The following is a 244,030-nucleotide window of genomic DNA, read 5'->3' on the forward strand; positions in this document are numbered from 1 at the left end:
TGTGGTATAGGCCTTTCTCGAGACACAGTTAGATTATTCTAACTAAGCAGAGTGTAGTAAAATCAATAGCATTACTGTAGGCTTAAAGCTTTATTATGTAAATGGCAACAATACGATGTGTCGATGTATCTATTTCGTAAATGTCTGATATCATTTACAATGTCAACCCGTGCACGCACGGGTCATAGTCTAGTTGTAATTAATAAAAACAGACAAATTGAAGTTCGCCAAAATCGTGACCATGCCCCTTTAAAATTAGTTCAACATTAGAATTAGAGAATTCTAAGCATTTAGAATTTTAAAAAATAATCTTTGATAACATCTGCCACTTTGGTTTTCTAAATAATTGTCAATTAAAGGTAGAAAATTTTAGATTGAACAGTTGGCAATTTGTCTATCCATGTATATGTTTACTCCTACATCTTTTCACTACTATGAAATAAATGTTTGCTTTATGAATAAACATTTTTTTTCTAATTAACCGTACTACTAGTATTTTCCATATTATTGCTTACTCTTTGCAGCTTTTCGTATTGCAACATGATGATTTGGTCTTTTCGCGCTTCCGACTCTCTGATGAACGCCTTGTTGTAATCGAACCAGCCGCTATACATCGCCTCTTGATAAAAGAAATGAAACACATAATATGAGGAAAGAAGGAATGAAAGAAAAAGAAATAAAGAAAGAAAGAAACGGACATATTTTAAAGAGGGGATTCATAAATCTACGAATGCAAGTCTACAAGTATATATTAAATACAATCACATTGCATAAAGGGGTAAAAACTCAGTCGTTTATCTATTTTTAACATTGCTCAGGAAAATATTAAAGACGATTAAGAGCTGCGATATAACAATAATTGTTTGTTTGATTTTTTATGTATAAACTTTTTTGTTTACTTCCTCTTGGTCTTCCTGTTTGTAAAATCATCCGTATTGCCATAAATTGTAGGATTCATTTTCATTTACATCAAAGGGCAATTATTGCAATATAATGATATATAGAACCCAGGTCCTTCAAACGATTGGTGTATATCCAACTCACTTTCTTTTAAAAAATATCCAAATACGAACTCTTCAAATGGTTTCTGTATGGCATTGCAAGAATCCAAGAATTTATACAAGGAAACTGCAACATCTTTCGGGTTCCTAATGACATGAATAATTTTGCCACCAGTCTCCAAGTGCTGTTTTGGTAGCCACTGGAATGGAAGGTGTGTGCTGACGACCTGATTATAAGACTGCAGAGGACCAAGGTCTGACAAACCTTCCAAGTAAACAGCCTCTCTGGACTTTGTAGCATACTCTGCCTTTTTATTAAGCAGCATGTGAACAATTTCGTACACCCAGTGTGTTCCTACAATGTGTAAAGTGTTGAAATTAAATGACTATAATTACTACTCAGATCATATCTTTTATTCTGACTGCAAGTACTCAGTAACACGACAAAATCTTTTACATATGTTAATATAATATCAACTGTTTATATGATTAGATAATATTCACTTGATGTAGAATCGGAGTCGGAGTTATAAAACATCGTAAGAAGTTTTATAATTTTTCAAAACATATTCAGGCGTTATGTCGACGGGACTTATTTTGCACTTTCCGAGGGAGGGGATAAAACAAAATTTCCTTAGAATCTATTACTTCTTCTAGTACAGATCGAGTAATGTATAAATCAATGTCCATCCCATGACTATTAATAAAGTCTTTATTTAACGCGAGTACTTAATTTCCATGATCCAGCTTTTTTGTATCAAATTTCATTGAATTTAAATCGCGAGAGTCCAACTTTAATCCTAATATTTGTTAAAACAAAAGTAATAGATAAGTTTTATTACGTCAATGTGAATGACTTGTGTTTGAATAGAAATCTACATTTTATGATGAGGTACACAACAAGATAAGTTCATGTTATCGTCATGTTGCATAATAATAGCTGCAATGACGGACAACTGCATAAATCAGTGACAAATATCGTCGGCGTACTATTGACTTTTATGAAGGTGCCTCGGGCTATCTACACAACCTTTAAGTGGTTCAATGGTAGTGGCCATGCATTTTAAGTCTATGTTGTTCCCTATGGGCAGCGGAAAGGGTTTTAAAAAAAAGACGTTAATGCAAAACAAACAACTATTCTTTAAAAACATTGTAAAATACCACACAGTCTTGGAGCATGCTTAAAACAAAATAAACAGAATGGTTTGAAAAATCGACAGACACCGATGCAAAACAAGCAAATACCGATGCAAAACCATTCACTTAAGTAACGCTAGATGTCGTGAAAAGAGGTATCAGAAGAAACTGTACTCTAAAGAAAACGTAACACGGAGAAAACGTACCCATGAACTCCGGTGCATTTTCTCCAAGAGAAAACGTACCTTAGAGAAATCGTAACAAGAACTGAAAAAGTTATGATAACTGTTCTAATGCAATAATTAAAAATAACTTATCAAAAAACATTTCTTTCATATTTGCTTTTTGCAAGCGAAATTAGCTGCAGTTCTGTAGCTCCCGGTCAGAAAAAATTCCGATGGACGACCTAAATATGACTTAATTAATTACCCGATCGAGGAAACGTGGCCAGAATAACTGCATCAGGACCAAGCTTCAAGCCTTGGATATTTTGTATCGTTTTTTCAACATTCTCCTCAAAAAATGTTGCCATCTTTGGTAAACCAATTCCTTCATAAACTGGATAGTCCCTCTTGAGAATATCGAGGTCCGCCATCTTAACGTAACAGCAAACACCACATATATAAAAATATGTTTTTAGCACGCCAGTTGTTATAATTGAGGCCTGGATGGTCTTATCATGGAAGCTACTTTCGTTTTGTGCTTTCGTTATTGTGTAACGTGTTTTATCGTTCAGTGGTGTCCTTGTATCATTGTAAAATGTGCTTTTATCATTATGCGGTGTACTCCTTCAATAATGTGATGTGCATTCATTAGTATCGCATGTGCATAAGGTAATATCATTATGTGATGTGCATTTGGCATCATATATATGGCACGCCAAATTCACAAAAATTAGCTAAACATAGTTTCACAGTCGATGAACTAGGTGTATCGGTTGTTAACTATAGTTTACGGATCGTAAACTATAGTTACCGACGTTAATCTATATTTCACATCTGTAAACTATAGTTAACGCGATAATCTATGTTTCATATCTGTAAACTATAGTTAACACTGAAAACAATCATTTGCGGTTTTTAAACATAGTTTATCTGATAAATAGGGTTTTATAATCAGTAAATTACGGTTAACAAATCTAAAGCACGCCAATACATAAATTAGCAAAACATAGTTTCACAGTCGATAAACTACGTTTATCGGCTGTTAACTATACTTTACAGATCCTAAATTATAGTTACCGACGTTAATCTATAATTCACATATGTAAACTATAGTTTACGATTGCAAATCTATGTTTTTCTGTCTGGAAATACACGTTAACAATGGATTTTGCTGATAAATATAGATTCACATCTGTAAACTATAGTTAACAATCGTAAACTATAGTTTAGAGTTGATAAATATAGTTTCACGATTGTGAAACTATATTTATCAGATAAACTATGTTTTACAATCGTTAATTTGCATTCGTGAACTATAGTTTAGAGTTGTTAATACAATTGTGAAACTATATCTATAAGATAAACTATGTTTAACAATCGCAAATGATTGTTTTCAGTGTTAACTATAGTTAACAGATGTGAAACATAGATTATCGCGTTAACTATAGTTTCCAGACGTGAAATATAGATTAACGTCGTTAACTATAGTTTTCGATCCGTAAACTATAGTTAACAGTCGATAAACTTAGTTTATCGACTGTGAAACTATGTTTAGCTCATTTTTGTGAATTTGTCTGATAAATGTAGTTTCACGATTTGTGAAACTATAATTAACAACTCTTAGCTATAGTTTACGATTGTAAATTATAATTAACAATTGTGAATCTATATTTATCAGCAAAATCTATTGTTAACGTTTTTTACAGATAGATAAACTATGATTATCATTCGTAAACTATAGTTTACATTCGTGAAATATAGTTGCACAGATGTAAACTATAGTTAACGAATCGTTAACTATAGTTTAGGATCCGTAAACTATAGTTATCAGCTGATAAACCTAGTTTATCGACTGTGAAACTATGTTTAGCTCATTTTTGTGAATTTGGCATGCCATACATATAAATAGGGCAGGGTTGAAATTGACACCCTCGAAAACCATTGTTAACCGACGCGAAACGGAGGTTGGCAACGGTTTTCGAGGGGTGTCAATTTCAACTGTAACCCTTCTAAACAGGCACTATATATTTATTTAATTATACTGAATGTCTTAATTTTAAAGAAAACTTTATTGCTTTTATAAAGAATCAAGTGACATGAATTCTACGGCGAACCATACGCGCATAATTTAAGTGCATGTAACAATTCGTTTTATTATACTTTCATGTTATATACTGTTTATTGGTTAAGACGGAGTTTGAAAATCCGTTCTATTACCCTCAGCGTAAGCAACACACTTGACAACGGTAACACAATGATTTGTTACATGCGCTTAAATCATGCGCGTACGATTCGCCGTAGAATTCACGTCATTTCCCCCAAAAATCTCATTAAAATTAAGACATTCAGTATAATAAAAGAAATAGTGCCTGTTTGGGAGGGTAACAGTTGAAACCGACACCCATCGAAAACCATTGTCAACCTCTGCTTCGCGTCGGTTGACAATGGTTTTCTCGGGGTATATATTGCAACTGTTACCCTCCCAAACAGGCACTTTTTATATAGTGATACTCGTTGCTAAGTGTGTTTCTAACGCTTAGGGTAATAGAACGGATTATTAACTGCGTCTAAACCAATTAGATTTCAGTATTTAACATAAACGTATAATAATATGTGATGTACATTTTGCATTATGTGTGCAGTAATCATTATGGCATGCGCATTCATCATTATGGCATGTGCTTTTCTAATTATGTGATGTGGTTCCGTCTTTACATATATTTACGCGATGTACTTTTTTTTCATTACGTCATGTACAAACATATTTATATTATGTGGTATACAAGAAAGCTTGTTACATATCCAAGAAAGTTTTCAAGCAAACCTACTTTTCTTTATTCGAAAAAGACGACTGAATTAAAAAATCTTGGATTGCCCCGTGTAATAAACCCGAACTCTCAGTTTACTGGTACAGTACCAGTATAGACCCCAAATTTAGTTTTGAATTTTGGTTAAGCAATTTGTGAAGATTTTTATAAAATACTTTAGAAAAAAACTTTAAGACTTTTGATCGCAGGATCCAACGTCCTTAATATTTATTCGTTTGATGAGATATCCGCGCTTCTGATTGGTCGAAAAATTTCTTTGATACCTGCATCAATAAAATTTTCGCCGGTGTAATGAAGAATAATGACCCCCGTAGAATAATGACCGGGGGTCATTTTTTGACGTAGAATAATGACCCCCCCGGTCATTATTCTACGTCGGAAAATGACCCCTTTGCCTGAAGAATAAGTGTCATTTTCATAAAAATGAGCACACTCCACATGAAGAAAAGTGACCCCTGTAGAATAATGACCCCCTTGTAGATTAAAGTTTTTCAGTATGTTTTTTAGTATAAATTGTGAAATAGTCTTTACATTATTGTAATTTTTACTGCTACAGTTTACAGAAAGTAACAGAAATTATAATTCATATTCAAATACCCCTTAAAGTGAAAGAAGGGGTATAGCTTAGAAAATAAAAAATTTTCCGTTATAACAAGACATTGACGTATTGCATCGGGGTATGGTTGTCATCTTAAAGGGGCATGGTCACGATTTTAGTAAAAAAAAAAATTCCGATTTTAATGATCACAATGCTTTAGTAAGGCATTTAAATAGGCAACAAATATTTGAGTGTCATTCGTTACATTTTGAATGTTGAAGTGAAAATTCTAATTTTAGACCTAATGAATGTGTTAAACGTAAGGAACTGTTTATTTATGCTTAAAATGAACGAGAAGATAGACAAATCAGCTTGAAAAAGATTTTTAACTGGTATATTGAACCTATGTAAACAACAACAGGGCACGAGCCTTGTTTACATGACAAAGAATTGTGAGCCCTGTATCTTGCTTATAACTTTACAACTGACCCTCAAATTTCATTTGATCAGTAGAAATACTTTCCTTAAGCAATGTAAATAATGAAAACAGAAAAATAGAATTTGACCAAATCGTGACCACGCCCCTTTAACATTTACATTTACATATATCTATGGTGTTCCGATAGGGCCACTCCGACCTTAATATAGGGCGAAGTTGCAAAGGCGATAGTGCGAAGGCGAAGAAGCAAAGTGCGAAGATGCAACGAAGAAGCGCGAAGATGTGATGCCTAAAGTGGGAAGGCGAAGGAGCGATACTACTATCGCTCCTTCCCAACTTCGCACTCTGGCCTTCGCATCTTTGCCTTCGCCTTTTTTGATTGCATTCAGCAAGTCTCGGTCGATTACATAGAATTTAATGTAGGCACCGTACTCACCAAGGTTTTTCGATTAATCCAGGCTATTATTGGTACGCATGCGCTAGGCCATCGCGCTTACTATGAATGTTTATAAATATTTTAATGTGTACATGTGACATATATGTTTACCAGTGCTGGCTATGCCTAATCATTATATACTCCACACAAAATTTAATGTCCACCATAATGTGTACATACATGTATGCACTTCCAGACTCCTATCACTTACCAGCCGTCTGTTTACCGTGGACAAAACACATGCAGTAACATTCTAATTTCATGATGCAACACTCCTTGCTTATGCATGGATCCATAAAGGGGGGGGGGGGGGTGGGAGGGGTCCGTCCCCCGGGAAAATTCAATATTAATTTCACGCAGTAAAAGAGGAGAGGGGGTCCGGACCCTATCCCCCTGAATAATTTAATTTTATTAATTTTATAAAAATGAAATTTCCAAAATATGCCTCGGAACCCTTAAACGATAGAGAGCTCTGCAATTATAAAACATAGGTAATCAGAGATTACAAAGCTCACCGAGACGAGGCATCACCTTAATGAGGCATCACCTTTATGAGACCACCTTTATCATATTATATGAAAACCATCCTTTATGATCTTGGATATTCATGGATTCTGTTTTGACAGATTATCGTATATCATCTGTTAAAAAATTGTATAATAATCATATGATCAAATTTTAATGATAATCAATACAATTATATAAGATTAAAAATTGCATCCTATCATACTTACAATATATATCATATAATACCATAAAATACCGTACAAAAATTGTAAGATATGATATTGTAAAGTATGATATGACATTTTATTGTGTTATACATTATTGTATTTGATAAAATAATACAATATCATAAAACATAATACAATATAGTATTATATGAAACAATATCATATTGCAATAATACATCATAACATTGAAACCTGTGTTATTATATTGTATAATATAATATGATATTGTATTGTATGATACTGTTTAATATTTGATAAATAATATGATATTGTATTATATGATACAATATTATTTGATACAACACTGTATCATATCAAATGATTCAATAACATGGGATAAAATAAAATATTATAAATTATAATTATATTGTACATTTTGTATCATATGAAACAATAATATATATAACAACATCATAAAATACAATTTCATGTAATATGATAATATATCATATAAACGAATATCATATAATACAATGTCGTATGATACGATATTTTTTAATATTACAATATCATATATACAATTTCATTTGATATAATTCTATATTACAGAAACCAATATCATAATATAAAATACTGTATAATACAATATCAAAGAATATACAATATCATATCATAGGATGCAATATTATATATTGCAATATCATATGTAATAGTATTATGTGATTTAATTATTAATTAATAAAACAATATAATATTATACAATATTGTATCATAATATACAATACTATACAGAACAATATCATGATACAATATCATATCATAAAATATAAAAAAAATGATACAATATTATACCGTATCATATAACGTTTTACAATATAACATATGGTATTATATTGTATCCTTTTAAACAATAGTGTTTCATATCATACAATACTATATCATAGGAATCATGTTATATCATTTAACAACAACTACATTTATCTATCAAGCAGGTTTGAGTGAGGTAGGAGATTTCTTTAGCATCCTTGATAATGGAGATCAGGCTCTGCATCTGAAGCAACCTCTGCGTTTCATTTATCATATAGTTAAATCAACTATGCAAGCTATTATCTATAAAACATGTGATCTGTTCCAAAAACTAAACCTCATCCAGCATCCGTAACCTATGGCTCAGATTCAGCATTGAAGCCTTTCAGGTGCATCAGTATACATAAGACGCATCTCCATGCAAGTTTGGTGAAGTTAGGACCAGTAATAACTAAGATATCATCATCAGGGGCACCAGCAATTAAAACCTTTACCTCCTCAAGCATCCCCAACCTATGGCTCTGATTCAGCATCCATGCCTGTCAGGTGCATCTGTATCATAAGATTCACCATCCATTCAGGTTAGGTGAAGTAGTAATAGCTTAGATACAGGACATGCACCAAAAACTTTAACCAGCTCCGGACGCCAACGCCGGGAATATAGCATAAGCTCCCCTTGACCTCGTCTCAGTGAGCTAAAAAGGCGAAAGCGCGAAGTTGCAAAGGCAAAGAAGCGATAGTAGTATCACTTCTTCGCCTTCGCAACTTGGCACTTTCGTCTTCGCATCTCCGCGCTTCGCCGTCGCATCTTTTATATTCTTCCTATTGTTCATGAATTATACTTGCATTAAGGATTTCAACTATTACAAACTGCTGGGTATGCAAGTGCATCACGCGGAATTAATGATAAAACCAAAATTATGAAAAGTTTACTCCACTGTTAGGCATTATAACCAAGCTGAAGTTAGTAGGCACTGACAGCAGCCATTACGCCAGTAGAGGTTAACAGCCAATAAGGAAAATCGTCAAAGTACTGAGAAAACTCGTACAGAAAATATATTTTACTTTATCGTCGGCATACTTTAGTAAGTTAAGTTAATATCAAGATGATTAATGCATCACTAGTTTGTATGAGCATTGGTAACTTTGGATACAATATAAAGATCGTGTGATCAAAATCAAGGGGATATAAACCCCGAACATGGGGCCTAACCTCGTATCAACGCTTTTAGAAACAATCGTTTCTTATTATAATCGATCAGTGTTTATTATGTATTAAGATTTACTATAGTCAGGTACTCTTCACACATTTGCTCTAAAAGAATAAAGTATATTCATGATTACAAATACAACATTACAACAAATGTTTAAAATATTGATGTTCATGTATGATGTAGAAGAAAACAAAACTAACGCAAAATGATTTTTTAAAAATCACTTTCCTCAAGAAATGTAAATAAGAATAATTCATATTCCCACGTTACTTGTCCCCTTAGTCTTTTTCCATAAAGATATATACATGTATCATTCTAAGATTGACAATTCATTCACCAGTGAATATTGCTTATATTATTACAACAATTATTCTTAAGTTTCATGATTATTGTTCGTTAATTATCACACAATATCCTCATTGTGTATGAATCTGTCTTTATTTGCGCCATTTCCCGCCGTATTTCGATGAGAGAAGTGACGTAACTATTAACAATCAATTTGTGGCAATATAAGAGTGTTTTGTGTGTGCCTGCTACGAATATGCAAAACTATATACAGCGATTTATTTACAAATTCGGTGTTTATAACTTCAAAAGCAGTTGAACAGAGTGAAAAATTAAGTAAATTTCAAGGTCATATCTTGTATAAGGTGTAACCAATTTCTATTCATGTTTACGGGGGGGGGGGGGGGGTCATTTTTCTGTGGGGGTCATTTTTCTTCATGTTTAACATGAAGAAAAATAACCCCTGGGTCTTTTTTCTTCAGAAAAATCCAATTATACTTCAGCTAGGGGGGTCATTATTCTACGTCGAAAAATGACCCCCGGTCATTATTCTATGGGGGTCATTATTCTTCATTACACCGGATCTACTTTTCTCAAATGTTCTGATCTAACACTATTTATAGAACGGGAATTTCCAAAATACACTGTTAACAAAGTGTAAAGTTGTGTCTGTTTTATTATCAGCAAACAAAATACAACTTTATAAACATAAAAAGTTGAAAGTTTAACCTTAAAAAATAAACAAAACACATTATTTGATTCACGAAAGAGAAAATTAAGCGTCTTCTCATGATTTCGTCTGCTTGTCCTTATGCATATGTTCTTTTACATATTTTTATTATATATGGGTGATTATTATATAAATAGTGCCTGTTTGGGAGGGTAACAGTTGAAATTGACACCCCGAGAAAACCATTGTCAACCGACGCGAAGCGGAGGTTGACAATGGTTTTCGAGGGGTGTCAATTTCAACTGTTATCCTCTCAAACAGGCACTATTTATTTTGTTATACTGAATGTCTTCTTTAAAATTTTTAAGAAAATTTTACTGCTTTTATATAGGAATAACGTGAATTCTACAGCGAACCGTACGCGCATAATTTTCGCGCATGTAACATTTTTTAATGTTACCCGTTGCCAAGTGCGTTGCTAACGCTGAGGGTAATAGTAAATATTATTAACTGCGTCTTAACCAATCAGATTTCAGTATTTAACATGAAAGTATAACAATATACAATAATGTTCTCAATACTTTTAAATGAAAATTTGAAAGCAAATTAAAGGCAATTTTCTTGTACAGACATCCTCCTGCTGATGTTCAAACTCGGTGACATGGCTGTCTCCTATATTATTTGTGAAGATGAATAGAAGTAAGAATCATGCAGTTTATCGGCTCAAGTTAAGGGACATCTAAGATAACTTTTAATATTATGATAATATTCAATATTTAGGGTAGGAATGAAAGGCACAATTTTTTATCATTGATGTGAGATGATCAGAATATGTCAGGGCAAAATGATATAGGGTGATTTAACCATGCATCGGACACATACCTTGGATCGGACAACTTTGTTTATAAATATACAAATAAATGTGCATGCGCTCATGTGTTGTTTCGTATATTCCTGAATTAGAAGAAATGAACTTTATCATTATTAAGAATTTGACAGTCACATTGTCAAAGAAATAGCAATATTGACATCGCTAAATGACATCAAATACGCCATTATTGAAAATTTAGTTACGAAGATTTTATACTAAAGCATTATTTGAATGTTGTGCGTTTGATTGTGAATTAGTGAAAATGCACTCTCTGCGTAAAATAATTAGAAAGAAGTAAGTTTTGAAACAAAATTTGATTAAAATAAGTCCAAGAAATTTGAGCAATTAATGTCAAGGTCATTATTGCATCATATGTTCATTTCACCATGGATCGGACACAAATTAACCATGCATCGGACAGTTTTCACTGCATGATTTCTTCTAATAATATGGAGATTATGTGTCCATTCCTTGTAATATACTTTAAATGTGAAGTAAAATAAAAATTTTAAAAATCATCGATACAAACATTTTCCTCAAACCACTTAAAAATCGAGTTTTACGGACACACCCTTTTTAGTCCAAAGTTCCTGTAGGAGCTGGCACGATAAAGAGCCCCTTATGATAAATATTCCTTTAACAGAAGCACTAGTCTAAATTCCTATATGTAGATTTGAGGATTTACATTATAAGAAATATTAATAGCAATTGAATAAATGAATATTTCTGAACCTTTGTATTTTTCATTAAAACCAGAAAATGTTGTTATTTTTAATCTCTACTGCACTACTATAGCTGTCCGATGCTTGGTAAATATTGTCCGATCCATGGTGAAATAGTTCAACACTTCATTAATTTGCTTTATTTTCTACATTTTTAACAATTTCACAATTTTTTCTCCAGTAATTAAGCAAGAGGAAAACCTGTAACTTTTACAACAAGTTTTATTTATATTTGGACGATATTTGATGCGTGAACAAAGGGAAAAATCCAAAGGTGTCCGATGCATGGTGAAATCACCCTAATTGTCCTCAATGCAGCTTTATTAAATACTTCTGTCGCATGTTTGTATGATAAATCATCGGCATGATATGCTGATAATATTAGATCAGAAGCTGTGGGTCTTGCACGGATCTAAAGAAGGTCGGATATATCTAGAACACCCCCCCCCCCCCGCGTGCCCCCTCCCCGCGCCCCTGGCCTCCTCCCCGGAAAATTCAAATTGACTTATTCACAGTAAAAAAGCAGTGATATTGAAAAAAAAAAATTCTGATACACATATTGAAAATGTGCACAGTAAAATAGGCCCCCTTCCCGCAAACAAATTTATTGTTGGATTGAAAACTAAATTTAATGAAACACAATAATGTATTACATTTTTTAAAAATTGTTATATATTGAGGATTTTTTCTACATTATTATTTTGATAATGTAAATGCATTTCTATTTATATCAATTTATTTTTTCCATTTTATATGATTATTTTTTTAATTTACAGCAGCATTTTGCGAAAACGGGCTTTTGAAGTTATCAACGAGGTCAGAACTAGATGAGAACTAAACTGGAACTGAACTAAAGATAGTGACCAAACGCATTTATTGTTATTCGTTATTCATCTGATTGGGAAAGGGGATGAATATAGGAGTAAGGAAAACAAATGAAGAAGATTGAAGGGATGTGGAAGTATATAGATCGACTATTAAAAAAAAGCATTTGAAAATTTGAATATTGATTATATTTCTGTGAGAAAACAATAAAGTTTAGACTTACTGTTAATCTTTGTGAGATTGTTTTATAAAGACAAAGTTTGGGAAATATTGGTTGGATTAAATTGTTGCCCCAACATTGGGCCAACATTAAAACTGTCAATCTACTGACAATGGGCCAACGTCACGCCAGCGTGTTGGTGCAATGTTGCGCCGATGAGCAAAATTACATTGGGCCGATGTTATTTTCCGACATTGGGCCCACATAAATGATAACATCGGGTCAACGCTGGGCCAATATAAGCTTGCTAACTGTTATATGGTCGTTCCTAAGAATGTAATAAGCAATTTTTCCGTATCAATTTTTATTAGATAAGCTTTTTTTCAAAATAAATTACCTTGCGAACATCACCCGGAACAAAAATGCACACAAATACTATTTTAAATTTATGTGGTGCCTTTCATATCCGATTCACTCTTCTACGCAGGTCGATGCTAGTTCAGATCACGTACAGGGAGGTCGCCGTTCGGAATGCCCTCTTTTTTTTATTTTTATTCGGGCTCGGTGTGCTAGAAGAGAGAGAGAGGGGAGAGAGAGAGAGAGAGAGAGAGAGCTATGAAATAATTTTAATAATCATTTGAGGTCCCACAAAACTTTTTATGATATTATAGTTTCATTTTGAAAAGTTTGTGTGATCAATAAAAAATCAATAACAGCAGTTTTCCGAAAACAACTTTATTCAGTTGTACCGTACGATGTTTAAATACAAAAATAAACAGTTTATCGTTAGCATTATGTACATAATTATATTAGTCTTTTCTAAAATGTGTATTTATTTTCAATGATTAATATGTATATTATTTTCGAACTACCCCTCAGGTACATGCATGGAGATGTGAAAATTATGATTTTAAAACATTCAGTAGGGTCTGTTAAAAGAATTAAATGCCGCAGTGTAGCTTAAAACATACCAATAAATAGTAAACAGCAATAAGAAATACAACAATGTGAAAAAAGTTTTATCTAAACTTTGCGGAAATCTCAATTGGTTTAATCTATGAATCTACATGTAATTACAATCTCATTTAAATGTTAAACATCTGCTACAATCAATAAGTTTCAGGATTATTAATTTGAAGATGAAATACTATATTAATTATATATTGAAGTCTTAGCAAATTTACTTGCGAGCACTGTCTCATTTATGTGTTAACATATATGGAGAATCTACTGTACTCATTTTGATCGCGTACAAAAAGGTTTGCCAGTTATGTACTCCCTCTATTACCTGTTTATAAGTTACACATAATTTCAACTAGCTCGTTTCACATCACGTAAAGGAAAGTCTGCCTATCTATTATTCCCTTTATTACATTTATACAAAAAATTCCAGCATTTCAGATTACGTACAGGGAGGTCTGCCTATGTACTCCCTCTATTACATGTTAAACATAAACTCCACTCATTTCTGATCACGTACAGGAATTAAGGACTACCTATGAACTCCTCCATTACATACCATACAAAAAATTCCTGTATTTCAGATCACGTACAGGGAGGTCTGCCTATGTACTCATTTCACATCACGTAGAGGTATACTAGACCTCTACACGGTGTCTAAAATGTATTATAGTTAAAGTTAACTTATTTCACATCACGTAGAGGTAGGTAAACCTATACACGGTGTCTAACATGTATGGTTGAAGTTGACTTTTTTAATATCGCATAGACATAGGTAAGACTACATACATACATACATACATACATACATACATACATACATACATACATACATATATATATATATATATATATATATATATATATATATATATATATATATATATATATATATATATATATATATATATATATATATATATATATAATATATTTATATAGTGTGTGTGTGTGTATATATACACACACATATATATATATATATATATATATATATATATATATATATATATATATATATATATATATATATATATATATATAATATATTTATATAGTGTGTGTGTGTATATATACACATACCAAATCTTATTTAAATTAGAACAACACTCATATAGACATCATCAAACATTTTACTTCAAATACATTTCACATCAGGTACAAGTAGGTAAAACTTATATAGACATTGGCATATACCTACACCAAATACTCTCTCATTTCACATCAGGTACAGGTAGGTAAACACTTATACAGACATTGGCATATACCTACATCAAATACTCTCTCATTTCACATCAGGTACAGGTAGGTAAACACTTATACAGACATTGGCATATACCTACATCAAATACTCTCTCATTTCACATCAGGTACAGGTAGGTTAACACTTATACAGACATTGGCATAGAGCTTCATCAAATACTCTCTCATTTCACATCAGGTACAGGTAGGTTAACACTTATACAGACATTGGCATATACCTACATCAAATACTCTCTCATTTTACATCAGGTACAGGTAGGTAAACACTTATACAGACATTGGCATATACCTACATCAAATACTCTCTCATTTCACATCAGGTACAGGTAGGTTAACACTTATACAGACATTGGCATAGAGCTTCATCAAATACTCTCTCATTTCACATCAGGTACAGATAGGTTAACACTTATACAGACATTGGCATAGAGCTTCATCAAATACTCTCTCATTTCACATCAGGTACAGGTAGGTTAACACTTATACAGACATTGGCATAGAGCTTCATCAAATACTCTCTCATTTCACATCATGTACAGATAGGTTAACACTTATACAGACATTGGCATATACCTTCATCAAATACTCTCTCATTTCACATCAGGTACAGGTAGGTTAACACTTATACAGACATTGGCATATACCTACATCAAATACTCTCTCATTTCACATCAGGTACAGGTAGGTTAACACTTATACAGACATTGGCATAGAGCTTCATCAAATACTCTCTCATTTCACATCATGTACAGATAGGTTAACACTTATACAGACATTGGCATATACCTTCATCAAATACTCTCTCATTTCACATCAGGTACAGGTAGGTTAACACTTATACAGACATTGGCATAGAGCTTCATCAAATACTCTCTCATTTCACATCATGTACAGGTAGGTTAACACTTATACAGACATTGGCATAGAGCTTCATCAAATACTCTCTCATTTCACATCAGGTACAGGTAGGTTAACACTTATACAGACATTGGCATAGAGCTTCATCAAATACTCTCTCATTTCACATCAGGTACAGGTAGGTTAACACTTTTATACACATTGGCATATACCTACATCAAATACTCTCTCATTTCACATCAGGTACAGGTAGGTTAACACTTATACAGACATTGGCATAGAGCTTCATCAAATACTCTCTCATTTCACATCAGGTACAGGTAGGTAAACACTTATACAGACATTGGCATATACCTACATCAAATACTCTCTCATTTCACATCAGGTACAGGTAGGTAAAACTTATATAGACATTGGCATAGAGCTTCATCAAATACTCTCTCATTTCACATCAGGTACAGGTAGGTTAACACTTTTATACACATTGGCATATACCTACATCAAATACTCTCTCATTTCACATCATGTACAGATAGGTTAACACTTATACAGACATTGGCATATACCTTCATCAAATACTCTCTCATTTCACATCAGGTACAGGTAGGTTAACACTTATACAGACATTGGCATAGAGCTTCATCAAATACTCTCTCATTTCACATCATGTACAGGTAGGTTAACACTTATACAGACATTGGCATAGAGCTTCATCAAATACTCTCTCATTTCACATCAGGTACAGGTAGGTTAACACTTATACAGACATTGGCATATACCTACATCAAATACTCTCTCATTTCACATCAGGTACAGGTAGGTAAAACTTATATAGACATTGGCATAGAGCTTCATCAAATACTCTCTCATTTCACATCAGGTACAGGTAGGTAAACACTTATACAGACATTGGCATATACCTACATCAAATACTCTCTCATTTCACATCAGGTACAGGTAGGTTAACACTTATACAGACATTGGCATAGAGCTTCATCAAATACTCTCTCATTTCACATCATGTACAGATAGGTTAACACTTATACAGACATTGGCATATACCTTCATCAAATACTCTCTCATTTCACATCAGGTACAGGTAGGTTAACACTTATACAGACATTGGCATAGAGCTTCATCAAATACTCTCTCATTTCACATCAGGTACAGGTAGGTAAACACTTATACAGACATTGGCATAGAGCTTCATCAAATACTCTCTCATTTCACATCAGGTACAGGTAGGTAAACACTTATACAGACATTGGCATAGAGCTTCATCAAATACTCTCTCATTTCACATCAGGTACAGGTAGGTAAACACTTATACAGACATTGGCATAGAGCTTCATCAAATACTCTCTCATTTCACATCATGTACAGGTAGGTTAACACTTATACAGACATTGGCATAGAGCTTCATCAAATACTCTCTCATTTCACATCAGGTACAGGTAGGTTAACACTTATACAGACATTGGCATATACCTACATCAAATACTCTCTCATTTCACATCAGGTACAGGTAGGTTAACACTTATACCGACATTGGCATATACCTTCATCAAATACTCTCTCATTTCACATCAGGTACAGGTAGGTAAAACTTATATAGACATTGGCATAGAGCTTCATCAAATACTCTCTCATTTCACATCAGGTATAGGTAGGTTAACACTTATACAGACATTGGCATAGAGCTTCATCAAATACTCTCTCATTTCACATCAGGTACAGGTAGGTTAACACTTTTATACACATTGGCATATACCTACATCAAATACTCTCTCATTTCACATCAGGTACAGGTAGGTTAACACTTATACAGACATTGGCATATACCTTCATCAAATACTCTCTCATTTCACATCAGGTACAGGTAGGTTAACACTTATACAGACATTGGCATATACCTACATCAAATACTCTCTCATTTCACATCAGGTACAGGTAGGTAAACACTTATACAGACATTGGCATATACCTACATCAAATACTCTCTCATTTCACATCAGGTACAGGTAGGTTAACACGTATATAGACATAGTTACCTTCCAACATCAAATACTATTTCATTATACATCATGTACAGATATGTATAGTTTCAATTATGTCATCAATCTTTTATACTGACATATATTAGACACTACTGCCATTACTGCTTCTGTTCTCATTGCACATCTGGGACAGATATTGGTAATTCATCCATGATTAATTCAGCTTGGAATCTATTAACTGTTTCCTGGTTTTGAATAACTTTTATCAAAATCTGTAATAATAAAGAAATTTCTGACAGGTATCACAAAAAGAAGCTATGATTAGAATATTTCATACAATATTTGAACTTGTGTTTTAACTTGCAGTACTTATTATACCTCTGGAATGTAAATGTCAAGTGCATAATTTACATATCTCCCACAGCAGTGTGCAGTTTTCTTTACCTTGCTGGTAAGGAAATCAATCTAGAAAATAGTTAAAGAGATCCGGTCAAAATATCATTCATGAAATACATGTACAATTATATTGTGAAATACATGCCAAAAAATACTCATTGTGGTAATGTTTTGGAGATATTCATGAAATGTTTAAAATTTTATTTGCCTCTTGCATAAACAGTACATTGGGTAATGAGTGACCACAAAACAATTTTACATAAGTATGTTTTACAAAGGTAGACTCCTCTCTTCATTCGTTGTAGCTACAACTTTTATATAAAACCAAAAACAGAATGAATAAAACTTTACCATCTTTTCTGACAAGGCCATGATACTTTTATTTTTTTCTATAAGCCACTTTTTCCTCCCAGAGTGTTTGCCTTTGGTTATCTCCATTCTAAATGATAGCTTTTCCCCACTTTCTATTGACCTGATCAGTTCCTACCATAGAAATGAAATTTTAAAAAGAGCAAAAATTGAATGTTTGAGCACACTGATGAGAACATTGATGAGAACAATTGTACTAAACATTGTAGAATGCCCATGCATGTAGCTTTGAATAGGTTACTGACCTGTATGTCTATTTTCTTTAGGACTTTATGAACATCCTTGTCACTCTGATAAAATGATAGACTGAAATAGATAGATAGATATAAAGATTGACTGCATGCTATCATTACTCCAGCAAAATGATCAATTTATTTCCTATTTGAGGTGTATCCATATCAAAGTACATGAAATAAATTTTAAGGACTTAATAATTACTCTTTAAGCTTGAATGGCATTTGAATATGGCATCCACAGTATGCAGGCTCATCATCTATTTCAATGCAATGTCTATGATAGTTTTGGCCACAGAGAGTGCAAGATATTTTTTCCCCAAAATCTCCCTGGCACACCCCAAATGCAGTGGCTCCACATTTCTCATAAAATCTACGTCCTCTACCAACAAAAAAACTTTCAACCAATGGCAAATATGACATGCTGGAAGCTCCTTTCAGTGTTATCAACAGTAATGGGAAATGATGAGAAAAGACCTGTCTTTCCTCACTGGAATATATTTCTGACCCACTGTTGGTATAGACAATGATATTGTGCTGCGTGATAGAAGCAAGGTTTTTCAAATGCATCTTCCCTGAAAGTCAAAGAAACAATACATACACAAATAAAAAATATATATATCTACACTGTATAAAACAATATAATATACATAAACAGAATTCTACAGTCCAAAATGAATAAATACTTTACTGTTAGTGCATTTTAGTCATGTTAGCTCTTCAGACAGAAAATGCAGTATATAAATTCAGAATATTGTTTACTTAGTACTGGTAACATTGCCAAATTGCCTGTGACATTGTGAAAAGAAAGAAAGAGATAAACAGATAGGTACTAGTGGTATATACGGGTATGTTTTTTTCTACAAAAAACTTTGATTATATTCAAGAAGGTAAAATAAATTTAATTCTTACACATATCTTCAGTATCTTTTGTGGATGTTGAATTTATTGCCTTCCATATTAGATTTTTTTTATCCTTGTGAAAAAAAAAAAGATACATATATATTCATACTACAGAAATCAGAAAAGAAACTTCCCTACATGTAGCCTATGTAGCAAGTAAAATGGTACATATATGTATAATACCGGTATTTGAAATCAATAAACAATACAAAAAAATACCTGCAAAGAATTAAATTCCTAATTAGGTTGAAAGAAAAGTGACAGCTAAGTTTTTTTTCCTAAGTAAACATCATGGACCTTTTAAAATTACTGCAGCTATAAATACTCACCGGACAGTGTCTGATTTCAGAGCAAACAACAGCAAGTTTAAGAAACTGCCTCTTGTAGACATTTCCCCATAGTAAGATACTAATGGAGGCAAATAAACTTTCCGAAGGAGAACATCCTGTATCCAAAGGACACATATCATTTTTCCGAATTGATGCTGGAAGGAGACTTATATATCTGGAAAAAATTAACTTGATGAGGAACAAAAATAAACATTATGAATGGCTATAGGAATATGTTATCACAATGAATTCACTATTTTAAATTGCAATGCATGTATCACATACCCATCACCAAAGTCACCCAAACATTTGTATCCATGAAATTTGGTTTGGACATTATTAGGTAATGCTGGAATTTTAGCACCCACTTCCTCTGCTGCCCTTGTGATGCTATTCCAGCCACAATGTTGCATTGCGTCCATCAAATCTTCACAGTCTTTCTCAGAGAAATCCTAAATTGTTTGGAAGCAGAGTTAATTACTAAATGTATGTGAATTTAAATGACAGACAGTAATGTTATTCTATTGATTATTGATCCTTAGTTTGAAATCCATATCTATTTTTACGACTAAAAAAACATTTTAAATAAAGAAGACAATAAAATAAATGGTTTGTGGAAAGAAATATTCCTAAGAAAAAGATTGTGAAATTTGCAGATTTAAAGTTTAGGTATTAATTTTGTTTTGATAAAATATTTAATTCCTGATGTTCTTTAATCCACAGAAAAATTCCAGTACATCACTTACTGATTTAAACACAGCGTCCTTGAAAATTTGGAGTATATCAAATGTTTTTCTGCAATATATAAATTTATCAAGTACAGAAAAAATGAAATAAACAAATGAATAATTAACCTGTTCATTGCATAGCAAAAGATTGCTTGTATAAGCTCAACTTTGTTCATTAATTCTTTCAATTTACAGAGCAGGAAGCTCTGAGGACTTAAACCATAGAATAGTACAACACTATGAAGGATTCATGAAAAGTACAAAACAAAAACTGATAGATAAAGCTTTGTTGCCCAAAAGGATAATCAGGGATCAACAAAATAGTTAGTCTAGTATTCAGTAAAGAAATCATGCAGTTACATGTGGATCTTTTCAATTGGTCCTGAATTTCACCTATCCAGTAAGAATATCCTCCTACTCAATACAACTTTTCACTCGCCTCCTAGATGCGCAGGAGGAGATATAATGCATTTTTACTATATAACTCTAACACCAGAACCCCATTCCTCAGGGCTTCAAGTTCAGTAGAGGGCTCAATGCTTATAATATCCAGGTCAACAGTTTGATTGACTTCTTGCTGTTCAGGTGGAAAGACAGTATTTGAAGATTACATTAATTTTGATGGTTTGGGACTCTCAGTCCCACCCCCAGGGGTGCAGGAAAATAAAATTCACAACTTTTGTTTCCCTTTATCCATAGATGCTATGTGTCAAAATTGGTTAAAATTGGTTGAGAAAAAAAGCAGAAAATGTCTGAGTGTTAACACATGTCCCAAAAAAAACCCAGACAGCAATATGTCAAGTACTGGTAAGTGGTTTGGGTAACTTAAATATCTATACATATACATTGTATAAATACCTGTTTTCTTGAATATCTGTGCTATGCATCTGGTTTACATTTTTTGCTTGAGGAACCTTCATGGTAACACTATCTTCTGACACCTGTATCAGAATAAATAGTTAAAAATAGTAAAGATGAAAATTGTTGGAACTGCATATATTTAAAACAAATTTCATTCAAAGACATTCAGTTGGTCAGTATTAAATATTCTCTCTGAATTCTAGTTTTAACACCTTATTAAACTCTAAGCAAGAAGAAGGGTGACATAGCTAAATGCCAAATCATTGCAGTCTTTATAAGACAAAAGACCAAGATTCACAAACATGTTCATGTTTTATGCATGAAACTAACTGTCTCTCTCACACAGGCAAGACATTGCCTGCAGGTAAAATGCTCGAAACCATCCCCTTGAAGAGATTCTCCAACACAATGTGGCAACTTGTGAAATTTCCTGTCACACTGTCTACAAGTTATCTGTAAAAAAAAAAGAAAAAAAGAAAAAGGAAACACAATTCAAAATGTAAACCACTTCTCTGACAAGACTGTAGATCAACTGGTTTGTACTTATAAGATTAAAGGAACGGAAAAGTAGCACTTGGAAAAACTTTGCAACAGCAATAAATAGAAGAATGATTATTGGTTTAGTCTCTTGATACACGACGGACACCTTTCCAATGCATAAGCTCTTCTGGTTTCTGATTAGCAGAGCTATAAAAAGGTCACAATTCAAATGTGGGTTTTTGCAATTTCGTATTTCTTTGCCTAATGTAAAAACTCAATGATCTAAAAAGGAGAATACCTTATTTTGCCTTTGTTTCATTTGAAATCCACATGCTGGACATTTGTCTTTGATGTATACTGCAAATTGAACAAAAAAAAAACCATACATTACACTTTATTGAATTGAAAATTCTTTGCATGGAAAATTTAGAGCTTCCATCTTGTAGCATATTTATACTGTGAAATATATTTTGAGAATCAATAGCAGCTGTTTATATATAAAATCAAACAGACATTCATGAGTACATATTAGGCACATTATAAAGTGTTAAGCTTTTTTCTGTCAATTCTTATATTAAGTTGCACAAAGGTTAAATTTATTTAAATTTCTGGGTTGATTTGCATACCTTGGTACATCAACAGCTTATTAGCAAGCCTCACCCTGGTATTCCTCAGTTCTTCACTAGTAATGTTTGAAATACTCTCTTTTGTAAAATATCTTTCACAAAACTAAGAATAAGAAATATAATGTCTCTTTCTTTACAGGGTATAAAACCATACATTGTAATTGTAAGAGAGCATCTTATTTTGGCACTATTAGAATATGATCTTAGCAATAGTTAAAAAGAAATACTTTTAATGGTTTAATTAAAAATATGGTCTAAGAAAATAATAAAGAGTTATAAATTACTGTAAATATGCTAATAAATATGTGTTAAGTTCTATAATAAAATCATTAGACTTTCTTGACTTTAAACACAAACCAATACAATACACAAATTTATATTGCATGTGTGCATTTTGAATCAGATTAATATTAAAAGAGATTTATTCATAATTATTTTATGTTTCCTACCAGAATTATATATACACCACAATTATGCCCATCCAGCTGTTTTGTGTGAGGAACAGTTTTAAGAGTCCATTTCTCCCCTGACTTGCCTACCTCCAGCCCAAGACTTATTCTTCTGTTGAAGAAATGGCTGAAATTAAAAGACCTTAGACTTTAAACAAATAAAAACGTGAATGAAACATTTATAAATATGTGTTAACCTCCCAATTTTTGCAATGTGGTAAAAAAGGTAAAAGTAGCATAACTATTTAACTGAAGTAGGAGCATTTGTGTTGCACTGCAGTAAAGACTTTTTTGTTCAATTAAGTGATGCTTCTATTAGTCTATTAATAAACATTTACAGAGAACTTGCACCTTACATTATATACACCTTATGTATTCTTTAACAAAAGATTCATTAAGTTATAAACCTTCCTTTCATTTTAGTGAAGTTCAATGCTATTTTCAATTCCTAATAGAACAAACCTCCAATTTTCTTGTATGTGCATCTTCTGTGGAAGGGTCTCACCAAGAGGATTATAGAAGAATATAGTTCTTGTCATTGGCTCTATTACCTATTTATGGGTATGTAAAACACATTTAAATATGATTGAAAAATAAAACATTTAAATACATGTGATCTAGCTTTCACCTCACCATCTATCAATACAGTCTCATACTGAAATTAAATGTTACTCTACATTTAGTAAAGATTAATTACCACAAGGTCCCAATGTCCCATCTCTTGGAAATAAGCCCCAATTATTACTTGATAGCCATGTAACTGAACCTAAAGACAAAAAAATATTCTTAGGATACAGTAAGTGCATGCATGCAAGCTCACCAAAAACATGTTTCAAATGAAAGCATTTCAAGACAATTTTGTTTTACATGGGCATATCCATGCATCATCAGTATTCAAAATTTAATGCTATCTTTTAGACAAATTTTTTTTTTTACAGCTAATATTTAATTTTATGCAGGTATGAATATACACAACAGGAAAATAAAAAAATTAAATTTGATTAAAAGAATCCAAGTCATTTCATTTGCTAGCTACACTGTATATTACCATATTTATTTCATAAAGAAAACAAGAAAAAATTAATATTAGGAATCATTCATTGATAAATTGGAAACATACAAGAAAATGTGCAAAAAGAGATTTGCTACATACATCTCTTAAATGCATCTTTTGAAGACAATGTCCATCCAATATAGATGTCATTGTTGAAGTGACCATTTTATAGACTTTGTTTCCCTTGTCTGTTTCTGCCTCGGCAATGGCCCCCAAACATGCGTCAATGACCTTAAATAAATAAGTCATTGATACCTCAACAGAAATTGATATTTCTCAATTATATCTTTTTATTATCTTCAATCAATACTTGAATCAGCATCAATTTGATAACAACAAGTACTACTAAGTGTAATGAGAACCTTAAAATATTATATCAATCAGTTATTTTGTTTTTAAGATCTGCTATATTTTCCTTAGTATATTTTATAAATTTTTACTTGGTCAGTCAACCAGTTATTCCCCTTCAATGAGATGATGTCCTCATCAGTTAGGTTAGTATCACCACACCTTGCCATGACATAACCTGTTCTTTCAGCCTGATCCCAGATTTTGTTCACTTCTTTTTGAACTGAAAAAAATAATGTTTCTTTTTCGCTGAATAATTTGGCATTTAATGTTTAACCTTTCAGCTCTCTTCAGTTTAACAAGATTAAAAAGGATAATATAAGCTGAGCATACGCTGTATTTCATCTTTTGCCGTTGTAGTTAAATCTTGATATTCTTCAGACATATGGACATCAGTTTCAGATGGGGTACAGACATCTTTTAGCGATATGTTTGTTGTCTTTGCTGTAAATTAACAAATATGTTTAATATTGCTCTTAAACTTATTACATGCATAGAAATTTTATAAGGTGCAACATTGTAACATATTAAATACCAATACATGTACATGTACGAGCTATTACATCACACATGTAATAAGTTTTACTATAAACCCTGATGAATGCTGAATCACATTGGAAACAGTTACTAGCATATCACCAAAAGGAAACAGTTATAACACCTATTTGATCATTTTCACCTATTTTGTTATGCATTGTACCTCGGGTTTGAGATTACATTAAGTCAGTTGCTAGGCAAACGTAAACAACAGAGGATATAATTCTTGACATCATGAATGCATTTTAGATTATTTGTCCAAACTCAAAGGTTTTACACATTTTTTTATTTTAAATATACCACATGGCTTAATTCTCAGGTGACTATACCAGGATGTTTGCCCTCAGTGAGAGGGATCTAAACCCTTGTCATTGGGTGACATAACACTTCAGGACTTTCCTGTCACCTTGGGGCAAACATTCTGGCATGTCACCCTCTAAACCATTATATGTGATATTTGTATAATGCATAATTATGTGCCACTGCTACATGAATATCAGAAATGTACATTTTATTTATTAGAAAAAATACCTTTCTGCTTCCTTGATTTTATTTTTTTGGGCCTTGGCAAATTTGAAACTTTTCTTCTCTCTGAAAAATAATCAATACAAGCAATGATTTGTTGGCTATTATAATACAAAATAATATAGCTTTATGATACTTTCTACTGAATGATTATTATAAAAAATACTAGTAATTGATTTTTAAATAACATATATAGTTAATATTTAAGCAGATGATACATGCATTTAACAGTACGTGTACTAACTAGAACTTATTTAATTTTAACACTGTCTAAAATAAAAGTCATACTATGTGAGACATCATCCATGTTTCTGATCCTTTTTCGTTTTGGTGTCATTATTACAGGAAGGTCATCATCCTTTGGCTCAATTTCCTTTAATACATTAGCAACTTGTTTCAGTTGTTGAACAATGTTGCTGATATTGAGTCCACAAACATTCATTATGCTGCCTTGAATTTGTTTAACCAGCTCTCTGCACTGAAGCCAGTCTTTGGTGTTTGATGGGGCATCTGTTAACCGGCTTTCTCTTTCTTCTGCATCTGTGCAACTGTTGGGTCTTTCATCTGGAGATACATGTACTGGAATTTCTGGAGATGTTTCTACTGGACATGATTGTTTAATTTTTGACTCAAAATTCGGAATGGACTCCAAAATTTCAAAGTCAAGATTAAAGTGGGGGGCATCCCGGTACTCAGCTGGTAAAAAGTCCCAGTCCCAGCTCGGATAATTGTGAAATACTGCAAGCATGTGCTTGCATGGCAGGTGATATTTCTGCCAGTCATAACAAGTGCAGGATGGACATGGTGTTTCTAGATTAATATCATACACACTTCCAGAATCCACACTCTTCACCTGAAAGTTTCCAGATGACCTCTCTCTTATGTTTTCCCCTGGTATCACCAGTACTTGAGGAGGCATTCTTTTCACACAGTGTTCTACAAGCATTCTTGGTCTATTTTTCAAAAAACTTGGAATGCTGGTGATGTAGGCTTTACAAGAATCCAAGCTTCTTGCATTGTACTGAATATACCTGCAAATAATAATTAATGATTTTATTATACATGTAATAAACTATTTTCTAGTGCAAAAAATTATCTTACGTACTGATAATAATCTGGTACAAACCGTGTGTAACTTTCAGGAAAGACTTGCGAAAAAAGGACATTGACAAGGTTTGACAATGACTTGTCACTTGTGTGAGAAAGGTATTCTTGTTTTAATTTTAGGTGTTGTCGTTCAAGTCCATTTGTTGTTGACACTCTGACATTGAACAAACTTCTCCTAAACAAGCTTACCCATCTCTAAAAAACATAATTATATCCTAAATACATGATTTTAATGACAAATTAAATTTCAAACATGCAATTTCATTATTCTTTTCAAAATGTTATACATTGTAAAAAAAAATTATACGTTGTTACCTCATAATTAGCTAGCCAAATGCGCTCAAACCATTGTTGCAGCTTCAATTTGTTTTTCCAAATCTTGCTGGAACGTAAATTGTCCAAGTTCTGCTCAAATTGGTTTTCTGTTGTGGATTTAGCTATTTCTCGGAACCTACATGTACAAGTAAATGTTCTAAAATTGAGAAGCAGTTACTAGTATATATCACATGTATATATGATGACATCAGTGATTAGATAAATTTTGCATATAATTCCATATCTTTCATGTCTGATTAATAAATAACAGGATATTTGTGGATCTTTATAAGCATACCATCAACACAGAATTCCTTATATTATTGCTGCGTCAGATAATTGTCAGAAAAGTATATATTAAAATAAAATAATTTTTCAAATCACATATTTAACTATGACGCATTTACATCGAAAGTATCTCATCTTTGTACTCTGCACAACCATTGACGTGTGACTTGAGCCACCTGTCCCAGGCTTGTTCTCTATGGAAGTCACATAAATAAACGTGGCAATCTGCAAATTCAAATAATTATGATGAGATAAAATCAAAGACTTCCACATGAATATCTGCAATTACCAATGTCTACCCCATTCTGTTTATTTAAAAGATCTGCTAAGATGGTTATTATTATTCTATAAGGACCTAAAATGTAAATATATTGCCTTTTTGGTCCAAAATATTCAAATAAAGTCTTAATATTTCAAAAACAAAGAAACATGTTATACACTGTTTATACTCGATCTGATTTCTTTTCCTTTTTAGATTAATAAATATAATCATTATTACTGAAGATAATATGGTGTTTTACACTAGCAATAGATGGTTTTCTATTTTTTTTCCCCACATTTTAATAAGCACTAACCATTATCACTACATCTAGGGATGGATTAAGTAATTAAGGCATAAGAATATTAACTGTATTTTTAAATTAACTGATACATATATTTATTTACATTGCATTGAAAAGATATATCTAATTTTGTCTGCTTTTATCCAATATTTATTAATATTTTTTTATGTTAAATGCTACATCTATGAGAACATCTACCATGAACCATATTTAATTATAACACCAAATAATTTTTTTCTTGTATTTACTCCATCACCAAACTTACCAGTAAATTTAAATATATAAAACAAAAGGTGTATATGTGAGAGGAAAGTTATGAAGTCTGCTGACAACAGTGAAAAATGAGTTCTGCATGGATGAGACGTATATGTAAATACAAAATTATAAATACATCTGCAGGTTAAAGATGTCATAGAAAGCATATTAATCTTGATGATATTACTAACAGAATGATCTAGAATTGATGATTTTTTATCATCAATGCTGAAACACTCTGAGATGAGGTGAGATTTTGTGAAACGAAAATATATATATACAGTCTCAAGATGTTGGATGAGAGCACACACAACGAAAAGCCCACACACTCTGACAACAATTTAAACAACTTACCAATACTCTGCTGTAATAAACAATTTGTTAAGAAAAAATGAAATATTGAACACAGTGAGTTATTCTTGACCCCTTACTTTCATTGACATTTATTTAATATTGAATAAAAATATTTGTAATTCAAAATGTATACATGTATATATAAAAATGAAGTCATTTTTTAAACTCTTAATTGTTCACCAGTAAGGAAAACTAACTTGCCATACAACAGCAAAATATCAAAGAAATAAAAACACCATCTTTTTACCTTCAAAAGTTTCCTCTATAGCACTAATTTCAGATGTATCGAAATCAGTCATAAAATATTTGGGATGCCAATTTACATTCCAGTCCTTAAAATACTGCAGACCTCTCATTATTGAATTCTTTGTTTCATTTGCAGTAATGAAGCAGCCAACAATGGTGTAACCAACATTGGTGTTAACACACACAAAGAATGCTGGCAGGTCATATTTTGTTGTTTTATAGGTTGCATCCAACAAACAGATTTCTTGACCATACATATTGAGTAATCTTTTTTGCCATTCTGTTTGGCCAACAAATAGGAAATCTTCAGTTCTGTAATAAACAGTAGTTTATAATGAATTCATAAATAAAAAGATTAATCTCTAAAACGGCGATGATAGGAATTTAATAATGGTTGTTATGCTGTACATTCCTGCAATTACTATTCCCACATGATAATCATGTCTGATTACCTGCATGCACAATTAAATATAAAAAAAAAAATTAAGAACTTCTTTGTAAGATGAGTAAGTTGCAGGGATTTAAAATGTTACAGTTTTAAATGAGTACGAAAATGTAGAAAAATGTCCGAGTAAATATACCTTCCTTTGCAATTACATTCTAGATCTTTTGCAGATTAAAACAATAGTTTACTAAAGATATCAAATTACTAATGACTGAATAAAGAACCCACGGCATGCACATACTCAGAGATATCAAGGTAGAAACTGTCTTTGTCATTCACAGACTTATATTCTTCTAACAACAACTCAAGATTTTCTTTATCATCCTTTGAAAATCTACAATAGAATTTAATCAAAATGATTAAAAACGTACACACATCATATTTCCCATTTTTCTTGCATGTCTTCTAAATATGCAAATCAATTAAGTATACATTTCATTGAATACATGTAAATTAAATTGATTTTTTATATAAATTTGGGGAATTATATACGATTCTGAATATACATGACCTAACCTTGTTTGATTTTTATAGGAATCCATCACATTTCTAATGTCTTTATCTAATGGATAGAAGCGTCTATTCTGGGTAGATGTATTTCCAAGATCTTTTTTACTGAAGCTCTTAATGTGACGCTTCATTTCAGCTACTTTGGTGACACCCTCATCCATTAGACATTGAATTTTCTTTTTAATTACTTTGTCAATAGGCTGACAAATCCCTGCAAGCTTAAGAATAAAAAAAACAAACATTGTATTAAGAAATAATGAAGCCAATATACCTAGAGGTCAAATTTTCAAAGCATATCACATTAACAAATTTATCATTGGTATTTTTTTAAAATACTTGTCCAGTAACATGGTTCCTATGATCATCCAGAGAGGGAAAAAGAATATGGATCTCCTCTTCCCATGTCACTGGATCTTTTTTATTCTCAAGATCAGTTTTCAGTCTTCGCGACTGGTCTTTTCTTTTCCAGATGGAGTCTGGGCCATTGATCTGAATAAGAAAAATCATCCAAGTTACTTAACATCTGCTCAAAATATCTGAGAGAATTTTCTAATATAAAACATTAAATTTGGTGACTCATATACTAAGTACATGACAAAACAGAATTTGTAACTTACCTTATATTCTGGAAAAACACATATTCTTTTTAAGTGAATTCTTGCAGGACAATCCTGCTTCTTTGTGTTTTGAACCAACGTCCTGCCTTTTTGTATGTAGGAATGGTCTTTTTTTCCTTCCACGGTCTAGGAATAAAAGCAATCTCCCAAGTGATACATTTTCTTATGAACCACTATATGAAGACGTGCATTTATCACATGTTTATCTCAATATGCGGTGGATATCACTCATGGGATAAATTTTTGATATTACACTGTGTGTTCTTACGCCACGTGACGTCATAATTAAACATTATGTAGGTTTAGGTGATGATTGACGTAGAATGAAAATGTAACAAAATAATTCAGTTGAAAAGTGTGAAGTTATAAATGTGAAGCATTTCATGCTGATTAATTTTTTTCATAAATTGATAAAAATATGTTAGAAAATGAAATGCTTGTTTGTTAATCTTCAAGGAACTTTTTTCCATGCGTAAAATTGTTGACGTCTTGTAGTAAATGTGTTGTGTGGCTCACAATTAAAATGTTTACAGAAAAGATTAAGGTTTAACAAAAGACGTGGTAAAACATGTGATAAAAAGAATCTCTCATGATTTGCGATGGTATATGATTTTTAACCAACTCGTTGTGTGTTTTCTATCCCCTTGCCAAGGCTCGGGGATAGAAAACTCACAACTTGTTGGATAAAAATTATATACCATCGCAAATCATGAGAGATGCTATATATACACAATAACTGATAATCAAACTTCTGAACTAATGGCACTGGAAATGCTCAGAAATAAAACTGTATGTATGCATGTGTATCGAACTGAAAATTTTGTTTCCATTCTATCAATGGAAAGTCTTTATTAATTAAATGCATAAACATTAAGAGGTCTGAATATCTAAACATCAGCTGACTTGTAGTTCTTTACCTACTGTCATAATATAGAATGAACTTTCAATTCAAAACCCTATTTGCCACCGTAGACTGACCAAACATGCCTTGCTGTGGTCTAGATTCATTTCATATACATTAGTTTTCCAAACATATCGCAATACAGTTAAAATCCATGTAAATATATTGCAAATTTTATATTGCAATACAAAATTCCCAGCCGATACCCTGCCCTATACTGTGTGTGTAACAAAATTTTAAGATACCTTTTCCAACTGATACTTTAGCTTTTTCGTCACATTTCTGTCAGGTCCAAACTGGCACTCTCTTACATCCCAACCTAATATTATGAATGGGGTTCCATTATACTGAATTTTTGGTCCTTCCCCACGACTCACATCCTCCCACTTCACTCTGTGTTTACCTAAGTCTGCTAGTAAAATAATATGCAATAAATGGTATTTTCTCAATGTATAAATTTCAAACTTGAAAACTGAATAACTTGTTTGTATATTAAATATATCACTCTGAATATCACACAGACATGAAAACATTTTCTATATATTAAACATAGTTAACATAACAAGGCACTTGCCACTGAAGACCTCTCTGAATCCCTTATTACGACGGAAAACAGTGAAACTAGTTACTGTTTCAACTTCGAATTCATTTATCCGTTTTTCGGCGTCTTCCAGGGATGCAACAACAACGTGAAGCGGAGCTTCTGCCATACCACTACTGTAATTTTACACTACATGTGTGCATGGTGTGCATGATAACGACTTTCGAAATAAAGGTCACAAAAATCAATTAAATATTGGTGCAACATCATATATGACGATTCAATTGTTACTTTCTGGGTTGCCTTTTTAATCATGTTGACATGTTGCCTCCAAAGTAAAGCTGGAATTATTTGTTGTTCGAACCCGATGTAATTAAATAGAGGTATTCCGAACGGCGACCTCCCTGTACGTGATCTGAACTAGCATCGACCTTCTACGCAGGTTGGCTGGATAGCTTGAGGTAAATGACACTTAAAAATGATTAATTGTGGCTCTCGTGCATATTTCAGTTATTTTTAGTTTATCTAAAGCAAAATGTATGAAAGGGTACTGGGAAATTGCAGATTCACTTCATTAGTAAATCTGCCATCTATATTGCTAAGAAATCCTATATTTTCCAGTTTACCATGAATAGTGTGGGCAGTGCCCTCTGTTTGGAGCTGGAGGTAGGCCCAATTACTCCCATTTCATGATTTGGGGGTCAAAGGCCTGTATTAGACTAAGTGTATGGTAAACCCACATATCTCTGAATTTTTCATTAAAGCGTTAAATGTAAAGGTAGGGAGGACATATTCTTTTATATGAATGCAATATACATGTATTTACCTAAATTAAATTTAGTTCATAGCATGGAAGATTTATATCGTGTCCTATATTAATCTGAGGGCACTGTATACCAAACAGGGAGTCATCAAAAAGATACTGTGTCAGATGAATGATCATCGTCAACATATTGCTCTAGCTGTGTTTAATACTGCATGTTTATATAACTTATCAACTTTTTTCTACATCAGCTGTTTGTATACTAAGTTTACGTTGACGTAAGCATTTGATGTCATACCAGGACAATTCATTGAACAACCCAAAATAGCCGATGAAAAGTAGAAAGAGGTATATAATTACAACCGAAGATTGCCGAAATAGGAATAAGACATTAATTTTTAAATCCACTTGCTCTTTGGACAAGTGAATTTAAGTTCTGATTTGCCCTAATGAAAAATTAGTAGCCCCGAAAATTAGTAAATAGACATCATCATTTTTATAAACTTTATTTGAGTACCGCTAACTCACAAATATGATGACTGGATACTGAGTACTTATTGATCGATCAGCGTATTTAGGGTACAGTGCCGTACCAGTGTCTATTGTATACCTATGCACTTGGACTGCCATTAAGCAATCAACCTTTTCTCTTTTAATAACATCCTTTATTTTTGACAGTGCTTCTTCCCTTCTCTTCCAAATTACTCACAGAGATGGCTACGAAGTCATTGTTTAATAGATTATTTTTTTTTTAAAGAATTTTTTGCATTGATTTTTGTACTTTGGCTTTTAAAAAAGGTTAGAATCAAAATAATGCATGCAGAGTTTTGCATAATCAATGTGTGTCTGTCTCAACACAATATTGATTTCTTTTTTCAAGGTTATCATGGTACTGACAAGACCTTGATCGTTATTTTCACAGGCTGTAACTTTTTCATTTGCCCAGAAGTAGATTGCAAAGAAAGAAATGAGATATTTTGAATATAAGAACCAATTTGTTTTTTTAACTGAAGCACATTCATTACTCTCAGGTTCATGGATGCATTTCAATTTTGACATATCGAGCGCCAAAGTTAAGACTTTTTAGTGGAACTTTTTATATAAAGAATGTATATTAATGATGTACACATGGTATAGTACCTTCCAAGGTAGTAAAATGTTTACTACCTTGGAAGGTACTATAGCATGAGGAAAAAGTGAATTATGTTTACTGTAAACATAATTCACTTTTTCCTCATAGAAACATTATCAGAGATATACAAACTTTGATATGGTAGATAAAATAGGTATATAATACATGTATACCATGCATGTGTTTGACCAGCAAATAGGAGTAAAAGCACCAAGCAATGTGCCCATCCTTTCCCTACACATGTCAGTATCAGATTTTAGAGAGAAAAATTCAGTGATTAATCTTAAGTATTCAAGAGGGAAGGAAAATCTATGATTTACAGAAAATGCCAACTTGCATGTGTCTGAGAGTTAATAGCTGAGTCTAAGCACAGCTGCTCAAATGTTACGTAAAGCAATTATAAATGTAAGATGATCTGATGAAATGTGAGATAGGAAGATACATATGTAGTATGCTCAAATGCATGCTACTATTAAATAAGTGGGGTTTATGATTTAAAAAAAGGATGCCGTCAACATTACTGTAGAACCTCAATACTTCAGTTTTGTACAGATATTGTTAATTCTTTACAGGATTAGATGTTGCGTGATTTTTTCTATTATGCCAGTTTAGATACTGGTGATCCATTTTAGAATTATGTGGACAATACAGTATATGTAATGTAAAGAGATAGCACAGCTGATGATAATCCAGCAGCTGTTTTAACAATGGCTTAACTTATGGTCTGCTGGCCTATATATATTTTCATCGATTAATATACCCCCTCCAAGAATTTTCGAAGAGGGACATGTCTTGAGGAATTTAAGGGTATTGTGTGAATCACTTTAATAATATTTTTTTAAAACATCTAAACTGGATCGGGAAATAGGCATATCCTACAAACAGTGAAAATAATTACCCAGTACTTTTAATACATATAACATTATAAAAGGTATTGTCTGATTCAGAAATGATTGCACAATTATGATGTAATTTTTAGGATGTAGATAATAGATAATCTTAGTGGTACATATATAACAAAATTAAGTCCAAGGCAATAAGAACAAAAAGTGCAACATACATGTATGCACAGCAAAAGCTGCAGGTCTGTAGCTCCCATTCTGAAAAAATTTGGATGGACGCCCTTGGAGCTACAGTTCCATACTTGTTAAAAAAAAAAAAAGCAATGTACAGCACACAAAAACTTAAGGTCAGACAACACGTTTCTCAATTTTATATAACTTTTTCCAGGAATTTGTTAATGGTTTACTACTACTCTGACAAGCTTTCTTGCAAAAAATTAGGATACCTTACCAGGCATTTCTGCAAAATACTAGAGAATGCAATATCCTATATAATAATCTTCTTGAAAATACACTTGAATTGCTGATATAAAAATAAATACTACAGCCCAGCGAAATTCACTATATTGGGCCGGGCTTTGAACTGTAGAACCTGTAGAACCTGCACTCCTGGCAGAGAATGGCCACGACTCTAACCACTCTGCCATCTAGGCATATATCTATATACAAGTAATTTTTAATCATTTTAAAAATCATTATAAAAATAATAATTTTAATTGGAACTCTTTATTACAAGGAGATACAAAAAAGATGCTCGATGAATATCTCTTCTGACCTTATGCAGGTTTTACAGCAATTTAAGAGTTATCATTCTTTTTTCCTTCATCACATGTCATTTTTTTATTTTGAATTCTGGATCATCTAATATTATAATAAGTAAGTACTGTTTGGGGCCATTTTTGATTTATTATGTGAAAGTTTATTTTAATAAGATTCCAAAATTGTTTTTAGTTGATACATTGTTCACTTAATTCTTAACTGTAAATTGAACAAATTTAATGAATGCGTACGTTATCAAAATAAAATTCCGGTTTTATTGGAGCAATTGATCTCATTCGTTCCATCCAACATATCACACCTGGGGGAAACGCTTTGATAAGGGGAACATTTTATTCAACAGGTCACGTTACATGTACTTTCAATGTGTACGTAATTAGTGCTCCGCAAATAATGTACATGTATGATTAATCATTACTGACCCATTCTTAAGACATCAGCATATATCTGTGATGGTCATATAACTAGCTTTGGTATATTTACCCTCAATTTCACATTGATAACTGTCATTAACTGATAAGGTTGTTATACCTGTGTGAGGTAATTCTGTCTTTTTACCTGGCCTCGCAGGTAACACATAGCTGGATTTACCTGTTACCGTGCACGCTGATGTTCATAAGAGTGTCAAAATATCAAAGACAATTTTCACATTTATTTATAGCTTTATATTAAGGATAGCCGATTTTTGAATTTGCGCTCTTATTTTCTTAAGGAAACAGAAGTATTGACTGTTCGACTAGACATCAACAATATGCACCTATAGAGAGGATTTAACTTACTACCCAAAAGGATAAGGATCTACATTGGTATTTTGCATATCATAGGACCAATTACTTACCGGTATGTATTGATTGCTACCAAACTTAGATAATCTACTATAATGTTCATGTATGTCAAGACCCTGGTTTCAGATTTCCTTTTTTCAAGCATTGAGAATTAATGTATTGTTGTACATATAAGTACTGGGTACACTTAAGCATTTGATCAGTGATAGATATTGGTTTGCAGTATGTGTTTTATGATATAGGTTAGACACATTTGACCTGAATCTCCTATATTTGTTATTTAAGGTCAGACGTGACCTATCTTCCATTTTTTCTATTTTTTTCCTATCTCCACAATGTGAAGATTTCTTCCATAATTATATTTTCATGTTATAATGATACTTTTTTATTTAGATATAAGGTGTTTAATTGAAAATTTATAAACATGACTTTATTTATCAGCATTCAAATGTATTTTGCATGCTGTTTTAAGAAAAATCTAGGTAATTAGAATATTCTAGCTCCAAAAAATAGCCTGGCAATATACCCTGAATTTTTGGGAATTAACAAGTTAAAATGTTAATAAATAAGGAATAGTATAACAAGGAAAATTATATAAAATTGAAGAGCCTCTCATGTGTCCTTGAACACAAGTTTTCATCAATTGCTTTGAATATAAATGTCTTTACAGTTATCCTATGCAAACTTATATGGTAATTTTAAAAAAATTTGGTCAGTGAAAGTACCTTTGTTAATACCACTAGGCTTTAAAGTCCATTAAAACTAATTGTGTCTTTTCTAAATATGTGTTCAACTTTTCAACAGAACAGGTGATTATTTATCAAAGCTTCAACTGCAGAGTGATACATATTTATATAAGAAAGATTTATTGCCATGATCCATATACATGTATAAACAAGCATATAGTTAAGTATTTAAGATACAGCACTAGCTCATAATATCTCATCATGTAAAAAGAATTTCCTGTTATAAAAAAAACAGAAAGTCAGGAAAAAAATACTCAGACTTTCACTCAAGTGTTTATTTAGATAAAATTAAGTGTCTTTTCAGAGTGATATTTTGCTTTCATTTTCTGTAAAATTGGCAAGGGCCAATCTTAAATTATCTGTTTTGTAGTGTTGAACTCAACAGTGACACATTTTTGTATGCACCTGTATTTACATTGGTGTGAATGACCTTATTGTACTCGCACATTTGACCACAAATCCAGCTACTCGGATCCGACATCCTGCCACATTCCATAATGTCTTTATTAGTTGACTCTCAAGAGTTTTATTTTTGACTTTGTTAAGTTCGTCCTTGATGGATTATGAGTGTGTTTGGGGGGAAGGGGGGAGGAGAAACTAGAAAGGGCTATATATAGACATTCTGAATAAATGATTATGACAATAAAAGAACGATTATGGCGAAAAAAGAATACCAGGAATCAGATAATTCTTCTTTCCGATTTCTGTCTAAGGCCCTAGATGTAATATATATACAAGAAAAGCAGGATTATGGCAGAATGCCATGTTATCTTTGATTTCAATGGAATGATTAGAAAAATGGATTCTACTTTAGTGTCACCTTGCACCTTGTAGGATAATTTTGTAGATGAATTTTTATTTTCATAAATATATAGCAGACTTCCTTTAATGTCGCAATACTCATTTAGAATGCCTGCATTACGGATTACGTATATATATAGTGTGCAAGGTACATGAGATGTACTAAGATGTACCGGTACATTAATTTCCATATTTCTAAATGTTCCTTGTTTTCTGTGTGTAGACCATGGCCAATCTTTTTGAGAAGACGATAATTGGCGTGATAGACGTTATAGGATGTGTGTATGAACTCATTGTGTTCGTACCGTATTACTTCCTATGTAAGCCCTACAAAAAGATGGAGAGATCCCAGCGGATAAAGGTTTGTCTGTCATTTAGTCCTCTTGCTATATTTGTTGTGACGGAGATCCAAGTGCTATTGTTTTCTATTTTCAGATATTTTTTAAAATGAAATTTTAAGTTGAAATGTATTACACATTTTGTTGGACTGGATTAAGTAGAACTCCATTTCGCCAAAAGCACTTAGTGTATATCAAAGCCAAATGTTATACATTCCACGGTGACTGTTCACATTTTTCCCCTTAGAGTAAGTCCATATCGGGCGACCCCGCAGGTCCATACCGGGCGGTGGAGGTGGGTGGGACAGGAAAGCTGGCCACCACCCTGTTTGAGGACTGCACCACCGTTGACGACCTCCTGAAGCGAGCAGTGCAGCTGTATGGCTCCTACAGGTGTCTGGGGACCAGGGACCTCCTTAGCGAGGAGGATGAGATGCAATCCAATGGCAAAATATTCAAGAAGGTGAGGACCTTTATTGGGTTTTTAAGGACCTTTGATATCTTTAGCGAAAACATTTATTAAGGGAGAACCTTAATAATGATAATCATTTGTGGGGACCTTCATTATTTTCTCTGAGGTCCTTTATAATCTTTAATAAGGACCTTATTCATTATATTTGTGAACTAGTACCTTAATTATTTTTTTGGGGTGAGGACCTTTATTTTTTGTAAGGACCTTGAGGACCTTTTAAATTATTTTCTGTGAGAACTTTTTTATCTTATTTTTGAGGAACTTTATTATCCAGTAACATTAAATGAAACAAATGAGTAGTGGTCAGTTTAAGAATGTATGTTAGCCAGTTCTTAGTATCTGTATTCCTCTTCAGTACCAATTACCTACTTACTCACTCCCTCTGATACCATTTTTTTCCACAGTGACCTACAAGAATGGTACAAGTGGTATTGTCATAATTTTCTTAAGTTTTTTGAAATCGAATGCTTTGCTTATCTAGGTATTCATAAACAGTTGAATATTTTAGCAATTTTTTTTCTTTATCATGTAAACATGCATGCAATGTATTTTCTAAACATTCTTTTTAAATGTATCATTCAATTCTTCTTAATGTACTAGCTAAACTGATCAAGAAAACATATTAGTTACAGTTGTACATACAAGTCTGAATGAAGAAATGATACAATGGGCAATATCAACGGGAAAAAAAAATTACTTTTTTAGAAACATATTTTCATTATATAAAACACTCTGATATTATAAATTAAATTGAAAAAGCTATATGGACTTAACAGCATTGATTTTGGACTTGCTGTCATCAGACTTTTTTTTCCCCCGTAACTTGTAGGTGATTATGGGTGAATACAGATGGACCACTTATGAGGACGTGTTCACTAGGGTCACTCACTTTGGGAGTGGGCTGATGGCTCTGGGTCAGAAGCCAAAGAAGACCATCTTGATTTACTGCGAGACCAAGGCCGAGTGGATGATAGCGGCACAAGCCTGCTTCAAATTCAACTTCCCAGGTCAGCCTTCATAGAATTTACCTATTGACAGATGGATGAACAAAATCTGTTTTCTTTTATGTTTTTGCTGGAACTAAGTCGAATAATTTAAAATTGTCCAAAAATTTTAAAGATATTGTAAGGAATATTAAGGAAATTCATTGTACTGTAAATTGCACTTTATGATATGCTTTCTCTGATATGCAGTAAACATAATATAATTGAAACATTTGTAAAATGTTTCTAGCTAAGTGCATCTGAATTATCATAATTTTTTCATTGGGTTTGAGGAAGGGTATTTTACAATAATTATTATAGGTTGTGTGCAGTCATTACATTTCATATTACACTTACTACATTCATAAGCCACATGATAACATTTGCCTTTTTTACAGTTGTTACTCTGTATGCCACTCTGGGTAAAGAAGCGGTTATACATGGTGTCAACGAATCGGAAGTGACCCACATCATAGTCAGCACTCAACTCATTTCAAAATTCAAAGTAAGCATTGATAACATATTTCTTTATCATAGCTAAAAGATTCTTATCAGAAGCAGACTTAGAAGTGACCCTCATCAATTCAAATTTTAAAGTTAGCGTTTTCATCCCGTAAAATATTACTCAATGTACCAAATGCAATATAAATGTTACATAAGATATATTACACTGTCTAAGGTTTTAAAAGGAGGAGCAGTTGTACTGCATTATCAATAAAAGATTTTATTATTCCTTAATTTTCTTTTCTTCGGGAAAAATAACATACCCCTCTCATTTGAATGCTTTAATTTGTGACCAGGAAATTGCAAAATTTTACACATCTTACAACAGGAATATGAATTGGTAAATTGCTCTCAGTAAATTGGGGAACATTGCAAAATTGCAAATTAATGTACATGATTGTATATACTGCCGTGACTGCATGCTTATTTTGGAAATAAGTTTGTTTTGTTTCCTGTTCACCAAAGTTGAATTGAGAAGTCAATTATTTCGTATTCCCAGTATTTTATTATAATTATTAAAATTCTCCTTTTTTTGAAAAATTCTCGAAATTGTAGGATATAATGGGAAAAATGCCAAAAGTCACTCATCTAATATACATTGGCGATGGGAAATCCCCCAAGAAGTCTGATTACCCGGAGTCAGTACAGCTGAGGTCGATGGAGGATGTAGAAGTCATAGGCGCACAGATAGATAACTGTAAGAGGATGAACAATATTTATATCTAACAGGATGTGTTGTGGCTTTATTAATTTGATAATTTATTTTAAGAGCAAAGCTGTTGTTTTTTAGGAAGCTGTCTTTATATAAACACCGATTTAACTCAGTGACTCAGTATTAGCAAATTTAAACCTTTTTTTTATAATGAACAGGATTTATGATGATAAAATGTGTGGTTATATACATACCAGTATATTTAATAATTCTGTACAGTCATTATTTTATGAAGTACTTAATTCCTGGATTCAATTGTCAGAAAAATAGATGCAAGATTTTAAAATATACGAGGGTTGCTTCTCATGATTTTACTCGAATATTAACAGCCCACCTTCTATTAGGAATTTTACAGTAGTCAAGTTTAAGTTAGGAAACAATAGTACATGTATTTTGATATGACACATTAAGAAATTATGATGTACCTTTATTATCATCAATATCCCAGTTTTGAAATATAATATTTTAGTCAGAAATTCACATAATTCGTATGGTCAAATTACAAACAAACAAAATGTACAGCTATAATGATCGAGGTCATAAAAGGGTAAACTCCTATCCTGTAATGAATTCTAAATGGCTATAATATAAATATTATTATGTCTCTGGAAGGTCTCCATCCAGATATTATATCTTAAATTTTAACAGACAACCATACTGTTGGAGGCAGCTATTTTAATTCATTGCAAATTAAATATTCGTTTTTTTTTTTTTATTTAATTTTTTATTGATGTTGAAAATTTGTGTTATTCCCCTTTTCAATATGCCATCAAAATGAAAAAATGCAACTTGATGTGGCTTTGCCAGAGAAACTAAATATTAATTTTTGGGGGGATTACTAGATTGATATTCATGTGATGACAACAAGATGCATGGATTTCTTAAAAGGAAAAACTTTAATATTCACTTTCAAAATCATTCCTGTCAGCAGTTACTTTATCATATTTTATCTTCTGTGAATAATATCAGAAATAATATTTTTGGCATTAATATATATTGATACAGTAAAACTCATTTAGTAGGAACATGGATATAGCGAATTCTCAAATATAGTGAAGTGTTTTTGAATCCCTGGTAAAATTCTTAACAAATCTTAGCAAAATTTTACGGTTATAACGAATTCAGATATAACGAATTTACGGATATAGCAAACTCATTTTGAGTTCTGTTGAAGTAAATAATAACGAAATTTAACACTTTTATAACAAATTTAACAGTTAAAAAAGTTAGCACTACCATTTAACTTATACGCAGCACAGTTAAGGCTGTCAATAAACTCCGTTCAGACAAAAAGTACGGGAAATGTGCATTATGACATCACAGTATATTACAAACCTCGAAAGTACTTATTAATCTATTTATTAATAAAATTAACATATACTAATCTTTTAATTAAAAACAACAAATGCTATTACTTACAATTTTGATGTCCGTTATATCGTACACACTGAAAAATAAGCGAGATGTCGTTCTCGCTGTACTACAAAATATGACGTCATATGCTTCAAAATGACGCATTAAGTTAAATCATTGAAGGCTATCGTGCAGTTTTATAGCGAAGAAAAATTACTGTCATACATTAACGGAAAAGTATAAATGAATATTTTGTTTAAAATTAGTAGTAGTAGAATGCTACCTATATAATCTTATTTTCATTTTGTTAAAAGTATGCATCGTATAGAGAAGCCACCTCGGTTTTGTATAAAATATCGTATATCTAAAATCTGAGTACCTAAATAAATCACTTAATTGCAAGGGCATACACTTACCTGATCCCGACAAACTTTTACATGTGAATTTGAAATATGCTATGTAACTTAAAAACTTCTACGATCCTTGTAAAATCTTACAAATTAATTATTTTTTAATGAAATTAACCCTGTGACCTTCAAAATTATTCAACATATGCATCATAAATTACGGTTTCTACTAACAAATGTTCTTATCTTAAAAAGTTCGCACCGTTTTTCAAAATCTACGATATAACATCAAGTTATTTCATAATTCAGTTGTGAATTTTGACATGATTATGCCCTTGCAATATTGAATTTTTTAAATGACCCCAAAACCACAAATACATCTGCTTGTACCATGCGACTGCCATATCACGTGACCACTATGAACATAAAATATTGTACTGTTATATATTTTTTTTAGAAATATATTGCATTTGAGTGACTGTTATTGATTTTAAAAAGGACATGCCAGTTTAACTAAAGTATACTTGTTTTCATCACAAAAATTTGCCCATATTTTCATTGACCGCCTTAACTGTACTGCGTAGTTTGATCAAATTTATTTTCCTAAATATTTTACAATTCATAATCTGATTATCAAAGGTATTAAAGTAATGTATTTTCATTTTAAGCCTCTATTAACATAATTATAGTCCAGTGAAAGAAACATGTATATAGTGAATTCACTATAGTTATTATTATGAATTCGTTATATAGATATAATGAATTATGGATATAACGAAGTAAATCCATTGGTCCCTAGGACTTCGCTATAACCGAGTTTTACTGTACCATGATACAATAAGATACAATCATGCATTTCTTTAAAGAAAAGACTTAAATGTTTGTTAATTGTCAAAACCATTTGTTGTCAATGTCATTTACTTATCATATTTGATCTGTGAATAGTACGCACTCCTGTGGCCAAACCGTCCCCTGACGATCTCGCTGTGATAATGTATACCAGTGGGTCTACTGGGGTCCCAAAAGGTGAACACATTTTATTTTAAATTTTTATTTTTGTTAAAAAAAATCTCTAATACATATACTTAAATTGATAAATATATTAATTCATTTATACTGGTTTTTCCTGGTTTATACTCAATGTTGATGAAATGTTTCTAAAATGCATGTACATAATTGACTTGTACTTTTATATAAAACCAATGTATATTGTAATAAATGTTTGGACTTCCAACTCACTTGGCATATCCATGGCATATTATATAATAATGTGTAAGATACCCAAGTTTGACTGTGCATGTACATGTAGTTGGATCACCATCACTTGCCAAGGGTGGTGAGATTTGTATCTCCTCTAAAGCAAAATGAGGAGTGATGTTTTCACCCTCAGTTGCTTTGTGAAAATAGCTATGTGTTTTCATGAAGATTCAAATTAATTCCAGGTGTGCTGATTACACACAAGAATCTGATGTCTGGAATGGCTGGCCAGTGTCAGAAGATTCAAAATCTGGGGTAGGTATAGAGCTTATTGTACTAAAAGAAAGGATACTATATACAGGGTTATTTTTGCCCCATGTTATTTTGCCTTTTACGTAGGTGCTAACAGTTTTGTTCTGTCTTGAATTCGACCAGATACAATTGTGTTAAGAGAAAAATAACTTGAGAATTGGAATTTGCCCATTCTTTAGCTGACAAGGAGGGCAAAAGGGGTGAAAATCAAACGGGGATGAATATTGCCCAGTATACTGTATTTTTATGAAAAAAAAAAGTTGGTTTTGACTTAGTATTTGCAGGGCATTACAATGCTCTCATTCCTTTTCATTTTCTTTTTTATTTAGTCCAAAAGATGTATATGTGGGTTACCTACCTTTAGCCCATGTCCTTGAACTTGGGGCAGGTAAAAAATGATTAAGATTTTAAAATTTTTATTTAATTAAAAAATAAGAAGCAAGCTTTATCTGCAACATTTTTTGCAATTCTGTAGGAAATGGTTTGTATATAAAGTGATGTACTTCAACTTAGAGTTGACTTTATTGAATTTTTATATGTACTACCGGTAATTAACATGGCATGGAGAAAATTATGAAACTCACCACAATGTAAGTACAGTGAAACACAGTTCTTTAGTAAATGACAAGGGTATTTTTGTCTCTGCTGTAGAAATCAGCTGTTTGGCCCACGGAACGTGCATCGGTTACTCTTCTCCTCTGACTTTAACAGATAACGTAAGGTTTGAAAACAGCATGTCTGACATTGCTTATGGCAACACAAATATGTAAAACTTTTAGTAATTTTATATACTGGTTCCCAGTTTCTATCCAAAGTATTATTTTCTTGTCTTGTGTCGTTTTGATTGATGCTTAAAATTTGCTGGTTAATATTTTTATGACGAATTCTTGCTTTAACATTGTAGTCCAGCAAAATCAAGAAAGGAAGTAAGGGCGACCTTTCTGTACTGAAGCCTACTCTCATGGCAGCTGTTCCGGTAAGAAATTCCCCCAGTTATAAAAGTCATCTATATCTGTTTTACGTTTAAAAAAAACATTATTATATAACTTTAATAAAAATTGACAGTTACTGTGGAATCATTTAATTTCGTGGGGGCCAATTTTCGTGGATTGCTTAAATTTTACAGGTTCGTGAGGACGTAATTTCGTGTATTTTCTAAAACCTACAGAGGAAATATGACTTTATTACCCTAATTTATTAATTCTTGGAGGATTTTAATTCGAGGATAAAGGGTACCCACGAATTCCACGAAAATTGAACCACCACGAAATCTAATGATTCCACAGTATTGATTTGTTACTTTTTTGCCTTAAATTTACGTGTAAATTGACAACTGTTATCTCTTTTTATGTAAGGAGCATTATCATGGAGCATGACAATTAATCTGAAATAAAATAGGGAAGAGAAGTTTTAGTTTTGTTACATGTATGTCATTTCTTTATATTAAAATTACAACCAATTTCAGATGATAATGGACAGACTGTACAAGGGAGTGTGGGAGAAAGTCAACATGGGAGGATCCTTCAGCCGAGCTCTGTTTGAGTGGGCGTATGATTACAAGAAGAAGAGGATAGAGAATGGCTACACTACTCCTCTACTGGACAAGTAAGTCATCACATCAGCTCACTTCTGATCCACCAAATTTTGCATTTGATCTCATCTAGGTTTTATAGCCTTTTAATCTGAATCTTTTAAACTTGCTAGAAAACAATAAAAGACAACTTGCACCTTGATTTTTATGCTGTCCATATGTTTCACATAAAACATTTTTGATGCTGTTCATTGAAGTTGTATATATAAGTTTATTTGATGTCATTAACAACAAAGAAAAATTGGGTGAATGGAAGACTGTTTAGAGTGTTCGTGGTTAAATCATGTGCACTTCCAAAAAAAATATTATTATTTCCCTCATTTTCCCCTCACAGATATATCTTCTCAAAGGTATCCTTGGTGCTGGGAGGGAGGGTCAGGATGATGCTGAGTGGGGGAGCCCCCCTGTCAGAGAAAACCCAGCGCTTCATGAACATCTGTTTCCGCTGCCCTGTTCTGCAGGGGTACGGCCTGACAGAAACTTGTGGGGCAGGAACCATCCAAGAAGGTATGCACAGTCTGGCATTAAAACACAACACTAAGGCCATAAAAAAATTTTTTTAGCTTCTCAGGCATTGCTGCATTTTGTTAATAGATGCCATTAATTTTATTGCCATTGAAAAAGGGGAATAATCAATTGATATTTTTATTAAAGTGCTCTCCAATTTTAAAGACCTCCCCTGTTATAACATTAATTTAAAGCTGAACACCGCTCGTAAATAGGCACTGTCCGCCATATTTCTCTTTAATCACTGCTGTCCCTACAACCCTTATATAAAGGACAGACCTCTAAACAGTTCAAAGTACTTCGCTGTAGAGGTCTCACCTGTGTGGACGTACATTTTGCCTCGCCGTGTTACCCGGTCGCGATGAAATTATCAAATTTTAACGCACTTTTCGAAGCCAGGAGAATACTAACATCAAATAAATTGGTCAATGCATTATTTACGAACAGAAAATGAACATAAGATAAGAAAAAAATGCATAAAATCTAAAGACCACGAAAGGAATACTACATGTCGGCCACGAGGTTCAGGTGTGCAATCGGGTGTAACGAAATCGAGGGGTTTATATACCAGGTATCTGTGTGACGGTGCCTATTTACGAGCGGTGTTCAGCTTTAAGTGATATACTTTTATAATGTTGCTGTTTTTAGCTGATATACAGGGTTGCTTCTGTATCTTTATCAAGTTGATGACTTGTCCACTGGTAGAGTGGGAGCACCTTTGATCTGCAATGAGCTTCGTCTCCGAGATTGGCCAGAAGGTATGGGGGGTTTTTTGTGGGTCAATGATTGTACTTTTTAGGCCAATTAACAACTGTTAATTGTCATGGAATTTAGTACATGTGTAAGTATCATTGTGCACCACTGAAAATTTACCATGCTGCAGTTGATTTAGTAATACCAGTACTTTATAAATAAACAATAGGTCTGATTAATAAAATACTTTTCTGAAAATTTTCATTTTTTTATCATTTTTATAACTTTGGTAGAATGGATAAAAGACTTTTGATGGAAATTTACAACCATTTTTGTTACAATGTATTAGGCTTAGGGAAAGATTAATATATATGCTTCCTTGTTAAAAGTCCTCTCTTGATTGACAAGTCCTTTCAAAACATCCAGTGGTACATGTAGTATTCACAGTTAAAATCTCACTTCTCATACTCTTTTTATGACTTATTATGATACTAGGAAACTACACCTCAAAGGACAAGCCTTGCCCACGTGGAGAAATACTGTTGGGAGGCGGTAACATTGTACAGGGCTACCACAAAATGCCAGAGAAGACCAAGGAAGACTTTACGGACATTGATGGAACCTGGTACTTCTGTTCCGGAGACATCGGACAGATTGATCCAGATGGTTGTTTGAGAGTTATCGGTAGGTATCTGGAGTTAGGGGTGAGATCAGTGATTAATGTCAACTAAAAACCTACTGGTAATATTTCATTAAGTTTGGGCAAGTGGGGGTTAAAGAGTCTCACAAGATAATGTCATCAGACATCAATTATTACATATTATTTAATATTTTATTTCATACACTCCCATACAGATCGAAAGAAAGACCTTGTGAAACTCCAGGGTGGAGAGTATGTGGCTGTTGGACAGGTGGAAACTGTTCTAAAGATGGTGCCCATCGTGGAGCAGATCTACATCCACGCTGACAGTAACCACGAATTCACTGTCGTGTTTATAGTCCCCAGCACCAAACACTTGGAAGACCTAGCAGAGAGCCTCGGGGTCAGTGGAGAGCTTGAAGACTTGTGTAAAGACAAGAAAGTGGAAAGTGAAGTCCTCAAAAAGCTGACAGAGAGTGGAATAAAGGGTGAGAATCTTTTGATAAATGATTATTTTTTTTATATGATGAAAGTAAGAATGTAGTTTGGTATTAAAAAACTGCCTCTGTCCATCTAAATCTATGTCGGTCAACAACTTGAAGATTCAGATGATACTATTTCAGGTGGAATGATCATAAATGGTAGGCATATTGCTTATGGCAAGATAGAGAACAGTTAGTTTCAAGGGCAAGGTCACCACAACTTTAAAAGCAAATTTGTGGTTTTCAGTTGGTTCAGGCAAAAATCAGATTGTGGGGCAAAAGTTGGGTGTAAAATGCTGAAAAAAACGCCTTTCACATTTATAATATGCACATGAAATACAGACCTGGAGAACTTTGAAAAGTTATTCATGTGCATGCCTTAAAAATGTATTCCAAGCTCTTTAAAGTAGTTAATATGTTTTCGGATGTAACCCAAAACAACAAAAGTTATGGCTTAATTGATGAATAGCCCACTTCTTTGATTTGATCTAATTTTGGCTGAAAAAAGTGTGTACTATACAAGAGACTTTATGATACGTACATGTACTTCATTTGTTGGTTTAAGTGTACTGGTATGTTTCAAGTGCTGGGCATTTCTTTGTTTAATTTGTATATGACTGAATATTTACCTCTGTATATTACAGGAGACCTGGAGAGATTCTCTCTGCCCAGGAAAATCAAGATATGCCCTGAACCATGGATGCCCGAGTCTGGACTAGTCACAGATTCATTCAAAGTCAAACGAAAAAACTTTGTTGAGCATTATAAGAAAGACATTGAGGAAATGTACAAGAAGTAAATCAAGTGAAAACCCCTAATTAAAGTGGATTTCTAATTAAACGCAAGGAATATTACATTTAGATCATAAAATTGTGAGAAACATTCCTTGCAGATTTTAAAATCATGCTATTTGTGAAATATGTGAAATTAAAAAAAAAGTTGGGTGTTAACGATGTTATATTCTTGCTATTTGATACACAATGGGTGTGATCATGGAATGAAGTACTTCCATAAAACAAGAAATATATAAGGATATCAAATGTCTACATGCCTCTGCCAACCTATATACCGGTATGTTATTTGATGTTAAATATTTGTGTGTGCAGGTGCTCTAAGTGCTTTTTTCTGTGGTGGGTATATATGTGTGTAAAAAAAATTTTGCCATACAAAGTGCTGGGATTTTAATTTTGTGTTATAATTGTTTATAGATTTTTTGGTTTATTTTGGTAATTTTTACAATATTGATTGAATCTTTTTAAAGTCTTATACCAGTATTGACTTTTACATTTCCAGTACCAAGCCAGTTTTAATCAACTGTATATGTATATACTTAATAGATCTCTCTTGCCTAGAACAATTAAATTGTCTTAAATTTCTCTAGAACAGGGTGCATTTTTATATTCTCTAAACTGTTTAATAACAAAAGGGTCCTCGACATCCTTTTTATGTAAGTCACAACATGGCGATAGAAATCCCAGATACTGTGTGAACTTTTGTTTTTATGAATCTTTAAAAGTGAATCCCCCCCCCCCCCCAAAAAAAATTAAACCTTAGTTTTCTCTATCATTTTTAAGCCGAAAGCATGCTAGAAATCCAAATCACTAAGAAATATAGAAATTTGGGCTTGCATTCAAAGTTTTTCTCACTTGGTGGATTGAAGGTCCCTTAAACATAACAAGACAGCATGAAGGAATTCCCAATGTATACAATATGCTCCTTGGCCAAGTTCAATAACTTTTAAATCTGGGATTTATCTGGTTATCCATGATATTGATTGGTAAAAATATGATTTTATGTTACAATTCAAAATGTGTTGAAGTCTTTTGAAAAGTGTCTTTATTACATGATAGTTGAAATGAATTTTCTGTTACAGTGTATATTTTTTATGTAATATATTACAAATTGAGATATTTGATTTTGAGTTATTTAAATTTTTGAATTAAGACTATAAAAAGATTCATTCTTTTATATACTGGGTATACTGGAATTTATAATATATAATATTAATCAGTCAGATATCGATGTACTGTATAATTGGCAGTAAATTCAAATCTTTGCATCACTCCATCTTAGTTGTGAAGTGGGCATATCAAACTATCCTGTTGTAATAAGACTGAATAAATTAGGGAATTATTTAATTAAAGGCAATAGCACTAATATTCTTTTGTCAGTTTTGTGTTATAAATGTTGAAGCTATAAAGTGCCATGACTTTTGTACATAATACAATTTCTGTTTTTGATAAGTTTTTAAAATAAATATATAATTGTGCCATTTTCCTATTGGAAAAGCAGTTGTTTTCTGTGTAAATTGTCATTTTATACTTAATTCAAATGTATATTAAACTGGAGAAAGAAGTTATAAAATTTGCTCATCGGAATGATGAAATAATTAGTAAAAGTATGCTGTTTATACTGTATTAGAAAGAAGACAAATTCATATATGGTACTTGTATATATTTTAGCATGTAATTGCATGGATAGATTTAAGCATTATTAACCGACAGTGCAAAAAAATTGTCTTCAAAAAAGATTTTATTATATATAGTAAAGTATACAGTCATTAATGTTTTTTGAGAATTAATATTTAAAAAATACAAGTTAGATTAAAGATGTATAAATCTCAAGTATATATATACACCATTTCAAAATATCAATTCAAAGCTACCGTAATTAACTATTCCCCGAAATTTGATAATATGCAGTATATCTGGTAATTTCCAATTTTTGCTTTTATTCAGAATCTCTTTTAAATAGCAAATTCTTGAATATGCAAAAATAATGTTCTGCATTGTTTCCAATAAAAAACATTTTAAATGGCAAAAAAGAATGACGCAAATTAAAAATGCTACACATTTTTTTCATTTTCGCAAATTGTGCGACATGCGAAAAAAAAAACCCAGAAAAACATGCAAAAAAAATTTATCTCTGTTAAGCCCCTTTGCCCCTTTAAGCATCTGAGAATCTACAACTCATCGCTCATTATCATTTTTTTTAAAATAAAATGAGGTTCAGAAATACATTTTGTTACAAATCAATGGAAAGTTTTCAAATTAGATTTTTATTTCTGATTAATTTTCGGCGTTTTAAATGAGGAATAAAAGAAAGATTCCAACTCTTGACTTTACCATGCATACTCATTTTTAAAGAAATTCTCTTACAATTAAGGGCACTAAATGGGGACAATATGGTGTAAATTTTGTAGTGTTGTTATTGCAGTTTTATAATGTATATCCTTTATATATATGTCAAGTGATTTGCAGCATTCTGCCTGATGGAATAAATACAGATTGCTTAAATGCCTTCTTTTCATTTACCTACACCATATTTAAATTAATAAAACAATTGCAGTAATGCTTTTATCAGAAAAAAAATCATAAGAATGAGCATTTAGAGGATATCCACATACATTCCAGAGTACCATTTTCGTTTTTTGGTGAGAATATTAAATCTCAAATTTTCATTATCGGTACTTTTTGACTGTTAGAGAGATTCCAGAGTACCATATTCTTTTCTAAATGAGAATATTAAAACTCTAATTTCCATTACTTTTTCAACTGAAATCTTTCCTCCCTTCCCTTCTTCAACATGGCAATAAATTTAACGTGGCAGCAGTTGACTTTAAAAAGACATTTTTTATGTGGGTCAGCTTTTGTCTCTTAGCAACGAGCTCAGCTAAAAACGGGATTGTTCTATTTATATATATGAAAGCTCTTTAGCAATATACTTCTGTCATACGAACACAAATTAAAGCTCTTTAGCAATATACTTCTGTCAGACGAATATTGTTGCATATGCGAGTGATGCGAGCCAAAAGGGTCTCTTGTTTAAAGTCATCGTTTGAAAAAGAACACTCGCTGACTGCTTAAACATTGGCAAACTCACTAAACATACAAACTAAGCGAATACAAAATCTAACCACCTGGAAGTGCCCCCCCCCCCCATTATGGTCACCTTCTTTTGTTTAAAATATAAGGGTATAGTGATGAAAGAGATTTGAGATACATGTACCACATCACATGCAGTGGTGTTGAAGACGCATATTACATACAGATACATATGTTAACATACATATAGTGTTGAAGAATGGACTTGCAATGTCATTGTTATTGCTGAGTGATTACCATTGGTCATCTTCATTTCATGAGGGGCCACAGTAACTCATTGCTCTCAAAAATTGTCAAAAATTTTTAAACTTGTTTTTGCTTTTCTACATTTTTGTTCAGTTTCTTTAAAACCTCAATTAGACATATTTGTTCCAGATTAAAGAAAAAAAAACATTCATTCAATAATTTACATCTTCATTTTTAATTGTGTACCATACCAGTTGCACATTGATATCAGTTTACTACATGACTGAGATCAAGCACATGAAATATGAACAACGTCTAAACTTCCATAAATTTGAATGTATCTGATTTTCAAAATGAAACTAAATTCTAATATTCAAATGTATACATAAACAGAAAAAATCTTAAATAAAATTCATTTTTTGAGTTTTGGATGTTGTACATGTTGTAAGCACTTGTAATAAACAAAATTGAGAGACACGTTATAACTGGATGTTAACTTTCAGAATGAATACAGTAAACAATTTTTTTTTCATTTTACAACCGTTTCGTAGACTTTTAGACAGTTTGTCCATCAGTCAACATTCACACGATACATACAGCACATCTAGGCAAGCACTCCACATTTAAGATCTATGAAGGATATTCCCTTGTACACATACAGGTAGCTGCCACATGGAAACACATTAAGTGAGATCCTCGCCACTGCCCACTCCTTTACAAAGAGTTGCAACGGCCTTTAACCCTCACAATGAACAGGTCGTAGTTCCATTCCGTTCTGGTCAGTGTTGCTCACTCATCTGTAATAGATCTGACTGGGTCAGTTGTTGTCGATGAGCCACGGGCTCAGCTGTCAATCGTTCCAAGTCGCTCAATCGACTTCGTATGTGGTCCACACGGTGGTAGGCCAATAGAAGATCTTTCTGTGGGGCGTATGACGACCCTTCGTGTGGTTGTCCTATTGAGAGAAAAATTTCAGTACAATGTTGTGAAGTTATTTCCACAGCTGCCAATAATGAATGCCAAAAATTGATGCCAACGAATATTAATGAATCGGTAACAGGAATGGGGGGGGGGGGGGAAGGGGGGTCAGGAATTTTACGATGTGAATTTGAAAAATTTGAATTTTCCAGAAGAGGTCCAGAAAAATTGATTTTAAATAAGCACAATTTATTAAGTAATCATTTAGATAGGGACTTCCGTTCATTAAAACTAAAAGGTACATACAAGATGTCATTATAATTTCTCTTTTCTTAATTTTTCTTTCAATTCTTCTTTTTTAAAGAATTCATTTACAATGTTTTCATGTGTGTATACTACATGTATATACACTGGATTACATGCATGCATACAAACAGTAGTTTATACTTCATACCTGTAGAAACTTGAGTTAAGTAGTTGATATGTCCTGTTAATTTTTTCTCAACTTCTACTAGTGTTTTAATGAATGTTGTGGTGTGGGATTCAACATTTTTCATCACTGGTTTATCTTTGGATAATTCTTGAAGAGCAGATCCTACAGAAAAAATGTACAACATCTCAAATATAAATAAGAGGCTCATGGGCCATATTGCTCACTGGAGCAACATTAGTCATAGCTGATCAAATCAGTTTTATGGTATCAAATAACAAAATATCTTGAAAACTATTTCCTTATAATTCTTTATATATGTTCATGTTAAACATCAAGCCCCCTTTGTTATTTTAGTTTTTGCAGAAGCTCCATGTAGATGCTTCCAAATATTCGGTTCCACCTTTTTCTAGCGAAATGGTTTAAGAGAAGCTTTTTTAAAGATAATTCCAACAAATCTTTAATAATTTTAAATTATCATCCTTTAAAGAGCAGGGATTCAGTTTGACAAACTTGATCCCATTCATATAGGACTAAGGATGCTTTGAGTCAAACTTTATAGAGGATGGCCCAGTGGAATTGAATATTTAAAGAGATGAAATACACGTGTAACAAAACGACAAAAACAAATGACAATGGGATTTTCAGAAAAGCTTACTCTAGCCCTTGGCTAAGGTGAGCCATAAAAAAAAATTTTTTTACTGTCAGTACATACATGTATTTCGAATTTCCTATGCAATATGGTTTTCACCTAATATTGAATTGTTCAAACGGCCATGTCCGTGACACATAGAAACCAAATGAATATCATCTATATTTACCTGCACTTTGAATGGCACTTATCACATCACTTTCAACTGTCTCTAGTTGTTTGAGTCGATCAACAGTGGACGATGCCGCTGAACTTCCAGCCATTTTTCAGGTCATTCGAAATATCCTCGGTTATTTTGCTCTTTCATAAGGGAAAGCAAAGAAAGGTAATCCGAATGCTTTCTGAACCCGATGTAAATGAAGGGTGTTAAATTCTCAATATTGGCGGAGCATAGAGTACTGAGTGAGATTTTGATTAAGCTTATACCTAGCTTGCATTTACTAAAAATATGTCCTAAGAAATAAAATCGAACGAGAAAAAAGATTATATGAATAAACTTTAGCGCATGCGCATCCATTGTTGTATAAACCGGATGTCAAACGACCTCTTTCGTAAACACAGTTTTGGTGAACCTGGACTGCTGAAACGCAGAGTGTGATTTGAGAGAAAAATGCTTCGAACTTCAGCATTGTTAACTTCTCTTGGTAGAAGATCAGTTCTAGGGAACCTGAGGTAATTTTTCACATATTTTTTCGCAACAAATTGCACACTTTAATTATACATTTTGCTAATTTGTTGTATTTGACATTTAGTCCTTTTGTCAGTGTGTGGACTTTGGACTTTTTGCTTGTTTACTATAAGAGAACTTTAATAGTAAGAATAGGTCTTACGATTTTTATTATTCTGTATTTTGAATCATACCAAATAATTTTCAATTTTTAATTGATGGCCAATGTGAACACGAATTAAATGATAGTAAATTTTATTTTGTTGTAAATTGTATTTCAATATTTGTTAAGATGTGCAAGCTCGGCAACAGCCCAGAAAAAGACTGATGATGCCAAGCCAACAACAGCCAAGACTCAGGTAACCATTTCTGAATTTTTATAATCATTGTCTGATGTCACAATCATGAGAATCATCTTTTGCAAACTTTAAAAACTCATTATTATTTTTTGAAAGTTGTGACACAAATTATACATAAATATATAACTATTAGCCTTATGACAATTTTTTAACATGCAAAAGTTTGTTGCTCCCAAAAAATTATTCTTGTGATTTGATCTCTCACTGAAATAATTTTCAATTTAGAAGACAGATACAAATTTTATATAAATAAAATGCATATAACAATGACATTTTATTGATTGATCTATGTTATCAACAGACTAATCTACAAATTTCAGTGTATACATCATAATTTTGTTATCTCAATTCATTCATATTTTTGTCCCCCGCCGCAACGCGGAGCGGGGACATAGAAATGCCGGGCGTCCGTGGGTCCGTGTATCCGTGCGTCCGTGTGTCCGTGCGTCCGTCCGTCACACTTTTTTGTAAGCGCTCTCATGCCTACAAATTTTGACGGATTTTCATTAAATTTATACCAAATGTTTATAGCACTATTACCTTGGTCAAGTTCGAAAATCAGCATTGGTTGATACTTTTTGTTGGAGTTATGGGACTTTGACTACAATAATGACTCCGTTTTATCCAAAAATTGACCTTGTAAGCGCTCTCATGCCTACAAATTTTGACAGATTTTCATTAAATTTATACCAAATGTTTATACCACTATTACCTTGGTCAAGTTTGAAAATCAGCATTAGTCAATACTTTTTGATGGCGTTATGGGACTTTGACCACAATCATGACTCCGTTTTATCCAAAAATTGACCTTGTAAGCGCTCTCATGCCTACAAATTTTGACGGATTTTCATTAAATTTATACCAAATGTTTATACCACTATTACCTTGGTTAAGTTCGAAAATCAGCGTTAGTCGATACTTTTTGTTGGCGTTATGGGACTTTGACCACAATAATGACTCAGTTTTATCCAAAAATTGACCTTGTAAGCGCTCTCATGCCTACCCATTTTGACAGATTTTTATTAAATTTATACCAAATGATTATACCACTAATACTTTGGTCAAGTTCGAAAATCAGCATTGGTCGATACTTTTTGTTGGAGTTATGGGACTTTGACCACAATAATGACTCCGTTTTTTTCCAAAAATTGACCTTGTAAGCGCGCTCATGCCTACAAATTTTGACGGATTTTCATTAAATTTATACCAAATGTTTATATCACTAATACCTTGGTCAAGTTCCTAAATCAGCCTTGGTCGATAGACTCGATACTAGTATACTGCTTGACCGGCGGGGGACCCTGGAATTCTATTCTTGTCATGTCATGAATCTCATAGATTTCATTTTTGCTTTTATAGGAGTCCAAGTCTTTTGCCATGAACATCTTCAGAGGAATTGTTAAAACAGATCAGGTGTTTCCTTTCCCAGAAGGTAGTCTAGAATAAGAAATATTTTTCAATAAAAATAGTCAGATGCATTGGTAAACATAATTTAAAAAACACCGAGAGATAAAACTGACAATATCATTTCATTCTGATTTCCAGTATTAAATGATGAACAAAAGGACACCCTCAAGATGCTTGTAGATCCAACAGCCAAGTTCTTCGAGGTTAGATACATTGATTTTTAGCTCGTCATTACATTTACAGATCTTAATGCTTGTAATAAATGCATGTGCAGTAATTTTTCTCCTGGATTATTACATTTTAATTCATGCCATATTTTACATTCAAGTGTCCTTTAAACAATGATTCTGAAATCAGCATCCTATAAAATGTTTTATCTCTTTTATCAGGAAATAAATGACCCCCTGAAGAATGACAGCCTGGAGAAAGTAGAGGACCATGTCATGGAGGGACTAAAGGAGTTAGGGGCCTTTGGTCTCCAGGTTCCGGTTGATAATGGTAAACCATCTATCTTAAAATTTTGACACAAAGCCCATGTTAATAACTTTGAAGTGATCTGAAAAATAAAATTACTTTTTAAGTTTCTCACAATACCAAGTAGTCTGACATCATATAATGGTGATATAACATTTGATATGTAGGCATAGGTTTTTGGACTTAAGAATTGTAAGCTCTTGAGCAATAAAACTTCACTGATATCAGATGAGATGTTTTGGTCAATAGACAGATCTGAATTCTTGTTGTGTGGAAATACCTGGTAGTTCTTTTATTCTTAATTAATAAAACTTTCTGTTTACTGGTATGTCTTTTCTCTTTTTTGTTGCATTCTGTGTTAGTCAGTAGAGTTTTTATTTGGTACAAATGATGCTGCTCTTTGAAGGTGGTCTTGGATTAACCAACACTCAGTATGCTCGTCTGGTAGAAATAGTGGGATCACATGACCTTGGGGTCGGCATTACCTTAGGAGCCCACCAGGTAATAATCATATGTTCGTACACCAAAGCAACAGTTATTAATAGATATATTTACAATGTATGTACTACATACATCTTGCTACAAATAACCTTTCCTTGCTTGATTTGTAACAGTCCATTGGGTTTAAAGGAATCCTGCTGTTTGGAACAAAAGAACAGAAGGACAAATACCTGCCTGACTTGGCTTGTGGTAAAAACATTGCAGCGTTCTGTCTGACCGAGCCCAGCAGTGGATCTGATGCCAGCGTAAGCGGTCATTTCTCAGAAACTAGTCTTTCACCTCCAGCCATTTCTGTTTTATGTTTATTGTCTCCCCTTCCACCAAAATTAGATATATTTTAAATCTTGAGAGTTTTTAATAAAACACAATAAACACTTACAGATTAGATTTTGTTAAAGAACAAAAATATTTATAGACTGACTTTTTCCAAGTCTTCCATCTTCCTATTTTTTCTTTCAGTGGGGATACAAATTCTCAGAGATAGCTTGATAGATTATACATACATGTAAAAAAAAAAAAATTCATTTTTTGATAGTCTATCAAAACCAAAGCAGTTCTGTCCCCTGATGGCAAGCATTATATCCTCAATGGTAGCAAGATCTGGATCAGTAATGGAGGACTGGCAGAAATCTTCACCGTGTTCGCCAAGGTTTGTAAACAGAATTATTACCCTTGGTGATATGAAATTAGACTTGTTCAGCAGAGTGGGTGCCAATATTTGTGTTACAGGGACTGAAATTTTGGGAAAGCACTCTTGAGAATCAATCCACTTAGCTGAACATGCCAAAGTTAACTTGTTCAACTGTAATTGATAAGTGAGAATATGAAACTAAAATAGCACAGATGTAACCTCTTTTGTCCTTTGAGTCTTGTGTACATTCATGTATTGTGTGCATATGTAAGAACTTAGTAGTTAAGATTAAGAAAATTAAAATGTGGTATTTTAGACACCTGTCAAAGACGAGAAAACTGGTGAAACTAAGGAAAAAGTATCAGCCTTTATTGTTGAGAGGTCGTTTGGAGGTGTTTCCAAGTATGTATTTTCTCTGTTCTCAATCTCTTTTGTAGTATATGCATATGATTTTTTGATTTTCCAACCTCATTTAAATTAGTCTTATGAGAATTTTTAGAATAAAAAAATCAATTGTTAAAAATATGTTTAAAATGTTTTTTTCAATATAGTGGTCCACCAGAAAAGAAGATGGGGATTAAAGCCTCCAATACAGCAGAAGTATATTTTGAAGATTGCAAGGTTCCTGTTGAAAATCTTCTTGGAGGTAAAGTGCTAAATAAATATATAAATTTTAGTACATTTTAAAAGCCATACACATGTGTGACATATATATGAAAACATAAGTATGAGAGTTAGATATATTAGAGTTGTGCCCCTTACATTGATGGTGCTGTTTATTTTCAGGAGTTGGAGGAGGATTTAAGGTGGCTATGAACATTCTGAACAATGGAAGATTTGGCATGGCCGCTGCTTTGTCAGGAACCATGTCATACTGTATCAAAAAAGCAGTAAGTATATAAGTAAATGTGTAATAATACAAAAGGCACTGCTCTTATAAAGTGCAACTGTGTTTTGTGGTTTTTACCCAACTTTAGTGTTTCTCTCTTGTCTCTCTCTCCTTCTCCTTTTCTCTCTCTCTTTTTCTTTCTCTCTCTCTCTCAGAATATGCAATTCCTAACCTTTTAAGTCATGATTTTACCTCCATCATTTCCTTAGTCTTAAATTGTATTATAAACTTTTCGAGTTTTTAAATCAAACAAATTTTCTTTCTCTCTTTATTTTTTATGATATGAAAATTATACAGTATGATGTATATACACCAAACTGTATCTATATTTTATAATACCATACATTATTGAACATTATATGATGTATAATATCATGTATATGATTCCCCACTTTATATGTGTCCATACCCTCCTAGATTGACCACGCCTCCCAGAGAAAGCAGTTTGGGGACCTGATCAGTAACTACGGCGCCATCCAGGAGAAGATCGGCCGCATGGTCATGATGCAGTATGTGACCGAGTCCATGGCCTACATGCTGTCCGCTAACATGGACCAGGGCTCCACAGAGTTCCAGATAGAGGCAGCCATTAGCAAAATCTACGGCTCTGTAAGCATTTGATTTAATCACTCATGATTGTTAAAGCCATGCAATAAGACTGATTAAAAGCAAAATGAAACAGTTAAAAAGTGTTTTGTGTGATTTAATCATAGAAAATTGTTAAATTTACACAAAAAAAACCTGATAAAAAATGATTCATCACACCAGTATACATGAATATTGTGAAACTCAGAAATGTTTCAAAGCAATTCTTTATTATATAATGTTTATAGAGTGTATGTAATAGGCTTCTGTTTTATACTAGGAAGCGGCTTGGTTTTGTGCTGATGAAGCAATCCAGATTCTGGGTGGGATGGGATACATGAAGGTAAGTACAGTTCATTGAGATGTATTGAGGATATTGGTAAATTACCATAAGGTTAAGATTCAGGATTGATTGAAAATATTCCAGTATTTTCTTTTATATTGCCTTCATTTATTTTTTTAGGATACTAGTCTGGAGCGAGTGATGAGAGATTTAAGAATTTTCAGAATTTTTGAAGGAACCAATGATATTCTGAGACTCTTTATTGCCCTTACTGGAAGTCAGGTAAATTCATGTCTGTATATATGATGTTCAAAATGTGCATTAGATTTGCCCTATCCATTGGAAATATATCTAAGATAATTTATATTATTGTAAAATTTTGTAAGTATAGACTGTTGAAAAATGTTAAGAGGAAACATGTTTTTAATAAAAAAAAAAAAAAAAACAATGAAAATTTTTGATCAAGATCATTAATTTACCATGTACAATGTACATGAACATATGATATGACAATGCATGTATTTATTTGTAGTATGCAGGAAACTACCTCAAAGAGCTGAAGAAGGCCATGTCAAACCCCCTGGGTAACATTGGAATGTTCCTGGAATATGGCAGCAAGAAAGTATTGAAGTAAGAATCAACACTCTGTTTTGCAAAAATACATCAATTACATGAACCTTTCTTGTGATTGAAGAATTTTAACCCTCAAATTATGGGATTGTTTAGGACTACCTGAAGTTCACTTGGTACATATACATATACACAAACATTTATATTAACCATGTTCCATATGTGTTAAAGTTGGTAATCTTCATCTTAAGACAATTATCATTATATTTTAGGTCAAAAGCAGATGACAATGGTGCTAAAGCTCATATTCACCCCTCGCTTATGAACTCTGCAGAACAGGTAACTTTATTGAGGTTTTAAGATTTTACTTCTTGCAGAATAGACTTTGCATAATAGATAATATGCATGGTTAGGTGTAATGACGTTTATATGATTACATATTTAATAATTTATGTATTTCAGACCTTTGCTGCTATTGGTGACTTTGGTTCAGTAGTGGAACAACTTCTCATGACCCATGGCAAAAAAATCACCAGTAAGATTTATTCAATTATGTGAAAATGCTTAAGTATTTGACATATATATACATTGTACTTATACACTTTAACTTTGTTATCTCAAATATTGGTGTCTTGAATACCTAGATGCATAAAAGTGAGATTGAAATTAGAGAAAACAAGTTTTGACTCTAAAATGAACATATACATTAATGTATTTTGTAAATGTATAATTGATGATGGTCACAAAGAAACTTCAGAATCCTTAAAATTTTAAATTCTAATTTGAAATCCATCGACACTTACATGTATATACTTTGTGTAAAATGAGAGCTTCATTAACCTTGGTTATCAATTTATTTATTTTTTATTTCAGATGAACAATTTCTCCTGAAGAGAGTGGCCGATTCAGCCATTGATATTTATGGCATGGTGTCCGTTCTGTCCAGGGCTTCAAGGTCACTCAAGGAAGGTCATAGCTCAGCAGACCACGAAGCCACCATTACCAAAGTCTTCTGTAATGAGGTAAGATATTGCTTTTGAATAATTTAAAAAATATTGATCGTTAATTCTGATAGATACATGTATGGGAACTTGTATATAAGTCAATAAAGCTTCATCTATTTATTGATACCTCAATTTCTCAATCATGCTAGCATGTATTGTTGGTCTTTAATCCAGTGACCTTAGATGAACACGTGTATTCTTCATGTACATAATAATAAAGGTAATATATCTGTGAACATACCAAAACACACCACACAAAATACTTTGAAAATAATTTTTATTTAGTCTTTATGCTATTTTCTCTATAACATTGTATGTCTACAGGCCAAAGACAGAATCGATGCCAATCTCCTGGCGTGTCATGCTACGAAGGGAGAAAAAGAAAACTTCTCAGGGCTGGAGAAAATCTCCAAAGATGTTGTCGCTAATGGAGGTCTCCTTCAGAGGCATCCACTGGGATTCTAAGGGAGGGCATTGTGTTTAAATATGGAGGACAAGTGGAACGAATCAGTCAAAAAAGTTATTACACTGTACTTCAACAAAAAACAAAGAAACGTTCTTGCTGTGATGATAAATCATTTTTGTTTTCATTTGTTTATATTATTTGTATGTGATAGTAAAACCAAGAAGTAAGAAAAATATACATACCAAAATTTTGTACAAAGTTTTTATGTTCTACATGTATTACTCTCAAAAGCATGAACACTCAATTAATTCCAGTGGGTTTTTTTTAGGGGTTACAAGTACCTGGGTAATTGTCCAATTTTCTGATGTTCTGTAACAATGTTCACTGTACAGCACCCATTTTACATCATCCTTGAATTCATGAGAGAAGTTGTGATTGATACATGTACATATTACCTCAGATATTAATTTTCGTTTTCTTTTAATCATGTTTAATTGACTAAATGGCATGTCTGAGGTTTTATATTCCTTGGCTTGTTGGAACATATGTACAAATGGATCATAAAGTTCATCTGTGATAAGAATTATATCATTTGCTGGAGACAAATGAGATTTCTTGTTCTTTCTTAGTTTCAGTGTACATAGGAACCTATATATATTAATTTTATTATGGGGTTTTTTTTTTTAAATAAAATGATTTTGATGGTAAATTTTTTCCAGGTACATTGGTATAGTGGATATGTACATAGTTAGCAATTGTCAATTGAAAATATAAACACCAGATTAATATTTCATCATTGTAGCCCATTATCATCAAAAGAACCAGTCAAAAAGAAAATTGATTAATATTTGGGTTTTTTATCTTATATGTAGCTGAAACACGTTGCTTGCCATTCTAGGTGTATTTATAAATTCATCTTACATGTATGTTGGAAAAACATTGGAAAATGTTTAATCTTGGTTTTATTTAATAGTTTATGAATGAATCTCCTGTATAAGACCTGTGTGTGCAAGTCCTTTTGTCAACAGACTCTGTTCAGTATATGCAATGCCCAGCAATGCAAATTGTAATATAGAGCACCTAACTGTGTAACTGTTCTTATTTTTTGTGGTACAACTTTTCCAATGATTCACCAACAAATCATTTTTTGTATTTTGTTTTTCAATATGTGTACACTATCTCTGAATGCAAGTCGCTAATTACAAGAAATTCCTCACAAGGTTATTTGGGAGGTTATGTTCCTAGCCGTTCTGTTGATGTGTACACACAAATTCAAGCTGACTTGTGAATAAATTTTTTACTAGCATAACATTGCTTTGTTGTGTTTTGTGTACCATTCACCACAGTCTAGTAAAGGGATCATTTTTCAAGTTAATTAAAACATGGATCAAAAATTCAAATAGTTTAGAAGGCCATGGCCCATGTTCTGTTAGCAGCAGTGAATATGAGGCCATCTAAACGTACATGTATCGGTATGTATATAAGCAAATGGAGAAGAGAGGTGTAGTACCACAATGTACAAGTATCGTATGTAATAGCAAGGATTAAAAAAAAAACAGGTTTTAAAGCGAACTACGTGTATGGCATCGTTATTATACTATACAGTTAAACCTTTATCTCATCTTGAAAGAAATTCTCATGAAATATTTGGAACATTTCGGGGTTAAATACGTAAAGAGACATTGATTTAAAAAAAAAAAAAATTTTTTGGAAAATCTTGAAATAACATATATGAGCAAGTATAATGTACTTATATGTATTTTTGGGATCATGGCAGTGGCAATATATTTGATTGCATCTGAAGACTCGACTCCATGCAAATGCTAAATGGAATCCTCTTTAACCATTGGTACATCTACCAAGCAAAACCTTCTTTTTTTTAGACTGGTCTCTACAAGTTTATATTCAAGTTCCTCAGATGACCTACACATTTTTTTATCTTCATCGACTTGAATCTATTCCTCAACAAGTTTCTGTTAATGTTTTAGGGCAAAACACAAGTAACACGTAATGATGTATATATAATTTAAGTATTGCAGCTATCATATGCTTCACTCATAATCTTATTTTTATTTTGGCATCCAATGTTCAAATAGTCCATTTGTTCAAACACATATTACAATATGGGACATTTGTTATTTCTTTCCATTTTTAAGTATTTGTAAGTTTGGGGGATTTAGTTTTTATGTAGTACATGTATATAAATTTTAGGAACATAAATAAATTTAAAAGGTAAATTATATGGATTTTTTCTTTACGAAACATTACTAACTGTAGATTCCTAATTAAACGCGAGGAATAAATATCCGCGTAAAATCCCGAGAAGCATCCTTCGCGGATTTAAAAATTTCGCCGTTATTATCTGAGAGTTGAAAATTATAGGAAATAAGGAGAGAAGTTCCAAGTTCACGATTTTATACTCTCGCAATTTGAAACAAAACAGTGGGATCCCGGAAATAAGTACTCGCATAATATAAGGAATTTACAGTAGTTTATAGATAAACAAATCAAGTTTTAGGTATACATGATGGTTATTTTGTTGACCATCCAGCCATCTTAAGCATGCCGGACAGAATGAGAGCTGATTATTGTAATTGACAGTATATACTGGTACTCTTACCATTTGTAAACATGGCCGAACATAGAAAAGTATTTTGAATGTGTTCACAGTGGCTCATTAGAGAAAAGACAATTTCATTTGCATTTAAATAATTTCATTTTATTAACGAACTTCAATCGATTTAAGTTTTTAAACAATTTATATAAAAAGTATGTTTTAAGTTGATATACATGTACTTGAACAAAATGTATTATGGGAGGACAAATGAAATCAGTAACTGGGGTCACTTACTTGAATTGTCCCCGGTTAATGAACAATTCAATGAAACATACTTCACATACATACCCTCAGATTCTTAAAGATTTAAAAAAATAAACAACTTTCTCTTCACAAAATAAAAACAGCCCTTTAGTTAATACCAAACTCTACAAACTTTTCATATATTTCCACAAGCCATCCAAACTACATACATGTACATATATCTTTCAAATGTCATGACTAAACATAAAACTATTGGATTCTGTTCAAAATGAAAATGAAACCAACTTTCACCATTCAATCTACATTTGAATTAATCGTAGTTTAAATGCTGACTTAAAAAACACCAAGTAATATTCCCAACGAGGCTCTCGCAAACCTTTCTCTCTCTCTCAAACGAATTAACGTTGGTTTACTAAAGTTTTTGTTCCTTGTGACCTTTTTCTTCTCAAATACATGAACATTTCTGTAGGAAACTTTTAACTTGAAAATTAAAACCAGTCAGTGTTAATTCAAAGATGTTTTTTTCCATATTTTGATAAACAAGTTAAGTAACTAAAAAATGTGACATATCTCGCAATGTTTGAGACATAGATATGTAAAGGCACACATTTTTTTTCAAGCATCCATGTAACTTTTTTTAACAGAATAAAATATACAAACATAGAATAAAACAAATATATAATAAAGAAAAAAATACAAGGTGTTACGACTCACATGTATCTGTACACGGCTTTATCAATAAAAACAGAAACCAAACAAATAAAATTAACTAAGGACTCGTGTAAGATTAAAGCTCTAGTCAATCTACTAATAAAACAGAGTTTATCCTCTTAAATCCTTATAATTTGTAGTTACTGACACTAAAACTGAATTGAATTCTTGAGCTTTCAAGATTTTTAAAATAAAAATTCATGAATTGTCGATTATAAAACAAAAACAGATAATATTTCTATGTACAGTGACACACATATAAACACAAAGTGAAAATGATACAATCACCTTTTGAACTTTGACAAAGCTTAAACACACACAGCACAAGTGTGCAATTAAGACAATCACACACATAAAAATTCCCATTACCTGCATCATTTTTAAACTGATATTTTAAAATAACCATAGGCATTAATAATATTATCACAATTTTACTTAAGTTCAATAGTGTCATATTATATAGCAGTGACTTGTAATGGATAAATGGTGTTTATTAATGTGTGTCATGACTCAAAAATATTAAAAAAAAAAAAAAAATTAAAATTAAAGATCCATGTATAATAAGTGAAGCATGAGAAAAAACAACCTTCAACTAAATGACAGGAGTTGTTTATAAAGCACCTTGTCACAAGGTGAGTTATCAGCATTTGTCTTATTGCAGTATTGCATTACTGACAGACCCACTTGTAAACTGAAGGTACATGAGATGTTGTCTGATATTCAGCCTACTGGCTATCTACACGAACACTGCTTATCTAGAGGAAAATTCTTCTTCCATCTCCGACTCCACTGGATTCTGCACTGACTCCTGAGGCAAAACGGTCGCTGAGACTAATATCAGTCTACAAAACAAGACCATGTATGAAACTTTAAATTCCATGCCAAAAGACATTATAATGAGATTGATTAATTCCTAGCTCTCTGACTGGCTGATATCAAACAATCTAGAAAAAAATCAAACGTTTTATTCACCAGCACCTGACCAAGGAGGTCAATAAAACATTTGATTTTCTCTACATTGGACGAAAACTAGATTGTCAAATAAAATACCACATTTCTCTATATGTTCAAGTCAGTTTAAAACTAAAATATTTGCTTGATAACACTTAATTTGATGTGTCTGTATCAATTTGTCGCTAAATCATATAAAACAATTTTTGCAGTTTTTTCGATCAATACAATGATTTAGCTACCCTCGAAGTACAATATTCTCCAAGCTGAAGGCTCTTGTATTTCTCAGGTACCTAAATCATCATATTGAACTCAGAAAACAGCAATAATTGTATATTATTATCCCATAGTTCAATTATGACATAGTATAATTTCAATCACTGTATTTTGCATTGTTTTGTAGCGTACTTTAATAATATTGTCTTACTGTATTTCTGGCAAATATTTCTTTGTTCATCCGGTACCTCTGTCTTGCTGAAGGTTTTAGGTTCTGACAAAAATAGAAAACTATAATCAAGCAATTTTTAAAATAGATTAAATTCAAGGTTACTTGTGGATGAATTTCGCTACCCAGTTTCCAATGAAATCATTTGCCATCATTCCTTTTCTATCTTTAACACAATATATGTAAAGTATGTGTAACATGTGACTGTCATTTTTACAAAGAAATACGTTGCAACTGCCATACCGGTGTCATATAATATTTTGAACCCCGCGATATATTGAACCCGGGTTCAAAATATCGCTGCGATATATTGAACCCCCCCCATAAAATATTGAACCCAGGTTCAATATTTTATGGCCGCGATATTTTGAACCCCCTCTATTTTTCATTGGTATTGGAGAGGGGGTTCAAAATATTATGGCTGCGATATTTTGAACCCCCTACCTTTTCCAATTCCCATTGGATAGGGGGTTCAAAATATTATGGCTGCGATATTTTGAACCCCCCTCTATTTTTCATTGCTATTCAAGAGGGGGTTCAAAATATTATGGCCACGATATTATGAACCCCTCTCTATTTTTCATTGGTATTGGAGAGGGGGTTCAAAATATTATGGCTGCGATATATTGAACCCCCTACCTTTTTCCAATTCCCATTGGAAAGGGGGTTCAAAATATTATGGCTACGATATTTTGAACCCCCCTCTATTTTTCATTGTTATTGGAGAAGGGGGTTCAAAATATTATGGCTGCAATATTTTAAACCCCCTACCTTTTTCCAATTCCCATTGGAGAGGGGGTTCAAAATATTATGGCTGCGATATATTGAACCCCCTTCCTTTTTCCAATTCCCATTGGAGAGGGGGTTCAAAATATTATGGCTGCAATATTTTGAACCCCCCCTCTATTTTTCATTGCTATTCAAGAGGGGGTTCAAAATATTATGGCCGCGATATTTTAAACCCCCTACCTTTTTCCAATTCCCATTGGAGAGGGGGTTTAAAATATTATGGCTGCGATATTTTGAACCCCCCTCTATTTTTCATTGCTATTCAAGAGGGGGTTCAAAATATTATGGCTGCGATATTTTGAACCCCCTACCTTTTTCCAATTCCCATTGGAGATGGGGTTCAAAATATTATGGCCGCGATATTTTGAACCCCCCTCTATTCTTCATTGGTATTGGAGAGGGGGTTCAAAATATTATGGCTGCGATATATTGAACCCCCCTACCTTTTTCCAATTCCCATTGGAGAGGGGGTTCAAAATATTATGGCCGCGATATTTTGAACCCCCCTCTTTTTTTCATTGGTATTGGAGAGGGGGTTCAAAATATTATGGCTGCGATATATTGAATCCCCTACCTTTTTCCAATTCCAATTGGAAAGGGGGTTTAAAATATTATGGCTGCGATATATTGATCCACCTACCTATTTTTTTATTCCCATTGGAGAGGGGGTTCAAAATATTATGGCCGCGATATTTTGAACCCCCCTCTTTTTTTCATTGGTATTGGAGAGGGGGTTCAAAATATTATGGCTGCAATATATTGAATCTCCTACCTTTTTCCAATTCCAATTGGAAAGGGGGTTTAAAATATTATGGCTGCGATATCTTGATCCACCTACCTATTTCTTATTCCCATTGGAGAGGGGGTTCAAAATATTATGGCTGCTATATATTGAACCTCCTACCTTTTTCCAATTCCCATTAGAAAGGGGGTTCAAAATATTATTATTATAAAGGTACGCAAACTTTAGATTGGGCCAGTCCATTTGCAATTCCCAAATTGTATTACATAACAGGGATACCATACAGGCTGATGTCAGCTATGAAGGGAGCCAATTAATGTTTACCTAGCTACCACCAGTGTGTATACGCAGTACACAGGTGTTAGCCCCCTTTTCTCCCACCTGAGGACTACCATTTAGAGTAACCTCCAAGGATACCCTATTTTCTTGGTAACAAAAAGAATCACCAAAAACAATATGATTTTCATTCATAATATTTTTTATTACAGACTGACAATAAAAGCACAATTATACCCCCCCCCCAAAAAAAAAATTGAATTCTGTATATGCATGAAGTAAAGATTTGGGGGGGGGGGGGGGCAAAAGCAATAAAAGAAGGGGGGGGCATTATTATTTATAATTAAATTTCACAGCCATTAAATTTTGAAACCCCTAGATCTCCAATAGCCAGTGATAAGAAGGGTTTTCAATATATCGCAGCCATAATATTATGAACCCCCTCTCCAATGGGAATTGGAAATAGGTATGGGGTTCAAAATATCTCGACCATAATATTTTGAACCCTCTCTTCAATGGGAATTGGAAATAGTAAGGGGGTTCAATATATCGCAGCCATAATATTTTGAACCCCCTCTCCAATAGCAATAAAAAAAGAGGGGGGTTCAATATATCGCAGCCATAATATTTTGAACCCCCTCTCCAATAGCAATAAAAAAAGAAGGGGGGTTCAATATATCGCAGCCATAATATTTTGAACCCCCTCTCCAATAGCAATAAAAAAAGGAGGGGGGTTCAATATATCGCAGCCATAATATTTTGAACCCCCTCTCCAATATCAATGAAAAATAGAGGGGGGGGGTTCAATATATCGCAGCCATAATATTTTGAACCCCCTCTCCAATAGCAATAAAAAAAGGAGGGGGGTTCAATATATCGCAGCCATAATACTTTGAACCCCCTCTCAAATGGGAATTGGAAACAATAATATTTTGAACCCCCTCTCCAATAGCAAAAAAAAATAGAGGGGGATTCAAAATATCACGGCCATAATATTTTGAACCCCATCTCCAATGGGAATTGGAAAAAGGTAGGGCGTTTAAAATATCGCGGCCATAATATTTTGAACCCCCTCTCCAATAGCAATGAAAAATAGAGGGGGGGGGGGGGGGGGGGTTCAAAATATCGCAGCCATAATATTTTGAACCCCCTCTCCAATGGGAATTGGAAACAATAATATTTTGAACCCCTTCTCCAATAGCAAAAAAAAATAGAGGGGGATTCAAAATATCGCAGCCATAATATTTTGAACCCCCTCTCTAATGGGAATTGGAAATAGGTAGGGGGTTCAAAATATCGCAGCCATAATATTTTGAACCCCCTCTCCAAAGGAAATTGGAAACAGTAGGGGGTTCAATATATCGCAGCCATAATACTTTGAACTCCCTCTCCAATGGGAATTGGAAATAGGTAGGGGGTTCAAAATATCGCAGCCATAATATTTTGAACCCCCTCTCCAATGGGAATTGGAAACAATAATATTTTGAACCCCCTCTCCAATAGCAAAAAAAAATAGAGGGGGATTCAAAATATCGCGGCCATAAAATTTTGAACCCCCTCTCCAATGGAAATTGGAAATAGGTAGGGGGTTCAAAATATCGCAGCCACAATATTTTGAACCCCCTCTCCAAAGGAAATTGGAAACAGTAGGGGGTTCAATATATCGCAGCCATAATATTTTGAACCCCCTCTCCAATGGGAATTGGAAATAGGTAGGGGGTTCAATATATCGCAGCCATAATATTTTGAACCCCCTCTCCAATAGCAATAAAAAAAGGAGGGGGGTTCAATATATCGCAGCCATAATATTTTGAACCCCCTCTCCAAAGGAAATTGGAAACAGTAGGGGGTTCAATATATTGCAGCCATAATATTTTGATCCCCCTCTCCAATGGGAATTGGAAATAGGTAGGGGGTTCAAAATATCGCAGCCATAATATTTTGAACCCCCTTTCCAATGGGAATTGGAAACAGTAGGGGGTTCAATATATCGCAGCCATAATATTTTGAACCCCCTCTCCAATAGCAATAAAAAAAGGAGGGGGGTTCAATATATCGCAGCCATAATATTTTGAACCCCCTCTCCAATGGGAATTGGAAAAAGGAAGGGGGTTCAATATATCGCAGCCATAATATTTTGAACCCCCTCTCCAATAGCAATAAAAAAAGGAGGGGGGTTCAATATATCGCAGCCATAATATTTTGAACCCCCTTTCCAATGGGAATTGGAAACAGTAGGGGGTTCAATATATCGCAGCCATAATATTTTGAACCCCCTCTCCAATGGGAATTGGAAAAAGGAAGGGGGTTTCAAAATATCGCAGCCATAATATTTTGAACCCCCTCTCCAATAGCAATAAAAAAAGGAGGGGGGTTCAATATATCGCAGCCATAATATTTTGAACCCCCTCTCCAAAGGAAATTGGAAAAAGGAAGGGGGTTCAATACATCGCGGCCATAATATTTTGAACCCCTTCTCCAAGAGCAATGAAAATTCGAGAGGGTTTCAAAATATCGCGGCCATAATATTTTGAACCCGGGGTTCAATATTTTATGGGGGGGTTCAATATATCGCAGCGATATTTTGAACCCGGGTTCATTATATCGCATAATATATTGAACCCGGGTTCAATATTTCGCGGTATCAAAATATTATATGACACCGGTAATTAATATCACAGAATCCAAACACTAATATATTTAATTACAAATAACTTACAAGCATTTCTTCTCTGATATTTTGTGTACCAAGGTTGTTTCTGTTAATTCTGGGCCTGAAAGGAAAACGAAAAATAAAAGTAAGAAAAGGCATAATGTACTGCTACTGAAGGTATCAATAACACACACAAAAAAAAACAAGCCAGTATTTTAACTACCTGTTTACATTTGCATTTGAACACTTCTTTTGGATTTTATCTTAGGAGAGAACAATCAAAGCCACAGAACTCCAGTGTAATTCTCCCACTAAATGTGAATGAAATATAATGTACATTCAATTGAATTCACCTATTTTGCTGCCGTGAGTTATTGGTTTGCTGCCGTGAGTTCTCCACACTGACTGTGATGATGCCGCTGTCGTCCACTGAGGACTGCTGTCTGGGCTGCCTCCACCCCCGTTTGCCACCTTGTAGATTACCCCCGCGCTGTCTGTTACCCCCTCCACCCTGGCCCCTGCCTCTACCCATTCCCCGGCCGCGTCCCCCTCTGCCTCCTCCTCGTCCTCTTCTGGGACTCTGGCTATCCATCTGAAAGTACGATATAGATAAATTTAGCAGAAACAATTACAGGGTATTAGCTATTAGAATTACAAGATCTTTGCAATAGATATTTTGAAACTACCAATTTTTTACTTGTTTTATCTTTTCCTTCAAAATTTTCATCCTCATTGCCAGTTAACAAGTTATTTAATTAAAAAAAAAATCAAACAATTTCAGGTGAGAGCTACCTCCTTTTTTTCAGATGGTCACACAACCTCACTTTTAAACTGAACTATATTTTACTTCATCTTACCTGAATACCTCTCCTCTGGTTAACAATGTTATCTCTTTTTTCTCGAGCAGAGATTTTGGCTAGAGTAAGCTTAGCCTGTCTAAGAGCACTTAATGCCTGGGATTTTATCTGTCCCAAATTTGAAGCTCCTCTGTTCTGTCCAAGATTTGAAGCACCTCTGTTCTGTAAAACAAAAAATGTACCCCTAATTAATTCTATAATATCTAGGTACCAAAGACATTATAGAACAATTTTTCTCGGCATAACTCCAATTACAAATTTTCACATCTTGTTGAATTTGGCATGTTAAGTAGAATTTGGAAACAGTAAAAACGTAAAACAATTCAGTTCTTTCAATAAAAAGACATAAATACAATCATAGCTACAATATACCTGGTTAGAATTGACTCTGTTTAGGGGACTAACCCCCATTCCTCCCCGGGACTGTTTCTTCCTCATGAGGTTGGTCCTCAGCTGCTTGTACTTGTTCGGACCCTTTCCTTTGACTCTATCAACTACTGAGTTCCCTCCACGGGACCCCCTCATGCCCCCACCCCCTCTCCCTGACCCCTGTCCTCTCCCTCTCCCTGTGCCTCCTCTGTTAACATTTCCCCTTCTTGCTCCTCCTCTGTTGGAAAATCCTCCTCTACTTCCTTGCCCTTGTCCTCTTCCTCCTCTTTGACCTTGACCCCTCCTTCCCTGACCTCTTTGTGCTTGACCTCTTCCTCCTCGGTTTCCACCCCTCCCTCCCCTGTTCGATCCTCCCCTGCCTTGTTTCTTATTTAGCTTGATAATGTCATCTGTAAAGAAAAACAAAACATTTCCTGACAAAAGGGCACATCTAGACACAAAATGTAAATTAGTGTGATATATTCTATGAAAACAATGGGCTATGTGAATTTTCTATGAGCATTGAATTCTGAAGTTACAGTACAAAAAAAAATTTAAGAAGAAAAAACTGTTTATTATTATGTGATGCATCACTTCAGAAGGCCAGTTTCAAAACTAATAGAAAGGTTTCACATATGATGGGAGCATAGTCATTTAGAAAGGATGATGTGATCATTGTGATGACATACAATCAATGAAAGATAAGAAAAAACATGCATTAGACATACTTTTAAAAAATACTCTGGTAAACTAAAACTATGACCGACAATTGAATTTTTAAAGACTACTCTTGTTTTATTTGTATGAAACATGAAGAAAAAAAAAAAAAGTTATACACTAGTAACAGCTAGCCTCCAAAGGTTTGTAGTTAGAGAATAGTTTTACCAAATTCTCAAAATAAATGGACTGATAATATTTCAAAAACTTATTATTATATGGAAGGACCAACCAAGCACACATAATAATCTAAACATCAAGCAGCAGATATATATGGCATTGAATAGGACAGATTCTTCAAATATCAAACAACTACATCACCCCACTCCCCTCCCAGGACTGTAAATGTAAACCACAGAGCAAGAGGAAAGGTGGGAAATTTACAATATTCTAGAGACAATTTTTGATGCAGAACTAAGATTGATGTAATGTCTTCAGCAGAAGTCAAGCATGCAACCTGCAACCCAAAACAAATACAACAGGAGAACTGCTGAATAAGCCAAGTGATGACCAGTGACAAAAGAGCAAGGAAACAAATAGGTTCATGAAGTTATTCTTTCAAAACATTCCCAATAATAATATATCTATAAGAACGCTCTCCTTTGAAAAATTTCAAAATTTATTTTTTATAATGTCTACATGTATATGCTTGAAAACCATAAAAACTCTATTGGAACATTTTTATAACTTAGAGACAATATTTCCGAGTTTTGCCAAATGGATATATAAAATAACGAGCAGTGAATGAATACTATAAAGCATATCAAAAAACAAACGAAAAGGCCTATATCAAATTACAACCGAAATATCAGCCATTGACAGGGATGATAACTATAATATGACAACTATAATATGGTGTAGTCAGCATATATCAGCTGCATAATTTGCAAGAAAATCTGAAAAAGTCACATGAGTATCTACAGCAATTTCTGGTAATATACTTGTTTATTATCAAATATGTGACATCTATATTTTCTAATAACTTGTAATTTGGAGTGAAAAAAAACAAACTGTTTTAAAACTTTAAGACGACCCCTTTCGACGAACCTGCAACGTCTTGTCTCATATTTGAGTTTTTAAACGGTTAAAATTTTACACAGCAAACCTTACCAAGTGACATATCTATTTTTTCTACTGCTTCCATTTTCACTCAAGGAGCAAATGTTTTCAGAGAGGTTTATTCCGACGAGTGAAATTGCGAGAGGACCGCGTTCAGTTTGTTTTTAACCTCTCGCAAGATGGCGCTTTTGTTGTGTATCCAATGTCGATCCCGATTAAATAAAGTTGGCGAATTGTGTAAATTACAATTTTTACAATTGTAAGTTTGCGTTGACTAGTATCCTATTTTAAGTTTTTTGTTATTAGAAGAAATAAAATACCCTTTTTATTTACTTATTCGTTTTTTAAATATAATTATTGTAGATTTCTCACGTGGCATGAAATTATAAATCAATGAACAGCCGGTGAATGTAAACGTAGTTAGATAAGCCATATGTCGCATCTCTTGATCAATACAAATGCTCTCCTTACTTTTCAAAAGACGCACCAAACAATATAAAGTGATCATAAAAAGAGTTGGAGAGAGAGAGAGAGAGAGAGAGAGAGAGAGAGAGAGAGAGAGAGAGAGAGAGAGAAGCAGTAGTTGGAGTTAATTGTAACTTAATTTTTATAGTATTCATAACAATCTGATTAAAATCAGCTGTTCTGATACGCTACCGCTCTCGAACGAGAGCGGTAGCGTATCAGAACAGCTGATTTTAATCAGATTGTATTTATGATTTCAAGGAAAATTTGTTTTTGTTTAAACGTTGACACTTCAAAACGAGCTTTTGATCGTTTTAATTGTTGTGTTAATTTAGGAGTTTAACGACAGATAGAATGATATATACATATGCATGTAGTATCATGTTAATGTGAAAATTAAATTTTTAAATTGTATTGTAAAAATCATAAAGCTATCGGTATTATAAACTCTAAAATTGTTTTTCATCCGATTTGGACCATAGGGCTACAAATAAAAGCAGTAACACCAGACTGTATATGGGTATATCCCTCTAACTATTTTTAGAATCGGTAGGACAACAAAGAAGTGCCTTTAAGCAAAATAGTCCCTATACTTGCAGAGTGTATATAAATTTATTGGGACATTTTAAATCAGAATGCTTGACACATGTCAGAAAAGAGGATTTGCAATTTTTAAAACAAGTGTCAAAATTGAATTATCATTTGAAGAAAAGAATTGAAATTGTTTGATGTACACCCTTTCCAAAACTGAGAAATTCCCTACTTTTACTTTCATTTTCAGAGTTTTTCAATACAGACGCATTTTGCCGGAAAACGAATCTGACTTCAAACCACGAAATTTTAACAGGAAAGAGACAATTTGATGAGCTTTCATTCAAGAGGTCCCTCGTTGCTGAACGAAAATTAGGGCCGGACCTATGAACCATAACGTTAACATTACCGCCTATGGAAAATGCATTAGTGGACTATACCCATATACAAGACTTAACATTTTGTTAACTAGTCATTATAATTTGTATAAATCTTCCAAACAAGTGTGGCAGTTTATACAAATCAATGATATCAAAAGCATTTTATTGCATCTAATACAACATGAAGTAAATTAGATTTTTCATAAAATTTTTTTATAAATTGCTCCTCACCATACGCGTCAGCCTACAAAGTGTAAAAAAAAAAATACTGCATACATCTATATTCATGTAGTCGTATATTTATTTGAAAAAAAGAAAAGAGTCTTTAATGTTCCATAATTCAATGCAAAAATTAAAGTTTGTTTAAAATTTGCAGCAAATGAAACTTTTTATTATATCAAAATAAACCGTGAATAGATATGTACATAACTTCAGTAAGATTAACAAATATTTTTTTAAGCAAATATTGCTAAATCAAAATGAGTTTGTGTTCGGGGAAAAAGAAAATAAGCTTGTTTTCGAGATGCATCTGCATTGTTATTTTTATTACGATTTGACCAATAAAAACAGAGCAAAGACAATTAAATTATCATTCAAGCAAATTGAAATTAAAAAAAGACCTGCAAATTTTTTCTGCGAGTGTATCAAAGTTCTTGAAACGTAAAACATGTTGATTAGTCGTAATTATGTTTTATTCTTAATTGGTCAGTAGATCATGGTTCAAACTTAATATGTTTGTTTAGATTGTAAATTATTGTAGTGGATTGTTATCAAAGTTATCAATAACAAAATAAATAAGACTAAACTACAATTGCAGGAATAACATTTCCTGCTCTTATTCAACTTGCATGGTTATACCATACGAATTGCAACCGGTTTAATAAGGCGCCGCCCCCCCCCCCCCCCCCCCCATCACGTTTTGAACAAAGTTTGTTTGGTTTTTTTTTTTTGTTTTTTTTTTTGTTTTTTTTTTTTTTTTTTGAACAAAGTTTGTTTGGTTTTTTTTGTTTTGTTTTTTTTTTTTGGTTTTGTTTTTTTTTTTTGGAAGCAGAATATTTTCGATATTGGAAGGATGTTTAAGGATGCTTGTACAATAATAGTGTGGCCATTTTTTTTTTCAATTTTGAAGACAAAGTTGTAGAAAAGATTTCATCAGTTTTATAGACAATGAAGTTTGTTTTTAGCTGATCATGGAAATTTTAGCCTCAATATTTTCCCCAATCAAAATCAATAAAAATTTTAGGCTAATTATTCATTTAAAGCAAATAAATGGTCTGGATGCATATATCCATATCAAAACTGATGCTCTGTAATAAGGCAGCATGCAACCATTGCTCTAAGCGGAAGTACTAAAAGGCCACCACACCCAGATCTCCAGCCTCGACCGGGCTACCTTATTCAACACTTCCTGTTTTGTTCAAGACAACTTCACTTTTGATACTTGAAAACCGATTTACATTAATAAAATCTACAGGATATATAGTTCTGAGCTACTTACATATTTACAGTGGGGCAATGGCATAAATAAAAATAATCTGCAGATATATGCGAATGGGACCTTTTTCTTTATACCCACAAAAAGATCAAAGCATTACATGCAGATATGGCACATCAAAATTCCTCATCGGTAAGTTCGTATTTGTTTTCTCTTTTTGTCTATATTACACGTGGGCGTGCGTGCATTAAAAATACATTTAAGTTTGATATGAGAGAGAGAGAGAGAGAGAGAGAGAGAGAGAGAGAGAGCAATTCCCCTGAAGGCCCGTTTGAAGAAATGACATCTCGTCGATTATAATCTGGAATGGAAACGAGGAGAGTATTTATCTCTATAAATGACATAATGATGTTAAATAAAAGTCTTTTTCCGTCGTACTCTGAACTAGGTCACTTTGGCAACCGAAAAAAAATTCAGAAGTAATGCTTTTTTCATATGTGGGGAGAGTTTATCATTTGAACAAAGAAACGTATTTCTTGCCAACGAAAATCCAAGACAAGGGTGAATTGAATCGTGTATTTCCTAAAGCCTTATCACCAATTTATTTACTGCAGTGTTTCTCCTTGTCCTGTTCAATTGAAGTTATTGACAGTTTGCTGGCCCTAACTAAAACAATTATTTTGTTTAGCTTTGATAAGAGAGAGAGAGAGAGAGAGAGAGAGAGAGAGAGAGAGAGAGAGAGAGAGAGAGAGAGAGAGAGAGAGAGAGAGATTGCTCTTTGGACATTTTAAGATTTTAAAGGGCTATGCAAATACGTAAATAACCACTTATATACTTATTACGTACTGAAGATGGAAATGTATGCGCGACCATATATTTAGACGCAGGACCAATATGAATTTCAAGACCAAAAATAAAAGAAAATGTATTACAATGTATATAACGGAAATTTAAAAAAAGCGTTCACATAGTTCATCTTCTGTAGATAGAACTCTCAGGTTATGATGTGAGTTTTGAAATCGCGATATATAATTTCCCAGCAGTTGTTTGTATATAATATAGAAACATACTACATACTACAGACTACGGGGCCTGATAAGTCTTTTATCATTGTCGGAGAATTTATCATAAAATATGAAGTCTGTCAGAATTGACAGTTAATATGAAATTCGTTAAGCACGTGGTTTCTCACCGTGTGAGAAAAAATCTGACCGAATTAGCAAAAATTACTTCAATGAATGCTGTAACACTCTATATGTTTGTAAACTAGAAAGAAATTTTCAAATCCACCCCACCCCACTCACCTTACCCCCCCCCCCCCCTCCCTACCCCCACCCCAGAATGAATTTTTAATTTTTTTAAAATCAAATTTGATCTGCATAGGAAATAAAAAAAAGAAAAAAAATTGGATGTGCATTTCATGAATCACCAAAAGCTCTAGACGTTTCCTGTAAGTGAGCTTGACACAGGGGATTTTGTTTCTTTAATTCACTCGGAGCACCTGTTTTCCGATCATTGACCCTCTTATCTATCTAACTTCTGTCCGTAAAGCAAAGTTTAACGCTACTCCAATTTACAAAAAAGCTTCACTTTCATACTGCACAATAAACAAAACACGCCTCTTTTCATACCTTATCAAAAAGTATATAGGTATAATTTGCACCTTGTTACAAAAAAAAAATCCTTTAAAAAAATAAGTTGAGCATTACCACAATAAGAACTTCCGATGAAATGATTCAATGACTACTTAGCCCCTCTGTCGCTTACACGCGGTTTTCATTGTTCAAACTATCGTGAGGTGTTGTACATACTGTGTCTATATCATTAGAAGTAATTCGCGATTTATTTTTAACACACCGGTCCCTCTTTTCTCTTTTCTAGCGATTAAACAAACGGTGCAGTGACCTAGAAGATGATGTGATCTGATGGATATTTGTTAATTTTTTTTCTGTCCCCCCTATAATTAGACCAGGGGTATGGGCCCGTAGCATCGCTGCCCCGCTGTCTTTTGGTCTCCACCAATCGCTAGAGGTTACTGGGCCAGTTTCGGGATATATAGAGATAAAAACTATACAGTTTTTAACAGTGGAGATTTTGTTTACAAACAAATCAGGTGGTAGGTATTTGATTGTGTGCTGCTAAATTTTGTCGATATTCATGATCGAATCCTTCCTTCTTTTTTTGCATGTGTCGTTTTAAAGCATTTCTTATAATACCGGTTGCCTTTCTTTAGCTTTGGGCTGCTTCAAGTATATACAGAGAACTACTGCATATTATAAACTTTAAGCCTTTGTTCAGTGATAAATGACCCGCTTTAATTTGTCACTGAATTACTAGTATGTGATATTTAAATTTTGTTCCATTTTATGCGTGAAAATGAAGTACTTGGACTACTAGTAGCTAATTAGACGACCAAATTAATTGCGTGTATTTCATTTACTAATTGGATAATATACTATAAGACAGGAACTACTGATTTTTTTTTATGTTTTTCAGTAGATCTTTGCAATTTCTTTTGTGTGAATGCGCATGGTTTTCGTATTTATAAGCAATTCATCCACTAGTTGGTTTTCTTTAAATAAATGCCCCTTGTACCCTTTTGTATGTTTGTTAAGAGATTTTTCGACTTTGCCTCCAATATCAAAATAAATCTAAACCTCATTGCACGCTTTATGATGAATTATCATATCTTCATTACCTATATATACGTTCTAAATACAAAATTTCTTTTTCTCTGAATTAAGTATACTAAAATTAAAAAAAAATATTATTCATAATTACCAATTTGATGAATATTATGAATTCTGTGTCTGTAATTTTAAATTTAATTTGAACTGAGATGCCGTGATGCCACTCAGTATAACCAGGTCATGATTTACGACAGAGGAAATGATTTGTGGCATTTCCTATTTCGCGTTGGGGGTTATCTGAACTGATAAAAATAATAATTTTCGATCGTGTATTTGTTGTCAGCAACATATGATCTGCACATAATGTGGTGGGTCGTGCTAAAGGGCACCCAGGTATATCCCGGATCAACCAATAAACGCTTACATTCCCATAATTCTTTGCGAATGAGAAGTAAATGATTAAAGAGGATATAAGGTTTCTCACTGACTCACACTTCTTAAAAATAAGAATTTATTCCTTGATTGGTTACGCTATGTATGTTTGGATCTGTGCATCAAATTAAAACTTCACAAAAAAATCTATTGTAGACTTTTAAACTTTAAAGTAAGGTTTTCCAGAGCGAACACATCAGAGAGTCAGAGTATACGGGTATACTTCAACACAAGGAATATATTCCGTGAGAATAGTTATACATTAGTAAAAATGTTAAAAACCTATCAATATTAATTAAGTTTAATTAATTTTAGACAGTGATAAGAAACATTGAAGGATGAACACCAAACAATGCAGCTGTAGCTCTGTCAGTGCCCTCGTGCCTCCATCACCCTGCCCAAGCGAATGCCCGGATATACACTTCACGCTGGCCACTTCCGGGAGCGAGAGTTCCTTCAAAAGGCCCCGGAGCCCCGATTCCACGAGTTCCGACAAGAGTTATCTTTCCACGGGAAGTTACAGCTTTCCATCAACGTTATACAGAACAGTGACATTATTACTTTTGGTCGTCTGCATCGCTCTGTCTGCAGCCGTCATTTCTCTGTTCCTTCTGATCTCCGACCTCAGAAACAAACTTGATGACGAGATAGAGGGCCATGGCGGGGTCTCGGGGAGTTTCTGTATCCCCTGCGCCGATCTGAAGTTTGGACCGTTTCCAGAGGACAATGAACACCTGACCAAGCTAAGTAAGAAAATGGTCAACGGAGTGGAGGTCTGCTGTGGAAACTCCCCCAACCAAACGTCCGCCATCTTGGGTTTGGTAGGTTTTCTTTGCGATTTAAACGTTGTGGTTTTATATATTTTCAAAAGACTTTTGCCATGTAATATTTTCTTTGAATAGACAAGAAATACTGCTTGTAAAGAAGTTAAAGAAATTGCGATAAACAAATGCTTTCAATATTTCTCATTGATTTTTTATCAATGGATTCAATTAATATTTTTTACAGGTAGTAGAAAAGAAAAAGAATGTATCCTGCGCAAAAGGTAATTGTATTTCACGACATTATCAATTTGGTTCGCACTTAAGAATAATAATAGACATTTCTAATGACAATAATAATGATAATTTTAAGACAACTCTTATTTGTATATAAACTTCGCATATTAAGTTTTTGTATAAAAATGAATCCTAAAAGGTTTCGTTTGTTCGTTCTTAGCTATGATTCAAGGGCAAGAAAGACTTCAAGCAGAGAACAACTCGACACAAAAGTCGCACGGACAGGTTGCAGCGCACCTTCTAATTGGACCTCAGACCCCAGTTTCAGGTATAACATACAAACTCATGAATTAAACATTAATTTTACATTATTTACATTGATTTTTTTTAACTCATAAAACTTTTTCAACCATATTAAAGCCTAAATTCCTTTATAAAGTTCATAAACGAAAAAATATGTAATTCTTTAAATAAAATGAAGATTAAGAAATTTGAAGAAAAAAAATGTTTTTAAAATCAGGTCAAGCGGCAGTTCGCAATTGGCTGACTGTGGACCCGGTAGCTCACATACGAGGCGTCCAGCTGAGGAACGATCGGATCCGTGTCAACAACTCGGGGCTCTATTATCTATACAGCCAGGTTTACTTCCTGTCGCTGTACTTCGGCGGAAATAGTCCCGGTGCTACAACGCTGTATCACTACGTTTATCGATACAATGTGATTTACCCTAACGGCGGAGAGGAACTACTTCTCAAGAGCGTAAGGACACAATGCTGGGAGCGTAATAAAGAGTACGACGATTACACGAGTTTTACAGGCGGCGTATTTCGATTAAATGTTGGTGACGAGATTTACGTTAAAGTTTCAAATATCAGTCAAGTTTCTCAAGATCCCAAAGCGACATTCTTCGGTATGTTCAAATTAGGATGAATTGAATGTTCTGTTGTTGCCATAATGTTGGCAGACCTTTCACTTTCCCTAAACATGGTATTCCTTAAAAAAAAACAAGCGATGATCCCCAAAGTTATACGATATTGAAGTAGATGGGGAAATTTGTGTTTGCCGATGTTGTTGCAACGGACAATATTGGGCAAGCTGAGCGGCATTAATACACAGACTGTGTGGGGTCTCTGTTTTACACCCCCCCTCTCCCACCCAAACAATCGTAATGTGTACATACGTTTATATACAAAACATGCACTTTGGCCGTCCATAGAAAGTGATATATGAATGAGTACCAGTGAACTGTTTTTTGTTTTTATTTGACACATTGACATGTATTTACCCTTTTGTGTTTCTATATTTTGTTGTTATCATGCGTGTATCGCATGGCTTTATCAAAATTCACTGACGCCCCTAGCCATGTATTGTGAATGCTTCCCGGGTCAGTCGTGGGGTGTTATGACATGCGGTGATTATATTAAGTTTATCTATAGTTGTGATAAAATATATGAAATATATAGATATGTTTATAATAATTATCATTCGAATTCCGGTGACAAAAATGTTTACAAACATTGCGCACTTTTACTTTTGTCTATGTTGACATTCATTTTTTTTATTTATCTGTAATAATAGAAGGGCATGTTATGAGTTCTGTGCATTTGCATCTGATCATATCAACATGTGAATGCTCAAAATAAATAAAGATAACCTACGACTTTGTTCAGTTTATTATAAATTTCATGAATCCAGTTTACGAGGAATTGGATGTTCTTTTCGTCAGTAATCAATTAAAATTATCTTCCTTGTTTTATTTTCGATTTGTTTAAAAATTCAACTACATGTACATATTTACTTGTAGGTGTACATCATTACAAATTGTAAATAAAGCGGACCAGGAAAATTGAGCTTAATTAATATGTATTTATGAGAAGCACATTTTCTTCTTATATTCTGCATCCTTATTTTAAGAATGAAAGGGCAGCTGCTAAGATTTTCAAGAATTCTTTCTATATATTGATAACTATTCGAGAACTGTGATCAAATTAGATCCTGATTATATATTTTTTGGAAATCTCGAGATAATACAGGAAATCACGATTTACCCAAAGAAAAGATATTTTATTATTTGTTTCCACCGGAAATGTAACACTAGTGTTTAAATTTAATCTATAAAATGAAAAATACCTTCTTCTAGAGAGCGTCATTATCTTAAGTGAAAGTCATTAATTTTCACCATTTAACGTCACACACGCCACAGCAATCTATATCCCGCTCAGTGAATTCTAATTCACAATTAAACTTTTAATGAGAACCTCCCTCCCCCGTTAACAATTAACGTGAAAACAGGTGACGTAAGTAAACGGAACAGGCACGCAAATACAGACGATGAATTTTAATTTCATATGTATTTTAAATATATTTTTACAAATAAAAGTTCTATAACTAAGCTTTCTATTGGTAGCTCAATTCCATTAAAAGTGAAACAGAAAAATTAATAGTTTTCTCAAAAACACCTTTTTTTGTATACCTCTATCTCAAATATCAGTATATTTATATCTGACTCAAAAAGAAAAAAAAGGAACCCCGTTTTTATCTGTTGAAACAAGATTATTACATAATTATAAAACGTCCTCCCTTTGTTTGGTTTCTGACGCCTGAGAGCATGACACCTGACACAATACACGAGACACCTTTCACATTAACTTAGTTTTGAGTCAGAAAAGAATCTGTATTAAATTTCCCGGCAGGGATAATCTATGCAATGACACAGGGAGACCCCGACAGAATCCCCCCCCCCCATATCACGTGACCGACATACACAGATTTAGATCAGTAGTACGGGTAGTTGTAAACACAGTGATCTTGCATTTTACTCTAAAGATAATTGCAATAAATAGCACACTAGCCTTGAACTGTGTATTCTTTAAACAAAATCTGCCTGTTGTCATTTAGTGCCCACTAACTCTGCACGAACGGCGTCAACTTGCAACTTTATTATGATTTCATGTGTTTATCCCCCCCCCCCCCCAACTCCACCCCCCCCCCCCCCAAAAAAAAAAGTCGTAAATTTGTAACGATAAATTAAATATATTTGACCGAACCTAATGTACGTGAAGAATAAATGACAAATATCAAAATTAATTAAGATATTGACAATAGAATTTTTTTTAGAATCCCTGATTACTGTATTCTTAAATATAAATGACAATATTTTGATTTTTCGGTCGTCAAAGTTTATATTCAAATTAGCCATTGTTACATAAAAACAATGACATGAAATTTTATCTGTTTACATCTCTTCACAACTGCCAAAATTGTACGTTGACAGCTGAAAACTTATTTTTGGAAATTTTGGCTCCGATCAAGTTCTAATGACTGGTCAGTGATGGCATCGGAATTCAGAGGAATATTTTGGGACCTGAATGCTTACATCATTGACAATTACATGATGATTGTTTGATTTTTTTTTTGTATTGACACCCACGTTTAAAATGCAATGTTAAATTGTTCAATTAGAATAACTGGCGTTAAAATTTTTATCATGATATATACAAACAATTCTAAAATATACCTAAACGCATTCATTTATTTTATTAAAAAGTGGGTTTTTTTTAAGTTGTACAAGTCATTGGAACGAAAATATTATGAAACAATTTGCATGTGGGCAGAAAAAGAAATTTTAAAAAAAATAATGATACTAGGTAAAATGAAATAAAATAATAAATGGCAAAATATGTATACATGTAAATAATTTTAAATAGATAAATAAAGAGAACATGTTTAGTCTTATAAATAATTATAGAAATGTTATTCATTTGTCAAACGATTACAACCGTTGATTTGAAAATATTTTATTGTGTAAATTACACAATGGGATTGAAAACAAGTTCTTACAACTTAGAAGTTCCTCTCCGTTACGATACATTATTATTCTTAAAGGTTTTTGCATTTTTTTTTCAATAATGATACTACTAGTAAGTTTTCCTTTTTCAGTATCTTTTTTTTAGGTATGAAGATAAGCCCGATATTTTTCATCAAGATATATCTTACAAACACAAAGTGCAATAGGTACTGTATTCTTCAGTTAAATTTGGATAAAACTACCCCGAAAATTGTTCGATAAAAATTCCTGTTAAGACAGTTCCACCTTCCTTCCTTTTTCTACAAGGAATATAGTGTCAGATATAATGATTAATATCAGAGGATTGGAAAGGGTACGTGACACTATGGGTTTAAAAAAAAAATTAAAAGATTGCAAACGGGAAGAGAATAATCTTGCAAGCATTCGCAGAATAAGAAATTTAAAAGACATTTAAAACAAGGAAGAGATTCATATTTAAAATAAACCGGTGATTAAATCTTAAAAGTTTTAATATCAGAAAAAAACCATGTTCTAAAATTTTATGAAGTGACTAACTAAACATGAACACGAAAATTACCTCTGCAAGATAATTACGTCAATAAAAAAACCCTTACAGAATTGATGCAGCAGATCTTATTTCATTAAAATATTATACAAAAATATCTTATCAATTAAATGAATGCTTTTTGCACCATGATTTACGAAACAAACGCGTTTCTAGATTTGAGTTTAATGGTCAGTTTCACAAATAGAAACTTTAAAAAATAAAAAAATAAATAATCAGAAGAGGTATTCATATCAAAGACCAGAAACTTTATAAAAATCAAAAAAAAAAAAAAAAAGAAAAAAAAGAAAAGAAAGAAAAAAAAGAGGTATTCAAAACAAAAGCAAGGTCAATTCTTCCCTTTCTTTATATACACACATACATGTATCAAGTTTCAACTATTGGCCTGGATGCCTAGATAGGTACATATGTGTATTAAGAAGATAAACAGGTGTCAAAATACTGGGGAAGCCCAGGGTCACAGAACATGTACATATGTCTGTTATAACCGGGGTATTAACTGGGGCTAAGTGTATATTAAATCAAGACGAAAGTTTTGGGAAATCCTTAACCCTGGGGACGACCAATAACCCGTGAAGAGTACTTAGACTAATATTGTCACCTCTTACTTGGGTATTCACCCGCACGGTATCAAATGAATAACGCATGATATTAAAAATTAATCACAGTAGTTCACCAATGAATACATTCACTCATATCAAACCCATCTTTAAAAGGAACTCTTTATCTTTTTCATTCCATGAAATGGGCATATCACACCATTCTGAACCTACTGTACATACAATGTACGTGTGTATAGTTGAAGGAGAATCTCTTTTGAGATCATGTGTACAATCGCTTCCTGGTGAACGCCAATATTTCAATAAAATCGAGCATCATGCAATCCAGGAAAAGGCTTCCTGAACACCCACACAACTAAATTAGATATTTATAGAGTTACGAAACTTTGAAAAATCGTGGAAAAGAATCTTAAACCACAACACACAAATAAGGGCATGAAAATGAAAATAATTTAATGTTATATTCAGTTCTATTTTCTCACCCTTTATTTTTTATATCATATTAATAGCATTTTCATAGGCGTGAATCCATAGCTCTATCGACCCAACAGAAAAGCACCTCGATCTAGAACAAAGTTTCAATCTATTTATTGGTTAGATGGATTGACCAAGTACGTGTAAGAAGTCTACATTTGTTATGTTATTACTAATTGGAAACATAGTTAAGAACAAAGTCATAAAGTAGAATCAGCATAATTTGAAAAGCATCCACATTTAATACCTATTTTACTAACTCAAGTTTGTATTGCAAAATATCTGGAAGCACCTGACATAAAACGAACCAATCAGGTTAATCTGTTGAATTACCAAATGAAAATATGTAATGAATAGTCAAAAATTTGATATGAAATGTTAGCATGTACACCATATATTGACGAACAATGTTTCTGTCATTGACAATTTAAACAATAGAATAAACACCCTCTACACTTTCTATAAAGTCCATCTTAAACTCCTTTTTTCTAGAATAAAAATGCAAATCCCAGATTCGGTCGTATAATTATGTACATGTATATTTGAATTTAAGATTAACGGCAATTTTACACAGATTTGTGCTATGAGAGTTAAAATTCGAAAGAACTTAGACCTATCCATGGTATCTTCATGTATTAATATACCGTATATCACGAGTATATCTTGAAAAAAAAAATAGAGGTATATATATATAATGGGTGGTCAAAATACAAAAATTCATGGACTGCGTACTGCAATGGAACTGAATTAATTTTGATAAAGTCAATTAGAAATTAAACCTTTTTCCACTATATCAGGGACTGATTGCAAAATTGTACACATCTCTTAATTCCAAATTGTTTCTACAGTAACCGACCATAGGTTAGTCATTTTATTTTTCCATTACTTATTTCATAAAAAATATATAGTTTTTTTGTTTGTTTGTTGTTTTTTTTTTTTTTGGGGGGGGGGGGGTAGTATCTTTATTAAAAAGAAATATATATTTTTTAAAAAAAGTCTGTCTTGCAAGCTCAGAATTTAAAACTTCAATAGAATTTCAAAATTTGTTCTTTAATCCTCTGGTAATTCAAATTGTCGTTCAAGGTAACGTTGTTTTGAAATGGACATGTATTTAAAATCTTGCAATAATTTATTCAAAGGTCGCTTGTTTGAACAGAAAGATCTTACTGTCGACATTTCTGATCAATCACACCTTAGTTTTATTCGAGCAAACTTACACAATTTTTACAGCACTGAGAAAGAAAAAAAACCAATGAATTTATATAAGGAAAAATATTTGAACAGAACTTTTAACATCTTTAAAATGAAATTAACTATCTTATGCATGTACCATAAAAATGAAAGGAAAAAATTCATATTTTTAAAAATTTGTAAAAATCTTATAAAATCAAAGAACGTTATCAAGATGATTTAAATTGGTTAGTGGATGCATTAGGAAAAAAATCAATTATCGCAATGCATTTTTTTAAAAGAAATTTATACAAGTAAATATAATTATAAACCATTGATGTGCAGTGATGTGCATTTCATACAAAAATTAGCAAATGGATATACAGAAAAAAATCTTGCACTTTGACAATAATTGTTATTCATTTTGACACCATGATCATTCTAATGGTTTGTAGACTTGAGGGCTCCTTGTTCAATCATTGCACTTTTCAATGTTCAAAACCTCAGAAGAAAGAAACAGAATAAAAACTGCGAGTGTGAGGGAATTTTCTTAGCAATATGAGGAGAAATAAGATGTCTGGTCTGTCATTAGAGCAATTTAGGGTCAAAATAAAAATGAACAGAAATTAATTTCGATGACACCGTGGGCCCCACGGCGCTGTAGATTTGATTCGTGCTGTATATTTGAAACTCTGCGGAAATGACTCATGGTTTGCACTCCTGTCCCCGGTGTTAGACAGGTGTCAGTGTGGAGTTTCAAACGAGACGCCATCGAAGTGATATTTACCTTTGTAAACTTGATTATATACACGTGCACGTAGATATATAAGCATGTGTAAATACTGTTGGGTTGTAAAAATAAAAAAAATAAAAAAAAGAAACCATGCAGAAAAACGATTGTGCACTTTGGTTTGAAATATTGTCGCCGGATTTCATATACAACAAAAGGAATGGATACAACTTATTAAAAACTTTCCTATGTTTTTCTGACAACCAAAAATAATGTGCAGTATAAAGAACATATTCATAAAATGTATAAAATAAATTAAATATATTATTCATTTTAATAATTGGATAACATTCACTGTACGTTGACTTAAAAAAAAATTAAGAAAATATTGAATAATCTTTAAAAAAAAAAAACACCAAAAAAGCGACCGGGTTGGGTTGTTGAAACATTGCGTAATCACATTTGAAACTTCAAAGGACTAGTAACTTTCTGAATCACGAAAGCAACACAAGAGGAATACTATTATATATTTGTATTGATCTGTCATAGTATTACCATAAATCGATTTCAAAGAGAACTTTATCTTCTTGGAAATCAACTAGGAAGCCATCACGAAGGAAGTGGGAAAAAAAAGTCGAAGACAGATATCGACTGTAAATGGACAAAAATTTACTCCTATAGATCAATAATCTTAATCTCAAGGGTACTTGATAATCCTGACAGTGTATTCTATCGGCACAATCTTGTGTTTTGATATCCAATATCGTTCTGTGGTTGAGGCCTTAAGTAAAGTCTATACAGGGGTAAAATGAGGAGAAACTTACGTCAGCTACCTGTGCAGGTAAAAATAAAGTCCTTTATCTCAACCGCTTTAAGTGTGTCAACCCCCACGGTGTTGACATCGCAGCTGATTTGATTTGAGTAATTTGCGTATATCATAATAAACCCTTTAATAGCTTGTTCAAGTTCATTTCTTTCTGTAAGAAAATTCATAGAGAATAAATGGTTCGTGAGGTGTATATTAGATAAATGTAAACGCGCAGTATTCTTTTCATACAACACATTATTACATGCACAAGATCATAGGGAAAGCGTCAATCATAAAACGTGATTAATATGTACATGTATGTCTTTAACTGGCCAAGGTCATACTTGTATTTATATATGCTGACAGTTAAACCCAGAATATCTCTGCTGGAACGCATTGTCTTTCTTTGATTTTAATGTTCTGAATTTTAAAACCAACTATTGAACAAACTAATTGTAATTAGTTTTTTTTGTAAAACTCAATGATTCTCAGATTATTTGCATATATAACTTGCATATACAAATGTTCAGACTATATAGATTTCGGTAAATACAGTTAATCAAAAATGTATTTTATTGATATATAAATCTTTTATATAAACTTTTTTTATAGTCTGACGTTAATAATGGATTCGTAGGTGGTAGGAAAGTTTGTGCATGTGGTTTTCCACGAGACTCATATCACTGTTTGCAAACAAACTTAACAAAGATATACCTTGGCGTGTATATGTTACGGGCCTTGTTTATATAACAAAAATATTTAAGCTCGGTGTGTCAGTAGTTACCCGACAATTTGGGGGGGGGGGGATTCGAAATTTAGTCAGAGATATCTGAAATAAAGCATTGTACACTAAAAGAAAACTTGGAAATTTGATTTTATAAAAGAATATAACTTGAACCACGAATATAGTCCTGGAAATGTTTCGTTTCTTTCTTTACATCATATCGAGAAAGAGAAAGCAAGTTAGTTACAGCGAAAACGAAACTAAAATCACTGAATGTATTTTTTTAAATGTTTTTTTTTTATCCTTTTAAAATCTAGTTTTTCAAAACCCCGGCTTGATGCGCGACATGTGACCTGACGTAAACGTTTGGTAAACACCAATCAAATTTCATCTCCCGGACGACTCGGTGTTGGTGGTTTGCGGAAGGGATCCATCAACATACTCATGTACTAATAATACTCGAGGTAAGCAATTATATACATGTACGCTTAATATCTAAAATATACATGTAGCCATAAAAGGAAGAATTCACGTACGTGCAGTTATTTTTATCTTCGAAGAATTTCACATCCTGACGTCAAATGAATTTCACAGGGAAATCATTCATCGAATAAAAAATTAACAATATCTATGGATTCCGGATGAATTGTTAGATAAAGCCATGTAGTAAATTTTTAGTTATTTAACAAATTTATTCAAAGTACTGTTGTTTTATCTGTGTAATCATGTCGACTTCAAAACCTGCGTCTGCAGCTATTGAAGAAATGCACGCCTGCAACTCGTCTTCAGAACTTTTACCAAAAAGAGTGCGCAATCGCAATTCAAGCTGTGCTACAGAGTTGTCGGTTCTAACGAACGAACTCCTGGCCAAAGACTTATACGCATCCAACGCCAGACTTAAAATCCAATTCTATTTTTTGCTGTTTGTGAACATTGCCCTGATGGCAACAGTTGGTGGATTGGTTTACGCTCAATTTTTGAGCAAAATGGACTCGAGTGATCAGACGCCTTCAAAAGGAATTATTCAGACAGAAGAAGGTGAAAGTTCGCCAAAAGGTGGGGAGACAGAAAAACTGTATAGGGCCGAAGTGTCCCCGGGATTCGATGGAGGAATTAACTGCGCTACTCTGAGATATAAACTTCGTGCTGAAGTTTCGAAATCCCGAGTTACCTGTACATTTAACGACTTGATTGATGCACTGATTAAGGTAAGAATTAGAATTATTTTTCATGGTTAAATAGCCTAATAATAATAATGTTACATTGACAAAATATTGAAAATGAATTGATAATAAATGTGTTGATTTTTTTTCTTCAGTACGTCAGACCCAGGGAATACTCTGGTAAGTTTAACATATAACATCTTATGATTCGTATTGACCAATCGCAAATAAATATATGAACTTTTTCGATAAAATATATTTTCTTATTTTTTCAGAAGTGATTCATTTGGTTGGTGGAAAACCCGAAAACGAAAGGAATGGTGAGGTTTCGTTCTTTTTTTTCTCTTTAAATTGGATTTACACAGGTTTACACTTCGATGTCGAGACTTACATATGTATTTCCTTTTTTTAGAGCATTATGAATATACGATCTCTGATTGGAAAAGAGACAATGATACAAACTCTTCCGTGAAATACCACATGACCAACTCGTCTATTAGAATTCCGTCCGACGGGTTCTATTTCTTATATTGCCGTTTATCATTTTCATCCGACAACGGCGAAAGCAAGCGATCGAGACGAACTACCATAAAGCACTCCATAAGAATCAAACCAATCAATCAAAGATTTCAGAAGTTCGTCACTGTTACCACCCCGATGACTGATATGATCGATTCCAGTGGCAACAGTTACATACAGAGGGTGGCCAAGTTTAGGAAAGGAGAGGAGTTGAAAGTGACGGTCTCAAGGGCGGGAAAGCTGCAATATGACGCGAGTGACGTCACTGGGAATTATTTTGGAATGTTCAAATTGTAATTCTTGATCTCAAAACTTTTTGTTTTATTGTTTTTTATTTGTCATTATGTATATGTTTATGTTGTTTACAAATATAGAAATAAACAGAAATTATTTACATACAATGTATTACCCTATGTTTCCTGCATACCCTAATAATTAAGATATATCATGCTCGGATCAAGAGGTGGACGTCGGTGGGTCAAAGAAGGGGGGGGGGGGGTCGGATGATTCAAACTTATTTCACTGGGAAAAAACATATATACAAAAGTTACCAAAAATAGCAAATAAAAGTATTTTTCAGACTCCTTTGAGAACATTTCCTAGTTTTCATGTACATGTAGGAAGTAAGTTCAATCATTGACAACCGGAACTCAATGCTGTCGATTTTTACTAACTTCCTGTAGGCATGTCATCGGAACTTATTGAATATCATTTAGATGGCACTATTTTTAATTTCTTTCTAAGTAATAACACCCCCACCACCCATTATGATCAAATGACACTACAATGTGTGTACGTATAGATTTCTAGCTTTTTAACGGTGTAAACATTTATAAATATTCAATAATTAGCTTTCAAAAAATCAGAAAACGTCCTTTAACCGGAACTACTTTTCGCTTCACGATTTGTAATAGGAAGATGTAAGGAGAAGGACGATTGATGTCAAGGGTGCCCTAGAGAAAGCGGTATTATCAGTCTCTACACTTGATAAGTTTCCTGATAAAGCTTGAAAAAAAAATGATAACGTGTTCTGATGACCTACTATTGTCAATTATAAAACAAACAATATGCGATCTGGATAATGAACACTATGGTGAGGTTACGGAATTGTCCTTAACCCAAACAGTTGTGGGGGTATTGTTGTTATTACTGTGAAATCAATAAAATTCGTGGGGGCCAATTTTCGCGGATTGCTTAAATTTTACAGGTTCGTGGGGGCGTAATCTCGTGTATTTTCGTATACATGCAAGAGGAATATGACTTTATACCTCTAATTTATTAATTCGGGGGAATGTTAATTTGTGAATGAGAAGTACCCACGAATTCCACGAAAATTGAGCCACCACGAAATCTAATGATTCCACAGTATTTGGTTTAGTGGAACGGTGGTTGCCTTAGGTTGGTTTTTTTCAAATCAATTGTCTATGAACATTTCAGAACAGCTAGATGGTCTTTTTTTAGACTAATATATACAGTAATTTCCTTGAGAAGAGCCCATTAAAAGAAATATATGATACTGTGGTTTCATCAATATTCGTTGAATACCAATATTCGTGGATTTCGTTGTTAAGTTGATCCATGAAATTAAATGTTTATTGAAGTGCAAATTATACTAACATTTTATATTGATAGGATCATTGACCTCGAATTTACCCTTGAAACTGTAATTTTCATTAAATCCACTAAAATTGATACCCACGAAAATTAATGAAACCACAGTACTTGATACGACATAGGAACATTTTAAAAATTTTAACCTAAAACATATGGAATTTCTTTACTAAATAATTTCGTTTAAAGCTTAAATATCGTATGTAAAAGATAGGTTTGATAAGTTATTTGTTAACCACCCTTGCTACCAATACGTTGATTTGTCCCAGTTTCCTCGAATATTATAATTAATTTTTTCATTTTCAATTAAAAAACAAAGCTAGTAGGTATGACCCCGAAGAATATGTCTTGAATACATTCAGTTGAGTAGAAGCATGCATAATTAAGCGTCAAATCGATTGGTGATTGAGATTTCCTTCACGAAAAAGTAAAGGTGCTAATCGCAATAGAGCTTGAATGAGGATAAGAAAAATAAAACGAGGTTTTCCAACGATGATACGGTATGTCTTGTATAATTGCTCTTTCCTCTTTATAGTCTGCTAATTAGCAAAATTTTCCGTTTTCCGCACACAATGTATGCTCTCAACATCTATTCATTTGCAAGGGGGAAAATGAATAAACGAATCACAGAGTCAAATCAAACGATATTTCAGTCATTGTTCGTTTGTATTAAAAATATTATTCATGTGAAATTCGAATGAACTTCATGTATGCAAGACAAATAAACCACTTTTTATTAGAAAGTAAGTACAATTATTTGCTATTCCAAACTTTCCGTTTTCCGAAATCATCTTCACCCTTTTCTTCTATCATATTATTTTTTTTTGTATAAAAAAACATTTAGTTTTGATATGTAAACTCATGGAAATTCCTACACTTCTACCTACTTAAGATCTAGGGCAAATATGATCTTGAGCATGTATCAAATAGATAAAACTTCCTACTGTTTTAGAACTGTTTTAGAACATGCGCATGCCGAAAACTAGCTAAAAATAACATAGAACAATATATTCTGTGGAATAGGCAGCTTTTGATAAGGCAGTTATTATATTTTTTTCCAAGTGAGAAAATTTCATCGAAAATGAAATGAAAATAAAATGAAATGTAAGCTTAGCACCGACTGCTAATACACCACTCGCGCACATGCAGATAGATCTTTTTGTCGTACGAAAATAAACCAATCTGCTGTGGAGGCCCTGACCTATTTCTGGCGCTTTAAAAAAACCACTTTAAGAAAACATAAAGAAGTGTACACACAGAGTGTCTTCTCTGAAACAGAAACGAAACAACCCTGAGTCTGATAGTCCCTCTCTCAATTTATGGGGGTAAGGCAGTTTTATCAATGTAATTCATTATTGTTAAAAAGGTTTTTAAAAAGATTTTTGTTTAATTCACATTTTTGATGCGTTATCAACGTATGCTGGTAAATATTTCGTTAGCGAAGCGCAGTAAGCCAACTGCCATATTTAACAGTTTAATGTCTGTATGTACATACGTATATATACGCCATATAGCGACAGGGGTCAAATTTCATTAGTGGTGTATTGAAAGTGATTTTATCAGTGCGTTTGGGACAGTCGACCAGTGTACTCATTTCAACAGTACTCGTTGTACACCCGGTCCTCTTTAGAGAACGATCGATATCGAATTCTAATTGGACACTTTAAAAAAGAAAGTGCTGATGTGGGATTTTAAAAAATCTCTAGGAAGCATAATGAATTCAAGGTTTCTCTTTTCTTTCAGGTGACTCAACCTTTTCACGGCCGAAGGATTTTGTGTACCGGAACAGTACATCCGATTAAATCTCTCAATGTGGTCAATTGTTGCTAAGAGGGGTTTTCAAATACGTCATTGAGCTATTTAAATCTTTCCCATCCAGACCGACTCTTTTTACAAAAATAACCACAATTTCACTACCGCAATCGACAGGAAATCCTGTGTCATATCGCACTTGAAAATATGAATCTACCACCGATCGAAGGCGAAGTGCGAAGGAAGAGACTAGAGTTCTCAATTTCCAGCGAAGGGTCGGGAGAAACAGTATCCACCGAAGACAGTTCCACTGAACTCCTCGGAAGAATGCATCGAGCGCCGAGTTGTGTCTCCAATATCCAGCTATGCGCAAACCAGCAGAAACTGGAAGACCTTTACAAATCTTACACCAAGCTGAAAATCTACTTTTGTGTTCTCTGTGTTGTCAACGTCATCATCATCCTTCTCGTCTGCGGCTTCTTCGCTGTCTTCTTCGTCCGGTTGTCAGACAACGATACGATTTTGGACAACTTCCGGTCAAAGTCGTCTCCAAAAGTAGGTGATAATGTTCCGGCGCCCGGAAAGACCGCAGCCCTGTCCGCGATCACGGAGCTTCCTACAGTCCAAGAGGCCAAGATCCGGTGTTCTGTCCTTACGTACAAACTGAACGCTACCCAATATGATACAGACGAAATGTGTTCTCTCGAGGACATGGTGGATTCCATCGCTAAATATCTGAAACCAAGGGAATACAATGGTAAATTTTGAATCAAGTTTAACTGGGGAAAAGACATTTTTCTTGTTCATTGATGAACTTTTTGTAATAAAATGAAATAAATTTATTCCATTATGTACATTTTTACTTGTATAGCAAGAAACGATGGTTATGATATTTCTTTTTTTCTTTTAATTTGCAGATGTTTTACATCTTACCGATGGCTCTCCTCAATCAGGTTAGTAAAGTATTGTATTTATTTGTTAGAATAAACTGTATCAACTACTTTTCTTTTCTTGGTGACCGTTTCTGAAAACTTTTAAAGAAATATTAGCACAAAAAGGAACGTATCAAATATAATAATTTTTTTATCTTCGTTTGCACAGACGGTTCTCATTGCTTCCTCAAAGACTGGGTAAAGGACAAAGACAGCTCCTCTCCCCAAAATAGCGGATTAAAGTTCTCAAAGGAGAGAGGGGTGATCATTATCCCCTCCAACGGGTATTATTACGTTTACAGCCGTATTACGTTCAAGTACAACCCATCAATCCCCATAGAACATGTAATGGCATTGAAATTGAAGGACACTAAGCACATTATTGAAAAGGGTAAAGGGTTGTCTAATCGTTACACCACCGTGCAATCCGCATCCATTCAGTGCACCAATAAAGCCTCCGTCCACAGTAGCTTCCTGCAGAGAGTGGTATATTTGAACCAAGGGGAGGAACTTCGGGTCAAAATGTCGGATACCGGAAAAATTCAGTATGACGAAAGATACAAGCACGAGAACTTTTTTGGCGTCTTCAAGCTGTGACAAAAAGAATGAACAATATGGATCAGAACAGATCTATAGCTGTCTAAATACGACAGACAGGCATACTCTGCCACGGAGAGTACGTTCGGAACTCTCTTTGACCGGTGCCGCTTCAGAGACTAGCAAGCGTAGAAACGTTCCGGTTTATGTCTAGTTGTTAAACAAGGCATTGCAATATTCGTATGTTAAACGAATGTTTGTTATATGAAACGACACATCTGTGATACCTTTATCAGAAGATCTACTCCTGTTTTGCATTCTTTGTGCCAAAAACTTGGGATCCTCAAAATGGGCCCTAAACACCATCCCCCGTATGTCTGATACAGACAGAGATATGATCCCATCATTTTGTATTATCGTCTGCTATTTGACGATTATGCAAGTGTATATTTTTCATCAATCGCATTATAGTAGAGAAAATTCAAAATTGTTATAATTATAACATACCTGTTTGTAGAGTGATTAATACATGTATTTGTTTTGATGACACTGTACAGGTATGTTCCCTCTGTTGTTTTTTATGTTTGTTTGTTTGTTTGTTTTGTTTTGTTTATGTTCAAGACTAACTTGTGTTTTTCTTTGTCCATTACAAAGCTTCTTAAATTCAATAAGGATCCTCAATTCTGTTTTCATGAACATTTCAAGTACAGTTTTTCATCATATTTTTTAAAACGAGAACAACATCGCTTAAAATGGTAGCAAACTAGTCAAACGTTTCACATTGAAACGTCAGCGCGATGGTTGCATGCAAAATCAATGCTCAATTTATTCTCTGTTAAGAATGATCTCAAAAGCAATATGATACAATCGGAATGGCCTAGTTATACAAATAACACATTTATATTATGAGGTATATGTACTATATGTTCAGTTGCTGTATCTAATTGTTGATATATTGTTATTATATTAAATAATGTGAAAAACATCTTTGATTCTTTTTTTTTTTGAAATCTTATCTTTGTTGATTCTTTTTGTAAGTTGTCCTACAGGCACATAACATCACTTTTTTTTCGCAGGAAACATTTGTTCTAAATTTACACCCCCTTTTTTCGGAGGAATGTAAAAAATTGAATGGGAAAATAACAGTGAAACTTTATTTATAGGTATACTACACAACCCCCCCCCCCCCAAACACACACACACACGCGCGCGCGCGGGTTAGGTTTATCTTGGGTTGCGGTATTTTGGTCAACAATTTTAGGACTGGTCTGGCCCATCTCACTTTCAAAAGACGCTACGTGCCTGCCCAATGAGAGAGTAAGATAAACCGAAGCAGCAAACGGGGATCATTGTTTTATTGATTTTCATCTTGATTGATTGATTGATTTTTCTGCCCGGGGCATTGTAAACTACTCCTGTAATCATTGAATTCTAGCGACATGCATATTGCTTTATATAAAAACGACGCAGTTTAAACTGTATATGTGTACCTTTTGTCGTTAAATAGGTGAACTTTGGGGTATATTTTCAGGTGTACAAATTTGAGAATTTAAATACAAACGATAAGGGGATTTCCCTCAGACCTCTAGATTTTTCAAGCATCGGTTGACAAGATCACAGTGCAGAATGATTAAATGGCACCGACGTGCCTCTGTTGAAAAGCGGACGAGTATTAAAATAGCAAGGTTGTTGAAAAGACATAATATACCCATGAAATGATAACAATCAAGTTCGAATCCATCTGCATAAATACAAATTTAAACTATTGATTTATTTTAATATTATTTAATTATACCAACTAATACTAATACTCCCAGAGAGAGAGAGAGAGAGAGAGAGAGAGAGAGAGAGAGAACATGCATGCACGTTTGTTGAATGGTTGTAATCTTTCTTTTTTCTTGGGAACCGAATCTTCCTGTTTCGAAAACTGCTAATAATCTTCAATGTCAACAAAAGGTTTAAGAACACAATTTGTCATAAAGCAAAGCAATGATTGTGCAGTTTAAATTTCACAAAGCGGTCAAAATGATTTCAAAGGTCCATTTTAGAATGAGTCAGAAATTAAATACCATTGCAAACAAATGTATCCACATTGGATACACTAAATAAGACCGGGGTTCCGGATTTAAAAACGTACCCACAAAACTTCGAGAATTTTCTACATACGAGCGGTTACACTATTAATGAATCTTTATCCTAATTTAGGGCATTTAATCAAAATAAATTTTGATCCTTAATTTCTATAATATCTATTTAATATAATTATTCCTTCTGCATTTCTACATGGAGTCCTCATGAGATACTTTTCGGTCGCAATGAAAGTAATGGTAATTTGACCTTTGTCTCTCCCTTGTCGATTATAGAACCATTTACACAATGCACGGTACATAATATGAAGTGGGCTCATACATATTTTTTACTTCCGAGTTGTATAGAGAACACTTAAAAACTCTTAGCAAAATATGATATTCATCACCCCTCTTGATTTGCTACTGTCTTTTATAAGCCGACATGTGGCATGCCATTTTGTTTGGTGACTTTCTAAGTATCTCCACGGTCATGGAGAGAAACTGTTTGATGTGTACACAGAGGTCAAGGTTACTGATAAATAAAACCACAGACCAGACTAATGACAGCACATTGTATATTCAAATCTCCTCATGGGGCCTCAGAAGGGGGTTGGGTGGGCGCTCAAGGGGGCTTAATGGATGTGACCGTTTCAAAACTATCAATCTTTTTTTTAAGACTATCAATCTATCTGAGAAGAACTTTGTATAAGATGTATTGGAATTCTACAGCTAAAATACCCGGTATTTTTTATTTTTTGTACCATATGATTCTAGTATATGTTTTGTTTTTAAATTATAGCTGAATTTTAAGGTCGTTCTGATTAGTATTGCATGACTGTATTGTTGAATTTCCACCCTCCTTCAGTTATGAGATTCGAAAATGGAAAAATTAACTGAAACTGATTTATTGATTGAAAATATATATTTATAGAAACATGTACACATACAAAGATGCAAGTTATATTTATGAGTTTTAAATTGTGTTTTAATATAAATAGTCGTGGGAAAGCTAACAGACAGAACAACCATCAAAGGAGTTGACAAAACAGTGATTTGGTAAATAGCTTAAAAAGTGTTTTTTAGCGTAAGAGTGCACAAACAGAGCTATATTTACAAACGCTTAGTTTTTATGCTCTTTAAAATTCTAGCTGCAAATGAAATTTTACCGTGTCGAAAAGTAAATGAAGCCTATAGATCTTTTCAAGGACAATGATAATTCTTTTTGAAAACTTTATATTTTCAATTGACAATGCATGTTTTAAATGCCTTATGTGAAATGTATATTCATTTAAATACACATGATAAAAACGTGTTTCTTAACCCGTATGATGTTTGGATGCTAAATGATCATGTTTAGTTTTAGGGAACAGTTCAATGGTAACACAGTCCGCCTCTAAACATTCTCTAAACATTCACGGAGTTTGGGTTCAACGGATACTAAATGACCAAATCAACAAATAATAATACATCTATGGAGAAGTAACTTTTGATTTGAAAAATTAGTATCTTTTGTTAGAGTTATCCCGCATGGTAAGCAACGAGCTTTTTTATAGAGATTTCGATAGACACAAATCAAGCGTAATTTAGGCTTTTAAAGATTAAAGGTTTTAAGCTTTAAGTTTCAATTTTTATTTCAAACAACGTCCTCTATTTATCTACATTGCAGTAGTAAATTATTTTTTTTCTTCTTATGCCACTGCATTCTCAAAAGAATTTAATTGGGTATTTTTATCAAATGAAAATACTTCTCACGAATGGTAAACCCCTTCTTTTGTGTAGACTTTAAAACATTTAAAAATCATAGTAAGGAAATTCTTTAAAACGGACAAATCAATACCGTATATGGCATATTAATTTCGTTTGTAAAGGGAAAAAGGATTTTAAAAAATAGGGAAGAAAAATATTTCATAATGGTACATGATGCGATTGTTTTCAGTTCTTCTTTTTTCCCAAAATTAATACCACACACTACTTTTTCATTGGTTTATTTTTTTCGTGAGTTTATTCTTTATTTAAACTCTACCTATGGTTTTCTTATTTCTAGTTTCGATATCAGTGATCGATAAAAAAAAAGCCTGTATACATAAGTTATTTATTTCCGCTAAATATACGTGCTAATATAATAATGAATGATTTTCACAACTGTCATATGCAATCTATATTTAGATACCGGATAAATATTGATATTTTTTACATTTTTTTACATTTATTTCATGAAGATCAAACATCATTTTATTTTCAGCGACAAAAATTTTTGTTTGATATCATAGAGAAACTAAATATTATATCAGTCATATTTGGCCCCATAAATAAAAAAAAATTCAAGTATTTTAGGTGCATTAAATTGTTACGTTATTATTATTATTTTTTTAGACCAGTTGATATAATATGTATTTTCACCTATTGGTTTGAACTATTTGCACTCTTTAAAAAAGGTTATATAAATTCTTTCAATGATGCTTTATAACAATAGCTTTGTTTGATAGGGTGTACCGGGGCTAAAATTTTAGGTTAACACAATGAAAAATCATGTTTTAAACCGTCAATTTCAAAGAAATATGAAGGAATTGAGGAACAAATTTTGGAGTTTTGTCCATTTCTGACTAATAAAATATATCTAGAATGCCTACAGTCTCCCCCAAAACGGAAGTAAACAAGCTTTTGGCCTCCTCTTTAAAATAGTGTCAAATTGTATACAGCTATCGGGATTATTTTTCCCATGATTTAATATAGAAAGTCAAGAAATTGTTTAATTTTCTACCTAATTCGTTAAATACGGGAAAAAGATTATTCAAATCAATTATGACGTCATAATGGTTCTAGCTCATTTAGTAGATCTTGAAAGTCCTCTGCTCGTTTTTATGTAAAGGAACGAAATTTCAATTAGCATTGATGAATAAATCATACAATATTATATTGGTGTATACAGTGTGCTTATTTTTTTCAGAATACTAAGATTACACGCCATACAAAAGAGAAATGAATATAATCATTTCATTTACTCAGGCTAGTTATCTTATTGTTTTTCATTTTGGACTTTTATTCATCCAAAATCTAAAGAGGCGAATAAATATGATTTATTAAGATTTTCAAAAACATTGGCCAATGAAAAGGTCACAAGTTGTCATAGAAAAAAGTCAGTGGGATTTATTAAATATGATTAATATATTTTAATGTCATTGAAATTATGTACCTGTAATTACCAGCCTAGTAAATACACGTATGAATTATGAATTTTATTTGAATATTCTATATACATCTAGGAACGTTCTAATATATATACATGTGCATACAGAATCAAGTACATAAAGACAATCACACAAAGTCATATGATCCTGACCATACACATATATGTATATACAGGCAGGGCAATCCATTAAAAAATTTATTTGTTCTGAGTTTAAAGGGCACAAAATATTACTTATCTGTGATTCAAGAAGCCATCATCAAATATCAAACAATGAATAAATTATTTTGAATAGAAAGATGTAGTACATATCAGTATTCTTGTATTATTCATCACATTATCTATGATTACGAATTCTTGTTATTTTGTTATTATAGCTAAACATTCTTAAATGAAACATAGTTAATGCCATCGCCAACGAGTTTTTAATCTTGTTCTGGGCATATCCGAGAGAATCACCCGAGTCCCAATAAATAGAGCGGTGAGCTTATATTGGCGAGTCAAGGTCTCTCCAATCCAAATGGAATTACACGATCAGTCTGAAAAAAAGAAGAAACATAAATAATGTTGTTACTAAAATGACTAATTCCAAATTCCTTTCTCGAAAATACACTACTAAAATTTTGAAATTCAAAGAACATCGTCCACGTACTTACGTTTTTGTTTTGAATGGATCACCATGGGAATCCAAAAGGAGGACCTTGGTTATATGGCGGTACACCGTTAGCGAAAGCATTATCCGGAACGTCAATATCATACACCTCGTCCATATACTCTCGATAAGCCTTCTCTCTCATCTTACGTAAACGCTCCTCCTCTTTTCTGTTGGTTTTCTTTGGACGAGCCTGTTGCTTCTTTGGATTTCTCGCTGGTTTTGCAGGAGGAGGCGTAAGGGTATTCTTCTGTCTTTGGTTTTTCGGCCGTTGCTGGTTTTGGCGGCGCATATTTTGTTGCTGGGGAATGTTGTTGGTTGCGGGAGCAGAAGGTTGAGCAGCATTGTTGCCTCCTTTCATGGCGTGGGAAACCAACCACGTGGCGATCATTCTGTACACGTTGTTGAGTTGTGGGTTGTTGTTTGGAAGTCCAGGGTACGGGGGCATGGAGGGGACATTGAAGGGGAGCACTTGCTGGGTTTGAGCGGCAGGTTTTCGTCCATGGAGGAAACCAAAGAGGGATTGCTGCGCAGGTGTTGGTGGTTGAGGTGTGGTTGGCGCAGGCGTTGTGGGAGTTGGCATTTGGCCAAAGAAGTTAGAACTGTGTTGACGTGGATTGGGTGGAACATAATCCCAAGCTGGTACAGATGGTACCGTTTTCTCATTTTGTGAAGGAAGCTGAAGTTTCTTTTCCAGAGATTTTGGCTTTGTTTCTTTTGGTTTTTCTGTCAGAAACAGACTGTAGGGCGAGGCTTTGACGTTCTTTTTCACGGGTTTGCTTTCTTTAACCGTTGAGGTGGTTTGTTTGTATGGTGCTGGTGAGTTACTCTTTGCGACTGGTTTTGAAGAAGGTTCCTTTGCACTTTGTTTATAAGGTTCCTGTGGAATTACTTCTTTTGGAGCGGCTTTAGGCTCTGTTGCTGGTGTCTTTCCCAAGTCGACGGTCCCGACTGCTTCAATAGTTGATGCCGACGATGCAGAGGCGGTATTTGCAGGTTTTTCAGCAATGCTGTTTGTTTTAGGCTTGGTTGGCTCAAAAGCTGGAAGTAGAGCCTTGAACTTGGATTTAGACTTCCGTTTGCTTTGCGCCTCGATATGACTTGTTAAAAGAAGTCCAATGATAAAAAGTTGGACTGTTCGTGACATCTTTGTGACTTATCTGGAAAAAGGCTGCCTGAAAAAGAAAACAACGAAATTATTCTCAAATATGTATAAGATTTGAAAAGCAAAGCACGTGCGTTACATTCCAAAAAACATGACAGCAAAAGTCTTGAAAACGTGCGTTTCTTATTACGTGATTCAGAGTCCATGTAAATTTTAAATCAAAATTTTATTAATTTAATTAATAAGGTCTAAAAGGTTAGGTACCGTCATAACAGGTAATCAATTACGAAAGACATTGACGGGGAGGCAATACGTTCCTTATTCAATTTGCAAGGTTAATCTTTGGTCGAAATTATGCAGCAAGAAAATAAAATTAACAAGGAAAGCATATTTCCTTGTTCCCAGTACAAACCGGCACTTCGACCCCTAGACAGTCAATCACACAGCGATTGCAAAACCACAGCATATCAAACTGTTTAATGATTCAAGCCGTCGAAGATAATTAATTTTTCAATGATTGCGAGATAATTAATTAACGCCACCGGTGCACACTTTGTTAAAAACGATGCACATCGACACTAATTATTGAAAATTTCATAACTGATTTGAATTCTTGATAGGTAAATTCGGTTTGTTTAAAATTGACGCACGTAAATGCAATTCCCAATCAACCTATTACTGGAAAGTTTAAGAAACATTATAGCTACGATTTGTCAAATATATGATTTATGACCAACGAGGTACTTTTGACAACCTTAACTTCAACGATTTTATTTTGCTGCTCTTCTTTATGGTTACCAAAAGAACGTAATTACATTAATCGTGAATTTTGGGAAATTGAGTGAATATGGCTAAGGTTAGAATTCCAAAGCACCTGCCTGACCCATGTGAATTATTATTTGCATTAATTGTTTTGAGTATATTTCTTTGTCCGTATTAGGCCCGAAACAAAACAACTACTCTTTATTGTATTTTTTCCGTCTTCAATGCGTTGTCATTTGTTTTTAGGCTAACTTGCTTTTGATATTAGGATAAATCCTATAGAGTAGTATAGCTGATCTTAAAACGTGAATTTTTACGAAAGCAACAGTTAAGGGATAGCTCAGCTAATTTCATATACCCAGAACGTTTATTTGACTATATTCCTAACCGAATTCATATTGTGATTTTTTTAATATCACCGAAAACGAGTATTCTACAATACAATATCCACCTTATTTCAAATTGTTTACCTCGAAATGTTTTTTTTTAATGTATTCAAATTCACAAATGAAAAATCCAAATTACAAAGATGACAAGTGCACTAGTACTCTATTTAAACATTGAACATGTTTATAACTGACATGGTAACTAAAATAATGCTAACAAATTAAAGGTGCCCTGAGATCACCTACAACCCCCCCCCCTTGCAAAAAATTGCACTAAGATACATATCAAATAATTTCATTTAAAACACAGTTTAAGCAATTCTTATGTAAAAATAAAACGTGTACATTTATTACAGATCCAAAAAATTAAAAATGAAAATAGAATTTTAAAAATATAAGTTTGATATCAAAAAGAAAAATTGAAATTAAAAAAAAAAATACAGAAGTTTAAAAATATAATAGAAGACCAAACCTTTGACGTTTAATCAGAGTATTCCGATTTCCAAATGGTGACGAGAAAACAATCCCCCTCTACTTATATATTCAGGTGACTATGATAAATAACCCCAGTTAGTCTCTTACCGCATACTTCTGCCTAATTGACAGACCTTCGTTCAAAATGCAAATTACTGACATTTGTATCTCACTTATTGTGTAATCGAGATGATAATTTTTTTTTACATCCCAGTGAAATCTTCCTTGTACACGAATAGCATAGATATGATATCACATTCGATGTTTTTAGTTTTTTGATAAAAACAGGTTAATTCTAACTGTTTCTTAATCATATATGAATCAATAGCGTTTTAGAATTGAAAATAGATTTTTTTTTTCGTATAATAATGAACAATTTTTAAAATCTTAATTACTTTGGTAAAGCATTAGTTGCGGATTTTTTGAGGCCTTTATCACCTGTTTTTGAAATAATAATTATTTTTTGTTGATTAATTAAGAATATTTTTTGGTGTTTAAGAGCTGGCTTTCCCCGTGATATTTTGCAATTTATATTTATGAAGGCATTATTGTTTTCATTTCCGCTTAATTAAAATTACATTTAATTTTCCACGAGACTAAATCTGCTTCACCCAGTAATAATTACAAACAATATACAGAAGCGTTTCATTAAGAAGACAAGGTGGTTTACAAATTATCAATGATATCTGCCTGAAAACAATTTTGAATACGATATTTTTTCAAATAGTTAAAGAAAGGAAACTCCAACAACAATTTTGACTTTAAAATTTGAACGTTTTCCTATACATTCATATAAAGCTCTTCATCTAAATAAGGTAAATATAGCCTTCATAGGGTCCTGACCATGCTGCTCTCTTAATGAATAATCTATATCTATGATTTGAAAATGTGGGGAAATTGAAACGATAAGAAAAGCAAGAGAAAGGTTGTCAATCAGACAGCAAACCGGATTTTCTTTTTGTGTGAATAGTATCGATCATCCATTTGTCAACTCTGAATTGGAAAAAAACCCCCACTACCGATCAAGAGAAACGCAATATTTTTACCAAAAACTAACAAAGTTCAACAGTTGATTTTCTTTCAAAAATTATAAAAAATCAAAATCTTAGTCACATACACATCTCTAATTTATTTACAACTGAATTGCAAAACAACTTTATAATCCTGTATCTTGAAAATTGTAGGAGGAAAAGTACAGGTACCTTACATGGAATATTGTGCGAAAAAATGACTAAGTTCAGTAGCGGGTATTTTTTCATAAATTATCAAAAATCAAAATCCAGTGGGTGTAATATGCACATCTCTGATATATGTACAATTGAGCTGCAAAACAACAACCTCCTATCTTGAAAACAATAGGAGGAGTTATCTGTACAATAAGGGTACCCTTTTGGCAGCCGCCCGCCTTCCCATCCGCCATTTTCACCACTACAATAACTGGAATTTTCTTTTTGGGAAACCCGGTTTAAAAAGGATACAAAGATTTTTATCATTAAAAAAGAAGTAGAATTCATTATTTGCCGGTGAAATATTCTTCCCCTCATTCTTGAGATTAAAATATGCCACCAGAATTATTTGTCAAAGTCAATAATGACATATTATGACATGGTATCCTCATCAACCGCAGATGTCATAAAAAAATCCTCGTTGTATATGTATGTATATGTAAACGGATCATATTTATATGTATATAGACATAACGCGGATGAAGCTATCATGGCTAAATGACGTAAATATACCAGTATTTGCATAATCTTAACAGCATCGAATGACTTAAAGTTCAACTAATGCAGCAGCGGGGGCAAAAGAAAACACAAAAAATTCATCTTAATGTCATGACCCAGTGTTTTGCAGACATCCCTCTGTTTCATTGTCAAATTGTACAACAATATTTCATTCTCTAGTGTCAATTCTAAGCTCCAATCTGACAAGAATGAGCGTTTATTTACATTGTAAAAATGTTAAACATGCTGGTAGGCTTGCACATATTGACACAAATAATCCCCCAAAAGGTGTCCTTTTGGCCCCAAAAACCTGCTTCATCACCGAAGTAGGTGTTGGTTAAAGAATAATTTAAGAGTGCTTTGTAAAAAAAATAATATCTTTAATGCACAATGGTACTTTTGTCATGCACAAGGTTAAAAATAGACGATTTGACGTAAACATGTGAATATTTTTATCTTTACTTCGATTGGTTCCGCAACCTTAATGTAAGAGGTGTCAAAATCGGTGGTTTTTGTCAAGCAATAAATATAACAGCATGTTCAACGCAGAATAACATTATTTTACTTTTATGCGAAAGTCTGGAACGCTTTTGATCAATTATAATTATCATTTATATAGCAAAGAAAAATGTGATATTCTGAATGCATATTTACCCACCATTCCCACCAACTTATTTTATCGGTAACATTTTCATTGAAATCAAACGTTTTTGAAGACAGAGTCTCTCAAGTAGTAGCAAGTTTTTATAAAGGACATGTATAAATGATTTAACAAATACTTAACAGCAAAAAGTAACAAAACAACAACCCTAAACAATGTTTTTAAAAAACCAAAAATAGTTATACTACCCCCCCCCCCCCCCCCCATAAAAAGGAATAAAGTTATGTCTTGCTCTTTCAAAATGAAACATTTTATGCTAATAACAGTTTATGTTAAAAAATCTATATAATGTAATAAAAAAATCAAAATCATGTATCATGTATCAACTTGCTGTTAGATGTAGTTATTTTCTTTTGTTATACTTTCATGTTAAATACAGAAATCTGATTGGTTAAGACGCAGTTGATAATCCATTCTATTGCCCTCAGCGTTAGCAACACACTTGGCAACGGGTAACACAACAAATTGTTACATGCGCGTAAATTAATGGCGTACGGTTCGCCATAGAATTCACGTCATTCCAATAAAAAAGCAATAAAGTTTTCTTTGAAATTGAGACATTCAGTGTAGTAAAATAAATAGTGCCTGTTTTGGAGGGTAAGAGTTGAAATTAACACCCCTCCAAAAAACCATTGTCAACCTCCGCTTCGCGTCGGTTGACAATGGTTTTCTCGGGGTGTCAATTTCAACTCTTACCCTCCAAAACAGGCACTATTTATATTATAACACGACACCCCCTCCAAAAATTAGGTAAAAAATATATTATTGGTCCTGTGACACAGTCGCATGTTTTTAACTCTACTGGAAATTTTGGCTTTCTCTACGGGAAAATTTTGGTCTCTCTTTTTAAACCCAAATTTCCCTATAAAGTTGTATACAGTATCTACAGCAACGTCTGGCAATAAACAGTTGGTTTTACCTTTGCATAAACAGGTAGGAAAATTTCTGGCAATTTGATTTTAAGTAACAGTGACCTTATGATTAACAAATGTTCTTTATGAAAAAAAGGTTACTATATCTCATAAGAAAAGGACTAACGCTCTATTCAGGGTTGACATATGTAGCCATGACCTCGCCCTATGCGGTTCACCTTTGAAATCAAAGCAAAAGTTTACACTTTATGAATATTGACATTTTTGTATGACCTTTTTAGATGAAAAGCTTTTAAGGTTGCAAGCATGATAAAAATACTGTCATTAATATTGATGATATCAACGTTTTGCTATTAAAAGAAAAAATAACAATAACCAATGAGCAACAAGTAATATGCAAAAAATAGAACTGGTTTTTACGAAACAAAACTCTGTCTAAAACCCCTTCACAATTGGCACACGAGCAATTTGCAAATTGCAACACTCTGCGATCGAAATTTACGGCTTCGCACGAACTATCGCATACGCCGCACATTCGTTGCATGCGTTTTTGTGGTCGGATCATGTCTTCTCAAAATAATGGACATGTACAATATTCAGACGCGACCAAATGCGATCCAAATTATTGCAATGCAAGGCACAAACATTAGTAAGAAATGTTGTGCGACCATGAGACTGTTGCTCAATGTGTCTCATGTAATCTTGCAAATTTTTACTATCATTGCAAGATTTATCGCTTTCAGTGTCCATGCTTTGCCACTAGTATATATTGGATACAGGGTTATTTTCGCCCCGTGATATTATCGCTTCTACTTTCGGGTTTGCCTTGTCTGGAAATCGCTCCAACAATATTGCGGTAAAGAGAGATATAATTAGACACTGGTATTCGCCAAGTCTTTTTCCGCTAACTGACAAAATGAGCGAAAATAAAACTTGGACGAATTGTTCCCTTATAGAATCTACAATGTATAAGAATTTCTGTTTCAGGCCACAATTGACCTTAATTTTGGGTGTTGCTTTTGTCTTCTTCTTGGGCGGTATCTTCTCTTACATTCAACTATTTACTGAAGGTATCACACCGTTAATCAAGTGTCGTTCCATGTACAAACACTACTTTAGAATTTTTTTTTCCTTGAGTGCATTTTTACATTTTCCTTTACTCAAATTTAATTTTTTTTCTTCCACTGAGAATATTTCATTTTTTGATGTTGGATAATGACATTTTTTCAAATTGACTACTACTTTCAGGGCACATGCAGCCGCTTCCTGGGGAGTGTGCAGTTTGTTTACATACAAACGGAAAACAGGTGGTTTTCGAGGGTAGACCTGTTTGGAGCAAGATATTTTGAGAAAATGCCGTATCGTGTGCCCTTTTAATGGTGTTAGCTGATGAGATAGGTAACAAATAACATTTCCTCCGAATATTTTGTCATGAGAAATACACACTGATTTTTAAAAAAAAATGTCCCTCTATAGTACTATATAGTGATACAATAATTATTACCGGTGTGGTAGCTGAAGAGCGTCGGAAACGGGCGATATATATAACTCCTCTGACTCGTTCGAGCATTTGTACGATGAAACGAATGATTGGACGAGCGCCGCTCGTCCTATCGCATTGGCGCACGTTCAATCGTCCGATCATCTGGTCTTTCGTGCAATCTTATCGCATTATCTTACAGCACTCGCTTGCATTGTCGCATATAGAAGCAAGACTGACATATCGCAATATTCATTGCATTTACATCGCAGAATAATCTCTCTGAATCGTGCGAGTTACGTGTAAGTAATTTTTCATATGCGATCATTTTGACAACAGTTTACAAAGCATAATTATTTTGGTCGCACGAATAAAAGTATTTTGTTGCGTCTGCTCGTGCGGCAATTGTGAAAAGGGTTTAAAATATACTCCAGATATGTTTTCCGAGCTTGCGGAAAGGCCCGAGAAGATACGATTGCTACGAAACAGTACCAATGTTCTACTGATCTTGAACATTTTCACCTCGAAATTGAAATTAAACCAAGGTTTTTGAAATCTCCTTTTGTGTTTTATGATGGCTACAGCGCTAGCTCACCAATCTTTATAAAAAGATAAGCTTGTTGTAGACGACATCCTAGTGATTAACTAGTCCTTTCGTGAGGACACTTTTACTACTATTAGGGTAAACCATTTAATCTGACCTCATAAAATGATATCCGTTAGGATGGGGAGTGGTGTCATCCGCGGATTCCTCGGGTCTATCGTGCAGGGAGTGGTATTATAATAGTATTTTTCCATTAAACAGGTGTTTAAACACTATATGCGGCTGGCTGTCTTGTGTCTTGTGGAATAAGTCTAAATATCAGACTAAATGTCAAAAAGCTTTACTCTATACTTACATAAGTTTGCAACTTTAAGACATGCTCAGGCTTTTTAATACCAGCACAGACAATGGCATTTTATACCATAGACTTTACCATAGCAATTTGGACCATGGAACAATATAGTGACTCTTAACTTGCAAGCTAAGACGGAGACTTAAACGGTGAGGGGGAACACCAAATGCTAACTTAAGTAAAGGGAACATACGCCTAGCAAAAACAATCGCAGATCATGGACAGAAGAAAAAAGTTGCAGACGATTGGCAATGGGGCAGTTTTTGTGGATGGAGTTTAGATTTTCGTATCGGTATATTGGAAGCAACATCAAAAATCATCTCGATAGATTCTAATCCGATTTTGTTTGAACGTGAATATACAAAATTTTTTGATAAGTTGTGGATAACTGTAACATTCAAGAATTCAACACAAATGAATTAGTGTCAAAATGGTATTTAACGCCCAAACATTGTCAACATTGTTCCTACCTATCTAAGTGTAAAATAATTCATATTTTATTGACAAAAATATTCCTTCAAATAATTAGAACATAAATCACATCATTATTACGTAATTAAAGGCGATCTGTCGATCAGAGAAATAAAATTGATCGATGATCAACATTGTATAAAATTGTCTCAAAATTGAATCTAAAAGTATTGAGAGAGAGAGAGAGAGAGAGAGAGAGAGAGAGAGAGAGGTTTCTATACATAAACAAAAATATCTTTTTCTCTTTTTACATGAAGGATAGGCGACTGATTTTTAATTCATAAAGATCATTTTTTTAACAAAATTTTCGCAAAATTTCACCTACAATATGCGGGTTTTATTAATGTCATGTCGAGTTAATGAAAATTATGAATAAGAACCATAAAATAAAACACGGAAACTCGTCTGTACTTTTACTTGCGTGAAAATCATTCAACCATACTAAACGTTAAAAGAGTGAAGTTAAGATCAACTTAATCAGAAAGCGACATTTTCAATTCTTTTGTTCATTGTATAGTTTTTAGATCTGCTCATTATCTGCCTTTTAAGTTAGTTAAAATAGAAAGAAACTAGGAAGGCATTGGCAACAATTTCAACATTGCTGTTCAATAGTTGCAAGATTCCTGAATAGTGTCTTTTACAAATTAAAAATTTTTAATTGTCAATCAGTCATAGACTCATTGACAATTAAAAATTGTTAATTAGTAAAAGATAATAGAACTGGCTTTTGAATATGAACTGTTGTATTCTTATTAATCTGAAAAATGTTTTTTTCATTAGGTTACTACTACAGTACTACAGTACTACTACTACTACTACTACTACTACTCTCTCTCTCTCTCTCTCTCTCTCTCTCTCTCTCTCTCTCTCTCTCTCTCTCAGAGAGGTGGCTTTACAAACAAGAAACATTTCCCTGTTAGTCTTAATTAATATTATCATGTTAGACAAATGTATAATAACAAGGCACACAAAATTGAAGTCTACGAGGGGACATTAAGTTGATTGAAGTATAATAGGGTGATTAGTCAAGGTATTTCATTTCCCAGGGACGGACAAAGTGGTACGGCAGAGCTTTGAATTTTACTACATGTCACCTTTTTTACGTTTTGAATATTTTAAATTCATAATAAAGCTTTATTAATAAATGCAAAAGTTGATGTACGTAAAAACAGATGTAAATAAAAATTCTTATCTAATATATTGCATCTATCAAACTTTTTATGTTTCCAATAAACTTGCTAAATATTGTTTTTGGATCTGACTAATTGCTTTACGACATCTGTTTTACAAAGCGAAATTAGTTGTAAAATAAACGTGGCTCCCAACATTGTGCTATATAATTTTCCTACATAACTACCACTTTACTGTATACCTGAAAGATGTGGAAAAGTTCCCAAATCGCAGATCAGTCTGGAAAATAACATTCATATATGAAACTTTAGAGTTGAGAGATCATTAAGGAACCAAAAATGTTCAAACCACTTGTTGCAAAACGTTAAACTGACTCAACAGAAATAAATATTTTATCGTAGGTATTCGTAAAAATATTTCGTACTTCGTTTTTTTTTATTGAAGAAGACTTAACTTGTAAATGATATGGTGCTTACTTTACAAAAGTGCATGTTATAGACGGTTTTCCTTTTTTTTTCGCGTTTAAATATATATGGTTAATTATTTTTTTTTACACTTTTAAAGTGAATATCATAGGTCAGATGAAGAGAAAAGTTTGAATTGTTCTAAATGTCTGTATCTTTTATTTTAGAGTGTAAGTGAAATTCTGTAAAATTGTTCTTTACAATAATATAATACAATGCATTTTCCTCCGATCGGTATTAAAAACCTTAAATTAAATGTACAGCTTACTTGTCAGTACTTTGATTTTTTTAAAAATCAAAACACATTTTCTTTGAAGTTTAACCGGGTACACGTACTTGAAATCAAAAGCTTATCTAATAAATCTTGCATTATGCAAATTTAGTTTAACTTATTAGAGATTTTTTTGAATTATAAATTCATAACAGAATATTTCTTAATACAGAAAATATTATTTTGGAATAGAATTATCAGTGCATGTTGTTAAGTATACCAAATCCTTACCTTGGCTTTATTTAATCCAGACTGAAATTTTATTCACATCTTTAATTATTATATTCTTAATGTCGACGACCCCTCGACGTAATAGCTTACAACTCACCACTTTTAAGCCATAAACGAAGATACACGACCCATTCTAGGAAATCAATCAACGCTAAAATACTACACTGTCAGAGTAATGCGAGCAGGTGATTCAAAGTATATTGACATTGCAAAAAAAGGTCAACAAATAGATAAACATTCTAGAGAAAGGTGGTCAAATGGAAATGAAAAATTGAAATAAATTATACGTAGCCACATTAAATGTCTCCACTGAAATCAATAGATCAGAGCCTAATTAACCCGGCTTAATTTGCATAAAGATGATGTATGGCATGTGACCTGACCTTGTACAGAATGTTTACAAATAAACCGTTACCATAAAAAAGAATTAAATTATCACAAATATCAAAATACATAATTACGTCGATTCGTTTTATAAAGAAAAATGTTTCTGTTTGTACTCATTCCTAAAGACAAAGATATTTGCTATGATGCATTTTACTTATTGTTGGTTCATTACCTTAGGGGCACGTTTCATAGATGTGGCGACGTCACCAGCTGACCCCGAATGTCGTCTATTGACCTAACTTTCCACACCCAGGTCACTAAACAATAAAAAAGCATTATATAATAATAACTTTATTTATTACATACAGCAACGCAGAATGTCTAATTCTTTCTCGTTATAGTCATTCAAAGAGTGATGTAATTTTTTTAGCTTAAATCAACCTCAGAACCCCCCCCCCCCCCCCCCCCCCAGGAATATTCCCTTTTCAGTAAAAAAAAAAAGAGATCAACAATGTATAATTATATCTTGATACGACCTTCTTGTTAATGATAAATTAGATTACTTGGAAGCTGGTTTTTCCCTCAGTACTTTAGCAAGGGGAAATAATGGAAAATATATTATGAATTTGTGTTTATTACTTAATTAACATAGTATTTGCATTTCATTTCAATTCCATATATATTGAGCTATATAATTACCTTTTGACAATCAATTTTATTTCACATTTGATCGTGGTTTTGTAATCAAAATGATTTTCATAATAAACTGTGATTGAATTTCAGTCCTCATATTACATGTGTATCGAAAAAAGGTAGGCACGGTTTAATGTTTTTTTTTAAAACAGGGGTGAGGGCAGAAAGACACACACCACAAATATTTTAACAGGCAAACAAAAATAGATAAAGAAAATAAAGAAAACTAAATTTTTTTCGGGCAGGAAACTAATTCCTGAGCTGTTGCGGGGGGGGGGGGGGGGGGGTTAAGCTCGAATTGTATAAACTGATTTACATGTATATACATACTTTCTTAATACTGTCTAAAATAAGTAAGGATGGAGTACGTGGGGGTTTGCAGTTGGCTTTATAATTTTGTTCTATAGATAAATATGAGTAAAATATTAATATCCAATTAAAGTAAACCCCTAACTTGCTAGGTGATTATTACATAAGTATACAAACAACAGTTTGAACACTTTTTTTTAACAAAGAAATAAAGATTTTCAAATGAAATGTTAGATCAGACTCCTGAAAAAAAGATTACGAGTTTTCAATTATATATATATATATATATATATATATATATATATATATATATATATATATATATATATATGAGTCTTCTCTCTTTTTTTTGACGCGTAAAACTTTAAGAGGCCATGAAGTGCACTTAATATGTTTTAGTCGCCCTGATTGGCATAAACCTTGAATGATAGATAACGTGTCCATAGTTAATGAGTTCTCTGACGCAAGATTTGTTTACATGCGATTCTTTACTCAATTCTTTTATTTCATAGATATCATTGGGTGTTTCCGCAAAATGTATTTTTACACATGGTAATTATAATCCAATACAGCATGCATATATTGATACAGAATTTAAGTAATTTTATTGCTGGGAGTTTCCCCCAGTTATGTGCCATTACTTTATGATCTTGACAAGTAAATAAAAAAAGTAACCTGTAACAAACTAACAATCCTTAACAGGCTAACACCTTTTGACTATTTTACAAACCAATTTATCTTATTAAATACATACAACTATAAAACAATAATGTTTACAATTTTCTCGATACATTTTTTTAAAAAAGAACACTGAATTAGTGGATGGAGTTCCACAAGTAAATAATCATACTTTTACACAATATGACAGTATTTGCAATAGTTCCTTATGGAGCAATTTTATTCATTATGTTCATTATTCAACCAATTTCATTTTGTTATACTAAACATTGTAAAGTATTATAAATACCACTCTATATGACAACTATAACTTTTTAAGAGTCTTCTTTAATTTATCATTGTATTTTTGTTTGCATTGTTCCTAGTTAATTCCTTGGATGCTCGTTTGAAATTGGTTGCTCAAAGATGAAAATTCACTGGCTTGATCCAGAAGATGGCCACCGAAAGCTACAATGTAGAAAAAAATCTCAGTCTGAGGGAAAATATGTCATGAAAAACCTATTTCTATATAGTTACTTTGATGTTTTATCAATTTACCGATTATTATCTTATCATATCTCATTATAATAAATGAGGAATGGTTGGTAGGCCAATATTTGGCTCAAATATTTTAAAAGTCGTACTTTCTATTCCCTCGTACCTGTACACATCTTATAGAGGAAGCACCAAAGCATGGCAAAAATCAGGGATTTGAATCGACCAACATATCAATGGGAGTAATCGATTAACGATAAGCATTAATTTTCTCATGAATTGGTCTGTCTTTTAATAGTTATTCCTCAGAAGTGATAGTCCATATAGTCACTTTGTTATCAATTGAGCAACCAATTTCTAACAAGTATATCCGAGGAATATACAGGGGAAAATGCAAACAAAATCTCAATTATAAATCAATACAGGCTCTATATAATTTATATCTGTCATTTAAACAGTGATATTTATACGTTAAACAGTCTAGTTTAACGAGTTGAAATTGGTTGAATAATGAATAAGGCCGCCAGTGAACCTGGGGCGGGGTGACTTCTGCTAAAATCGTTTGCCAATAATTTGATAATATGTAAAAAGTATGATCATATACTTACCAAATTTCATCGGCTTATTGGTTTCCCTTTGGTGAGCAAATATATCGAGAAAATAAAAAAAAGTAATTAGTACCACTATCAAAACCTCTCTTTTCTTTTCTAATTAAAATAAAATTGAATGTGAATATTGTAATATGTACAGGAAAAAGTTTGCCAATGTTTATTTTCGTCCTATTCGACCAAGTGTATTCGGGAACGTTTCATTGATGTGGAGACGTCACCAGCTGACCCCGAATGTCGTCTATTGACCTTACTTTCCACACCCAGGTCACTAAACAATAAAAAAACCCCATTATATAATAATAACTTTATTTATTACATACAAAAACGCAGAATATCTAATCTTTTCTCGTTATCGTCATTCAAAGAGTGATGTAATTTTTTAAATTTAAATCAAGTTAATAACCCCCCCCCCCCCCGAAAAAACAAACAAACTGCAAACTGATCATAAGTATATAAGATAAAATTAATTATTGTATTAAGTATTCCCTATTCAGTAAGAAAAAAATAAGAGATAAACAATGGATAATTATATCTTGAAACGACCTCTTTGTTAAAGATAAATTAGATTCATTCGCATCAACGTATCAGTTGGATTGATCGATTAAAGATGAGCAAGAACGAATTTTCTCTGGAACTGGTTTAATCTATGAACAGTTAATCGTCAGAAGTGATAGTCAATATAGTAACTTTAATACCAAGTGACTGAAGTGAGGAACCAATTTCTAACAAGTATTCGAGCGAGGAATGCTAGAGAAAATGCAAACAAAATCACAATTATAAATCAAAATGATTTATATTTGTCATTAAAACAGTGGTATTAATACGTTATCCGTTAAAAACTCTAGTAAAACGAATTGAAATTGGTTAAATAATGAACATGGTAGCCAATGAACCGGGGGGGGGGGGGGGGGGTTCCTGCTAAAATCTATTGCTAATGCGTTGATGTAAAATGTATGATCATAAACTTATAAAATTTTATATTGAAATAGGTGTCCCGGCCTTTGCGAGCAAATATATCGAGAAAAATAAGAAAATAATCAATAAGTACCACAAGCAATACCTATCTTCTCTTTTCTAATTAAAATAAAATTAAATGTGATCATTGTATGTACAGGGAAAGGTTTACCAATGTTTTTTTTCGTCCCATTCGACCACGTTAACTCGATATGATAATAGAAACAATTTCGAATTTGATGTAAGTTTCATAATATATTCGTGAAGCCACAATGCTAGTGAAACCATGCAATATCTATCAAGTATCTGTTTCCAATCGGCAGGAACATACCGGTACCATGTATCTTCGCGAGAGGAACAAAACAAAAATCAAAGTCATTCCAGATGGGATAAATTTATCCTGGACTTCTATACAATAACTTGTATGCTTTTTAATGCAAATTAATCGGAAGATTTTTTTTCGTTTGAAAGTAATTTGAAAATTGAACCAATCAGAATCCAACGAGTAAACATATTCAAAAAGGTAACAAAGCTGAGCAGAAATTTCCTTTGCTTACACGAAATGGGGGAAACTACATGAAGAATGATAGAGAATTACATGATATGTTTATATTTGGTTTGATACAAGCTTGAATTTTTTAATTGTTCAAAATTGTTAAGAGTTGTGTCATTTGATAAATATTTTTTTTTCACATAAAAGGGCTGATCACTAACAGATTAATCAACGAATATTGATTATATTTCCATATTTTTGTGGGTTTTCCTTAAAAGAATATTTTTTATATTTTAGTTTCATATTTATGTGGAATCCAATAAAAATTACACAAACTTTATTCATGATTATTTTGTTTAATTTTTTATTTCTTAACTTTATAACATTTCACTTTCATAAGAATTTTTTAAAAGAAATGTTTAAAAATTTGACAAATAAGGGGTGTTTCTAGAACCAGCCTGATATTTAAAAAATGCTCTAGAAAATAGAGTATTGTACTTTGAGGTCTATTATTGTTGAATACTGTGCATATTATTAGTAACAAATGCATGCAAAAAATATCTCTTACACTTATTTGGTGTAGAGATCCACCTTCATCAATGCATCAATTACTCACATGCCTCCATTTTTACCCCTTTTTCCTTCACCAAGCAAATTTATGTATTTCCATTTTAAAAAGATGGGTTTTAAAAATTAATGGACTAATGTATGTTTATAAATGTGCCTTTTTCGAATTGATTTTAGCAGGTTGTGTTTATAGCATGATTTGTTCTGTTGTATATGTAATGGATATATGCTGAAAACAGTTCTGTATGAAAAAATACCAGAGAGTTTCGAGGACCGTTAGGGTCGAGAACTGTCTAATATTTTTTTTTTCATACAGAAGTGTTTAAGACATTTATCGTACTTAAAACACTGTCATTAAATTCCATTGTTGATATACCTCAGACAGTCCAACTTTGGAGGATATCAGTACTGTAACCACTGGTAACGGTCTAATATTAAGAAGCTCACTAATATCGGACTGTCACAGGTAAAAGTTTAGACTGCTGGAACAAAGGAATGACATTATAGCAGTGTTATAAAGGAATAAGAGGGAAAAGTAATGGTGGTCTGCGCCATATCAAAAGACGAAAATACTCACGTGTAATGGACGACAACCGTAGATAGTGCCAGCTGAAGGGCAGACCCACGATTATACCGCTTTGAATAATTAGTATCATCTTCCAGGCTGTTCAGCATTTCTCAATATCTTTGTTTAGAAATGCGACAATACGTGTAGAGGGAAAAATGCATAGAATTCTTGTATTTCACAACAGTGTTTGATAGAGTTGTATATTTTGTTGTATAGATTTATTCGTCATATCAGTTTTGCATCAAATATAACAAACAGAAATAACAAATCTATAAATATACAATATACATAGAAGAAGATTCTCTAATTAAAATTGATTTTACAACATTGTGGAAAATTCTATTGTCTGCGTATGCGTTAAGACTTTTCAAAACCTGAGCATAGAATACAATAGATGTCTTAACATGGTTCATAATATTGTAATGTGTTTCTTCTTAGGAATGTACCCGACAATACATCTTATATTTATAAATTCCGTATGCTTCAAATAAAATGAGGGTATACAGTGATACGGTTTTTTTTATTCTGTTAGTTAAAAAAACTCTAAAAGTACATGTTTCCACTAAATATCAATTGTAAGGTTCCATATTTCGAATGCATCATCACATTCAACAAAATAAGATGCTATGCATTTTCATTCCTCTTGCATCTTTTACATTGACTGTGGATTTCTTTCGTCTTTTTACTTAAATAAACATTATTATGAAGAACATTATTCAATAATTTGTAGTTGAATTCTGCGAGACGTTTATCAGAAATATCTAATATTTTACATCTGTAAATTATATTTCCAATGAACAGAATCACTAATATACTCCATTTGTAAAACAGTCTGATAACAAGGTTTAATATTTTTTTATTTACTAAATTCTCATGGAAAAAACTACATTTTTGACCTAATACATTCTTATAACCTGTATAAAATTTGAAATGATCGTTGTTTTGCATATTAGCGAACTTACATTTTTTAAAAAAATCATGTTTTTTACTTAGTGATTTGTAAACAGAATTTTAAACTCACATATCCAGTTTGATTTATTCTTTATACACTTAGGTGTATATGTTGATCTTTTTTAAAAGTCAGAACATTAAGATATTGAGCTCATTGAAAAAGTGTTTTGGGGATTATTTAATTTTTAGCTAAATAAAAGCAAAGTAATTCTACTGAAGACAAAAAAGGTGGATTTTATTATTTTTTCTTCGAATAAGAATATATTTACAGAAGCTGTTTTCTACAAGAAGTATTTCATTAACAGCCAGTGATAATTCACATCACGATACAAATGAAGTATCAGTGCATTTTCCTGTTGACTGGTTGTAATATCGACCATATTATCAATTTACAGAAATACTGTACTAATGACAACTGGCAAAGTCTCTTTCCAATACCTAATAATTCTAGCTGAAATTGATATCGATGATCAGGATAATCAAACATATTTCATAAGGTTGAAGAAAAAGATTACTGTAATATTGTTTCACTTTTAAAACATTATTCCGAATGCCTTCATATTCGTTAGCACATGACGTTAATAATAGTAATCAAAGAAAAATGATGAGCAAGGTTAGGAAATTAAGATACTTATTCTTATTTTTGAACAGATCTTCACGTTATGTTGAGAAACATATGTAACTGAATAATATATATGAATAAGAATGAACCAATTTGTACAAATATGAGCGGTATTTATTTCAGAAATGAAGCAATATATACATGGACTTTCCTAGTCACTATATATCGGACGAAGTCTTGCAATTGTAAACTCGATTTGATTATAAAATGCAAACATGTACTAGCATTTACACCATCGAAAACCACGTGTATTTACCAAGTTGATTAGACCGAATAGTCATTTATCAGATCTACCCAGACAAGATTTCTATAGCCATAGACTATTATTTACTTGAAAAAAAATCTCTAGAACTTTAAATATTTTCCTTTATTTTATAAAAAAAAAATCTTCTCCAAAAGGAGAGCAATATACTAGTCTAAAAAGGACATGAACAGGCAGCAAAAAGGTCATATATTCAAGTTAACCTTACTGTACTATCAATTTTGGAGACAAAAACTGTGAATACAATGCAATTTAATCTTGCGAAGGCTTAGGCAAAAAAAAAAAAAAAAAAGAAAAAGACGAATTGCCACGTCTTTACCTTTTTTTTTGGCCCATTTTGATTTTTATTCCCTGATGGCATACAGAATCCGCCAACACACGCAGAATGCCTATGGTTGTTTATGTTCTCTGCATATCAATTTTCCAGTGACAGTCGTGTATTATTACATTACATCTTAAAGAGAAGAACTCTTTTAAGTTGTACGAACTTGCTTGTGATTCGTTTTTATATGTTTTAAACAATCATATACGTTCCATCCAGGGCGGTGATGGCGGTTTTTTTATATATCATGTCTCTTAAAATTACAAAATGAGTGCAATACACAAGAAGTCGTATATAAAGTGCATGGTTAGATAAATAAATGCTTTGATCAATAACTTTTAATTTAAATTTCCTATAAAATGTAGCGAAATGCTTATCTTATGCAAATCTTTGTATTGCTTAAAATAATAGCAAGAAGCTTTATCACATTTGATTTAATCAACGACCCATTTAACCAATATTTGTTCAGTATATCATAATTAATAAATGTACCGATAGATCAATGTCGATTTATGATATATAATTATATATTTTTATTTCAACCGCAGGGTGAGGTTTGTTGGGATGCAGCCATCATATAAAAATCAATTAAAACCCAATGAATTTACATTAATCATTAAGCCAATTGCATCCTCTGTAACAAAATCAGACTCCATAATCACAGTTTCACTAGAGTGAAGTCTCTTCACCTTCGACAAGTGGAGGGCATTAAGAGATACCAATTATCTCCAACGGGATACCCGATCGTCGCGTTTTTCGCAATCGATTTATCGTTGCATTGTTTCCTGGTTGTGTCGTAACATCAGGTGCATACAATCACGCCTGAAAGTTCAAACGATGTCTATCTCGCTGTCCTTATTCGAGGTCTCTGAACACGTATCCACCTACAGGGATTTCGTAAAATGCCGTACTTTACGCACATTAATGGCTTTCATTTTTGTATATGACAGCTCTTTTCGCGGAGAAAACTACATTGAGGTCTAAATATTGTAAACCTATCAGTGTTCAAAACATTAGATCCAACCATCTCATTGAAACTGATGTTAGCAATACTCACATGTTTTGGTCTGTACCAAAACCAACAGCTGTGTGGTCGCAGCTTTTCTAGAGCACGATGCTTGGAGCTTTATATTCTTGCTATGCTGAGGGAGAGTGACATTATTGGCAATTTCAAACCTTGTTACCATATCAGAGAAAAATACAACAAAGGATAACCAAAAAAAAAATCTCGCTTGACGAAGATGATGAAAAAAAAAGAAGATTTCTCTGTGCAAATATAGATTTTTTTTGTTTTGCGGCTTTCATTTGAACTTTTAAACGAAACTATTTACATATCGATCTTTTCATTATGATTGCGAGAGATATTCATATTTAAGAAGACTGTAAAACACAGATCTTGGCACACTATTGGTAATGTGACAGAATAAAGTCATCATAGACTCGTGATCAATCTTCTGGCTCGGGAAACGGATTTTCGCGGAAAAGTAGAAATCGCAGGGAAAGATGTAGGATTTGCCCGGTGTTAATCGTTGATTGGATATTGAGGAGTCGCTTCGGGGACAATGTCTTTCACGACCAATGTTTGCTTTCACTGGGCGGACCGCTCGGCTCTGCAGTGACTTACGAGTTTGATCTGGTACAAGAGGAGAGGAGAGGAAAAAAAATGACGCGAAGTAATGAACTTTTTTTCTGTGCTAGTTCCGTGAGGGATAAATGAATTGTTTCGCGGTATATGGCGTGCAATCAGTGGTTGCTGCGGATTTGGGAAATGAGACTTTTTCTTGTCTTTTAAAAAAAATGACATGTTCAACGGGGTTTGTTTGCAGCACCCGAAGAAAATTAACCATTAAGGTTATCATTGGCATCTTAACTCTTTTGTTCCGTTTTCATTCATTACATTCAATGTACATCAATGTTGGAATCGTGAATATCGAGCCGTTTTTTAAAGTTACCAAACCTGTTGCCGAGCAGTCTTTTTCGGAGTCTAAATTATTATTCAGGGATGAAGTTAATACGACTTTTAACGTTTCTATTACGGTTTTCGACTTGCATGGAAAAGCAGGGATATTACACGAACTGGATCAAATATTTTCCAACGCGTCTCTAAGTGTCATCGTTGCCTATGTACCGGACAAGTATGTACAGATTCTGAATATATTTGCAAAGGACAGTTCAAAACCATTGGTGCTAGCTAATAATTATTTACCTCATCAAGATAGCGGCTATGTTTTGTCAATGTTCAATGGATTCAAAATAACGTCGGAAGCCATTCAGCAGTATCTAGAACACTTCCAATGGCAAAATGTTGCCATCATTGCATCAGACGAGGTGTTTTGGCGACAGATGGTACCCATACTCGAAAACCAGCTAATGAAACAGAATTTTAATGTGAAACGCTCTCGCATTGTGACCAACATGACAGATTCGAGTGTCGTTAGAAGCATTATACGCGAAATCACTGCGTCTGAAAAAGGTAAGGTCCAAACATCATTGTGAAATGGTTAATTACAGGCGCTTTTTTTCTCTCGGCTTTTTGTTCCTTCCGTCGAAACCTTATCAGCATTGACGCTGTTTTCCTTATGGATTAGAAACTGACTCGCATCCGCTACTTAACTTCATTGCTGTCAATATCGTGTAAATTACACGCTTTGATTTAGACTTGTTGATCGTAGAGGATTTTTGTTTTTAGGTAAATCGCTTTTAAAAGCCTGTTCTCGTGTGTTGTTGTGACAAGAGGTCTAATGGTACTCGCGCTTAAAGCTAGACATCTTTATCTCCAGTGGGAAGGGGCTGATCCGGACTACGGAGTTTCTTATCATGTTGCGCTACGATAAGATTCTAACTAAATAAAAAAGCCACATGAAGAGTGAACCAATGTCGAAAGGTTGTCAAACTTAATTAGAAGAAAAGTAATGTCCGGTCTTAAAACGGTCTTTAAGAAATCAATTACGAAAAAAGTACGTAGTTGGGAAATAAACACACAAAAAAGAAAAGCAAAAAAAAAAAAAAAAAAAAAAAAAATCCCCAAAACTTGTATTAAAAAACTGGCAATATTTTAAAATCATGTGATACAAGTACTTTATTAAAGGTTCTTGTTGATTTTGGCCATTTTAAACTCCTCAAAAAGAAGAGCTTTGCGAAATTAAAATATAGATACTTATTTCTTATTTTTTTTCTTATCTATACAATTCTTGACTTATGACTACTAGAAAAATCACAAATGTATTTTAAGTGGATCTTATATGTACTCGATTCCATTTGAGCATTTTTGGAAATACTAGTAGGCCTACTTACTAATAGTATTAATGTGGAAATAATGTTGATTTTGCATTAACTATAAGCTTTTTTGAAGTAATATCTTCCATAGACAATGTATTAAAATGATTTGACATCTTTATTTATAATTCGTCGTTTTCAAAATGTAACGCATACCACACAGTAATTTATGAAAAAAAATTAAAACTTGTTCACGTGATATTGCAAACGAAATAAAATTTTTTTTTTTAATAAAAGTACATGTAACTTCCTTGTAACGAATTAAACATTTGTTTTAATCTTGACTAAAATTTCTTCGTTTTCATTTGAAGGCTGCATATTACATTGCTAGTTTCACCAGTATTCATTTCAAACATTTTTTTTCTCCTGCAAGTAAAAAAATATGTAAGACAAAAGGTTTTTAAAGGGGATCCGGAACAAGAAAAGGTTGTGTCATATCATTGAACCTTTAGTAAAAAGTGAACATAATAATGGTTATCCAGTTATAAATCTATACACATACATCTTTAACATTCAATTTTCGTGTAACTTTAAAATGTATGCCCAGAGTTCTCCCGTCTATATCACATTCCATTATATAGGAGTTAATAATAATAGAAAAGCGAATGTTTATTAAAGGAGACAAGCCAAAAAAAAATGTTTTTATCTTCGAGCATAGAAGAGGAGTTCAACTTCTGACCATCCATGTATTCTATGTATGACATATATTAGAAAAAATCTAATCGAAGATAAAAACAATGTTATTAAAGGAGACAAGCCAAAAAATGTTTTTATCTTCGAGCATAGAAGAGTTCCACTTCTGACCATCTATGTATTCTATGTATGACATATATTAGAAAAAAATTTAACGAACTCTCTAAAGAGATACGTTATCCGATGTTAACAATATCCTGATTCTGAAAAGGACTCAAAGCAAAAGTCTTTACCAAGAACAGTACTTTTTACAAATAATTTTAACCAATTTCAAAGCATATTTTCGCTTATTTCACATCCAAATACATGTAGTTTTGAAAGATTTTCTTTTATTCAGAAGTAGCATTCAGAAATGATTCTTTGAATATAAAAAAATAGAAGTATTACTTTTATGTAATAGTTTAAATTGTTACTAATGGATATCTTGGGAATTGATAAGAAAACATGCGAAACACAGTGATTTCAGAATTTTGTCAAATTAGAAATAAGCCTTGTTTTTCAAAATGTGATAAAATAAATACTTTAGTGGAAAAAAAACATGCAGTCACATTCGTTTTCTATGTTGTGTGATTTCAGACTTCCTCACAAACTTTTTTTTCTTCATTAAAATGGGAAAAGTTTGTGAAGCCCCAAAAAATATTTTGTTAGCATTGACTATTCTTAAGAATAACAGTATGACCATCAGCGTTAAAGAAAGATATTACTGTCTAACAGATATAAAAATGCAATTTAGTCTGTTTGTTGTTGTTGTTTTTGGTTTGGTTTGGTTTCAGATAATGCGTCGTGTAAAACAGATGAACATCTGCAGCATGCTTTATGTTAATCAGTTTTTCGTCAATCTGTAGTTTGATCAAGAAATGCAAACTCCATGTATTACATTACATATGCATTGATCTAAGTTGGCTTTATACAATGAAACGCAACTCCATATACATGTATATACACATACATTGGTCTAACCTATCAATATTTAAATTTAATGATGGAGTCAGAAAGAGGACATCAGAAAAATAATCAGAAAAGTGACTTAACTGATCAGCGAGGCTCTTATCATTTGGTTTGAGTACAGTTAAAATTACCTTGTTCTAGTTGCTATTAGATAACTGAATTTTTCACCTTTAGAAGCTAGACAATTAACTATTACAAGATTTTTATCCCAGTTTCCTTTTAGAAATATTTCGGCCCAAGAAGATGTTTCCCTATAATAAATATCAGCCTTATATTTATCAGTTGCAATAGAAGACATGTGCCTTTAATTGCCTTTTTCACTCTCTTGTTGAATTGTTCAAAATATACTATTCTCATATATGTTTCGTTTAAACCTGAATAGTGCTTTTCCTAGAACATGTAATTTACCTATAAAAAGTATTGGACACTAAATGTTCTTTCAAAGCCAGTTGAGACAAACATGTCCGGTTGTTTATAAAACGGTATAGCCCCTTTCAGCCCAATAGTTGAATTTGTTTATGCAAATAATTTATGCATTGATATACATGACGTACTAACGTGTTTCATATACTTAGCGCAGGTAGGTCTTTTTTGTAATTTTAGGATGGTACGTTTGGCCTAAGAGAGTATTTTATGTAGAACCAATTTCGACTTATTATGTAACATTTACTGTATGTCAAGCGAAAGAGCACTGGAAATTTTTTTAAAATACATTTGGTTTTTGTTAATTAAAACACTAGAACTTCTTCAAAGCGTAAAAATAAAAAAAATGCTTTATAATCAAAACTTCCTTCCTGCTTTATTGGCGGTTTAACCTTACCGTATAGGGACCAACAATTTAATGGTGTGTGGGTTCAACTTTATGACCGGAGAGTCGGCGAAGCTTGAAATAAGACTTCATTGCAATCAATCATTTATACGATTTCTCTATCGTTAGGACGCATGGTATTACAGAGCACCGTCTGTCCCAATGCTTTTGGGTAAACTCCACACGGACTTGCCAATTTATATGTCTTTTATGTCCTTATAGAGTAATAAACACTTAAAGAATAGTATAATCTCATTAATAATCGAGATGAAAAACTTTAACAATAAGACTCCGAGGCATGAGTATCTTATTGGTTTTTTAACTTTGTAAATGCACTCTTATAAACGGATTTTATTGAACCAGTTGAAATTTAAAACAGATTTAAAGCGTTAAAAAAATTGATAAATAAACGTATATATCTATAGACAAGTTTCCATGGAAACGGGGCTCAAACATCCCATGAGCACTATACGTGTATGGGCCTTCTGCTTTCTTGAAATATTGAAAAGAACTTGGCATTATTGTAAAATTATTGATTTGAAGGGAAAAAAATTAAAAAAAATTAATCATCTGTCCAAGAAGTACATATAACGTGTTTTAACAATAATTATTGAGACAATCAATATTGTCCAAATGTATCCTCGGCTTATAGAGATACTGAGCAACCAACAGTTTGTGATATAATTGAGAACTAAATAAATTTGAGAAAAAAAAATCTGTGACTATGCAAGCCTAACTTTATATGAAGTTTTTAGATGCTTACATTAGCTCTTTTATGGAGACCGATTTTGGTTTTTTGGTAAAAAAAAAAAAAAAAAAAACCCCAAAAACTACAATAGCAAAATTCTTTAATTTAAAACCATATGTAATTTACAACTCTAGTTTATTTGCAAAGTTTCAAGAAAATCGAACGCCTGGTTCTTTTTAGTGACCATCTCAAAATACAGGTACATTTACTATAGGAATATATAGGAAATTGTCATGTTCCGCAATTTGAAACAGATTAAAAAATACTACAATAGCCTTTTTCTCAAATTGTAATATGTAATTTTCATTTTCTACCCTATATATAAAAAATTCTAAATTCAACCATCTGATTTTTAGTGGGGGCTATCTCAAAATATTAAAATGCATCATATTTTGCTATATACAATGTATTTGGAGCATTACAAATGTAGGTTGGTATAATTGATTCATGAAAAAATTAACAAAAATACCCCCAAGGATAGCATTATTCTCTGTATGGATTTTTGAGCCGTACGATTTTTACTTTTTCTTTTGTGTTATTTCTTATAACGAACTCCTACAAAGCTTTGTTTTATCATAACGTCATGAAAGCACAATGGCAATGCTCACCTACCGCACAACGGAAAAATCATATAAAAAATAAAATTGTTCTAAAAAATCTAAATATATTTATCTGTAGTTTGTTTATTAATAAATAATTTTGATAAATTTTCATTAATGGTATATATACATTGTATTTTACTAGAATGTGCAAAAACGTGCGCTATGGTAACTAAAGTCGGCCTCCTTAAAATGTTTTTTGATACTACAACGAATCCTGAGCCTCGATCCAAAGGATCTAAGGACGACCACTACTGACTTTTACCTTAATTCACGTAAAGGGCCAGTACAAGCGCTACAGTTACAATTGTCGAGGGTATACTTCAAAGATACCATACAAAAAATAATTGATTTTACTTCCCCATGATTTATAAGGAAGATACCTATAGCCGTTTTGATTTTCAAATTTTCTGCAAAACGATAAGTCTCTGTGATTCTCTATAAGCTTTGTTTACCCGTTAGCTAGAATCGCGAAGACTTTTATTGCAAATCCAAAATGGGAAGAACCCTATTTTGTTTCACCTTTACTAAACAATATTGGAAGTTAATTGAATATTATCAATATAAACGTTTTGTAACATATCCTATAATTGCAAAGGCTTCAAAAATTGATGATTTACTAATAACGATCGAATTGCTGTCATAATATTGATAGTGGCAAAACTGCTGTGAAACTATGATGGAATAGTTAATTACACTCACTTTTGTAAACCTCAATAATGTGCTTCGGATAATTTGTGTTTTAATAATTTTCCAGTAATTAGTATATTGCCTGCTTTTAGTCTTATTATTTTGGAAACCCCTCGCTTTTTCTAGGAAAAGAACGAATTGCTGTAGTTTCAACGAAGACATTACTGTTGATTGCTGTTGTATTACCCAAATGAATTTCCCTTTTGGCTGGTTGAGCCAACCTAAGATTAAAAGGATTGGCCATTTCATGATTTCATGATAACTTCCCTTGACTTCATTTCTTCCAGTTTTTTTCAGTAAAAGTTAGATGTTTTTGAAATCTTCATATCGCTCTCAATGTAACGTATTGAAATATCATATTGTTGTGATTATGAATGGAGTACAGAATACGGAAGCAAAACGATATGACCTTGACATACTTGCACATCACTTGTCACGTGATCTTCTTGGCTACATACATTGTATCTTACTTCCTGTAAATGATTTTAAACCTTAAAACGTGAAATGATGATTTAAACGATGATTTAAACTAAATCACATAACTCATATTTGTAACTCTTCCTTCGAGAATGGCTCAGACAGTTGTCACAATGGTTTTATTCAGCACGCAGAGATCACGTGCAAAGCAGGCGTCTGGTGAGATTTTCTTCATGTCAATACATCCAGTGTCTAATATGAAAATGTCAAGAAATGATATAATAATGGTATAAATCGCCAGCAATCAGAATGTCTTCCTATTTTGGGATGAAATTTCATTTTCCGAGCAGTGTATATCATCTCCTCCAAGGCTTGTGTACAACCTTGGGAGCACTGCTATAAAACACACTGACTGGTTTCTCAAAATCTCCTCACGCAGACGTTCAATAGGGTAAGAGAGAATAGCATCTAAAACTATTAAAGGGATAAATCTTGTCTGCTTGAAAGAGACAAAAAAATCATATCATGCGTTTGATTAAATATACTAATAATGAAGGAATTGTCAAATTAACCACATGGTTTTTTCCGCGTTTTAATGTAAATTATATTAATTTCGATGATCAACTCAACAACAACGAAATCAACAAAAATTCGTTATCACACGTACATTAACCATGTATTTCTTATAGAATGTGTAATATTTAGTATGAATTCAGGTGCGTGATGTGAAAGTTTAACATACGTTTCATGTATTTCATATATTTTACGTTCTTCGTGATACTTACCAGGCACTGCAGTCATAGAATGGTACAAACTAGTATATGAAACAAAAAGGTATAATAAGACAAGAGAAGCCATCTAATCAAAGCTACTGAATACAGGGTTATTTTCGCCTCGTGTAATTTTCGCCTCTCTATACTTGTTTCGCCCTGTCTTGAATTCGCCCATACACAGTTGTGTTTAAAGAGTGATAATTTGAGACATTGGAATCCGTACAGTCTTAAATTCGCTCGCTGACAACAAGGTCGAAAGGGACGAAAAAACGGGGGCGAATATTTCCCTGTATAAAGTATATTAAACTTCATTCCTAAATGAAAACATCTTCAGCAGTAAGAAAAAAATATTTAAAAAAAACCTCTTTCTAAAAATTTCCTAAACAGGTTAAATGAATGAAAAAATAGTTAATTTCAATAGGATAGAATTGTCGAATTACTAATCGATCGTTCTGATTCTCCATAAAGAGACTAAACGGTTATTTCCTGGTTTTTGAATCATCTTTCTAATTACATAATGGTTCATCTACAAGACGCCTCGTTCTGTCGGAATCGGATAATCCTTGAATTGCTTTTTACTCAGGGATTCGTACAACGATGTTTATATGCGTCTAACAGGAAATATTTACCTCGCCGTGTTAGAAAGACATTCCAAACATGTCTTTCTAATGAAATGTTTTCGTAAATCCACTGCTAAAAAAGTACGGTGTCCGGAAAAGAATGAACGAAGTACTTTGACATTTTATGACTGTTGACTGTTTGCGTCTTTGCGTTCTTTCTTAACATTTATTTGGAAATAAAATAATTCCAACTCTGGAAAAAAAATAGCTACCGAAGCTGCTACAAGAATACATACGTGTATCTGGTTCTCAAAAAACCACAATCTTTGATTTGTGTTTAACTTGATTATTATTGAAATTGATTCTTTTTTCGTATGATATAATTAACTGCAATTAATTGCAATTTTCAATAACACATTGTGCTGATAAAATCATTGGCCACAAATTAACGTAAACTATTCTTGAAACTGTGATTTTTCATTTAATTAACGAAAAATTATTGATGCAGGGGACGAATATTAATGAAATCACATTGACACAATATCAGCCATATGTGACAATATAATGGTAATTTTAGGGAAAGTAAAAAAAGGATAATGTCTTCTTCAGCTCTTTTAATATTCACTGTCAACGTTTTTTGTCATTGCAACTGATTCCCAATGCTGTTAACCGCTTTTTGTTATCACAAAACAATTACAAAAATTGCCGTAAAATGATATAATCTTATTGGCTCAGGTGAGCTAAATGTAAGAGCCAGCTTACAGTTGGATCTTTGTATTGATTTGCTGCGATGCAAAAGGGTCCCCTGAATCCCTCGCAGTCTCTTTGACTTGCTCATGCAAACGCACATTACTCATTAAATCGTAAGCCACACTCGTTAAATATAATAATGCCAGCTAATTTATATTCATTCTTGCCCCGGGTCACGCTAGAAATTTTCTAAATGGATAATCTAAGCGACCGTTCGCTTCTGCCGTGCAAGAAGTTTGACATCCGGGTCTTTAACCGTCGAAATATTGACAAGGTTTGCGTTTGTATACGACTGTACGTTTCCTATTTGGCAATGAAGCTGTTGAAATAATTGTTTGTCGGTCTTTGTGATATAATGTGTTGTATTCGAACTCTTGTTGCGGAACATCTTGAAACTTTGAAAATACTTAATCTTCCAGTTATTTGACTTTCGGATTTATGAAGCCGGAATGAAATACATGGATCGTTCTTGAATCCATATCTGTCTTTGTTTAGATTTTATGAAAACAAAGTTTTTACGCCTGTCTTCAAATTTCATGATATTTTCATTGATTTTTTTTTTAATTTTCTTACATGGCTTCAATGTAAAGAATTTTCATCGTGTAATTACGATTGATTTTATCTTTTATAAAAAGAATAAGATCTTTTACGGAATGAAAGCTTCAAAATATTGCTGATATGGTATTTGTTTTAAAAATTTCAGTATAATACAATCTCCATGTAACGTTGTTTTCTTCGAAATAGTGAATTTTTCGCGGGGCATATAAATAAATTAATTAAGTTTTCGAACCGAACAATACCATTTTCTAGCATGTGTATTCGTCTGTTGGATCATTTAATGAGAAGAACTGAAGTCGATGCTATCATTATTATATCTGTAATCAAGTACAAAACAGTGAATACTAGACAAATTATTGGGTGTATATGGTTTTTTGGGTGCATTTGTTTTTCCTTTTACTCTAGACACCTTACGAAATTTACAAGAGAGTAAAGAGTTGAAACAAGTTTAATTTGAACCATACTGCAAATTTTTTATCACTGTATCCGAATGGTTTGATAAAATATTTTTATTGAAACATATTTGGGCTTAATAATGATGTAACCTGTGTATTACTTCTATTCGAAAACTAATTATAAAAGAATTCAGCAGCCTAAGAGCAATTTCTCTGTGAACTACTTGGCATCCCTTATTTACTATTAGATTGTTCGAATGACCAGCTTCGGAAGGCTTTTCTAATCGCATGTTATGCTTAACATCATTATATTAATCTGTCATTTAATTTTTCAAATTAAAAAATGAAAGATAGTCGTATTTCGTTTTTTAAACACGTACTTTAGATAACAAATGAATTTTAGATAGATAGTTAAAATAGGCGCGAATCTAGAAAAATATTAAAAGGTAGGGGAGAGTTGGCTGGGAGGGAAGAATGACGTATGTTTACATTGTCAAAGCATGACTGAATAGGAATGATATCAATCTGAATTAATAAAAAACTCTCACTTATTGTATGCAGAAATTGATACCAATTAATTTACAGGGGAAAAAAACCATTCATCAGGTCTATTATCGGTAAATTTGATACGTGGATTTAAAAAGTTTGAATATCCCCCCCCCCCACTCCTTAAAACCGCGATTACATGCATCATCCCATTTTGATATTTCTAACAACAATTTTTTTGTTGTTACAGGGTTTATAAAAGAAGAATAAACATGTAAGAAATACAATACTTGATTTAAAATCAATATAGACGTCACCATCTTCGCTAGCCAAGGGTTTTCGGTCCACTTTGCTCCCCATAAACCCTTGGCGGATTTCATTACGAAAACTCGGTGATGTGGTGGCGCTATCTAGTGAGCAACTTGAGTTGCGCCCCTTGCATATTTACATTTTAATCGAATTGAATAACGGGTAATATACACACTAACTCTATACAACATTAATACAACTTGAAAACATGTTGACTTCCGAATATCGGAACATAATTAACGATGTTATCAAATACGAATTAAGTTATAAACTGGGGAAAGCACGGAATGTTTTTTTCATAATGGCGCAACTCAAGTTGCTCGCTAGATAGCGCCACCACATCACCGAGTTTTCGTAATGAAATCCGCCAAGGGTTTATGGGGAACAAAGTGGACCGAAAACCCTTGTCTAGCGAAGACGAGACGTCACAAATTCCAAAACTTCGAATTTAGAATTGAACAAAAGAAACAGAACACTTTATAGATCATTCTGTGCGAGTTTGAAATCGATCTCTATTGTAAATTAAAATTATAATGTACCTGCAGAGATAACAAATCGCAAAGTAATACATGTAATGACACTAAATAGGGCTTTACATGTAGCATTGACTTTGACTCCAATATTGAATACAACCGCGATACTTATAAAAGACATTGGAATCTAGCAATTAATACAAGCATATTCTGACATAACTTTCCTATGATATAATAATAATTAATAACTTATAGATGTAAGTGTCCCAGGCATTCAAACTCTTTTATAGCAGTTTCTAAGAGTAGAAAAAACCCAGTTATTTTATTAGTGATCTCTTAACTGAGTTTTAATTAAGTATACCATCTATTGAGATATGTTTGTCGATAAGTAAAAAATGAAGGGATCATCAACGTTTAGCATACTGCATACAGAAAGTCGGGAAGGGAATTCCTTTACATTATTGCACGTATTTGACGGTTCGTTACAGATCAGATTTATTCTAAAGCTTATTTGAGGCAAAATGCATTTGTTGGGTCTAATATAATTATGTATAATGTTTAATAGTTTAAACAATATTCTATTATGTGAAATATTATATGTACATAGTCTATTATAATGTCATTTGTAAATTACTGCAACATTGCATCCTCCAATTACTTGATTCAGCAATACCTTTTGATTAGAGTAGTGTTTCTCATGTGTGTTGTTTGTGTATTTAGGAAACAAATTTTCTCCTATGGAGGAACTTTGCTATCAGAATTTGAATAAAGCAAACCATTTTGCGACCTTTCGTGTTGGTTGGAATAAACAAATTGGTCTCTGCAATTATCATTTTTTTCTCAAACGAGTGTTGTGTGTTAAGTACTAGTACATTTTTATAAAAAAAAAACATGATAATACAATGGTGGCATTACATTCTTAAATTACTTTGTAATCTAAAAGCAGACTTGACCAAAATCTATGAGAATCAATCACTTATATCACGATCAATAGAACTATCACTATAAAACTCTTAAAGCCATCTAGTGTGATGTTTCATGTGTATTGAACGTAAAATCAATCAAATTTTCAAATATGAAAAGAAAATATGAAAAGAAAATTCAGGCGAAAATTTTTTGTAGAGAACAAGCCGAGACCAAAAGTCCTCATTCACAAAAAGCGAAAATTCACATTTTTCTTCTGGGTTCTTTCTTCTTAAAATATGCAATACATGTACATACTTAGTTCTTTTTGTCTATGAAATCATCTTCTATAATATTGGGGACTTTTCAGCAGAACGAGCAGACGCGAGCTGTCGAAACATTATCGTCTTTAGTTATCATCATGCAAGTACCTTTAGGGGTAGACACAACCCTAAAATGGCTTAGCTAAGGAGCACAATAAGGCGAGCTGACGAGTACTTTAAGTTTAAGTTAATCACACACATTGCTGTGTTCAAACTGATGCTATTGATGTAACGGGGTATTTAACGGGAGGTCATCCATATCTTATATGCTTTCGCTGCCCCCCCCCCCCCCTTTACCCTCGCTAAACATGAATTCTACACATTTTACCTCGAATTTCTATAATTTCTATGTAGTATGTAGTTTATAAGCGATGTCAAAATTCTATGGGGGCAGTTTTCAACGTCTTGGGGGTCGTAGATCTACAGGTCTTTTCGTCGTTACACCGGACGTCCAAGAGTTGTCCGATAAGTTTTCAAAAATCGGTGTTTGTTTTCTGAACACCGTTCAAATTAAATAATATTGCGCGTTTTTAAAACGATTCCTTTTACATTATTGTTCATGCCTTGCGTAATTTTGTATCATGTGAAAAAATATATGATAAACGGAGACCTAAGGTTAAGGATTATGTTGTGTTTACTATTTTTTTTACTCTCGCATTTGAAGTCGTTGATTGAAATACATGAATATCAAGGGAGTACTTTGGGGGTGAAGATTTAGTCAATAATATGGCTAAATGGTACTTGAACCCCGCCATACTAATTTACAGCGAGGCAATCGATATTAATGATGCTCTGCGGATAAACTCTTTTTTCCTGAATTACTCTGATTAATTTTGACTTGACTGATTAACGTACAACATATCTACACCTATGGGACGCCAACGTTGTCGTCGCAAAATTGCTTTTATGAAACCATGACATAATATCTTTGAAAAAAAATAAGATAATGCATATGGTCTTCTTCTTAACACTAATTAACAAGATGATGAATAAGAATCTTATTTACGTGTACTTTTATGCATGTTCTTGCATGTCTCCGGTATGTCTGATAAATGCGATAACCCAACTAATAAAATTTTGTATTGTACAATTTATTTGCGTTCCATACAGTAAGTTTCTGTATGTACAAAAATATTATTTAATTTTTCTTTAACCTAATATCCGAGGACTCTTAAGCCCTATAGTGAGCTTGCTTATGTGGATTGTGAATGATAATAGAACTCTATACCTCCCCCGTCGCCCCTCCCTCCCCCCCCCCCCCCCAACCAAAAAGAACAACAACAACAAAAATAAAACAAAACGAAAAACCCATAAAAAGTTTGGAATCAAACATATTGTATTTTTAAAACCCAACTCAGTTTATTTTTCTAAGTCTGACTACCTAAAAATCATGAACTAGGAATTACACCCCCCCCCCCTGTTTGACGTCTATATTTTAAGTCCATATGAAAATTTATATTGAAACCATAGGTTACCTACAGGTGAATATAATAAGTCATTATTATTGGGGTAAATTGTATCGAAGTTTCCTTTGTTCAAGCTCACCTGCTGATGAAATTTGCAGGGATATAATCAATTCTCATTTTGAGTTTAATCGCTTAGTACAATTTTATCAAATTTGATTTACTATCTACATTGTATGCCGTTTTTTATCAAGAATAATGATAGAAACAGCTCCGATAACCTCATAAAACTTGATACCAATTCACACTTCTTATGGCACATATGATTCAAACCATAATTTGGCTATATTTGTTGGCATTAAATGTACTTTGCTTTGGCATGACGACACTTTTTAGGTTTTTGTTGGGTTTTTATTTCTACATTTTTGGTTATGTTAATGGCGGACATATTTTTGTGAAACATGTTTTAACTACAAAAATGACAAAAAAAGATAATGATTTATAAATTTTTATTAGTCATATTTTGTTGAAATAAAAGCTTAAAGGCCCCGACTGAGACCAAAAAAACATCATTGTCGTCCTGTAAAAAAATTGGTTTTCTATATTATATTCCTTAGGCGAAACTGTTTTTCTGATAAGATTTAATGATTTATTTTAATTCTATATACCGTAAAGGTTTATAAGACACATGCAGAGTAATCATAATGTACAGCAGAAGGTTTTTTTTCATCAGAATAGAATTACTAAAAAAATACAGCACATGATGCTATAATGTTTACTGTGTACATTTACAAAACTCAGTTTTGGGGTCGCAAAATATTGAGAAAGTTTCTGTCTGGTTATATTTCATCAAGCACAAGAAAAGATCTTAGATACTATAAGCTTTGTATTAATGATATTTGGACTGTCTAGATTAGATTACTGACCGTATGCAAGAGAATTGGAGACAGGTGTTCAATAGAGATAAATTAAACATCTCTCCTGATAATAGCGTCTCCCGAGCACTTACTCGCGATCTTATTGCAATTCCAGGTTTTATTGAAATTCTTAAACTTTTCAGCCGTATGCAAGACGCATTTAGTGCTTACAATTTTTATTGCGATTAAAAATAAAAATGGTTAATAAGACTCTGGCAGAGCGTTTGACTGGTTTATTGATTCAGGTTCAAGTCAGATTGGGGACTTAACCAGGGATTATGCCAAGAAGCTGGGCAATAAATACTTCATTTCCGCGAGACATTTGCAGCAAGAGGAAACTGTATATTATTTGCAAAAGCGATTTTAAGAATCTTTCCCTTTCGTTTTCCCCCTGTGTTGTACTTTGACAGAGATTTGAAATGGAAATCCCATGATTCTGAAAATAACCTTCATTTATTTTACAGTTGGACAGTTGGACGTTTTACCCCCCCCCCCCCCCCCCCCCCCCCCCTCATCCTCCGAAAATAAAATACTACAAGTATTCCAGCTGCCCAAATTGTAATAGAATCATAAATTAGGAAGCTTCTAAATTAAATAAACGTTAGTGTCATTTTCAACCGTTAAGTACAGATGATGCATGTAAGACAATGTCCATAGATTTTAATGTTACGTTAAGCGAATTGAAATTGTTGTAATTTCCTGCTAAATAAGTAATAATAATGCGTTAAGAAGGCAGGGTTTTAAAGTTTATAGAATGCGTTTTCATACGCATACTTTTTAAACTGGTTATATTGTGATTCAGCCATGTCAGTAGATTTACAACTATAAGTAAGATGGGTAGTGCCATGTATATTAGTACAAAAAATACCCTGTGATAACATGAAAGGTAGCTAATTTTGTAATTACGAATCTTTTTTACTTACGATACTATTATTTTTATCATTATTATTGTTTTGAAATGGCTTTTTCAGTTTGCAAAGTTCGACCTTTGTGCATCTGAACAACTACGAACTAAAAGGTTAAAAGGGCAAATAAATCATTTCTGATTCAAGATTTGAAATACAATCGGCTTCAAAGGGTTTATAATATCTAATTTTCTTAATGAAAATTATAAGCAGTATTTATTAAGAGGATTAATCCAGAATGAATTTCTTTGTTTTTGAAGGGTTGTTTTGGGAAAAGCAGATGAATATAATATTTGTTTACAGCAATTCAGAAACAATTTGTTTAAAGTTGATGATGAATCGAAAGAAAACTCGTTAGATTTGAAGATGGCGTTTTCTATCAATATCGTCCTTGGAATATTTCAGCCGTAATCACTCTGCTGCAAGAAGCTCTCTTTTGTTTGTCCTGTATGGATCGTGATAAATGTAAAAAATTTTGAAAAAAATGTCAGGGGACTTTTTCTAACGAGATCCTTTCACTTGGAAAATTGAGTTTCCCCAGAGCTCCTGACGTGATTAAAAAAGAGGTTTCAGTGTTGTTTAGACATGGTAAACACAGAAAAAACGCAACAATAACCTAATTACATGTGTAAAAGCAGACGCACTTGATATCCTAATAGAAACCAGTTCTAAATTGAAAACAATAAACCCAAAAAGAGCGAAAATACAAAACAGATCTTCAATTTCAGATGTTGAACAACTCCACTCAAACTGGCTGTGTATGCTTTCGCACAATAAAACTCGTTTTTTTTCAGTATTTTAAATCTAATACTTTTTATCTATTAATAATGATACTTTCATTTTTATATCTTTAAAATGTAAAGTAATTTATTTTGATTAAACCAATCTGTTCGAAGGCAAAGACGCATTCACGAACCGTTTTCCGTGTGCATGCCGGAATTAATCTGACTTTGGTGCAAATTCATATCATTTTTTTTGCTTCTCACTCTGTAAATTCTTGTTAAAGATTATACTGATATCTGTTGTTAATTGTTCTAATCGATATTTTTTTAAAAACTTTTTTTCAGCCATTCTTCTTCTGATGGAGCCAGAGATTGCAGTTGAGCTGCTTTACACAGTGGATAGGCTAGGAATAGAAAAGAATAATTTCGTATACATCCTTATTGCCCGAACACCTTTCTTCAACACGAGCATCATCGATAACGCTGTCCAAAACATGGGAGCTCAGACTTACGAATCCATCTTGGTGTTACACCCGATTTTCAACGTCACAAATATATTCAATAACGTGACCTTTGAACTCATCCCGCACGATGACGTCAAAAAATCCCTCCGCGATGCTGCAACATGCATTTTACAAGGTGCATACAATAAAAATAGTACAGTAAACAATACCTTATATCTCAGGAAACAGGAGAGCATTGTGGATATTCTAGAAACCAAATTTGTAAGAGGAGGTGAACCGTTCGAATACGATGCAAACAGAGAACGGTACTTTTCCTTTGCCTTACTTGACATAGAGGAACAGCTATGGAAGCTCACAATCAGCAAACTCATGTATAAACTAAATGGGAAATGGAACATTAGGAGAATTAGTGACATTGATTGGACGAATGACAAAGTTATATTACCAGATCCGTGCTTCAAGAACACAAACTGCACTCCAGAAGAAGGTAATGCTTATTTGGCAAACAGTACTCTTTCCTTGTTATAACCCGTTTTGACCTATAGTTCTATGGTTGAAATAGAGCTCAGGGTCAAATCCAACTATGTCCCTGTGTCATATTACTAGAATTGAATAGACTTCTCAGGTACGGCTGAGGGAATTTTATGTCTAACCGCCGATGGGAGATCGTTAAACAGTTATTTGAGGTCCATTCTGATTTTGCCATGACCTACTACGATTCATGCCTTTGTTTCTTGCAAAGCATTTCTGGATGGTTTGTCTTATATATAATTAAAACTGGATTGAAATCCACATTAAGTTTTATAACAGAAGTCTGCCCAGAATATCTGTTTACCTTTCATTAGTGCATGGTTCTCGGTCGAACAGATGAAAATATAATGAAGTTAAGAGGACTGTATGATCATGTCCATTTTAAGAATATATTAATCTATTTTAGAGGAAGAGCCAAAGATACTAGAAAATATTTGAGTTTTGAACCCAGACTTTTTGGAATTCTTCTTTACTTAATGATACTTTATAGATAAGAAATCGTCAAAAAATGTAAAGGTAGATCTTATGGTTGATTCGTTGATCATCCACACTACAATTGCATCAACTTCTTATTTGTATAAAAAAGCCCAGAGTCCTAGACAGATTACAGGTGTAGATATTATGTGTACATATAGGTGGCGCTTGGCCGGAAACCGATGCAAGATCGAATAACAAAAGCTGATAATAACATTTAGAAAGGTGACTTGAGTTAGCATAACACACCAATCACAAAAGACTCTGAGTGAAGTAAACCGCAACAATCCGTTGTGACATCGTAATCCAGAAAAATCATCTGTTAGCGTGAGGATCTGTCTTCCTCAGATTTATCCGCGGCGGATAGATATCTTTGACAAGAGTAAAGTGATTGTGGTCATGCAATGCACCGTCCTTAATGACAATTGAGTCTAAAGATACGACGTTCTAAATGCCTGTGATTTACACATTTTCTTAATAGTATCAAATAAGATGAATGATTGAAGGGTATTATGGTTATATATATTTTTTGTTTATTAAAAAGTGACACTTGCTTCACATTTAAAGGGTATAATACAGTAACAGTGTTTGATATTTCTACAGAAAAATGAATATTTGTATGGTTTAGGCTCGGCTTCTTAATTTTGTATAGCCAACAATAAATTGTTTTTGTTTTGTTTTTTTGTTTGTATTTTTTTAAGAATATTTTAATATAATCATGCAACTATCTCGCCGGTTAATAACACATTTGTTTTATGGTTTTTTACATGTTCTATAAAAAGAACTTATTCTAAATGTAATTATACGCTATTTTTCTTTTCACGAGGTTCTTCAATGGCATATTAGATCTTCTTATAAAACTTTATTTCAATCTTTAAAAAAATAATACTAGTTCTTGTAATTCATATCACTCAAGACAGAAAAAATCAAGGTACCACATATTTTGAACACTTCAAAAGCTACATTTGAATGGTGTTTATTTAATCTCTTAGTCTTCTATCATTGAAGAATGTTAAAGATGTGTTTCTTTTAAATAAAGACTTAAAATTATGGACATTGTTATCAAAAGTATTTAGAATTTATGCACATGGAATTTCAAGGTCTATTAAAAGTAACTTTTAGGCACTGCAAAAACTTTTTAATTTAACTTTTCACTGAAAGGAAATAAAAATGGTAGGTTTGAAAAATTGAGGGCAAAAAATATGAGGGTCATTTTGTTTTCATTTCTACATATGTATTTACAGAATTCGTTTCAGAGAACAAATCATAAATGTCTCAGAAAAAAAATAATTATAGAACAAAAAAAATGATTTTCTGTTGTGTACTACCTTACATGTAATTAAGCGTGACCATAATATTATTGATAATATGGACTGATAATGATTTTTCATGTTTTTATGAAAGTTTATAATTAAAATTTTTTTTACAAAAAATCACCATGTACTAGAGTTCAAGTTGCTAAATAAAACTTTGAATTTGTTTAATCTCTAAACTTTCAATATAAATGTTACATATTTACAGTAATTTTGAGATTACTCCTTGTGTCATATAAATAGCTGTAAAGAAAAATATTTTTTTTCAATAAAAAACGGTTGGTGTTATTACAAAAAAAGATGTTTATCTTTTTTATAACAATCGATTATATACATAAACCAAAAATATGTATCTGATTCGGAAAGACACGGGATTCAGTTAGTAGTATTTATTACCAAACTTCGTGCTTCCACGGGTTAAAGTCTGGTCAACCTACTTACAGTGATATAAATATCCAATAACCAAAAAATTTAGGAAATCATATTTGTCCATGTATTAGCTAAATCAATATAGTATCAATTATACTGTAGTATAAAACGGAAGTATAAAATTGATTTTTTTCTATTTTCTTTGTATCATCATTTTGTTGTCAATTATCCTTAAAATAATCATAATTTCATGAACCATATATCAACTATTATAATTGATGGTCATACATGTAGTTTCAGAAATTAGATGTGAGGTTTATAATGATAATGAAGGTCATATCTTCAAAAATCAAATATTATCATGATGATATTCATATACTCAAAATTCAAATATTATTAAGAAAATGGTGGTCATAATTTCAGAAATAAGAAATGATGACGATGATGATGATGGTTATAACTTCAAATATTTTCATGATGAATTTCATATTTTGAGAAAATTATATATTACATGTATCATGATGGTGGCCATTTTCAGAAATCAAACGGGATGATCGGATGATGATAATGATGATGATGATGATGATGATGATGATGATGATGATGATCATGATCATGATCATGATGTTTATATTTCAGATATCGACCTGGGGGTAGCAGTGGCCGTCCCTATAATCCTGCTGGTTGTGATTGTAGTCGGTGTCCTGATCTTCATGTTCGTTTGGTAAGGTTTCCTGGTAGACAGATTTCATCGTAATGAAATTTCACGACATTGATTTAATAAAATGGTCCTTACGGGTTTATAATGTTCGGTATACTGTGTATAAAGCAGACGAAAGAATTATGACTCGCTTGCATATCTGAAGCGATCATGTTTTTTTTATAATTTTTTTAACAAAGAATCTAACGACAATGCATAGAAACATAATTATTTAAAGTTTAGATTTCTTTCAAAAATTAGATTTTTACGTCAAAAAAGAGAAAGGGTGAATAGAATAAAAATGAACTTTGATATAATCCTTGGACCAAGCTAGTGGGTCGACGCTTTTTAACCAATTGGTTGCTTTAACATTTCCAAAAAATATTGTATAAAATGTTGAAATTTGGCGCATTTATAACAAATCAACAATTACGTTCAATAGTAGATATTGATTACTTTTGAGACGACCGCTAGGAAGTCGAGATGGTAAATTGTATGGTCTTTTTATCTTCAGAAATTGTACAAAAAAAAAAGAAAACAAGAAGGAAAATTTTGCAAGCATCTAGGGGAAAAAATTCAACTCGTTTTACTGAAAAAAAAACCCCTATAAAATGCATACTTTTTGTAACAGAGAGGAGAAAACTATTGAACATAATATACCGGGGAAAGGTGATCGTATTCAAAAAATTAGATTCCCGTTAGAAGGAATATAAAACTTCTATTAAGTTACAATGCGTGTTACAGAACATGAAAATAACAAATTTTCATTATGTCTATTAAATGTTTCATTATTTAGAAGTCTTAACTCAGCATGTGTTTTTCATTTTGCGGGTAAAAAACAAAGAGTTTGAGAATGGAAATTGTTTAAAAAATCTTTACTCAGCATGGTTTTTTTTTTCATGTTACGTGCAAAAAACAAAGAGTTTAAGAATGGAAATTGTTTCATCTATCAAGTAAATGGCAAAAAACATAATCATATAGAAGAGAGGGTCACTGCTAGACATTTATAACGTAAACAAAGTGAATATAATGATACGTCTTGTCTGTTACAAACGATGCCTCAAATTACAAACACATAACAAAATCTATAGAAAAAAAAACATATACACAGAATGATGAACACCAGAGTATGGGAGATTTCAAAACTCATGAGACAACATGTTCCAAGATAAACATGACTGACCTTCTACCACGTACAAATGGAAAAAAAAGTTATTAGCATCAAACACAGTCCGCACAGTCCTCATAAAAAATTGGGTATTTACAATAATAAAGGCCACAAATCCAAATGACATCGACCCAGCAAGTGTTCGTTAAATACCTGTAGTTAAACACCCCAACTCCTCTATTCAATTCCATTCCCATTATATCATATGTTTCAGTAATTGTTCTTTGTATCTGTGTCAGGAAAAAGCAGAGAAAGATTAACATGACACGAGGACCCAACAAGATTCTCCTGGAGGTGCTAGATCTGACGTACCTACACAAGAAAGAGGCCAAATCAGCAAAGGTGCGTAGAACTGTTAATGTAGGATACTGTACTTATAATCTGGTTATAATAGGTTTTATTATATTTTCATTGTAAATACTTAAATCTGATTGGTTTAGACGCAGTTGACAATCCGTTCTATTACCCTCAGCGTTAGCAACACACTTGGCAACGGGTAACGCAACAAATTGTTACCTGCGCGTAAATTATGCGCGTACGGTTCGTCGTAGAATTCATGTCATTTCTATATAAAAGCAGTAAAATTTTCTCTAAAATTAATTCATTCAGTATAATAAAATAAAAAGTGCCTGTTTGGGAGGGTAACAGTTAAAAATGACACCCCGAGAAAACCATTGTCAACCGACGCGAAGCGTCAATTTCAACTGTTACCCTCCCAAACAGGCATATTTATATAATATTTATATTTTCCAGCGTTTTTGTCTGTGATAACACTACGAATCGACTTTGAACTGTAGAGTCCAATAAATTTAAATGACGTACTGTTGTGGCGCAAGCGGGGTTTGCATAATTAATATTATGATATGTATTTGTACAATTACATGTACTGAACATTTTATGAATGTAAGTAATAAGAAATCATTCTTTGAATATTATGATATTATGGTGTTATAATTTCGGTCGGGCGTGGTTATATTATAAATCCCGTCGAGCTTTATTGGATTTGATCACGCCCCGACCAAAATTATCACCTCATAATACTCATAGAATGATTCCTTCTTCCTTAAATAATCTAGGAAACCTCTAGTTTAATCTACATAATTCAGCATTGTAATAATGATTTCCGGTCCAAAATGTTGGTCAAGGTTGCGTCACATTTCAAGCAAAGATGCATTACAGTATAACTATTTATTAGTGTCTTTAAAGCAATTGCATGGGTTTTTTTTTTAATATGAAATACGTTATCAGTGATTTCAGAAAAAAAATATTTGAATCTTTAAATTAGAAATACTTTTAAAAGAGTATATATATTATTGTGTGTCTATCTGTATTTGGAGCAATTGGTTTAGCTCTAAATAAATATTTTTTTTGCTGAAACTTTATTATGATTTATTCCTACCACAACGTACTACATGTATTTGATTCATTGATTACTTAAATGTAAAGAATCGTGCAATGCTTCTATACTTAATATATCCTTAAAACTGTTGGGTTCATCTTTTATAGAAATGTCTTTTACTTACACAGATAAATGGTCCATTCCTAGACAAACCGGATTTGGTGAAGGCATCAGAAAAGTCAAACCGTTCACTGGCCAGTCTCCACGAGTTCTCCGAATTCTCAGAAATTGCACGGTATAAGGTAAACTCGTGTTGTTCAACTCTTACAGAAGATAGAGTTATTTAAATAAACAAGCTAACTTAAGCAACCACAACAAATATGTGCAGGAGAGGATAATTCTTAAATTCCTAGTTAACAATATCCGAATAGGAAATCAAACATTTCCTGATTTGCTTTCACCTTTGATTTAACCATATTGATCCAAATCAATGGGAATTTTATAAGTTAACATGTTCTATTTTAGAGCAATTTTCTAAAACGATAGCGGTTACCAAGCGATTACCAGTGCTTAGTTGAGCTACTTTTGGGTATTATATTTACCTCAGGTCGAATTACACAGTAATACCATTTATTTCTCAAGATGAATCTTTGCCATTGACGCATTATTTAAATGGCTATATGCTGAAAAAGGTTAATAAAAACTTAAAACGAGAAAGACAACAATGACGCTTATAAATTAAATAATTGTTTTGTGGGTTTTTTTTAAAAACGTTATGCAAGTTTGATTGAGTACTACACGAATTGATCCACGCCATTTGAAACTTTTTTTAAAGAAACATGCAAAAACGAAATGCACAGTGTTGATATCCCGATAATAAGTTCATTTATATTCATTCACTCGGTGATTAGAACTCACTTCGCGGGCCATTTTCTTGTCAAATTATTCAGATAAGCTGCTTTCAACGATCATTTGTCATAATGACACGGACGGCACAACTTGCAAGCGCTGGGTTAACGCTGCAGATGCGTGTCCAAGAAAAATAAGTGCGCGGCTTTATATGTAAATCGTGAGTGATTAATCTACCAATGTGTTATTGCGCCCTCTGTGATGAATGTGCATACGGGTTACTGACTTAACACTCCTTAATAGGAGAAAAATTCAAACTCGCACATGCGTAGTATTTCTGTTTACAATCTGTTTGAAATTTTCTGATGCGTAGTTTTAAAATAAATTGATTTATCCGTCTTTGAAAGCAAAACAAAAAACTGTTTACATTTGATTACATTTAACATCAGGGATTTTTTATTGTAGTAATTCATAAATGACATTTTGTTTATTTCGACACACAAAACAACAATTTTATTTTTATAATCGGTTATTTCAAAATTTGTCAGTGTTTCGTATATTGTTTTGAATTGTATAGGGTCATTACGAGATGAGTGCTCTAATAAGAAAACACTTCGATATTTTTAGAGAATAGTTTTTCTGACTCATTAATGTTTAAATTGATTTATGTTAATGGGGTTAAGCACATCTATGGTACGGTCAAACAAGGATTGCTAATTGTTTACACCATGCAGAATAAAATGTGTTAATTTATTTTTAGGGAGACATCGTATTTGTGAAGGAGCTTAAAGTGAAGGGGTTTGAAATGAAAGGAAAATTGTTATCGTATTTACGAACGGTAAGAAACTATCTGTTGTCAATCACAACTTCATGGGCCTTTCCACCAGAGCATGGAAAAACACCTTAAATGTATTAGCATCATCGGGATTTTAGAATTTTATACAAAATGGAGTTACTTTCCATAAACTTATATTGTCAAGACATAATTGAACGCCATATTTTAGGATATGTAATTGAATTTAATGAAACTCAGTTGATGAAAAAAATTGCCGTGTTTTGAAAAAGGTCGGGTTGTCATGGACGCTTACGTAATACATTTGAAGTTGTTTTTCCGACCTCTGCCGGAAAGGCCCGAGAAGTTGCAATTGGTTATTCAGCAACACAAGAAAACAACACAATGCAAGAAAAAGTCTTACAGACAGAATAATACCGACGGAAAATATAATTGTTGTCATACAATGGTAAGAATACAGTAAATTCAAGTATCTACAGACAATAATAACAATTGTCATGCGCCACATGTTGCAGAACTGATGCAATGTACGAAATGCGTACACTGATTGGTTTGGTCTTACACACTATGACAATATAAGCACTAATAATACAGAATATGCGTACAGAAATATCATATCTATATCCCAATACTGCTTATTTCTGTAACAATACAGGAAACACAGAAACTATCAGTTGTCATACATACACAACCAGCGCTGTAATATTACTGAAAATACATAGTTTTAAGAATTAAATGTAATAAATTTTGTCATTTACTAAATCTAAAAAACAAACAGATGAAATCATATAGGAAATACGTAACAAAAACTGATTGTAGATTAAGTGAGAGACTTTGTAGAATGTATGAAGGGCTGTCTGTGGAATCGCCGTTCAGAGGATCAGTGACATGTTGTTTCTAGGATCAATGTTAAGTTGTTTTTAAAGGATCTGTGAAAGGGTTTTTGTAGGATCGTTGCTTGGTGAAAAGGCGTGGTGTGTAGGATTATTGTCTGAATCGGTTAATGAGAGTTGTGGGATCAGACATCTTCAGCAGTGGCGGATTCAGGGGGGGGGGGTCGCATCCGGCGCGCGCTCCCCTAAAATTTTGAAAATTAAGTTGAATCATACTCCTTGTAGCAAAGAAAAATGTGCTACTTGCAAGTCTTGATTATTAATTTTTGAAAACTCGAGGGATTTCTCTACATTTGACTAATTTTAACGGAGTAGTAAGAAGAAAACCCGTGGGTCCAATGGTGTAACGTACATAGAAAACCCATTTTAGTTACGCTCCTTGGGGTTAAATTTGACCTGTCACCCAACATTAACTACTTGGTTATACAAGCTTATATTTTTAAAAGACTCTTCCATGTTTATTATGATACAAGCTGGCGTCGTTACCTTTTTAAAACTTTATTTTCATCGACCTATAGAACTTGATTTTTTATAACTGATCAACTGATGAAAATGTCTCTTATATTTCTGCAAAGTACATGGTTCGCCCCCTGTGTAGAATTGGCAAAAGGGTTTTTATATGATCATTCTTTGCTGAATTGGTGAAAAGATGTTTGTAGGATCAATCAATGATGTTTGCATGCTCAGTGTGTGGTTGGTTGCGATATGAATTACATATATGTAGGTTGTTTGTAGGATCATTGAAAAGTTGATAAACAAATTAAATAAAGTCTGTTTTCATTTAAGTCCTATGTATAATCATTAACAAGGAGTTGGTAGGATAAATGATATATAATTAGAGAAAGGTTGTATGATATTTGTAAGAATTTTTTTTTTATTTATTACATGTACATAAATTAAAATAAATCGATATACATGTATATATACTTGGCATTGTGCGAAAATCCGTTTAAAAGTATCATGATTACATAAATTAAAATGCAATGTATTAATTGTTATAATTACTAAACATTATTTAAACGTGCAGTGTACGAATTTGTGCTAATTGTCGAGAATACAAGTATGCATATTAACTTTATCTTTAAAAAAATTTCCGTCAGTTTTAAAACAGCTCGTTTTTATTGTTAAACTATTAAACAAAATTATCTAATGATAATAAACTTACGGGCAATACCGTATTTTCTTTTTTTTTTATTCATTAAAAGCTATATCACTGAACGTTTCTCGGCATGCATGTACACGCTGATCGATCCATCAAGTTCCCTTTCAGTGTACCCTTGCAATCACGGAATGGCTTCGCTCTTTCTTTGCAAGTTCATCAAAAGTCGCGGCATGATCAGAACTTTAATTAGGTTTTTCACTCTTTAGATATCCTTCATTTGCAGTTACGAGACATACGCCACGAGAATGTGAATCCTTTGTATGGTCTCCTCATTGATCCCCTGAGACCGGCGCTTGTTTCTGAGTACTGCAGTAGAGGAAGCCTGTGGGTAAGTGTTCCATACGGACACCGGAAATGACAGTCAAACACTTTATGTTAATAACGTAACCCTGGGATAATGGATTGCATGCGCGGATCCAGATTTTTTTTTCCAAAAAAGGGCTGGTAGGGGGGGGGATGAAAGTTCAAAAAGGGGTAATCCGAAGCCTTTTTGTTAAGTTTATATACTACATGTAAGAAAATTTAATAACTTTGATTTTTCTAGATCCGCTCATGATTGCCTTTACCGTTTGTGCCAACAAAAAGATTTTTAAAAATCTAAATAGCTTCATTATTGAGTTTTTGCATTTACAAAGTTGGATATTCAGTGAATCAATTACCTATCTTTATATTCATCGATTTATATGATTAAAACTTTTTATAACCAAAATATCTCTTACTTTCAGATTTCATAATGACAATGTTTGATTTTTTTTTTTTCAAAATCGCATATATGTTGTAGTATTACATCTTTTTGACACCGAACTTTTTTTTTTACTTATTCAGGATGTTTTGAAGAACGAAAACATAAAACTGGACTGGGACTTCAAAGTCTCCTTACTTTCAGATGCAGTAAGAGTGAGTACAAAAAACCAGTTTTTTGCAATTATTTGTGTGTGTGTCTGTGTGGTGATTATTGGGGCGGACTGCAGGGGTGTCGTGTTCCAGATGTCAACCTATATATACATGTACCGTATATCCGGTAATTTTTGCGATGATCTAATTTTTGCTATTTTCGCGATCTCTTTTAAATCGCAAATAATTGAATACGCAGAAATTATATTCTGTATCGTTTTCTATAAGAAACTCTTTTAATCGCAAAAATAACTGACGCCAATTAAAAATGTATCAGATTGACACGCGAAAAAAACCCCGGATATACGGTAAAAATTATAATTGATCGTTCATTCAAATTTGTAATTTTTATCACTAAACCAATGCGACTTTTGATAACGGGATATCGATGAGATCTCATGTGATGAAAAAAAGATAAATTTTTCTTTTCCATAATGATCGGTCGTCGATGTATCTTTTACTATCCAGAGGCGGTGACTAGATTAATCGAACGCGTATTATCTAGGAGTATATGGTATTAGCTAAAACTGAGTAACGAAATTAGCTCTGATTGGTTTGCCGATGATTCTAAGTGCTGTCGTCTGATTCAAGTAACAAATCGCAGGCAGTTTGAAAATATCAGTAGCGTCTTTTCAATATTAAAGGCAAAATAGTTCATGAAATTATGCCTAATTTACAGACTGATTTTGCTTAATAAGAATGATCTACCCAATCTTTCTCAAACCATTTAAAAGTATAAAAAGCGTGTCTTAAAAACTAAATAATACATGTATATATCCCATAAAGGCCATATCACTTGAGATTTTGCCTAATAAGCATGCTCTTCCCCATATTTCTCAAAACATTTAAAATTATAATTATAAGAATTGCCATATTGTAATTTTTTAATTTACCAGGTAGCAGCATGCAATGTAGGTAAAACATAAGAAGTTGTTACGTCAGAGTAAGTGTACTGTATTCGCCGGTACCCAGTTAATTAACAAAATGCCTACATGCCTTGACGGTCACCCGATTACCATAACCTTTAGATCGATAGATGGATAGGTAAGAGAGTTTCAAGTTTGCATTTAAAGCTTCGTTGTGGGGTCTAAATCCTAATCATAGTCTCCTCTGACTGTTACCCCAACTTTTATTTTTTTTATGCATTTTGATGATCTCCCACGACTGTGAAAGTACAGACGAAAATATTACTAAACCTTATACATTTTCACTAAGTGGCCATATTGGCCCGAACCCCTGATCCAGAGGTAATGAATTTCACAATTTAGGTAGAGGGCTTCATGAATTTCATAATCATGCATTCCGTTTTTCTTCTACTAATGTTGATGTAAAGAAGAAGATTTTCTAAGATGAAATACAGTTTAACTCTGTGGCCATATTAGCCCCGTCCTAGGGCCTAAACCCGACCCAGGGGCCATGAATTTCACAATTGTAGTAGAAGGCTTCATGGATAACATAACCTATTTTTTCTACATGTGTGATGGTAGAGAAGATGTTGCTATCCCTCATGAGGCCCCAAAGATGGTAAGGTCATGAATTTCACAATTTAGGTTCATATTGTCCTAGAGATGCTCTAATCCAAAAATGGTGGCAATTGGCCTTGTAGTTTTTAAGAAGAAGAAGAAGTTAGAAATTTAAGATTGTTAATGCACGACCGACGACACACGACGACGGACGAAGACTAATTGCAATAGGTCACCTGAGTCACTCAGAAACAAGATATCAAAAGCATATAATAATATGGTCAGAATGTTAGATTAGCGCAACAAAGCATGTTTTGGAAAATGCATTATTCTTCACCAATTAAGCAATTTAAGACATAATATAGGGTTTAATCTGAAGCCATCATTTGAAGTCAAATTTACTTGATCAGTTTATTTTTTTTTTTCTCATGTAATGACAAATTAAATTTTCATTTAAAAAACATGGGAGTTTAAATGTCTGCAATTATAACGTAGGTGGGATTATACGCCGAGTAAATCTTCCTTCTATTCTCTAGTGAATATCAAGAGACGTTGCCTGATGTATATATGCAAAACATTTTTTTAAAAACCCTTTTAACGCCTACTGTGTTGATTTCGTTTGCATCAAACCCTATCTGTCTGGTCTTAAATTGCTTAATTGACTCAGATTCTGATATGCATGGTTTTAATTTACCCTAAAGATAATACTTACGATTTACAAAAGAAAGTGAGCGCACAAGATTGTAAGTTTGCAGGAATCCTCGACAAGAATTAATTTGGATTTAAATAAGGAATAAGGAATCATTCTTTGAGTATTATGAGGTGATAATTTCGGTCGGGGTGTGATCAAATCCAATAAAGCCCGAAGGGCTTTATGATAGATTTGATCACACCCCGACCGAAATTATCATCTCATAATATTTAAAGAATGATTCCTTATTACTTATATGTATATAATTTTAAGCAATCGTACGATTATATATTTAAATACTAATAAGCAAACCCCGCTGGCGCCTCGATTTGGCGTCTTTTGCATTATATAGTTATATAGTACAAAATCGATACGTAGTGTTATCACAGGCAAAGACACTGGAAAATGTAAATATATGTATATAACCTCGAAAGGCTATGTACAGGTTTCAACAAAAATATATTATGTTGAGAGTCGAAGTACATGGCTATTCCGGTTATTAAAAAAACTCACAAGCTCTCAAAAAATGGCAATGAGAGGTAAACCGATAACTAGTTACATATATATTGGAAATGTTAATGCAAACATATTTTAAGGTTATATTGTGTATATCCTAAAAAACTAGTAATAAGAAAAAAATAGTGTTTATACAGCAGATTAAGAAATCAATAACGACAAATTAAAATATACCGGTATTTTATAATTCAACATTATATTATAATAACAAACATTTAAAAAAAAAAGTTTAATTTTTTTTAAAAGACCACCAGTTGGATTTGAACCCAAAACACTGAAATATTGTATTTACTAATCCAGAACGAAACCACTGAGCCATGCGAGACTTTTCAATATATGCTGTATAAAGTACTGTTTGAAACAACATTGTCATTTCAATGGACTCTGTTTTTTATCCTTAAAAAATAATTTGAAAAAGTACATAATTAGTCATCTCTGGGTCATCTCTCCATCTTTTTTTAAAAAGCGACATTTTTAATGTTGAAATATGTTATCTTTACACGTTTCAAATTTGTGGAGAGAAGACCCAGAGACAACAAAATCATTTAAAAACAGTTGTAAATAAGTAGAATTTTGCATGAATTGCATCGTGTTGCTATATTTAGACCCATGTTATGATAAAACCTTTTGCATTTCAAATATTTTTCCACTCATTTCACATCCAACAGAAACCAAATAACGGTTATAATTCGAAAAATATTCAAAATAAATTGATGAAATTTTTCACTCTCCTTGTGCGCCCAGATTCCTGCAGAATCTACGTCTTAAGCGCCCACTTTCTTTCTAAAACATGTTTTGTTATATAATTAATCCAGCTATTCTGTCGATATTTATATTTATTTACATCTTGTGTAACGTACGGCCATATGTTTATTTTTATTAAATTGATTGGTTTGATTTAAATCGAATAGCATTAAAATGTCAAAAAAATGATAAGTTTTATAACATATGGATTATTTATTTTCAGTTATAGAATTTTAAAATCTCTCCTCTTTTGCCATTTATGCTGAATTATTTTAACTTCATCAAATGGGGGGAAAGTTCGTCGAATTTTTCCACCACTGCATTTGGTAAGCGTGAAACGAAATAGAAAAAAAATACAAAGCTAGCTGTCGGTTTCTCACAATTTTAAGCTAAGTTATTAGCTTAAGTTATTAGTAAAACTATAACCTAAGGCTTATATTTAGATAGATATTGTCTTCTCAAATATCATGCAGAAAAGACTGCCAGAAAAGTAATAAATGTAAAGACAATATAGTGTTATTTACTAGTAGGGTCTGATTATTCCGTAGATAAAATTTCTCCGAAAGATTTGCTAAAAATATCATATGCATGATCTTGTTTAGAATTACTCATAACGTCTGCAATTTATGGCTTCACAAACAGTATGAAATTTTTGCATAGTCTGATACAAAATTTACACCAGGTTTTATCTTTCCAACACGTAAACAATAACAAAGCATTTATTTTATTTTGCCATTAGGTACGGGGTTTTTTTTTTTTTTGGTGTCTAGAGCAAGGTTAGATATCAGAACAACTGTGTGTCAAAACAAGCAAAGTATTCAAATATTTAAAGTGATTGAATATTTCATAACAAACAAACAAACAAACGAGTGGTGATATATATCTACCTAGAGAGATTTATATTTCGTACTGAGTCATGAATATATCCAAATAAAGAACATCAAATAGATATCGATGCGTGGGATTCAGTTCTTGTTTATTGATTTTAACGATATATTTTTACTAATCTGCTTCCTCCGTTGTCATGTAGGTCTGTCGAGGCGAAGCACTTGCATTGTCATCCATGTTTTTTCATACTTCTTAAGCAAAGTTTAAATCAATAGCGAGGCATATCTGTTCCTAGCACTACAACAATGGCACTCTCAATGTTGTTTGCTGCCGTATAAAACGATGAAAGTGGGTTCTTTTATCCAGGCATTTGCCCATGGCAAAGTCTCTCTCTCTCTCTCTCTCTCTCTCTCTCTCTCTCTCTCTGTTCATTTTAAAAAGTCTGGATGGTTAACTTATTAGCCATCAAATCTTTTTAATCTTTTGGATATGATGGTTTTCGGCCATAAATTTTTAGTAAAGACCTTTACATTTTCCAATGTTTTTGTCTGAGATAAAACTACGAATCGACTTTGTAATGTGAAATTCAATATATTTCATCAATGACTATTTCAATATTTAATCGTATAATTGCTGAACACTTAGTTAATATAAGTTATAAAGAATCATTCTCTGAATATTATGAGGTGATCATCAAATACAGCCGGGCGTAAACAAATCTATTATAAAGCCTTTAGACCTTTATTAGTTGTGATCACGCCTGACCGTATTTGATCTCCTCATAATACTCAAAGAATGATTCTTTATTCCTTAAGAAAACCCCGTCGTGTAAAGGAAATAAATATATCCTAAAAATGACAACGATTATCCAGCCCTTATAACCGCGCACAGTATTTTAGAGGGTTTTAGGGATGCTTACGAAAGACGAATAGGGCCACATAAAAAAATATTTTTATCTCGTAATTACGAGAAATGATCTCGTTATTACGAGTTAATTATCTCGTTATAACGAGAAAAGATCTCGTTATTACGAGTTAATTATCTCGTAATTGCGAGAAAAGATCTCGTTATTACGAGTTAATTATCTCGTTATAACGAGAAAAGATCTCGTTATTACGAGTTAATTATCTCGTAATTACGAGAAAAGATCTCGTAATAACGAGAACAGATCTCGTTATTACGAGAAAAGATCTCGTTATTACGAGAAAAGATCTCGTTATTACGAGTTAATTATCTCGTAATAACGAGAAAAGATCTCGTTATTACGAGAAAAGATCTCGTAATTACGAGAAAGATCTCGTTATTACGAAAAAAGATTTATATAAATGGTGCATTTCTGAAAACACCTCCAAGTCGACTGGTTCACTCTTTCAATAAACGTTAATTCAATTCTGATTAATGTTTAAATAACACCGGACATTATTCATTAATTTTTAAATAAAATGATCGGATTTGACATTTAACTAATATGAATAAGTGGAAAGAACTTCATGTAATTCTCATTTCATCTTATATATATTATAATTCCACTCCGAATTAAATACCAGGTAGCCCTTGTCGTAAAAACACAATTCTATTGTTACAGTTGACTTTAATGACTATGTAGTTTCAATCATTGATATACAGGATTTACCTGAATTGTGTTCATACACAACCTATATGTATATTGAAAATAATTGATTTTGTATATCAACATTTTGGAGTCTGAAAACAAATTACATGTATCCTTCTAATCAATATATAGTTCAATCAATTCATCAATCAACCTGCTTTGCCCCTTCTTCTGAAATTTCGTTAAAACTGATTGGTCCGATTTTATATCAAATTCTGTTTATGCTACTAATGCTAAGTATGTGTATAATAAAAGACATTGCAGTAGTTCATACACTTGACATAAAGAGAATAGAATAATGAAACGCACCATTTTGAAAAGATCTTTTCTCGTAATTACGAGAGAATGAACTCGTTATAACGAGATCTTTTCTCGTAATTACGAGATAATTAACTCGTAATAACGAGATCTTTTCTCGTTATAACGAGATAACTAAGTCGTAATAACGAGATCTTTTCTCGTAATTACGAGAAAATTAACTCGTAATAACGAGATCTTTTCTCGTTATAACGAGATAATTAACTCGTAATAACGAGATCTCTTCTCGTAATAACGAGAAAATTAAGTCGTAATAACGAGATTTTTTCTCGTAATTACGAGATAAAAATATTTTTTTATGTGGCCCTATTCGTCTTTCGTAGATGCTTAAAGACTTATCATTGCAACACGATGCTGCGTGTCGTCTGAGACGGCGTAATAAAAGCTGCGTGTGAGCAAATACCGCTCAGAACGTCCTGCAAATGGAAGAATATCCATTCTGCGACGGTGTTTGTTTTAGCATATGTAAGGGTTCTTTTCTTCGATTTCCTTTTTTTTTTTGTTTCAATCAGTACGTAATTTGTTAATACGTCGTGAAACCCGAAACGACCAAACAGTGCTATTTTACCAAACTAATTTTTTTGGTGTAATTATGAAAGTAAGGCGTTGCTATATTCAGCAAAATACAACACAGAATGTCCTTAAAATGGTAGGATTATCCATTCTGCGACGGTGTTTGTTTTCACTTATATAAGGGTTCTTTTTTTAATTTTGGTTTTAGCCAGTACGCATTTTGTTATGTCGTAAATAAAAATCAGTGATCTTTTTTTGCTTCGTCATACTCATCTTTTAGTTTAATTATGGCAACATGTTGCCAATTTTTTGCTGATGATATGCTTTTTTAAGAATCATATTCATCATCCTTGTTGTAAGTAAATCTGGGTTCTCCTAGAGACAAGGGAAAGAAGCTGGTGTTGATGTTATTTTCTCTTTCTTTTCTTTTAAATATGAGATTGAAGGTTTCCCTGAATACTTATAGCGCACCTGATTATTTTATGCTCCTGCACATCGTGCATACTACTGAGTATATAATTTACTCTTAGCACCTCAAACGGTCTTGTCATGCAGTCTCCGTATTATATAAATCAGTATCACTAATCGTTCTTAAATATTACTGTTATAAATTTCAAAGTTGGTCAATATTTCTTTAAAAAGGATATAATGAAGCCATAATAGTGATAATACTATAATTATACAAAGTACAGATTCAGTACAGAGATCGATTTTATTGGTAATATCTTAAACAGTAAGCGATAATGATTTTGCCATTAAAGAACAGACATATGTCCATTGATATGTTAACGATATGAATCTAATTTTTAAATTTAAAAAGTCGTTGCAATAAATAAGGAACGAATTTTTTTATCAAACGTATACGATAGGTTATGTGACTGAAGATTTTAAAGTTGTTTAATTCATATATAATTCTGAAACAGTTTATGAATTTCTCAAATGTAGTTTATCTCTGTAAATATTAAAAACCTATTTTTATTGTTGAAATTATATGTAAGATGTTCAACAGCTGGACTTTCTTTTAATTTCAAGGGTCTAAGATTTATCCAAGGGTCTCCAATCCGTTCCCATGGAAACTTGAAGTCACGGAACTGCGTCATAGACAGTCGATGGGTCTTGAAACTGTCGGATTTTGGGATGCCCGGATTCAAAGAATGTGCTAAGATGACTGCCAACTACGATCCAGATCGTAAGACTATTTTAAAAATCAAATTATTATAACAATCTTTTTTAGAGGGTTAGATGGCCGTTGCCATCTAAGACTATTTTTTATTTCCTTTCGATGAAGAGCTACATATACGGATTAAAGAAAATATTAAAATATTTGGATTTTATTCTTTGATTTCTGATAGCATAAAGCAAAAAATATCAAATTAAAAAAAAGAACATGGGTGAACAAGGCGTGTAAAATGCCCATATGAGGAATGATTAGATACCGCAAAATTAAAATATCACTAAATCTGATTATTTTTTCAATAATAATTAAAAACAGTGTATAGTCAATGCAACATCGGTTTGTAACCCTTAAATATGTTAAATACACGTAATAGGTTAATTTAAACTGGCGTATGCGTGTCAAAACCTCCAAATAGTGTCATTTTTATAACTTCAATGCCTTTTCTTTCATAGAGTGGGTCTGAGCTCCATATTTTTGTCATGGTCTAAATGCGGTTCAATGGAATTTAAACCGATTTTCATCAACAAAAATGTGGAGAGATGACCCACTATACTTTTTAAATGTCATTTTGTAGCCCAACAATTGAACGTTTTAGTAAAATAATACAAGTCCGTAAATTCGTGGCCAATGTCTCATATAGCATTTAAACAACGCACTTTGTTGTGAATGAAATGGCTCAGTGGTTAGAGCACCAGACATTAGGACAATTTATAGAACTTGGGTTTTTAGGTTGTGGGTTCGGTACTACCAAAACAAGGATTTATTTTATTTTTCTTAAGCGTTTTTTTTTGTAAATATTTCAAAGTAAACATAGTAAAAATTACCCTTTTGTAAACTTGTATTATAACATTTCAAAATATTTAATTGAAAAAATGTTGAATTTGAAATTGTATTTTACGACTAAACCAAATGGGCAGTTGTGCCATCTTATTCCCCCATCTTCTTTGAAACATATCTGATGTAATGTTACTTGTTTACCATCCAGCCTCCTTAAAATTTTTCTATTCGAAAAAAAGTATAAATCTCAGGTTGTTTATAATTCAATAGTTCCAGATCAAGAAATGACGCTTTATCCAATTGCAGTATATGGGCTGTTAGACTTTAAGTGTGTGAAAGATAGAATGGATAAAGTTATGATCAATAAAATATCATTAATTTCTAAAGACAATGTGACATGAATGGAGAAGGTCTATATCTCCTTAAGATTTCCATATTTTTTCCCATAAACTTTGAATACTGTGCCAGATAATTATGCCAGTGCCAAGGTGGTAATTTTGCACCCGTCTAAGGTGCAGATTCCGAAAAATTCATACATGGCACATGATAGACTATTGCCTGTTGATCATTTATGGTATTGATGTATCTCACCTGTCAGGTGAGATATAGATATTTTCTGTTGTAAGCAAAAAGAGAACTTCTCACGTCTTCCTTATAGTACATACGCATTTTCAAACAAGTTTGGATGAATTATTTTAACCCCATTTGGGGAATCTGCAGCGAATGAGATGAGATGAGGTCACTGCTATGTTGAGTATGCCCCCATTCCAAAGTATAAATGAAATGACGGTGCTAGCTTCAATTTCCAAACGTGTTTGTTGCTGTGACGTCAGACAATAATGACAGTGATACCCAGTATCTCATTTTATACATTGTTCTTGTTCAAATTGCTAAATTAATTTTTTTTATATACCATAATTATAGAACTGCTATGGATAGCACCGGAACATTTACGTGATCCGTTTCCAGGAACGAAAGGTTCCGAAAAGGGCGATATATACAGCCTCGCTATCATTATGCAGGAAGTGATTCTTCGAGTACCGCCTTATGGGATGTTGGAATACAAGTCAAAAGGTTTTTAGAAAACCACCAAAGAATATGCAAATTTTACTATTAACTATCTAATAAAGAATCAAGTTTTTGCAATGTTGCATCGTCAATGTTAATAGATTGAAATGCAATGTCTGTCGTTTGATATTGCAGAGTTAATACAAAGATTACGTAACCCTCCCCCACTAATCCGTCCAAAAGTGTCACCTCAAGCAGCCCAGCCTCAGTACATTGTGTTGATGAAGCAATGCTGGTCCGAAAGTCCCGATCTCAGGCCTACCATAGAGGACATCTATCAGCAGTTCAAGTCCATTGCCGGAGGAAAGTAGGTCAAGTTGAAACCATGCCTTTAAATCAAAGTACTGATAGTGCTGAAAAGCGCTAACCCAGCTTCTGTATTTATATAACAGATATATCATTATGTATATAACATTTAAGCTTCTGTGTACGCATCCTCATCACTGCATGACAGTCCCTGCAATGATGTATGTAAGCCCCGTACATTAAATTCACAATAGCCCGTAAATTAGATTCACAATAACCCGTGCAGGTATGTGCATAAACCCCTGAAACTGGTTCTCTAACCAGTTTAAATGATGTATACCTCTGCTCATAGGGGGCGGTTATTCTATGCATCGGAAGTTGAAGTCTAACGACAATAAAGCGCTGAGCTATGCTTAGCGCTTTAAAAATGACATTTTCTATGATAAATAACAAACATGGAAATAAACATTTAAAAAAAAAAAAACGACAAAAAAATATACTATGAAAAAATATCATCGATCAGACGGATTTTAAGTTTTAAATTCAAAATTTACAAATCTGACACAATCGTATTGTATTTTCTGCCTTTACACACATTGGCGACGGTCCATTTTGACTGAAAGGTCAAATTAATTCCACTCAAAAAATATAAAGTTTTTTACGTATTTCGTAAAGCAAGATGAATAAAGTTTATGTAAATTCTTTCATAACATCAATTTCTATTATTTCGTATTTCGCAAAAGAAATATAAATAAAGTTGAAGTTCAATTTTACATTGAAACCAAGTGTATTCCGTATTTCGTAAAAAGGAAGACGAACATCGTCGACTCCATGTTTCGGATGTTGGAGAAGTACTCCAATGACCTTGAGGACCTGGTGAAGGAGAGGACCGTACAGCTGGAGGAGGAGAAGAAGAAGACGGACCTCCTCCTCTTCCGCATGCTTCCTCCGTGAGACTTTAATCATTCTGTCGAATAATTTAAGTTCCGGGGGGAGGGGTGACGATTTTTTGAGTCGATATTCGAAATTTAATGTTTTATTTAAGTTTTATGTAATTATCAGTTTTTATTGAAAAGTCTTTTTTTAAAAATTCACATAATCTTCGAAACTCTTAAATTTACGAAATCCACGAACATTAAGGACCTCCAGGCTACTATACACTCATTTTCATCATAGATTACGTGTTATATTTCCGCCGAATAAAAATATAAGTGATAGTGAACAGAAATCTCTTTTGCATACACAAATTAGAATAAAACAGAGAGAAAGGGTATTCAGTTACTTCATATTTAACAATTACAGAGTTGATAAACGTGTATAAATTTTCCCTAGATCTGTGGCAGAGAAATTGAAACTTGGCCGACCGATTGAGGCCGAAGAGTTCGAAGAAGTGACCATTTATTTCAGCGACATTGTTGGTTTTACAACAATCTCAGCTCGTAGTACTCCGATGCAAGTGGTGGACCTCCTTAATGATCTCTACACAATGTTTGATGCTACCATTGATAATTATGATGTCTACAAGGTAAATACAGCTTTTTTAACAACCTTTCATTATTTTGTTGTTTTTGTTTTTGGTTTTTTTGTTTTTTTTAAAGAAGGTTTTTTTTAATATATAAGAATTCTATTATCGTTCTTTTGTAAGCGTATGATAATAATCAGAAAATAACTACTCGCGCATAGATATGTATAATTTCGGTGATTCCTAGAACAATTAAAACTTGATGATGTGACAAACTACCAGAAAATTTGACTGATTGATTGACCGATTGATAATCAAATATTTCTCATTTACTTTACAATCAAAGTTAATTTTCTGTTTTTTAGGTAGAAACCATTGGAGATGCCTACATGGTAGTCAGCGGTCTTCCGATGGCGAATGGAAATCGCCACGCCGGTGAAATTGGTACAATGGCTCTCGATCTGCTCAGTCAGTGCGGGTCTTTTACCATACGTCACATGCCGGAAGTTCCTTTACGTCTGCGCATTGGTTTACACTCAGGTATTGGATTTTTGTTTATGATTAAAAAATATTGTAGACAAATTGTTATTACTTGATTTTTATTGTTTGTTAGCGAACAAATTCTAAGACATACTCAACAGAGCGGTTGCTTAAGAGCGCTCGCTAAAATTCCTTTATCTGTAACACAAAGTTTTGCGAGCACCCCTCTGCTGAATACGCGCATGTGGTTTGAAATGGTTTCTGAGTTGTTTAAGTTATTGCAATCTTTGATCCTAAGGTTCCTGTGTAGCTGGGGTAGTCGGCCTGACCATGCCTAGGTATTGTCTTTTTGGAGACACCGTTAACACAGCTTCCAGAATGGAATCGTCAGGAGCAGGTGCGCTGACATTGAATCTTGATTAAAAATTTACAAAGCTTGTCATAGAATCTGATTTGTTTTTCCAATCATTAAAATGTTTGAACAAGCAATTGTTATATATCTGTAGCATTCAGAATACATATCAGTGAGATGACTAAAGATGTCTTGGATAGTCTTGGTGGATATCGTATTGAATATAGAGGCGAGGTGGAATTAAAGGTTAAAACGAATACGTACATTTCATTATCACAAAGGCCTGCAAATTCATTCAATGACTTATTGAAAAATATTTCTAGATCTAGATTAAGTAGATTTTTATAAGATAAAGTGATAAGTTAGTAGTTCTGATTGTGTTCATTTTTTGTTTGCAGGGTAAAGGTTTGGCCAAAACGTATTGGTTAACAGGGAAGGATGGATTTACAAAACCCCTTCCCGAACCCCCGCCTTTACACGAGTGAGTCCAAATATAGTACATTTAATTAAATAAATTGAAAGACAACATCAATAAGTAATTGCTTAATTTGATTGACTTTTGTCATTCAAGTAGTATTGCTTTGCCAAAAACCATATCTATAATAGTTTGCTTTAAGATTGATAGAGTACATTTAATCAGGGTTGATATGTTACATTTCATAATGGTTTATAAATGTATATAACATGTCACCATTCTTATTATGTTAGAATTCATCATGGTAGATATAAACACATTTCACCATTGTTGATATATTACATTTCACCATTGTTGATATATCACATTTCACCATTGTTGATATATTACATTTCATCATGGTTTTTATATTACATGTCACCAACTTATCATGGTTTATTTACAACATGCATTTTTTTAATATTCAATTTAAATATATATTTCCATTTCGTCATGGTTGATATAAACACACGTCATCATGGCTGATATATTGACATTTTATCATCCTGGTTGATGTGATACATTTCATTATCATAGCTGATATACTTAAGTAATACATTTCATTATTGTTCATATAATACATTTCATCATGTTTGATATAATACATTTCATCATCGCGGTTGATATAAAACATCTCATTTGAGCAAAACTGATTGTTCTTGAATGTTTAGTAAGTTGTTTTTATTCAATTTTCCCACACGCTATCAGTGGATGCAACCATGGGTAAGACACGCGTTTTTACATGTGTATTTCAGAATGAGTTGCTATTATAACAGTCAACTGTTATTACAACACAGTTGACGAGCTGTCTGGAAATCAACATCGATGTTGTAATTTACATTTATTGAACATGACTTTTATTTCCTTTTTCTTTTATTCTTGTATTATTAACGTATGTTTCGTCCTTAATTATGTATGTTGCAGTTATAAATAATGTAAAATGAAGGGGACAAAATGAATCCGTTTAAAATGTTTGACAATTTTTTAAATTTCAGTCTTGAGTCAATTCTAAGTCAAAACGCATCGTCAACAACAGACTTGAAAGAAAAGTCGGATTCCAGTGAAAATGTGGATTCAAGAGCTACTTCTCCTTCTAAAGATCAAAAGGCCGCCTCGAGGGGACCACGTGGTACAGCTTCGAAGGACAGAGCGGGCAAAACCAAAGGAGGCGTCCACAAAGGAAAAACCCACACCAACGATAACTTTTCAAACATCAACGATGTTTCCAAAATTAAGCATGAAGAAAATTCGGAATTGTCTCATTCCCCGGATATTACGCAAGTTGACAGTGCAGCCAATCACTGTGATACAGTTTCTTTACTGCGGAAAGATTTTTCCCTCGATAATAAAAAAGGTAATAATTATCGAATGAGTAAATATTCCAACGCGTCCATGGATAGTGTTTCCACGGAAACCAGCGTAATCTCGACCTCGGAGCTCCATATGACCGTCTTGTCCAAGCATGACGAGAACGGGTCCATTAAAGGATCGCCGGGAAAACTGTCACCAGTTGCCGAGGTGTAGGGTGAACCAGTTTATTCCAAGTTATACATGACGCCATATTTAACCTTATTTATTGTTCCTTACTCTTGTGTAGGAAGGACATATTAATTATTAATACAAGTACATGTATACATTTACTTTTGACAATGTAATCCGTCTTCCCTTTAGTTCAAATAAAAGTGATGGAAATATTCTTGTAAAGGCATAACGTGTTTCTTTTTAAGCTTAATATGTGTGTTATTAACCGTTTTGTGTTATAGATTGGAAATCTAGTATCAGGTGGGGTTTTTTTTCGATGAAACAAATGTGTGCAGACTTATTTTACAGAAAAATGAATGAACGCAAAAGTAACACTGTACTTAAGGTCATGGGTAAGGATTTCGAAATGCAAATTTGAAGTGGCTCAATTTTTTTCGGCAATTTTTTATGCTATTATCGTTAAATTTCAGGCTTTATTATTTCATTTAATCATGAAATTTTCATTGATTGATATATGTTTATCATGAGTGATACGTTCATGTATAAAGTTAGTTTGAAATCTCTGGATATAAAAAGTAGGCAATGATTTTTTTCTTCACAAAAGTAAAATATCAATCGGATATTTTCATTACCAATCAACTAATGTTAAGACCTATCTTTTCTCCCAAAATATAGGAAAAAATCGTAAAATAGTGAAGAGCTAACATTGATTTTTACAGGTGAAATATAGTTTAAAAGCAAATGCTTTGTACATCCATAATTATATACACTATACATGTATATTGACGTATTCGTTGAGCCACCTTAAAATCCATCAAATTATTCGTACAATAAAATATTAATTTATCTTTATTTCTAAACTACATGTAGTAGCAATATAAATTTATAGTGCCAAAAACGATATTTTGAACCATCATTCAGAAATAAATCAAGCCAGACGTTTCCATGTTTAAATTAAAGACCTGAAACTTTACACATGTCTTTGTAATTTTTAGCGTTCTATATGATTTCTTTTTTGGTAAAAGATGAAGAAAATTCGTATTAAAGAAGGAGTCTTCTCTGGTTTTTGACTTGTCAAAACATCAAAAGAACAATTGATTAGATGTTCATTAAATCAAGATGAAAGGAAATTAAAAGATCATATAATTCTCCCTTTCTTACTATCATACAACTTGGCATAAGAGTTTAGATTCTAACAAGGACTATTTTTTGGCGGAACACTGGCGTATGAAAATATCACGTTTTTGTAATTCAGAGTTACGGTATTCATGTACACTTATGAGCTTATCTAGCATTAATGCTTAGTTTTCAACTAAATCGAACTAATCAGAAGATATTTGGGTTTAAGAACGTATTTTAAAATATGATTTTCCATTCAAATTACATTTTTATTAACGTTATTAAACGCTCATTCTATAAAAGATAAATTTAGTTGTAAAAACTGATATATACATTGCGAACATTTATCATTTCATTGAAGAATAGATACTCCATATCTTAAACAGATGTCTACATAACAACAGATAACTACATCTACTTTTATCATCCTTTAATTGGAGGAAAAATATAGTGACCTTGACCTGACCTTCGTGCGAAGACAAGAAGGTCAAATTTGATTAAACTGATACTTTCACTTGGTAATATGGTCTATTTGACTGTGTTAAAATTTCATGACTTTCTCAATATAAGAAGTATGTCTGAAAACGAGAAGACTCCTTCCTTATTCCGGATTTTTTTTAAATCAAAACTTACCATCGTTTATAATGAGTTATAACATATATATTTTCACAATTTGATATTTTAATGGAACCGTAGTTGTTTACGCTGTAATACGCATGTAGACGATAGGGGTATATTTTTTATCATTACTTTGTAAGCCTATCGTGTGATATGAACGTAGCCATGTCTTTCAGATTTCTCTTGATGTAAATGTTGTAGTGATGTTTTATTACTTCATGATTGTTATAAATCTCCAATGTTATTCTAATAAACACTCAAACCCCATATCAGTTACTTTATTGGTCAAAAAACGAACACATTCTTTGGCAACATTTATCCAAATGAAATAATCAATACAGACAAGTTATTCCCTCACGAACAATTATTATATATAGCTAAATGATAAGATAATAAATTATTGATCTTATTTTATTTGATTTACACTTTAAATATGGACAGCTTCTGTGGTATAATGAGCGTCGTCAACTAGTAATTTTTAACAATTTTTCTTAAACATGGAAAACAATCAACACGACAAAAACTTTTAAAAAAAAAACGTTGAAAAAAAGTCATCTCAAACTGATATATTGGGCAGTGCCTTTTTCAAAATTTTGACGACTGAGAACCAAACTTTGTCAATTTGTTTCTCAGTAATCTAAATTTTTGTAAAAGACAGCAGCATTGACAAAGCTAGTGGAAGCAAACAAACAAACAGGTCTCTATTTATGCAAATCGTTTTTCCTTGTTTGTAAACGGGTGATTATAGTATACACAAGCATAGTCCATCACTTTGCTGATAAAACCAATACCTTGTTCCCGTGCACCAAGATTTCCTGAAAGCCCATTTGGTCAGCATGACTTCTCTTAAAACTTTGTAGGAAACTACCATGGACAAAGAAAGCAAGACATTTCAGAACAACAAGAATTGACCATAATAGCTTACATTTTTCTAGATAAATGGAGGGATGATAAACGAATTTCCATTTTGTTTACACTACTGTTTGGTTGATAAATGGGAGTAATTTCTGAATGGGTTGGTTCTCCGTCCAATATCATTGATCACCAATTATAGCAAATAGACCGTCATTCCCCGCAAAATACAATAAATCATTTCTAGATGAGCTCACAAAATCCGACTTTCTAATGAAAATCAAATCTTGTGGACATAGAGAATTCACATCTTGCGTTGTCGTTCTCCGCAAGTTCACATTTTGGCCATTAGGGTTCTTTGTAGCGTTACAAACGAGATTCCAATTGTTTTCTGTAGAGTCTTGTTTTGTTTTCTTGACAATTTATTATTTGTTTCTACTATCTACGATGTTTCCTCCAAAGAGGAGCGAAAACAATCTTGGAATTCCACAATTTGTATTATTGTACCGTTTTATTAAATTCCAAGACCATTGATGCTTTTTTTTTATTTCGTAGCAGTGGTGTAAATCAAAGATTAATAATCTAGCCGGTAAATAGGCCTTATAGATAAGCAGTGTTCATAACTTTTTTTCAGTAATTATATGTTAGAATGTTGCGTAATCAAAGATATATCATCTCAACAACATAGTTAATACAGGCATTATATCTAGTAATCTTTTACTTGTTTTCGTGTTTACATGTATGCCAATGAAGGTAGGTGGTATCGATTCTTGCCAGTTGGCGTCTCATTGAGAGTCAAGAATTTGTTACGATTTTAGAACCAGGTCGAGAGCCAATGGTTCGGTCATATATCATGTACCATACAGTCTCTGTATTACTGACCGGGTCATGGAAGTAAATCAAAAAATCGTTTTTGTTAATGAGATTTTCGTAATCAGGACATTTCTCGTTTAGGAATTCGGAACGAATGTGTATTATACGTACATTCCATCCATCCATTGAGTGCTACTTTGCCTTTTCATTAACCGTCTTAAATCACAAGAATTGCTTTCATTATATGGCGTCAGTTATAATTTATTCAATACACTCGTGTAAATTTAAATGCAAAAATGACCAAAAACAAAAAAGCATGTTTCCAGTTCCCCACATGCGTACATTATATTATTTACCGGACACCTAAATTTTAATTGACATATTTTTTTTTTAATTTGAGTAAACGTTTTATCATCACTTAATTTCCTATCAATTCGCATATGTTACTCTTATACATGTAAAAATGTGAAAATGTTCAACCAACTTTCTCTAACATGTTGGAAAAGAGAGCACGCTATTTTTTAATATATATATATATATTTCGACAAAACATATTTAAAAGATTTGATAATTTTACTAAATTTGCGAAGTCGATCTTGACCGTAACTTGGCCTCATTTTCTATTAACTGTTCCTAATGCGTTGTGTTGTGTTGAACATATTTTATTGACTAATGCCAAAAGGATTGGACACAAGTTCCAAAAACTTAGAATGTCCTCTCCTTGTACATAATATATTACAGTGCCATACAATGCCAGTTAACATTGATAACAGTTATAGAACATGTAATGAAATACAAATAAATCATTAGTTTTAAATCTAGAATTAGAATTAGGATGGATAAGAAAGTTATGCAAATAATTTAAAAACTTAGATAAATCTACCACACTTTTGTATAAATGTATGAACTTCTTTAAATATTTTTATGTTTTCATCATAAGATAAAGTGTTGTCATCCCAAAGTAACAAATGTACATCAATTATATTCAAAAAGTTCAGTGATAAAAGATTATACATAAATGATTGTTCAAAAGAAGTTTCGAGCCAAAACAGTTTTTGTGTTGCTTTAAATTGTTTATTCATATACATGTAAATCATATTGGCATCAAACTGAGTACAGTCCAATGTCCCCAATGTATTCAGCCTCATTTTAGCAAATCCAGCAACAACAAGGTGAATTTCCATATTATCCAGTACAGTATTTTTCTTGTTAGCTTGGCAAATCTTGTTAAATATTCATTTATCAAAATATCATTGATTGATTTGTTAGAAAAAATCCATTGGAAACTGAATAATTTTCACTTATGTATCCATTATTTTTCAGAACGACCTTGATTCGCAGAAAAACAATAATTATAAAAACATGATTTAGAAAACCTGTACAATACCTCATAATGTTCAAAGAGAGGGCGTAGAGAAAAAAATTAATGGAAATTTATCTAATTTAGAATTTAGATATTGGATAATGCATTTACAATTTGCGCAAATGAGCAGACTGTAGCCGCACAAATGAGACGCGGTTTGCCTTTGGCGACAGACTGCATATTTGTGTTGTCGAAATCTGCATGTTTATTTACTAAGACAGGTATGGGAGATGATAAATGAATCATTATGAATTAATGCATCATGATCAATTTTTCATGAATTTGCTCCGATTGTAATTTTGCGGTTAAATCGATATCGTTTACCGACAGCAACAGCATTAAAAAAAAATATTTTATACGTCATGCTATTTTGGAACATTTTGGTAAGAGAAAGGGGGGGGGGGTGTGAAAAAGAGTCTATCATGTTACAGTCCAAGATCTTTAGATAGAGAGCGAACTTGTCAATACAGAGTGCACAGGCCGGGTCACTACTTATAGTTTGGAAAGTATAAAAAAAAAAATATTAAGATAATGAATCTTTTACTAATAAAATACCATTTACAGTGTAATTCGATTTCAGCAATTACAAATATGACGAATATACAACTATAACGAAATACTGTCTTATCAAATATAAATGTAAAGTGTTTCAATTATATGATCACACTGTAAACAGAACTTAAATTTTGTCCGTTTATGGAATGAGTTTCAAGCAATGTCTCAGAGAGGGCCAATTCGATAAAATAAACAAAACACAAAAAACACCCCCCCCCAAAAAAAAAAAACAAAAAAAAAAAAAACAAAAAAAAAAAACAAAAAAAAACTAGATAGCAATTAAATAAAGTTTCTCCTTGTATGTGTTCTGTGTTTGAAAGGATAGATGGGGTGATTTACTCAGGGAACCAAAATTGGTCCAACATGGGACCCACATTGACACGGTTCGACATCTATTACTTATTACCTTCATATTACACAGAAATTGACATTGAAAACATTGCGTTTACCAAACATTTAAACCGCGTTACACCCTACTAATCAAAGCTATTGTTAGGAAGCATCGTTGAAAGAATAAATTTTACATCGTGATTTTTTGTAGGCATTTTTGAATTTGTATTTCGTTTGATGGATTTTTGAGATGGCTGACAGTTTGTTATGGTCATTTTTCATTTACTGTATCTTTACTTTAGAGTTCACTTTTGACTGTGCATAAAAATCAAAATTGGCTGGCTAACTCTTGATATCATATTTTTGAAATAGAAAAATATGTAATATATGGTTTATGTCTAGAAATAGATCTCACAAACTACACGTACTTTCTATAGTTGTATATACATTTAATTCCTGTGCCCATGAATATACCGAAAAGTCCTTTTAAAAAACTTACTAGTGTTTAGAATTTTATACCAATAAAAAGATTTTCAAACCAAAAGAAAGAATCGGCCGTTTAAATTTGTTAAAGAAAATTACTATTTAGTAAACGTCTCACTATCGCTATTCAAAGCGCATGGAAAATAATGCTGACACTGTATATACGTCAACCATTTGCACAAAAAAATTAAATATCTGTGTTTTACTATTTATAACAATCTTTAATTTTCAATGAGTCTATGACTAATTATAGCCATGAACTCATTGACAATTTAAAATTGTTAATTAGTAAACGACACATCTAACGCGTGAATATGAACACACAATGTAACAGTGTCACAAATATCAGTTTCATGAAATGTAGTAATTTCAAATACATTATAAGTCTCCGATATTATTCGACTTGGCTTTTCTGATAGAATTCTTTTTTTTTCTTGTTATTCATTTAATCATAATGGTTGTTATAGTTATAACACAATGTGTATATATCAAGACTATTCAACTGTAATATAATGCTGATGATACGAGACAGTTTTTTTACAACATTTTTTTCATTCGAATTGGACTGTAATTTGATATGCATACATTAAAGACATTGAAACGGGTAAAAAAGAGTAGCTTACACAATTGCTACTTTATCAAAGGAATAAAAAATGATTTTTATTCAAATACCATTTCAATTATAGTTCATCCTCCTGTTATCACAATTGTCTAATAAGTTACATTAGCTATAGACCTAAAAATCGATTAGGCCATTAACAGAATCTCGCGAGTTCACGCGAGACATTATTTTTCCAAGAGAAGGCTCTCCGGAAGTGATCCGAACAGGACACGATATTGTAATTTCATGCTTTCAATGATATTAGAATTCTAATTATTTCATAGTGAAATAGTCGTTTTATTTTCATTTCCAAACGATTAATTGTGTGACAAACAATATACCCAAATATTGACGTAACACGGCTTTTAACTTACCGATCAATGATTTACCTAATGTATGAAATGGTAAGGGAATTTACATAGTGATCATTAACCTTGACCTTCGACATTAATTAATTATGCGTGCATCGTACTCAATCAAAGCTGAAAGACTTAGAGCTTACAGAAAATATCCCCCATTGTCTCATTTCATTCATTATAAGAGTGAAGTGTATCACATATTTAAACAAAAACTTGATAAAAGTTGTACGTATTTTCAAAACGCTACAATGACCTTGGCTTTCAAATGAGAGGAATGCTCTAGAATTTTGACACGCTATAACTGTTGAACCATATATAACTAAGTCTGAAACTACAGAGGGATTTTACAAAGCCTCCTAAATATTTCTAGTTTGCTCGATGATTTTTAAACATTATTCATTAAATTATTATTAAATGAATGCGCAGTAATATTCTTAATTCTTATCTTCATCAATGTAATATAAAAGCCAACCCAATTAATTTGTACATGTGGAATTTTAAAAGATGCACATCACTTGTTTTTCGTGTGTAAAAATATTCATTATCAAAACAATCGTTTATATATAATCTTATATTTTTTAACTTTTAGAGTGTAATTGATGTACATGTGATACTTTGGGGTGACATCTCTTTGTCTTATGATAAAAATGTAAAAATATTTAAAGAAATTCAAACATTCAAACATTTGATGGCTTCTTCGTTTATCATTCAGGCAACCAGACTCTATCTGTCTGTACTTCACCGATCTCTGTAACTATAAGTTATTCTTTTATTCTCTCTCAATGCAATGCACAATGCATATCAATTCACTATCATTGCTTTCCATTCTGACAAATCGTGTTTTGCTGACATTGAAGATTAATAGTTCTCAAAACAGGAAGAAAAAAGAAAGATCAGAACTTTTCAACAAACTTTTCAACAAAATGCACGTGCGCCTGCATGTTCTGTTTCTCTCTCTCTCTCTCTCTCTCTCTCTCTCTCTCTCTCTCTCTCTCTCTCTCTCTCTCTCTCTCTCTCACACACACACACACATTTAGGTAAAATCATATAAAATCATGCGCCGTCAAGATTCACTTCCTTATTTCTCAACTCGTGTTAAAGGCCCTTCGTAAGCAAATCATTCAATGCAATCCTTTACAAATTGCTTCTTGTCCTAATGTCTCCCAAAAGAGTCTTAAACCCCAATGTTTATCACCATATGACACATTTTGAGGTTATAAGGGCGGGGTTCACACTTGCAGAAAATGGGGAAATGTGAAAAATGAATGGAGCGCTTTCCTCTACCAATAACTTTTCTCTCTTCCTTGGTACATCTAAACTCGCATAAATTTTCTGTCTGGAAGAATCCCATGCAACTTTTGGCCTCAATTTGAACCGGAATCACACTTTTATTTGGAGGCTTTTAGTATTTTCCATTTGTTGATTACCTTTAATAGGGCCAGTAATAGGCTTCTGAATCAAGAATATCGTGTTCTCTATGTATCTGTACAATTTCTAACACATTTATTTGATGAGTCCAATAAACCTACGGACGTCGTTCTCGGTGTATAACGGACATTTTGTTTCTGAGGAAATCCGGAAATAACACGAGATTTCTGAGTATAGCGATAAAATCTTGGACTGGAATATCTATAACCTTGATGGTTAATGTCAGTGCCGTGCGTAGGTTTCTATTTGTTCATACATAGGGTAACTTCTTACTATTAAGTCGAGTGAAATAAATTTAATTAAGTTTGTAAATAACACTTAATTAATATGTGCGTAATTGTGTACCTTCAGTGGTGCTGATTGGGATAAAATGGTACTGTCGAGTCAGTGTCGATTTTATTTATCAGTTACTTCATAAACCATACACTAATTGCCACGATACATGTGCGTATGATATACATCTATAGAGAATATAATACATGGTAAAATCTGTATCACATCCGAGACGCCAGTATTAGCTCGAGGGCCAAAGGCCCGAAGGCTGATATTGGTCGAGAGTTCATATGGGATGTGATACAGATTTTGGCAATGTGATATGCAAAGAAAATAGAATAAGATCCGAGGTAATCCGAAAAAAAGTGCAAAAGTGTTCCAGAAAGGTGAAATAAAGGGTGTGGTAACGGGTGACATACAGAGGGTGTGATAAAGGCGTGTGTCACTGTTCATATCAGGGGTGCAAATACACTGTATTTTATACCAAGAATATAATAAATCGATGAAAATCAAAACGCAAGTCGTTGAATTGTTCAGAAAAATACGAAATTCTTTCACCGTCTTCCCGGCAATCACGCACTTTAAAGCATATTGTGGACTTCTCGCCAGTGCATTGATTAAGTCATTTTATCAATACATAAAATCATTTTATTAGGAAAATGACGTAACAATGCACTGGTGAGAAATGGTACTTGCATGGTCGCACGGCAGTACCGTTGCCCCATAATCACTCATTTTAACGCATATACCTTTACCCAACAATCATGCACTTTAATTTAGAACACTTTTGTTATTGACTGTTACGACTTCGAAAACATTATGTTAATTGCATCATAATAAAAGATACAAGTAATAAAATTATGTCATCATACAGATTCCGAAAAAATTTGCAAAGATGTATATTTTTCAATTCTTGCTATGTTCAAGTCGCCCGAATTGTTCGCTTAGCAATAAAAATTTGAATGCTGCAAGTCAATTGCACGTTGTACTAATTATTCTAACGATTGCGATGTTTAAAGAAATACATGTATAGATGCTACACATATCGGTAACTATATACCTAATTATAGATGTTCGCATGGGTAATTCACTGGGGCATCTTATCCGCTCTGCACTCTATGCTATATATATATATATATATATATATATATATATATATATATATATATATATATATATATATATATATATATATATATATATATATATATATATATTGTACATAAATAATACACCTATTAAATTATTTATATACACTTGTATATATTTACATTTTCCTGTGTCTTTGCCTGTGATAACACTACGTATCGATTTTGTACTGTATAACTCATAAAGCCAAATTGAGGCGCCAGCGGGGGTTGCTTATTTAAATTTAAATATTTAATCGTAAGGTGGTTTAAAATTATATAAATATAAGTAATAAAGAATTATTCTTTGAATATTATGAGATGATAATTTCGGTCGGGGCGTGATCAAATCTATCATAAAGGACTTCGGGATTTATTGGATTTAATCACGCCCCGACCAAAATTATCACCTCATAATACTCAAAGAATGATTCCTTATTCCTTATATATGTCATAGAGAGCATAAGTTGTGGGTAATTGCAGAGACATAAATTACATGTTATTTGTGTCTATGGTAATTTTGAAAATATTAAAAGTGCATTTCCCCCTTTTTTCCCTTGAACTTAGAACTGTGTTCTGTGTTCACAGCCATCTTCCACAAATTGAATATTTATCAACCTTTTCATGTCAACCATATATCGTTAAATTAAACATTGTATACGTACTTGTAAATTGAATCTGCGGGCTGAGGACCTTCTAAGATACAGTACTTGTACTGAAAAAAATTGTTTGGACTAAACAAAAGTCTTATTGTATAAAGTTGTATATTTTGAGTTTTCCTTGTTCATTTTTACGAAAGCCCGTAAACTTCTGAATTTTAAAGAAGAAGAAGAAGAAGAGATGTTTAAATTAAAGAAGGGGGGTCTTAAAGGCTTTTAAAATATAGACAATCACATATACTCAATATATATGAGGCAGACCGGAGTCATACCAAAGGCACCCTAAAGCACGAAATGTAAATGACTTGAGGGTGGTAATTTAGATATTGTCTTCAATTTTTTTTAAATTACAATTTTCTAAATTGTTAACAAAGAAAGGTGTCTTAATTTGATAAAGTAATCGGCTATGATCTGTACTTGTATGTCACCTCTGGAATTGCAAACGCGCGCGCGAAACAATTTGACTCGAATTACTTTAAATAATCGAAAGAAAGTGGTGTAAAGCGCGATAACTCTAATGGACACGTTTTACAACGACAGATGACGAGGAAAAGTTTAAAAAGTTTGTTTTTAACATTTGCTGTTATTTTTTCGACAGGTAATTTTGACATCAGAGTGTTATATTCTTGAATATTTTGATTCAACAGCAAAAGAACGGTGTACATGTGGATCAAACTTTAAAAAAGAAAGATTTACCAGTATCCTTAGTTTATGCTTGTTCTTGACTTCTTGTGTATTTCATTTTCAGTATATTGTCATTGTATTCTTAATTGACAGTAAACAAAATCGTTTTAAACACAATGAGTTAAATGAGATAAAAAGTGTTCATTGATATATAACGTTTTGTAAATAATCTATATGTTACCGATCTCGTATTGTATTGAATTGATTTGACTTCCTTTAATATTTTAAAAACTTTTTGCCAAAGTGGAAGTAATATTATGATTTTTTTTTCATTAGCTCTGAGCTCAGATGTGAAGTTGGCCACTACTCCAGATATCAACCTGCTGTATACCTCGGATAATCTTTTTATGCAGATAGTAGAGCCTGAAGAAATAAGCTACGTTTATAAAATCAGGCCAGCAAGAAACTTTGGTGTAGATTTTGTAAGTAATTAGTAGAGCGACTAGAGCCTAGCTATACTGGCCTGCGCCAAGTACCAATTTTTCGCCAGTGCATTATTACATTATTTTATCAAAACATAAAATGATATACAAACTGGTCACATGCCAGTATAATTCCAAGTCCATGAACGTGTTGATGATGCTCAAAAAAATTTCATTTAAAGTTTGTAGCTAATGACTTAGATTACCTATATACCTTTAATGTAGGACATTAGTTTATAGGATGCAAATGAAGAGCTTCAACTTTGACCTATAGTTAATGCTTTCACCTTTAGTATGATCACTGCATTAGATTTCTACCGGTATTTCATACAAACAGAGCAAGAGACAAAACACTTGTGAACTGTCATACCACACACTTGAACCCTCTACATGTACTGATCATGAGCCACTGTTGTACAATATATGTATTTATAGCTGTGATAAGTTTTTTAACTTACATGTACAATAACCACACGATGAAGCATTTAACTTAACACAGAAATGGTTCATATGTTATATCTTTCTTTTACAGGAGAAGGTTTATCACCATATCCCTTTAGTAGTTGCTAACCCCTACAATGGATGTAGTGAATTGCTCAATAAGCGACGTGTAGATGGAGCAGTGGTCTTGATACAAAGAGGGTAAAGATCAATTACATGTATAATGCTTATTCAGTAGTTGTAACTTATCTTTTATAAGTGCTGCTTTAATTTATAAATGTTTTTAGTGCATTTCATAATGTGTAGGACCCCGACATCAAAAGATATGAACCATTGTATTTATATGATCTTTTTTCTGTGCATTCCAATTAGCCTTGATCAAACTCCTGTAGAACCAGTTTCAAAAAGGAAAAAATTGTACTTTTGGAAAAGTAAAAACAAACAGTTACTTTGAAAAATCAAAAAAAAAGAAAAATTCATAACGGTCATAGTTGCAGCTGCATAGATAAAACAATGTATGACTTGTCAATGAAGCTTGTGTGTTTTTGTAGTGACTGTTCCTTTGTGACCAAGACAATCAATGCAGAGAATGCAGGGGCGGTGGCGGTCCTGATTACGGACAACGATGCTCAGAACGACGAGGCTCAGATACAGATGGTACAGGACGGCACAGAGAGGGAGGTCCAGATCCCCAGCCTCTTCCTGCTGGGCAAGGACGGGTAAGAGACGACTCCTGGAGGCAGCGTAGTAACTTTACATCTTTTGTTGAGATTCCATACTCTGGTTTCATCAATAATAGTTGAATAGAGGGATGGGAGGTTGGGGTTCATGTTATATTGGGGGGGGGGGGGTAAAATATTAGGGTTTTTTTCACCAAAAAGTTTACTATTGTTTATTTATGGCATGCACCATTTTCATCATTTATCTGATCAGCGTTAAATTTGAAGGCATGCCATTACTGCAGATACCTGGTTTTTATGAGTTGAGTTGTTAGTAGCCATGCAGCTGTTGTTATAAAGAAAACAATTAATCTATTTTGTTTATTTGTAGATACATGATTAAAGCAACCCTGGAAAAGTATCGAATGGATAGCGCCATTGTAAACATTCCTTTCAACATCACAGGAATGCCCATGATGATCAACAACCAACCTCCATGGACACTTTGGTGATTCTGGTCTCTGCACCAAACCAGTTCTGCCATTAACCCAATCAACAATTAACCTCTATGGACTCTCTGGTGATGATCCTGGTCAAGGCACCAAATCAGTTTAATTATTAACTCAGTCATCCCACCTCCGGACCAAATGTAAATGAAATATAAAATATGCCTTTAGTCCCTGCCCATCCACTCTCTCAATGTGGGCTTTACTATTTAGATGATTCCAATATAATTAGATAAAAAGTTATTCCTGAATTGCCTTTCTTTTATCAACCTAACTGTGATACTCTGGATAGTCTTACATCATTTGCTAGTATTCATATTAATATATTACCAGTATACATGTATTTCTGACTTGGTCAGTGGTAAGCAATAAGAAACAAATATCATATATTGTTATTTGAAACTCTGTTGAATGAATGAGATTGATATTTTTGTAACCCAACTTTGCATGGTTTGGCAGCTTACACTTGTGGTTATGGAGATGAAATACAAACTGGTGCACTTGTTACAATTTTTTTAGTGGTGAATGGTGTTGTATATGAACATGTCTCTTCTCCTATTTTCCTAATTGCAGAATGTTTATGATCTCTGAAATCCTGCTTATCAAAGTGCTGTTAAATTTAATGTGATATGATTGAGATGCAATTTTCTGTCAGGATTCTTTATTGTAAAATTGTAATTTTCTACATAAGTAGACCCCTTAACCCCCCCCCCCCCCCAAAAAAAAATGGTTTAAAAACTTCTGTGTTTCATAAATTTTTGAGGAAACCTATTTTAAGGGTCTGGCTGAGACAGAATTATTGTTCCTATTTGCTATGTATCCCATAGTACAAAAACTTTGTTCTGATAAAATTCATTGCTTAATTTGGGTCATATTTGAGGCTGAAAGTTACAGGTATCTATGCAAAATGATTTTATTTTTCAACAAGGTTCATATGGCTGTTAAAAAAGGCATAATATTTTTATAATATATAGTATATTAACAAAAGGCCTTGACGATAATAACATTCAAACTATGCAATTATCAATTATTGTACTAGCGTTTACCGTATTCAAAATAATAACAGTTACTGTAGCTTCTATTTGTAGCTACTCAATCTGAACATTAGTGTAAATAATATAAAATTCAAAACATTATTTTGGTTGCCCACTTTAATTGTATTGGTACTAGGTGATATGCAAATCTGCTGTCTAGGATTAAACTTGGTCCATTTTCACACTACAGTTCCAAGTCATCCATTGATAGATTGAGATAAGGGAGTGAATATTCCATCAACTGCCAATTCATTTAATACATGTACTGTAATAGCAAATAATGATGCTTCTACCTAAAAATTTTCTGGTTCTAAAAAACTTCAGATTATTTTTTGTTCTTTTATATAGTCAACTTCTGATACATGTATATCTACATTTTAAAACTGTTTTGTCGATATTCAAACCTAAGCAAATTGTATATTAGAAAAAATAGAATTATTTAAGGTAACTCCGTACCTATAAAATTATGGGTTCAAAGTTAAAAAACTTAACTTTTTTTAACTTATTGGACTTGAATTTCATCTAAAAATAAATAAAATATATATGTATCCATACTATTTAAGAAGTAAGGTAATACAAACCAAAGGCTGAAATTATCATCTGAAAATCACACTTTTCCTTGTTTAAAAATTAAATAGAAGTGGATGGATACTTGTTTTTTCTATTTAAATTTCATTGCTTACTATGCCAGAAAACTTAAATTAATTTTAAAAAAAAGAAAAAAAATTTTACATTAGAAAAACTATAGCATTTAGATATATCACTTAGAGAAAAATAGAAAAGAGTTATTTCCCTTTGTAATTATTGAATTATGTCGAATATAAGGATGAAACACGCTTATTAAATATCTCCAAGTAAACAATGATTTGAGTTTTTGATGTGCACCTATAATAACTTAGAAATTACAAATCTACTTGCAAGAATTTTAATGAATTCATGGTTTATGTAAAATGTATGACGTCACAGAAGGGTTAATTTACTTTAAAGGGTGTAAGGTGATTTGATTAGATTGTTCTTTTTATTGTTGCGTTTTTTTTCCTTCCTCAAGATTTGAATGTGTATTTATGATTACCTGATTCTGGAGATGACAGATTGTCCCAGATATGTTTGCATATTACTTTTCATGCAATAAATTTGAAGTCTTTCATATACGTATTTGTTACTTTTATGTTGAGTTTCTGTGATTTGAAATATTATATAACATAGTTGAAGGTACTTTTTAAGAAGTAATCATATGTTAAGCCACACATTGTTTTAAAGTAGCTTATTATGAATTATTGAAATGTATATTTAATAATTTCTCAAGCTATGTGCATGCTCTTTATTAGATTATTTCTATATTAATTTTGTGGCCCATACTTGACAAAGCAAGTCCATCACTATTTTGAAAAGAACTTTGCACATCTGACATCACAATCTTGCTTCCATAATATTTTCACAAACTTCTCATTAAAAATATAAAAAAATAAATTCTCATGTATAATAATTAATTCCCCACATACCAATCCTGTTGTGGCCCCACTCTGATCCCAAAGGGTATACATACACTCGTATATATCATTTGCTTTAATATCATTTTCACCAAATATTTAATCATCTCAATACTACTTTATCTTTGCCTGTTAAAATGGCCACAATACTCGCTTCTACCAAGTTGACATGTCCTTTAATGCATGAATCCGTTACAATATGTGCTAATTTAATTAATATAAGCAACATTTTCCATTTGCAATGTTTAAATAACAGAGGGATAAATCCTGCTTGAATATTACAGCTTTTTTTGCCCCCCTTTCCCTCCAGATAAATAATATATTAAAAAATTACCTATCTTATGCAACTTTTGACCTACAGAGTAAAGGAATGAAACTGACTGCTGTGAGCATGATTTTGTAATAAGCTTGTTTGATCTAACCATGTTTTACTGATTGAAGCAAGTTTGTTAGCTGCCGTTATGCACTATGTATTGAAATGCCATATACATGTGTATGTGATTTGAATGCAAAAGTTGCATAATAAGTTCACAATTATACATTCATCCAATCATATTTTTCAAGCAAAACCCGTGGAAAAAATCAGAAGACACACCAGCTAATTTTACATTAGGAATTTATTCCATTTTCAAAGAACTCCTCACTCTCTTACTTACTAATAACCCAGACACAAGACTTCGTGCTCAACGTAAACCTCAATACTTTTCCCCAATGCAAGACAACATACAATCGGTCTACATTACAAAAAACAGAACAGATTCCCGATGGCTTTCTATCATTTAGAAAAAGAGAGAGAAATGTGCTCTGGAGTACATGAACAAACAATGCTCGATTGATTTTGATCACATCTGTTTAAGAGTCATAACTTTATATAAAAAAATTGTGTTGAGATGGTTTCTTCTATAATAAGGATACATAACATTTGATTTCATTTTTGGGTTTATCAATTTTCCTGTGTGGATAGATACAGCATTGATGTGGAACGACTAAGCAACAACAAAAGTAATAAGAACAATCTTCTTAGTGTATGACAACCATACAGTAAAAGCCAGTTAGATTATAGATCACATGGGTACACATTTATATAAACAAACAAGTGTATGCATTTGATTAATTGCAAGTACTTGTTCAAATTTTAATATAAAATTTTCAAATCATCAGTCGACATTCCTCCAGTACTTTCCCTGTAATAGGTCATTACAATTTCATGGAACAATTCAAAACATTTCATTCATGAACCAAAAAAAAAAAAAAAAAAAAAAAAACCAAATCAACCCTCCAGATTCTTGGAAAAATAGTAAAGAAATTGTAAATCAAAACTTTTATTTCGCTAGGAATTCCACATTCACAGTGCTTTTTCAGAAAGGATAGAGTTTTGATTTACACAAGACAACACATCTTGTTCAAAGTTTTACTTCCTAAAGCAACATGTAAATTACTAAACTACCAAGTGACCTTTTTAATTTATAAAAAGGACACTAAATAGTCGAATGTGATAAAAAGGTACTTCTGAGAAATACTGTGCACATGCTTTAACTTCATTCAAATCTTTGCTTTTCCAATCAATGTAAAGATTTGAAATTTTAAACAGAAATGAACTGTATCAACAAAGTAAGTTTCTCGTACTTGAAAATCAAATGAAATACATTAACTACATGTATAGCAGGGTATAATACATGTACAGTTTTTTTTTCCTGCAGAGCACAAACTGGGTGATGGTTTGGGTTATAAATCACATACTGATCTCTTTCTTGCTACTTGAAAAACAAAACATTAGATTGGAATGGCCTTGTAGTACTGTCTCCTAAGTTTAGCATAAATGGATAGCACATCTATATATCACAGCGGATAGGCAAATCCAATATTGGGGAACAGATAAATTATCATGATATAAGAAAATGTACACACAGTACACATTTAGAAAAGAGAAAACCACATTAGCAAATGATATTACCATCTGCCACTTTTTCATAAGATGTATACACAACTTGGCGTATAATTTTTTCTTAAATGAATATCGACAAGTTACACTACAATTTTTTTCATGAATTAATAGATCAATGAAACAAAAAAAAAATCATTATTTTACAAGCAAATAAATATATATCCTAACACATATCCACTGTCTTTTGGATTTTAAGATGCTTTGAATACAGGTAGGACTCCACTGTCACTCTCAATGGGGTGGGGGTTCCCGATCTGACATTTGAGATGTTGGCATGGGCTTGAACATTGTTTTCTTGACAGCAGCAGGGTTCATTCTATTGTCTCTCTCTCTGCCCCCCGAGAGGGGTCGCCCCGGCAATGGCACGGGATTACTCATGCTGGCCCCTGCTAGTGCAGACATAGAATTACCCCCAGAGTGTGAATTGTACATTTGCTGTACTCCTCCGTGAGAACTGTGACCCTGGCGGACGACAGGCGAGGCGCCTTGAGACGGTCCCCCTCGTGAGCTTGATGACGTCACCCCCGATCCGTTAGCGGCCATACCACCCCCTCCTCCTCCGCCAGTGGGCTGTTGTGCTTTGGCCAACGTTGTAGAACTACTTTTCTCCGACGTAGGTGGCTTTGTAGGAGGAACTTTGTTGTGAGTGCTCGAATTTGAAGGTGACACACTCTCCGGTGCCTCATCACTAGGGGGAGATAACCGCGGAGCCTCTTCCTCTATACAGACTGATGTCTCCTCTAACACATGAAGTTGCTCTGTTAAAGTTGACAACAACAGTTCTTGTACAAATATACTCCTATCATATGCCTCCTGACCGATACTCTTGCTGGCATTATCCGCATTCTCCATACACCTGAAAGAATTCAACAAAATCATGAACAACTGAAAGTAGTTATATTTCATTCAGCTAACATAAAACTTAATAACTGACAGTATTTCATTCACTTTAAATTAAACTGAGGACTAATCTTTAATAAAAAAAAAAAAATCACTATATCATGTTTGTATGATGATTCCTAAATTTGTGTTAAAAGTTATTCAAAAGTCAACTCAAATGCGTTAATAGAGGATGACTTACCTAACCAACAAATACGGAGAGTTAGACTTGGCAGCGTTGTTGGCACTGGTCTGTGCCTGTCCGCCTTGGTTATCTGTCGAGCTCCCTGAATTCGCTGAATTAGTCACATTACTTTTACTAGACTCCACCTGCCGCCTGTTCGGTAGTCTCTCTAGTTGTTGTCTGTAGGGTAGATAAGAGTGTTGTGAGCTCTCCAAACTACAGTCAGAATTAAAAACTGTGAAGAATTTTACAAGAGCCCCCTAAGTGTTTCTCTAATAGAGAAACACTGCAGTCTAGAAACTATAGTCTACATATAGGGACAAAAATAATTTGATTATAATCACTTAATCCTGATGAACGGTCAAGTATTTCGAATAGTATTTAAACATTGATAGGCAATTTTATATGATGATATTTTTTTTTATTAGAAAATTCTTTTTAGGATGAAATGAATTTTAAAACTAAATCATTCAAATTGTCCCATGCACAAACAAATGGAAATTCACAATCAAGCCAAACACCCACCAAAGTACATTGACTGAAAACTAAATTTCCTATTTTCAAAGGAATTTTCCATCAACTAAATAACAAGAATGGTCTGAGGAGCTTCCTTACAAATAAAAGCTACATATGTAAACAGTACCTGAATTATACATGCAAAATCCCGGTATGAATTTTAAAAAAAAATTTTGGCAGGAAGGTTCAATTCAAATGAAATTATTCCTTTGATATTATACTTTATCAATTCTATTTCATAGAACAGTCAAACGATATTTTAGACTCTTATTGTATTTTCTGAAGAGGGTACACATGTCCGCTACAATATCATCATCTAAACATAGTTGCAACTAGTGTACAAAGCAAGCCATATTACTTTACTGTACATGTATGCAAGCAGTCACACCCCTGCCAAAAGTAAAAGTTGAAAGAAAAACCAACCAAAACAAACCCAATTACTGATGGGGGGGGGGGGGGGCCAATCAGCGACCAAACCCGTACCTTGTTGACTGCAGCTGCATCTCGAGCTGTTGTAGCTGTGAAGATACACTCTGTGCTGCCGCAGCTCGACTGCGAACACTGGACAATTGAGACAGAAGCTCGGCAATTGGATCCATGGTGTCCCGTGTGCCGGGAGACAGTCCAGACAGGGCCGACCCTCCAGACGAGAAGTGCATGTTGGCCCGCCTCGTCCTAGTGCCGCTCACACCTCGGCCGGGGTGGGGGATTCTACGAACATGTCGAACTCCCGCTGGTTCATCGTACAGAGTGTTAAGGAAACTGAAATTCGTCAGCTCAAAAACTGACACTCGCAGCTTTCTATTATAATAGAATCTTACAAAATGTTCTTAATTAGTCAATTTGATCAATTTAAAAATGAAAACCAAGTATCAATTCTTTGATGTGATGTACAAATTAACTATCCTCTTCAAGCGCTTCAAATGTAGAAATAAAAAAGGATATGAATTCTCTTGGTGTTCTGTGTTGTATTGAGAGATGTTCTGCAAAATCATCGGTCACACAGTTTGGGTCCCCACCTGGATGTGATGCACAGATAGGACAGACCTGTCAAAGCAACCACATGATATCATAAATATTTTTTAAGGTATTAGGCTTGCCATCAAAATATACACTGTGATAAAGACAAACTGTCCACATATCGAAAGACTAGAAAATACATGTAATATGTGCTGTAAAAAGTTTTGATCACAGGTCAATCTTTTAAGTCAACCCTATATTTTCACTTGATTTCTACTCCAAATATATCTGATAGGCAAGCATAGGTACTAAACATACTCATACGTATACCATTACAAACTGCATTTCCACATGAGCCTAAATAGATTGTATCCAATGAATTTCATTACCATTCTCAATTTATGGAAATAGGTTAAAAATAGCAATAAAAATTCATTTTGTATGTAAGATTTTATTTCAAAATTGTAAAATATTTTACAAAATAATATTTACAACTTAGGACCTTATTATGATTTAACAACTTTTTACATGTCTGACATGCAGTGACAAACTGCATTGTCTCACAATTTGCCTGCACCCCTGTAACTTTATATTACTATATGTATGGATACATCGGCTAATACTGACCACTTCTGTGGAGGCCTCCCCGTGTTCTGCAGTGACGTGCTCATGAAGTGTGGCATCTGTGTAGCCCATCTTTCCACAGTAGGGACAAGTGAAAGACTGAGGTTGTTCTGCTGTTAAAGCTTCTCCTCCATAGTACAAATCTGTGGCAGAAAATCATTGTGTTACAGTTGGGACAGTGCAATGATAATGGAACAAAAGACTAAAGTATACATAACTTGCAAGAAAGCTTGTCACATATTCTAATACAAACAAAGAATACAAATGGGGACTTCATTCTATTGTTTTAGCATTACTCCATCAACTAAGAGAAGTAAATGCAGACAGAATCTTCAATGTGTTTTAAAGTTTCACTTATGTTATCAGTTAGGGTTGTGGTGTTAATGGATTATATTTGCAAATTCCTTTAAAATACATCACCATTTCTGAAGTGATTCACGTGAATGTTTGAAAAATGCTCAAGCCTAAGTAACTCACAAATACATACATGTGCTAATAAAGTTGTTTCCAAAATTAGTTTCAAAGTTACATTTGATTGAAATTTTGGCCTTTTATAATGTCTATTCTAAGTTAATGGTACAGCTGTTTTAACAAGAGCTTGATGTGGCTATCTAGTTTGCTCATCAAAATAGGCTTTCAAAAATTGCCTTCTTTCTTATAATTTGCTAAGAGAAGCTCACTATGTTCATAGAATAAAAAAATTGTTAGTTTTCTCCCCAATATCTAATCAATGCTCAGTTGTGTGAAAATAAGACAGTTCCACTTGAAATCAGAGTCAGACAACTTGTCATTGCATTCGATGTATTCATATCTAGTAACCAAGGAATGGACAATTAACCATAAGTATACCCTTTCTTCATCAAATCGGAGTTAGTAACATAATGCCCAAAGTCTAAGCTCTTCTTAAAATAGCTCTAATTGGGCTGAGTCTTACCAAAATCATTCCTGGTGAGAATACATTGCATCGGGTGGTCAGCTGTGTGCCTGGTTGTTGTAGCACCAGCCTCAAAGCAGGTTGAGCACAAGTCATAGTCGTAGCACACCAGACATTTGTAGCGACGCCCGCGAAAGTTTCCCTTCAGACAAGAATCACAGCTGACCCCTAGGAAGAAAGAAGTACTCATTACTTATCTTTTGTTTGATAAAATGGTATTTGTTTGAAAGCATTTCCAACATCAAATAAAATAACTCATACATGTAACTATATCATCAACAATGATTTGTGATATGTTCCTCTCAACTTGATTACCATTCATTAAGCGTTTGCATTAATAAATAAACACACAGACATTGAAATTCTGAATTAACTTGACACATTACAATAATCTTTTACCTCCCATGTTTATCAAAAGTAATAAATTGGTGTATAAAATATTACATTAAATTAACATAACAAATGAATTGCATTGTCCAATTCATATTTGAACTTGCTCAGTTACCAAACAATACAGATATACCTTTGAAGTTTATAGCTTCAGTTCAAAAAGAAGAAGTTATATGCAAATACTGTACACATAACATATGAGGCTGTTAAAGACTGGCCTGCAAACCCAAACTTCTTATTCATTGTAGCGGATGTGATGCATTTTAATTTATATACAATCTTTTGATTGCCAATGGTTATCATCATCAATTTTAAATCTAATAATATCATGGGATCCTTTTTATGCTTATATGGTAATATGAACAGAGATTTCTCCAGGTGGTAATGAACATAATGATTACCACATGAAGTGTGTACACGTCAGACCGTGCACCCATTCTTACTAGAAAAGATAAAATATGTCCTAAATGTTACTTAATATTTCATTTAGCGATATATATAGACACCTCAAACAGGAGGTATCAGTTACGCAGAAGAAATTACGTTTGTGTTTGTTATGTTTACTAGTTTCGGTTTACGGCTTCCGTTTTGTAACGACAACATAAAATTATATCAAAGATTTCAGTACATTTACTCTTCGTTCATATAATTTAGCTTCACTGTAGTTGAAGTTATTCAAAAGCTGCTTTGAGTTGGCCTAAGACAACGGCTCACAAGGAAACAGAAGTTGGTTTGCAGTTGCCATTTTGGATGAGAAATTATGACTTACCCTCATGTCGAGACATTCTACTCAGAAACGGGAAAATGACCCTTCTGACAAATGCTATTGACTTATTGGATAATTCTACTTTCAGATACAATTAAAAAAGACTATAATCAATCAAACATAAGCTTAATTCAGATAATTCCAAGGTTACATTCTTGGCAAGTGGGTTTCATGATGACGTCACGTTGTTTCTCGTTAGAGCACGAGATATGCTCATCATCATAAATATTATTTTAAATATATGATTATCACCCTCTCTTACATAGCTCAACAAAAATATCATATCACTACAAATTAATAATTTTCTTAATTTATTTTAAAGAAAATTTTAGGTCGGTATTATGTTTGTAGAGCTCTTTTGAAGACCTCGAACCCGACGATATAACATTTAGGTATCAGTCAACTCGTCACCTAATAGAATCGGCACGTACATGTGTGGTTATCGGCAGTGTACTTTGTAAATGTGTTTCAGAGTTTTGGGTAACAATATTACCTGCTAGGCTTTAATTATTTTGTTGATAACCTTACACTTTTCGACATAGTATTGTCGTTTTCCATTAATTAAAAAAAATGTTAAATGCTTTTATGTATATTTTTATTCCAGTGCTAGTGTTTCTCCGCTAAGACGATACGTACACTATTTTTCATCAAGAGGAGGCCTCTGCAAAGTTTTTTCCCCTCAATATTTCTAATATAGAATGTGCTTTAATGTAGTGAACAGATTAGCAAGAATTTTATTCAGAAAAGTAATAGTACCATATACATGTGTAACAGGTTTATCCGTTGATGTAAAGAAGAAATCAACACGTACTCCTGTTAGGGTTCGATTAACGGGCTTTTATTATCACCAGTTAAATAAATAGATTTGACCCTGTAAAAACAATATAACAAGTATGAATATACGGCATAAAACACATGAACTTCAAGTAATTACGTATTGATGTACAATCAATGTCTTGAAGTAATTTAATTTTATAAAGGGAGATAAGTCATATAAGTAAACTACAATTTACATAGTATCTCCTTTATATCAATTTACATGCATTAACATTTCAGCTATAATTATGTAATGCATATAATACATTAATCTGATATTCTAAGCATATGAACATACACATACCATTCTATGGGAATAGGCCCCATGTACAAGTTGAACCAAGTTCAATGCGACTCAATTGCAAGGTATAAGTGCATTCTGTAATTAATTATATATTTATTACACTATCATAAAAGTAGTTTTAATTAAAACACATCTAGGGAGACTTCAGTTGTTGTATTTCTGTATGTATGGCCAGAAATTAGTCCTGACTTTTACCCTTTTCTGTTTGTAACCAGTAACATCAATTGGTTACATCGGTTACAATGTTTGATTATGAATGATTTTCAAACTTTGATGTACTTGTGACAGATTACAGTGGTTACTGGTAATATTGGTTACAAAACAGAGTTAGGTTTGGGTTAGGGTTAGGATTAGGGTTAGGGTTAGTTTAGGGTTAGGATTAGGGTTAGTTTAGGGTTAGGGTTAGGGTTAGGTAACCGTCGTAACCAATGTTACCAATGTAGCCAATTTAAAAAAGACCCCCTGCTGCTAACAGAAAAAGGCTCTCGTCACCTCTGTTACCTTTTGTCACCAATAGAATATATAGCTGTAACCATTGTAACCACATTATAATGATTCCTGCGGATTGTATCGATCTTTAACAAAGATGGAATTTAAAACTATTTAAAACCATCTTTTGATTTAAAAGTTATAATTTCAGAATGTAAACCTAGAAACTTTAAAATTACGTTGCTTATGGGTGAATGATGTGAAGTGACCTTCCGTGAATCAAGTTTTTGAAATAAGAGTCGATCAATGTTACAAATTATGCGTGTAGAATCATTATCCAAGTGTAAAATCATTATCCGGAGGTTTAACATCATCAGTGGAGTGTTCATAGGTAGAGAGTGTGCAGTGACCTTGAACTATTTTTTTCTGAGTTAAGGTTAAGCTAGGTCGAATGCAGTGACCTTGAACAATTTTTTCTGGGATAAGATAAGGTCGAAAATAATACCTGTCCTTGACATATTTTATCTTCAAGGTTAGATACTCGTGTAAAGAGGGTGTGCAATAATAATTTTTAAGAAACTGTTATTCCTTTATACTTCCAAGTTCCACTGTAAAATGGTAAATTCGTTTAGTGACATCCCCGTTCCCCTTTTAAAGTTTGGCCTTGTGAATTTCTATGTACATGTTTTATTGCTTATATTAATTTTTCTCATTTATTTATTACAAAATCACGAATGGTTAAATCTTTTTTTTAAGAAAATGATTTTTGGGAGTTGATTTTAATCAACTCTCCTATGCAGTTTCTCAGACAAACTGAAAGTGAAACAGTGTTTGGACCTCAGCACAAATCATTGCCGCTGACAAGACTTAGTTCTTGAAAATAATTGATAGATTTGATGTAATGTATGCTAAAGCATTGTTTTTCAAGGAATTAAACTTATTTATAAATACCTTGAAAATAGTCAGATTTTAAATGGTACGAACAATTTAAATATTTTTTGTAGTCGTATGTATATATTCATACGCCAGAGTTCAATATAGTCTTCTTCAACTCGACCGGCTCGGCTGTCTCCGTAAATCCTTGTCGGAGATTTACGGTGTCAGCCGAGCGTTTGGTTGAACGAGAATAGAGTTCAATATTGCTTGGATCCATACAATTTTCGAGAAATATTTCTATTACTGATACATAGTTTGATTGAATTAATTTTATTTTTAAATATTATTTAACATGATTCATATGGGGGTTTCTCGAATAGAGAAACGAAGTCCAAAAATTCATATCATAAAAATGTGCCTAATTCAAATTAGAAACTACATGTACTTGTTATGCAAAATAACATATCATTGATTTTAGAATAAATAAACATCAACAAAATCAACTCCCGTCAGTTCTTCAGTACTTTGATTTTATCAGCCCCTCGTATGAGCTTATTGATCGGGATCGGTATTCTTAATCAAGCTCTCATTTAACATTGAATAAATTTTCTCAGAAAATCAAGAAACATGTCTTGCGCCGGCAGAATTTTAATTTATGGAGGCAAAGGAGCTCTAGGTTCCTCCTGCGTTAGCCTGTTCAAGTCTAAAAATTACGTATGTATGAATTGTATGCTTGATCGAGAATGGCGATTCATGCCCCATGCATTTTTGTGCATGAAGTATATTTCGTGTACAGTAATGCATAATTCATTAATTGTGCATGTTTGACACAATTCCTTAATTACAACGAATGATTAAACATTGCAAATAAATAATCTCTTAAGGTATTTGCACTGAATCTTCATTTAAAATGTGCATGTCAAGACAATAATAACGTTATACTTTACGTGTACTGGTATAAATGGGGATTATATTTTGTTTTACTATAGTGGGTTGGATCCATTGATCTGATGCCAAATGAACAAGCAGATGCAAATGTTGTGGTTAAACCAAGCGAGTCATGGCTTAATCAAGAAGACGAGGTCTTGAAAGGAGTAGAAAGCATTATAGGGGGCGAGAAACTGGACGCTGTTTTGTGTGTAGCAGGAGGATGGGCCGGAGGAAATGCAGCCTCTAAAGGTATGACTACCCCCCCCCCCCCCTTCAAAAAAAAAATTAATTTGTTTAATGTTGCCTATTATTTTTTGATAAGGGTTGATAGGTAGGATTTTCCTTTTTCTGTTAAATACAAACTTATACTAGAAGTACATATATTAATTGAATAAACCCCTTTCATGATAACTGCATTATAAAGGCTCTTTTCCATTGGTTGATGAAATGTGAGATAACATAATGATGATTGTTTAGTTTAGGTGTCATGAATTTGCCCTGCAAAAGAGCAGCACTGCACGCAGTTACCGTGAAATGGAGTTATTTGATAATCACCTACACATCACATTAATCACTTTATCTTGATTTTTTATTAAGTTCAGGATGATAATTTTATTAAATGCAATTAAAGGGCTAGAGCCACGAAGCATCAAAAATTGCCCTATCATTAAAACTCACCATATTTTGGTAAAATATAGTGTAGAATCTTAGCTTTTCATAACTGTTTTTCTTTTTTCGATATCTATCATACTTTTTCATAAACGGAGTTTACAATATGGCATTGTTTTGATGAAAAATGTAGAACAGACGTCATTTTTGTTAAGTAACGTCATGAAATGATAAAACTACGTATGACTTGAATCTAAAGAAATAAACAAAAAACAAATAAAATTATCATGTAGACATTATAATTACCGTAATTTATGAAAATAAATTTATTGATGAAAATACCATGAAAAGCTTATTTACAATAAAGTTTAAAAAATGTTACAGGGACCAGTGCTGAAGGTCAATATAACGGCGGTATATTTAAATATGTCGGTGTCTTAAAAGTTCTTTTTTCTGCAATTTGAAACTGCATGAAGTAATGCTGATGATGCACAGTGTATAACTGAGGATTAATCATTGAATTCTACCAATGTAATCTCAAATTATTAATAATAAATATATAAATATGACAGAAATACGGTAATTAAATTTAATGGAGATATATGTAATTTCGAATTTTGATGCATTACTGTAACAGTCTGTGTACATTATTCTACATGATTATTTTACTTGTTTCAAGGCTTCGATATTTTCACCCAATCCTGGCGCTTTACAGCAGTTAGATGCCAAGGTTCAGTCCTTTGAAATGTTTTATTTTCCCATTTTTCCGTGGGCTCACCGTGCGTTCATGTGCGCTCACTGTGCGTTCACTTGCGCTCTCCGCTCCGTTCCCGCTCATCGTTCACAAAACGCCCGCCGTGCGTTCACAAAGATTTCGCCTTGCGCTCACTGCGTTCATTTGGTGTTCACTTATTGTTTAGTCAGATAATATTATATTTAGGCTTATAACAATCCGAAGAGTACATATATCGTTCAACGTTCACTTTGCGCTTGCGTTTGGGCTCTGTGTTCGCTCACAGTTCACCGTTCATAAGCGTTATCCAATTCGGATAAGCGTGCACTCACCGTTTATTTAAGGTGCACTCACTGTGCGCTCACCATTCACGAAATGTTCAAGTGAAGAATAAAACCTTTTAGCGACTGTGTATATGTAATGGATATACTAGTATGCCGAAACCAGTTCTGTATGAAATAATATAAAACAGTTTCGAGGCCCGTTATAGGGCCGAGAACTGTGATATATTTTCATACAGAAGTGTTTGAGGCATATATCGTACTTAAATCACCCCATTGAATATCATTGTTGATTCCTGACACAGTCCGATTTTAAAGAATAACAGTATTGAAACTGGTAATGGTCTGATATTAGGAAGCTCTCTAATATATCGGACTGTCACAAGTAAAATTTTTGACTGCTGGAACAAGGCACTGACATTACAGCAGTATTTTAATGTTCATTAATTAAATGAAAAAAGAATATCGATTTCTTTAAAAATATTCTTATGAGTTTATTATTCCTTATAAATGCCATAACGTCTATTCATTTACATTACATTTTTTCTGGTGATAAGTTTCACTTTAATCAAGTGATAAGCTATCCGTAAATGTCTTGAAAATTAAAATCATATTTCAGAGAGAGAGAGAGAGAGAGAGAGAGAGAGAGAGAGAGAGGAGGGAGGGGAGAGAGAGAAAAAGAGAGAGAAAAGAGGGAGAGAATGAGAATGTGGGTTTAATATTTTGAAGCGAAGATAGGTTAAAATGAACAGTTTCATTTAAAACATAAAGCAGTAGCACATAAATAATGTTATAAAATTGTCTTGAAAAGTCGAATTCATAGCAAGCATGTAGAATTTGTGTTATCATATATATAGATTTGTAATGAAATCGGCTGTAAATCGATTTTTTCATAGGGTAGGGAAGGGGGGGGGGGTGAATGGAAACAAATACTGCTTTAAATCTCTCTGTACTCATCGTTTTTTTTTTTAAAGAAAGGGCCCGGCAATCTGAATTTTTTCTATATGCCATACAAGAAAAACTTTAATTTAATACGCATAAAATAATCAAAGATAATTTAAATCGAGAATTTTATAGGCAAAAGTAAGTCACCGATGTACACAATCTACCGGTAATTAAAATTAGACTTGTAATTTTAATTTAGATTGCCGATGTACACACATGTAGGGTGAATTTTTATTTTATTGGACAAATTATCAACAAAGACATCGCAAGTAGGATTAGACTTCTATAAAGTGCATGATAATGTATTGTAAGCTGTGTATACCAAAAGCCGTCTTCATCGAAACGGACACAATCGATCTTTTAAGAAAGGAGTGTAACTGCATGTAACGGTTCACCGGAAATACATTGACCACGCGACGAATCAACACTGATCAACAGGTGGCTGATAAAGAAAAGACGTATGCATTGGCAAAATGTTTTTATGCAAGGGACGATGGCGTAATATTCAATTACAGCTGTACTTAGGAATTAAATAATCAAGTTTTTGACGGAATAAGTTAAGTTTATCATAATTATATGTACATGTTCACACGTGATGTCGACTGTCTTTCTCCCGCGGTATTCAGGAACACGTACTTGTGTTAAAAAATATCACTTGCATTTTTCCTTTCGTTTAATGCATTTCACCGTTTGACAAAAAACCCACAACAAGCTACTTATACATGCTATCGCTTAATCTATATAAAGATATAGGAATATATATTAATTTACGTACGTACAATGTTAACTTTGCCAATTTAATTTTTTTCTGTTTGTTAGCAATGTTCACGTATCTTATATTCTACTGCAATTGAATAATACCGTGGTACATAGAAATAATGCTTTTTAAAAATGCAGACTTTACTGGTAAATTCTATTGGCAAAATACTGAAAGAACTCAAGATTCCATGTACAGATTCAACTGACGTCGCAAACGTCAAACTATGACGTCATTGATGATGCACGATGTAAGCATGAATACCCAGTATAAAATTACTAGATAAAACATGTTTAAGTTCAGTTTATATGCATATCTTCCTCAAATATATAATAAAATGATGATTTTGTAAATAATCACAAATAATTCCTTATCATTATTAATTAAATTCTGCTATTTCAATAAAAAGGAAGCAAATAATTACCCTAAAATAGAGTGGTATGTTTTATTTTCTGTTACTAATATTTTCAAAATTTGTAAAATACACATTGGCCACACTTGAGTACCTCTACGAAATTTTGCAGGCAGAAGCATTTCTGCAATATCTCTCAGTTTTAAAAGTTTCAAAGAGGTACTCAAGTGTGGCCACATTCAAATTTAGGAAATACTGCAGTAAAATCTACAATTTTCAGCTATATTTAACGATCATAGTATGTTTGATGATGCGCATGTGCTAAACGGTGGGGCGGAAGTGAAAAAATTTCATATGCATAGAAGCAGAATATTGTGCCCTACATTATAAGTGATTACAATTTTTTTTATTATTTAAATATTTTATTGTCCCAGACAATTTAAACATTTATTTGATGTCAGGGTTGGGAGGCCCTGAAGTCATCAAATTTACAATATTATTGTGAAAAAAACTGTACATAGGACATTTTTTGCATATACACACACATTCATACAGTGTTTATGGTTGTGTACACAGAGTAACTATATATACTAAGATTGTTCAAATTTAAAAATAAGAAAAAAAGAAAGCGGAAGTTGGAAAAAATAGAGTATCCCAAGTGTAAATTAAAAACAGAGGACACTTATTGAAGGGAAGAGAAAATATCCCATCGTTTATAAAAATTGTCTTCATTGTTATTTTTTTTATACATATAATGTTCTAAATTTCTATAATACAGTATTTCTCTTTTTAAGCCTTCGAAAGACGGTAACATTTTGTTATTTCTTTTCTTATAAATATGGCGTTTTACTAAGATGATCAAAAGATTGATTATATTTTTGTGCTTTGACAGTTTACCAAACAAAATATCAACAATATTGGCATCAATCATCATATTAGTTTGATCATTAATCCACTCAAAAAAAGAATTCCATAGTTCTTCAACATAAGTACACTCCCAGAATATATGGGACAAGTTTTCAGGATAAAGGTCACAAAAAGAGCATAAATCAGATTGCACAATTCCAATTCTTTTCAAAAATACATTTGTAGTTAAAATTCTGTGAACAATTCTGTATTGAAACCATTGAATTTGTACATCTGTGGATATCTTAAAAATTGCACGGTTATGTAATTTCCACCAAAATCTGTCTACATCAAGGTTAAGTTCATTTTCCCATTTAGTTTCATATTTTGGTTTTTCCCAGGATGTAGCTGTGATTATATCATATATCTCTTTTGAACCCTTTATGTTTTTGAGAATTGGCTTTAAGAAAACTGGATAATATGGATTGTTGAACATAATTGTATTTACATCGTAGGGCAGTTTTAACATTTTAATATTGTTGACAATACCATAATAGGTTGTAAATGGAATCAGTACATCAAATTTATCACAAAAATCTTCATATTGCAGTATTTGGCCATTAGTACTAAAAAAATCATATACATACAGAACACCTTTTTGAGCCAAGCATTCATAAAAAAAAAATTGTTGTTAATTTTAAAATTTTCATTATACCAGATTGGCTGAACAACAGATTCAGACACTTCTGTTTCAACAATTTTCCTAAGGCTGTTTAAAATTAATTCTACGTTTAACGTAACCCGCGCGCGTAGGTTTCGGCGAAATCGTCGTTTTGAAAAAACAAACAAATCCGGATTTGAAAAAGTCGTTCCGGTTTGGGTTTTCATTTGGCGACTGAATTCTACATCCTGTATGAGAGAAAAACATGCTCAAAGACAGCATTGAGGTATTCAGTTTTCACAATACGAAGAACATGAGAGTCTACGCCACTATCAAAGTAGAAAAACCCAACAATTTTGGATCAGACAAACACATGATCGAAGTTGGCAGTAAAAATCTTATTCGAGATTGTTTAATGTCGGTTGTCAAGTCACAGAGCCTGAACCATGCTGAACCAACTTCCGCCCAAAAAGGCAAAAACGAGGTTTGTTGTATATATTTATTTAAGAGATCCATCAACAAGTGAAATGACTACCCATCTTATTTAACAAAAACTCAGAATGTGTACGGTTAAGTTATTTTTGCATTTTTTAAGAAGGGGAAAGCTTATAAGCAATTTCTTACCACCGCTTTACTGAAAAGATATAAAAAGAGTTTAAAAAAGTATACCTTTCCCCATAGACTTTAATATTAGCGTCAAGATGTGATAATTTTTTTCCTTTTTAACTTTTGTTCAATTTCAAAGGTGAATGACCCTATAAAATCATACAAAGATTTCAGTGTTCGAACTACCAATATTTGGTTTTAAATATAATAATTGTGGATGTATATACCTTGAAGTGAAGCAATGCATTAAGTCAGCATAATATACTGATTTAGATAAGAGTGTTGACACGATAATGACTGCAAATCCCTTTCATTTGAAGTGTATCTACATTTTTAATAACATGTTCAGGAATAATAATTCATTCTTTCACAATATATAATAGGAAGAAACTAACAGGAGGCCCAACTAAAGTGGAAGAACGGAGAGAAGTGGAATACACTTGTAGGGTGGCAGTTATTTCAAGAACCCTGTCTAGAATTCTTAGAAGTAGGTACATTGAATCTTACAACACATCTCTGATATGTTAAATTTTAAAATGTGTCATTATGAAAATGTATGAAATAATATCATGATTTTGATTGTAGATAATCTGTGAATCACATGTGTTGTGCAACATTTTCCCTGAAAAGAAAAAGTTTTCCCTTTGGTTGCTATGTTGATGTAAATCCATTGGATGTAACACTTGATGTGCTTGCAAGTCACTCCACTTCTCGTCCAGTATACATGATGTACCCACAGAAAGGATATAAACATAAATTACACAAAAGTATATGCTTTGAAAATGCAAAAATTAACATGGACTGAATCTTACCATATGTATTATATGACAGTGTTGATGTATTGATAACTGAATGGGTGACTTTCAATAAATACACACTTGTTTGAAATTTTTGTTTGTTTATTTTTTTCCTCCCTCCCTCGTAGGTTTTAAATTTTCATGTTACGTTAAACGTAGAATTAATTTTAAACAGCCTAAATTTAAATAAGTGATTACAATTTGTATTGTTTCAAACTTGAGTTTTGTGAAAATTTTAAGGCACATTTTGATGCTTCGTGGCTCTAGCTCTTTTTTTGATAAATCACAGTATATTTATTAATAAATTATTTTTCTGTAGAATTCATCAAGAATGCTGACATGATGTGGAAGCAGAGTGTTTGGACAAGCTCCATAGCAGCAGCTCTGGCAGCTAAATACCTGAAAGAAGGGGGAATAATCACCCTGCCTGGAGCTGCACCCTGTGTCGGTGGCACAGCAGGTCTGTAAAATCAAATTCCAGAATGCCAGGTCTCTACAGTTCATTAAGAACCTTATGATTGAGAAAATATTATATAAGATGAGATTCAATGCAAAAAATATAATGTCTGCCTGAAAGCAGGTTGATAAGATCAATGTACTGTAGTTTCATTATTAATAACTGAAAACTAGTCTTGTGTAGCTATTGTGGTTGAGCAGGTCCACAAATTCTTCAAATGAAATAAAATCAAAGAGGAATATACGACCAAAATTTGTTTTAGCAGAGCCTTTGTTCTCAAATAACTATATAATTTTACCCTAATATCCTTTTTTGTAGGCATGATGGGATATGGAATGGCCAAGGCAGCTGTACACCAGTTGGTCAAGAGTCTGGCCTCCAAAGGAAGTGGACTGCCTGCCAACAGCTCAGCAGTGGCTATTCTACCGTAAGACCTTAGCGATATGCTTAAGTGGCTATACTACCGCAATACTTTATTGAAATGCCAAAGTGGCAGTACTATTCTCTCACAAAACTTTGTTCAAAATTTTTTTTTAATCTGTGGGGTTTTTTCAGAGTCACTCTTGATACGCCAATGAACAGGAAGTTCATGTCAGAGGCTGACTTTACTACATGGACTCCATTAGAGTTTGTTGCAGAGTAAGTGCAGTGTTTCTATCATGAAAAATTCAATGTCAAGTTTTATCGGTTATCTTACACGCTGCTGTTGCAATTCAAGTTCTGTGATTTGATATGTAACTGTCTGACAATGATATGTAGACAATGTGACATCTGTAGCACTTAACTACATGCATTATTTTGTAAGAGCCATATTTAATTAATGAATTTTTCCCAAATATACTGACATAGAAAGTAATAGTAGTGTGTTGGAATTTTTTTATTTCACCCAAAAAATTATCATAAGTTTCTCATTCCAATAATCTTCAAAATGAAATGTCGCTGGCAATAATAGTAAATTTTTATACTTAAAATTGAGTTATTTCCCTTTTCATTATTATCATAAATAAATCAATGGGACAGAATTTGAACAGTGAAGAAATGTTGAAATGGTACTCTTTCTTTGCCTTAGTTTACAAGTTTTTCTCTGCATATAGGTTGTTCTTTAAATGGACTTCTGATGGATCCACTCGCCCAGAGAACGGGAGTCTGGTAAAACTGGTAACCAAGGAAGGGAACACAGCGCTCCAAAATGTGTAATGGAGTTGGGAGTGCCTTATTGCTGATCTTATATGTTCAACCAGAAAATGATGGAACAAACCCTAACTGTTAGTGCTATGTAACCATTTGTTGTTTTATTTACATGGTGTAAGTCAGTGTGATACTTGTGTCACACATTGTGTATCTGTCTCTGTGTGTACCACTATCTGGTGTGTACACTTCACACGTGTAGTTTACATGTATGTGAAAGTCTTTGTGTTTTGTTGCTCTGTTATGCTGAAAAATGATGGAAAGTCATTCCTATACCAAATTCATGTGACCCTAAAAATACTCTGAATGCATGTTGGGTCTTTTTTTAACTGCATTCACTGCTTATGAAAATTGCTTTCTAAGAAAGATTATACAAATAGCTCCGGGTGAGAGTCACACTTGGTTGGACATTCCCAGTTGTGTATTTTTGATATATAATGCTTTAGTGCTCCTCAATCTTGTCATTATCTGTTGGCAGCAATATGTATTATTTAAAACATGTACCAGAATAATATTGTATACAATCAATTCTAAAGTGTATGTGGGATGCATTTTCATTTGGCTTTTCTACCCAACGTAAGAAGTAATTAAGGGATAAATTTGAAATGAAATATATGAATAAAATTAAGGCAACAAAGTAAACAAATGTATCTAATAATGTCTTATACAGTATTATTTGAATAATAGTTAAGATTCTACTTATCGAACGTTTCTTTTTGACATAAAAAGCTGAACTATAAATGGAAAGAAGTTTTCTCAATATATCATGTGCCAATTATACCATGTGTCATATTGAAGAAAAAAATAATCAACAATGAATTATCTGTAAATTTGATTCTATTTGTTCAAAGAAATGTTTTAGTTGGAAAGAAGGGCAGAATGAAGTATTATTTTGAATTTATTGTTTTATGACATTCCAAAAAAGTGTAAAATGCTGTACACTTATATGTACTGTTTTGGTTAGATTGTGAATAAAAAAAAAATCTGTGTGTAATTCTTGTACTTGGTACTTAGTAGTTTTATCAAGAAAAAGTAAAATATATTTTGATTTATAAACAGGCATCTTTGCTAGCAAAGGGTTTTCGGTTTTTCTGTTCACTCCACTCCCGGGGTGTGGTGGACCGAAAAGACCTTGCTAGCAAAGATGATTGAACAGGAGGCCCAAGGGCCATTTTACTCACCTGTATATTACCTGCCTTGCCAGTTTATTAGTTTTTAGCTCACCTGAGCTGAAAGCTCAAGTGAGCTATTCTGATCACATTTTGTCTGTCGTCTGTCTGTCCGTCCGTCCGTCCGTCCGTAAACTTTTCACATTTTCAACATCTTCTCAAGAACTACTAGGCCAATTTCAACCAAACTTGGCACAAATCATCCTTAGGCAAAGGGGATTTAAAGTTGTGAAAATTAAGGGCCATACCCGTTTTCAAGGGGAGATAATTAGAAATTAATGAAAAATTTCGAGAAATTTTCAAAAATCTTCTTCTCAAGAACCAGAAAGCCAGGAAAGCTGAAACTTGTGTGGAAGCATCCTCAGGTAGTGTAGATTCAAAGTTGTGAAATTCATGACCCCCGGGGGTAGGGTGGGGCCACAATGGGGGGTCGAAGTTTTACATAGAAATATATAGAGTAAATCTTTAAAAATCTTCCTCTCAGAAACTAAACAGCCAGGAAAGCTGAAACTTGTGTGGAAGCATCCTCAGGTAGTGTAGATTCAAAGTTGTGAAATTCATGACCCCCAGGGGTAGGGTGGGGCCACAATGGGGGGTCGAAGTTTTACATAGAAATATATAGAGTAAATCTTTAAAAATCTTCCTCTCAGAAACTAAACAGCCAGGAAAGCTGAAACTTGTGTGGAAGCATCCTCAGGTAGTGTAGATTCAAAGTTGTGAAATTCATGACCCCCAGGGGTAGGGTGGGGCCACAATGGGGGGTCGAAGTTTTACATAGGAATATATAGAGTAAATCTTTAAAAATCTTCTTCTCAGAAACTAAACAACCAGGAAAGCTGAAACTTGTGTGGAAGCATCCTCAGGTAGTGTAGATTTAAAGTTGTGAAATTCATGACCCCCGGGGTAGGGTGGGGCCACAATGGGGGGGGGGGTCGAAGTTTTACATAGGAATATATAGAGTAAATCTTTAAAAATCATCTGCTCAGAAACTAAACAGCCAGGAAAGCTGAAACTTGTGTGGAAGCATCCTCAGGTAGTGTAGATTCAAAGTTGTGAAAATCATGATCCCTGGGGGTAGAGTGAGGCCACATTGGGGGGGGTGTTAAAATTTTACATAGAAATATATAGAGTAAATCTTTGAAAATCTTCTTCTCAGAAACTAATCAGCCAGGAAAGGTGAAACTGTTGTTGAAGCATCCTCAGGTAGTGTAGATTCAAAGTTGTGAAAATCATGATCCCTGGGGGTAGGGTGGGGCACAATGGGGGGTCGAAGTTTTACATAGGAATATATAGAGTAAATCTTTAAAAATCTTCTTCTCAGAAACTAATCAACCAGGAAAGTTGAAACTTGTGTGGAAGTATCCTCAGGTAGTGTAGATTCAAAGTTGTGAAAATCATGATCCCTGGGGGTAGTGTGAGGCCACATGGGGGGGGGGGGGGTGTTAAAGTTTTACATAGGAATATATAAAGTAAATCTTTAAAAATCTTCTTCTCAGAAACTAATCAGCAAGATGATTTTTTATCATTGTTAAAACTTTGGCTCCAGGACAATTCTTCGGCCTCACAAGAAGGTTCAGAGTTTGATGTAGCTAAATATCCCATATATAAACAATTGTAAAGGATCTTTTTGAGAACTGCAATACTCAACATGTGATATGACTATAGAATTGAAGCAGGCAGCTATTTTTTCATTAGAATCTTTTTGTATTACTGTATTGAGTTATTGCCCTTGATTTATTGATTCTTGATTATTTTAATTAATGCATCCACTGTTAACCAATTATTGTGATGATTATTTTTATACAATAATAAATATTCAATGTATATAAGTTGTTCTGCATAAGAAGTTTTGGGTAAGGCCAGATTATTTTGTTTATTTTTGATTTCCAATTTTTAGATACTATGAATTATTTTAGGTTGGCACATATATAGGGACAGTGTCTATTGCAATTCGATGAGCGACTGTTTGGGGTTAAACTTGAACATGTATGGATAGATTGAGTGTATGAACATCCTTGCTCTATCTAATCTACGTGTTTTCTAACCTTCGATACAAAGGGTGTGGTCATTCCTGCCCTGTATCGCATTAATACAAGTGTGCAGTCACATCTGCTTGTATTGGTGGTGGTAGCGGCGGAGCACTAATGTATGGTCATCCATGCTGGTGTTCAGGCCTTTCTAGCGCAAGTGTGCGGCAATCCCTGCTTGCGTTAGGTTGAGCTGTTGGTGCAAGTGTGCGGTCATCCCTGCTTGCGTAAATGTTGGTACCTGTTGAGTTGCGTAGGTGTGCGGTCATCCCTGCCTGCGTAACTTTGAGTCCCTATATATGTGCAGGAGCGGTGATTAAAGTCTGCTCTTGTAAATATTGGCAGCAATCAGGGCTATCCGAGTTCCAAGGGGGAAAAATGGATTTTATTTATACAGGATCTACATGTATTATTGTACATTGTCCAGATTGTTTGTTTTATGACTCCATGTAGCTGACTTTATCATACCTATTGTTCCTCGGGTGAGCGATGTGGCCCATGGGCCTCTTGTTGTGTATCTTTTAAATATCAAAGCAGGTATAAATTAAAAAAAATATTAATGCAAATGTTAATAATACATCACAATTGGGTCTTTAACAAACATGTATAAAGATCATACATCTTTGAAGAGTTCACCTCAATACCAGTATATGTTTCGGTACATTTTTATCTCAAAATGCCTCCATAATCATACTTCTTTTTATAGTACATGAAGTCAACATCAATACTGGTATATGTTTCAGTATCCGATAAGCCTATGCATTTCCATCGAAAAATGCTGCCATATTGGACCGTAACATGATCATGAATGATTGGATCTTGTTAGTAATTACTTAGTATACTGTTACTTGAATTTTCTTCAAAAAATCTTACTACAACAGCAATTGAAAATTAACCCTTTGTATTTTTATTTGTAACAAGAATAGAATTCCTGGGTCCCCCGCCGGTCAAACAGTATACTAGTATACTGTATATGAAATTGCAATATTTTCAAACATTCAGGGCTGTTCCAGAATTAAATGTGTGGGGAGGTTGGGAGGAACATTTTTTTACCCCCACCACCCATTTTTTTTTCTATTTTTCCTGTCGCAAATATATCCAAAATACTACAATCTAAAAGAACTTGACCATAGTATTAGTGGTATAAACATATTTTGGCATAAATTTAATGAAAATCCGTCAAAATTTGTAGGCATGAGAGCGCATACAAGGTCACAAAGTCCCATAACTCTAACAAAAAGTATCGACCAATCTTGACCATGGTAATAATGGTATAAACATTTGGTATAAATTTAATGAAAATCCGTCAAAATTTGTAGGCATGAGAGCGATTACAAAAAAAGTGTAACGGACGGAAACACGGACGCACGGACACAAGGACGAACGCCCGGCATTTCTATGTCCCCGCTCCGCGTTGCGGCGGGGGACCAAAAAAAAAATGAACCCTTAATATTGATGCCCTCTTTCCCGAATTTTAATAGTGGTTAAGGTAGAGGGTTGCTTTAAGTCTTTAACCAATATATTTCTATGTTAAAATTTTTATCCCATCCTTACATGTTTCAGACTTTTGGGAGTCATGATTTGAAACATAGAAAATGTACCCTATAGGCCTAATTAAAAAGTTAGATAATGCCAACCATTTGTCTGGAGAAAAAGATTTGTAAATTCCTTATTTCTATTATTCCCTTATTATTTTTGTTATGAAACAATACATCTCTTCAGGACAGACTTTGAAGTCCTTCATCTTTGAAAGTGCTGTGACTTTTTTTTTTTTTTTAAATTTTCCAGATTTTATATAAGAAAAGATAAATAATGCTAAAACCCACGTCAGTTTTTTAAATAAGAGCCCATGACTCAGATGAGCTAAAAAAAAGAATTATTGACAAACTTAATAAAACACCCCCTCCGCCCTAAACAAATAAAATACAAACAAACATCAGCAAAATATGAACAAAGATTGAGAGAAAAAAGTAGAGAGGTGGTCGGAGTTGTTAGCTGATTTAACTCGAATAATTCAATGATCGAATTAATTTGCTGAAACAAAAATGGATGCGCCCATATCTAGAGAATTGTTGTGCAACATAACATTGAACGAACAGAGTCAAATATGTCATCATTAATCACAAGTGTTCGTATACTGTTTCAGTCAAAAACCGTTAAAATTTTGGCAGCTGGAGGTATGTATCTTGATCGGTTCTTATGGGTAATTGTCTACTAATTGACGTGATCCTCCCATGAATGGTAGAGGAAATTCGACAATAACCCCCCCCCCCCCCCTTTCGAGCGTTCTGAGTTCCACATTGAATCTCATGTAAACCTGAGATTTTACCTTTTATCACCTTTGTATCTGCTAGTGAGGGTTTTACTTTATTTTTAAATTTATGAAACAAAACGACGAAATGATGAAAGCTGTATTCATGATCAGTCTGATAATGGAACTCCCCAAAACTTTCAGACTTGAGTATCTTATATATAGGAGCATGGAATTCTTGGCAAGTTGGTACCATTTCTCGCTAATGCATTGAAATTTAAGAGTTTTTCACAAGCAAAATTGAATGGTTCCAAAAAAAAAAGAATGGCAAGAATCAGTCGCTGGCCATTCATTAAAACCAGATAAAGAAATGAAGTACAAATTTTTGTGAATGTTACAGAATAATCTCCGAGGTCGAGAGATTTTTTTTTTTTGATTAAAAGGAAAGGCTTTTATATTTCAAACTACATTAAGAAGGTTACAGTTACTTTTATGTGTATGTGAACACTGTGTGGTTAATATGTACTGAGGATCGACATTTCTTGTATATTGGTGAATAATGGCCATGGCATCTCTTTGACTTTGGCCACAACTGTTATACAGTAGTAGAATACAACATAAATGCCTCAATAAACAGTAAACAATGCTATGTATCAATTTTGGGACAGAATGTTCCCCAGTCCGAGCTTCTAGTTTGGTCACCCTATCACCCCTGCGAATGTGTTCGGAATGCTTTCTTTATCGTTGCTAAGTAAGTAATAAATCCAGAGGTGCTCGAATGAAAGTTCACGAGACTTCACCAATATTTGTTCACTTCCTGTGAAATTTCGAGCGGAAGTATAAGTGTTCGGATAATATTCTCAAAATACGTAAGTACTGGTCGTTTTTCATATCATATCCTACTGTGATTTATGTTAAAACGGGAAAAGCTTTCAAGATGTATGTCTTATTTTACCTTCTAGCAGTTATTTATATTTAACGATAATATTCAGAACAGAGTTATCGTTCGTGTTCAAACACGTGTAGAGTGGTTGAAAATATAACCACTGGGTTGCTTAATAAAATCATAGCCATGTTTGATGCTTGTGGTGTGCAATACCATGTTTTAAAAAAAATGATGGGTGTCTGTTTTGCATTAAAACTTAGTATATCGAGCCATTTTCAAGGAACATTATGCATATAATGGTATAGTCTGTTTCACTATTGATGTTATTACTAGGTCAGGCGCGGATCGAAAATTAATCCTCAGGAGGGATCTCTTTTAAGCATGTTAGTTGTTGCAACAGCAGACAAAAAAAACTAATTTTTGTATAGTCACATTTATTTCTAGAACACATTTTATTCACCAATTAATGAAGATAAAGTTTAAAATCAATAAACCTCTAGATTTTATATTTGTCTACTATATTAAGAACCTAGATACATGTACTGTGAAATAGACTTTATACACGAGGTACGATTTTTACTGCGAAACTGAAAGGGTCAAATAAAACCACGTGGTCTAAAATTTGAATGACAATAACATTCGCAGGGGTGCCTATGAAGTTTTTAACATGTTCATCCTTGATGCTTTCCAATGAGATTCTCATAAGCCCAAAGTCTGTTTGCCTTAAAACCTGTTCAACAATGAATTTCTATGTACGTTATTTACATTATAATGATCTTTACGATGATGTTGAGCAGATGTATTTCACAAATAATTACATGATTTACTTCTCTAATTCAAGTATCAAATATGAAAATTCTACGATACACTTCTTATGTTTATTTTTTTATAGGCATGGTAGTCTTGTTCTTTCTTCAGTTTCGAAAATACAGTGGAATTCATAGCATTTTTGAAAGGATTTATAAACCATCTTTGAAATACAGAGAGAAAAAGAAGGTGCATGTGATTGAGTCTCCAGAAATATGGGAGGAGTTCTGTCACAGAATACTGAAGCAAAATATCAAAGTACGGTAAATTCAAATATAAAATTTTCACTATGTTTACCCTAGAGCAAGCAACAAATATATTTATACCCCCCGCAAACGAAGTTTGGGGGGGGTATATAGGAATCACCTTGTCCGTCTGTCCGTCCGTCCGTCTGTCTGTTCAATTCGTGTCCGGTCCATATCTTTCTTATGGAGAAACATTGGAAGTTCTTACTTCACACAAATATTGCTTATGACCTAAGGGTGTGTCATGACCTTGACCCAAGGTCATTTGGGCAAGGTCAAGGTCACTGGCAGAAAAAGTTCAAAATTCGTGTCCGGTCCATATCTTTTTAATGGAGAAACATTGGAAGTTCTTACTTCACACAAATATTGCTTATAACCTAAGGGTATGTCATGACCTTGACCCAAGGTCATTCAGGCAAGGTCAAGGTCACTGGCAGAAAAAGTTCAAAATTCGTGTCCGGCCCATATCTTTTTAATGGAGAAACATTGGAAGTTCTTACCTACTTCACACAAAGATTGCCTATGACGTAAGGGTGTGTCATGACCTTGACCCAAGGTCATTTGGGCAAAGTCAAGGTCACTGGCAGAAAAAAAAATTAAAATCCGTGTCCGGTCCATATCTTTCTTATGGAGAAACATTGGAAGTTCTTACTTCACACAAAGATTGCTTATGACCTAAGGGTGTGTCATGTCCTTGACCCAAGGTCATTTGGGCAAGGTCAAGGTCACTGGCAGAAAAAGTACAAAATTCATGTCCAGTCCATATCTTTTTAATGGACAAATATTGGAAGTTCTTAATTCACATCAAGATTGCTTATAGTCTGAAGGTGTGTCATGACCTTGACCCAAGGTCAATTGAGGAAGTTCAAGGTCATTGTTTTAAAAAAAAATCGGGCTCAGTATACTTATAATTCAAAATGTTTATATTAAATGGCTGCTTGACATGTGGAATTTTGTTTGATTCGAGTCATGTTTGTTAACATAAGGATGCAAATGTCCTCATGCATTAACAGATAACTTGAATTAAAATGGAATTTAAAGAATAGAAATTGGTTTATGTACTCATATTAGCATTAACAGTTTTATTAAAAAATAGAGCAGTTGTTATGTATAGAAAATGGACAGTGAAATAGATTCATCAAATGTTTTCTATAATAGAAAAAATACATGAGTTATGATTTTCTTAGCGGGGGGTATCAACTGTGAGCTTGCTCACAGTACCTCTAGTTAAATACGGTATGTATAATTGAACATGTAGAGAATAATTCCATGAAATTATTTTCTAAGCATTTCAATTAAAATCCAAGTTGAAAATGACCCTAATACCCATATTCAGTTTTGTATTTTCTTTAAAACGTCAAGGACTAAACAATTGCTGTTTAATTAAAAATAATTAAGATTTCAAAATTTGCAATTTGTAGGTGATAGGATTGGACTGCGAGTGGGTCAGCCACGGAAAGCGTGCCCTGCCGGTGTCTCTGCTACAAGTGGCGACACCAAGAGGTGACTGTGGCCTAGTACGCCTGTCCAAAATGTCGGAGGTCCCTGAGTCTCTTCATCAGATCATGCAGGACCGCAGGTAATTACTGTTAACCTTAAGATATGCCAAATAAATTGTTTACAAATATCCTCACTTTTTAATATGCTTTTTTTTTAAGACTATAAAAACTGTACTGGACAAACAGTCAAGCTATCACTTAGTAAAAAGCCTATTAACTTTTATCATAGATATTTATTTACATTTCTTTTAATCTCAATTTACCATATGTATAATATTTGAATATCAATTAACATATGAAGAATGATAAACATACTTTGAGCTGAAATTGAAGAACTTTATTTGGCTAAGATAAATTCTCGCCAAGTAACTTTTCTTGCCACCAAATAATTTTGCTTGTTTGTTAAATTGTTACATTTAATCCAGCAAAGCTAAATCTTTCAGAATTTCCTCTTAAACTAAAGATTTGATTAAGCAATTGAAACATCTTTAATTTTTAACAGCATCCTGAAAGTAGGCGTAGCAGTTGTTGATGATGGGAAAAAGCTTGGCAGGGATTATGGGATAACAGTTCAAGGCTGTGTTGACCTGCGTTATGTTTTAGCCCGTGTTCGGGGAATTTTTAATGTGTAAGTAGATATTATTTTCAAAATAATCCTATAATCATGGTATGTCAGGTACAATTGCCAATCTAAGCTCTTTATTTTTTGCTTGTAAAATTTTATCGGGGAGGGTATTTCAATGAGGTAGGAGACAATTCCAAACAAACAATACATGTAATTTTATTTTGGCCTGATTGATGAGTACATATCAAATACACCTTTGCTTTAAAACAAATGGACATAAATCTAATACAATACAAATTAATCTCTGGCAATACCCTTCCAACTTCCATGTCATGTGATTAGAGCTTTATGTTAGAGGGTTTGTCTAATACACAAGTACATGTAATTGTTTTCGAAGCAAGACTGAGAGTTTGAGGGAGATAACCAAAGAGGTCTTAGATGTTGTGATAGAAAAGGATGCTGCAGTTCGCCGTGGTAACTGGGAAGCCGAAACTTATACAGAAGCTCAGGTAGGTTTTGCACAATTCAGATCAACATGCTAATATCCGCAAATTAACTTTTATGGGCATACAAGAATGATTAGAGTTTGTACTTAAGCATTGAATGGAATTAAGAGCAGATATCTGATAAGCTAAATCAATTAATGGACTCAGTTTGAATGGCTTAGTTATATTTTTTGGCAGATAGATTATGCAGCAAAGGATGCTTTGGTTGGAGTGGATATATTTACACACCTAATCATGGCCAAAATGGAAGGACAAAAAGTACATATATCTGAAAAGGCTCTCATGGAAAATGAACTTGACCTACGATTCTGGCCAACTGCCAGGTCCATGTGCCAGGGGATTGTGGACCTGCCCTACAAATCACAAATCGCTAGAAATCAAAAAGAAGAAAACAAAACCATGTCAATGGAGACCATGAGGTTTTCTCTTGATAAAGATGACCTGCAGGTATTTATAGGTTACTCACATTTTTCTTTGTACTGTACTAGTACATGCTAAGCAAGTACTTATCTGGCAAATTAGTCCTGGTCACCTTTATAAAATGATTTGGAAATTATTAGAAAAAATTACTGATAGATTTGTGTATGATGAAAATATCATGATAATCACATGTCTTCAAAAAATAAGGATTAAAGAATTTACACATTTGTTTTTGTGTGGTGACTTGTTTTCAATCATTGCAAACTTTATGTATCCTGTTGAACAGAATAATGATGAGGATGATGATAATAATACTGAAGATGCTGAAGGATCTTCCTCCTTGACTGTCAAGGACAAGCGCGCGTACGTGGTCAGAAAGCGCCCCCTATATTATAACTGTTTCCTGTTGGCTCCTGACGGACAGGAACTGTGTACTTGTGATGTCAGAAAAGTTGAATGGTACTTGGAGAAAGGATTGGCAGGCAAGATAAAAAAATATTAATCTTTTGATTCTCAGGCCAAACGTTTCGACCAGGATTTACTCAATTTTCTTATTTGTCACTTAAAAATAAAAAATTGTTCGGTTATAAAATTAATCATTATGACAGAATTCAACCTATAAATGGTGCCTAAGGGCCAATGCATAAAAAAATTTTTGGCCTAAATTCTTTAGTTTTATCCAAGTTTTATTTTAATTTTAGTTTTTTAAAACCTGTCTTTGAGGACCTGATCTAAATTGTAATTTAATATTTTATTGAAATTATTTCACATACACCTACATGTATCATAAATACATCCTATTTGCCATGTAACAAATACTTGTATTAATTAATTGTACTTTTTTTCAACAGTTAAGGTAAAAGAGGACCCTTTAACAGTGAAATTGAACTTTGAACCTGGAGGTCGGCCGGAGGGTGAGGATGATTACTACCTCCAGCAAAAAGATAACATCTGTGTAGCGTGTGGCAGTGAAGAGATGCTCATCAAGAAACAGGTCGTTCCAAAGGAGTACAGAAGGTGAAGTTTCACCCTGTAAAATATTCAAGGCAACCTTGTCCTAATAGCAAATCCATTTGTGTGTTACCAAAAGATGAACTTTATCAAATATACTTCTGTTCATCACAGGATCATTTAGTGTATTTTGTGTAGATGAATATGAATTGTGACCATGCTTTTTCATTTCTTCTTAATGTTTACCTTCAAGTGTAGTCCTACACACTTGTAACGTGTTTACTAGTAATGTTTGCCATGGCCAAAATAATGCTGTTAAAGCGGTTATTTACGCTGGTTGTAATAATAAGATAAATATGCATGTAGCATGTTTCTTGTTTCTTTAAGAACATACTTCCTCCTTTAAAAATTTTCATCTAGGTCTTTTTGGGTTTAGGAAGAAAGATCCTACATCAAGTAGGCTTCCTCCCACATCAATGACCGACTCGCGCTAACATCGGTGCCAGCTAGAGATATTAATATAAATTGTAGAACTTGTTAATTAATTGTCATAAAATGAATAAAATTTCATGCTTTTAGACATTTTTTTTTACATGCACTTGTACTCATTCCTGTACTAATATATAAGTTGTAAATAATAAATGATAAAATTAATAATAATAATTTAAAATATAAAAGATCTATATCTGATCAGTTTATCCCATGATACATGTATTTATGGGTAGTTATAAAGGAACTATATTTCCAGATTTTTTCCTACTTCCTTGAAAGACCACTCGTCGCATGACGTTCTTCTGCTCTGTGTACCATGTCATCGGAAAAGCACACAATACGACAACGTGCTGCGATACCAACTGGCCAAGGAGAGTGGGTACCCTATTGATATGGGGTCATCAGTCAAAGTTCACGCAGACAGAGACCTACAAAAGGTCAAATCAGCAGCAAGGTAAACAAATAGTTCTACTTTCTCTTTCCATTTTGACATCTTCAAGACTGCTTACATTTTCATTTTCTAGCTCACACCTAAAAGATATGATTACACAATTGCCTGTGGGTTAGATGCTGTATGTAAATAGATAAAGCCAATTTTTGAAGAAAAAAAAATGCAATAAGCATAGAAAGTCAATTTTGATAATACTTGTCATATCTGTTTTATTAATCAAGAAAAAATAGTTGGTTAGATGTGTCAGAAAGTATCATTTTTTTTTGGTTTTCTCTTTTATTACATTTAATTTTATTTCTTTGCAATATAGGGCCTTATTATCTCCAAAGTCTGACCAAATTCCAGTGGAGAGGAGGAAAGACCTTCAGCAGGTTGTCCTGGATTTTTACGGAACCGAGGAGCTTTCAACAGAAATTTTACAGGATGCGGCGGAGATGGATTTCAGGTAGAGTGCTGAATTACTGTAAAAGTGGAACACATCATACATGTAGTTGTTCTAATTTTCATTTTCCATTTATGTTCACAATCAAAGAATTTTTTGCAAATATAAAAATAAATGTTTATGAATTTGTCAATGAAATGCAGTTTATATAAATGGTAAGACAGTTGATAGTTATTAGCAGGTCAAAACTACCTTGAAAAGTACATATTGTACTTTAATAAAAAAAAATTGTGAAAATTTTAACATACTTCATTTAATATAATTTCAAAACCACACATATTGACATGCCATAGTCCGTGTGAAATTAATGTAGAGAAACAATTTAATGAAGGTAGTTTAATTTTAAATCCATTTGGTAGTTACATTATACATGTACTTCTGTCTGACTGCTTTGTTGCTCAGGCGAGTGATATAAGCCATGGGCCTCTTGTTTCATTGATATTTAGATTTTCATTAATTCCTCAGCAGCGAAACTATAACTATTTTCTAGAATTGAAAAAGATCCACGATTTCTGTTTTAAAATTTCCCCATTCATCTGGTCAGGTTAAATAATATTGTTAATTATGAATGTGTACGTCAAGTACATGCGTTTTCCATTGCAAACAACGTGAAGGTACATGTACCTGCATGATAAAGTTGAAAAATTTTGCAAGGTGTTCTGAAAAGTTCAGAATGAATGGAGAAGCAAGATTTTAATTCCAATTATAAAACCCATAAAGAATTTTTTTTTTGTCATCCTTGTAAATTTAGTCCAGTGAAGTGAGGGTTTTTTACTTTCTTCCTCCTGGTATCAATTTTTGTTTTGTTCTTGTATCTGGGTTTCAGTTTTTATTTAAAAAAAAAATCACCAAAAAGAGAGAAATGAAGCATGTGAGAGAGTATTTGGAATAGATAGCACTGCTGTTCTCTGCATATCTCTATCAAAAAGGGTGCAGCAATTAAAACAATTTATCTACAATATTTGCTTAGACATGCATGAAGGGTATAAATTTTGCTTTCAACCCACAATAAAAGCTAGGCTATTTGCAACTGTTGAAATCGGTAAATGGGACAGCCAACAAAGATGTTAACTACAAATGGCAAAACTTGTACAGAAATATCATCACCTCTGTTATGTGGACTTGAAAACTAAATTGATGAATACATTCACTCACAATGAATGCATGCTCACAAAAGTTATGTGATTTCATTGTCAAGCTGCATTGTGAATTGAAGTGTTCGGTCAACGTCCTTCATAACTATTTTCTATTCATGCATAATAGAGGTTTTTTCTGCTGAAGAAGGAACACAAATGGTATATTTAAAAACAAGCATTTTGAGAGTAAAGTATAAGAAACACGCGTCCAACACTGCATCCCTTAATGTCAATTTATATATTATGCTAAATAGGTTTTGAGAAAATTTGGTGAAAAATCTTTTTTTAATAAAAAAAAGGACAAACCCAATTTAGAAGAAAATAATTGTTCAAAATTAATTTCTTCATCTTTTAATTGATTTTACGTGGTACAAGAAATCTATCAATTGAATTCTATTTGATTTTACTCAATTGTATTATTTGTAAAAATTTCTCTTCCACAGAAAAATACCATATAAGAATTAAAACCCGAGAACTACATGGATAATCATATTTCATAACAAAATCTTAACATTGCATCCCAAATGCTTCACTATCAATGCCCTTTAACAAAACAAAATTTTCAAGTTTCTGCAATATATATAGAAGGAGTTTGATGATTCAGAACATTGTCTCTTAATGATACATGCCAATTAACCACCACATATATCATGTTGTTGATTTACAAGTCAATTAACAATGATTTTATTTTCACCACCGTGTGTCGCTATATAATTTCAGAACAATTAACGATGAGTTTTTTCCACACGGCAAGGGAGTGATTCGACATGTCAGAAAGAACGAAGGCATCTACAACTTTGAGAGGCGTTGGAGACAGCACTTCCTGGACACCATGAAACCCAAATACCTACCGTCCAAGTGGTCTGTCGACCATAAACATGCTAGGACCGAATTCTATTCATGATTCAGGAAGTGAATCTTATTGATTATTGTTTGTTTTGAAATTAAGGTTGCTTGCTATATCTTGAAAAACCGGTGGTTTCTCAGATTAAAGAAATTTATTTGATTATTAAAGATATTGTAATGTATGAGAAGTATACAAGACAAATAGGTGTAAAAATATGCAATTTGGATGAACAATAAAAATTTTCAATTTTATTCATTAAATATAAACAAAAGCCCTATGTAGATTCGAACTTGTGATCTGCTGTTCACAAAACTGATATCTAAACCACTGAGCCGTGATTAAATACTCAACCAAATTGATTGATACAAACATTTTGTGAAATTATGTCTTAGAGAGTATGTTTCGGTGTAGTGAGCTTCTTAAAATGCAAGTAAAAGCAGTGTTCAAACCATAAAAATGCTAATATGTTCTTTGATTTGTGTGTCAGTATATTATCATTTTGTTTTGTTTTTTATTTTAAAGGTAATGCAGGATTATAAATATCCTAGGACCTTCATTTATTCATGAGTTAGGAGATATACCATATTGGTTTTTTTTTCATTTTCAAAGTTATTGCAGGTGAAAGCACTGATCAAAACATAAAACTACTAGAATGTTCTTTTATTCATTAGTAAATCAGAATGGTTTTTTTTTTAATTTTTAAAGTTGATGCAGGTAAAATCAGAATATTAAAAACTTACCAGGACCTTTTATTCATGAGTTAGGAAGTGTACCATTCTTGGGTTTTTTTCCTCATTTTTGATGTCAATGCATGGGTAAATGTTTAAATTGGCGGTGAAATTTTTTTTTCTGATAAGAATAATTTTATCATAATGAAGAAAGGTGATGAGATTTGTTACATATATCATTGTTCTGTGTACAGAAATGTATGTGTACATTGTTTCATTTTTTTTCCAGAGGGAAAAAAACAAAGTTTAAAATAAAATATAAATTGAAAAGAATCAGGTTTTTGGTCACCTTTTTAAATTTACTATCCTTGTTTGTTTGTTAAACATTGACAATATAAACAGTTTAAAACTTGTTCTCAGGAGCTATCAGACCAAACTAGACTAAATTTGGATGGCAGGGAAGGGGAGACATAAATTGTGAAATTCATTATCCATCCCCAATGCCCCAGGGGCCATAAATTTTGTGTAAAAATTTATTCAATCTTTGAAAATCTTTACTCTCGGACACTCTTGAAGACATTTTTAAAAAATACTTTGAAATCACAATTGTTAATGAAATATAAAAAAATATTCAGATAAATGCCTCAAATATCTATTAGGTATACACAGAATACCTTTACTTCCGCGATTTAACATGTAAATTTCACGGTATGGCAATTTTTCGCCAAGCTTTCGGTAAAGAACGTAAGTTAGTTTTAATGGAAAAACATTTTGCCTTATAACGCACACCAATACTGTTTAACTGTACGTAAACGCGTTAGATTTGCACATAAAAACTCGAAACCTTTCGCATAACCCATAATTTATTGATTAAATTCGTTGACATCCTAGAGGTACATGTAGCTTGAATATTTTATTCGTTACAATAATAATAGATCCATTTTAACAAGGCCTTTGACTTTAATTGGACGTAACACTGTTTCTTGCGCCAAAACAAGTTTTAAATGACGCTGATTTCAAGCGAAATGTATGTACCGATTGCATAGTCTTAGCTCGAAAGCCAGACAAATCTTGTTGCTTTCAAAGAGCCATTCTGATAGCTGAGTGGCCAGCAATGAAATAGACAGGCCTACGTCACATTGCTGTTTGACACAAACTACCTAAAGTCCAAGCTCATGTTAAAATGGTTCTATATATAAGCAAACAACTGTGTAGTCATCGTCGGAAACCCACGGTTAATTACGCGTCAATAACCGTTGGTTTCCGACAATGCTGTTTAGTTTGAACTTCAATAATCTGAGGGTCAAATAAAAGTCAAAGCAAGTCTTCTAAATAATGCTTTTTATGAAAGTGTGGCCCTTTGAGATAGTCACCGTCTCAATGATGTCAACCTTCATAGATCTAGAGGAAAAGCAATACAATTAGACACTTAATGGCAAAAATTACTTATGATTTTAAAGTACATGTTCTTCCTTATCATAGTCTTTATAAACGTCACATGATGGGTCAAACTCGTCAAGTGATTGATACAGATAACTTCCTCCCTCGTTTTCACGAAAGAATATACATGTATACTTTAGAGTATATTATACTTGTGTCATGGATATAAATCACTTTTAAAATAATTATACTATAAGTACAGGCCTAGTGGGCTCAATTTAGTTTTTGTTTTAAGATTGGTTTTTTTAAAACTGACAGGAAGCTTCATATTATTCAGTTTTTTTTAAAGTTGTTTTACCAGATATTCTTGTTTAATATGTTTACATCTGTTCAGCCGAGTATGAAAAGGATGACACATATAAAAAATTTGATGACAAAGGGAAATAAAACTTTAAAAAAATCTATCTATAATTTTTTTAAACGAACTTTCTCGCTTCAATTTAAAATTTTGCCAATTTGCCATTTAATGTAACAGTATATCCCTTTGAAACTTTTATTCATTAAGAAAAATACATATCAAAGGTAAAGGCAAGTCCTAAAATTAGCAAATTAATGTGAACTTATTCTACTGATATGCAACAATTGTTAAAGATACTTTTTCCGACCGTCACCATTCTTCAAGTTTTAATCCAATTTCTGAAGAAATAATGCGAGTCCTCCTGCACTTATGAACTGATTCATTGTCTCAGGCCACCGTCCTGATTGCATAGCTCCCTCCTACACGCCCGTGGTTTGGGAGAGGATCGTGCATGTTGGCCTTGGTTTGGGAGAGGATCGTGCATTTTGGCCTTGGTTTGGGAGAGGATCGTATATTTTGGCCTTGGTTTGGGAGATGATCGTGCATTTTGGCCTTGGTTTGGGAGAGGATCGTATGTTTTGGCCATGGTTTGGGAGAGGATCATACATTTTGGCCTCAGTTTGGGAGAGGATCGTATGTTTTTGGCCTTGGTTTGGGAGAGGATCGTGCATTTTGGCCCTTATATGGAACAATAGGTCTGTTTGTTCATTTAGGGACTTTCTATGAGGTATAATGGCAAAAGCTTTTGGAAAGTTTACAATTATATGGTATCGGTGCAAAGGACTTCCAATTTAAGGGTGTCGATCACGTCTGATCACAAAAAGTCGTCCATGGGGATGTAAAGGAACAATCCCAGTTAGTGCAAAACTTTTCAGTCTGACAGTCTAAATTTTCTGTAAAAGTAATTGTTTTGAAAACTAGAGACGCGACCTTTGTAGAAAGTAATAGGAAATCAGTTATTTCATAACGCATGACCAAAATGACCAGTTGCAAGGATTTCTGCACAACTGCAGTGATCCACTGTAGGGATTTCTACAATCTGGAAAATGGAAGCAAAGAGATACGATTTGTTTTAACTACGAAATATAAAGGTAGGCAGAGAAATTCATCTAAGAATTGCAAACCAAATAAAACAATTGCGAGAAACATCTTGAAAGTGTGGTTCAAACGAAATTCACGGGGTTCATAAGTCAGTGTCATTATGTAGGACAAATCCAAAGTCCCAGGACAAATGTTTTATCCCTGTCCTCGTCATGTGTTGTTGTGGAAAAGACATTGGAAAGAGAAGATTGTCCGTGGCTTCAAAATATGCCATTAGTTTGTTAAGGCCATTTTGGTAAGTTCATATTCTCAACGAATTTTATTAGCTATCTCATAGACCTGAAATTTTTAGTCATAATTTGTATAGCTATAAACTGTTTAACTGTTACTTTGTAAAGAATAAAAATTATATGTTAAATGTTTTCATTTTGAGGGTTTCCTACATGTACATTATATATACAGAGTTCTTCTATTAAAGGGGCATGGTCACGATTTTGATCAGAAATATTTTTTTTGATTTTAATGTTTACAATGTTTCAGTAAGGCATTTTCAATAGGCAACCAAAATTTGAGTGTCATTCGTTGCGTTATAAGCGAGTTACAGAGCTTACTATTCTTTGCTATGTAAACAAAGCTTTTGTTTACATTTTAAATGTTAACGTGAAAATTCATGTTTTAGACCTAAAATGGCTATGTTAAATGTTAGGAACTGTTTATTTATGCTTCAAATAAATAAGACGATAGCCAAATCAGTTTGATAAAGATTTTTTACTGGTACATTAAACCTATGTAAACAAAAACAGGGCACGAGCCTTGTTTACATGACCAAGAATTTTGAGCCCTGTATCTTGCTTATAACTCTAATACTGACTCATAAATTCAATTTGATCAATAGAAATGCATTACTAAAGCATTTCAAATAATAAAAACAGAAAAACAGAATTTGACCAAAATCGTGACCATGCCCCATTAAGGTACTTCACTACACCGAGACTTATACTTTTTAAGACACTACGTCACAAGATGGCGATTTAAATGTTTTGTGAAGTGTTTGTATCAATCGATTCAGATGTATATCGTCATAGTTCAGTATAATTTAATTCTGGTTGTAACAAGCTTTCTGATTGGCCAAAATAATTATTTTATATCGTATAAAGAATGTTGCCTACGTCATAGTAAGACTAACGTCTAAAATGTATCAACACGCCTGACACGTTTGAATTTTGTACAATTTTACGTCATTTTAAAGGTTAAAATGACCGTTTTAATCTACAATGAAGAACAAAAAAATTAAATTATAAGCAATGAATTCAAAATTTATAAGTTTTATACGATATAAAATGGTTTGTAACAGTTTACGCTTTTTTATAAACCGCTTCGCGGTTTATAAAGCGTAAAGTGCCCCAAACCATTTTATATCGTATAAAACAAATAAATTTTGAATTCATTCCTTAAATAAACATAGGTAATCACAGATTACAAAGCTCACCGAGACGAGACATCACCCTTATGAGACTTCACCTTTATGAGACCACCTTTATCATATTAAATGAAAATCATACTTTATGATCTTGGATATTCATGGATTCTGTTTTGACACAATGTCGTATATCATCTGTTAAAAAATTGTATGATAATCATATGTTCATATGTTAATCAATACAATAATATAAAATTAAATATTGCATCCTAACATATCTACAACATGTATCATATAATACAATAAAATACCATAATAAACAATGATGAGATATAATATTGTAATGTATGATATGACATTGTATTGTGTTATATGTTATTGTATTTGATCACATAATACAATATCATAATATATAAAACAATATAGTATTATATTACAATATCATACTACATCATAACATTGAAACATATGATATTATATTGTATAATATAGTATGAGATTGTATGATACTGTATCATTTTTGATACATAATATGATTTTTAATCATATGATAAAATATTATGTGATAAAGTAAAATATTATATAACACAATATTATATTATACATATCGTATCATATAATACAATAATATATTTTACAATATCATACAATACAATTTCATGTGATGTGATAATATATCATATTATAAACCAATATCATATTAAACATTGTTTTCCTTCCGACTGAAATGACACATTTTCATTGGTATAAACATGGCACGTGATTGCCTCATATATCTCTATATTTGTTCTGTGAGAAATAATATTAGGCAATATGGCCGTCATTGGTCGACGCTTCGCTTACTCATTTCGACATTTCATAGTATTTAATACATAAACCGCATGCCGTAAGTTCTTAAAGTATTTGGAGTAGTTGCCCTTTGAAATTCTTTAAAATTAGAGTAGTTGCCCTTAGAATATTGACGTCACATTGTTTTGTCTGGAGCAGAACAAAATGGCAGCGTCGAAATTTGCTCAAATCTCTGCAGAGGAAAGCGAGAAAACATTTAAAATTGAATAGCAACAAAACATTGTAAGTAAACATGGGTGAAGCAAGGATTTTAAAAGAATATTTGAAAGGTGAGATTGAAAATTTTGAAGAGTTTAAATGAGTTAAATTGGACGAGATATTAGGCATCTTGTACATGGTTTTACGTAGATCATCGCTATTTGTGAATAAATATGTCGCTTGATAGTCCTCGGGAAAACAAAACACTTATTAGGTTAGTTACTGACTCACTACGGAAATATATTGGGTTGATCAATCTCATAGACAGCTCGGCTTCGCCTCGCCATCTATGAGATTGATCAACCCAATATATTTCCGTAGTGAGTCAGTAACTAACCTAATAAGTAATAATATCGTATGATACGATATTATATAACATTACAGTATCATATTACACAATTTCATGTCATATTATTCTATATTACAGAAACTTATATCATATTATACAATATCTTATGATACAATACTATAATATATACAATATTGTATCATAGGATACAATGTTATATTTTGCAATATCTTATGTAATAGTATCATGTGATAAAATAATAAATTAATAATACAATATAATATTATACGTCAATATTGTATCATAATATACAATACTATACATAACGATATCATAATACAATATCATAACATAAAATATCAAAAAAATTGATACAATATCATATCGTATCATATAACTTTTTATAATATTACATATGATAATATATTGTATCATATTAAACAATATTGTTTCATACCATACAATACTATATCATAGGAATCATGTTGTTTCATTTATCAACAAACACATCTATCTATTGAGCACGTTTGAGTGAGAAGATTTCTTTAGCATCCTTGATAATGGAGATCAGGCTCTGCATCTGAAGCAACCTCTGTGTTTCATTTATAATATAGTTCAATCAACTATGCAAGCTATCATCTATAAAAATGTGACCTGTTCCAAAAAAACTAAACCTCATCCAGCATCCGAAACCTATGGCTCAGATTCAGCATTCAAGCCTGTCAGGTGCATCAGTATACATAAGACGCATCTCCATGCTAGTTTGGTGAAGTTCAGACCAATAATAACTAAGATATCATCATTCAGAGGACACTAGCAATTAAAACCTTAACCTGCTCCAGCATCCGCAACCTTTGGCTCAGATTCAACATCCATGCCTGTCAGGTGCATCTGTATCATAAGACACACCATCCATTCAAGTTTGGTGAAGTTAGGACCTGTAATAACTAAGTTATATTTTTTAGCATCCTTGATAATGGAGATCAAGCTCTGCATCTGAAGCTTCCTCTGTGATTCATTCATATTACAGTTTAATCAACTATGCAAGTTTGAAATAGTACTATTATCTATTAAACATGTGACCTGTTTTAAAAAACCATATCCAGCATCTGAAACCTATGGCTCAGACTCAGCATTCAAGCCTGTCAGGTGCATCAGTATCATAAGACGGACCATTCATGGAAGTCTGGTGAAGTTAGGACAAGTAATAACTAAGATATAATCATCAGAGGGCACCTGTTTCAAAAACTTTAACCAGCTCTAAAAACCTTAACCTCCTCCAGCATCCAAAACCTATAGCTCAGATTCAGCACTCAAGCCTGTCTGGTGCATAAGTATCATAAGACACACCATCCATGCAAGTTTGGTGAAGTACGGACCTGTAGTAACTTAGATATTGCTATCAACGGGCACCTGCAACAAAAACTTTAACCTGCTCCAAAAACCTTAACCTCCTCCAGCATCCGAAACCTATAGCTCCGATTCAGCACTCAAGCCTGTCTGGTGCATAAGTATCATAAAACACACCATCCATGCAAGTTTGGTGAAGTACTGACCTGTAGTAACTTAGATATTAATATCAAAGGGCACCTGCAACAAAAACTTTAACCTGCTCCAAAAACCTTAACCTCCTCCAGCATCCGAAACCTATAGCTCCGATTCAGCACTCAAGCCTGTCTGGTGCATAAGTATCATAAAACACACCATCCATGCAAGTTTGGTGAAGTACTGACCTGTAGTAACTTAGATATTAATATCAAAGGGCACCTGCAACAAAAACTTTAACCTGCTCCAAAAACCTTAACCTCCTCCAGCATCCGAAACCTATAGCTCAGATTCAGCACTTAAGCCTGTTTGGTGCATCAGTATCATAAGACACACCATCCATGCAAGTTTGGTGAATAACGGACCTGCAGTAACTTAGATATTGCTATCAAAGGGCACCTGCAACAAAAACTTTAACCTGGTCCAACAACCTTAACCTCCTCCAGCATCTAAAATTAAGGACTCAGATTCAGCATCCAAGTCTTTCAAGTCCATAAGTAGGTCCAGATGCATCATCCATGCGAGTTTGGTGAAGATAGGACAAGTAATAGCTTATGATACAGGACCTGCAACAAAAACTTTAACCAGGTCCGGACGCCGACGCCGAGGGTATAGCATAAGCTCCCCCTGACTTCGTCTCGGTGAGCTAAAAAGTATCAGGCTTGTGAACCGCAGGTCATGAGTTCGAATCCGTCTGGGGCTTTTGTTCATGTTTAATGAATGAAATTTTTTAAAATATCATTTTTGGAAGTTGATTTTAATCAACTCTCCTATGCAGTTACTCTGGCAAACCGAAATTGAAACTGTGTTTGGACCTAAGCACAAATCATCACCGCTGACAAGAGTTAGTTCTTGAAAATTATCGATAAATTCGATGTAATGTACGCTGAAGCATTTTTTTTAAAAGGAAACTTATTTATAAATACCTAAGAAATAGTCAGATTTTAAATAGTACGAACAATTTAGAAGTTTTTTGCAGTCGTATAAATTCCTACGCCAGAGTTCAATATAGTCTCGTTCAACCATCGGCTGTCTCCGTACATATCCGACAAGCAGAGAGTCAGTCTACTAGTATATTTAGAGGTCGCATCATCAAGCTATCACGTGACCTTGTATCTCTTACTTGTCGGAACGGTGACAGCCGAGCATCTGGTTGAACGAGACTAGAGTTCATTATTGGTTGGATCCATACACTTTTTGAAATATTTCGAATACCGATACATAGTTTGATGAAATCAATTCTATTTTCAAATATTACACAACATGATTCATAAGAGATTTTTTCGAAATTCTTGTCGGAAAATAGTCTCGCTTATCCCAGACTCTCGCTCTCGAGACTTGCTCGTGCGAGCAAGTAGTCTGGGATAAGCGAGACTAGTCGGAAAAGTCCGAAAATCCATATTATAGAAATGTGCGTAATTCAAATAAAGATTATAAACTATTTGCCAACCAAAATAACATATCGTTGTTTTAAAAATGAATAATAATCGATAATATAAAATCAACTCCCGTCAGTACTTCAATACTTTGATTTATTTAGATTAGCACATTTTTCGCCTATTTGACATAATTTATATACTTTCTATCCATCATGATTTCTATCATAATCAAGTAATTTCTGCTGATTTGAAAGACTACATGTATTTCAAGGTGTAGTGAGGCACCTTAAATCGCATTGCATAAGCATACCACCGTCGCAGTGAAAAATTTGGCAGAAGTAAGTTTCTTTTTTAAATTGCTAATTTCATCAAGAAATTATGTGTGAGTTATTTCTCTTTTCAGGGGCTTGATGTAGCTAGATATTAATATCTATAACTTAATTATTTAACGTCTTATTAAATAAAAGAGACACACATGTACATAGTTAAAATGTTGATGTTGTAAACCATCAGCTAACAGATTTGAATATATATTATTAAATTTATAGTGAAAACAGCTTTCTTATGCCTATATCACTCAAACATTTATTAATAATCAAATACAGTACTCGGGTACTGCATGTACATGTATTTAAATCGTAAATAGTAGTTTAAATACTATTTAAATAGTAATTTATGTGATGTGCTAGTTTAACTTTTATTTATTTTTGTTAATGAATAAAATATACAAGCATGCATGAGTTTGTTGGAGATTGAGTATGCATCATCAGTGGCGGATCCAGGATTTGTTGAAAGGGGCCTCAAACCGCCACCAGTGGGTCCAGGACAATTAAAACCCTGATGGGGGCCTAATTTGATAACAAATGGGGTTGGGAGTGGGGGCGGGCCACCTTCTAAATCTGCCAGTGATCATAAACGAACAAAAGTGTATGTGCACGAATGTATTACATGTACATATATGAATGTCATATATTTTAATGAATAATTAATCTAAAGCAGGCGAAAACCGTTACAATGTAACGTTGTATTTACATTTAGAATTTACAACATGATTCGAAGGTCGTTTTGAAACGCGGTGAAGATCGTTGAACTTACGGTTCTTCGGTTTCTGTCAAAGTGCTTTTTTTATGTGTCGAAATTCGCGCAAGAAAAGATGAACACGATATGTAGTCAAATTAAAAAAAAATCCACCACACACACCTTCCGCTAAGTGTTTCTCACCTGGTCTCAGTTTATTATTCATTCTAATTAAGAGAAAAACCTCTCCGTGGCTTAATAGGCCCGGGTCATACTACATAGCCGAGTTATTAGATGTGTGGTCGACCGGGCACGGTAGTATCGTTTTTCAGTCAAGAATTCGAAAGGGGAACTGGGACAAAAATCCTGACACGCAAGCAAAAAAATAAAAAAGGGGGGGGGGGGCAATTATTAGTAACTTAATCCTGACCCGCAACTTGCTGATGATGTGCGAACAAATGAAGATATATCAATTTTCAAAACTATCTTAATATTGCGGAAGAAAATAAAGAGCCAAGAAAAAAAAAGGAAAAAAATAAGTGAATGGGACACTAAAATTGGCTTGAATGATGAAAGACATGTGTCTTAATTTAAGCTATGTTTTTTACTTTAACGTAAACAAAAACTATATTCCTATATCATGTTCACAAAACATGGTAAACAAATTTAAACGACTTTTATAAAATGTTTAAACCGCAAAATACGCTTGTAATGAAAATGACATCAGTTGGACTTTTTTTTTGCCACTTTGAGGCTAAGAATAAATAAACATGTTCGTATACATGTATTTGTAGTACACATTTTCATTATAATGAACTAGCTAGACGTTTTTCTCACAATTCTTATCGTCTGCTTGGTATTATGGTGGACATTTTTTTTTTTTCATTTTGGCGCTAGAGACTCAGAAGCAGTATTCACGTATATGTTACACAATGGAAGCAACGACAATTTTGTTTTCACCATACTTATCGTCTGCTTGATGTTATCAAGAACAACCTTAACAAAAAAATAATAATAGAATAAAATTTCAAAAATGACAATATAAATGACACGATACCTTGTTAACTTTGATTTATGTCGTAATAATGGATATTAAAAATAATTTAAAAATTATTTCTCTAGATTTTACAAAACGATATATTTTTTTCGTGTCTACAGAGATTATTTGATGTTTTGATTGATACACCGCAATGTTCAGCATCTATGCGTGTTATTTAATCAAGCCAATTTAAATAAAAAACACATGTATCTTAAGATAAGATTATTAAAAAAAAAGTGCAAAAATGTCACAGGTGTGCTCAACCATTCTCCCAACCCACCCGTTTCGAATTATACAATTACGCATTTATTTTGTGTCTGAGACCAAAAAAAACCCCCTTTTTACTCAATAACTGAAGAACGAAAAGGTTAGGGGGGTACAGTTAATACACGTAACGCCGGATATATAGAAACACCATATTTTTCCCGGTGATAGTTTGGTGGAGATATCCTAAGGGTATTTTACCCGGGACTGCTACATATACTTTGTAGGAGTTGGATCCTGTGTACCAGCAACCGAGCGAGTTTTCCAAGAGCATCAACAAACGCCGATAATACTATCACCGGGGAAAATAAGGTGTTTCTATATATCCGGTATGGGTGATTTCTGGGAATCCAAAAACTACACCCGAACAATCCGAAACCTAATTCCTCTCTCCCGACAATGGTTTATAACACAATATAAATAAGAATTGAAAACAATAGAAATAAGCACTTAAGCACGAGTGACATATGTCATAGAGTAAAACTTCAATATGACTGAGTCAATTAAATCAAAGGTGAGGTGTAAGAGTTAATAAAAATAATTAAGCAATTATAACTGAAGTGAATTATTGTCTTGTACAAAGGGAAAGGTATATTTATGAATAGGTAACAGTTCCATGATAATTCCCTCGCGCTTCGAAAAATGAGACGTCCTCGTCTAGAAGATCACCGGAATGATTTGTAGGGAATGTGCGGTCTGTATCTCAGCGTCGTTTGCTTAGGTCTTGGCCGGAATATGCAAAATGTGTTCTACATTGCGGAGATCCACAACTGCAACACGGCATTCTGGGCTGGACCATATTTAAAACGAACCTTTGTCGTCGGTCGCCACACCAGGAAAATTTTCCTAGGATTCGAATGCAATAAATCGGTCGCTTAAAAGAACATATTAGCATAATGGCAAAGAAATCCACACACGAAACACACAGAACGAGAACAAGTGTTCGCAGGATGACGTCATCCCACTCTTGTTACATGCTGGATGGAATCCAGGCGTAGAGTATGTCCGTGCAAGTCCTGGGATGTCCAAAACTCGAAAAGCAGCGACGTTAGTATATGGTCGTAAAAGGCGTTTGAATCATCTGCTGTGGTGTTGTATTATCATGGAGTGAAATTTGAGTAACTGTTACCTATTCATAAATATACCTTTCCCTTTGTACAAGACAATAATTCACTTCAGTTATAATTGCTTAATTATTTTTATTAACTCTTACACCTCACCTTTGATTTAATTGACTCAGTCATATTGAAGTTTTACTCTATGACATATGTCACTCGTGCTTAACGTAGCTCGCGGGTTTGCTGACGTCACAATAGGAATCGACGTAAAGAGTTGACCGTCATAGTAAACTTATAATTTTTTTTTTTTAAATGACAAATGAGATATTTAGAATTATAAAAGAAAATATCTTAAAAAGCTTAAATGCGGTTTATGACTGTTTATACAAAGATTTATAATATCAAGTGCTGAAAATTTAAAGATGTCACATACATTGTCACATTTTGTTCTATAAAGATAAAGAATGGATGTGCGTTAGTACTCTTCCATTTAAAGTCGTGTTTTTTAAATAGACTGTATGCATTAACTTCGCTTTTTTTTTTTTTACAATTATAACTTCCGTAATCTGTACTACCGATTAAATTCTTAGATTTCTTTTGGCTTGAGATAACTGTTTTATTCAATTACTTACTTATAATGTCAGTAGTTGCCTGGCATTTCATTTTTGCATTGATTGACACAGAGTTTCATAAAAACAAAAATAGCAATATTCTGTATCTTTACAGCCTTACATTAGTTGCATTTGAATACATTCACAATAATGTCTAATAAGCATTTACATGTTCTAAGATGTGTTAAACAGCTAGTCTTGTCAATAAATGCATTTTAATTTTGGTGTTCTAAGAAGTAAGGAAATGATGACGTAAGGCTAACGTCGTAATGAAAATATAAGGTTTTGAGAAATCTTTTAAATCTTTAAAGTTTTTTTGCCAAAAATTGGCCGAGAACACATACTGATATTTTTTTATGAATTGATTCATAATTATCTCCTCTGTTTTTGTGTTGAGTATGATTAATTTCGTCTGAATCGTTTAAAAGTTTGGAGCATAGTTTTGTAATGCGTTTCTCAGTTAAAATGTGCATTTTACTATATATTTCATTGAAATAGCGTTGCTGGATTTTATTAATGACACTGTATTTGAAACACGATAACATTATTACCGCGCAGACGAATCTTAAATAAATTTTAGAAATAAAACTATAAAACCTATGCATCACGTGGACAAATTTTCGAGGTAGGTTTTCTCACAAGCAGGTAAACCCGCGAGCTACCTTAAGTGCTTATTTCTATTGTTTTCAATTCTTATTTATATTGTGTTATACACCATTGTCGGGAGAGAGGAATTAGGTTTCGGATTGTTCGGGTGTAGTTTTTGGATTCCCAGAAATCACCCATACCGACCTAAAGTTCAAATAAAGTGCTTTTTACCATCTAAAGCACTTTAGTTTTATTGTCGCCGGATAAATAGAAACACCTTATTTTACCCGGATTCTCCTATTGTGTTATACACCATTGTTGGGAGAGAGGAATTAGGTTTGGGATTGTTCGGGTGTAGTTTTTGGATTCCCAGAAATCACCCATACCGACCTAAAGTTCAAATAAAGTGCTTCTTACCATCTAAAGCATTTTAGTTTTATTGTCGCCGGATATATAGAAACACCATAATTTCCCCGGTGATATATATGACCATTCATAACCTTCTCTTGTGGAAAAAACCCATCTGAATTCTCCTTGAATACATCATTTATTATGTGGAGAGAGAGAGAGAGAGAGAGAGAGAGAGAGAGAGAGAGAGAGAGAGAGAGAGTTTATGGTAATAGCCCCCCCCCCTCCTCCTCCCCAATCCATTTTAATGCAGCAGTTCTTCACGTTGAATTTTATACCTAAGTTTTCCTGGTTGTATCGATATCCGGAAAGAGGGTACAATATATCTGTTTTGTTGGGTTTTTATTCTCCCGGTGTACTGTTAGTTTAGCTTTCTCTTTGATTGTATTTGTATATTGATATAGACCTTTGTCAAATATTTTCCTTGTGCTGAATACACGATTTTAAAACGTCATTCAATGAGTATTTATATTGGAATTAACTGCAACAAGCATTGTAAGAAATAATTGCTCTCTCTTTCTCTCTCTCTCTCTCTCTCTCTCTCTCTCTCTCTCTCTCTCTCTCTCTCTCAATCTTTAATCATCTAATCCTAGCATAAAATTAAGTCTTTTACGAGGGCTTTCGAGCAGATCATTTGTTTGAGTTTTCATCCGATGGACCTCAATAGCTTCACTTCATAAGATACTTACCTTAGAGGTTTAATAGCGTGGTATGAAACTTTTTATGCTAAGTATATATACAGCTAGGATAAACATATATATTCTGCTTCACACACATATATACACAAATAATTTAATGCTTATCAGAGAACCGCAGTTGGCGAACGAATCTGAGTGAAATTATTGAACCTCGTCTATACAACACTGCCCGGGGGGCACTTGTTGACAATCTAATTTGTTGTTTTGTGGCTTGATTATGCGGCGCTGTATTTTATCAATGATTGATTGCGTGTCCTTCATTATATCTATATGTATACATGTAGTATACTAAGGGCCGAATTAAACAGGTCACGTGGGCTGTCCCTACGTTGTTTTTCCGTTTCGAATTTACTACGTGAATACACTCGGCCAATAGCAGTCGGAGAGAATATCTTGTTAATGGGTTGTGTTGTATGATCACACGTTACACAACATGCCTGGATTTTACCTGCAGTGGATCGCCGGATTCCTAATCTGTGCAGGTCAGTTTTATTTACCTATGTAGTGTACTTTTAATTGATGTGGTCCTACCTCGGAAGGTGTAGTTTATATACCTCCGCATATACTAGCTGTCAAATGAAGTACATTTGTACTTACGCCCTTAATATATTGGCCTGGCTGTGGTCGTCATTCATATTACAGAATACTTGCATTAGTCACTCATCGACGCCTTATCACGTCCGGACTTCGACTGCATATTTTGTTTTTCTCTGGTTTGGGTTTTTTTTTGTTCAGTTAGCTATAGCCATCATTCACACACGAAGTGACACACACGCAAGTTTTCTTTTATTAAAAAAAAATTCCAACTCTAACCAAGCACCCCCATCTCTCTTTTCCTGACACACTGGCCAATTTAACCCTCATATTAACATGTAAGTCGATAACAGAAAGAACCCCCTTCAAACGGTACACATTAAAATAGGTAAGCTGGACTCCGTGCATCCATTTAACAGCTGTGAGAGATAAATTCTACTTAACAACGAAAGATTCCATTTTCGGCATATTTGAAATATGAATTCAAAACCCTAAACATGGTTGGTGGGGCGGGGGGAGGGGTGACTCTTAGTATCTTTCTTAAAGAAAAAAATGATGCATGCTGTGTAATCAAAGTTACTAAACATGCGTATATTTTGTTTTTGTTTCCTTTCATTCTTAGTTTGGCTTACACGTATGTTCAGTCACTGTGCATGCATATATAAATGTCATACAAATGAATGATTGGTATTATGTCATGAAAACAACTGCCTTATTATTTCCCATTCCTATTTTTTATGATATTCATTTTAGCTTTTAATAAATGCTGCGAAATGAAAACCGTGGTTTGATGCATGTGTTGCCAGTCGAAAAACGCTGTTGTTTTATGCGAAACGAGCTATTGATCAAAACCGCTAGAAGTCACAGTGTTAGATTTAAGAGCTATTAGCAAAGCTCAAATCTCAACACACCTCAAATGCATGGGAATTTCGAATGGAAAAAATATGATTTTTAACAATGAGTTTATTGTTAATATATGTAGGGTTTGGAATTCTGTCTATAGTAGAAAATGCAGGATATTAATTATGTTGCGTTAATAGATGTCTGCACTCAAAGCGTATTCATTTGTCACACAATTTGTTATGAACATTTTAACAATTAAATTTTTTAAAAAAAACATGATTAATTAAATTTTGTTTTTTAAAAAAAGGTCGTTAGGTAGGAGTTTATTATTTATTTTAACGTAAACAAGAATTACAGGCATATATATCTAATCATGTATATAAGCGAAAGGTTTACATGAGTTCAATGCTGACACCCAAAATTCACTCCATTTGTAGAAAAATTACTAGTATATCAGTTGGACTTGCACCGTACTTCAAAATACTATCACGAATGAAGAGCGGAAACGTATAACCCTATATATTTTTTTTAATTTTTCCGCTTTAAAGAGACTCTGAATCAATGTACCTATATTTTTGATACACACTTTCATAATATTGAACTAGCTATAGACGTATTCCTCGCTATTCTTGTTGTCTGCTTGGTGTAATGGAGAATTTAAAGAATATACACATATTTCCATTTCGCTCCAGAGACATGTATTCTTTACACAGTTGAAACAACGATATTCTTTTTTGCAATTCTATCGTCTGCTTGAAGAAATCGGAAGAACGTCCTTGCAAAAATAATTGAATTCATACTCCATTCTGATTTATGTCTTTATAATGGATATTAAAGATAATTTGAAAGATATTTCTTTAATAGGTTTTACTAAACGATATATATTTGTTTACTTGTCGACAGAGATTATTTGATGTTTTGCTTGATGTACTGTTCATGCAGCATCCACGCATGTTAATCAAACCAATTTAAATAAAAAAAAAAATGTTTTCGTACTTCATTTGAATTAAATACATGCACTAGTAACCTTTAAGTCGAGCTGTCATGTAAATGTAAGTCGAGTATGATTAAAGGTAAAATGACTAAATAGGGGTAAGTGATTCTTTTTGAGCCATTGACACCTATCTAGTGGAATGTTACCCCCTCTCTAATTCTCTCTCATTTTTTGATTATCGGAAAGCGTAATTAAAGCCCCCCCCCCCAAAAAAAAATAAAAATATATGGTCAATATTGCGGAAGGAAGACCCCGTATATTAAGGCATGATTCACATGTAAAAAAAAGAAAGAGTTAATTTGGGTGGTGTCGATAACTTGGATCATCGAATAATTTTATTTTCATATCAAACTGCATGGGTAAAAAGACTTAAAATTTGGTAAGAAGATGATATTTGTAAAATTGTATTAGATTGGTGGAGTGGAAGAAAGAATCTCTCTCTCTCTCTCTCTCTCTCTCTCTCTCTCTCTCTCTCTCTCTCTCTAAAACTTCAAACGATTATAGACATGAATTATTTAGAGAGGATTTATAGAACATAAGACGAAAATCTTAAAGTATAAGTAATTTGGGGAAATAATTTTTTGTAAGGATAAATCAGAGGAAAAACAGTCATTGCTAATTAAATCAGAAGTAATTTTTAAACAATTAATATCTGTAACTGCCCATTGGTCATCCGCCTTGACGTATTAAATTAAGTTTGTTTCCTGTATATTACGTCAAAATCCTACAGACGTCGGAAAGGAAATGAGTGAATTTTAATCCTGTAATTCATTCTGTATACTAGTATATACACACCCTGATGAGTTAGCGTACTGACGTTTACGCCCGTCAATCCCACAGACATAATATCGAACTTAGAAGATTCAGTGTCACTGGTTCAAGATAAATTGAAATTTTATTGGATTTTTTTCCCGTAATGTCAAAATGTAAATAAAACTGGCGATGAAGATTAAATGTTTTCAATGTGTGATAATTCACGTTTAATAAACCAGTATGCCATGGAAATCTCAAAATCAATAAGAAAGCTCAACAAAATTTGGGCGTGTTAATGTATAAGCCTCCTGGGTTTTTCCTTCTGATTCATAAAAAAGTGTTTTGAAGTGGAAATTGGCCACCTTTTTCATGTTCCAATCACGCGATATGATTTTCAAATAGTGTAATTTAAATCGATGAACCATTGCATCACGCATTTATATAGCATGTGGTTTTTATTCTGGTTTTTCTCTTTTTTGCGGCCAAATTAAAAACATATTTCCATATAACCCTTTTCAATACATTAAATTCCTTTGTCCTTTGTCAAAGTCAAAACAGAAGTTCTTCTCAACGTTAAAAATACCCCGAAACTTAACTTGTGTGTATCCTATACAACTGATATACTGTTATGTAAATTCACGGAATCATGCATATTAACTTCATAAATATATATATAAAGACACTTGTATCCTGGGTATCACAAATGCCATCCTAAAATAGATCATCCTAAAATAGATCCATTTCATTTTAGCGCTCTCTACGAGGGCACAGACAACTTTAATCGGAAACATCCAGATGATGGGGATTAAGGGAACCGTGACCTTGACCCAGACGTCACAAGGCCAACCTATCACAGTTACCACGGCCTTAACAGGACTTTCCCAAAGCTACACAATGGAATTAAGAGAACTCCGGACTCTGTATGACGGAAGTTCCAACATGTGTTCAGCTTCCCGTCTCGGGGCAAAGTAAGTGTATAATTATACAAGCCACCATCGTTGACGAATCTGGACCGTGACTTGAGACAATGACTAGCCGTCTACACCGATGTTAAGTTATCTACAGCAATGTTAAGTTATCTACACCATGTAATGCCACCTACACTAATGTTAAATTATCTACACACGTATAAAACCACCTACACCAATGTAACGTTATCTACACCAATGTAAAGTTAGCTACACCAATGTAAAGTTATCTATACCAATGTAAAGTTATCTACACCAATCTAAAGTCACCTACACCAATGTAAAGTTATCTACACAAATGTAAAGTTATCTACACCAATGTAAAATTATCTACACCAATGTTAAGCCATGTTGACCAATTTTAAGTTATCTGCACCAATGTAAAGCCACCTACACCAATGTTAAGTTATCTACACCAATGTAAAGCCACGCACCTACACCAATAAGTCCATCTACACCAATGAAAACAGTGGCATAGCTAGGATCAACATATTTGTAAGCAGGGAATCTTGGAGGCGCAAACCCCCAGAAGCTAAAAAGTTAGTAAGCTCACATATCCCGCGCTCACACATTTTATGAGAATGCTACACACAATTAAAGACATTGCATGCATTTGATACATAGATAATTGATTTTAAAACGGGTTTAACTCCCAAATATCATCACATCAAAACTCTCTGCAAGAATATATATTTACATGTGTATTAAGAACACCAAAATTCTTTAACAGCAAGCTCACCGGTACGTAGCTGTCCCACGCTCCCACATTGCATGACAATGCTACAAACAGTAAAAGACAGGGTATGCATCTGATAAATAAATAATTTGTTTCTAAAACGAGCTTATCGCCCAAAAATCATCACATCAAAACTTTCTTCAAGATTGCAAATCAAAAAAAACAGCAAGAAAATTCTTAACAACAAAATTTAAACATTCATTGCCAACATTTGCAAAAAAATAATGGAATCGGGATTTTCCGGTCATATGCACATCTGCACGTTGTATCCTAAATACATAACACGTTTTACGGAATTCCGTGCAGGTTTAAAAGGAGTTTTGCTTACAAAAAAAAAAAAAAATAAAAAAAAAAAATAAAAACCAGGACTGACTGACTGACGAACGGACGAACCGGTCAAAGGCATTATACTCCTAACAAATTGTTGTGTGGGGTATAATTAGGTCGTCAGTATAATAGCATTAATGCTTTTTATAATTTTTTTTCCTTTTGTCTATATAACATCAAATCCCTTGATATCAAAGAAATTGAAAAACACAAATCAACAGATACAAAAGAATCAGGAGAACAAACCCCAAAAATTCAATTCAGAGGTTTTTTTTAATACGAGGCAATCATGCCTGACAATACGGTGAAAGTGGGACGTTTGAATGGAATTTTTTTTTATTATTGGTGCAATATTTCTCAAGTTATTTTGTACCTGGCATATGCCTATTTCGGGAATAAAAGCTGTCATTTACACTTACCATGTTTTGATTTTTTAAGTACTATATTAACTTACTTTCCCCTCTACTTAATTTTTTTCCGAAAGTTTCCCTCTTTCCATTTTAATACGGTATGAAACGCTGATCAGTCGATTGTAATGTTGGCCATATTTGTGAATTCGTAGAGTCTAGATTTAAAATTTGAACTTGCGACTCAGTCAATATTAATATTTCAAAAAGACTATTACATGCAACATGTATAAAATCAAGTTCAGAATGCTTCGGGAAAAACTTGCGGCACAAACGCAGTTTTATGGTTGTCGGAATTTGCAATGAAAAAAAAAACCCAATGTTTTAAACATTTGAGATTCATAAAAAAGTTAGCACGTGTTTACAGTGCTTCAATATAGCTACGCCACGGGAAAAGTTATCTAGACCAATGTAAAGTTATCTACACCAATGTAAAGTTATCTACACCAATGTAAAGTTATCTACACCAATGTAAAGTTATCTACACCAATGTAAAGATATCTACACAACTATAAAGCCACTAACACCAATGTTAAATTATCTACACCAATGTAAAGTCACCTACAAGTTATCTGCACCAATGTAAAAATATCTACACCAATGTAAAGTTATCTACACCAATGTAAAGTTATTTACACTACTGTAAATTTATCTACACCAATGTAAAGTTATCTGCACCAATGTAAAGATATCTACACAACTATAAAGCCACCTACACCAATGTTAAATTATCTACACCAATGTAAAGTTTCCTATACACCAATGTGAAGTTATCTACATTACTGTAAAGTTATTTACACCAAAGTAAAGTTATCTACACCAATGTATAGTTATCTACACCAATGTAAAGCTTTATACACCAATGTAAAGTTATCTACACCAATGTAAAGATATCTACACCATTGTTAACCCACCTACACCAATATAAATCCATTTACACTAATGCAAAGTTATCTACGCTAATGTAAGCCACTTGCACTAATGTAAAGCAACAAACACCAATGTAAAGTCACCCACACCAATTTTAATATGTACTAAAGACTTCAATGGCCTTACACTCGCACCGAAAGATTTAATTGGGTTTCTCGTATATTGTTTTTCCTTTAATCAAATAAGCTGATTACACCACAAAGATCATCGAAAACGTTTGAAATTTACAAAATTGGTTTTGAGTTTAGGGTTAGAGGAATGAACATAAACTATCCGCAACAATCCTTGATATACTTGTAGAGAAATTGAAGTTTAAAATATTCACGAAAAATAAAGATTGTGTCTGTATTTGGATATATAATCTTACTCTGTTTTATAGCAAAAAAAAGTGTGATTAAATGGATATAGAGGTCAAGATGCAATAAATCTAAGATACATATCAAAATACGGTTATCATTTCAAGCATGACTTACTGGCCGTTTTTTAAATATCTGTGCCCTTTTTTGAGAAGAAGATTCTTGTTTTAAAAAATCAACATGCAGAAAAACTATCGTAACATGGGGAATTTTATGTTCGAAGGGACCATAAAGTAATTTTGGATGTTTGCACTTTGATAAATCATCGCAATGATAATAAATATCGCCTTTGTTACAGATTTGGGTCACTCAGTGTCGTCGTCACGAATACTGGCACAAGTTCCAACACAATCACTGACGTCACAGATATCCGCTCTATAACAGGTGCGCTAAAAGTTAAACCTTGAGTTACTATAATTGAAATTACAAGTTTTTGAAACATATTTCTTTCATTTTACTTGTCAAAGAAGTTAAGTTTAGTTACTTGCCTTCAATGAATGTTTGTTCTGTAAAGTTTACGTGCGTTGAAGACTTCATTTTATCAAAAAACATTCGATGGTATTACGTAATTGAAAAAAGGAATTGTCAAGCTTGTACATACAACATTTCATGGTGAAATAAGATTATTATTGGCGAACAAGGTAGCACCCAAATTAAGATATGTATAATAATTCATAATATATACAAAATTATATGAAGCTTTTACGGGCCATGAAGAGATTAATGTATATATTGCATGCACCTTTTGTTACGAAGTTGACCTCTTAATGTTATATCCATTAATTTGTTGCTTCTTCTTCAGGTAGATCAGTAGTTTTAACAGACACAACCAACTCCAGTGCAAGTGTCTGTGCAACGCTAGAACCAGCTGGGTCCCACGTCACAGCTATTGCTCAACTGCCTTCCACCATTGCTGGAACGGTCACCTTTCGGCAGGCCAGCAATCAAGCCAACGCAGCAGCATCGGTGTGCGTGGACCTGTTTAGAGTGACCGACACTGGAAACACGACGGAGCAGACGTTAAGTTGGGACGTTTATTCGACATCCGTTCTCGCCGACACCACCACCACTGCGCTCAGTCAGCGCTGCGAGAACATTGGTACTGTAGATATCGACCTAACAACTAAACACGGAAAACTCAACGCTGGCTTACAAAAAGGACAGAACGTTAAATGTTTCGTCGACACGGACTTAGATGTGACGTCACTGTTTGGTAAAACGCTGGCAATCAAGTCTTCGGATGGGACAATTCTTTCGTGTGCAACCATTCGGCAAGTCCTGAAAAGAACCACAATGACCCGGATCAGTAGAGATGGAGTGAAAGGGACGATAAAACTCACCCAGGAGTCTATGTATGACCCCACAGTTATTGACGTCAACGTAACGGGCTTACAGTCTCTGGCTGGGGGGTATCACATCCACGAATGGCCGGTGCCACAGAAACTTCTCAAGACCGAGACTGTTTGCGATGGCTCGCACGTAGCGGGTCATTTCAATCCAAACAACGTTGTTGCATCCGGTTCCCCAAGCGCTGGAACCGGAACTGTAGACCAGTACGAAATAGGGGACATCAGCGGGAAATTTGGCTCGTTAAACGGAAAATCAGAGTTGATGGAAACGCACACAGACTACAACCTCCCGCTATTTGGCGTTAACAGTGTCATAGGTCGATCTTTTGTTATCCATAAAGCCGCAGGTGGAGCACGATGGGTGTGTGCTAACATTGAATCCACCGACGAAATGCGGATCGCTCAGATTACTTTCACATACCCTTACATTGGATATATAGTTTTCCAGCAACCTATTCTGAACTGGTTTAATGCGGAAACTCAGATCTATGTTGAACTTGACATGAATTCACAGACGGGGGCGTCGCCCGATCATAAGTGGCACATTCACGAAAAGATGGTTGGAATGGACTCCATGGCAACGACTAACAGATGCATGTCCACAGACGGTCACTACAATCCATATATGGTGGACCTTGAAGGAAATTACGCGTCTGATTGTCACCCGTCAAATCCACACAGGTGTGAAATTGGGGATGTTGCAAAGAAGCACGGTAACATAAACATTGGTATATCTTCTGAAGGAAAACAGCGTTATTTTTTCACGGATGTTGATCTTCCTCTTTCGGGTCCTTTAAGCATCATTGGAAAGTCTGTCGTCATCCATGGTACCAACAGCGGTGGTGCCAGAATGTCGTGTGCGAATATCTACGAACTTCCAAAGCGCGCGGTAAAAGTGGATACGTGGAGTCGAATGGAGAGTTCCAGCGTGAGTGGATATGTAAAGTTGACGGAAAACTCGGCGGGTTCGTTAAGTGGCGAGACTACAGCCGAGATAAACCTGAACAATCTGGCTTCCCAGGCCGGCGGTCTTCACGTCCATGTATACCCAGTTCCCTCCGGAAGTAGTTCGCCGTGTTCTCCCGGAAGTGTAGGCGGACACTTCAATCCATTTGACGTGGATGTCAACACCAGCCCCGCTAACGGTACGGGGTCTGACGACCAGTACGAAGTTGGGGACCTAAGCGGCCGCTACGGAAATCCCCTAAACGGACAGACTAGCGTGGGCGTGACGGAAATGGACTCCAACCTTCCACTCCGGGGCCCACTGAGTGTTGTTGGGAGATCTATTGTTATACACAAGGCAGATTCCTCGCGGTGGCTCTGTGGGAACATCGTGGAAGACACCACCATTACAAAAGGTGTTATGCACAAAGCTAAGGCCACCTTCTCTAATGGCACCATACAGGGAACAATCACACTTGTAAGTGTATTGAGCCTTTATCATAAAATGTATCCGCGCGGAATATGAAATTAAAATTTCTACAATCTTATTTTAAATGTACTCTTTTTGGTATTATAAAAGTAATGTTTGGCTTTCTTATTTACTCGCAAACTTCAAAAGTTTTGTAATATTGTAGATGCAATACGCTTACCCTGACGGAGGAATGAGCGACACTGACGTCATAGTGGATCTATTCTATGCACAGAACCAAAGTCAAACCGTACGTTTAATAAATATACATGTACATGTACCTGTCTGTCTGTTATACCTAGGCTTATCATTCGTTGGGATATGGTAACTCTTAATACTTAGTACGTTGCGTGTTCAAACTCCACTGGCTTAACGCAACAACGATTCCGTCGAATCAAATATTTTGAATTATCTTAAAGTAGACAAAATTCTGTCTTGTTTGTTGTTAAACATCCCGTTTAGATTATTTCACTAACTGGTATGTTGAAAGAATTGTGACATGTGTATCAACTATCAAATATACATGTATATTTTATTAATTCGCCTGATAAAATTTGTTTTATTTTTAGTCTAACGATCACAACTGGCATGTTCACGAAAACCAGGTCACATCTGACTGCATGTCCACAGGGGGTCACTACAATCCTTTCCAAGTCAATGTCGAGGTAAATTTATTTGGTATTGTATGAAACGAATCTGATTTTTACATTTCATCGATTCTGTATTTCACCGTATACAACCTTTAACGCGGGGATTCTTTGAAGCGAAGGAAATCAACTTCTCCATACACTGGATGCGACCCCCCCCCCCCCCCTTTTGGGGATTCCCCCGCGATAGGGTTTGTGTACAGTGTGTTTAATAATTATGTAGATCCTTTGGCACAAAGCAAAATGGGAGCAAAAAATAGACCAAGACATAAATTAAACAAGAACGCGGTATGCAATGGTACATTAAACATGACATTATCGAAAACAGAAAATTTTGTCGATTTTTTTTTTCACCTGTTTTTAAAGCAAGTTGGATATGCTTCCCCATATCATTTAATAACTTTAGAAATTTGAACATTTTTTTCCAAAAGTGATATCGATTTTGATATACATGTACTTCCTTTTGATGTTTTTTTAAACTTTAGACACTTGAAATTTTAAAACAGGGTGAAACACCTCTTTAATATCCGAACAAATGTAGAATTGGTTTTCCTGTTGAACGTTTGTATGTCAATCCACTTTCAATTTATTTCTATAGATTAATGACAACATTTTCGTTCTGCTGAACCTATATGTCTTAGTTTTATTGTAAGCTTTGCGAATAGATATTGTCCAGATTTACATCAAGATCGGAGATTTATTTGTTCAACGAGACTTAATATGAATGCATCGGTGATCTAATCTAATAATCATAAAAAGTGCATTAAAAGGAAAGCATTTTTATTTTAATTGTTTATATCAAGGTTTTTAAAAGTCGAGAATTTAAGGCTGATAGAATACATGTATCAATTAACACATCCAAATAACCCCCCCCCCTTTTTTTTTTTTTCAAAAAGGTGATTTGTAAACATTACAAAGCATATTGATATATAGAAAACCACCGTTGCCCGAAAAAAATGGCTTTGTCTTATGGACTATTTATTCAAGCGGTTAGCCGTAACTCTGAATAACGCCAGGTTATTCGTACATTTTTAGTACTCTGAGTGCAATTTTATGACTTTATATCGTCTGACTATGGCCTTTATCAAACAATGATAAGTCTACATTTCTATTCTGTTAGAAGTAACCCGCGAATTAAAGGAATCTAACATTTAACACCTTCGCATTAGTTTGCTCTCGGTGCTTTTGTTTGCGGGAAAATACCCCCCTTCGGTGGTGTGTATTAAAGTCAAACCAAGAACAATATTACTTAACGGACATAATCAATTTCTTGGTGTTGTCCAAATAGTCGATATATACGTGTGGTCTAGTTTGTCTCTATATAAATTTGAATAAAAAAACATCGTCCAACGCCAATTTCTCGGTTGAATTAATTTCTGAATCCAACACTTTAAAGAAGTAAAGTTTTGTTAAAAATATTTAAATTCAATGCCAACAGATTGAGATGCTTCTTTTGTTATGCCACCAAAGTTAAGAATGTTTCTTCTATGCCAGAGGATCTACAAATAAATAGTCTTCTTTTTTTTTAAAAATCCCGGTTGCAGTTTCCATACAAAGCATTCTCTTGTGAATCTCTGTTCATTGTATGTATTTTAGATTTATGCCATCCCTGAAATCCTAGAGAGGATTAAGTATGCAATACACTAATTTTTTATGCACCTTTTGAAATGCAATTTACAGCAAAATTACGATGAATGTGGTTTTGCGAACCCCCTCCGCTGCGAATTAGGAGACCAGGCGAAGAAATTGGGCAAATATGACGTAGGGAAGGGGAGGCGATTTTATACCGATGTTTATCTCCCTCTCATGGGCCAGTTCGGAGGTACATTTTTTTTTTTAAATTTAATAAATTTAGGGTTTTTACTTTTAAAAAACATGTGAGCATACTAAATATTCATCAATATCGATCACGTGTTTTGCAGTAATTGGCCGGTCATTTGTCCTGCACGCTGAAAACGCGGGCGGCGCTCGTGTTGCGTGCGCAGACATAATGCCGATGGATGGAATGACGATGCAGATGACTTTTCCAGTTATGTCTAATTTCAATAAGTAAGTAAAACTTTTTAATTAAAAATTAAATTTAGTTAAATTTTGATTTAATTTCTTTTTATTTTAAAATTGATAGATGTCTGTTAAATACACTCGGATCCAGTTTTGCAGTTTTATTAAAGCCAGTATTGAAAGTTTTTTCTTTGAATTAGATTTGTCCTGCATGTGTTTGTTATGTTAAAAACTTTCGTGACTAGTGAATGGAACCTATACTTTATAAGACGTCTATATTATTCCAGTCCAGTCCAATTTCATTACTATCAGTTTTCTCCATCTATATTTCCCGACTCTGTTAAATTTACTTATTAGAGCATGTAAAGCAGTTAAAGTGTTATAAAAAGAATGCTAAGAATGGGTGACTTGAAACTTTCAGAGAAACAATGAGAACCCAGATCGCCAGTGCTTTGGGGACTCAGCCATACAACCTAATGGTGGAACAAGTGTCGTCTGGTACCGCAGCCAGTGAAGGCTGTATGCAAGCCACGGTGTTTTTCATTGGTATGACGTTGTATGATACTAGATTATCTCGGGATTACCAGTACAGATGTAAATCATTGATATCCCCTCCCACCCCCACCCCCACAAACACACACACACATCCCTCCACTCAAAATCTAAGTCAACCTGCATTAATTGAAAATGGTACTATAAAGTTTAATATTATAGGGATAAAGATTTTTATACACATATATATGCATCAATAATTTGATTTAGACGTCTATGGTGTATTTCTAAATTTTATTAAAATTTGCTATAAATTACAATCTGTATTTACACCAAACAATTTAATCTGTAAGGCAAGGTTGAAATATATTCCCATCATTTTACCAAGTGAGATAGAAAGAGGGGGTAATGCATTGCATGCTCTCGTTTTTAGACTAATTTGGTTACTACAGTTCCGCGGCTCAAAAGAATCAACTACCCGTTTTATTATCGGTCTGCACCGAGTCTCCAAAATTAATGCGATCTTAATCATGCCTTTTTGTATTTTGTTGACAGCCAGACTTATTCATAAGCCGTCGTTAGCGTACATTGTATTTTCATGTTTACAAATGAAATATATTTTCCCATTTTACGCGGATGCTGATCACCAAGTATTACAGCTGTATATCATGCAAAACCAAAAAGGGGAAAAAATTCAAATATTCTTTCTCAGGTTGTCAAAATATGAAATATATCATTTTTCATAAAGAAATATTTCCATTTTTTTAAAATCCATTTTTAAATCAAAGACATTTTTGTATAATTTAATTTTATCTTTTTTTTTAAATCTATCATAAATCTAAAGATAGTTCGGAGAAAAACAAAATTAAAATATTTTTTTTATCAAAGCGGTCATTCAAAAAAGGGTTAAAATATTGTCAATTGTCCATAAAATATGCAGTCTAAATGTTTATATGTGCCACAAATCGAGTGCTGTTACCCATTATTATTCATTTTATCTCTATGCAAGTACATATGTTTACTACTGTTGGTCTATTTCTAAAATATCTCAATAAACCGTTAATTGTTGAAACCCACGAATAATCATAAAGAGATAAAGCCACGAATCATCAAAATTTGCCTTTGCTAAAAAATCCCCATATCATAGCTATTTTCAACGACCGTGGTGTGTTTGATGTTGCGCATGTGCTAAACGGCGGGGCCGAGGTGGAAAAAAATACATGATCGTATATGTACATGTATAAAAGCAGAATAGTGTGCCCTACATTATAAGATACTGCAATTTTTATTATTTCAAACTTGAATTTTGTGAACATTTTAAGGCACATTTTGATGCTTTGTGGTTCTAGCTCTTTACTTTCTTTTTTTGGATTGAGAGTAAGTTCATTGTGATCGAATCAGTTTACGGCGGTTAAAATTATGTAATTAATGTAATATGTAATGTAATGTAATATATGTAATTATGTTCTTTATAGGTTCAGAGTCCAACACACTGTACAATAAACTCGACTCCATGATGAAACAGAGCCCCGATACTCTAGGGGCGTACGCTCCCACATGTGCTGGGTGCTCTAGTAAGTAATAATAATGTATCTATCTATTAAAATAGATAATGAATATAGTTATATTTAATATTAATTTATATCAATATTAAAGTACGACTTCACCATACTCCAATTTATGGAAAACCTATTGCTGCAGTTGTAATGTAGACCCCTCGATTTTATATCAGATGTTTTCTGCATGAAGAACATGTACCCCTACCCTCCCCAAAAACAGGAGAGAATTTGGAGAGAACTAAGTTAAATAAGTCAACCTTCAATTCCATTCTTACCTACCTACAAATTAAAACCCCCGTTTTTTATGTATTTTTCAGATACATGTAATAATTTGGTGCTGGTCATGGGAATAGTGCTTTGCTTACAACAATATTTATCTACGTGGAGATGACAGGCCTAGGGTGGACCTCGTCAAATGCAATATACTCCATATCACAGTCTCAGGGTGGAGGATGGGGGTGGGTGGGGCATGATATGGTCTCGCTAGCCCCACTCCGGCCATCCACCAAATACCAAGCGATGCCTTATAAACTGCTTTACTCTAAAACATGCTGCTTGTATAAACTGTGACATTTTCCACATGTTTTCCGTTTTGTAAAAAACTTTTTCATACATTTCCATATATTTTTTTACATATCAGCTGTGAATGACCATTGTGTTCTTGTATAACATATAATTACGTGATGGTTGATAATATATTATATTTGAAATTTTTTTGTGTTTCATGGTTTTTTTTATTTCTTTTTACAGGGAAAGTGTTTTAGATTACATTTCAACAACCCAATTTAACATAGCCACGAAATCTTGCATGATGTTACCAAACTTAAAATGATGTCTGCGCTCAATAAAAATTTAAATAATGTTGTACATTAAAATGTAAACCGAAACTCCGAAAGTTACACCGCCGGGACACATGCACTTGTTTGTCGCATAGTAAAATAATAGCACCATGGTGCTATAAGTATACTACTATATGTAATGGATATATACCGGTATGCCATATATACATTACAGTTCTGTATGAAAAAAATATTAGAGAGTTTCGGGGCCCTTTAAGGCCGAGAACTGTCTGATATTTGTTTTTATACAGAACTGCATAAATCGTACTTAAAACACTGCCATTGAATGTCATTGTTGATTTACCTGAGACAGTCCGATTTTGAAGGATATAAGTACTGTAACCACTGGCAACGGGCTCACTAAAATCGGACTGTCACAGGTGAAATATTAGGCTGCTGGAACAAAGGAATAACATCACAGCAGACGAGTGTTTTTAATATAATACACTCTTGTACTTGTATATACGTAGCGTGCATTCCAGTGCATAAGTTTTACAAGTGTCTGTGTAAGTAACTGACAGTGATAAAGAATAACCTTGGTTCGTATTACATACATTTGTGTTGGTTTGGAAGATACATATTTTTTTATGCGTTGCGAATTTTTCTTATAAACATGTAGCTCTCTCCTTTAAATACGCATGTACATGAAATAATACACTCTCCCACAACGAACGTACACGTAACCACATAGGGACGTGTGTGGTTCCTCCACTTGTTTCTCATATATCTATGTATAGAAAAATACATGCAAGCCAAATGGTCGCTCTGCTGGGTTTTTTCTGGACACTCAACATTTTTCCTGGTCCCTCCACTTTAAAAGCTATACTACATGTCTACTATACAATTGGCCCAAGGACAATAACGCGGTCACCCAATGTAATTCAACCCCGAATAAAAAATTCACAGAAAGGCAAACTGATAATCACATAATAAGGCAGAATTAATCAATTGCGTGATGGACGATTGTACAGTCAAGTAAATTTGTCGCAAAATTAATATTCTTTGTGTGATTAGATATCAACTTAATTGTTTGGTCTGGTTATCTGAAAAGTTTT

The 244,030-nt window shown here is 33.2% G+C and overlaps 15 protein-coding genes and 1 long non-coding RNA gene across 23 annotated transcripts in view; 10 read left to right on the top strand and 6 right to left on the bottom strand.

Moving 5' to 3' along the window:
- LOC128179976 (sulfotransferase 1E1-like) overlaps positions 1–2,834 on the bottom strand; it is a 5,550-nt gene extending 2,716 nt beyond the window's left edge. The window contains exons 1-3 of the mRNA XM_052847703.1: positions 2,568–2,834; positions 1,045–1,356; positions 516–619 (exon numbers count right to left, since the gene is read on the bottom strand). Of these exons, the coding sequence (XP_052703663.1) occupies positions 516–619; positions 1,045–1,356; positions 2,568–2,733 (582 nt within the window). The 5' untranslated portion in view covers positions 2,734–2,834. The remainder of the gene's footprint in view (positions 1–515; positions 620–1,044; positions 1,357–2,567) is intronic.
- Positions 2,835–14,852: 12,018 nt separating this feature from the next.
- LOC128179977 (uncharacterized) lies at positions 14,853–29,810 on the bottom strand. Its single transcript, XM_052847704.1, has 26 exons — positions 29,777–29,810; positions 29,502–29,594; positions 27,517–29,127; positions 27,110–27,245; positions 26,814–26,989; positions 25,976–26,718; positions 25,694–25,753; positions 24,959–25,069; positions 24,718–24,848; positions 24,377–24,508; positions 23,921–23,989; positions 23,686–23,774; positions 23,224–23,350; positions 22,775–22,877; positions 22,447–22,505; positions 21,999–22,121; positions 21,666–21,748; positions 20,826–20,874; positions 20,365–20,531; positions 20,080–20,254; positions 19,760–19,823; positions 19,053–19,422; positions 18,860–18,920; positions 18,597–18,728; positions 18,228–18,314; positions 14,853–18,121 (listed from the first exon to the last, which is right to left on the bottom strand). Coding segments are annotated over exons 3-26 (3,348 nt in total). The 5' UTR covers positions 27,519–29,127; positions 29,502–29,594; positions 29,777–29,810; the 3' UTR covers positions 14,853–18,022.
- A 2,392-nt stretch (positions 29,811–32,202) lies between these two features.
- Positions 32,203–51,102, top strand: LOC128179978 (long-chain-fatty-acid--CoA ligase 4-like). Its single transcript, XM_052847706.1, has 18 exons — positions 32,203–32,290; positions 36,056–36,183; positions 37,899–38,036; positions 38,261–38,476; positions 39,315–39,492; positions 39,867–39,973; positions 40,528–40,669; positions 43,330–43,410; positions 43,827–43,896; positions 44,223–44,281; positions 44,545–44,609; positions 44,798–44,869; positions 45,359–45,498; positions 45,819–45,991; positions 46,675–46,749; positions 47,180–47,368; positions 47,540–47,812; positions 48,451–51,102. The coding sequence occupies exons 3-18, from the start codon at positions 37,902–37,904 to the stop codon at positions 48,603–48,605; spliced, it is 2,130 nt and encodes a 709-aa protein (XP_052703666.1). The 5' UTR covers positions 32,203–32,290; positions 36,056–36,183; positions 37,899–37,901; the 3' UTR covers positions 48,606–51,102.
- Positions 51,103–52,087: 985 nt separating this feature from the next.
- Positions 52,088–54,343, bottom strand: LOC128181061 (mediator of RNA polymerase II transcription subunit 11-like). The gene is made up of 3 exons (XM_052849310.1): positions 54,046–54,343; positions 53,249–53,389; positions 52,088–52,831 (listed from the first exon to the last, which is right to left on the bottom strand). Exons 1-3 carry the CDS (start codon positions 54,137–54,139, stop codon positions 52,656–52,658), a joined length of 411 nt encoding a protein of 136 aa, XP_052705270.1. The 5' UTR covers positions 54,140–54,343; the 3' UTR covers positions 52,088–52,655.
- A 46-nt stretch (positions 54,344–54,389) lies between these two features.
- On the top strand, positions 54,390–62,961 carry LOC128181060 (very long-chain specific acyl-CoA dehydrogenase, mitochondrial-like). Its single transcript, XM_052849308.1, has 19 exons — positions 54,390–54,548; positions 54,836–54,902; positions 56,262–56,334; positions 56,448–56,512; positions 56,699–56,807; positions 57,190–57,284; positions 57,398–57,529; positions 57,820–57,933; positions 58,232–58,317; positions 58,467–58,561; positions 58,702–58,805; positions 59,222–59,413; positions 59,670–59,732; positions 59,853–59,954; positions 60,205–60,302; positions 60,515–60,581; positions 60,705–60,777; positions 61,116–61,264; positions 61,571–62,961. The coding sequence occupies exons 1-19, from the start codon at positions 54,487–54,489 to the stop codon at positions 61,709–61,711; spliced, it is 1,887 nt and encodes a 628-aa protein (XP_052705268.1). The 5' UTR covers positions 54,390–54,486; the 3' UTR covers positions 61,712–62,961.
- Positions 62,962–65,679: 2,718 nt separating this feature from the next.
- On the bottom strand, positions 65,680–74,233 carry LOC128181301 (THO complex subunit 4-like). The gene is made up of 7 exons (XM_052849657.1): positions 74,094–74,233; positions 72,270–72,676; positions 71,898–72,059; positions 71,394–71,632; positions 71,107–71,161; positions 66,563–66,625; positions 65,680–66,026 (listed from the first exon to the last, which is right to left on the bottom strand). Exons 1-7 carry the CDS (start codon positions 74,125–74,127, stop codon positions 65,940–65,942), a joined length of 1,047 nt encoding a protein of 348 aa, XP_052705617.1. The 5' UTR covers positions 74,128–74,233; the 3' UTR covers positions 65,680–65,939.
- Positions 74,234–78,649: 4,416 nt separating this feature from the next.
- On the top strand, positions 78,650–82,578 carry LOC128181302 (tumor necrosis factor ligand superfamily member 11-like). 2 transcript variants are annotated; one of them, XM_052849658.1, is made up of 5 exons: positions 78,650–78,969; positions 80,231–80,736; positions 80,924–80,960; positions 81,134–81,241; positions 81,434–82,578. In XM_052849658.1, the coding sequence occupies exons 2-5, from the start codon at positions 80,254–80,256 to the stop codon at positions 81,841–81,843; spliced, it is 1,038 nt and encodes a 345-aa protein (XP_052705618.1). In that variant the 5' UTR covers positions 78,650–78,969; positions 80,231–80,253; the 3' UTR covers positions 81,844–82,578. The 2 variants fall into 2 exon arrangements, with proteins under 2 accessions (XP_052705618.1, XP_052705619.1); XM_052849659.1 differs by lacking the exon at positions 78,650–78,969 and adding an exon at positions 80,037–80,132.
- Positions 82,579–90,069: 7,491 nt separating this feature from the next.
- LOC128181262 (uncharacterized) lies at positions 90,070–97,248 on the top strand. Of its 2 annotated transcripts, none has more exons than XM_052849600.1 (4): positions 90,070–90,216; positions 94,789–95,554; positions 95,715–95,750; positions 95,899–97,248. In XM_052849600.1, exons 2-4 carry the CDS (start codon positions 95,005–95,007, stop codon positions 96,324–96,326), a joined length of 1,014 nt encoding a protein of 337 aa, XP_052705560.1. In that variant the 5' UTR covers positions 90,070–90,216; positions 94,789–95,004; the 3' UTR covers positions 96,327–97,248. The 2 variants fall into 2 exon arrangements, with proteins under 2 accessions (XP_052705560.1, XP_052705559.1); XM_052849599.1 differs by lacking the exon at positions 90,070–90,216 and adding an exon at positions 94,114–94,370.
- On the top strand, positions 90,223–91,840 carry LOC128181263 (uncharacterized). Its single transcript, XM_052849601.1, has 4 exons — positions 90,223–90,960; positions 91,071–91,095; positions 91,191–91,235; positions 91,328–91,840. Exons 1-4 carry the CDS (start codon positions 90,478–90,480, stop codon positions 91,729–91,731), a joined length of 957 nt encoding a protein of 318 aa, XP_052705561.1. The 5' UTR covers positions 90,223–90,477; the 3' UTR covers positions 91,732–91,840.
- Positions 97,249–101,319: 4,071 nt separating the features above from the next.
- On the bottom strand, positions 101,320–113,239 carry LOC128181171 (proteoglycan 4-like). Of its 2 annotated transcripts, none has more exons than XM_052849471.1 (3): positions 113,103–113,239; positions 102,179–103,349; positions 101,320–102,061 (listed from the first exon to the last, which is right to left on the bottom strand). In XM_052849471.1, exon 2 carries the CDS (start codon positions 103,319–103,321, stop codon positions 102,197–102,199), a length of 1,125 nt encoding a protein of 374 aa, XP_052705431.1. In that variant the 5' UTR covers positions 103,322–103,349; positions 113,103–113,239; the 3' UTR covers positions 101,320–102,061; positions 102,179–102,196. The 2 variants fall into 2 exon arrangements, with proteins under 2 accessions (XP_052705431.1, XP_052705429.1); XM_052849469.1 differs by lacking the exon at positions 113,103–113,239 and adding an exon at positions 104,900–105,033 and having other exon boundaries at positions 101,322–102,061.
- A 9,247-nt stretch (positions 113,240–122,486) lies between these two features.
- On the top strand, positions 122,487–165,725 carry LOC128181848 (retinal guanylyl cyclase 2-like). 2 transcript variants are annotated; one of them, XM_052850389.1, is made up of 19 exons: positions 122,487–123,406; positions 138,935–139,540; positions 142,380–142,464; positions 143,848–143,950; positions 145,136–145,249; positions 146,557–146,634; positions 148,868–148,972; positions 149,470–149,541; positions 157,256–157,412; positions 159,102–159,251; positions 159,381–159,552; positions 160,301–160,441; positions 160,824–161,016; positions 161,319–161,493; positions 161,732–161,830; positions 161,940–162,031; positions 162,184–162,266; positions 162,948–162,962; positions 163,235–165,725. In XM_052850389.1, exons 1-19 carry the CDS (start codon positions 122,647–122,649, stop codon positions 163,761–163,763), a joined length of 3,729 nt encoding a protein of 1,242 aa, XP_052706349.1. In that variant the 5' UTR covers positions 122,487–122,646; the 3' UTR covers positions 163,764–165,725. The 2 variants fall into 2 exon arrangements, with proteins under 2 accessions (XP_052706349.1, XP_052706350.1); XM_052850390.1 differs by lacking the exon at positions 162,948–162,962.
- Positions 165,726–174,789: 9,064 nt separating this feature from the next.
- On the top strand, positions 174,790–177,727 carry LOC128182366 (PRADC1-like protein). 2 transcript variants are annotated; one of them, XM_052850966.1, is made up of 5 exons: positions 174,790–174,863; positions 175,262–175,407; positions 175,940–176,049; positions 176,400–176,567; positions 176,899–177,727. In XM_052850966.1, the coding sequence occupies exons 1-5, from the start codon at positions 174,842–174,844 to the stop codon at positions 177,017–177,019; spliced, it is 567 nt and encodes a 188-aa protein (XP_052706926.1). In that variant the 5' UTR covers positions 174,790–174,841; the 3' UTR covers positions 177,020–177,727. The 2 variants fall into 2 exon arrangements, with proteins under 2 accessions (XP_052706926.1, XP_052706925.1); XM_052850965.1 differs by having other exon boundaries at positions 174,795–174,899.
- Positions 177,728–180,136: 2,409 nt separating this feature from the next.
- On the bottom strand, positions 180,137–186,937 carry LOC128181264 (E3 ubiquitin-protein ligase KCMF1-like). 2 transcript variants are annotated; one of them, XM_052849603.1, is made up of 7 exons: positions 186,739–186,937; positions 185,580–185,747; positions 184,649–184,788; positions 184,007–184,108; positions 183,545–183,804; positions 182,564–182,725; positions 180,137–182,338 (listed from the first exon to the last, which is right to left on the bottom strand). In XM_052849603.1, the coding sequence occupies exons 1-7, from the start codon at positions 186,752–186,754 to the stop codon at positions 181,714–181,716; spliced, it is 1,473 nt and encodes a 490-aa protein (XP_052705563.1). In that variant the 5' UTR covers positions 186,755–186,937; the 3' UTR covers positions 180,137–181,713. The 2 variants fall into 2 exon arrangements, with proteins under 2 accessions (XP_052705563.1, XP_052705562.1); XM_052849602.1 differs by having other exon boundaries at positions 182,564–182,761.
- Positions 186,938–189,732: 2,795 nt separating this feature from the next.
- Positions 189,733–214,017, top strand: LOC128180397 (exonuclease 3'-5' domain-containing protein 2-like). Its single transcript, XM_052848485.1, is given in 19 exon segments — positions 189,733–189,874; positions 190,150–190,339; positions 196,997–197,137; positions 197,453–197,561; positions 197,690–197,773; positions 198,229–198,283; positions 199,382–199,471; positions 199,473–199,537; positions 202,029–202,055; positions 205,639–205,720; positions 207,129–207,286; positions 207,709–207,834; positions 208,169–208,280; positions 208,455–208,724; positions 208,984–209,179; positions 209,549–209,714; positions 210,397–210,594; positions 210,902–211,036; positions 212,890–214,017. Coding segments are annotated over 19 exon segments (2,475 nt in total). The 5' UTR covers positions 189,733–189,787; the 3' UTR covers positions 213,074–214,017.
- LOC128180398 (uncharacterized) lies at positions 195,388–196,768 on the top strand. The gene is made up of 3 exons (XR_008243218.1): positions 195,388–195,758; positions 196,264–196,367; positions 196,466–196,768. It is a non-coding gene; the product is annotated as an uncharacterized LOC128180398 (long non-coding RNA).
- A 13,927-nt stretch (positions 214,018–227,944) lies between the features above and the next one.
- Positions 227,945–243,022, top strand: LOC128179626 (uncharacterized). 2 transcript variants are annotated; one of them, XM_052847127.1, is made up of 11 exons: positions 227,945–228,308; positions 231,702–231,918; positions 234,973–235,058; positions 235,477–237,446; positions 237,604–237,687; positions 238,007–238,102; positions 239,765–239,906; positions 240,007–240,133; positions 240,507–240,631; positions 242,053–242,151; positions 242,887–243,022. In XM_052847127.1, exons 1-11 carry the CDS (start codon positions 228,260–228,262, stop codon positions 242,898–242,900), a joined length of 3,009 nt encoding a protein of 1,002 aa, XP_052703087.1. In that variant the 5' UTR covers positions 227,945–228,259; the 3' UTR covers positions 242,901–243,022. The 2 variants fall into 2 exon arrangements, with proteins under 2 accessions (XP_052703087.1, XP_052703086.1); XM_052847126.1 differs by lacking the exon at positions 242,887–243,022 and adding an exon at positions 242,454–242,850 and having other exon boundaries at positions 227,947–228,308.
- Positions 243,023–244,030: the final 1,008 nt, after the last annotated feature.

Source organism: Crassostrea angulata, chromosome 4 (assembly GCF_025612915.1).
Source record: "Crassostrea angulata isolate pt1a10 chromosome 4, ASM2561291v2, whole genome shotgun sequence".
NCBI lineage: Eukaryota > Metazoa > Mollusca > Bivalvia > Ostreida > Ostreidae > Magallana > Magallana angulata.

What these genes read in the sequence shown, in the direction of transcription:
- LOC128179977 (XM_052847704.1), bottom strand. An exon ending in TAAGCTGTTGATGTACCAAG is followed by an intron (nt 22,506 to 22,774) that starts GTATGCAAATCA and finishes TTCAATTTGCAG; the next exon opens with TATACATCAAAGACAAATGT. An exon ending in TGGCCTTGTCAGAAAAGATG is followed by an intron (nt 18,315 to 18,596) that starts GTAAAGTTTTAT and finishes ACTATTTTCTAG; the next exon opens with ATTGATTTCCTTACCAGCAA.
- LOC128179978 (XM_052847706.1), top strand. Translation starts at nt 37,902, where the DNA reads ATGGCCAATCTTTTTGAGAAGACGATAATTGGCGTGATAGACGTTATA. An exon ending in CTCTGACTTTAACAGATAAC is followed by an intron (nt 44,610 to 44,797) that starts GTAAGGTTTGAA and finishes TTAACATTGTAG; the next exon opens with TCCAGCAAAATCAAGAAAGG. An exon ending in TGGTTGTTTGAGAGTTATCG is followed by an intron (nt 47,369 to 47,539) that starts GTAGGTATCTGG and finishes ACTCCCATACAG; the next exon opens with ATCGAAAGAAAGACCTTGTG.
- LOC128181061 (XM_052849310.1), bottom strand. Translation starts at nt 54,139, where the DNA reads ATGGCTGGAAGTTCAGCGGCATCGTCCACTGTTGATCGACTCAAACAA. An exon ending in AAGTGCCATTCAAAGTGCAG is followed by an intron (nt 53,390 to 54,045) that starts GTAAATATAGAT and finishes TTTTTTCTGTAG; the next exon opens with GATCTGCTCTTCAAGAATTA. An exon ending in CTTAACTCAAGTTTCTACAG is followed by an intron (nt 52,832 to 53,248) that starts GTATGAAGTATA and finishes TTCTCTCAATAG; the next exon opens with GACAACCACACGAAGGGTCG.
- LOC128181060 (XM_052849308.1), top strand. Translation starts at nt 54,487, where the DNA reads ATGCTTCGAACTTCAGCATTGTTAACTTCTCTTGGTAGAAGATCAGTT. An exon ending in TCAGTTCTAGGGAACCTGAG is followed by an intron (nt 54,549 to 54,835) that starts GTAATTTTTCAC and finishes ATATTTGTTAAG; the next exon opens with ATGTGCAAGCTCGGCAACAG. An exon ending in CCAGGTTCCGGTTGATAATG is followed by an intron (nt 56,808 to 57,189) that starts GTAAACCATCTA and finishes TGCTCTTTGAAG; the next exon opens with GTGGTCTTGGATTAACCAAC.
- LOC128181301 (XM_052849657.1), bottom strand. Translation starts at nt 74,127, where the DNA reads ATGGAAGCAGTAGAAAAAATAGATATGTCACTTG. An exon ending in AAAAATAGATATGTCACTTG is followed by an intron (nt 72,677 to 74,093) that starts GTAAGGTTTGCT and finishes TTTTCTTTACAG; the next exon opens with ATGACATTATCAAGCTAAAT. An exon ending in ACAGAGTCAATTCTAACCAG is followed by an intron (nt 72,060 to 72,269) that starts GTATATTGTAGC and finishes TTTGTTTTACAG; the next exon opens with AACAGAGGTGCTTCAAATCT.
- LOC128181302 (XM_052849658.1), top strand. Translation starts at nt 80,254, where the DNA reads ATGAACACCAAACAATGCAGCTGTAGCTCTGTCAGTGCCCTCGTGCCT. An exon ending in GAATGTATCCTGCGCAAAAG is followed by an intron (nt 80,961 to 81,133) that starts GTAATTGTATTT and finishes GTTCGTTCTTAG; the next exon opens with CTATGATTCAAGGGCAAGAA. An exon ending in ACCTCAGACCCCAGTTTCAG is followed by an intron (nt 81,242 to 81,433) that starts GTATAACATACA and finishes TTTTAAAATCAG; the next exon opens with GTCAAGCGGCAGTTCGCAAT.
- LOC128181263 (XM_052849601.1), top strand. Translation starts at nt 90,478, where the DNA reads ATGTCGACTTCAAAACCTGCGTCTGCAGCTATTGAAGAAATGCACGCC. An exon ending in TGATTGATGCACTGATTAAG is followed by an intron (nt 90,961 to 91,070) that starts GTAAGAATTAGA and finishes TTTTTTCTTCAG; the next exon opens with TACGTCAGACCCAGGGAATA. An exon ending in CAGACCCAGGGAATACTCTG is followed by an intron (nt 91,096 to 91,190) that starts GTAAGTTTAACA and finishes TTATTTTTTCAG; the next exon opens with AAGTGATTCATTTGGTTGGT.
- LOC128181262 (XM_052849600.1), top strand. Translation starts at nt 95,005, where the DNA reads ATGAATCTACCACCGATCGAAGGCGAAGTGCGAAGGAAGAGACTAGAG. An exon ending in GAAACCAAGGGAATACAATG is followed by an intron (nt 95,555 to 95,714) that starts GTAAATTTTGAA and finishes TTTAATTTGCAG; the next exon opens with ATGTTTTACATCTTACCGAT. An exon ending in CGATGGCTCTCCTCAATCAG is followed by an intron (nt 95,751 to 95,898) that starts GTTAGTAAAGTA and finishes TCGTTTGCACAG; the next exon opens with ACGGTTCTCATTGCTTCCTC.
- LOC128181171 (XM_052849471.1), bottom strand. Translation starts at nt 103,321, where the DNA reads ATGTCACGAACAGTCCAACTTTTTATCATTGGACTTCTTTTAACAAGT.
- LOC128181848 (XM_052850389.1), top strand. Translation starts at nt 122,647, where the DNA reads ATGAATTGTTTCGCGGTATATGGCGTGCAATCAGTGGTTGCTGCGGAT. An exon ending in AAGAGGCCAAATCAGCAAAG is followed by an intron (nt 143,951 to 145,135) that starts GTGCGTAGAACT and finishes TTACTTACACAG; the next exon opens with ATAAATGGTCCATTCCTAGA. An exon ending in GCAGTAGAGGAAGCCTGTGG is followed by an intron (nt 148,973 to 149,469) that starts GTAAGTGTTCCA and finishes TTACTTATTCAG; the next exon opens with GATGTTTTGAAGAACGAAAA.
- LOC128182366 (XM_052850965.1), top strand. Translation starts at nt 174,842, where the DNA reads ATGACGAGGAAAAGTTTAAAAAGTTTGTTTTTAACATTTGCTGTTATT. An exon ending in TGCTGTTATTTTTTCGACAG is followed by an intron (nt 174,900 to 175,261) that starts GTAATTTTGACA and finishes TTTTTTCATTAG; the next exon opens with CTCTGAGCTCAGATGTGAAG. An exon ending in TTCCTGCTGGGCAAGGACGG is followed by an intron (nt 176,568 to 176,898) that starts GTAAGAGACGAC and finishes GTTTATTTGTAG; the next exon opens with ATACATGATTAAAGCAACCC.
- LOC128181264 (XM_052849602.1), bottom strand. An exon ending in TCTCACCAGGAATGATTTTG is followed by an intron (nt 184,789 to 185,579) that starts GTAAGACTCAGC and finishes TTTCTGCCACAG; the next exon opens with ATTTGTACTATGGAGGAGAA. An exon ending in ACAGAACACCAAGAGAATTC is followed by an intron (nt 183,805 to 184,006) that starts ATATCCTTTTTT and finishes AACACTCTGTAC; the next exon opens with GATGAACCAGCGGGAGTTCG.
- LOC128179626 (XM_052847126.1), top strand. Translation starts at nt 228,260, where the DNA reads ATGCCTGGATTTTACCTGCAGTGGATCGCCGGATTCCTAATCTGTGCA. An exon ending in TACAGGGAACAATCACACTT is followed by an intron (nt 237,447 to 237,603) that starts GTAAGTGTATTG and finishes GTAATATTGTAG; the next exon opens with ATGCAATACGCTTACCCTGA. An exon ending in AGCCACGGTGTTTTTCATTG is followed by an intron (nt 240,632 to 242,052) that starts GTATGACGTTGT and finishes TGTTCTTTATAG; the next exon opens with GTTCAGAGTCCAACACACTG.